The sequence below is a fragment of the Sciurus carolinensis genome, chromosome X, assembly GCF_902686445.1.
Source record: "Sciurus carolinensis chromosome X, mSciCar1.2, whole genome shotgun sequence".
NCBI classification, from domain to species: domain Eukaryota; kingdom Metazoa; phylum Chordata; class Mammalia; order Rodentia; family Sciuridae; genus Sciurus; species Sciurus carolinensis.
This window is the reverse complement of record NC_062232.1, coordinates 5815185-6042717: the sequence shown is the minus strand read 5'-3', so window position 1 is coordinate 6042717 and position 227533 is coordinate 5815185. Positions and strand designations below refer to the sequence as shown.

Here is a 227533-nt window from a genome sequence, read left to right as displayed (position 1 = left end):
TAGAGAAACAACATGTATCCCATTTGTGTACAAAAATAAAAAAAAATAAATAAAAACTAAAAAAAAAAAAAAAAAAAAAAGAGTCCCATCAAAGTTAATGAGTAGAAGTAGGGATTTTTAAAAATTTGTTTTAGATATACTTGACAGTTGGGTATATTTTGACATATTATACATATATGGAGTGCAACCCATTACAATTTTGATTCCATTCTTGTGGTGGAAATTTTGTTCGAGGTCTGTTGGAATTCAAAGCTCTTTTTTAACCCTGTGCTATTAAATCTCTTAAAACGGTCTCAAAAAAAAAAAAAAAAGAAAGAAAGAAAGAAAAAGTAGGCCTGAATCCCCATCACGTTGGCTTAGGACCAGACTTCCTTAACAAGACCCCCAAAGCAAAAAAATAAAAGCAAGAATCAGTAAATGGAACAGATTTAAACTAAAACAATTTTTTTTTCCTGAGCAAAGAAAACAATCAATAATGTGAAAATAGAGCCAACAGAGTGGGAGAAAATCTTTTCCACACACACTTCAGACAGCACTAATTTCCAAAGTTTATAAAGAAATTAAAAAACTTTACACCCCAAATACAAAGAACCCAATCAATAAATGGGCTAAGGAACTGGGCAGAACTTCACAGAAGAAGATATAAGGTGATAAAAAAATATATGATAAAGTGTTCATCATCTCTAGTAATTAGAGAAATGCAAATTAAAACCATTCTAAGATTTCATCTAACTTCAATTAGAATGACTATTATCAAGAATACAAGCAATAACAAGAGTTAACATGGATGTGGGGGGAAAGACACACTTATACATTGTTGTGGAATTGAAAATTGGTGCAGTTTCTCTAGAAAGCAGTATGAAGATTCCTCAAAAAACTTGGAATGGACCCCCCCCCATTTGACCCAGCTATACCACTCCTTGGTTTATACCCAAAGGACTTAAAATCAGATACTATAATAATGCAGCCACATCAATGTTCAAAGTAGCTCAATTCACAATAGCTAGATCATGGAACCAACCTAGATGCCCTTAAATTGATGAATGGATAAAGAAACTGTGGTATGTATACACAAGGGAATATTACTCACTCATAAAGAAGAATGAAATTATGACATTTGCTGGTAAATGTAAGCCGTTGGAAAATACCATGCTAAGTGAAATAGGCCAAGCCCAAAAAAACCAAAGGCCAAATATTTTCTCTGATAAGTGCATGACAATATATAATGGGGAGGGTGGCAGAGGGAAGAGAAGAATGAAAGAACTTTGGATGGTGTAGAGAAAAAGAGGCAGGAGGGGGTGAGGACAGAAAGATAGTAGAATGAAAATGACAGTATTAATCTATGTATATGTATGATTACATGAATGGTGTGAATCTACATTGTGTACAACTATAGAAATAAAAATTTGTACTCCATTTGTATACAATGACTAAAAATGCAGTCTGTAAAAATTTAATTTTTAAAAGTTTAAAAGGGGGGGGGCAGGGGATGTGGCTCCATGGTCAAATGCCCCTGAGTTCAATCCCTGGTACCCATAAATAAATAAATAAGTAAATAAATAAATAAATAAATAAATAAATAACAATAAATAGAGGGAAAAAAATAATGTTGGCTATGGACTTAGCATAAACAGCCTTTACAATGTTGAGGTATGTTCCTATCATCGCTATTTTTTCCAGTGTTTTGAGCATAAAAGGATGTGTATTTTGTCAAACACTTTCTCTGCATCTGTTAAAATACTCATGTGATTCTTAACCTGAAGTCTATTACTGTGATGAATTAAATTTATTGAGTTCCAGATATTGAACCAACCTTGCATTCCTGGGGTGAACCCCACTTGATCGTCATGCACTATCTTCTTACTATGTTCTTGTAGGCAATTTGCCAGAATTTTTTAAGGATTTTTGAGTCTACATTCAGCAGAGATATTGGTCTAAAGTTTTCCTTCTTTGATGTGTTTTTGTTTGATTTTGGTTTCAGAGTGATATTAGCTTCATAGAATGAATTTGGAAGGGTTCCCTCCTTTTCTATTTCATGGAATACTTGGAAGAGTAGTGGTATAAGTTCTTTGAAGGTCTTGTTGGAACTCAGCTGAGAATGCATATGATCCCAGGCTTTTCTTGGTTGGTAGGCTTTTGATGACTTCTTATATTTCATTGTTTGAATTGATCTGTTTAAATTGTGTATGTCCTCCTAATTCAGTTTGGTAGGATTATATGTCTCTAGAAATTTGTCAACATCTTTGAGATTTTCTATTTTGTTGGCACCGTGATTTTCAAAGTAGCTTCTAATTTTGTTATGTATTTCAATGGTGTCTGTCATGATATTTCCTTTTTCATCATGAATTTTAGTAATTTGATTTTCTCTCTCCTTTTATTAGTATGGCTAAGAGTTTATCAATTTCACTTATTTTTTCAAAACACAATGTTTTATTTTGTCTGTTTTTTGGACTGTTTCTTTTGTTTCAATTTCAATGACTTCAGTTCTGATTTTAATTATTTCCTGTCTTCTACTACTTTTGTTCTGTTGTTCTTTTTCTAGGACTTTGAGATGTAATGTTAGATCATTTGTTTACCTTTTATTCTTTTCTTGAATGTTCTCCATGCAATAAATCTTCCTCTTAATACTGCTTTCATAGTGTCCCAGATTTTGATGTTTTATCATCATTCTTGTTTACCTCTAAGAATTTTTTTTATCTCCTCCCTGATGTTTTCTGTTATTCATGCTTCATTCAATAGCATATTGTTTAGTCTCCAGGTGTTGGAGTCGTTTCTGTACTGTATTTCATTATCGATCTCTAATTTCATTCCATTATGATCTGATAGAATGGAAGGTAGTATCTCTACTTTATTATTATTATTATTATGGGCTGCTTTGTGGCATAACATATGGTCTATTTTTGAGACAGATCCGTGTGCTGCTGAGAAGGAAGTGTATTTGTTCTTTGATGGGTGGAATATTCTATATATATCTGTTAAGTCTAAGTTATTGAATGTGTTATTGAGTTCTATGGTTTCTTTGTTTTTAGCTTTTGTTTGGAAGTTCTATCCAGTGGTGACAGGGATGTGTTAAAGTCACCCAGAATTATTGTGTTGTGGTCTATTTGATTCCTGGAATTGAGAAAGATTTGTTTGATGTACAGGGATGCACCATTGTTTGGGGCATAAATATTTATGATTGTTATGTCTTCCTGATTTATGTTTCCCTTAAGCACTATTAAATGTTCTTTATCCCTTCTGACTAACTTTGGCTTGAAGTCTACTTTATCTGATATGAGGATGGAAACCTCAGATTTTTTACTAAGCCCATGTGTGTGGAATGTTTTCTCCCATCCTTTCACCTTTACTTTGTTGATATCTTTTTCTACAAGATGAGTCTCTTGCAGGCAGCATATTGTTGGGTCTTTCTTTTTATTCCAATCTGCCAGTCCGTCTTTCAACTGATAAGTTTGGGACATTAACATTCAGGGTTATTACTGAGATAGGATTTATTTCCCAGTCATTTGGGCTTATTTTTGGTTTTTAACTTGACTTGGTTTCTCCTTTAATTGGATTTTCTCATTATAAGGGCCCATTTTCTGGGTATGGAGATGGACCCCAGGTTATAGGAGTCTGGGTTTTTGTAGTTTCATTGGAGACCGGAGAGAGGGCAGTTTGGACAGTCAGGAGCTAGTTGTGCAGGGTAAAACTAACTTAGGAAAGTAGTTGAAAAAAGTTGAAACTCTGTAATGAGACAAGGAAATAACAGGAATTGTTCTAGTTGTGTGTTATGTAGTAATAATACGCTGTATTTGGTATTTGCCTGAACTTGTAAAGCTAAAATAAAGGCACCTGATGACAAACTTGCTGAGAGGCAAGATGACACTTCTGAACAATGCCAATATGGACCTTTATCTATTATTTGAGTAGGGGTTCCTAGTATAGTCATGTTCTGGTCTTTATTAATGAAGACAAGAGTATGACTGGGCTGAAAATCATTACTTCAACCCCTGGACTTTTGGAGCAAACTGTCTGCAGCACCATGAACAAGGACGCCATGTCACTCTGTCTTTTGACTGCCCCACCTGCTGTCCACTCCTTCACTGATTGCTGATCAATGATTGTCACCAAAGCCAGACAACTGACCACCTCTCCTGCAGTGATGACTGCCACCTAGCCTCTGGCTTATTGGACACCCAAGGACAGTCAAAGACATCCAAGGAACTGAGAGAGGTTACAATTGAGAAGAATTCCCTCAGTCTTGCTGACTGACTTATTGACTAAGAGACATTGCATTGAGTAAGTCCTTGTTCACCCAGAGAGTGAATCTTCAATGTATCTGTGACTTGCTATTATTAGGAATGTTAAGTTGAATATGCATTACATGAATAAAATTCACTTGTTGGAACCAAACTTGATTCCTCTCTTACTCACTTCTTGTGACAAATTCATTGTTATCTGGGGAGACAGGAATTCAGAGAGGATAAGTACTCAAATCTTGCCCATTACTTTCCTTTCTCTGGGATCCATTGTTTCCCAGAGTTTCAATATTTGCTTTTCTCCTTCCTCATCTGCAATGAGGAAGGGTAAAAATACAGGGTCCAGTATTTCAGTATTTGCCTCCTTCCTTCAAGATGTACTGTGGTTGGGAAGGGGTAAATGTTTACTTTTGGTGGCGATGCTGTGGAGGAACCCAGGAGAGAATGAAAGTTTGCTTTCCCCTGTATGGGCCCATTGTTAATAGGAAAGGGTGCACTGGCAGAGGTTTAATGTTTGGCTAATTTCCTCTTCCTCTTCCCAGGCCACCGGTCTCTCCATTTCACGTAGGAATAACCCTTCAGGGTGTAACAGATTCAGGCCATTGTAACAAGTTATGTGAAGGATCCTGGTGTCCTTGGTGAAAGCATAAGGGTCTACTGAGTGAGTAATTAACAATAACTTCTGCCAGTGAGAAAATAAACCTGGTCTCTCAATCCTGTTGTTTTTTTGTGTGTTTTTTGCTTTTTGTGGTTTTATTTTGCCGTGCCTGGAATTGAACCCAGGGCCTTGTGCTTGTGAGACATGCACTCTACCAACTGAGCCACATCCCCAACCCTCAATCCTGTTTTTTAGGAACATAAATAAGCCAAGTTTGAGGCAGTGTAGTAATATGAGTTATAAAGAGAAACAGAAAGTGAGGTCAGGAGGACAATTCCAAATAATTGAACGAAAAGTGTTGGGAGGACCTGGTAGTCAACAAAGGACCCAGTAAGAAGGCAGTGTAATTAAGGTAGACTAAAGAGAAAGGATCCAACCATGTTATTAGGTGAGTGATGGTAGGCTGTGGGATGTGGGCCCAGTAAGTCTCTGTGCCACTAACCATGCTCACAGTTGTGCCTATTAGTAAGACCAGCATGAGGAATATGTTAACAAGAATTATGAACTGACTCATTTTCCTCAATTGCCCACCATTTATTTCCATTGTTTTCTTAACTTGTCCCATTGGCATGGGGTATAACTTCCAGGCTCAAGGAATTAGCATTTTAGCTGCAGAAACAGAATTCTCACTAAATACATCAGTCACTGCTTATCTCAGTTGTTTTAAGTCTGGTATAGTTGTTTGTGAAGTTAAAGTTATACAGAAAACAAAGAGAACGAAGATGTTTGGGTGAGAATCAGGTCAATGAAAGTCCTTGAAGCCAGATGTTGAAAATGAGATCTAATATTGAAGAGGAGAAAGATTGGTGGGGGTAAATATAGTTAATTTAATTCATCTGAGTGCTGTTAAGAAAAAATAGAAGGATGTCTGAGAAAGTGACATTAAGTATTCTGGGTATGAGGGTCAGCAGTTTCCTTGGGAATGGCTGAGTGATGGGTAATGCATAGTTGGGTGGTGTTATGGACCAGGCTACATGGGTAATGACCAAACCTGAGACTCCATGTCATGCAGGAAATGTTTCTCCCATGGGAACACCCCACCCATGGGAGTACCTTGGTACTTGAGTATGAACTAGCAATTCTTTTTTTTTTTTTTTTTTAATTAACAAACTTTTATTTTTGGAGCAAACTTAGATTTGCAGCATATTTGAGGGGAAAGTTCAGAAGTTACCAAATACACATAAGCACAGCACCTCCCCACCAACAACATCCAACACCAGAGTAGGCCTTTATTACAATTGATGGACCCGCATTCACACAGCGTTATCAAAGCCTGCAGTTCACAGTAAGGCTCACTCTGAAGGACATCTCAATGGATATGAACAAAGTTGCTATAAGTATTTGTAGAGTTTTTTGTGTGGACCCAAACTTTCAACATGTGGGTAAAAGTCAAGAAGCATGATTGCTGGATCATGCTATGAGTGTGATGCACTTTGTAAGAAACTTCCAAACTGTTTCCCAAGTAGCTCTTCCATGCTGCATTCCATCAACCCTGAATGAAGCTTCCTGTGGTTCTGAAGCCAAGTCCTTGTCTTGGAGCAGCCTAGATGATCAGACGTGAATGCAGGTATGTGCCAGCGCCGAGATGAGCCAGGATGGGTGACTGTCACTCCATGTGCCCAGACTTGCCAGGTGCAGATGATGGCTCCATGCCGTACTCCAGCTCCCAAACACCCCTCCTTCCCAGATCCCACCACCCGCTGACCTGGACCTCCTGGGAAGTCAGGATTGCAGCTAGCAGCCAGAAAACCGCAGTGGGCAGACTGGAGCTCAAGTCTGAACTCAAGGGTCAACCAAGGTGCTAGTATTTTTCAAGGCCTGGTTAACTTAAATTTAGACCATGAGTGTTGACCCAAGTGCTATATACACCCATAGACTAGCACACTCAAGAGGCAGCCCCTCCTGGGTCTCCTCTTGCCCTCTAGGAACAAAGTTCTAGTTCTGCTCACATTTTAATAGATCATACTCTGAGACCCACTCATCCTTGTCTGTGAATTTCAGTCTTTGAGAGGAGAAATTGGTGCACTGCTGGTGTCTGCAGTGACACTAGGGGCACAGCCCACCATTAGAGCTGCAGCACGTTTCAGGGCTGCAGAGGCCTGCAATTTACATAGACCCCAACGGCCAGCAGAAGGAAAGGAATGCCAGTCTTCAGTTCTACATCCTGCCAGAATTTAGTGTGCCAGTGTTTGGGATTTTACCCAGGCTACCAGGTAGAGGGTGGCATATTTTTGCTGTTTTAATTTGTAATTCCCTAATGGTATATGATACGATGCATGTTTTTGTGCTTATTTGCCATTTGTATATCTTTAGTGACATGATAGATAATTGGCAGATTTTTTTATTGTAATGTTTGTCTTCTCATTGTTGAGTTTTAAGAGTTCTGATTTTGGATACCAGTCCTCATATATCTTTTGGAGAAATTTTCTTTTCTTTTTTTCTTTTCTTCAATTTATTTTTATTGTAAATAAATAGGATACATGTTGTTTCTGTTGGTACATGGAGTAACAGCACACCATTTGCATATTCATACATTTACATAGAGTAATGATGTTTGATTCATTCGTTATTTTTTCCTTCCCTGCCACCCCTCCACCCCTCTTTTCCCTCTATATAGTCCCTTCTTCCTCCATTCTTGCCCCCCTCCCATCCCCCATTATGTGTCATCATGCACTTATCAGTGAGATCATTCCCCTTTTGGATTTTTGAGATTGGCTTATTCACTTAACATGATATTCTCCAATTTCATTCATTTGCCTGCAAATGCCATAATTTTATTATTCTTTATAGCTGAGTAATATTCCATTGTATATATATACCACAATTTCTTTATCCATTCATCAATTGAGGGGAATCTAGGTTGGTTCCACAATCTGGCTATGGTGAATTGAGCAGCTATGAACATTGATGTGGCTGTATCTCTGTAGTATGCTGATTTTAAGTCCTTTGGGTATAGGCCAAGGACTGGGATAGCTGAGTCAAATGGTAGGTCCATTCCAGGTTTTCTAAGGAGTCTCCACACTGCTTTCCAGAGTGGCTGCACTAATTTGCAACCCCACCAGCAATGTATTAGTGTACCTTTTTCCCCACATCCTCTCTAACACCTATTGTTGCTTGTGTTCTTGATAATCGCCATTCTAATTGGGGTGAGATGGAATCTTAGTGTAGTTTTGATTTGCATTTCTCTTATTACTAAAGATGGCGAACATTTTTTCATATGTTTGTTGATTGCTTGTAGATCTTCTTCTGTGAAGTGTCTGTTCATACCTTAGTTGATAGGGTTATTTTTATTCTTGGTGTAGAGTTTTTTGAGTTCTTTATATATTCTGGAAATTAGTGCTCTATCTGAAGTATGAGGGGCAAAGATTTTCTCCCACTCTGTAGGCTCTCTCTTCACATTGCTGATAGTTTCTTTTGCTGAGAGAAAGCTTTTTATTTTGAATCTATCCCAGTTATTAATTCTTGCTTTTATTTCTTATGCTATGGGAGTACTGTTAAGGAAGTCTGATCCTAAGCCAACAAAGTGAAGATTTGGACCTACTTTTTCTTCTATAAGATGCCAGGTCTCTGGTCTTATTTCAGGGTCGTTGATCCAATGTGGGTTGATTTTTGTGCAGGGTGAGAGATAGGGGTTTAGTTGCATTCTGTTGCATATGGATTTCCAGTTTCCCCAGCATCATCTGTTGAAGAGGCTATCTTTTCTCCATTGCATATTTTTGGCACCTTTGTCTACTATGAGAAAATCGTATTTATTTGGGTTTGTTTCCATGTCCTCTATTCTGTGCCATTGATCTACCTGTCTATTTTGGTGCCAATACCATGCCGTTTTTGTTACTATTGCTTTGTAGTATAGTTGAAGTTCTGGTATTGCAATACCCCCTGCTTCATTCTTCCTGTTAAGGATTGCTTTAGCTATTCTGGGTTTCTTATTCTTCCAGATGAATTTCATGATTGCTTGCTCTATTTCTGTAAGGTACATCATTGGGATTTTAATTGAAATTGCATTGAATCTGTATAGCACTTTTGGTAGTATGGCCATTTTGATAGTATGGCCAATATTAATTCTGCCTATCCAAGAACATGGGAGATTTTTCCATCTTCTAAGGTCTTCCTTAATTTCTTTCTTCAATGTTTTGTAGTTTTCATTGTATAGATGTTTTACCTCTTTGGTTAGATTGATTCCCAAGTATTTTATTTTTTTCTTTGTGGCTACTGTAAATGGGATTGTTTTCCTCATTTCCCTTTCAGCTGTTTCATCACTTGTATATAAAAATGCTTTAGATTTATGCATGTTGATTTTATTGCCTGCTATTTTGCTGAATTCATTGATGAGGTCTAATGTTTTGTGGAGGAGGTTTTTGGATCCTCTAAATATAGAATCATGTCATCCGCAAATAGTGACAGCTTAAGTTCCTCTTTTCCTATTCGTATCCCTTTAATTTTTTTAGTCTGCCTAATTGCTCTGGCTAGAGTTTCGAGGACAATTTTGAATAGAAGTGGTGAAAGAGGACATCCCTGTCTTATTCCCGTTTTTAAAGGGAATGGTTTCAGTTTTTCTCCATTAAGAATGATGTTGGCCATAGGCTTAGCATAAATAGCCTTTACAATGTTCAGGTATGTTCCTACTACCCCTATTTTTCTAGTGTTTTCAGCATGAAGCGGTGTTGTATTTTGTCGAATGCTTTTTCTGCGTCAATTGAAATAGCCATATGATTCTTATCCTTAAGTCTATTGACATGATGGATTATGTTTATTGCTTTATGAATGTTGAACCATCCTTGCATTCCAGGGATGAACCCTCCTTGATCATGGTGCATAATTTTCTTAATATGCTTTTGGATATGGTTTGCCAATATTTTGTTAAGGATCTTTGCATCTATATTCATCAAGAATATTGGTCTAAAATTTTCTTTCCTTGATGTGTCTTTTCCCGGTTTAGGTATGAGGGTAATATTAGCTTCATAAAATGAGATCGGTAGGGTACCCTCCTTTTCTATTTCCTGGAATACTTTGAGAAGTATTGGAATGAGTTCTTCTTTTAAGGTCTTGTAGAACTCGGCTGAGAATCTGTCTGGTCCTGGACTTTTCTTGGATGGTAGATTTTTAATGGCTTCTTTTATTTCATTGCTTGATATTGATCTGTTTAAATTGTGTATGTCCTCCTATTTCAGTTTGGGAGGAGCATATGTCTCTAGAAATTTGTCAATGTCTTCAGTAGTTTCTATTTTTTGGAATACAGATTTTCAAAGTAGCTTCTCATTATGTTCTGTATCTCAGTGGTGTCTGTCGTGATATTTCCTTTTGCATCATGTATTTTAGTTATTTGAGTCTTCTCTCTCCTTCTCTTTGTTAGTGTGGCTAAGGATTTGTGTATTTTGTTTACTTTCTGAAAGAATCAAATTTTGTTTTGTCAATTTTTTGGATTGTTTCTTTTTTTCAATTTCATTGATTTCAGTTCTGATTTTAATTATTTCCTGTCTTCTACACTTTTGCTGTTATTCTGTTCTTCTTTTTCTAGGGCTTTCAGCTGTAATGTTAGGTCATTAGTTGTTGACTTTTCATTCTTTTCTCGAATGCGCTCCATGCAATGAATTTTCCTCTTAGTACTGCTTTCATAGTGTCCCAGAGATTTTGACATGCTGTATCGTCATTCTCATTGACCTCTAAGAATTTTTTAATCTCCTCCCTGATGTTTTTGTTATCCATGTTTCATTCAATAGCATATTATTTAGTCTCCAGGTGTTGGAGTAATTTCTCTTTTTTGTTTTGTCATTGATTTCTACTCTCAATCCATTATGATCTGATAGAACACAAGGCAGTATCTCTATTTTTTGCATTTCCTAAGGGCTACTTTGTGGCATAACATATGGTCTATTTTGGAGAAGGTTCCATGTGCTGCTGAGAAGAAAGTGAATCCACTCATTGATGGATGGAATATTCTACATATGTCTATTAAGTCTAGGTTATTGATTGTGTTATTGAGTTCTATGGTTTCTTTGGTTGGATTTTGTTTGGAAGATCTATCTAGTGGTGACAGCAGTGCATTAAAGTCACCCAGAATTATTGTGTTGTGGTCTATGTAATTCCTGAAATTGAGAAGGATTTGTTTGATGTATAGGGATGCACCATTGTTTGGGGCATATTTATTTACTATCATTATGTCTTCCTGATTTATGGTTCCCTTAAGCAGTATGAAATGTCCTTCTTTATCCCTTCTGACTAACTTTGGCTTGAAGTCCACTTTATCTGATAGAAGGATGGAAACCCCCACTTTTTTACTGAGTCCATGTGCGTGGTAGGTTTTTTCCCATTCTTTCACCTTTAGTCTGTGGATGTCTTTTTCTATGAGGATGAGTCTCTTGCAGGCAGCATATTGTTGGGTCATTCTTCTTAATCCATTCAGCCAGTCTATGTCTTTTGATTGATGACTTTAGGTCATTAATGTTCAGGGTTATTATTGAGATATGATTTGTATTCCCAGTCATTTGGCTTATTTTTGGTTTTTAAGTTGGCTTGGTTTCTCCTTTGAGGGGTTTTTCTCTAAGGTAGTTCCTCCCTTTGCTCACCTCCATTGTTGTTTTTCATTTCCTCCTCATGGAATACTTTGTTGAGAACATTCTGTAGTGCAGGCTTTCTATTTGTAAATTCTTTTAATTTTTGTTTATCATGGAAGGGTTTTATTTCATCTTCAAACCTAAAGGTTAGTTTTGCTGGGTATAGGATTCTTGGTTGGCAAACATGTTCTTCCAGAACTTGAAATATGTTTGTCCAGACCCTTCTAGCTTTTAGAGTCTGGGTTGAGAAGTCTGTTGCTATCTGTATTGGTCTCCCCCTATATGTAATCTGATGCTTTTCTCTCACGGCCTTCAAAATCCTATCTTTATTTTGAATGTTAGGCATTTTCATTATAATGTGCCTTGATGTGGATCTGTTGTAATTCTGTGCTTTTGGTGTTCTGTAAGCCTCTTGTATTTGATTTTCCATTTCATTCTTCAGGCTTGGGAAATTTTCTGATATTATTTCATTGAATAGGTTGTTCATTCCTTTGGTTTGTATCTCTGTGCCTTCCTCAATCCCAATAATTCTTAAATTTGGTCTTTTCATGATGCCCCATAGTTCTTGGAGATTCTGTTCATGATTTCTTACCATCTTCTCTGTTAGGGAAACTTTATTTTCAACGTTAAATATTTTGTCTTCATTGTCTGAGGTTCTGTCTTCCAAGTGGTCTAGTCTTTTGGTGATGCTTTCCATTGAGTTTTTTATTTGGTTTATTGTCTCCTTCATTTTAAGGATTTCCATTTGGGTTTTTTTTTTTTTTTTTTTTTTTTTTTTGAGAATTGCTATCTCTTTGTTGAAATGATCTTTTGCTTCCTGCAGTTGCTCTTTCAGCTTATTGGTGTGATCATTCATTGCCTGCATTTGCTCTCTTATCTCATTCTTTGCTCTGCAAATCATCTTAATCATGTATAATCTGAAGTCCTTTTCTGACATTTCTTTTAACAGACTGTCATTGGATTCTATTAATATAGAATCTAGATTTGTTTGGATCATTTTCTTCCCTTGTTTTTTCATGTTGTTCATATATCTTCCCCTCTAGCAGAGCAGATCTGGGGTATTGCAGATTTCCCCCTATAGGCTTATAGTGGACCTATAGGTTTCCAAAACCCTTTCTTTAAGGGGAGGAGAATATTAGCAGTGCTCAAATCAGACACTATGCAATCCTAGACCAAACAGCCCCTATGGGGACAATAACAAAATTGTCATAGTAAACAAAATGAGTTCAAATATTATCTTCGGTAAAACAAACAGGTTTGCAATAAGGTCTGCAGTTTCTAATGGAGGACAAAGAGGATGCAGAGGGATGTAGAATGTGGCTGTTAATGGGACAAGAAAAGAATATACAGAAGTTCTAGAAAACAGAAAGGGTGAAAGTGTAATCAAAAGAAATCGGATGTTAGCATGCAAAAAAGGGAGAAAGAGACTCTGAGGGAACAGGTAAACAAAAGGAAAAGAGAGCAAGAAAAGTAAAGAAATAAAAACTTAAATTTTTTAAAAAGGAGAAAAAAGAAAATCTACTGTATAACAGTCATACTAATGAAACCTCCCAGTGTTCACTAGCCTGATGCATGAGAGGTACCTGACAATGAGCTTCAAGCCTCCAGCGGGTATCGCAGGATGGAATTTGCCCCACCCAAAGATAGGAGCTAAGGCTTCCAGGATTATCCAAGATGGCCACTCTGGCTTTGAAATGTGTTGGCAAATGGGGAGCTGCAGTTCAGGGGTGGACATGTTCAGCTGGAGGTCCTGGAGACGGGATGCAGTTGGTCAGGTAGGGGTCCTGGATGTCCGGTGTGTTTGATGTGATTGTGGGATCCTGGAGGCCGGGTTCAATCAGTTGGTCTGGGGTCCCGGTGATAGGGCACAGTCAGTTGGTCTGGGGGTCCTGGTGGCAGGGAGGGCCCCAGAGGCAGGGAGTGATTGGTTGGGCTGAGGTATCCTGCAGACGGGGCTCAGTCAGTCCGGCCAGGGGTCCTACAGGGCCTGGCTGTTGTCTCAAAATGGCAGCAGCCACGTGTAATCAAACCTGCAGGTACTGTAATAGTGAACTTCCGGGCAACAGCAGGCAGCTGGTGCTCCACTAGTGGTCGGCAATCAGTTTTGGCAATTCTTATATAATGTAAAATTGTTCTCATTTTGGTTTCTATTTTTCTTTGACAATGTACCCTGTCAAAGAACAATTGTCTAGATGTTAATAACCATTCTTTAACTTGTACCTAAGATTGTTTTGACTCACTTTTCCTTCTGCTTATGATTTTAGATCTCATAATTTTAGCTTGTAGTTTTAAACCATAACAATGGCCACTTATGATTTATACACCCACATGCTTTACTTCTGGTATTGTTGAGAACAAGGTGACATCTGTGTAGCCATGTTGTATGAACAAGCCATTTTGGGAACTGGCCCGTAAAACCTCCCCCTAGGGAAGGACACACAGGTGCTACCCTCAAGAGCCAATACAGGACAAACAGGGGTTTATCAAGGCTGTTAAGAGATATCTGTCCAAGAAATGGGCAGCTGTCAGGAAACCTTATCTATCAAGAACAGGGGAGGGGGCCGAGTTCTGACACATCTCCTGCATAGTTCATCCCCTCACTCCTCCCTTCTTCCTCCAGGACCATTCAGTTTTGGCAGGACCCAGTGAGATTCAAATAAATTGGCAGCACCCAACCAAAAGAGAACAAATGTTTAGCTGTTCGAATGTTAAACAATAATGTACAGGTCTTTGTATGTGAATGATTGGAAATTTCTTAAGAGGAGTGCTTTCTTATCCCTCGGGGCCACTCCCCACTCAGTCATGGTAGTGGTCTGAGAGGCTGGTTGAGGTCCAGGTTCGAGCTTGCAATAAAACCTCGTTGTGTGATTTGCATTGCCGTGTGTGCACTTTGACTTTCTGGGGATCGGTCGATATTGAACCCCAATAGTATAAAAACGCCTGCAACCCCAGGCTCAGGGTTGTTTTCCCAATAGCCATTTTGCACATTGTGTGAGACTGTCAGCTAGCTGGCTAATAAAGACTCTCAAATTTGGACTTCTCAGTGCTGCTCAGTCTATTCTTAAGTTGTGCACCACAACAGGTGGGGCCTGTGAGAACAGACTGATAAGAGGTATTAGTAGAAACAAGTTTCAAATTGCTTAAATGAATCCAGGAGGGGTGGCCTTCTAATTTGGCTGTGGTGGGGTAATCAAAATCACCCTTAAAGAGTTCACCCATTTTTCTTGTAAGGGGGCTACAGATTGGGAATGGGAGAGGTAAACTAAATCTTCTACAGAAATAGGATGGAGGGGCCCCTGAAGACTGGAGCTGGGGAAGATGGGTGTGGGTATATATCCAGAGGGCAGTCCTGAGGTGAGCTAGGAGGGGCTCTAGGACATCAGAAGGAAGGCAGTGATTAAAGTCAAACAGTGGGGGAATGAGAGGTCACCCATACAGAAATCCAAAGGGGCTGATCTTAAGAGGTTTTATGCAAAGGCCAAAAGGAAGAGCTTAATCCAATGTGAGTATCTATAGATAATTTGGTTAAGGTTGTGTCAGGGGCTGCAGACCCCATCCTAGCCTGGCTTGAGGATTTCAGTGTGGCCCTGATGCAGGACATCAGTGTAGCCCTGATGCTGAGACAAAGAATTGCAACAAACAGCTGACAATGCTTGAAGAAGGAGCCCTGAACAAGGACTGTAACAAGGACTGTACCCTGGCATTGAGCCGGGGCAACATAGATTGCAACAAGGACTGTACCCTGGCATTGAGCCGGGGCAACACAGACTGCAACATCAAGAACTGGCATTGAGCCGGGGCAGCATGATCTGCAACATTAAGGACTGGCACTAAGCCGGGGCAGCCTGGTTTGCAACATATGACTGATACTGCCGTGAGAACTGGCCCCGGCACTAAGCCAGCAGCTGATGCTGTCTGGGAAGACAGCCCCGGCATTGAGCCAGGGCCAAGAGGAACTGCTTTGATTGGACAAAAGTGACTCATGCTTGCATATGCCTTTTAGTTGCTCTGATTATATTATATTGTAATCTTGCTCTCCCTGCATATTCTATAACTGATTGTTCTTCTGTACCTGTGCCCACTATGTACTTTTTTGATATACTGTAATCTTACTATTGAACTCTGTAACCTGACTGTCTCACAATTCATATATATATAACTGTAACTGCCTTGTAAAATCATCATCTGAGGATAAAGAGCTCTGATGAACAACTGAGGTGTCGTGTTTTCTCTCTGCGGGCAGAAGGAACGCGACATTCTGGTGCCAAAACCCGGGAAGCGAACCAGGCCGAGACTCGAGACGTCAAACCAACACCAACTACCTAGGTAAGTTTTAAAAATTAATATTCTTAATATTAATGTTTTTAGAGATAGTTTTAAAGGGTTAATGTTTTAAGTAAGTTACTGTTTTAAAATAATTTTTAAAGATTAATGTTTTTAATAGTTTTTAAGAATTAGTATTATAAAAAGGGTTTTATAGATTAATGATATAAAAGAAATAAAGGCAGCCTTAACATTACATTATAATTATCAGGACATATGAAAAGTAGTCCAATTAAAGTGAAAGTTCGCGACAATTAGGACACACGGAGGGTGGTCCGGGAACATTACACTACATCACAAAGCAATTAAACAGAAAAAGGTAGTCCAGGGACATTACAAAGCAATTAAACAGAAAAAGGTAGTCCAGGGACATTACAAAGCAATTAAACAGAGAAAGGTAGTCCGGGGACATTATAATAATTAAAAAAGGACACGTGTAAAACGGTCCAATTAAAAGTAATAATAAGTGATTACAATCGCAAAAAAGCGATCAGGACTTATTAAAAAGTCCAAGGGCACGCAAAAGGCGGCCATAATAGCTATAGAATAAAGGGACAAAAAATAGGAAGGACGCAATAAAACTGATTTATAAAATTGGTGTCTCTTTTCTTTGCGCTGATTCAATTAGACAAAACAACTAGAATATGGGTTCAGAAATGTCTAGAGCTCGTATGGAAGGGCCTTTAAGTGCTCTTTTAAAAATTAATGGTACACCTTTAAAAGCCTCCTCGGCAAGGAAATTTTTACAAACAGTAGAAATTATATCTCCTTGGTTTTTAGATACAGGATTATTAGATATCCCACAATGGGAACAATTGGGTGAAGAATTATTTAAAACTGATCAACAGGAAACATTACCTGCTGGCACTTTAGCTATATGGTCTCTTGTAAAAGACTGTTTGACTTCAAAGAAAAAAGAGAAATTTCAAACCTCTTTGGATGAAGGAAATAATATTCTAGAGGAAGTGAAGGAACAAAGGTCATTGTGTTCCTTTCCTCCCCTTAAATCTAACCATTCTGAGTCAGGGGAGGAACTATCAGATGAGGAACCTAAACCAAGAGCCGACAATATACAGTCGGTACCACCTAGTGGTAAGAAATTGTATCCTTCACTTAAAGACTTTAGTTTTAATGTGCCACGATCAGTTCCACCATCCTATGGTTCCAATATACAGCCCAATCTCTTTCCAACTGCCCCCCCGGGACCTGAGGAACCTCCTAAGGTGCCTCTTCCTGAATATAATCTATATTACCCAGAAAACCCCTTGAAGCAACCTTGGTGGAAACATGAGCCCAATACTAGTTCTTGTTTTCCTGTATTTGAAAATCCACAAAATCAGAGGTATCATCAACCATTAGATTTTAAATTAATAAAGCAATTAAAAGAAGCAGCTAGTACTTATGGTCCTCAAGCTGCATTCACTATGTCACTTGTAGAGACTATTTCATCTTCAAACTTGATCCCTAGAGATTGGGAGAATTTAGCTAGGGCTACTTTGACTGGTGGACAATATTTAATGTGGAAAACAACTCACCAAGAGATCTGTTTAGATACAGCCAGAAGGAATGCAGCAGCAGGCAATCCTGCATGGAATATAGAAATGCTCACAGGGCAAGGACAATATGATAATATTCAGGCTCAAATTCAATATCCTCCCGCGGTGTATCAACAAATTGCTACTGCCGCAGTAAGAGCCTGGAGAACTCTTCAAGGCTCAGGGGATTTACAAGGTCAATTGTCTAAAGTAATACAAGGTTCTAATGAACCATATGCAGATTTTGTAGACAGGTTAATACAAACAGCTGGTCGAATATTTGGGGAAGCTGATCAAGCTATGCCTTTGATCAAGCAATTAGCATATGAACAAGCTAATAAATGGTGTAAAGAAGCCATTAGACCCTGGAAAACTAAAGATTTATCTGCCTATTTAAAGGTTTGCAGAGATATAAATGATTCTACTATTCAGGGACAAGTGTTAGCTTCAGCCATTGTACAAGGGTTACAAAAACCCTATAATACCAACCCATCATATAAAATAACCTCCAGAACTTGCTTTCTTTGTGGACAATTTGGACATTACAAAACCAGTTGTCCAAATAAAACTCCAAATAAAACTCAAAAACCAGGGCTATGTCCTAGATGTAAAAAGGGTAATCATTGGGCAAGTATATGCCTATCAGTTAAGGACAAAAATGGTAATTATTTAGGACCTAACCCAAGACTAACAAAAAACGGGAAGCAGGGCCTACCCTGGGGCCCACAACAAATTTGCAGGGTAATTCAACAGGTTCTAAGGCAATGGTACCCCCCTACGGAGAAAGGAGGGAATCCAGAGCTACTAAAGGGAACGCAGGACTGGACATCTGTGCCACCTCCAGACTGGTCTTAACTCCTGATATGGGAGTTCAAATGATAGATTCAGATTGGAATGACAAAATACCACAAAATTCGGTAGGACTATTATTAGGAAGAAGCTCAACTATTCTAAAGGGACTTATAGTTCATCCAGGGGTTATTAATTCTAATTTTGAGGGAAAAGTAAAAATTATGGTTTCATCTCCTAGAGGAATTACAGTAATATCTCCGGGAGATCAAATTGCTCAAATGTTAATTCTACCAAGTAATCATACCCTATGGTCCAGAAGCGATAAAATTAGGGGATCTCAAGAATTTGAATCTACTGGGGATCCTTTTGCTTGCTTCACTATGAATCTTGGGGACCGTCCATTATTAAAACTTACCATAGGGGGAAAGGAATTTACAGGATTATTAGATACAGGAGCAGATAAAAGCATTATCTCTTCCAATGACTGGCCAAAAGGCTGGCCACTTGTTACAGCCAACCAGACCCTAAGAGGACTGGGCATAGCTTCCAGTCCCGACCAGAGTGCAGCTTCCTTACAATGGAAAGATAATGAAGGTCATTCTGGAATATTTCAGCCATATGTATGTAATTTACCCATCTCCCTATGGGGAAGGGATATTTTACAACAGATGGATGTTAAACTAACTACTGATCAAATCTATAAAGGTACCCCAATTAAAAATATGTTACAACATATGGGGTATAAAGAAGGAAAAGGTTTAGGCAAGCACAATCAAGGTAATACTTCCCCTCCAAGTATACCTATTCCAAAAGCTAATACCACAGGACTGGGTTTTTCCTAGGGGCCACTGAAACAGATAAAATTCCAATAATTTGGAAAGATGATAAGCCTCGATGGATACCTCAGTGGCCCCTAACCAAAGAAAAATTAGAGGCTGCCCAAAATCTAGTCAGGGAACAGCTTGATGCTGGTCATGTCCAACCTTCTACCTCTCCTTGGAATACACCTATTTTTGTTATCAGAAAGAAATCAGGGAAATGGAGACTGCTTCATGATCTCAGAGCAATTAATGATCAGATGTACCCTATGGGGCCCATTCAATGTGGCCTGCCTTTAGTTTCAGCTCTGCCCAAAGGATGGCCTACTATTATTGATATAAAAGATTGTTTTTTCTCCATACCTTTACATAAAAATGATTGCTGGAGGTTTGCTTTCACCTTACCCTCTATCAATCATGCTCAACCTGATCAAAGATTTGAATGGGTTGTATTGCCCCAAGGTATGGCTAATAGTCCTACCTTGTGCCAAATTTATGTGGATAAAGCTTTAAAATCTACCCGAGAAAGATTTAAACAACTTTTAATTTATCATTACATGGATGATATCCTCTTATGCCATAAAGAAATAGCCCTTTTAAAGGAATCTTTAATATTTATAACCAAAGAATTGGCATCGTGGAGTCTAATTATTGCCCCAAACAAAATACAAACAGGAAATTTACAAGACTATTTGGAACTAAATTATCAGCTACTACAGTACAACCTTTAAAACTTACCATAAGAATAGATCACTTAAAGACGCTTAGTGATTTTCAAAAGTTATTGGGAGACATCAATTGGATTAGACCTTATCTGAAACTATCTACAGGAGAACTGAAGCCTCTCTTTGATTTGCTCAAGGGAGATCCTAACTTAAATTCTATAAGAATTCTCACACCTGAAGCTAGACAGGCTATTCAGCTAGTTCAAGAACGTCTAAAATCTTGTCAGGTATCTCGCTGTGATTTAACTCAACCCCTGTCATTTATTGTCATTCCGGAAGCACACAGTCCATCAGGTATTATCTGGCAAGGGGGTCCCTTTATGTACCCTTAATTTGCCTAGTTCTCCCTCTAAGGTGCTTCAATCCTACCCCAATGCTGTGTCCCAGCTAATATTCAAAGGCATAGAAAGCTGCATATCTACATTTGGGACACATCCAAGGTTTATTATTACTCCCTATACTGTTAAACAATTACTATGGTTGATTAATCATGATACAGATTGGGCTATACTTCGATGTACTACAAATGCAGAATTTGATAATCATTATCCTAAACATCCCTGGATTCAATTTTGTTTAAACACTCCTGTTATTTTCCCAAAAATAACGAAGGCTAATCCCATACTACAAGGTGTTATAGTGTTTACTGATGGATCCAAAAATGGATCTGGAGTTGTAATAATTAATAAAGAAGTACATACTACTATTATTCCAGCCTCTTCTGCCCAAATTGCTGAATTAGCCGCAGTTATACTAGCTTTTAAATTATTAAAAGATAAACCATTTAATTTACTTACTGATAGCTGTTATGTTAAAAATTCATTAGCTGTGTTAGAAACAGTGCCTTACATTTCTCAACACTCTACCATTACCTCCTATTTTAACAGCTTACAACAATTGATCCATGAGCGATCCCATCCCTTTTATGTAGGTCATATTAGAGCTCATACCAAGCTGCCTGGACCTTTAACAAAAGGCAATAACTTAGCTGACATTGCCACTAAAGCAACCTATGTATTCTCTGTTACAGAACAGGCCAAACTTTTCCATGATAAATTTCATGTAAATTCCACTACCCTACGCAGAAAATTTCCTATTTCAAAAGATATTGCCAGACAAATAGTCAAAAATTGTCAAAACTGTGCACCTCTTATTCCAGTTCAATCACTTGGAGTAAACCCACGTGGTCTTTTGCCTAATCATATTTGGCAAATGGATGTCACTCATATCCCTGAATTTGGGAATCTAAAGTATGTCCATGTGTCTATTGACACATATTCAGGAGTTATTATGGCCTCTCCTTTAACCGGAGAGAAAGTAAGCAATGTTATTCAACATTGTTTACAAACATTTGCTTGTTGGGGCATTCCAAAAATTATTAAGACAGATAATGGACCTGCTTATACCTCTAAAAGTTTTAAACATTTTGCTGATACATTTGACATACAATTGGTAACTGGAATTCCCTACAACCCTCAAGGCCAAGGTATCATTGAACGCGCCCACCTTACTCTCAAAAATCAATTATTAAAACAAAAAGGGGGAATTGGAGTCTCCTATAGATCCCCCAGGGATAAACTTAACATAGTTCTTTTCATTTTAAATTTTTTAACTTCAGATGACAATGGGCGTTCAGCTGCTGACCGTCATAGTTCTCCTAATTCCACTCCTCAACCATGGGTCAAGTGGAAAGATGTCCTCACTGGACAATGGAAGGGTCCAGACCCTGTCCTCCGTAGGGTCCGAGGGTCTGTTTGTGTTTTTCCACAGGATCAACAGGTTCCAGTGTGGGTTCCAGAACGACTGATACGAATCACCGCGGTGCCTGCACAAGCCTCCACTGAACAAACCATTGAAGATGACACCTCTGATACTGTTCCTGAGGGTAATCCTACATCTACTACTTCCCTTCCTGACATCAGGAATTAATCCCCACATCCCTATATCTCTTACATGGCAAATTTATTCCCAGACTGGTAAAGTAGCTTGGTCAGTGGAGGGTGTACATGCCCTCGGAACATGGTGGCCAACTCTACACCCAGACATATGTCAACTAGCTATTGGAGTGGACACCTGGGATTCACCAGAAATAAAAAATCCCAATATTAGGATAAAAAATTATCCCCGTAATAATTTAGGGAGAAGGGTGGATCCATAGGGGGTGTCAAGACCCACAACGTAGATGCTTTCTTGGAAACACAGACTTTTATGTATGCCCCAAAGATGGTCGAAGCCCCCAACAAAAGAAATTATGTGGGGACATAGAGTCCTTTTACTGTGCTGCCTGGGGGTGTGAAACTACAGGGGACGCATATTGGAACCCTTCGTCCAGCTGGGATTGGATTACGGTACACCGTAATTTTACCCCTTCAGGTAAAGATAATTGTTATGCATCCAAATTATCACAAACCATTTGCGGCTCTAATTCTCTCTGCAATCCATTAAATATTTCCTTTTCTAATCAAGGAAGAAATGAATATAATTTACCCTACTGGCTTAAAGGAAGAACTTGGGGTCTCCGATTTTATGCTCCCGGATATGATTTTGGCCTTTGGTTCACTATTAAACTACAACAAAATACTGTTCCGGTAGCTGTAGGACCTAATACAGTACTAATAGATCAAAGACCTCCTTCTCAATCTATACTTCATTTATTTAAACAACCAATTGCCCCAATTATCACTCCTTCTATTTATCCTAAAACTGATATTTCACTCAAAACTACGCCTGCCACTCTTAGTTCTGAAAATCGTTTATTTAACCTAATCAATAGTGCTTTCTATGCTCTTAACCATACATATCCTAACCGAACCAAAGAATGCTGGCTGTGTCTTACTTCCAGTCCTCCTTATTATGAAGGAATTGCCATAAATATTTTTTGGAATTATAGTAGTAAACCTGATCATAAATGTGCCATTTTACCTAGCTCCAAGCTTACCATCACAAAAATCTCCGGACAAGGACTTTGTATAGGGAATATACCCCCTTCTCACTCACATTTATGTAGTATTAATTTTACTTTAGCTAATAATAATAAAGATAACCATTATCTTTGGGGCCCAAGTGGAACTTATTGGGCTTGTAGTACGGGACTAACTCCTTGTATATCTACCACAGTTTTAAACTTTAGTTCCGATTTTTGTGTATTAATCCAATTATGGCCTAGTATTTCCTATTTAACATCCGACTATGTGTTAGGGTCACTTGAAGGACGTAATCGATACCCTAGGGAACCTATTAGTATGACTATAGCCCTCCTTCTGGGCATAGGTGGGATAGCTGCAGGCATAGGGACTGGAACTGCCACCTTTGTACATGAGAACCAATTGTTACTTCTGCAAACAGCTATGAATGAAGACTTAGCAGCTATGACAAAATCTATTTCTGCACTAGAAAAATCTCTGACCTCCCTGTCAGAGGTTGTTTTACAAAACAGGAGAGGCTTAGATTTACTCTTCTTGCGTGAAGGGGGCCTTTGTGTAGCTATAAAAGAACAATGTTGCTTCTATGCAGACCATACTGGAGTAGTCAGAGAAACCATGGAAAAAGTCACTGAGAGATTAGCTAAGAGACAAAAGGAATTTGAATCCCAACAAGGATGGTTTGAACATTGGTTTTATAAATCTCCCTGGCTCACCACCCTCCTATCCACTATAGCTGGCCCCCTTATCATCCTACTCTTAATTCTGATTTTCGGGCCATGTATTTTTAATAAACTAATCCATTTCATAAGACTTAGACTTGACACTATTCAGGCCATGATGATAATTCACCAACACAAAGTTTAATCTTCTTTTAATAACTATTTTCCAGCTTCAATCTCTCCTGTAGGTACGGCCTTGCCTCTTCTTTTTTCCAGCCACAGAGAAAAGCTCCGATTTTACTTAAGTGCCTTCAACAATGCTTTCCTGCACCATCGCCTTGTCCAGCATCTTCATCTGTTACCTTCCTGAATCCCGCCTGCCTTTGCGGCTAAAGGCCTTTTACGGCTACAAGTGGCTCAATGCTAGACCGGAAGCCGATAACGGGTAATGTAGGAGGTGGCCATGTACCAACCTAAGACAGAAGCTGTAGCATGCTCTACAGTATTCAAAGACGGGTAAGGACATGTGCTCGACCCCTCAACCTAAGACAGGCACGGTCTCAAGCCTTTTCTTTTTATAAAAGAAAGGGGAGCTGTCGGGGACTGCAGGACCCCATCCTAGCCTGGCTTGAGGATTTCAGTGGGCCCTGATGCAGGACATCAGTGTAGCCCTGGTGCTGAGACAAAGAATTGCAACAAACAGCTGACACTGCTTGAAGAAGGAGCCCCGGCACTGAGCCAGTAGGCTAACACTGATCAAGGACTGTACCCTGGCATTAAGCCGGGGGCAACACAGACTTTGCAACATCAAGGAACTGACAATGACCTCCAGGCGCCGACACCTGGCACTAAGCCGGGGCTCCTGGTTTGCAACATCAAGGAACTGGCATTGAAGCCGGGGGGCAGATGATCTGCACCATTGAGGGATGGCACTAAGCCGGGCAGCCTGGCGTCTGCAACATATGACTGATACTGCCATGAGAACTGCCCCGGGCACTAAGCCCGCAGCGGCTGCTATTAAGAGAAGCCTGGCCCCGGCATTAAGCCAGGGCCAAGAAGAACGTGACTCATGCTTGCATATGCCTTTTAGTTGCTCTGATTATATTATATTGTAATCTTGCTCTCCCTGCATATTCTATAACTGATTGTTCTTCTGTACCTGTGCCCACTATGTACTTTTTTGATATACTGTAATCTTACTATTGAACTCTGTAACCTGACTGTCTCACAATTCATATATATATAACTGTAACTGCCTTGTAAAATCATCATCTGAGGATAAAGAGCTCTGATGAACAACTGAGGTGTCGTGTTTTCTCTCTGCGGGTAGAAGGAACGCGACAGGTTGCCTTCAGGGTCCTATTTGAACTCTCAACCTTTCCTGAAGATTGTGGACAATAGGGAATGTGGAAGTTCCATTTTATATTCAAAATTTTAACCAATTCTTGGGTAATAGGGAAAGTAAACTCAAAGGCATTATCAGACAGGAGGGAGTCACAGTGTAAAATTATTTCTCAGGAAAGTATGGTTGCAACCATAGAAGTCCTCTTATTGTTAGATGGAAAGGCTTCTGCCTATTCAGTAAAGGTGCCTACTAAAACTAGGAGATGTTTGTTTTTTCTTACAGAGGCATGTAGGTAAAGTCAAGTTGCCACTTGATGGCAGGAAGAACTCCCGTAGCTTGGTATGTGGAAATTGGTGTTGGTCTCACATTGGAGTTGGGGTTAGCCTTGAGACAACTGATGCAGGATCAAGAGACTTGTTGGAGATACTGTAAATCTGAAGAGGACAGGCTTAGTGAATTCTTTAGAAATAGCTAGAGGGAACAGATATTAGGGTAAAATAGGGTCTGTAAGTAAGATAATAGGGCTTCAGTTTCATCAGGGGGAAACTGGAGTTTTGTGATGTGATTTAGGAGTTTATGATGATTGGGAAAGGGCAGCCCATTTACAAGTTGATCAGCTGTACTGTTACCTAAGAAAATGTACCCCCTGACAGTCTGATGTCCTTTAAAGTGCAAGACTGCCAAATTGTGGAGCAAAAGAGCAGTTTCAAGCAAATTTTTTATGTAATAGCATTAAGAATGGATGAGAAAGAAACCTCTTTCCCTCCAGATTAGGATGTAAGAGCAAATTGGAATCAGTAAAAATATTGTTGATTTCTTTCTGGCTAATGATAAAGCTCGAGTGATAGTGACTAGTTCAACATGTTGAGAGCTTGTGCTTAGGTGGTAAAGAAGATGCCTCAATTATCTGGGTGAGGATGAAAGGAGACTCTGCCACAGCTTTTCCTTGAATTATAGCATAAGATGCAAGGTAAGGCGATTGTTTCTGGGAACTTCCATCTACGAACCAGTCTAGGGAATCAGGGAGTGGCTTATCAGTTACATATGAAAAGGGGTTCATTAAGAAATCAAGAAGGTCAGGACAAGAGTGAGAAATCAGGGGTAGAAGGATTTTTTTGCTATGAGAAGAGTGGCCAGGTTTAATGAGGAGTCTTACTGGAAGGTAGTTAGGGGATCCAGGAGTTGTGCATGCAGTAATTGGACTCTGGTTGGGGAAAGGGAGAAAAATGAATGATGATTGAGAAGATCTGGGAGGGAGTATGTATTTAGAATAGTAGTGGGTTGATATTATGTAAATTTTCTGGTCTCAGGGATCAGAAGAGTTACTGTTGATAAAACCTTGAAGCTTTGGGACCAGCCTTGATCAACTAAGTCTAGTTGTTTGACTAGGAATGCAGTGGGGTAGGGGATATCCCCTGACCTTTGGTAAAGAACTCCTAAGACTTGTCCACCCATTTTCTGAGTGGAATGACAGGGGAAATGTCTTGTTAGGTTTGATAAATAAAGAATTGGGGATTTGAGAAGAAAATTTTAGAGAGTAGAAATGGTAGAGGAAAAAGAATGGGGAGATAGAAGAGAATCTGAAAAATTCCCCTCAGGGAACTCATAAAGAGGTTTGACTATGAGGGATAATTTTGGTATTCAGATGCAAAAATAGTTTAAAAATTCTGAGAGAAAGCACATCCCTTTCTGTGTAAGGTAGGGGAATATCCTTTAAGACTAGGAGTCTTTCTAGGGGTATGGTGCGGGATGTGGAGGTTAATAGAATGCCTAAATATTATACCTGAGGGGACCAGAGCTGGACCTTAGATTGAGAAACCCAGTACCTCAAGAGGCCAGGGAATTAAGAAGGGCAGTAGTATGGTGTGTGGAAATTTTTAGTAAAGGGCTACAGAGCAGGAGATCATCTATGTATTATATGAGGTGGCTAGGGGATAAATTTAGGGCCACCAGGTCACATAATGGAGACCCTGGCCAACGTATTGGGGACTATCTCAGAAGCCCTCTGAGAGAATGGGCCATATAAGCTGCTGTGAGTAATTAGTGTCTGGGTCTGACCACGTAAAGGCAAAAAGTGGGCATGAGGCAAGCATGAGGAGAACAGTAAATAAAGCATCTTTCTCCTGAGAAATGTGTAGTGGAGCCTGGGAAATGAGATTAAAGCATATAGGAGTTGGGCACTCAGGGTATATGGGAACAACTTCCTCACTGATATTTCTGAGGTCCTGGGCTAGCCAGAATTGCCCATTGGATTTGCTTACTCTAAGACAGGGAGATTTACGAGGAAAGTGGGTTGGTATGAGGAGTTTATGGGCTTTAAATCTCTGAGGGTTAAGGGCATTAAAGGATATAGGGAAAGGGTAACATAGTGAGGGAGGTTTTTTAGTTGGATATGAACTGGGAAATGTTGTTCACTATTTTAGATTGAGAAGTATCCCAGGCTGTGGGTTTCATTCCAGTCAGAAAAGAACAATCGGGAAGCTAGGAGGTACAGGAACAAGATCTAGATCAGAATGTATTAAAAAGATGTTAGTGGACTTTAAAGGGGAAATGATAATGGAGGCTTTTAATTTGTGGAGAAGATCCCAACTCTGTGGAGGGATGGGGCAACTTGGCACAACTATAAATGAATGGGATAATGAAAGGAATTCAAATATGCAAAAAAGCAGGGAGTGTCTTCAGTGGATATGTAGAGGCCCCTGAGACTCCCATAATAGGTGCTTTCACAAAAAGAGGAGGACAGATACAAACTGCATAAATCAGCAAAAGGTCTTTATTCAGGAATGGAAGTCATGGTTCTGATGGACCCACTCTCCTGATGGAAAAGTGAGCCACTGAACAAAGAAAGTGACTGGGTTTATATAGGTTATTGTGAGGGGTGATCTACGGAGCATATCAGTTTTCTTGGGCACATCAGTGATTATGTCAATTTGAGGATTTAGGAATTTGACCTTCTGGGTTAAGGGTCTGTAGGCAGTGTCTGGAGAGGATCTATCTTTGGAGGGCATTAATGACTTCTAGGGACTCTCACTTTAGGGGTGATAAAAACACTTCCCCTTTGTCTGCAGTCAGCATGTGAAAAATCTTTGTCTTAGGCTATCTGCATGACCTTCTTTTTCACCCCCTTTTCACAGGCCATATTATTATAGGTATTTTTCATTTTCCATATCTAATAATAGGGGTATCTGCTTTAAAAGTGGGTGCATGCCTTTGAGTAAAATGTGCAAGGCTTGCCCCAGTATCATTTACCAATGAAGTTCATTGCCATATACTATCCCTATAACCTGGAGCTCCTTGGACATACCACCTGATGCAGTTGGGCAGTGGTGGCCAGGACTCCTTATTTCTAGCAACTCAGTAAATGGAACTTGGGAAGTGGACAGCTGAACCAAGTGGAGGGCTATCCTTCCCTGGGGACAGTCCACCTTCCAGTCTCCCCATTGCCCACAGTTAGTACAGGGCTTGGTGGGAGAACCTCAGATTAGGACAGGCTCTTGCCCAGTGTCCAGTCTGCCCACATCAGAAGCAGGACCTGGGAGATGTATTAGGAGGTTTGGTGGGGCCACTAATCATAGGGGCTTTCTTAGGGCTCTGGATGGCTGAGGGCAGAAGCTGATATTTAGTTTGTCTCTCTCCTTTCTGGCCTCATCTTCTCTATTGTTAAAAACTTTGAAAGCAGAGTCTAGAAGCTGCTGTTTTGGGGTGGAAATCTTGGGGCCCTTTTCTAACTGTCAAATTTTTTACAGGTATCAGGTACAGACCCGCTGATAAAGTTAAAATGGAGAATGACACGAGGAGTATTCAGGTCTAGGTTGGTATGTTTGGTAACAGCCACAGCAAGCCAGGCCAAAAAAGAGGGTAGCATTTTCCTCAGGTCTCTGGGTAATTTCCATTACCTTGTCCCAATTAACCTTGATATGGGAATTTTTTGTCATGCCTTCAAGAAAGCAAGTAATCAGGTGCTGACATGTCCAATCAGGTTCAGCTGTAGGGATGGCACACTATACTACAGGGTAAATATGGGGGCGTTGGCCATGTGGGATGTCACTGTGTTCATGCGCCTGCCAAACATGGGCACATTCATCAGGAGTCAGGATAGAAGTTAATATATAGTACACATATGCCCAACTGAGGAGGAGGGAACATAGACCAGAACTGTCCATCCCTTCAGCTCTTACCATCTCCTAGAGAAGGAACATGTGTTTTGCTGGGACAGATTCAGATCATGTGTAGGGAAAGAGTGGCAAAGGAGAGGGGGAACATGAATGTAGGATTTAAGCAAGAGAATCTAATGGGGAGCAGTGGAGCTTTGGGGAGGGGAACCTGATGAAGAGTCATGGGACTTTGAGAAGCCTGATAGAGAGGCTGTAGGATTTGAGGGAAGGGAGACTAATAAGGGAATGTGGGACCCTAGGATCTATAAGGAGGGGGTTCATCTGCTGTAAATGAGGAAGAGAGCTATGAGTCTGTGAGGATTAATTGTAAAGCAGGGCAGGACTGACATAATGAGTACTTTAATGAGGAAAAAAAGCTTGGAGATAACCTATTTCTGACTACTCGCCATTCCTTAGGAGGTAACTTTTTAAATTCTGAAGAATTTCTTGATCAAAGATCCTGTACTTGGGTCATTGATGCAAATCATTTAATTTATATTGTGACCAAATTTGAATGCTGAGTCTAATGAGGCATTTGATTTTGAGGTCAGTTTGTGAGTAAAGAGTCTTAAAATTAATAAGACAACCCAAAGGGGAATTCCATGGATTGAACTGAGTAATTCCCATGTTGGAGAGGCTTGTCTAGAGTATTCATTAGAGATTAGAGTGTTCCCTAAAATCTTCCCAACAACAGACTGGACTGTTCGACTGGAGAATGGGAAAACATCTTTACCACAATCCCAACAATAGTGGGCCCTTAGGGTCCTGGTGAGCTCAAAGACTGGGTCTCAGAGCAGGGTACCTATTTTCTGGGGATTGGGTAGAAGTTTGACCTCTTTAGAGAATGGGAAGGCAGGTGCTGGATGCAGGAACAAAATGGCAAAGGGGTTTCTGAACTAGAGTTCTGCAGGGTGTTGTGGAAGGGAGGGATTAGGAAGATGATAGCAAGGGTGTAAGCAGGGGATCAGAAAGAAGATGCCCTGAGCACCAATAAAGGATTCAATACAAATTCATACTCCATTTATATAGCATAAGGTCATGGAAACCTAGCCCAGATTTGGGGTTACTTATAGGTCGCTTACTGGCAGCCAAGAGTCAAAGAGGCCTTGGAGAGTGTGAAGGGTCTCTTTCTATGGAGTGGAGAGGGGGATATAGTCAGTTTGGGGATTCAGCCATAGCTGCATGAGTAGTGGTCAAGAGCCTCAGAGAGCCATAAGGAAAGTCAGACATTCAATGGTCATTTTCAAGGTCTCGTGGTCCATTTAACTTGACTATGGGAAAGAGCATAGGTATGGGAAATGGGGAAGGGCAAACATTATCGTACTTCCATTTGCCAATCAGGGAACCAAAATGTAAGCACAAAAGTGACTGAGACGGTGCAGACTCACAAATTCAGCAATGCAGAGTCAGGCATCAGATGGGTACTCTTTCTGGGCAGCTAATGGTCCTGGTTACAGGAGAGGTCTGAGTTTATATAGGTTACACTGGGAAGTGACTTAATCGTTGAAGATTTTAACAGGACATGGGCAAAAGGTTGCAAACATCTGGAACTTGCTTTTACTGAGTTTTTTAAATAGGCAGCATTTTTATAGGGCAGAGACAGAGCATTCAGAGTTCAGAGTCCAGTTCATCTGACCTCCATGGGTCACTGTATTATCCTGGGGACATGACTGATGTGTAGTTTCACTGTCATGTCACTGAGAAATGATTTATTGGAAGGGTCAAAGTATTATCTTTTCTCTCCCTCCAATCTCCTACGTCACACACTGCCGTAAGGGGATTTATCATTTCCATATCCTTCACCTTGCATCCATTAGATCATAATGGAATAAAATTAGAAATCAATAATAAAATAAAAAATTGAAGTTACTCTAACACCTGGAGACTAAATAATACAGTATTGGATGACCAATGAACAGTACAAGAAATCAGAGATGAAATAAAATAATACAATAAGTGAGAATAATGATACTACTATTAAAATCTCTGGAACACTATGAAGGCAGTGCAAAGAGGAAAGTTTATTGCATTGAGCTCATTCCTTAAAAAAGTAGAAAGTCATCAAACAAATAACATAACATTTCATCTCAAGGTCCAAGAAAAAGAAGAACAAATCAACACCAAAAGCAGTGGAAAGCAGGAAATAATTAAAATCAGAGCTGAAATCAATGAAATTGAAAGAAAAGAAACAAGCAAAAAAAATCAACAAGACAAAAAGTTAGTTCTTTGAAGAAAGAAACTTAGCCAAGCTAACAAAGAAAAAGAAAGATAAAACTCAAATTGCTAAAATTTGTGAAGAAAAGGAAATATCAAAACGGACACTACTGAAAGACAAACGATAATCAAAACATATTGAAAATTTTTATTCTAATAAAATAGAAAAACTTGACATTGACAAAGTTTTAGAGACATATGAAGTATCCAAATTAAATCAGAAGTACATAGATGATTTAAACAGCTCATTTCAATCAATGAAATTCAAGATGCCATCAAAAACCTATTAAGAAAGAAAAACCCAGGACCAGATGGATTCTTAGCCTTAGTTCTAGCAGAACTTCAAAGAAGTTCACCAATACTCCTCAATTATTTCATGAAATAGAAAAGGAAAGAATCCCTCCAAACTCATTCTACGAATCCAGTATCACCTTGATTCCAAAACTAGACAAAGACACATCAAGGAGAGAAAACTTCAGATCAATATTCCTCAAGAACACAGATGTAAAAATTCTTAACAAAATACGGGCAAATCACATACAAAAATATATTTAGAAGACTCAAAGGGGGAAAAAAGTACATCATGATCAAGTGGGCTTCATTCCAGGGTTGCAAGTTTTGGTGCGACATACAGAAATCAACAAACATAATTCGGCACATCAATAGACTTATAGACAAGAATTACATGATTATCTCGATAGATGCAGAAAAAGCATTTGACAAAATATAGCATCCAGTCATGCTCAAAACACTAGAAAAAGTAGGGATAATAGGAACATACCTCAACATTGCAAAAGCTATGCTAAATCCAAGGTCAACATCATTCTAAATGGGGAAAAATAGAGAGGATCTCTTCTAAAAATTGAAACAAGACAGGGATCACTTCTATTCATTATAGCTCTACACACTCTAGCCAAAGCAATCACACAGAAAAAATATCAAAGAGATACAAACAGGAAAAGAATTCAAACTTCTCTATTTGCTGATGACATGATTTTATATTTAAAAGTCCCCCAAAAATTCCACCAGTAAACTTCTTGAACTCATAAATGAATTCAGCAAATTAGCAAGATATAAAAGTAACACCATTCCTATACATCGGTAGTAAAGCAAAAGACAAAAGAAATTAGGAAAACTATACCATTCACAACCTCAAAGAAAATAAAATTCTTGAGAATCAACCTAACAAAAGAGGTGAAAGACCTCTACAATGAAAACTACAGAACAATAAAGAAAGAAATTGAAGAAGACCTTAGAAGATGGAAAGATCCCATGCTCTTGGATAGGCAGAATTAATATTGTCAAAATGGTCATACTACCAAAAGCACTATACGGATTCAATGCAATTCCTATTAAGGTTTCAATGACATTCTTCATAAAAATAGAAGAAACAATAATAAAATTCATCTAGAAAAATAAGATATCCAGAAGAGCCAACGCAATCCTCAGCAAAGGGAAGCAGGAGGAAGCATATTACCAGAACTTAAGTTATACTACAGAATTATGGTAACAAAAATGACATGATATGGGCACCAAAACAGAAGAAGACCAATGGTACAGAATAGAAGGCACAGAGACAAACCCACATAAATAGAGTTACCACATACTAGACAAAGGCACCATAAACATACACTGGAGGAAAAAATAGCCTCTTCAACAAATGATACTGGGAAAACTGGAAATCCATATATAGCAAAATGAAATTAGATCCCTATCTCCTACCCTGCACAAAATTCAACTCAAAGCGGATCAAGGACCTAGGAATTAGACCAGAGACCTGTGCATATTAGAAGAAAAATTGTAGGCCCAAATCTCCATTATGTTGGCAGAGAAACTAAATTCCTCAACAAGACTCCTAAAGAAACAAAATCAAGAATCAATAAATGAGATTGTATCAAACTAAAAAGCTTCTTCACAGCAAAAGAAACAATAAATAACATGAAGAGAGAGTGTACAGATTGGGAGAAAATCTTTGCCACCTGCACCAATAAAGCACTAACTCCAGGACATAAAGAGAACACAAAAACCTTATCACCAACAATACAAATAACCCAAAATAAATGGGCTAAGGAAATGAACAGACACTTCACAGAAGAAGAGATATGAATGGTCAACAAATATATTTTTTTAAATGTTCAACCTCACTAGCAATTAGAGAAATGCAAATTAAAACCACACTGAGATTTCATCTCACTCCTGTCAGAATGGCAATTCTCAAGAATATAAGTAACAATAAATGTTAGTGTGAAAGTGGGGGGAGAGGCACAATACATTGCCTGTGGGAATGCAATTGGTGCAACCACTCTGGAAAGCAGTATGGAACTTCCTCGAAAAACTTGGAATGGAACCACCATTTGACCCAGCTATCCCACTCCTCGGTACATACTCAAAGAACTTAAAATCAGCATACTATAGTGATGCAGCCACATTGATATTCATAACATCTCAGTTCACAATAGTTAAGCTATGGAACCAATCTAGGCCCTTCAACAGATGAATGGATAAAGAAAATGTGGAGTATATACACAATGGAATATTACTCAGCTTTAACTTAAGGAGAATAAAATCATGGCATATTCACATAAATGAATGGAGCTAGAGAATATCATGCTAAGTGAGATAAGCCAATTCCAAAAAAACCAAAGTCCAAATATTCTCTCCAATATGATATGCTGACTCACAATAGGTGGGGATAAGGAGAGTAGAGGTTCATCAAATTGGACAAGGAGAAATGGGAGGAAGAAAAGGGTAATGGGAATGGGAAAGACAATCAGACACAACTTTCCTATGTTCACATATGAATACCCAACCATTGTAACTCCCCATCATACACAAACACAAGAATGGGAAGTTAGGACTGGGATTGTGACTCAGTGGTAGAGCACTTGCCTAGCATGTGTAAGGCACTGAGTTCAATTCTCAGCACTGCATATAAATAAATAAAATAAAGGTCCATCAACAACTAAAAAAATTTTTAAAAAAGAATGGGACTTTATATTCCATGTATGTGTGATATGTCAAAATACATTCTACAGCCTATAATCCCAGCAGCTCTGGAGGCTGAGGCAAGAGCATCACAAGTTCAAAGCCAAAAACAAGGCACTAAGCAAATCCATGAGACCCTGTCACTAAATAAAATACAGAATAGGGATGGGGAGGTGGTTCAGGATTCAAATGCCCCTGAGTTGAATCCCTGGCACCTCCCCCAAAAATACATTCTACTGTCATGTATAACTAAAAAGAACAAATAAAAGTAAAGGTTCTTGCTGTCACTTGTGATTGTCACCTCTCAAAGCAATGCTGGGGATTGAACTCAGCACTTTCACCATGATTAGAAGGTGTGTTGATGCTAAGCTATAACCCCAACACTGTTGAAAGAAATTATACCTTATTATATCAAATACCCACCTCTCTCAAACATTGGTAGATATTTCAACTTAAAGAACAACGAAAACAAAAGCCATCAACTCTCTGACTGACCCCAAATAGGCATAAATAGGGTAGCCTGAATATCCCCACTGGACATTCAACACCTTAGCAACAAGAGAGAGAACTGAACAACTTTTATTGTTACCAAACACATGAAAGGTCCTTACTACATCAGTTGTCCCAAGACCCCTCCATCTTTACAGTGCTGACAGGTCTAGAGAAGTAACCAGAGGAATAAACCTTATATACCCATGTTTTAGTCAGCTCTTTCATTGCTCTGACCAAAGGACCTGATAAGAACAATTTTAGAGAGAGAAAACTTCATTTGAAGGCTCACAATTTCACAGGTCTCAGTTCATAGAGAGCTGGCCCATTTCTCTGGGCTCAGGGTGAGGCAGAACATCATGGTGGAAAAGTGTGGTGAAGGGAAGCAGCTCACATGATGATCAGAAAGCAGAGAAATGCCACTTATCAGATAAAAAATATATGCCCTAAAGGCTTGAACATAATGCCTACCTCCTCTAGCCCCACCCTACCAGTCTTCAGTTATCAATCAGATAATCCCCTAATTCACTGATTGGATTAAGATTCTAATACCCAATCATTTCACCCCTGAATGCATAATTCAACTCCTGCCTTGTTTTACACATGAGCTTCTGGAGGACACCTAATAGCTAAACCATAATACTTCACTATCTACATCATACCTAACTTAACTAGTAGAGGGACTGCATGCATACAGTAGTCCTACAGAGACAACAGGTCTCTCAATTTGCAACGCAATATAAGTAGAGTTAAAATCCAGCAACCAAAGCCTAAGATGCCACAGGGTAACAACAATACAAAGTTCATTTGGAATTACACTCAACACTACCCAACAAGCCAATATTCCAGAACATATCATCAAGAGAAAACTACTCACTAAGAAGATACAACATAATAATAGAAGAGATCCATTCTAACAGATATGCAAATCCCAACACTAAAATACAAGAAACATGAAAAAAAAAAAAGGCTATGTGACTCCTTCAAAGTTCATAACTCCCTGTAATGAATACCAACAATTTTTTTTATTGTAAACAAATGGGATACATGTTGTTTCTCTGTTCATGGAGTAAAGACATACCATTTGTGTAATCATAAATTTACATAGGGTAATGTTATTTTTTCCCTTCCCCCCACCCCTCCCACCCCTCTTTTCCATCTATACAGTGCTTCCTTCCTCCATTCTTGTCCCCCTCCCTAACCCTAACCCTAACACTAACCCCTCTCACCCCCAATTATGTGTCATCATCCGCTTATCAGCGAGATCATTTGTCCTTTGGTTTTTCGAAATTGGTTTATCTCACTTAGCATGATATTCTCCAATTTCATCCATTTGCCTGCAAATGCCATAATTTTATCATTCTTTATGGCTAAAATGAGTAATATTCCATTGTATATATTAGTCACAGTTTCTTTATCCATTCATCAACTGAAGGGCATCTAGGTTGGTTCCATAATCTGACTATGGTGAATTGAGCAGCAATGAACATTGATGTGGCTGTATCTCTGTAGTATGCTGATTTTAAGTTCTTTGGGTGTAGGCCAAAGAGTGGGATAGCTGGGTCAAATGGTGGGTCCATTCCAAGCTTTCTGAGGAACCTCCATACTGCTTTCCAGAGTGGTTGCACTAATTTGCAACCCCACCAGCAATGTATGAGTGTATCTTTTTCCCCACATACTCGCCAACACCTATTGTTGCTTGTGTTCTTGATAATCGCCATTCTAATTGGGGTGAGATGGAATCTTAGGGTAGTTTTGATTTGCATTTCTCTTATTACTAGAGATGCTGAACATTTTTTCATATATCTGTTGATTGCTTGTACATCTTCTGTGAAGTGTCTGTTCATTTCCTTAGCCCATTTGTTGATTGGATTATCTGTATTCTTCGTGTAGAGTTTTTTGAGTTCTTTATATATTCTGGAAATTAGTGCTTTATCTGTAGTATGAGTGGCAAAGATTTTCTCCCACTCTGTAGGCTCTCTCTTCACATTACTGATAGTTTCCTTTGCTGAGAGAAAGCTTTTTAGTTTGAATCTATCCCAGTTGTTGATTCTTGCTTTTATTTCTTGAGCTATGGGAGTCATGACCAATAATTTTTTTTAATTGGTCATTAATATGGTCAATGGATTCAAAGATACAAATAAACAGGTAAATAAATTCAAGAAGAAATACAGGATATGACAGTTGATTTAATAAAGATATAGAAAAAGAGCCAAATATAAATCTTGAAAATTAAGAGCTAAACAAGTCAAATAAAAAACTCAGTAAAGGGCTAGAATGTAATTCAGTGGTAAAGTGTTTGCCTTGCATTCACAAAACCCTGGGTTCAAGTCCCAGTTTAAAAAAAAAAAAACCTCAGTTGAAAGGTCAATACTAAACTAGATCAAGGGGAAGGAATACTATCAGAATTTGCAGATATGACAGATGAACTAGAACTTTCAGACAAAAGTAATTAAGAAAAAAATAAATAATAATATACAAAAACACATGATTTGATACAATTAAAAAACAAATTTGTAAATTATAGGTGTAGACAGAGGAGAAAAGGTATAGGCTAATGGCATAGGAAACTAATTCAGTGAAATAATAGGCTTAACCTATTATTCATTCAAACCTTAGGAATGATATGCATATGCAGGTATTGAAAGTATTTAGAATCTCAAACAGACATGACTGGAAAAAAACCTCTCCATAACAATCAAAGTTAAAGTGCTAAAAATATAGAACAAAGAAAAAATAGTAAACTCTGGAGAAGAGAAGCTCCAAGTCACTTATAAAGGAATAAAAATAGCAACAGTTTTCTCAGCACAAGCTCTTAAGTTTAGAAAGTCAAAGAATAATATATTTCAAAACTTTAAAGAAAATAACTGCCAACTTAGATTACTATATTCAGTAATGTTATATTGCAGAATCAAAGAAGAAATAAAGACCTTCTAACATAACCATAAGCTAAAGGGATTCATGACCAATATACCAGCATAACAGTATTCAAAGGAATCTTAAATCTAGATGGCAAAGCAATTTAAATATAACAGGAAAGAATAAAACTTACTGAAGAGTAATTAGGTGTTGCGAGATCTAAGAAGAGCTTTATTTGGGAGAGATGGAGCACTTGTCACAAAGAAAGCTGCTTCTGTCTTTACTGAGTATAATACTATCTTTTATATACTTGCAGTTAAGCTAGCCGTACATCTTAAAGGTCAAGCCTTGCACAAACAGTTACTAGTCTATTTGGCAGACTAAATAGGAAGTTAAAAGCAACTGTGTAAACACAGTAGGTTGTTTCACAAACACTAAAGAACTGTCTTACAGACCACAGAAGAACATCCTGTTCACAGAATATAGGAAAGGATGAGGCCCCAGTCTAAGTGGCCTGAAAGGCCACATAAGGCCCCTTCCAGGCAAGGCCCATAGTTAGGCATATGAGGATTAGTAAAAAATCAAACATGATTATTTTAATAAAACATCGAATCTCTAAAATAAGCAAGAGATAAAGAAATAAACACAAGTCTCAAAACAACCAAAAAACAAGAAAATGAAAAAAATATATTACATTTTTAAATAGTCTCCTTGAATTAAATGGTCTAAATACTAGATTAAAAGGGGCAGACTAGCAGATTGAATGAAAAAACAAAACACTGCTGCCTACAATAAACTCATGAAACTGGCAAAAATAAATAATAAAGTGAAAGTAAAAGGATGGAGAATGATATTTGATATTCCATGCACAAAGAATTGGTGAGCAGGAATAGTTACACTCCATATCCAAAAAAATCAATTAATAAACATAGGAGCTTGAATACACTATAGAGCAAAGGGACTTAACAGACACAGATTATTTCCTCCCACAGCTGCAGAATTCACATTTGTTTAGAAATCTCTCATAATAAAACACATTTTAAATCAAAGCAAGTCTTAGAAAATAAAATAAAAATTCAAACAACTTCCTGCATATTCTCTAACTACAGTAGAATGAAATTAGAAATCAACAGTAAAAGAAACTAAAGAAATCATACATCCACATGGAGACTGAAAAATTCACTTTTGAATTAAAAGCAGGTCATTGATGAAATAAGGAAGGACTTTAAAAATTCCTAGGATCAAATGAAAATGGAAACAATATATCAGAAAAAGCAGTACTGATAAGGAAATTTAGCCACAACGTGGTAGACAGGAAAGACCGGGACCAGGACACGCTGTTCAGGGACACCAGGGAATATGGCAACAGCTCCACGGAGAATGGCGGCTGAGTGGTATAGGGCAGAGTCCTCAAGTTGAGACGTGCAGCCTGGCCTCATTCCCCGAGGACAGTGGTGTACACATGAATGCACACCTGTGTGCAAGGTATCTCTTGTGCTAAGCAGAGTGAAAACCAGAGTCCCTTGCACATAGCCCTATATGTGTATATTAACATGAACTGATGTTTTTATTTAAAAGATGTGTCCTGGTAAATATGATTTTGTTTTAGCATTTTATAAATCATTTAAAATGTTGTAAGAAAAATATTTGGAAAATGTCACCTTTTTTAGAGTGTTCCTAACTTTCTGTGGTCCACACAGGAGCCATAGATGAACACGAATTTTGGTTGTTACCGTCACAGGTGTCATGCTGGCCGTTATTTGGCAAGTTGCTGGTTCGGATGTTTAAGCCTGGAGAGGTGGTGGCCACCCTCCCTGGGAAGCACTAAAAGCCCAAGTGTCTGCAGAAGTTCCTCAACTGTGCTTTTAATAAAGTACCCATCTGCCAGAGCAATTCTTCTGCAAACTGCAATCGCAACCCTGGATTAGTAAAACTGTTTAAAGCACAGTGGCCAACAAATGAACTGACCTAACAGTCCCTGCCTTGTAAGAGCCCGCTGATATAGCAGCATGCGCTGCAGCCCAGTCCTTTGGGTGTCAGGTTTCCTTCAATTACTTGGTGACTCTAACATCTAAGTAGACTACTTTTCATAGAAAAGCTGCTATTTTCTTTTCGTCAGGAGTCAGATGACACCACCAGTGAATCTGAACTGTCATTTTCTTGATTTGTGCATAGAAGTGAAATAGCACAGCAATGAGATGGATTAGTCCCCAGACACCTTGGCCAGAGCTCAGTACTGGGGACAAGTCTTTCATACCTCCTTGTCTGCCATCCAGGAGCTGGAACCTAGTCAGAGGTCTGATCAATGGCAGAGCCAATGTTGTTGATGACCTCCTCCAGCCTGCCTGTTCCCCCTTCTCCTGCCACCTAACTACAGAAGAAAGTCCCTGGTTTCAGACTGTGGACTCTGGTCTTCTGGGTCAAGATCAAGTGATGCTGCTTCAGTTTCCTCACCTTCTTCTCTGTGGTACCAAGGTACTAGTAGCCACTATAGGGACAGGCTGTGCAGGGCACTGATGGTCACATCATGTACACTGATTGCCCTCCAGTCATCTCAAATTGCAACGTGGATTCAGCTGTGAGGCGAGTCTGCCATGTAACAGATGATGTTGTCAGTGTTCTAAGGTGGATATGAGTCTTCTATACCTCATGCACCCTTGGGTCTTCATAAGTACCCACTTCTGTGCCCAAGTGCAGATCCCCTTCCACAGGGAGCATTTGATGGGGAAAGCTGCAGTCCTGCACATTCTAATGTGGCTTATGCAATTACTTAAGTGCTTTTGAGAAAACCAGCTCCAAATAATCCATGTCCTGACTTTTATTTAATTTTTTTAAAAGTGCTTTTAACTCTTAGAAACAAAAATCAGCTTCTTTTGTACATAAGAACATTTATGAATAAATCAAGCATCACCAACAAAAAAAAAAAAGGAAATTTATAGCTGTTAAGTGTTTATCTTAGAAAAACAGAGATTTCAAATAAACAATCTAACAGTGTATCCTAAGGTCTAAGAAAAACAAGAACAACCAAGTCCAAAGTCAGGTTCAAGGAGAACAACAAACAATACAAGTGACTAATAAACAAGAGTTAATTTTTTTAAAAAATGATTAGCAAAATTGTTAACCTTAGCCAAACTAAAAGAAAGAGAGAAGACCCAAATTAAAAAAAAAAAAAATGGACATTACAACTGACATCACTGAAATTCAGAGATTATAGAGACTATGTGCAAAATCTAGAAAAAAATGGAAATTTTTCCACATATGTACTTAAAATAGACCAATTTATATAGACAGTTTAACTGTATCAATAGCAAGCAAGAAAGAAAAACCAAAAACCAGAGATGACTACTGAATTTTACCAGACTTTTAAAAGAACACCAATGCTTCTCAAACTATTCCATATGTCACAGCAAAGCAGGAAGCCGAAACTCCAAACCTTAGTACTTATGTTCCACTGAAAGAAAATTTAGTCAGATACCAAAAGCCATGCAAGAGAACTTTATTATAAGTGAAAGTGAAGTTAAAGTAAAAACAAAATGAGGTACAAGCAGAGAGAGAGAGAGAGGAGGGGAAAAGAGGGAGAGAGGGAGAGAGGGAGGGGAAGAGAGAAAGAGACAGAGAACCATCTCTGTGCAGAGAACAACAAAGGAGATAATGCTGTCTCCAATTTTATTAGTTTGATGTTTAACTAGGAGAACTGGAAACCACCTTCTGTACTCTTTGCCAATTGGGTGTTCAACTCCTCCTTCTCATCATATGGAGGAGTTTTTGACCTTAGTTAGGCCTCTCTGGAACTGTCATGATGGTCACCCTGTTTAGGGGGTCGGGAGTTCATCTCCAAGTCAATCACATGTTAATGTGGGCCCTGGGGTCAATAGCTGGTCAGAAGTTGCCTTAGTGAGCCTAAAGGAATCTTCTTTCTTTGACACTGGGAGACACTTGCAGCCATAACTCCTAATTTCACATCAACATCAACGGACCCTGTCAAAGTTAGTTCCATTAATCCTTTTCTTTTGACATATTTTCCTGTTAGTTACTTTGCTTCTGTTTCTTTTCTATGAATTAACTAATACCTTTGCTTTCTCAACCACTTGAAAATTAAAGACCCTAAAGTAATTTAAAGAACACAAGCAACCTTGCCATACATTTCATTACTCATTCTTAGCTACTACCTAACATATAACAGAAAGGGAAGGTATTCTTCCAAACTCATTTTATGAAGCCAACATTGCCCTACAATAAAAACCTTATAGCTGCATTAGTTCTTCTCTGGTTCCAGCTTGTCAGCCTATTCTGCAAATTGTGGAGTTATCATCTTTCACAAATTGTATGTGTCAATTCCTCAAAACAAAAAAAAATCCTTATCCACTAAAATAGACCAACATCCTATTGGTTCTGCTTTTCTGAATAATGGCTAATGCAGAAGATATTAATCACAGTATTGGATACATTGTGTGTATACCACAGACTTGGAATCTTGTTGATCATCTTCTATGTCTGTCTATCATCAGCTACATCCAGAAGATATTAAATAAGTTAATATATTAGAGGGAATAACAGTCATTTTAGTCGACAGGATACCGGGCATTGGGTATTTTTATTCAATTTGGAGCAGAACAGTCCTCAAAGTATATGCTGAATTCTAAGATGCCTAAAAGACTTTATAAATGAAAATTACTTTCACAATAATTCTTCAGTGTCACTTGCCATTTTACTGTCATTCTGTCATGAATGTACAGAATTGTTCAAAATTTACATATCATGCTATCATCACTCTGAGTTAACAAAATGTGCACATGCCTAAAAATTTTCTCAGCTATATCAATAGACTAACATCAATAGATTCAATCCATACACAGTTTTTAGGTCCTCAAAAATACTTAAAAAATGCAAAGAGATGCTCATTCTAAAAGTTTGAGAACCACCAACTTCGATTAATTAAGGTAAGCAACTATTTGCTACTTCTAATTTAGGGATATACTTCTGGCCTTCAACAGAAGAACATTTTCCAACATTTATCCTTTCTGTACTCTGTTGAGGTTAAAGCCTCATATCTCACTATAAACTGAAAATAAAGACTTTATGCTCCTTCCTATAATACTAGTATTATCGATAATGCTGCTATAGATATGCATGTTTCAAGTTTTTGAATGAATATACATTTTCATTTCTCTTGGATGTGTTCTTAAGAGTGAAATTGCTAAACTCAAAATGGATTAAGGATCTTGGAATCAGACCAGAGACCTTGCATCTTATAGAAGAAAAAGTAGGTCCAGAGCTTCAACATGTCGGCTTAGGACCAGACTTCCTCAACAGGACTCCAATGGCACAAGAAATAAAAGCAAGAATTAATAACTGGGATAGATTCTAACTAAAAAGCTTTCTCTCAGCAAAGGAAACTATCAGCAATGCGAAGAAAGAGCCTACAGAGCGGGAGAAAATCTTTGCCAATCATACTTCAGATAGAGCACTAATCTCCAGAATCTATAAAGAACTCAAAAAACTCTACACCAAGAATGCAAGTAATCCAATCGACAATTGGGCTAAGGAAATGAAGAGACACTTCACAGAAGAAGATCTACAAGCAATCAACAAACATATGGAAAAATGTTCAACATCTCTAGTAATAAGAAAAATGCAAATCAAAACCACCCTAAGATTCCATCTCACCCCAATTAGAATGGCGATTATCAAGAATACAAGCAACAACAGGTGTTGGCGAGGATGTGGGGAGAAAGGTACACTCATACATTGCTGGTGGGGCTGCAAATTAGTGCAGCCACTCTGGAAAGCAGTGTGGAGATTCCTTAGAAAACTTGGAATGGCACCACCATTTGACCCAGCTATCCCACTCCTTGGCCTATACCCAAAGGATTTAAAATCAGCATATTACAGAGATACAGCCACATCAATGTTCATAGCTGCTCAGTTCACAATAGCCAGATTGTGGAACCAACCTAGATGTCCTTCAATTGGTGAATGGATAAAGAAAATGTGGTATATATATATATATATATATACAATGGAATATTACTCTGCCATAAAGAATGATAAAATTATGGCATTTGCAGGCAAATGGATGAAACTGGAGAATATTATGCTAAGTGAGATAAGCCAATCTCAAAAAACCAAAGGAAGAATGATATCGCTAATAAGTGGATGAGGACACATAATGAGGGCTGGGAAGAGTTAGTGTTAGGGTTAGAGTGAGGTTTAGGGAGGGGGGCAAGAATGGAGGAAGGAAGGACTGTATAGAGGGAAAAGGCGTGGGAGGGGTGGGAGGGGTGGGGGGAAGGGAAAAAAATAACAGAATGAATCAAACATTACCCTATGTAAATTTATGATTACACAAATGGTATGCCTTTACGCCATGCACAAATAGAGAAACAACATGTATCCCATTTGTGTACAATAATAAATAAATAAATAAAGAGTGAAATTGCTAAGTGTATATTAACATTTTAAGGAATTGCCAGATAGTTTGTCAAAGCAGTCACAATTTTATATTCCCACCAGCAGCATATTAGAGTTACAGTTTCTCTGTATCTTTGGCAGCTCTTGTTATTATCCAGTTTCATTTTTATTTTAATCAATAGTATTGACCTATTTTTTGTTTTGACATATTTTCCTGATCAGAGATAGTGTTGAATGTTTTCTAATATCCCTATTGGGCATTCATAAAACTTCACAGATTTTTTTATATTCATTACACAGTTTAAAAGTTGGGTTATTCAACTTTTTATTATTGAATTATAAGAGTCCATGATATATGCTAGATATAAAACCTAAACATGATTTTTCTTGAATTGTCTGCAGCACCTAGATTTAAAATTTTGAAGAAATCCAATTTATACATTTTTCTTTCACATGCCTTGCTGTTGCTATCATATCCAAATATTGTTAGAATTCAGCAATAAAAATTTACAAATATACTTTTCTTATATTTTCTAAGTGTAGTATAGTTTCACTCTACATTTAAGACTATGCTTCATTTGGAGTTAGTTTGTATGTGTGGTATAAAAAAAGTACCCAACCTTTTTTTTTATGTAGATATTCACTTACCTTGGCCCCACTTATTGATTCTTTCCCCATTGAAAGCTTGGTACCCCTGTCAAAAATAATTTTAAATGTACAGACTTATTTGTGAATTTTTAATTCCATTTGTTTGTTCTTCTATTGGTACCACGGTTTACTTACTGTAGTACTATAGAAAGTTTTAAAGCAAGAAGTATGATTTCTCTGAATCTGTTGTTTTTCAAGATTGCTTTGGCTTTCACGTGAATTTTTAAGATCATTTTCTCAAGTCTGAAATTTTTCTATTAATATTCTCTGACAAATTTTGTTGAATCCCTAAATCAATTTGAGTATTGCAATCTTTCTTTAAATGTTTTTTAGTTATACATGACAATAGTTTATTTTGACATTATTTATACAAATATGGAGTACACTTTATTCTAATTAGGATCCCACTCTTATGATGTGGAAGTTCACTGTGGTGAGGAATATTACAATCTTAATAATACCAAGTCCTCCAACTCATAAATGTGGGGCTCCATTCCATTTATGAAGATCTGGTACAATTTCTTTAAAATTGCTTTATTTTTCGTAGATAATTTTAAGCACTTTGTTAGTTTCTACTTAGCATATTTTTCTTATAGATGTTTTTGTACGTGGAATAGTGTTATTTCGGGGATTTTCCTTATCCGTATAAAGAAATACAGTTGAGTTTTATATACTGAACTACCATTTTGCTGAACTCATTTACCAGTCGTATTAGGTTTTAATGAATTTCTTTGAAGTTTACTATATCATGAAATACAAAATCACGCCATGTGTGCAGGTATTTTTTTTTCTAATATGGATGCCTTTTTCCGATATTTGTCTTACTCATTCTTGTGGGATCATTCTTACAACATGATACAGTACCAAGAATAGACATTTTTGTCTTATTCCTATTTTTAAGCAGAAATTATTCAGGCTTTTATCACTGCCATGATATTATGTGGATTTTTTAAATGTATCAATTATTAGGTAAAGTTTATTTTTTCATCTTGTTAAACTTTTTTTTTTTTCCTTTTTCTGGTTAAGAATTGAGTGTATGGCCTCATGTATGCTCACAGTTTCAGAGATCCCAATCCATAGATGGTTAATTCCATTGTCATAGCCAGAGTAAGCCTGAACATTATGGTGGAAGTATGAAACAGATGACCTGGCAGTACATGACTACCAGGAAGCAGACATAGAGCTCTGCTAAACAGGAACATCGTAAAGCATGTCGCCAAGAATCTACTTCCTCCAGTCACATCCTGCCTGCCTATATCTACCACCCAGTTAATTTATTCAAGTGGATTAATGCATTGATTAGGTTTAAGGCATGTATAACCCTGTCATTTCACCTTAAACCTTTCTCATCATCTCACACATGAGCTTTTGGTAGATACCTTTTATCTAAATCATGATTTCCCAGCCTGAACATGTGATTTTCCTGCCTCAGTATTACTGAGTGGTATTACTGGGTGTGCTACATCCAGGTATGATACTATATTGAAAAAGACAATAAAAATGTTCATTTGCAGTTTAGTTGTATTTTTTTATTTCTTGTTCTGCAATTTGTTGAATTTGCAAATGTAAATAAAAAGAAAAGGGTGTTGGAAGAGGGTCAACTATATTCTTTCCAAACCTGTCTAGAAAGAAAAAGAATAAAGGGAAAACTTATGAACAGAAAGTAATGTAATAGTGAATTTTATACTAATAAGACAGAACATGGCCAATAACTGTGGTACCAGTATGTAATTCTGCTAAATTCTTTTTTAAAAACTTGGGGATTTAGCTTGGTAGTACATTGACCCTGGGTTCTAGCACCAATACAGTAAAAAAAAAAAAAAAAAAAAAAAAAAAAAAAAAGTTCTATTAAAGCGAAAGCAGTTACTAAAGAAGAACAAACAAAAAAGATGGGGAAAGGCTCTGGATTTTTTAGCTTTAGTTTGTCACAGTAAGTCATTAAACTATTATTTTAACTCTTCCACATTTCCTGGGGAAACAAAAGTGTTATCATTTATGTTAAACTGAAACTTCAAGAGATCCTAAAACAGAATAGTTTTTCCTGGAGAATATATTCCGAAGTACCTTAATCAGAATTTGAAGTAAGGAAGATCACTCTGTTTAACCCTGTAAAGAAAAAAAAAAATTTTTAAATAAAATTTTAAAAACAATAGGAAAACCCTTTTTCCTATTGTTCTACGTCCTTATTTCTGCCTTGCAAAAAAACTACTACTTTGGTCCAACCCAGTAAGAGCTTTCATTTCACTTTGTAAAATGCAGACGGTCCAGATTCATCATTGTAATCCCAGCGGCTCCACAGGATGAGGCAGAAGGATCACCAGTTCAGTCAGCCTCAGCAAAAGCGAGGCATTAAGCAACTTAGTGAGACCCTGTCTCTAAACAATACAAAGTAAAACTGGGGATGTGGCTCAGTGGTTGAGTGCCCTTGAATTCAATCCCCAGTATCACCCCCCCACATACACAAAAAAAATTATCTACATCTATAAATTTCTAATTTTTACCCTTTAATACCTGCAACTGTATTTGGATGCTGCTAAGTGGACACAAAGCAGAATTAGTAAACAGAAACTGAATCCAGTAACATATAACAAATATTCTACACAGCAACATATAACAAACTCCTACATCATGACCAAAAAGGATTTATTTCAGGAATATTAGATCATTTTAACCCATGAAAAGTCGGTAATAAAATATACATTAAGAGATTTAGGTACAAATCCCAAATATCAATTGATAACAGTTTCCTTACATTTCCACATACACCACGATTCCGCACAACCACTCAGTGCTCCTACCCCTTATGTAGAGTAAGGACCCAAGTACAGGATAAGACATCAGGCGCCGCACAAGTACCCGGAAGGGGTTGCACCAAAACAGTTCCATTATGGTGCATTACTGAGGCGCCGCAGATCAATCGGGATCTCTTCAGTAATTCCCTCCCCCAATTTTTTCCCCTCTGTACTACCCATCTTAAAATAACATGAAGCCGAGTGTATCAACACTGTAGTTTGGCGGAGGTTCAGAATGCAACAAAACCTAGATATGCAAATAAAGCGTCAGAGTAACGAAACAGCACCCAATGAGGTTTTTTGTTTGTTTTGTTTTGTTTTGTCATAGTTCTTCATCGGGCAGTACCGCCTTTTCCATCCAGGTCACACACATCGCCAGTCCCAAATCACAACAAATTTGCAGTCTTAACTCCTTCCATCAGTGCGGCTGATCTTCGAGCCTGCTTTTGCTCTAAGTAACTAAAAATCTTTTTTCAACTAAATATTCTGAGAGCTGGGCCCTGTCGTAACCAGTCCCTCAGGCGGGGTTCTTGTACTGTGTGGTGTTTACCGCCCCTACTTCAATCCTTTCAGGAATGAAAGATTCTGCGGAAGTTCAGCTTCCCAACTTACATACCGACCAATTCTCTTGTTAGGCAGGGACTAAGTAGTGTGGGGAGTGGGGGAGGGAAGGGACAAAAAGGAAGACTTGCGTAGGGAGGAGGCGGGTTGTAATTGGGAGAGAGCCGAGGGGCGGGGCCTTGTGCTTGGGATTTCTCCACGCTCTCGGTGACGCCGCTACATCAACCACTGGTTGGGCCTTTTGTTGTTGTTCGTTTGTTTGTTTGTTTGTTTGTTTTTGTCGTTGTTTTTGGTTAGTTGTATCCTCCATATTGGAAGGACGGGCTTAGTGGGCTGTCTTTAACCACCTCTCTGTAGCTCTCCCGTTTCCGGCTCTCCTGAACTGAGCCCCTCCCATACCCGCACCGCTAACAACCCTTGATTGGATTCGCTCTCACTGTTGCCTTTCTCTCAAGAGAGGCGATCTCCTCAGTGCCTGATGATAGCGTCGGTCTTGGGAGCTGGGAGGAATTAAAACGAAGACACTAAGCCCAGAACAGGAAAAGTGAAGCCATAGCTGCTGGAGGAGCCAGAGAACGTGACGCAGAAGCTCATCACCTGGAGTCAGGCCGAGCTTAGCGAGAACGCCGGCTCCGGCACGAGAAGAGGTAAGAGGGCCGCCGCCTAATGGAGAAGCGTAGGAGGCAGTGGCCGCGGTCACTTTTGTGACGAGGCGCACGTGGGTCAGAGTCCCGCAGCCAGGCTGGTCGATAGTTTTATCGTCGGTCATCAAACCTCACGCCACCCAGTGGCCTGATTCTGGGGGATCCGGGTTTTGTCATGTGGTGAGTTAACAACTCCCTGGCCAAAAAATGAATCAGAATAGGAGGGCTGAGTACCGGCACGTGTGTGTGCCGGTTTCTTCCTTTCGCCAGCTAGTCAGGGTTTCTGGGCTGCGAGGATTTGGTGTCGCTAATGTTGGTATATTTTGGACTATACGGAAACATGGCCGGCCCTTTCCTCCTCCCCTCCCCTCTCCTCCTCCACACTCTCGGGTTCTCTTTCTTCTAGTGTGTGAGGTAAAGTCGGAGGATTGAGTTTTCTGGTAAAGAAAGGAGCAAAATCTGTGTGTGAATGCTAAATCTGCGCCAGGGAGCAAGCGTCCCGTTTCGTCAGCCTTGTAACTGGGTCCTCCGCGGACCGAAGGATATTGAAACCAAACGCCATTACTAAGATGGAGTGATTTAGACTAGAACTAGGCCTCTCCTACATCTGGTGTCAAGCAGGGACTTCTCATCCACCTCCTGCCATAACCGTCAACCTCTCGGACATTCGACCTGAGTTTGAACCGTTTTTGCCCTCTCGTTCTATTCCTTCCACTTTGCTAAGGGAATAATGTTTTAATGAAGAAATCCTTTCCAAACTATCTTACATCTACCACGTTTCTGTTTGTTTTTTCCTATTTGTACAGAAGCATGCCTCTTTATTAGTGATCAAAGGTTTTTTGATATAGACATTAAATTTCAGAATTATGGTTTGTCTTTCACACTTGAACATGTATTTAATTTGTATAGAATTTTGTGGAAACTAGAATTAACCCAGAAGTTTTAAAAATGCTCTCATTGAAAGGATTTTATAGAATTTCATTATATCGTTCCTTATATCGTTTTGCTGTGCGGTTTCTCCTACAGGTGTTGAATGATTTGTTCAAAGGTCTTCAATTTAAGATTTGGTAGATGACATGCTATGATTTTTAACAATGTTTCTTATAAGGAAAATTATTCATCTTCTAAATTCGAGGTTATATAGGTTCGATTTTTAAAAAAGAATTTGGGTTTGGGTTTTTTTGTTTTTGTTTTTGTTTTTGTTTTAATTTAGGGAACTTGCTGTGCGTCTTTTCTTCAGGTTCATTAGCACTAATAATTGCATGGTGATTAAGTACTAGTTAACCCTACTAGGAATGTAAACTAAAACCCTGACCTTGAAAACCTAAGTAGATATTAAATTTTTCTAGGTCTGCTAATTGCCATTTTGACTTACCCAAATGTGAAAAGTGTTATAAAAAGAAATACTTTTTTTAATTTCAGAATATATCCATATTGTTTTTAACTTTCACATTTTAAACTTTATTGTTCCAGTGAGTGCGAAGAATGAAAGCCTGAAGTATTTGCAATTGGTGTTTCAAGGGTGAGCTCAGATATGTTTTTTATTTCATTGACTTCAAAATTACATTGTTAGATTTCACTATTCTTCCTTTTCCCTATGCACTATTTACATGAATGTTTAATCTGTCATCCTGGTATTTTGGTCTTGTTACTTCCTTTTGTTGACCTTAGTAGTATCTAAAGATTATTTTCTGTACTTGAAGAGAAATTTCATTAGCCTCTAAAAAAACAGCAAGAATGTTACATTTGAGAGTCTAGATTCCAAGAGCATTTTTAAAGACTAGATTTTTATCTGATATTATTGGAACCTAGTTTTGGTTTTTTAAGTGTTTACTTCTCAGTGGAACCGGTAAGGGAAGGATTAACTGGGTTTTTTTTTTTATTCTGGGATCTTGCAATGCATTTTCAGTACCTTGATGAATACTTTTTAGAAGATATCTTAATAATTTATCTTTGATAAGGTTTTTATAATGCAGGTTATTGTTTTGAGATAGATGTCACAAGATAAAATTCACTTCTTGATGAGTTGCGCAAGTGCATTTTATAAAACCAGTTTTAAATTACAGTAGAAGGTTTGATATATAGTTTAGCAGTTTCATGTGGAAACAACCTTTGTTTAATCTGAATTAAAGATAATTGCTTCAACTAAAGACCTTTTTGGGGAGTGGGGGATCGGATAGACACATGACAGGATGACAGAGGTCCTGGGATTTGAACCTGGAGCATCAAGCATGCTAAGCATATAAGATCACTGAGCCAACCTCCAAAGTAGGCCTTTTTTTTTTTTTTTAATTGTGTGTACCAAGTACTTGTACTTAAATTTTTATGGATTATTATAGTAAACAAACTATATCCTTTGATTATTGGATAAGTTCATTTAAACAACTTTATTGGGGTATAATTTATATATCCAATAGTAAGTTTACAGAGTTCTGAAACCATCACCCCAGTGCATTTTTAGAACATATCCATCTCTCCAAAGCAAATGTTTCCAGCTTCTTTGCCATCATTCCCTAATCCCGCCTTCATCCACAGACAATTTCTCATTCATTATCTTCATCAACTTGCCATTTGGGGATACTTCACATGAAACATTTTGTTTTGGGGTATAGCTTTTAACACCTAGATAATGGTTTTTGAGATTCACTCAGGTTGTAATATGAATCAGTATTGCATTTTTTGTGCAAATAGTATTTCATTGTATGACTTTGTCACATTTTGATTATCAGTTTACCAGGTAAACATTTGGAACAATGAAAAATAAATTTGCTAGAGCACTAATGTATAAGTATTTTGTATGAAATGTGAATGTTTTAATCTTTTTGTGTAGATACCTAGTGCAAAATTGCCATTTATGGTAAATTTATACTTAATGTAAACAGTTGCAAAATTGTTTTTCAAAGTGACTGCATCTTTTCATGTTCACATCAGCAATTTTTGAGGCTGCTAATTGTATCACATATTTCTTATACCTGTTGTGGGGTGTACATTGGAATCTTACTTATATTTTATTTTTTTGTGTTGAAAACTGAATCTAGGAGTGCTGTACCTCTGATCTATATGCCAACTCTATTTTTGAGACAGTCTTACTAAGTGACCTAGGCTGGCCTTGAATTTCTGTTCATCTTGCTGTTGGCCACCTTAGTAAGTGCAATTACAGGCTTACAGGTGTGCACATTGAAAGAAAATGCTCTTGAACTGATGTTTTTAAAAATTAACTACAGAATTGTCATTTGGGTTACTAATGTAGCACTGAGTAAGCGTTTTGTATTGTCTCGTGCATATCTCTAATTTTCATAAAGAAATAAGAAAATTGAGGTTTGATAAGCCTAATTAATGATAATTCTAACCATTATGCCAATTATGCCATGATGTGATAAAATTGAACAATTTAAAAATTTTTTTTATTTATTTTTTGATACCAGGTACTTAACCCAGCTTTCTTAACTACTGAGTCAAATCACCAGCCATTTTTTAAGATGGTTGCTCTAAATTGCTTAGGCTATCCTTGAACTTTCTATCCTCATGTCTCAGCCTCCTATGTCATTGGGATTTGATAGATTTATTCTTAAAATTTATTTATTATTCCTTAAAGATGCAAAACTAAAACTGAGTCATTCACTTTTTTAAATGTATTTTTTTTTTGTAGTTGTAAATTAACACCATACCTTTGTTGTGTTTTCATGAGGATCAAGCCCAGTGCCTCACAAGTGCTGGGCAAACGATCTGTCATTGAGCCACAACTCCAGCCTGCCATTTCCTTATGTTATCCACTAAATTAATATCAGATTTAATGTGAAATTGTTTTATCTCATTTTAAGAATTTTAGGTTTTATTAATGTTTAAAATCCGTTTAATTTCCACAAAAACTTTTCGAAACTGTTGGTGTTTGTGAATGTGTTTGAGTATGTATAAGGTTTACAGTATTTTTAAGAAATAATTGAAATAGAAAAAAATAGACATTAATTTGTATTTCCTTTTCCTTTGTTGACTGTGCTAAATTCCAAAGGAAGGAAGGGAGAGAGGGAGGGAGGGAGGGAGGGCTTACATGGTATAGAATGTGGTACAGGATTCCTCATAGACACATTTGGGGAAATAATATGGAATACTAGGACTACTTTCATAACTAAAATCTTATTTCTATTATAATTAGAAAAACAACATAAAATCTCTCTATAGATAGTAAGGTGTGACTTTATCACATCGCAAGGTTTTATTTTTTTATGTAAATTATAAAATTATAACCATTATAGGATAGTTTTAAGGAATAAGATGTATAAAATTATGTCTTACTGTGAAATTTTAACTAAATTTATTTTTTCTAATTTTCATTAAGCATTTATACATGTATCCTATTTATGTTTGACAGCAAGTCTTTATTCTTTTATTAAAGTAATTAAATAATTGTGATTTTCTACCTTCACTGTGCTTCAGTTACTTGTGGAATTGTTTGAAATATCTGCTTATTTAGATCTTAGTCTACAGTAAATACTAGGAGATTCTAATGGAGTACATAGGTCTGGGATAGAAACTTGGTGGTGTTACTTTTCATCTTCACTGGCTGTTGGGAGTTAAAAATAGTTCATATATAAACTAAATGACTTTGGACCTTTCTTTTTAAGCTATTTGGTTTCTGTGACTATTCTATTCTAGCTTTAGCTTTTTTATCTGAAGTGCACTAGGAAGTGAATGACCATGTACATTAGACTTCTGTGTAAATTAAGAGAAACCCATTACTATAAACTCTGTATAATAATTTGAGATATACTTAGAGGTTTTTCTTTGTTTTATACTTTTTTGAATAGTTTGAAGTTTGAGACTGATTGTGTAAAAAATAAAGTTAAAAGGTAAATTTGTTTCTAAAATGGTAGTGTGTCTATTTGTGATATATTTTACTTTTTTCCGGAGCTCAGTATGCATTAAGATGTTGACAACTGCAAACCTCTTATTTCTGACTTCTTTGAAGTAGCTGATAAGAGAAGTTTCTTTTCTTAGTGATATGATCTGCCTAAGAACAGTTCAGTTTTGTCATACCTATAAAGGAGTATTTGCACAATTTATTTGTAATTTCAGTTGATTTTATAAGATGAAAGAAAAACAAATTGAAAGTTCTGATTCAAGTGAAAAATGAGATCCTAATATAAAGGAAGAGAACTGCTAAGGAATATGGAAACCATGAATCATTAATCATTAATTTTTCTCCCTGGGTATATTAGTTGTATAGAATGGTTAAAATTAAAAAAAAAAAATCAAAGCAGATAATTTGTGTGAAGATTATTTGAGAGGTATTGCATTAGTTATTGCTATGTAACATCCTGTTATAGTGATTTGAAATAACAAATTTTTAAACCTTTATTTATTTTTATGTGGTCTTGAGGATTAAACTCAGTACCTCACATATGCTAGGCAAGTGCTTTACCACTGAGCCACAACCCCAACCCCTTGAAATAACAGTTTTTAATCTTATAATTTCTCTTGATGAGAAATTTAGATATGTATTATTTTCCCTGACTCAGGGCCTCAGGCTGTAGTTTGATTTTTGCCTGTGATTGCAGTCATCTGAAAAGCTGATCAAGAATGGCTTTTGTTTCCAAACTCATTCAGGGTACTCATTAAGAGTATTCAGTTTTTGGGGTTTACTGACCATAGTTCCTCATTGTTAGCTCGAAGGCAGTCTCGCTTTTTTGTCATGTGGTTCTCTTTATGAAACAGGTAACAACGTAATATCTTGCTACATCAGAGCAAGCAAGAAGAGAAGGGAGTGCAAGTAACTTCAGAGTGTTCATAATTTAATCTCAGAGTTAATATAGTTAAATTCAAGCCAATAGGTGGGTCCCTAAACCAATGGAAACATGACATGACTATCAAGAGGCAGCATAATTGTGACCAATTTTAGAAGCTGGGACCACAGGTATTATTGGGGACTTTATGATGTTTTATTGGGTGAAAATCTTTTGAAAGAGAATATCCTCTAAAAATGTATTATCTTAATTTACTTGAATTCCATCATGTATTCAGTAATACATTGTGTAGTAATTTAGAATACTCTTTATATTTGAAGTGGTTGTCCAGACCTTCATAGAAATAATTGTAGACAATTAATCATATTTTAATTAATGTGTTTATTCTTGATAACATTTTATAGGAACATAGTAAGCAGAATCACCATAAATGATGCAACAAGAGATAATGTGAACATTGCTAATAGTAAACCATTGTCAGTATCTTCAACAGTGCATCTCAACGAGGACTGAATTTGCCTTCTCCTTGAACATTCCACAGTGTTTGGAGATATTATTTACAGTCATGATGGGTGGTTGGTGGTTGGATTCCAGTGGGAAGTATCCAAGGATGCTCCTAAATATCTTACATTGTGCATTGTCTCCATTCCCCAAGGCCCCAAATGGCAATATGCTGAGATTGATATATTCTAGTCTGCAGGGTTATTAGTATTTCTTTGTTTAAAGTTATATTTCTCTTAGTATACTTGATTCTAACTTGAAGAATGTTAGTTATTCATAGTGACCTGGTTAATTGAAGGAGAAAACAAAGGTTAGAAGAGAATCCTAATGTAGTAATGGCCACTTATGTATTCCTTGACTTGATCTGTGAAACTCTCATTATCTAAGCCACATAAATATCAATGGACTAAAATTGATTTACTTTTACTGGATTATTTTAGTTGGTACAGGCCGAGTTCAGGAACCCAAAAAATCTTAGAAGGTTTTGTTTATTCCTTTCACTATACATTACTATAAGTAATGTATTGTACATACTTTCCTTATTACTAAATATTTATACTAAAGTATTGTACATAACTTTTCTTATTATTGCAATTACTGCTCAAACTTCTTATGCTAATTCCACTGTAATGAAGTTATTTTGCTATAACTCCAGACCACTTTTCCATGGTTATTTACTACTTCCCAGTTATGGTTTGAACTGTCACAATTTATGTGGATTTTGTGGTCTTTTACCTTCATTCTTACTATATGTTATTATTATTCCTTTTATACTTTAATTCTTTTTGTTCTGTTTGCCTGTCCTGTATTCCCTCATCATTGTATGATTTACACTGGTCAGTTCATCCTCATGAAGTATTGTCCGTTTATCTTCAGTTGATAATGATTTATCCTTTCTTTGAAATCCCCCCCCCCCTTTTTTTTTTTTTTGCGGTACTAGGGATCGAATTTAGGGCCTTGTGCTTGCAAGGCAGGCACTCTACCAGCTGAGCTATCTCCCCAGCCCTCTTTCTTTGAATTCTTAAAAAACTTAACTCTTTCTTTTTCTTACCATTTTTATTTTTGTCTTCCCATGGAGAATTTAAGTTTATATCTGCAGCATAGTATCTGGCTCATTTGATCCAATGCAACAATTAAGTTTTGTTTGCTTTTTAATATTCATACAGTGATACATGTTCCATGATGAAGTCTAAAGAAACTGCTTTTTTACATGCTGTGTGAATATTACCCTGAGCTATCTCCTCAAGGATGAAACTGACTTTTGTACATGATTAGCATTTCTGATTAAGGGAATGTGTTGGTTAATTAGAATCATGATATTAGCCTGTTTTCAGTTCTTGCTTTTCACCCAATCAGTAATTATTTAACCTCATTGAGGTTTTTTTTTTTTTTTTTTTTTTTTTTTTTTTTTTTTTTTTTTGTTTTTGTATCATACTAGGCATAGGGAGATGTGAAAATGTTTTAATTGTATAGTTTAAGGGCTAAAAATGGTGTTGTGGAATGTTGAATAGTAGAAAAGTTGAAGAAAATTATCTAGTTTGAGGTTGAATTATATTTGTTGATCTTCAAAGCTGTAAGGTTCTGGTGACTGCATGATTTGGGGCAAGTATTTTCAGACAAATGACCAGAAATGGAAAAATGGAAGCTTTGATTATTTAGATAAAGACTAGCGGTAGAAAGTGAAAAAAATGTTTTAATACTTAAAGGAAAGTATGAGGCATGACACTAGAAAACTAGTGTGAACAAGATTAGAACTTGTATAATTTCAAGTGCCAGGCTAAAGTACTTACGTTTTATTTTTAAGCAATGTCTGGCTTAGAGGGAGGGGAGATGAAGATGACATGATAAAACTTGTATTTTGTAGAGAAGTTTGGAGATAATTCTGTGTTTTGTAGATTTGTTAGAACTGACATAACTGAAGAATTAAAACATAATTTTTAACTGCTTGAGAGGTGGTTAGAAAAAAATGCTTTATGAATTGAAATTAAGCAGTGAGATCTGTGAAGCTGCCATAATGGTAGAAAGTTTGCTTGATGTGATTTTTACTTTCCTATCTGTTAAATAAGCTAAGAAACAGAATACTTCTGTATTAGATATCTATAATTTAAAATTAACAACTTAAAACAACAAATATTATCTTTTGTTTCTGTGAACTATCCAAAGCCTGGTCTGCGGCTATAGTATCCACATCTAGGATGGTTCACTAACATACCGTTTGCAGGAGGCCTTATATTGGCAGGGTATATCAGTCTTTACCCATATGACAATCCCTGAAGTAACCCTAAAATTAGGAGTGTTAGCTGATATATTAAGAGTGTTTCTAATAAGCTTTAAGAACATTAATTCTGCTAACATGTATTAAATTATTAGGGGAAATAATAGCAAATTATTATTTTTATTTTTGATTCATTGTTTAAAGGTTGGTACAGATGACTTCAGGTAAAATTTGATATCAATTCCTTTTCATTGCAGTAAGAGAATCTGCAAAAGGAGATTACTGTTTTGGTTGTATTTCTTAGAAGGTAAGTTTGCAAGCATTTTGATTTAGAGGCTATTTTCACTGCAAGTGTTTTCTTCATGTTTTTCTTAACTTTTATTTTTACTTAAGAGAATTGCACATATTTGGGGGGAGCAGTGTGATGTGTTTGGGGAGTTTTATTTTTTTATTTGTTTTAATTAGGTACACATGACAGTAGAATGCACTTGATACATCATATATAATGGAGTATAATTTCTTATTCTGCATACATGATGTACAATACCACCAGTTGTATAGTTATGTATGTACGTAGGGCAATAATGTCTATTTCATTCTACTATCCATCTACCCTATACCCCCTCCCCCTCTCTTCACTCCCCTGTACCAAATCTAAAGTAACTGTTCTTCCCTAGCTCCGCCCCATTGTGAATTAGCATCTGTGTATCTTCTTTAAGGCTAAGTAATATTCTATCATAGATGGATAGATGTTACATTTTTTTAATCCTTAATCTGTTGAAGGACACCTCACTTGGTTCCATAGTTAGCTATTGTGAATTGAGGTTCTATAAACATTGATGTGACTGAGTCACTGTAGTATGCTGATTTTACGTTAACTGGGTCAAATGGGGGTTCCATTCCAGATTTTTTGAGGAATGTCAGTACTGCTTTCCATTTGGCTGTATCAATTTGCAGTATGAGTGTACCTTTTTCCTCACATCTTTGCCAGTATTTGTCATCATTTGTATTCTTGATAATTGCCATTCTGATGGGAGAGAGATGTAGATGTTCAGCACCTTCAGCAGTTAGAGAAATGTAAAGTTTTGAGGATCTCTTTGAACTGTAGTTTATGCGTACTTGCAAAATTAAGATTTTTTTTTGCCTTTTATTTTTTTAAAGTACACTATCAATTACATGTTAACATTTCTGAAAAATAACCTTTTAAAGACAAAATTGTTTTATATTTTTTAGTTAGTGGGTTTTTGTTTGTAGTTTTAGTTTTAGTTTAGAAATCCAGAGAGTAACTTTTGTCTTCTCTCCCCAAAGTTTCTTGTGTTATTTACATCTTTTATAGTTGATATTTTTGTTACAGTTGATGAATTCTATGTTGATATATCATTTTCCCAAGAATTATTTGCAGCCTGACTGTTAAAGATTGTTTGGTTCTGACAAGTGGGTAATGACTTTTATCTGTTAATATAATATCCTCAAGAGTAGTTTCAAGCACTCTAAAATGCTTTCCTTTGAACCATTTCATCCTTCCTTCCCTCCCTGTAAACTCCAGCAACCACTTTTCTTTTGTTTCTATACTTACTTTTCAGACTAGATTCATTATTTAGCAATATGCATTTACATTTTTTTGTGTCTTTTGTGCTATGAGCCTGCTCTGCTTTTATTTTATTTATTTTTGCTTTTAGTTATTTGCTAGGGATTGAAACTAGGGCTTCTTGTTCTCTTTTCAGTCCTTTTCATCAATGAGTAGAATTACTTTTATGAATGTGTGTGAGAGTTTATCTCTTCATGGAAGGTCCTGATTCCTTATAATTTGCACCTAATTTATTAATAATTAAAACTGTTGTCCTTTGTATGAAGGTTGTTGTGTATATATAGCTTGCAGTTCATTTTGGTAAATGTTTGGATATGTGATGATTAGATTAAACTAAGACTTTAGCATTGTAAGAAAACATTGAATTGTCTGCCAACATGTAGGCTGCCCTTTTTTATTCCTATGAGCAGTAAGAGGAGGAGGAAGACTAATTATTTAATATTTTGGATATGAAGGCCAACAAATTTTTTTTCCCCACTTCTTTAAGTAGACTAGGGGTAAAAACTTGTTTTGTTAGTTGTCCTACTTTTTTTTTTAATATCCGAAGGGAAGAAATTTGGCAAATTGAAGATAGTTTTTCATCACATGTTAAGTTTCTGAATTTGAAGTAAGGATTTTTGTTTTAGAATATGAAAACAGTCACAAAGTACCTATGAAAAGTTGGCAAATCTTAATTTTTGGGATTAGTGTGCTTGAATTTTCCTAATGGTTTGTTCTTAAGTAGACTACTTAAAATATTTTATGACTTTCTTGAGAGTCACTGCAGGGCAAAACTCTTTGCTAGTATTATGGAGTTTGTTGTAGCATAAAGTTACCTAAATGATAAAACAAATAGGTCAGGCCCATGGTAACCGAGTATAGGGAAACCTCCTAAGCCTTTGTCAGAGAGTCCTTTTCAAAAGGCCAGATTTGAGTAGAAAGTTAAAAAAATGAGTATAAATTAACAAACTGCTTGTGAAAAGATTGCAGTGTGTACTGAAAGAACAAAAGACCAAAATAATAATGATAATGACTTGTCAGGCTTGCTTTACTGAAAATATGACTGGCTCATCTTTTATTGCTATTATTCTAATTAGGTATACATGACTGTAGAATGCATTTTGACCTATACAAATGGAGTACAGCTTCTCATTCTTCTCCTTGTACATGATGTAGAATTACATTAATCATGTAATAATATATGTACATAGGGTACTAATGACTGATTTATTCTACTGTCCTTCCTACTCCCATACCTCCTCCTCTCTTCACTCCCCTCTGTCTAATCCAAAGTACCTGTATTCTTCCCTAGCCACCTGCACCGCCGCCCGCCGCCCCCCCCCCCCCCCGTTGTTGACATCTGCATATCAGAGAAAACATTTAGCTTTGGGGATTGGCTTATTTCTATTAGCATAATATTCTTTTGCTCCATCTATTTACTGACAAATGCCATAATTTCATTCTTCTTTAAGACTGAGTTATATTCCATTGTGTATACATACCACAGTTTCTTTATCTATTCATCTGTTGAAGGGCACCTCACTTAGTTCCGTAACTTAGCTATTGTGAATTCAGTCGCTGTAAACATTGATGTGGCTGTATCACTGTAATATACTGATTTTAAGTCCTTTGGGAATAGAGTGAAGAGTGTGATAGCTGGGTCAAATGGTTCTTCCATCCCAAGTTTTCTGAGCAATTTGCATACTGCTTTCCTTAGAGGTTACACCAGTTTGCAAAGATTAACTCATCTTTAATGAAAATTTTGAACACAAAGTTTGGAAACTTTGCTACTGTGTCATCAATAGCCCAGTTACTAGCAGCTAGTCTTTTGGTACTATAATCTTACTGAGAAGCTGTTATTTGGTTTATATTATTATTATTGTTAACACTATATTTATAAAGGTTTGGGTTTCAGCAATGCCTCTTTTGTCCATAGACAATATGACAATTCTCTGTTCTGTGTGATGGGAACATTTGAAGAACAGGGAGAAATTAGGAACTACTGCTTTGATTAAATATCTATTCTTTAAGGTACTTGTATGTTGTAGATGTACCTTAAATCCTACTGATGGTACAGACTGATGAATTAATTTAAAATGATTTTATTATAGAGTTCTAAATTGTACAATTAATTTTGAAAAAAGTATTATTATACTCTGCATCTCTCATACTTTATATAGCAGAGAACTTAAAAATGGTGTAGCCATCACTGCCATCCACCACTACCTTTTATATCTGTAGAACTTATTCCATTCATCAAACTGATACTCCATAACTAGCGGTCAGGTGGCACTCACTTATAACACTGACCTATAATCCCAGCAGTTTGGGAGGCTGAGACGGGAGGATGTTGAGTTCAAAGCCAGCAGCAGCAACTTCGTGAGGTCCTGTCTAAAAGTAAAATCTAAAAAGGACTGGGATGTGGCTTTGTTTTTAAGCACCCCTGGGTTCAGTTCCAGTACCAAATAATAATTATAATAGTAGTAATATTTATTTCACATTGCCTCTTTTACTGTCCCTTGGCAATCATTTCTACTCCAAGTACAATATATCTGTTTTGTTAATAGCTTACTTTCCTTAATGTCTTAAAAGTTCGTTAGTTATATTATATGACAAGATTTTGTTTTTTAAGGCTGATTTATATTCCATTGCATGTTTTACTACCAGTTTGATAATCTCATCTCAGTGGGTGCTTCACTGTTGCAGTGTTGTTAAATATGCTGATGTGAGAATTTCTTCAAAACTCTGCTTTTAATTCTTTGAGAATTGCAGGATCATAGGGTACTTTTGTTTGTAATTTCTTGAGAAACTGCAGTACTGCTTCTCTTAAGAATTGCAGTATTTCATATTCACAGCAACTGGTGTGAAGGGTTCTAGTTTCTCTGTATTCTTGCTGACAGTTGTTATTGTTTTCTTTTTGTGTGTGTTTTGAATTTTTTTAATTTGAAAGTTATATTTTAAATTATTTATGGATACAGAAAAATTGCATATATAATAGGTAACATGGAATGATTACCTACAGTACATATTTAGCATGTTAAATTAGGGTAAACATAAGTATGGCCTCAAACATTTTTATCAGTTCTTAATGGGGAAATTTTTAAAAATTCTTTCTGCTTGCTAACTTTTTGAAATGTATAGTACAATATTGTTCTACACTGACCCTACTGTGTACTAGCAAACCAGAACTTCTTACTTATTTAAAAAAATATATATTTTAAATTGTAGATGGACATAATACCTTTATTTATTTGTTCGTTTGTGGTGCTGAGGATCGAACCACTTATGCCTCACATGTGCCAGGCAAGCACCCTACCACTGAGCTAAAACCCAGCCCAGAACTTACTTTTAACAGTAATTTAGTGCCTTTTCTGTGCCTCCCATCCTTACTACCTTTTCCTGCCCCTGGTCACCACTGTTTTCTCAGCTTTCTGAGGTCAACTTTTCTTATTCATTCATGTTAGATGCTTAGGCTGTTTCCATTTCTTGGCTATTGTGAATAGTGTTGGGGTAACATGGGAGTGCAGGTGTCTCTTTGCCATATGTATTGTGACAGCTTTTATTTGAAATCTATATTTTCTGATAGTAGTATAGCAAGCCCTCTTGTTTATGTGAAGTATTTTCTATTTCTTCACTTTAAAGCTGTACAATTCGTTTCAATAGACTTGAAAAGTCTATTGTAGGATTCTTGTATCTTATTGGGTAGGATAGTATTGAATCCTGCTTTATTATCAGTTCACCTGTGTGTTTTGACTGGAAAGGATTTACTGTTGTCTTTTTGTTAACTTCTTTTTCTGTAATTCTTATAATTCTTGTAGCTTTTTTGTTTTCTTTTGTTTCACTGTATTTATGTATGATCTGTCAAAATGTATAAATGCATCCTACTGTCATGTACAACTAATAGAACAAATAAAAATTTTAAAAATTGTGACGAAATTATGTGTGAACTAGTAGGGCATTGATATTGAACCATGCTTCATTTTTATCCTTCCTAAAAAACACAGTTATGCAAAAATCATTGCATATAGTTTTAGAGAAATTGGTTGGTTTTTCAAAGCTGTCATTGACTATCCTGACTTATAGTGTGAGCATAAACAATAATGCAAAAAACGGAAAGACAGAATTCAAGAATTTCCTGAGAGAGAGAAATCATAGATACTGGTGGTTTTTAGTAGGGTAGACTATAAAGATATTTATAAACTTCAGGTTTTTGTCCAATTTTTTCTCAAGTCCTATTATGGAAACATGATTATCTTTCTCTCTTTTTTTTCTTTTTTGTAGTGGGAACTGAACTCAGGTATACTCTACAAGTGAGCTACATCCTCAGCCCCTTTTACTTTGAGACAGGGTCTTGCCTTAGTCTAGTCTCATACTTGTAATCATCCTGCCTTCACCTACCATTACAGAGGTGCACCACCACAACCCAGTTAATTGTCTTTTATCTAGATTTTTCACTTTTTTTTTTTTTTTTAAAGAACAGTCTGTGGGGCTGTGGATATAGCTCAGTTGGTAGGAGTGCCTTGCAAGCACAAGGCCCTGGCTTCAATCCCCAGCACCCGGAAAAAAAAAAGAGCAGTTTGTGTCTGATATTTGTCTCAGTAGTGTTTATTATCACTCTTAACTTTTCTTTTGTGAATCTTATCAGTGAAAAAAAGTGACTTAGTACTTAAGTAGGTAGCTCACCTCTTTTGCTCTCTGCCTCTGTTTACTTGTGTGTAAAGGTAGATGATAATTCTACTTCATATATTTGCAGGAAGAAATAAAATTCTTCACCAAATGCATGACTTCTAAAAAGTGCTGTTATTAAATTGGTTATTATTTCACCTGTGTATTTATCACATACATATATTTCTTTGACTTTTCAGTTTATATTTTTTGCTTGCTTTCTGTTTATTTTCCTTCCCACTCCCTGTTTTTGAGGGGTGGGGTATAATGTTTTAGATACACAGATGACACAGATTATTTTCTTCCATACAGACTGACTTTGAAATTTTGATTTTCTTTTTTTTTTTTTTTTTTTTTTTTTTTTGGTAAGATAAATCTAGTTTTCAGCCTAATCAAACATTAGAATTACTTTGGAGATTTTTAAAGACATACCAATTTCGGGGCTTGAGATCTTTTTATATATTTGAAATAGTCTAGAGCTTAAATAACAGCATTTTTAAAGGACCCTAAGAAATTGTTTTGTAGCATAAATTGAAAAATATAGGACAAAAGGAATATGGAATATAAAGGATTTAATGGTTGTTCATGCAACCTTTATTGCTATTTAGGTCACAAAGAATTCCCACAATAAAACTACTATCATGTATAATTGTGTGAATTCCTAGAATATACTGTTGACTCCCTTAATGAACTAGTAATAGAACTTGTTTCCTTGGTAAAAATATGAATTTATTAAGGTGAGTAAAAAGTTTTAATAAAATTTTAGCTTGTTTCACTTGTCTGTTTTTATAATCCTCTCTTACTGACTGTAGAGACTCTGGTGATACTATACATGTTTAAAATGGGTTAATTTCTTATTTATCTTTTTAAAACTAAAAATTTATATCTTTTTCCCCCTTTCTACTTTTAGGTTATGAAATGGTCTCTGCAGGATGGTTTGTCCTTGAATTGGAGATTTTTAGGACTGGCATATGCTGGTACTTCATCTCCTATACATGGACTATAATTTCTTCTCTTAGGATAACTACGTAAACAGACAAAATAGCAAAGATATATTCTTTGATGAGTATGACAGCCACAACTCGTGGCTCTCCAGTGGGAGGGAATGACAGCCAGGGCCAAACTCCTGATGGACAGTCTCAGCCTCCCTTCCAACAGAACCAGGTATGATCAAGGTTGTGTTATTTTGGGTATTAGGGAGTATGAAACATTGGAACATGTTCTGAATAATCTGTAATCATAAAAGCTATAGTGATTTTCAATTGCACTTAAGAAAAAATTGACTATGGGCATGAGTTTATAGCCCTGTTTTTCTGCCTCAAAAGACCTGTGTAAATTTGATCACAAAAGTATTCATTATAACTTTGATTAAAAGCATAAACTCAAATCAGCATATTTTTGTTCAGATCTCATCTTCATAACACCCTAAAAGTAACCACATGTCTGTAGCTAAGTACTAAATGTATACCTTAGTTTTCCTATTTCTAAAATAAGGATAGATGAATAATATTTACAAAAGGATTAGCATAGATTATAGAATCAAAATTTTGTTTTGGCCTTGTTGGCAAAATTTTTTTCTTTTTCTGTCTCTGGAGTAGAAATATTAAGGATCGTATCCATAAGTGAAATATTTGTAAAAGCCTTAATATAATTTCATTTTTATTTCTAATATTGGTGATTTATCTTTGCTAAGTTCTTCTGTGTTAATAGTTACTTGGAATTTTTAAATGTTTTGCACTTTTTCTCCTATTTAACATTTTTATTCCTATTTTTATCTTTAGTAGTTCTTTCTGCTTTCTTTGGGTTTGGTTTGCTTTGTCTAATTTCTTGAGGTAGAATTTAATTGATTTTCAAATTCGTTTTTAAAAGATGATTTTTTTATAAGACCATAGATTTCATCAAACCACATCTCACAATTTTGTATCCATTTGTTTTTATTGTTACATTTATTTATTAAAATTTTCTAATTTGGAATTTTTTTTTTAAGACTTCTTTTAGATAAAACCTAGGTGTTTCATTTTGAGGGTTGAGGTTTTCTAATATATTTCTTTTGCCATTGATTTGTAGGTCAGTTCCTCTTGATACACAGTCTTATGCTGTTATTACTGTGACAATTTGTTGAGCCTTGCTGTGTGATTCAGCATATATAATTCAGTTTCATGAGTGTTTGAAAATTTTATATTAATGACATGCATTCATTGATGTCTTTAACAATTTGCTATATATGCTTTTTTTAAAATACATATTTTTTAGTTGTTGGACATAATACCTTTATTTTATTTTTATGTGATACTGAGGACCAAGATCCCACACATGGTAGGCAAGCACTCCACAGCACAACCCCAGCCCCATATATACTTTTTTGATGTGTTGTTTTGCTTTAAGTCTGCTGACTTTTTTTTCCCACATTTTTTTATTGGTACACCATAGTTGTACATACTGATGGGATTTGTTGTTACATGGTTGTACATGCACACAATATATGACAATATAATTTGACCACAGTCATTCGTTAGCACTTCCCATCCCACTCCTTGGTGCCTTTTCTCTGTTGATTATTCTTTGATCTTCATGAGATCCCCTCCACCTTTCTTTTTCTTTATCCTCTCTAGCTTCCACATATGACAGAAAATATACAACCTTAACCTTTTGAGTTTCTAGGTCCATCCTCTTTCCTACAAATGACATAATTGCATTTTTTTTTATGACTGAATGAAACTCCATCATATGGTAATATCACATTTTCTTTATCCATTCAACCATTGACAGACACCTAGGCTAGTTCCATAATTTGGCTTTTGTGAATTGTGCTGCTATAAACTTAGGTGTGCATGTATCACTGTAGTAAAATATTTCAAGAAGTGGCTTATGGTGGTTTTTGGGTCATATGTTGGTTCCATGCCTAGTCTTTTAAGGAATCTAACACTGATTTTCATAGTGGTTGTACTAATTTACAATCCCATAACAGTGCAAAAGTATTCTTTTTTCTCCACATCCTTTCCAGCATTTGTTATTTGTACTCTTGATGACTGCCTTTTGGACTGATATGAGATGAAATCTCAGTGTTGTTTGGATTCACATTTCCCTAAATTGCTAACAATTCTGAACATTTTTCTTTTGAGAGTTGTCAGTTTAATTCATCTGCCTATTTATTAAATGAATTATTTGATTTTTTTTTAGTATAAAGTTTGAGTTCTTCTATATTCTAAATATTAATCTTTTGTAAGAAGAGTAGCTATTAGAGATATTCTCCTATTCTGTAGGTTCTATTTCCTTTGCTATGCAGAGGCTTTTTAATTTGATGCCATCACATCCTTTAACTCTTGGCATCATTTCCTGAGCTTTAGAATACTGTGGAGAAAGTCTTTGTGTGTGTGTTTTGTCTTTGTGTGGAGTATTGACCATACATTTTCTTCTAGGATTTCAGTAGTTTCTGATTTAATTCCTAGCGCTCTGTTATTTATGTTGATTTTTGTGCAGGCCAAGAGATCAGGCTCAATTTTCATTCCTTTTCATATAAATAACTAGTTTTTCTAGCACCATTTATTAAGAAATCTTTTCTCCAATGTATGGCACCCTTGTCAAGGATCAGATGACTGTAGATGTGTGGGTTTGTCTAAGTTATCTTATTTTGCTTTAAGTCTGTGCACCTTTTTTTTTTTCCCCCCCTTTAACTAGCTGAGATCTCCTGGTAGGTGTGAACATGCCCATTTCATTTTGTTGTTCAGTCAGATAGATATTATTTTGAACATATAAAATGTGATTAAATCAAAAATAAGTCTCTTTTCTTGGTAATTACCCATTAATGTTTATGAAGAGATCTATTAGTTTTGTACTGAGTCTTCTACTCTTAAAGTCTACCTTTCTTATATTAGTATAAATATATACCATGTTTTGGGGGAGGGGTGCATTAATATTGTGTGGTATGTCTTCTGTTCTTTGGGGCGTTTTTTTAATGCACTCATTATTTTTGTTATTTTCTTTTGCTAACACCTGCTTCCCATTTTAAATATTTAAGCTTTTTTTTAATGGCAGTTTTAGGTTCACAGAAAACCAAACAGAAAATACAAAAACTTATATCCCTATGCCAGCCTGGATCTTCCCCTGTCAAAGTAGAACATTTGTCACAGTGATCGATTGTCACTTCATTATCACCCTAAGTCCATAGTTTCATCATATTTTACCTTGTATATTATGTATTTCTGAGTTTTGTCATTTATCTAGTGAAACGGATCTGATTAATAGTATCAGATGGTTTCTCTCTCTTTATTCTCCCTTATCCCTAATTCCTGTGAACTACTAATCTTACTATGTTCTGTAATTTGGCCTTTTTCAGAATGATATAGTTGTGATCATAGAATATGTAGCCTTTCAGTGTATCCATTCACCTACTAAATGATATTTTGATATCCTCCCTGTTTTGACGGTTTTAAATAGTGCTGTTCTGGACCTATAATGTAGGGGGTTTTTTTGTGAAATTGATGTTTTTCATCTGATTGAATACCAGGTCATGACTGCTAGATCCTGTGATAAGAGTATGTTGAGTTTTGTTTTTGTTTTGTTTTGTTTTTTAATTCCCAAACTGCCTTTCCAAAGTATTTCTAATTTTGGCAGTTCTAATAGTTGTTGTAGTGATTACCTTATTATTGGCATTTAGGTATAGCATGTTTTGTATAACACGATGTTGAGCATCTCATAGTTAGTTGTCATATTTTTAAGTTGTCTCTGGGGAAGAATTTGTTCAGCCTTTTTATTCATTTTTAAACAACAAAACAAGACTTGTTCACTAATTTTAAAATTTCTGTGTAAACAGGTTGAGGCAGGAGAATTGCAAATTTGAAGTCAGCCTCAGCAACTTACTTTTTTAAAAAATAAACAAAAAGGGTTAGAGATGTAGCTAATTGGTAGAACATCACAGAATTCAATCCTTGGTACAGCAAAATAAGGCAAAATAGTTTTATGTATATTTTGGATAACACTTTTTTATAATTGCAAACATTTTATCCTGATTCATTAGTTGGTTTTTTTCATTCTGTAGACCACATCTTTCATATAGCATATATTTTTAATTTTACTGGAGTCTGCTATTTTTTACACTAATTTGAATACTATTACTTTATAGTAAATCTTGAAGTGCAGAAGTGTTATACCTGATTTTACTTTTACCCTTTCAACATTGTATTAGTTTCCGTGTCACAATATAAATTTAAAAATTAGTTTGTTGACAATCCACAAAATAATTTGCTGGAATTTTGCCTGGGATTCCATTGAATTTAGAAGGTTGGGAAGAGCTAAATATTTTTTATAATAGTCTTCTTATCCATGAATATGGAAATTCCATTTCTTCAGTTATTTGATTTATCAAAATGTTGTAGATTTCCTCATGTCTTATACATATTTTATTAAATTTATAAAGTTCACATTTTTTTCAGGTGGCATTGTACATAGCATTTTTTAATTATAAACTTCTGTAGTTCACTTCTAAAATAATATTAGGTTTGACTTTATGAAGGGGATCCTACATCCTTTGCTATAATCTCTTATTCCAATTACTGAGTTATTTTCGTTAATTCTTGGAGAATTTTTTCTTGTGGTTGGTCTTAGGAAATTTTGTAGTTTCTCAGCATTAAGTATGATGTTAGCTATAGTCTTTTTGTAGCTATTCTTTATCATGTTGAGAAAGTTGTGCTTTATTTATAATTTATTGGAAATATTTATCCTGACATTGGATTTGCCAGGTACTTTCTAGGCATCTGTTAATGTCTGTTGTGTTTTTAGTTTGTCTGTTATGAATTACATTAATCGACTTTTATTTTTTGACACAATAAGTGCCTGGTTTATTTTAATTGTCATTAGCAATATATGGTAGTATTTTATATTTAAATGATATCCAAAAATAAAATCAAATTAATACACATATTTCATAATACAAAATGAGAGGGAATAAAAATTTCAGGAAAAAAGTTGAAATGTAAAGATAATAAAAAATATTTAATATGTATGATTTATCAATTTAAAATAAATATGTAGGACTGGGGAGATAGCTCAGTTGGCAGAGTGCTTGCCTGTCAAGCACAAGGCCCTGGGTTCGATCCCCAGCACCGCAAAAAAATAAATAAATAAATAAATGAATATTTAAAACACCAACAAAAGTATTAATTTTTCCTATTCAATAGAATTTATCTTCATTTTGTGGTATATATTCCAGATGTAGAAAAATTAATTCTTTTGAACTAAAAGTAGTCATAATTTTATGTGTGTTCCAAAGTATCTTTAGTTTGATTCTAAAGGGCTTCCTGTGAATTCATTTAACTTTAAGTAACACAAAATTTTTGTCCACTTACCCCAATTTTTATTTGCTACTGAAAATGATACTTCTTTGCAATATGGTAAACAATTTAAGATCAAATTTTGATTTTGTGTCGTGTTTCACAACATTTTCATCCTTCTTGCATTAATCCCATCCTTCTTGCATTAATCCCACTTCTAGTTGAGAAGATGAATGATTACAATATTTAATCCCATCAGAAGGGCTTGCAATGAAAACTGATGTATTATTTATTTCTGAAACTTTTCATTTTATATGTGAATCACTTGACTTTGAGAAACTGAAACCACAGAAGGCTACTATTGCTTGTAGTGTTTTCTAAGCTTCCTAAATCTTTTAAGTTTTTTTTTGTGACATTAACTTTTCGGAAATTTTCCACACTTTTCTCATTTGATTCTGTTTCTTTTCCTTCTGCTCTTCCTATTGCACATGTTGTATCTTTGGTAGTTACAGTTGTCCCAGGCGTTTAGACATTTTTACTCCATCTTTTTCCTCTGCTTTTTAGTATTGGAAGTTCAGCCCATAAAAGGGATCCTTCATTCCTTTTATAGTACTACTTATCTCTAGCATTTGATTTTGATTCTTTTTTAGAATTTCTCTGCTTACATTCAACATTTGTTCTCTCATGTTGTCTACTTTATCCATTAGATGCCTTAGCCTGTTGACGGTAGTTATTTCAAATTCCCATTCTGATAAATCTTAACTTCCCTGCCATTTTGAGACTGATTTTGATGTTGCTGTGTCTCTTTAAACTATTTTTTGTCCTTTAGTATGATTAAAAAGTGACACAATATAATGTATAAAAAGGAACTTTGGTAACAAAACCTTTAAGATTGTAATAATAGATTTGTGGGGAAGGGGAACCGATACCATGATTATTCTCATTATTTTAGTAAGCCTGTGCTGTTCCAGATTCCCTACCCCAAGTGCAACATGATGACTATGGGTAGTGAGAATTGGAAATTTTCTGTTTCTCTAGTGAAATTTTAAGAGTTGTGAATTTCCCTGCACCCAGGTCAGTTAGGGTCTGACCAAACCTAAGGAACCTTAGAAGATTCATTTCTCTGGAGGTCAAACTTGCTGAGAACAGAATGTTCTTTATGTTACTAAATGTCTGCATATACGTCCCTCTCCTGGAAATGAGAGGATTTTTCTTTACTTATTTCACGGTGAGAATTCAGTTGGACTCCTGGAGTAAATTATATATAGGCTTATCTGGATACCCTGTGAGATTTTTGTTTTTGTTTTCATTTTTTGCATAACCTGAGATTGACCCCAAGGGCTTAAGTATCCACTGCCCTTTACCACTGAGCTCCAACACCAGGCCTTCTTCAGTCAGTCCTTTAATCTCAAGTCCTTTAACCTCAAGATTTACAGAGGTTCAGATTTTGTTCAGAATGTTCTATTTCTTCCTAAAGTAGTATAGGTTGTATATTTCTAGACATTTCTTCTTCCATATAGGTTATCCAGTTTTGTTGGGATATAGCAACTTGTTACATACTTACCTACTTTTTACTGCTGAATAGTTCATTGGTGCATAAATGTAGCTTAGTTCACTTGTCCCTTTGCTTATAAAAGAACATTTGAGTGATTAAACAATTCAAACTATCAAAAAGCGTCTTTGAAAAAGAAATAGATAACTTGAGTAAAGGAAACTTAACTAGAACACTTTCAAAACTTGTCAATTAAAAAAAAAAATCAGATTCCTTTATAGGGAAACTCAAAACATTTGAGAAGTAAAGGTGCTTCTGTGTTATCTCCTGCAGGCACATTTCAATTCGCTGTTTTTTAAAAAATAATATTTATAAAAGGATAACTTGTTCTTACATTGAAAATTTTGGTTTCTCCAACAGTGAAATGTTAATTCATGCAGATGCTTTTGTTAGTTATTGTCAGTTGCTTTTCCTTCTGGATTTCTGAAGCAGAACACTGACAGAGAACAAAGTTATGACCAAAGAAACCTGTAATACATAGTTAGGAAATTTTGTTTAAAAATTCGTGGTTATTATTAAGGGATGTAGAATTTTGAAGGGAACTTGTTATAAGTCTACCAAAGTAAAATGAATAAAAATAAGTATGTGCCTACAGAATAAATTGAGTAAGCTGTTTAGTAAAACTCAGTAATAAATGAAAATAAATTGAAAAGAGATACTACAAAGTGGTGAAATAAAGTTTTGGTTTGGTTTTGTTTGGGAGATGTTGTGGACAAAACCCACATATTTATATTTGCAGGCTCTTAACTTTTGGTCTATAATGCTCTGCCCCCCAGGAATTGTTTATCCTGTCAATTTAATGTTTATATTTTTAAGATTCTCTTCTTAAGAAGACAAAATTGATATTTATCTGAGAAATTTGTTATTAAGAAGGATAATTACAGTTGTGTTTATATCATCAGCAGTCATTACAATAACAATGTTCTCTAATTTTAATTAGATTAGTTCATATAGGGCTACATAGCCACTCTTAATTATGTGGAAAAATACTTTTCATGATGACCAGAAATAGGTAGGGGATGGGGAGTCATTGTGCTATCCCATTTTTATTGTACATTTAGAAAGACATATTAGACTATTAAAAATAGGTAATATTTTACTTAATCTGTGATGGTATCTGAATTGTTCAGTGTTGTACCTGTGTTATAGAAATTAAGTATGGGATATTTAACTTTAATTAAGATTTCATCACATGATTATTCCAATGAGAATTCCCCAGCAACTCCTCCAGATGAACAAGGTCAAGGTGATGCTCCACCACAGCATGAAGAGGAGGAACCTATATTTCCACATACTGACCTAGCAAAGTTGGATGACATGATCAACAGGTGCATTTGTTTCAATATTTTTGATAATGAATGTATGGGAAGCACAAACTACTTGCTATTAGTTTTGCAACTAGAATTAAATAAGAAAAAGGAAGCATGGACAGCATTCAAAAAGTCTTGGCTATCCTAATGGAATTAATGTTTTAATTATAGCCAAATACATTATAACTCATTGTTCTTCAAGCAGACATTCCTATGAATTTGAAAAACTGAAAGATAATGACAATGAGTAAATTAAATTTGAGGCACAACATGACCCTTTTGGTGTTTCTGGAGGGGTGTGGTACCATAGCTTATTCACATGATAGTGCCTTAAAAATTCCACATGTATATGAAATGAATATCTCAATTCCACAAAGGAAATAATTTTGTCAGCTTATTTTTTTTTAAATTGTGAATATAATGTAGTTTCTTCTTTCATAGTAACTTACAGTATTTGATTAGTGCAAAACCTATAAAACATCTTCTTGTTTTACAATAATTCTTAGGCCTCGATGGGTGGTTCCTGTTTTGCCTAAAGGGGAATTAGAAGTGCTTTTAGAAGCTGCTATTGATCTTAGTAAAAAAGGTGAGTTTTAGATGTTACATTATTCATAACATGTACTATTGTATGTACTTCAATGTTGTATTCAAAAGCTTTGCTTTTTTTATTATAAAGTTATAATTTATTTGTCACCTATGGTATATCACTAAACTTTCTGGAAAGACTTTTTTTCACATGTATGTACAGTCACTTACAAGGAGAAAGAATTGAGAAAACCTTTAGAGAGCCCTTAGATGATTTTTTTTTTCTAATTTATTTTTTTATTTTTATGGTCCCAGTACTTGGCATTGAAGCCAGGTCTCATGATGCATAATGTATAGGCACTATGCCACTGAGCTATATCCCCAGACCCCAAAAATCTCAGCTTTTTAAATTTTATGTAGAATTCTATAATATTTTTATATTTTTACAAAGATGATTTATTGTTCTATAAATTTTCAAAGGGGTCATTATACTCACAATTAAAACATTTTCCAGAATGTAGTGGATTTTTAAAACCTGTTATGTGAATTAATGTGTATTAAAGATTATTTTAGTTTAAAACTGCTAGTTATGGGATGGTTGTTTGATTCATGTGTCTTCATTGACTTTTGCATTTAAGAAGTTCAAAAAATGTTAATTTGCAAATAGTTTCAGCAAAAATTGTTTAAACCTGACTTTTAAGTGACTTTCTGGAATGCTAGTTAATCAAAGGACATGTGCTAGTAGAGAACCCATATATTTTTTGGTGAGAATTGCTGTTTCACTAGTATTACATTTGTATGTTTGATAAATTATATGAACATTCATTTATGTTCCTTTATATCCAAAGAAAAAAGGTTTTTATGCATTTTTTCAAAAAGGAAAAAAAAAAATATTTTAAAAGAATGCCCAAATTTTCCTTAAAAATCAACTAAAGAAAAAGAAAAAAAAAATTGGTATTTTTTATTGTTGACCAGAAGTAAAAGCTGTTTTTGGAAGGACCATTTTTTGATGACTTTTTCTAATATTAGGTATTTTTTTAACCAGATAACCAATTCTGTAATATTCTTTACTCTTTTAAAGCCTTAAAGGCTAAAAGAAAAGTCAGTAATATTTTATTTTCTACATTATTTAACCATGACTGGAAATGGATTATCAAAAGTATATCGATGTCATTTTTTAAAAATATTTTTAATCTTTGGGGTGTTTCTTGAAGTCCATATGTTGCTAAGTCTGACTCCAGCAAAGTTAAATGATATTATTTTAACTAATAATTATATTTCAGTCATTTAGGTAGTTAGTTTATTATTATTTTTGTTGTCTTGGTACTGAGAATTAAACTCTGGGCACTTTACCACTCAGTTGCCCAAGGCCTTATGAGACTAGCCTAACATTACCATCCTCCTGCCTTAGCCTTTGGAGGTTGGGAACCACATGTGTGCCACTGTGCCCTGCCTATATTTTACTTTTGATCTTACAAAAATTGTGACCTATGAAAATATTTTACCTGATTAGAAATGTTTCTTACCACTCAGATATATTTTGCTGATGTGTGCTTGAATTTTACAAATATTGAGGACTTAAGTCCTAGGTCCTAAATAATAAAAGATCAACAGAAACTGTAAATGGTACTTACTTTTCTTTAATTAGATGAACTTAAAAAGAAGTAAAGTCATCTCTTAAATCATTTTGATTATCCACAAGTAACCTTTTTTTTATGTTATCATTTTGAAGCATCTTTGGTTAATCATACTACCTAATTTCATGCAGTCTTACATAATTCACTAAAGGTAATATTTCATTTCTTTTTCTAAATGCGTTTTCACCTTTTTAATAAATCTCATGATAATGTGGTACCTCATTTCAAAAGCTATAATGCTCTTTGGGAATTGGAAGCCATACCAGTTTCTAACAGTTTATTATGTTTAATCATGTAATTGGCCAGAGAAATGTTTTCTTTACATTAAATGTACTTTAATTTTTTAACTTTTTCTTAGGCCTTGATGTTAAAAGTGAGGCTTGTCAGCGTTTCTTTCGAGATGGACTAACAGTATCTTTCAGTAAAATCCTTATGGATGAGGCAGTGAGTGGATGGAAGTTTGAAATTCATGTGAGTCTTGTACATGATTTTTGAGATTCAGATTTATATGGTGATTCCTGTGGAAAATTAATGTAACTGTTGACAACTGTTGAATCATACAATTTATACTTGATAGACATAATCTCCTGATATGCATGTCACAATGGAAAGTAGAACCGTTTGTTAGAATGAACTTGGGATTTTGAGTTAGATAGCTTGTTTAAACTGTCATCTGGAATTCCAAATGCCTTGTCGCTTTATGTACAACACAGTAAGTTTTATCAAAATAAATAATGGTATAGATTGTAAGGCATATTAACCATGCAGTAGAAAGAATATCCAAGATGGGAAATAAAATAGCAGACCCTTACTGTAGCTAGGACCCTATAATTATGTTGCAAATATAACTCAGTATGCAGAAGTGCCAGTCAAGGAAATTTCAAAGTAGTAAGTTGGCACTTGGTAAAAAGGGAAAAAATAATCTCCCCTAGAAATTTAGACCACAAACCAGTGCTCACACAAGTTTTTAGTATGGATGGAAGCTACAGTTTAATATCAAAAATGTGAAATAAAATTTAAGTGTTCTTAGATTGGTAGTATCTTTAAGTGACTATCCACTAGAACTACAAGTGCTAAAGTATTGCTTTCTGTCTACAGCAGGTATAATTCAGATTACCATAGATTATGAGATATCGTCACATTCCAGACCTTTAAAGATGAAAAATGTTTTTTAATGAATTGATGTGATTATTTCAGATCTGATCCTTAGAAAACAGTGAATCAAAAGTTATGAAATATACAAATATATGTATATATATTATTTCATTCCATAAACTTTAACTTGAACATTTTTTCTACGAATGACCATGGCTACCATATAAATGCAAAGTTTCTCAAATTGACGTGTAACTTCTAAGATGTAGAAATAAAATGATCTATGACTTCTGAATTGAGAGTTGTGTTACAGATTTTCTTTATCATGAATAATTAACAACTTTAAATGTTTAGATTTTGGAATTATTGCCTTTAGAAAATAAATTTCAGGAAGAGATGATACTGCTTATAATCTGTAACCTATGAAAATAAAGTAGTCATAGACAAGCTATGTTGCATGTTGGAATTATAATCTTTTACAGAAAACCTTTAAAATTAGGTGTAAAATTTTTTAATAAAGTAAATGTTTATTTTTATCTTATATCATTTTGATCATAGTATTAGTACAGTCAAGTAGAATTCAGATGATTAGTACAGAAGTTGAAGAAAGATGTTTATTAACTAGAATATTTCTGTGGTTAAAATGCAAAGTTGTCTTATAATCATCTTATCTCCCTTTTCTTCCACTACTTAACAGAGGTGTATTATTAACAATACCCATCGCCTAGTGGAGCTTTGTGTTGCCAAGTTGTCCCAAGACTGGTTTCCACTTCTAGAACTTCTTGCCCTGGCTTTAAATCCTCATTGCAAATTTCATGTCTACAATGGTACACGTCCATGTGAATCAGTTTCCTCAAGTGTTCAGTTGCCTGAAGATGAACTCTTTGCCCATTCTCCAGATCCACGATCACCAAAAGTGTGTTGGTTTGTTTTTTGTTTTGTTTCATTTTGTTTTTAAATTTAAATATTAAAAACTTTTTTTACACTTGCCATGAACCATTAGTGATAAAAACTTCCATTAACATAATGAAACAGGCAAAACATAACCTTTTTTTGTTAGGTTTCTGTTTTAAAATATGCTATTTAGTTTGTTTGAACTAGCCTTGAACTTTTTTTGGGGGGGAGTCGGGGGGTACTGGGGATCAAACCCAGGGCTTTGTGCTTACAAGGCAAGCACTCTACCAACTGAGCTATCTCCCCAGCCCCCTAGCATTGAACTCTTGATCAGTAGCTGTAACTTTTGCTGAAAAAAGGCTTACTATGTTTTAAGTATTGTTAAATTGATGAATATTCTATTCTATGTTTCTTCAATAGAAGTGATTCACTATTTTATTATTGAACTATTCCCACTAATTTTATAAGAATATGATAGCAAACTTTGACTCTATATTCACTGTGTTTTGTATGTGTTGATCTGCATTTTCAAAGAGCAGAAAACATTTATTTATTCAGTGTAATAAATTAGTGACATATGCCAGGCACCATGGCCCACACTTTAACTTAATCCCAGCAGTTTGGGAGGCCAAGGCAGAGGATCTCAAATCCAAAGCTAGCTGCAGCAGCTGCCAAAGTGCAGAGCAACTCAGTAAGACCCTGTCTTCAAATTTTAAAAATACAAAAAAAACGTAGGACTAGGAATATGTCTCAGTAACTGAGTGCCCCTGAGTTCAGTCTCCAGTGCCAAAAATAAAAATAAATTTAAAAAAAATTTTAAGTAATACTTTAGTGAGATATAAAATATTTTACCATTTTTGCCAGGCATGGTGATACAAGCCAGTTCCAGCAACTTGGGAGGCTGAGTCAGGAAGATCACAAGTTCAAAGCCAGCCTTAGCAACTTAGCAAGACCCTGTCTTACAATTAAAAATGATAAAGGGCGGGGAATGTGGCTCAGTGGTTAGGCACCCTTGGGATTTTTTGTTTGTTTGTTTGTTTGTTTGTTTGTTTTTAATCCCTGGTATTAAAAATAGAATACTGTTTTCCTTTAATGACTTACCATTAGGCATTTCTTAAAATGCATTTGATTTCTTAGGAGTAAATCTTAGTAAATCTAAATCATCTGAATGTTGGGTTAATCTATCCTGACTTCAGATGGAAGATAAGTCTTCTTTATATTAACCAAAATTATAACTTATTTTAAGGAAGTAAAGTGAAATTTAGAAACTGTTTTATGTCAAAAAAATTTAAGGAAAATAGCCAAACCACTAAACTAGACAGCATGAATGTGGAAGAGGCTTCCAAGTTTGTAAATGTTCCCTATAATGTCTCAGTGATTAAAATGTCACTTTTTAGTGGCTCTTAGTGTCTCAAAACCATTTTGACTAGATTAACTTTAATTAACAAACATTAGAACAATTACACACACATATACACACAAATAGAAGCCATAAAGGAAAACAAAATGATACAGAATCCCTTTAAAGAAACAGAGATCGTCTTTCCTTTCAAATCTGAATCTTTCCTTTCTTTTTCTTGTGTAATTTCCATGACTAAGAAGTTCACTATTATATTGACTAACATAGTGAAAAAGTAGGCTTTCTGCTGTCACTTAATCATACAAAAAAATGCTTTTTTAAAAATTTTTTTTAATTTGTCCTAATTTGTACATGACAGTAGAATGCATTTATACATTTTGATGGCTCATACTTAAGTGAAAATGCTTTTTTTAATCTTCTACTTTTGAACATGTTAACTATGAACTTTTAAAATGTGATCATTATTTTTGGTAATTTCTTCCATTCCTATTTAGCGTTTTTATTATCAAGGGTTTAGTTTTGTCATTTGCTTTTTCTTTATCAATTGACATTATTAGACTTTTTTTTTTTTCATTCTCTTAATGTGATACATCACACTGGTAGTTGTATGTTGGAGTATCCTTGCATTCGGGGGGAAAATCCCACTTGGTTCGATATGCAGTCATTTTAATGTGCTTAAAATTGTGCTACTAGCAATGTTTTTAAGAATTTGATATCAGTATGCATAAGAGAAATAAGTCTATATTTGTACTGTCCTTTTCTGTATATCAAGGTTATACTTAACATTGAGCATGAGTGAATATTCAATTTTTCAAAAGAGAACGTTAAGGATTGTTGTTAGTTCTTTACTTTTACAGTAGAATTTGCTAGTGAAGACCTCTGGTCTGATTATTGATTTCAAGGCCATCCTAGTAATGGATCTGTTCAGATGTTCTGTTTCTTCATTAATCAGACTTGGTATAGGTTCTGTATTTCTAAAAGTTTCTTCTTCACAGCTAGGTTATCCAGCTTTATTGAATACAGTGGCCCATGGTACTATGTAATAGTCCTTTTTATTTCCATAGATTCTCTAGTAGTATCCCTTCTCAATTTCTGAAATTAATTATTTGAATCTCCTCCCTTTTTCTTAGATAAAAATTTCACCATTTTTCTCTTAACTTTTTTCTGCATTGCTTCTCTGTTCTCTTTGTTTTCTTTTTTTCCTGTCGACTTTTAGTGTAAGTTTTAGTGTAAGTTTCTTAAAGTGTAAAGTTCAGTTAGTTGCTCATTCAGGATTTTTATTTTGAAAGCATGTTTATGTCTCAGCTTTTCTTTTCACACTCTTTGCTACTTTCCATAAGTTTTAATAAACTGTTTTCATTTTTACTTCCTTCAAATGAGTTAATTTCTGTGTACTTTCCATTTACCTGTGTATTTTTTAAGATGTGTCATTTTAATTTCTTCTGATCTGTAGATTTGCCAGTTTTCCTCCTACTCATGATTTGTTTCCTTCTGTTATGTTCTGAATAAATACGTTCTGTGACTTGTCTTCTTACATTTATCAAGACCTTAAGGTTTGGTCTGTAGCTCAGAAGTAAAGCACTTAATTAGCTTGTACTAGGTCATAGGTCTAACCTCCAGTGCCATAAAAAAGCAAAAACAAGTTTATTAACATTTCTTCTGTGGCACAGTGTATTCTGAGGATGAACCTGGTGAGAATCTATATTCTTTCTGCTGTAGATTGATAGTATTCTGGGTTAATCTACCTGTCAATGAAATGTAGGTATTAAAGGCTCTGACTATTAAAAATAGAGTGGTTTCTCTCTTCAGTCTGCCATTTTTTATTTCTTACATTTAGTAAATCTGAATTTTGGCCGCATGTTTTAATCTATTTTCTGGGATACTAATATCTGAGACTGTGTGAATTTTAAAGAAAAGAGATTTATTTTGGCTTATGGTTCTAGAATGTCTTAGAATGACTGCATCTGGTGAGCACCTCCTGCTTGGTCACTGTAATATCAAATTGTCATTTGTTTCTTTTTTGACATTCTAAATACTTAATTCTTCTGCCCCTGCTTGGTTCCTGCTAGAAATCTGTTATTTTATGAGAGTACATTATGAAAAACAATGAAAAAATTGTTTCTTGTTGCTTTCTTGATTCTTTTTCTTTAGGTGGCTTGATCATTATGCATCTTGGTGTAAATCTTCGGTGTGTCCTCTCTGGAGTTCATGGTACTTGTGTGTGTGTGCGTGTGTGTGTGTGTGTGTACATCCTTTGTCTTTTCTCAAATCTATCAGGGTTTTTACAATTTAATTTTTAACATTTAAGCTGTCTCCTCTTTCTTTTACCTTCTAAGCTTCTCTAAATGATTATTTTCCTCTTTGAGGTGTTTGGTAAATTTCTTGTTATCTGTTCATTTTACTCATTCTATTTCTTTTAGCTCTTCAGCCTCAGTGATTTCTCAAATGATCTGTCTTTAATTTCTAATTGCTCAAGTTTTCTGTTGAATACCCTGGTTGAATTTGAATTCAGCAACAATACTTTCGTCTACAGAATTTGTTTGGTTCCCTTTGATTTCATGTCACTTTCCCTGATTATCTTTAGTTTTTTGGCTGTTTACCTATAGCTTTGAGAATATCTGACATTTAAAGTCTTTGTCAAATAAGTCTGTTGCCTATTACACATTTAACTTTGTTTAGTGCAGGGAAAACCTTTTGAATCATCCCAGAGTGAAAGCTCAAGACTTTCTTCAACCGTTTTTGCCTTGTGTCTTGAGCCTTTGCTATTTTTCCTGTGTCACCCATTTGCATGGCTGTTTTAAATTTTGTAATTTCTATCAGAGCCCACCTCTATTTGTTCTTTGATCTTTGTACCTTGACTTTTATATTTGTCAGGTTTGTACATTGTCCAATGTTCTGGAGATTCTCCTTGCCTGTTTTATTTTTAGCTGATCTTACATCAGAAGCAAAGGCAGGTTGCTCAGGCAGCCCACAGGTTAGAATGTTGCAAATTCAATCACCACTTTCTGCAAATTCTGCCCTTGCAGAAAGTGGGGGAAACAAGATGGAGTTAAAAAATACTGCTTGTTCCTTTTGAATGTGGCTTTTTTTAATCTTTTTTTTTTTTTTTTTTTTTTTTTTTTTTTTGGTTGCCATACATTTTTTACTAATAACTAGAATTCTTAGATATTTTTTTACAGGAGTAATGAGGGTTGGGAGTTTCCTAATCTGTCTTTTGCTGATGATCCACTATTTTGGCTTTTCAAAACTAAATTAAAAGGTAGGAAATTATTAGAGTGAATTCATTCAAAAGGTAATTGATTTAACTAGAGTTTTTTTTAAACCTTATTTGAATTTACATCATATCAAGCTTACCGTAAGTTATATCACTTTTGTTCTTCTTTAAATGTTTCTTTTAGTATTTTCCATATGTCCTAAATACATTTTTGTTTTAAATGTAAGTATTATTTGCACTTAAGATTGTTAGTAATATAACCCATGTTCCCTCTCCTCCTTATTTTTGTTGGATTCCTTCTCCCTATTTTTTCAGCTTTTAGAAATCGACTTTTTACAAGATAGGATTCAAAAGTCTTGTAGTCTTATTTCTTAATTCTTGAGTCTTCTTTTAGTTTATTAATTTTTAAATTTATTTTGCATCTTAAAAAATTCAAATACCTAAGCTGCTTTATAGCCAACAGATGCATTAGATTCAAATACCAATTTCGCCTGTATGAACTACTCTGTAATTTTTTTCTGCTACTTCTGACTCACAGAATGCAGGGACAAAATAATAAGGTTAAGATTTTATAAATATGTGTACTACCATATTATAAATTTTTGAGTCTTTATTAAAGATAATTTTTATAATTGATTTATTAAATTGTCTCTGGTTAGTTTCAAACATGTATTTCAGGTAGTAACATTTTATAAGAAGGAAATTAACTCTTATTAACTTTGTTACAGGGTTGGCTAGTGGATCTCATTAATAAATTTGGCACAATAAATGGTTTCCAGATATTGCATGATCGCTTTATTAATGGATCTGCTTTAAACGTTCAAATAATTGCAGCTCTTATTAAGTAAGTTGTATTTTGAAACATTTTTAGTTCCTAGGAAACTAGGAAATTACTAAGTTTCAGTTTTCTAAGTGGGATATCTTCACATTTTAGAATGTAATTTGCTTTTTTTAAACTAAAGAAATTAAAGTTTTGTGTCTTCCTTATTTCAGACCATTTGGACAGTGTTATGAATTTCTTAGTCAACATACATTGAAAAAATACTTCATTCCAGTTATAGAAATAGTTCCCCAGTTATTAGAAAATTTAACTGATGAAGAACTGAAAAAAGAAGCAAAGAATGAAGCAAAAAATGATGCCCTTTCAATGATTATTAAATCTCTGAAGAATTTAGCTTCAAGGATTCCAGGACAAGAAGAAACTGTAAAACATTTAGAAATTTTTAGGTTAAAAATGATACTTAGGTAAGATTTTTCCTGCCTTAAATAATTATTTTTGTGAACTCTTAGAATGATACTTATTCCAAACTTCTCTTATAGATTATTACAGATTTCTTCTTTTAATGGAAAAATGAATGCATTGAATGAAATAAATAAGGTGATATCTAGTGTATCATATTACACACATCGACATGGTAATTCTGAGGAGGAAGAGTGGCTGACAGCTGATCGAATGGCAGTAAGCTTCTCTGAATTCTTTTATAAATTAGAATTTGTTTACAGAAAACTAGATTATTATCTAATACTGTTCAGATGAACAAAAGCAAAACTGAGTAATTTATGACCACTGATTAGTCTTTTAGAAATGTTAGGGGTAATTATGTATTTGATAGACATAATCATTGCTGAATATGGGTATTTCTGATAAGTTTGTGTGTAGTTGTTTAGTTGAATTGAAATAGAGATGAACTTCAATGGTTTGAGTAGATCCAGAATCTCATGAATGAATGGGTCTGGCAATGAATTCCCAATTCAGAGTTCTAAAATTCAGATTTTAATTACTGAATAAATCTCCATGGATTAGTATTTTATCTTGATTTTAAGAAGTTAATTTCATTTTTAACTTTATTTTTAAGATCATTTTACTTTAACATTGAAAAATAGCCATTTAACATTTTATATTTTAATTTTAAAATAAATAGTGAATATACAATTTATTTTTGTGTATCTATGTCATGTACCAATGCCATAAATTCAATTATGAAGAATAAAATTTACCATAAAGGAGTTTGCAGTTAACAGGGTGAATGATAAGAATGTGCTAAAAGGCATTTAGGTGATATTGTGAAATTAGTATCTAACTTAGCAAGGCTCTGATTCAGTGAGGTTTTATGTGTGTGTGCAGTTTTTTTGCTTTGTGTACTGTCGAACAGCATTCTACTTTCTTACTACTTGAAGGATGCAAAAGAAGAGTATTCAGAAAATTTTGAAGCAAAATGACATTGCTGTAATCCAAGATAGAAAATTTTGGACTGGGGTTATGACTCAGTGGTAGAGCACTTGCCTAGCATGTATGAGGCACTGGGTTCAATACTTAGCACCACATTAAAAAAATAAATAAAGGTATTATTGTGCCCATATACAACTAAAAATATTTTTGAAAAAAGATTAAAAATTTTTAAATGGTTGTTCTCAACAGATAATTTGAGAGCTATACTACAATCTTTCATGTATGGGAATATTACCTGAAGAATTTGATTTCATGAAACTGCTAATTGCACATTAAAACAGCACATTCAGTGTATTAGTTATGATTGGTGAATTTAGCACATCTGAGAGCATTTTGTATGCAAAATATGAATTCTACAAAATCATTTTTTGATTAATAATTTTTTATAAAACAAAACATCATGCTAAGCAAAATAGCCAAACCCAAAAAAACAAAGACTGAATGTTTTCTCTGTTATGTGGATGCTCATTCACAATAAGCAGCAGTGGGACTAGGGAAGAATAGAGGTAATTTAGGTAGGGGGAGTAGTGGTATGGTGTATGGAGGTAGGAAAGATAATGGAGAGAAACAGACGTTATTACTTCATGTACATATAGGGACTGCCTTACCAATGTGATCCTACTATATCTAAAATCAGAACAGTGACAGATTACACTCCATCTGTGTATGAGCTGTCAAAATATATAAATGCATTCTACTGTAACATACAGCAAATTAGAACAACGAAAAACAATTTTTTAAAAAAAAACACTTTTAAAGCAATTTGGGCTTTTGGATTTCTCTTCACATTATTTAGAAGTCAGAACCATGTTTTTATTTTGCTTTTAAAAATATTTTCAGTTTCTGCATTGAAATAAATGTTTGTCTTATATTTAGGAATGGATACAGCAAAACAATATCCTATCCATAGTCTTGCGAGATAGTCTTCATCAACCACAGTATGTAGAAAAGCTAGAGAAGATTCTTCGTTTTGTAATTAAAGAAAAAGCTCTTACGTTACAGGATCTTGATAATATCTGGGCAGCACAGGTAAGAAATTTTCTAAGACAAAAATTAAAGAATTTGTGGTAGTCTTTATTTAATGACTTACAAGTTCTTGCTTCACTTGTAGTTTTTATTTCGTATATTTGTAGAGAAATCCTGCCAAAAATATTTTAACATAAATTTTCTCATCTACATAGATATTAAAGTTTATAGATGATTTAAAACAGTAGCCCTATGATAAAGTAATAAAGCAAAGAATCTATAATTGGAGGTTTTTTCCTAATGAAATACATGAAGAAGCTAATTTGATAAGAAGAGTTCTAGCTTCTTCACCGAGATGGCGCCGAAGGCCAAGAAGGGAGTGCTGAAGGTTGTCCACAGCCATAAAAAGATCTGCCCGTCACCTATCTTCCTGCAACCCAAGAGGTTGTGGCTCCAGAGGCAGCCCAAATATCCTCGGAAGAGCACCCCCAGGAGAAACAAGCTTGACCACTTTGCCATCATCAAGCTCCCCGTGACAACTGAGTCAGCCATGAAGAAGATTGATGACGGCAACACACTTGTGGTCACTGTGAATGTCAAGGCCAACAAACACCAGTTCAAACAAGCTGTAAAGAAGCTCTATGACATTGATGTGGCCAAGGTTAACACCCTGATTAGGCCTGATGGAGAGAAGAAGGTGTATGTTTGACTGGCTCCTGATTGTGACGCTTTGGATGTTGCCAACATAATTGGGATCATCTAAACAGAGTCCATCTGTCTAATTCTAAATATGCCCTTTTTTTTCCAACCTTAAAAAAAAAAGAGAGTTCCATTACTCATTTATTTTAGAACACAATTGTTATAGTAGTTATAACTTTTCATAAGAATAAATTATTTCAGAAGTATTAATTCATAATTTTTTTTACTGTCTTAAAGGCAGATTTCCATTCATGAATCACTTGAGTATTATTGAGCACTAAAAACCAACAAAATACTCAGTCTTACCTCTATCAAATGAACCTTTAGATTTTTAATTTTAAAGTAATCCATCATTTTTCTCATGATTTTATGGTGAATTTGATTATAAATTTTCACATGATTTCTTAAGTTTGTTAATCATTTATTCCAAAAAATGAGTTGCCAAGTTATAAATGACTTTTCTAAAACGTTTAAGGTTTTGGGAATTCTGTTTTAACCTCAGATGAAGAAGGTAGGAATGTTTATCAGATAATGGCTATGATTTTATTTTGCTTTTGTTTTTGTTTTTGCAACAGGCAGGAAAACATGAAGCCATTGTGAAGAATGTACATGATCTACTAGCAAAGTTGGCTTGGGATTTTTCTCCTGAACAGCTTGATCATCTTTTTGATTGCTTTAAGGTAATAGTTTCAATTAGTAAAATATTGCCATTTTATTGCAATGAAATTAACTAATTAGGTCTGTTTGCTTTTAAACCAACACAGTTTCTGAGAAACTCTGATAAAGAATTGCTCACTGCTCAAATGAGCAAAAGCAGTTATATCTATTTGTGTGGTCCTTGCAATTGGACCCAGTGCCTCATACATACCACACTATACCACACAAGCACTCTACTACCAAGTCATGTCCCCAGCCCCTCCAATGATATCTTAACAGTGGTTTATAATTTCTTATACACTTGCAACCTCTTAAGAGTTCTTACTTTTTTTTTTTTGTTTGAATTTTTTAATTTGTTTGAATTAGTTTACTCTAGCAATTTTAATTTTGATTTAGGTTAAAATTGTGGAAATAGAGGAAAGAATAGGTAGTTAGGAAAAAGAACTGATTCTTTGGGGTAATAGGTATATAAAAAATGAAATATGAAATTAGTTCAAGAGTTCCTAATATTATATCTGCATTATGGTATCTTTATTAATATAGTATAGTGTCATTATGACTCTTTAAGAATTATGGCACTTCAGTCTCTTTCCAGTTGTTAAGATTGGGGAACTTGTGAATCATAAAAATAAAGCCATATGTTTATGGACACATATTTCACTAACCCATTAGTGTTAAAAATAAGATTTTTTTGTTCAAAATCACAATTACATTTTTGGGGAGAACTTTGGTTAATTTTAACAATATTAGAAAACAGTTTGAAATTTTTACTTAAAATTTAGTTTTAGTTTCTTTCATCCTTTAACCTGACAGTTATGTTTCTCAATAAACCCTAAGGGAAATCTTGGATTTGTGTTATCATTATTTTAGAAGAATTATTAGCTTTAGCCCCAAACTGAAAGGTAAATACCTGTGATTTATAAAAAGTAAACAATGGGATTATTATTAACTTTTTCTATACATGTAGTAAGACTTGTGATGTATAATTACAGTTTGCATATTCATATATCTGCATATATATGTCTAATAATTTGTTGATATATTTTTTAAATTATTGTACATGACAGTAAAGTGCATTTTAATATATAATACATAAATAGGGTATAACTTTAATTTGTCTGGTTATACATGATGTGGAATTCAACTGGTCATGTAGTCTATATGCACATAAGATTAGTAATGTCCCAATTCATTCTCTTGTTCTTCTTACCCCCAAACCCCTACTTGCCTTCACTCCCCTCTGCGTAATCCATTGTACCTCTATGCTTCCCTCCCCACACTTCCCCATTATTAATTAGCATATCAGAGAAAATATTCACTCTTTGGTTTTTTGAGACTGACTTATTTCACTCTAGCTCCATCCATTTACCTGAGAATGCCATGATTTTGTTCTCCTTAATTTAAAGCCAAGTAAATATTCCATTGTGTATGTATGCCATTTTCTTCATCCATTCATCTGTTGAAGGGCACCTAGGTTGGTTCCATAGTTTAGCTATTGTGAATTGAGCTGCTATAAAAATTGATGTGGCTGTGTTACTGTAGTACGCTGATTTTCAAGACCTTTGAGTATAAACCTAGGAGTGGGATAGCTGGGTTAAATATTGGTTCCATTCCAGGTTTTCTGAGCAATGTCCATACCATTTTCCATAATGGTTGCACCAATTTGCAGTCCCACCAGCAATATATGAGTCGGACTCACATCCTTTCCAATTTATTATTGCTTATAAGATTTGTACTTTTAAGCAGCCATATCAAGATGAACAAATCTTTTTTTAAATCACCTTTGTGGAAAAAAGTGATATCGTGAAATCTATAAATATGCCTTATTTTAATCCACTGGAAGGATTATCTAAGTAGACTTGGTAATCAATACTGAAAAGTTATTATGAACATTACAAAGCTTCTTTTCAATCACTTTTAATCCTGAGAACTACTAAAATGACAGTGGATCAGCATTACAATCATAATGACAGAAGAACTGGGTGTCAGTTTGTATTGCTTTTAATTCATAGATTCTTGCAGTATTCTAACTAATAACATTCTGCTATTGTGTACTGTCCATTTGGCTTAAATGTTTATTAAACGTGCATCTTTCAATAACTCATTTTTTTCAAATGTTGGTAAATCTTGACAGTTTTTACACAGTATGGTGTTGTCTGAAAAGATTTTCTTAAAGTGAAAGAATATATCAAGAGACCAGGTAGCAGTTTTTTGAAGACCACAGCTTTAAATTTCTTTCCTCAGTTACATTGTGCATACACAAACTGTAGTGTACCAATATTTGAGTTCTATTATTTTTATATTGAAGTGATTGTAGTAATTTACATTTAGAATTTTAATTTTGGAATGTGAAATTCTTGTAGAATTGGACTTCATGTTCATAGTCACAAATGACATTGAACTTTTTTTACCTTAGTTAGTAGGATATTCTTTTTTACTTTTGGTGAAATTTTACTTATTTTCTTTTTTTCCCCTTCATTTTTGAAAATGAATCCAGGGCCTCACACATGCTAGTCAAATGTCCTACCAACAGAGTTACAACCACCTTTGTGGCTTTCTATCCCTCTTTTTAAAATTAAGACCTTTTTTAATAAGTGAACATTTCATTCTTACATATAGTATATACTTTAAAAAAAAATCTTTTACTAGTTGTTTGAATCAAGATCCAAATATTCCTGTGTCTGTTAGTTCTCTTTTCTCTAGTTGTTTGTCTTTTTTGCCCTTGGGAATGTAATTTACCAGTTATTACCTATATTGTTCGCTTTTCATTACTAATATTTACATTTCTTCTGTTTTAGTTGTAATCTCATTCTCTTTCTATTCCAGTTCCTGTGCCCACCAATCTTTCTACTTTTGTGGATTTTTCTGGGTAGTTCATTTCAAATGAGTCTTGTGTGGACCAACTAATTTTGATAGAATGGTTCATTAATTTTTCACCATGATATAAAGTCTTGTTTTTGTTGCCCAGTTATTTTCTGTGGTATGAATATATCAGTTTTGCTTGTTTTCTTTTTTCTTCTTTTTCCACCTTGGTGCTAAGAATTGAACCCATGGCTTCATATATGTTGGCAGCACTCTGCCAGAGATACATCTCAATAATTTACTCATCAGTAATTTGGTATTTGGTTGTTTCTTGACATTAAAAAAAGTTACTGATATTAATAATAATATTATAATATGTAATAATTAGTATTACATTATTAACCATAATGATATTGCCTTGAAATTTTTATGCAATCTTTTGTTGAACAGATGTTCCTTTTATTGCCAAATAATATTCATTGTCTAGGTGTACAGTATTGTATTTTTTTAGTCATTAGCGATAAACACACGGGTGTTCTCGTCTTTCGTCAGTTATAAACAACACTACTATGAACATTAGTATACAGATCTTTTTGTTGGCATATATCCTTAATTCTCTTGGGTATATATACCTGGAATAGCTGGGTCACATACTAATTTTGTAACATTTTGAATAGTTGCCAAATGGTGTTCTGCAGTGACTGCATCATTTTATTATATTCATAGCAGTGTGTGAGGAATCTGATTTGTCCTTATTAATGTCATTATTTATTATTATCTACCTTTATTTTACCCATCCTAGTGACATTAAAGTTGATCACTCATTGTGGTTTTGATTTTCTTTTTCTTGGTAGAAAATGATTTGAAACATCTTTTCATCTGCTTATTTGACCATTTATATATCTTCTTGAAAGAAATGCCTAATCAGAACCTTTACCCATTTGTCTTTTTATTTGTGAAGACAGTCCTCAGATACAACATTTGCTGATACTTTCTTCTGATATGTTCCAAAACATTTTCATTACACCATTCATTTCTCTGATTCTGCAAACCAGCAGTTGACCATTTCAAGCTTCTGCATGTTCTGGGATAAAAGTTTTAAATTGTGATAAAGTCCAGTGTCACTGTTTTTTTCTTCTGTCACTTTGTGCTTTGGTTTCATACTTTGAAAATTACTGTTCACTTGTATTTATAAAGTTCCCTTCAGCTCTTACATGGAGGTGTATATTCAAATTGAATTTTGCTTATAATATGAAGACAGGATTCCAGATATATTTTTACTCTGTAAATATTTAGTTGACCAAATACTTGAAAGATTATTCTTTCTTCTTATGAAATTGTTCTGGCATCTTTGTGTTAAAGCAGACATAAATGGAAGAGTTTATTTTAGGACTTTTATTTTGGTTGGTATGTCTGAACAGTATCACAGTACATTGATTTGTAGCTTTATACAAAGTTTTCAAATTAGGAAGCAGGTAAGGCTTTCAATTTTCTTCTCCTAAGATTGTTGCCTTGAATTTCCCTGTGAATTTTAGGATTAACCTTTGGAGTCCTACAAAGCAGTTAGTTTAAATTTTGATAAGAGATATAATGCATTGTGAACTAATTCTCTTTCTAACACCTATTTTATTTGGTTGGTTGAGGCTTTTTGAGGGTGTTTTTGTTTGGGCGGGGTTTGGTTGGTTTTTGCAGTGCTAGAGATCAAATGTAGGACCTTGTATGTGCAAGGCATATACTTTAATACATCCCTAATTGTATATAAGTGTATGAATTTAATCAGAGTGTGCTGAATACTTAAAAAAGGGGGGGGGGGGCAAATAGATACATTCCGTGTTAGTGAGTTGGAGGAATACTACTATAATAGAAACAACTCAGATGGGGGTTATGACTTCTTTTTATTTTATTTTTGTAAAAAGCGTTTTACATTGTTATATTTAATATATTAATTTATTGTTTTGGTGTTACTGTGACAGTTTTCTTAATTTCATTTTTTGACATTTTATATTTAATGTATTGGAATACTTGTACTGAAATACAGTTAGCATTTATGTATTTATGTGACATCCTTCAGCCTCTTAAATTTATTTCTCATGATAGTTTTTTAATGAATTCTTCAGAATTTTCTTTGCATAAGATTGTTTGCAATTGCTTTTTTACCTCTTCCTTTCTAATCTATTTTACCTTTTCCTTTATTTTATTTGTTATTTTTACCTGTTTCTTTTAAATTTGATACCCTTTTTATTGATTGGTTGGTTGGTTAGTTTAACATTTTGCTTTATTCCCCTAACCCTAACTTTTCCTACAGTTTTATAAGTAGTGGTCTTTTACCTGAAAGTATATATCAGGTAGGAAAGTTTTGTTCCTGCTATCATGCATACTTTCTTTCTGGTTAGTTACTTGAAGTCTGTCAGTTGCCTTTTATCATATTTAGATGGCACATGTTTATTCTATACTACATTAATGTTTTTATTTCTTCACCAGTCTTCCACACATCTGGCATAAATTCTGTTTGTATAATTTTTTTTTATAATACTGGATTTTGGGTTTGTAGTTGTTTAGGATACTTTTAGATTTTTGAGAAACTGCTTAGGTGTTTTTCTTGATATTCGGTTCTTAAATGTCCTGACCAGGTTTCAGAGTTATCACAGTTTTTTTACATTTTTTTGTTCTGAGTTGTAAGCAGTGACAGTTCTAATTTATTAATTAATCATCATTTGCGGTCACTGCCAACCAGTCTATTCATGAATTTTGTCTGTTTTATAATTGTTTTCTTATTTTTTTTAATTGTTATTCTCCCCCACCCCTCCCACCCCTCTTTTCCCTCTATACAGTCCCTCCTTCCTCCATTCTTGCCCCCCTCCCACCCCCCATTATGTGTCATCATGCGCTTATCAGCGAGATCATTCGTCCTTTGGTTTTTTGAGATTGGCTTATTTCACTTAGCATGATATTCTCCAATTTCATCCTTTGCCTGCAAATACCATAATTTTATTATTCTTTATAGTTGAGTAATATTCCATTGTATATATATGCCACAGATTCGTTATTCATCAATTGAAGGGCATCTACGTTGGTTCCACAGTCTGGCTATTGTGAATTGACCAGCTATGAACATTGATGTGGCTGTATCTCTGTAGTATGCTGATTTTAAGTCCTTTGGGTATAGGCCAAGGAGTGGGATAGCTGGGTCAAATGGTTGTTCCATTCCAAGTGTTCTAAGGAATCTCCACACTGCTTTCCAGAATGGCTGCACTAATTTGCAGCCCACCAGAAATGTATGAGTGTACCTTTCTCCCCACATCCTCGCCAACACCTATTGTTGCTTGTGTTCTTGATAATTGCCATTCTAATTGGGGTAAGATGGAATCTTAGGGTAGTTTTGATTTGCATTTCTCTTATTACTAAAGATGGTGAACATTTTTTCATATGTTTATTGATTGCTTGTAGATCTTCTTCTGTAAAGCGTCTGTTCATATCCTTAGCCCATTTGTTGATTGGGATATTTGTATTCTTCACATAGAGCTTTTTGAGTTCTTTATGTATTCTGGAAATTAGTGCTCTATCTGAAGTATGATTGTTTTCTTAAGTTTCCTTGATTTTTGGTTTTTGTTTTTGTGACCAATAGTTTATTCATTTTCCAGTATTTGGACATTGTTATATTTCTGATTATATATTGACAGTTTTTTACATTACACTGGGTTTATGAATATACTTCCTGGTGCACATTTATATTAGTTCCTTCAGAATATATAATAGAAATATATTACTGGCTCATATGTTAAGCACAGGTGTTACTTTACTTGTACTACTTTACTAACGCCAAGTAGTTTTCCACTTTGCTTATATGAACACACACTTCATTACAAATCAAACAAGTTTGGAAAGGTCTTGGGGAAAAGAAAATATAATTAATGTAATTTCATTACCCACAGCCACAGTGAACAACATGCTGTAATACCCACTCACCTACACATCTAAATTCACACCCTAGCTAATTTTATACTTAAAGACATGTTTAGACTTAAGATATGTTCCATTATTCAGAAAATCCCACAGTATAAAAAGTCAATAAAAGTCATAATTTATTTTATGAACTATAACCCCCTAAACAGAAAGGAGAAAAAATAACTGGGAAGAAAATCAACCTAATGCCCACTTATCATGCCTTTTCCATTGCATGACTTAGCTATTCGTGTGTTTTTTATTTTATGACAAAATTCTCATGGGAAATGATAATGATTTTTTTATATATATATTTTTTTTTATTTTTTTATCATGTATATAATGTAATAATTACTCTCTTCATTTCTGCCATCATTATCATTCTTACCACCCTGCACCTCTGCTCACTGCCCTCTGCATAATCCAAAGTTGCTTCATTCTTCCCTATCCACCCCCTACTATGAATCATCATCTGCTTGTCAGAGAAAAATATTTGACCTTTGGTTTTTTGGGATAAGCTTATTTCACTTAGCATATTTTCTGGTTCTATCCATTTACCTGCAAATGCCATCATTTCATTCTTCTTTAAGACTGAAAAATATTTCATTGTGTATTTAGACCACATTTTCTTTATCCATTGATCTGTTGAGGGACACCTCACTAGGTTTCATAGCTTAATTATTGTATATTGAGCTGCTATAAATATTGATGTGGCTGTGACACTGTTGTATGCTGATTTTAAATTCTTTGAGTATAAGCCAAGGAGTGGGACAACTGGGTCAAATGGTGCAAATGGTGGTTTCATTCCAAATTTCCTAGGAACTTCTGTACTGCTTTCCAAAGTGGTTGCACCAGTCTGCAGTCCCACCAGCAATGTATGAGTGAACCTTTTTCCTACATCCTTGCCAATGCTTATTATTGCTTATATTCTTCATAGTTGCCATTCTCACTGGAGTGAGAGGAAATCTTAGTATTCACTAAGATGAACATTTTTTCATATATTTGTTGATCGATTGTTTTTCTGTGAAGTGTCTTTTTAGTTCCTTATCCCATTCATTGATTGGGTTTTGGAGTTTTTTTGTTTGTTTTGTTTTGTTTTGTTTTTGGTGTTTTAAGTTATGTATATATATCCTGGGGATTAGTGCTCTATTTGAGGTGTGTGGGGTAAAGATTTTTTTCCCATTCTGTAACTTCTCTCTTCACGTTATTTATTATGTACTTTGCCAAGAAGAAACTTTTTAGTTTGAACCCATTCCATTTATTGATTCTTATTTTTACTTCTTGCGCTTTAGGAGTCTTGTTGAGGAAGTCAGGTCTGAAGCCAACATGATGAATATTTAGGCCTACATTTTCTTCTACTGGTGCAGGATCTCTGTTCTGCCTAAGTCTTTGATTCACTGTGAGTTGATTTTTATGCAGGGTGAAGGACAGAGGTTTAATTTCATTTTGTTACATGTGGATTTCTATTTTTCCCAACACCATTTATTGAACAGACTATCTTTTCTCCAGTGAATGTTTTTGTTGCCTTTGTCTAGTATGAGATAACCATATTTATGTGGGTTTGTCTATGTGTCCTCTATTCTGTGCCATTGATCTACTATATCTTGGTGCCAAGACCATGCCATTTTTGTTACTATTGCTCTGCAGTATAGTTCAAGGTCCCTCCTGCTTCACTCTTCTGACTAAATATTACCTTGGCTTTTCTGTGTCTCTTATTTTTTCAGATGAGTTTTCATGATTGCTGTTTCTGTTTCTATGAAGAATATCATTGGGATTTTAATAGGAATTACAAAGAATCTGTGTAACCCTTTTGGTAGTATGGCCATTTTGACATATAAATTCTGCCTATCCAAGAGCATGAGAGATCTTTCCATCTTCTAAGGACTTCTTCAGTTTCTTTCTTTAGTATTCTGTGGTTTTCATTGTAGAGGTCTTTCACTTCTTTCCTTTTTTTTTTTTTTTTTTTTTTTGCGGTGCTGGGGATTGAACCCAGTGCTTTGTGCTTGCAAGGCAAGCGCTCTGCCAACTGAGCTACATCCCCAGCCCTCACTTCTTTTATTAGATTGATTCCCAAGATGTTTGTCTGTTTGTTGTGGTGGTGTTTTTTGGGGACTTTGGTTTTGTTTTGTTTTTTGAGGCTCCTACAAATGGGGTAGTTTCCTATTTCTCTTTCAGTGGCTTCATCCCTTATGTATAGAAATACGTTTGATTTATGGGTATTGATTTTATATCATGCTACTTTGTTGAGTTTATTTATTAGTTGAATAAGTTTTCTGCTGGAATTTTTTACATTTTCTACAAATATAATTATGCCATTGGCAAATGGTGAGAGTGTTAATTCTTCATTTTCTATTTATATCCCTTTAATTTCCTTCTTCTTTCTTATTGCTCTGGCAAGAGTTTCAGGGACTATATTGAATACACGTGGTGAAAGAGGGCATCCTGCCTTGTTCCAGTTTGGGGGGGGATGCTTTCAATTTTTCATATTTATCAGGCTTTGCTACTAGGGCATTACTTACTTTTAAAATAAATGAAGTAGCATTCATTTCCATTTTCTGGAAAAAAACATATAATAACTGGTATTACTTCTCTAAGTGTAGAAATTTTTTCCAAAAGTTCTAAATTATACTTATATTCAGGTTGACTATTGTATATTTATTGATTTAAAATAATTTTCTTTAAATATACAATTTATTTTGACTAAGTTGTCCTATTATGTGTTGTTTCTAATATTCTCTGTTCTTCCATAATGTCTACAGGGTCTAAAAAATTGCGAGCTCTGTTCCATTCTTCATATTTACAATTTGTATATTATCCTTTTTCTACTTTGCAAGAACTTTGTATTTTTTCGTGAAAAAAAAAAAAACAACTACTTTTTTTATTAACATTCTCAATTGCCTTCTTTTTTTGGTACCTGGCATTGAATTCAGGGACACTCAAACATTGAGCCATATTCCCAGCCTATTTTCTGTTTTATTTAGAGACAGGGATTCACTGAGTTGCTTAGCACCATTGCTGAGGTTGGTTTTGAACTCCAAATCCTTCTGCTTCAGCCTCCTAAGCCACTGGGATTATAGGCTTGCTCCACTGTGCCCAACTTCAGTTCCCTATTTTTATCTAATTCTGTTCTGTTTCAAAATAGTTCTGCTTACTGCCTTTTGCATTTTTTCTTAAAAGAGTTTCAAGCATTTAAGTGGTTTCCCTTTTTTTATCTATTCTTATAATGTACACTAGTTTCATTACTCCTTTGACATATGTTTTATGTAAACTTTGGTTTATTTTATTGTACTTATATTGAATCAATTATATTTTTATGGTTTTATCAAAATACTTCTTAAACAGTCCTTAACTAGGACTTCATCATCTACTAGGAAGTCTTATTGTACATTGCAATTGGATATACTCAGTAAGATTTCATTTTTAAATATGATAATATTTGCTTTTTGATCTGGAACATGGTCTTGCTTGGTATACTTTCTGTGGATACCTTGAAAAGCAAGTGAGTCCATCTGGGTAGAGTGCTTTATAGAGGTCTGTTAGACCCTACAGGTTTTTCTGTCCTTGCTCAATTTTGTCTAGTTGGTCTTTCATTTATTTAGAGATATCCTAAAGCATATACAGACTCTTGTTATTTACACACATGTTCTTGGTACAGCATATACATATTCACACGATGTTTTATTGATGGATTCATTTTCCAGTATATAATGTTGTTTAATATTTTTTTTTGCTCTGAAGACTTTTTATTTATATTCTTTTCCTTTATTTTGGAAGCAGAGGATTAACAACATAATAAGTAGGATAATATAAAAGATCTCAAGATCATATTTCATAACCAGGAAGAGGAAAACTTAATCTGTTATTTAGGGGAAAAGCTTATTTTTAGATATGATTGTGCTCACCAACTCTGTAATCTACAAAATTCTAGATGTAATTACAGTGGTACTACATGTAAGTTACAGAGCTTTATAGAATGACCTACAGTTCACCTTCAGTGGGTTTGGCAGACAAGTAAATGCAGTTTAGAATTCATTTATATTGCCAATAAAGAGAGATGGCTGAATAGCTATTTTAGGCTACTATAGAAAGGACAGTCAATAGGATTTGTAGTTACTGAATTATTCTCATTTTGCTAATTGTTGTAAAAGTTCAGAAAATACTTAATAAGCCAGCAGCATCATGTCTTTTCCTTCTCTGTTGTTTCTTTTAGTTATACATAACAGTAGAATTCATTCTGACATGTATAAAAACTTGGAATATAATTTGTTCTAATTCTGTCCCCAGGACTTCCCATTTCTCTCACCTCCTTCCTCCACCTGTTCCCTTCCCTCTGCTCTACTTATCTTTGTTTTAGTTAGAGGTTTTTTAAAAATTGGTGTCTAGTAGAAATACATGATAGTAAGATTTACTGTGATATATACATATATGTACATAGAAATGTTAGGTCAAATTCATTCCACTGTCTGAGTATCCCACTCCAACCCCCTTCCATCCATTCCCCTTTGTCTCCTCTACTGCTATTTCTTTTATTCTGCTCCTTTTTTTTAATGTTCCTTCCCTTAATTTAGATTAATTTCAGCATATCAGAAAATGACCTATAATTTTTTGAGACTGATAGTCTTCAGTTCCATTCACTTACTTATGAATGCCATAAAATTATTCTTTATGACTGAGTACCCCTCCATTGTGTATATATTTATTAACTACATTTTATTTATTGGTTCATTGAAGGACACCAAAGTTGGCTCAATTTCTTTTCTGTTGTGAATTGTGCTGCTATGAACAGTGATGTGGTTGCATCACTGTAGTATGTGAATTTTAAATTCCTTGAATATTGTATATATATATTGTATATCCCACCCCACCAAGCAGTAGGATAGCTAGGTCATATGGTGTAGTTTCCTAGTTGTTTGAGGAATCTCCATACTGCTTTCCAGAGTGGTTGCACTAGTTTGCACTCCTACCAGTAATGTATGAATGTACCACTTCTGCACATCCTTACCAGTGTTTATTGTTACTTGCATTCTTGATAATGGCTGTTCTGGTTAGAATGAGATGATATCTCAGTATAGTGTGAATTTGCAGTTCTCTGATTACTAAAGAAGTGGATCATTTTTTCATGTGTTGTTTTCTGTTTGCATTTCTTTTCTTGAAAAGTACCTATTGTCATCTAAAATCTTCAACTTCATGTGTGCATAGGGGGGGGTCCTATGGTTTTCCCCATTTATTGATTGGGTTATTTTTTGAGTTCTTTATATATTCTGCATATTAAGGTTCTTACTGAGGTAGCAAAGATTTCTCCCATTCTGTTGGCTTTATTCATACTCTAGTTTGCTGAGAAGAAGCTTTTAAATATTGTACAATCCCATTTATTAATGTTTTCTTTTACTTCTTGCACTTTGGAGTCCTAAGGAATTCAGTTTCTTAACCAATATGTTGGAGTATTGGTCCTGTATTTTTTTCTAACAGATGCAGGTTTCGTGGTCTAATGGCTGTGTCTTTGATCCACTCTGAGTTGAGTTTTGTGCTGGGTGAGGGGTGTTAAATTTCATTTCACTACATATAGACTTCAAATTTTCTCAGCACCATTTATTTAAAAGGCTGTCTTTCTGCAGTGTAAGTTTTTGACACCTTTGTCAAGCATGACATAATTGGTTTTTTTAATGTGGGTTTGTCTCTGTATCTTCTATTCCACTGGTCTTCATGGCTATTTTGGTACAGTACCATGCTGTTTTTGTTACTGCAACTCTAATATAATTTGAGGTCTGTACCGTTAGTACTCCTGCTTTACTTTTCTCACTATAGATTACTTTGGCTATTCGGGGTCCTTTATTTTTCCAATTGAATTTCATGACTGCTTTTTCTATTTCTGTGTTGAACATCATTGGAATTTTAATAGGAATTGTATTGTATTTTTATTATACTTTTGTAGTATGGCCATTTTGGCAATTAATTCTGCCTATCCAAGAACACGGAAGTCTTTTTGTATCTAAAGTCTTACTCAGTTTCTTTCTTTTGTGGCCTGTAGTTTTCTTTGGAGAGTCCTCCTCCCCTTTTTTTTTAGATTCTCCTGCCTTTTTTAATACTATTATGAATTGAACAGTGTTCCTTATTTCTTTTTCAACAGATTCATCATTGTACCGTAGGAATGCAATTGTAAGTGGGTATTTTGATTTTGTATTCTGATACTTCGCAGAGTTCATTCATAAGCTCTAAAAATCTTCTGGTGGGATTTTTTGGGTCTTAAATATAGGATCATAACATTGGCAAATAGATAATTTGAACTCTACTTTTCCTGCACATATTTCTTTAACATTATGGGTGCTGTAATTTGTCAAATGCTTTTTCTTCATCTGTTGAAACAGTCATATGATTCTTGTATTTAATTCTGTTTATGTGTTGAATTACATGTATTGATTTTCATATATTGAACCATTTTGCATGCCTGGGATGAAACCACTTGTTTGTGGTGGGGTTTTTTTTGTTTTTTGTTGGTTGGTTGTTTGTTTTTCTTTTTAAATACAGTTCATTAGAATTTTATTAAGATTTTTTGCATCTGTTTATTAAAACATTGGTCTGGAAGTTTTCTTTCATTTATGCATCTTTGTCTTGTTTTGGTATCAGGGCTATACTGGTTTCATAGAATGAGTTTGGCAGAGTTCACTTCTTTTTAGTTTCATGGAATAATTTGAGGAGGTATTAGTTCTTTTAAGTTTGGTAGAACTGGGCTTTTCTTTGTAGCCTTTTGATGGCTGCTTCAATTTCATTACTTGAAATTCATCTGTTAAGTGTTCTGTATCTTCTGGTTCGGTTTGGGTAGGTCATTGTCTTTAGGAATTTGTCATTGTCTTCAAGATTTTCTAGCTTATTGTAGTATAAATTTTCAAAATAGTTTTTGATGTTCCTCTGAATTTTTTTTACATACAGTATTTGACTTTATTATGTGGATTTTTTTAAAAAACTTCTTTGTACTCTTCAACTTGTGGGTTTTTGTTTGTTTGTTTGTTGTGTGTTTATACTGGAAATTGAACCCAGGGGCACTTTTACCACAGAGCTACAGGCCCTGTCCTTTTTATTTTAATTTTTTTTAAATTTTTTACTTATTCTAATTAGTTATATATGACAGTAGAATGGATTTATGCACTTTGATATAACATAAATAAATGGAGTATAATTTCTTATTTTTCTGGTTGTACATGTTGTAGAATTATATGTCGTACAGTCATATAAGTATATAAGACGTCTGTTTTATTCTACTATACTTTTGACCCCCATACCCTTTCCTCCTAAAGTTTTTCTGTTCTTCTTCATTACCCCATGCCATTTATTGTGAAGTAGCATCTGCATATCAGAGAAAACTATCATTTGGCCTTTGGGGACTAAGTAATACACTATTAAATGATGAATGGATAATAGAAGAAATCAAGAATGAAATTTTAAAAATACAGGTAAATGAGAGTACCAATACAACATACCGAAATCTCTGGGACACTCTGAAGGCAGTATTAAGAGGAAAGTTTATTGCATTGAGCTCATTTATTAAAAGAATAAAAAGTCAATAAATAAATGACCTAATAAAATTACATCTCAGAGCCCTAGAAAAAGAGAATATCAACACCAAAAACAATAGAAGACAGGAAGGTAATTAAAATTAGAGTAGAAATCAGTGAAGTTGAAACCAAAGAAAAATTCAGATTACTAAAATACACTACAGAAAAGGAAATATTACAACAGACACCACTGAAATACAGAATAGAATTAGAAAGTTATTTTGAAAATTTATACTCCAATGAAATAGAAAACATTGAAGAAATTGACAAATTTCTAGAGACATGTGATCTACCCACACTGAATCAGGAGGTCATACACAATTGAAACAGATAGTTTCAAGTAATGAAATAGAAAATGCCATCAAAAGCCTAACAGTCAAGAAGAACCCAGGACCAGATGGATTCTCAGCCAAGTTCTACAAGACCTTCAAAGAAAAATTGGAACACCAGTACTTCTCAAAGGATTCTCTGAATTTTGATTGATAGTTCCTTTTTCATTTGACATTTCTGATACTTTGTTTTCCCTTTTTTAATTAGTTGGGCTAAGGGTTTATTGAATTTTTTTTCAGCCTTTCAAAAAACTTTTTTAGTTGATCTTTGGTATTTTTTTTTAATGTCAATTATGTTGATTTCAACTCTGATTTTAATTATTTCCCATTTTCTACTAAATTTGGTGTTGGTTTGTTCTTTTTCTAAAGTTTTGAGCTTTTCTGTTCTTATAATTTATGAGCTCAGTGCTATCAAATTTCCTCTTAGAATTGCCTCATATTATCCCATAGTTTTTTTTTTTTTGTTTTTATCACTATTCTCATTTACTTTTAAGTATTTTTTTTATTTCTCTCCTGATTTTTTCTATTCATTATTCAAAATGTATTATTTAATCTCCAGGTGATTATTATGAGTTTTTTTTAAATCTTATTGATATCCAGTTTCATTCCATTATGATCTAATAGAATGCAAGTAATTATCTTTTTTTTTTTTTTTTTTTTTGGCTTAGATTTTTTGTGATGTAAAACAGTTCATTTTAGTAAATGTTTTATGTGCTGCTGAGAAGAAAGTGAATTCAGTTGTTGATGGATGAAATATTCTATAATGTCTGACAGGTCCATATTATTGATTGTATTTTAATTCTGCAGAATCTTTAATCAGTTTTGTTTGTATAATCTATTAAGTTATAAGAGGTGTGTATTAATGTGTTGTGGTCTGTTTGATTCTTAATTTTGAAAAGCATTTGTTTGATATACATAGATGCTGTGTTTGGGGCATAAATATTCATGATTGTTACATTTGATTGATGTGTGACGCCCCTTAAGCATTATGAAGTCACCTTCTTTGTCTCTTTTTAATAATTTTGGTTTAATGTCCACATATATCTTATGATACCAACTACCCTTGCTTATTTACAAGATCCATGTTGTATTATTTTTCCTATCCTTTCAATTTCTGTGTGCCTTTTCTTATAAACTGAGTCTCTTGCAGACAACATATTGTTATTTTTGTTTTTTAATACAATATCCCAACCTATGTCTTTTGGTTGAAGACTTTAGACCACTTATATTTACAATTAAGAAATGATTTTTCTTTTCTTCCATTTTCCTTTAATTCTAGTGTTTAATTGTACTTGTTTCTCCTTTATTGGCTATTCTTCTAATGTAATTCTTCCCTCTGTTGAATTTCATTTTTATTTTTTATTTCTTCTTTATAAACTCTTTCATTGAGTATGTTTTATAGTGCAGGCTTTCTAGTTAATGAACTCTTAGCTTTTATTTATCATTAAGTTTAATTTTGTTGGGAATAGTATTCTTTGTTGCCCTTTTTGTTTGTTTGTTTTCTTTTCTTTTTTTTTTTTTTTTTGTTTTTTTGTTTTTGTTTTTGTTTTGTTTTTTTCTTTTTTTCTTGGTGCTTAGCATGTATTCCTTGCCCTCCTAGCTCTGTGTCTGGCTTGAGAAACCACTTGAAGTCCACATTTACCTCTAAATGTGAGCATTCATTTTTCTCTTGCTGCCTTTAAAATTCTATTCTTCTGAATGTTAGGCATTTTTATAATAATGTATGTGTCTTAGAGTGGATCTTTTGTGATTTTTTGGTATTCGGAGTCTTACAGATATGCCTCTTGAATTTTGAATTTCTGTGTCTTTTTTAAGATTTGGAAATTTTTCTGATATTTTATTGAAAAGATGTGCAGTTCTTTAGCTTATATTTCAGAGTCATCATCTATTCTGATGAATCATAAATTTGAGCTTTAATAGTAATTACATTTTTTGAATATTCTGTTTGTGGCCTCTTAACAGCTTTTCTCTATGGTCCACTTTATTTTCAGAATTCTGTCTTCAAAATAATCTATTAGTGATGCTTTCTGTGGAATTTTTTATTTGGTTCATAGATTCCTTCATTTCAGATATTTGGTTCTTTTTCAGAATCTTCCCTTATTGATCTTTCCCTTCCTATATTTTCTAATTTCACTCCTGTGTTTTCTTTTTGCTCACAGAACAATTTATGAACTTTTTATTTTTAAAACATTGCTTCAGAGATGATTTTTTTTTTTACATTTATTATTTGTTTATTTTTATTTTTATGTGGTGCTGAGGATTGAACCCAGTGTGTCTCACCTCTCCTAGGCAAGCACTCTACCACTGAGCCACAGCCCCAGCCCTAACTGTGAACTTTGTAAGTTCCTTCTGTGACATTTTCTTCACTGTGGTGTCAGCGAATATCTGTTGAAAAATTATGAGTGTTTAGGGTGGTTTGTTCCCTTGCCTTGTATGTCTACTTATCTACTGGTATAGTTCCAGCTTCTTTTATTGAAGAACTACATCGTAAACTTTCTTCACAAGAGCCCGGGTTGTGCAAATATCCAGATAGTGATATTTTGCCAGTGTGTGACCTCTGATGATTCCAGTGTTAGCACCACTTTAAGGAATGCCACTGGGCTCTATTTATTATAATCACTTCTAAGCCAAGTCTTGTTCTATTCAAACTTGTAAGAACAAAAACTTGCTTCATTTCTTCATGGTTCTTCAAATTTAGGTGTAAACCTACAGTAAAGTTCTGGAACAGTTCAAAAAATTAGTTGTTTAATTTGCTAAACAAAGGTGAGGGCTAAAATAAGGGAGGAAGAAAAATTGGGCAAATGGAGTGAAAAAGAGAAAGTACACACTATAAGAGGGTAATTTACGCTAAGATAAAAAAGAGAAATAGATGAATGGGTCATATTTGAAGTAGTTGGGGATAATGTAAGAAGATAAATGGGGTAAGAGGAGCAGATATAAACTAGAGCTAGGAAAACAGGAAGATTGATTCCAATTAATGTGTTAAGCCATTGGATGATATGTAAATGCGTTGAAGATATAATTTGGCTATTGGGTTAACAATTATTATTCAAGTTAAGGAATTATTTATGTGATTAAATTGACATTAAAGTTGTTTATAGCATACCATGTCAAATTAAAGAAAGTTTTTATTGAATGGTTTGGGTTTCATTGGGGTTGGACATTAAGCAGATGTCCATCAGTCTTGACTGTGGATCTGTCCTGAGCTTCAGGTCACAGGAGCCAATTTCCTAGTTGCTATGCACCTCCCACCAGCATCTTCTGGTTTGTTAGCCGAATGCTTGAAGGGTGCAGTATTGTAGATTGGTGATTCTATGCAGTGTAGTAAGTAATTCAGGATGCAGACTCTGAAGTGCCCCTGTATTTCCGTTGGGTTACCATGTACCTGTTCCCATCTACTGTGTCCATCTTATAGTAAAGATCCTGGTGACTCTCTGATCATAGGAACTCTGGTTGTGGACATGCCACATGTTCTATAGTGTAGAAGTATTCCTCTGGTGGACTCTAGTTTTCACTGCCTCAGGCTATGAATGGCAGGCCTTGTTTCCCTCTGCTCACTAAGTCTGTTGCAAGGTCCCACAACTATTGAAACAGTGACATGTCACTTGCTAATTGTAATCACTGTTCAGGCTGTACACCTGTTAAGGCCGGGATCAGCCGCTTCCTGTTGCATAGAGACTCTTGACAATTGCCCCTTGGTCCTCTTAAGTCACTGGATATTCAGGCAACTTCCCTCTGATACAGCCCTGCAATCCACAAAATGTTCTTAGGCTTCCCAACATCCCCCTTCACCCTAATCCCCAACCCCAGGCATTGTAGGGAATCCATTTTCCTTTGCTTGGGGCTTAAGCTGCTTTGTTGTTGTTAAGGGAGTGGAAAGGTTAGTGGGTCTAGGTGCACTTACTAGCACAAATCCCCACAAACCCTTTTGTTTCCCTTTGGTGGTGAGGGGGACAAGAAACTGTTGTTGTGATTTTTCGAGTAGTGGTCCTTACAGAACTTCTTCCAGGTAGATTCTTAAAGAGGTCCCATTGTAGGGGAGTTACCTATGGATTGACTTGCAGTTGTCTGGGCATGGGAAAACAATGCACTGATTTAAGGGCAAACTGATTGAGGTCTCCACAAGTTGTCTGCAGACCTCTGACTGTTTTCAGGATTTGGTTATAAGCTATTTGCATTGGTTTAAGATTTATTCTGTTATTGTTATGCTTTAAATTTTCTCTCTTTCCAAAACCTTTTTAAGGCATTAACTTGAGGATGTCTACTCCTTTCTTATCATTGTTTCTTTTGCCCCTCCTTCTCATTCACAAGTTTTCTTTGGGGGCGGGTAGGGCATTCTGTTTTCTACACAGGTAACTTATCTACCAGTCCAGGTTGAATACTATGTAATACCAAGTTTTAGTGCATTTATTTTGTTACCCACCTCACAATTCTGCTTTGCCTTACTGCCTCCTTTCTGTGTTGTGAGATTGGTACTCACTGTCTAGTTCATTTCCACCACCCTCTCAGAATCTGAGGTCTGTTTTCTCTAATACTAAAATAGCTACTTCTGCTTTTCTTTAATTTTTGCATATTATTTGCAACCTTTTGCCTCCAACCTTATATTCTTATTTCATACTGTAAGTAGTTCCTGTTAATTTTTGCATTGTAATTTTTTTAGACTGATTACACTTAATGGAATTACTGATGTTAGGGCTTAAACTTACTCTTTTGTTTTTGTGTCCTGTTCTTTTGTTCCTGTGCTACTGCCTTCTGAATTGTAATCTGAATATTTTTTAGATTTCTGTTGAATTTTTTAAATGTATTGTAGTATCTTTATGTCTTTATGTCATTGCTTTTAAATCCCTGATAATTCTTACATCCTGTAATCTTCATATTGGTTACTTCATATTTGTTACTTTTTTTCTATATTTCGATACCTTCTTGATTCTTGCTGTGTCAAATAATTTGCATTTGAAACTTGGAAATTATTACATTACTATAAGAAATGTAAGGAAATATTTAAACTTTATTTAATTAATCTTATCTAGAACCACTTGAATAAAGGAAGAATGTTTGTTATTGCCAAGTAATGGCAGTATTGCAGGTTCCTCCAACAAGCTTCCTTATCACCTGGAAGGTCACTACTTATTACTGCTCTGTGGCAAAAAGTTCTCTTTCTTATGTGGTGTACACTACTACCATAGTGTTGGTGGAGCTTTTTATTGCTGAGCAATAGTTCTTTTAGTCTTCCTCTGGCATCGCCATAGAAAGGATCTGGTGCAGGGACTTGTTTCTGTTTTGTAGAAGTAGAAATTCTAGCTCACAGTTTCATCTTTTATGGATTCACCTCAAAGATGTTGGCCTGCAACAGCCTTATGAAGTCTGAATTCTCCATTCCATATATTATGGTTTTCATAGGAGGCCAAAATTTTTTTTCGACAGTATTTGTAGTCGATCATTTATTTTCTAAGAGATTGCTTTGTGCCTTTTCTGAAATTTGACTGTAGATGTGATTCTCTGGGATCTTTTCTGGTCTTTGTTTCCAGGTTTCTGGCTTCTTCAGCTTTAAGTCTGGAAAAATAAAAGAAGACCCAAAAAACTCATTGCCTTCTTGTTCCTCAGATTTTAGTCTCCAGCAGGTCTGGAATCTTTTCTTCACTTTTTATTCTTCTTTCTACTCTGCAATTTTTAGATTCATGCTTATTTTTCTATAACGTCAAGAAACTTTAGTTATGCTTAGTAGGCTGTATAATGAAAAATACATCCCATCTTCCTAAAATTATTTCACCTTCTTAAAAGTAGAATTTTTTGACTTTTTAAGGAGCATTTTTCTCTCCTAAAGATCACATTTTCGATATAGTTTTTTTGGTTAGTACTCTTAAAGTTCTCATAAACTTTTTTCTCTGCTTGTTTTTTTGTTTTGTTTTGTTTTAAAAATGTAATACATATTACTTCATGATTGCTTTCATTGTTTGTGGCAACTTTTAAATTGAGTGTTCCTTTCAGTTTTAATTTGTGTAATTTATTAATAAACAGCATCAAACAGCTTGAAGTTGTAAATGGGAATTTTTTTTTCTGGAATTTTAGAACGTATGTTTTATGAGTTCTATTTCATTTTCTCAGTCTGAAAACCAACAGTTTGATAATTTTTGTGTTTATTCTGTTGCAGGGTGGAGTGTACACATGTACTGTCATCTGCAGATGTGTGTTGAATAAAATATAGTTTATCCAAAAATATTATTAAAGCAGAAATATAATTATAATACAATTAAAGGTATATGCTATGTGTTATTTATGTCATTTAAATATTTTTTTTCCCTAGGAAAGTTGGACAAATGCAAGTAAAAAACAGCGTGAGAAGCTACTTGAATTGATACGTCGTCTTGCAGAAGATGATAAAGATGGTGTGATGGCACACAAAGTTTTGAATCTTCTTTGGAATCTGGCTCATAGTGATGATGTGCCTGTAGATATCATGGACCTAGCTCTCAGTGCCCACATAAAAATACTAGATTATAGTTGTTCTCAGGTATGGAGGTTCTTCTTTACTTACCATTTCTGACTTTTTTCCTTAATGATTAGGATAGTGTAGTTGTAGGATAGTTTCAGTATATTCCATCACTTTTGATTAAAATAAGCCCGAAGAATTGGTTTATTTTTTACACCCATTTGGTGTTTTTCAATAAGTTTTATCTATCATTAAGAATTTTTAATAACTTTTAAGAAAGATTTTTATAGATAAAATAATTTATTACAGTTGTACTATAAAATACATGGACTAAGATCACATATGATTAAAACTGATAGTGGTTTTTGGAAGCATAAAAGTAGATATTAATAATGTAAATATTGGTTTCCCTATGAGCAAATCACAGTAGCTCACTCCTACACTCATCTTCCTTATGTCTTTTATGTTTACTGATTGTTAAATATTCATTTACTTATTAGCTTGGACTTGTTCATTTTTTTGTGAATTATAGTGTTGAATTTATGTCAGTTTATAAATTTAGTGATAATGCTATATTCTCTTAAATAAAAAAAGAACAGTGTCCTCAGTGACTGGAGGGTAGCATTTTTCTTTCACTTGTACTCCTATTTTATTAGATCAGGTAAACCCAAGATTACACTTTTGATTTGTGGAAAAATCATGATTGTGAAGATACAGCAATATACACTGAACTGACTGCCTTTATCAAAAAAGTCTTGTCATACAAATTCATACTTAAAATTGACTACAATGATACATGTGAATAAACTTAAAGAACATTCTAACAGTGGTACTTTTTAAATTTTTTTTATTCTAATTAGTTATACATGACAGTTGAATGCATTTTTGAATTTTGATAAATCATACATAATTGAAGTATAATTTCTCATTTTTCTGATCTTATGGATTGTAGAATCACATTGGTCATACAGTCATGTATGTACATGAGGTAATGTCTGTTTCACTCTACTATCCTTCATACTCCTTCCCCTCCCTACACTCCTGTCTACCTAATATAAAGGAACTCTGTTCTTCCCTAGCACCCCCAAACCCTTATTGTGAATGAGCATCCGCATATGAGAGAAAACATTCAGCCTTTGATTTTTTGGGTTTGTCTTATTTAACTTTAGCATGATATTCTTCAACTCCATCGATTTACCAACAAATGCCATAATTTCATTCTTCTTTAAAACCTGAGTAATATTCCATAATATGTGTGTGTGTGTATACACGCCACATTTTATTTATCCATTCACCTGTTGAAGGATACCTCAGTTGGGTCCGTAGTTTAGCTATTGTAAATTGAGCTACTGTAAGCATTGATGTGGTGGTGTTACTGTAATATGCTGATTTTAAGTCTCTTGGGTATAGACCAAGGAGTGGGGTAGCTGGGTCAAATGGCAGTTCCATTCCAGGTATTCTGAGCAATCTCTGTACTGTTTTCCATAATTGTTGCACCAATCTGCAGTCCCACCAGCAGTATATGAGAGTACCTTTTTCCCCCACATCCTTGCTAACATTAAATGTTGCGTGTTTTCTTGATAATTGCCATTTTGATTTGAGTGAGATGAAGTATCTGTAGTTTTGATTAGCATTTCTCTAATTACTAGAGATGTTGAACATTATTTCATATATTTGTTGATCGAACTGTTTCTTCAAGTGTGTGTTCAGTTCCTTAACCCATTTATTGACTGGATTATTTATTTTTTTAGTATTAAGTTTTTTGAGTTCTTTACATATTTAGGGTTTATGCTTTATCTGAGATGCATGTGGTAAAGATTTTTTCCTTATCCCGTAGGCTTTCTCTTCACATTATTGATTGTTCCTTTTGCTGAGAAGCTTTTTAGTTTGAATCCATCCCATTATTGATTCTTGATTTAATTTCTTGGCACTTGCTAAGAGGTCTTGCTAAGGAAGTCAGATCCTAGGCCAACGTGGTGAAGATTTGGACCTACTTTTCCTTCTAGTAGGCATAGGGTCTCTGTTCTAATGCCTAAGTCTTTGACCCACTGAGTTGAGTTTCATACAGAGAGAGAGATAAAGGTTTAAATTCATTTTGCTACATCTGACTTTCCATTTTTCCCAGTACCATTTGTTTAATAGGCTATCTTTTCTCTAGTGAATGTTTTTGGCCCCTTTGTCTAGTGTGAGATGATTATTTATGTTCATTTGTCTGTGTCTTCTATTCCATTGGTCTGTGTGTCTCAACAGTGGTACTTTAAAAATGAAAATTAAGTTATTCATGTCTGTGAACTATCTAGTCCTAGTTGTCGAATAAAACCGGGTTTTTTTTCATATTCTGAAAAAAGATAAAAAGAAAATTTTATCTTGCTACTACTCTTCTCTGCAGATAAAGTCAAATAGCTTTTTTCAAACCCAGTAATTATTAATACAGTAAATTTGCAATTATATATTTGAATCTTCAGAAGGTAGTAAAAGAAAACAATCTTATCTGGGTTATTTGATCAAATGATCTTATGTTTCCTTTTTATTCTTAAATGTTTACTCAGTATCTAAAACAGGATCTTGCAAATAAGTGATATTTTACTTAATATAGAAATGTAGGAAATTATAGTACACTTTTAAAGACTCAAATCTGACTTTTTTAGTTATTCATTTTGATTGTAGGCATTCAGTCTTTTATCTTGCCACATTAATAGGTATTGAATTTAAAGTTAGCAAAAAGATCTTGGCTTTTTTCAACTTAAGATTCATTTGTTGTTGTTATAGGAAACTAATAAATCTGTTATTCTTTGCCCTCCAATCGAAAGTGCTTTGAAAAGCAGTGACACTGCCTAAAATAATCATTGTAGAATTGCATATTCTTCCCCAAATATTAACAGAAACAAGATTATACCAACTGAAAATCTGTTAAGTACCTGCATCTAACTTTTTATTTAGTCACTGTAATTAACAAAGTAAAGCAAGTAAACAATGTGAGAATGACTGAAATAAACCTGTTGTTAGAATATTTCTAATTTTCCATTAAATGAATATTTAAAGGAATATTTGTATTTTTAAATTTGATGATTTTTTTGAAAGCATTTATAAAATACAGATTTCTGGTTTTTTTCTCTGATTAAAACAGTGTGCTCGTACCCAGCCCATGTGTAATAATTGGGATTTGGGGGGGTTTGCTGAATTTTACAATATGATAATATTTAATGAAACAATTCCCTCATTCATACTTTTTGTAAATATTCTGAAGCCACAAAACAGAGTTCATAATAGTGCTTTATATTTCATAGTTTTAATGATAATTTCAAAATACGAATCTACTTAAAACCTTATTTGATTAAACTCTTAAACCAATTCATATTCTTCTGAGTGAGTTTAAAAACTTTTCTGGTAATTCTCAAATATTTGAGGTTAGAATTATATAGGATACTGGGCCATTTAAAACAAATTTTTTTTTATGTATGTAAGGATCGAGACACACAAAAGATCCAGTGGATAGATCGCTTTATAGAAGAACTCCGCACGAATGACAAGTGGGTAATTCCTGCCCTGAAACAAATAAGAGAGATTTGTAGTTTGTTTGGTGAAGCACCTCAAAATTTGAGGTAAGATATTAAATACCAAGAACTTTATTTTTGTTATATATTTTGTTGAAAATAGGGTAGCAATAAAAACAAATTAAAAAAAAAAGAAAACCAGAGTTGAAAAACAAAGCATAGAAAAAGGTTTATTTGGAACAAACTAAGGATCTTTGGTTGTATTCAGTCTCTTTATAACAGATTTTTTGTGATAGTTCCAATATTCTATAAGCAATGAAGTGCTATAGCCAAAGTCCTGCTTCTTAGTTCAAAAGTATCTTTGACATTTAACAGTTGTACCAGACATTCTGATAGCCTGCATCTTTATCTCACTTCTTAATTTTATTCTGCCCTTTTGACTCTTTTTCTACACTTAACTGTTTATTGTAGTCTCACATGATAATATTTTATACAGTCATTGTCATTTGCCTAAATGATTTATCAAATATTTCAGCACTGTTATTAACTTTTTATGTGATAGTAGGGGATACCAGTTTTCAACATGAGATTAAACATCTTTCTTGAATTTTAAAGTTAAATTTCACAGGTTTACTACAAATGAATTTAAATTATGAAAAATGACAAAATTTTGTTTAAAAAACTTGTTTATTACTCTTTATTTTAGCTGGATTTTGTAGTTAATTTAAATGTACAATCTCAGTTGCTAATTTGTGATTATTGGAATAATTTATCCTTTTTTTCTTGCAATGTATTTGAAATTAATAACATGAATGGAAAATTAACATGGAGAAAACCATGTTACTACAAGATTATTCACAGTACAATTACCATGCCTACTTAACTAGTCAGTTCCAAGATTGTCTAACTAGCTATATCAGGTTCTTTAATCTTATAAAGACATTTTCTTCTGTTTAAGATAATTACATGATTGCCAATATTCTTTTGATCTCAAAATTGATAAACTTATGTCTTCAAATTAAGTTCCTGTTAGAAGTTTAAAGTACAATTTATATAATAATTTTTCAGGTTGAATTTTGACCATCTTTTGAGTGCTTGAAAAAAATATAAAATAAGAAAATTTCATGGAGAAAAAAAACACTACAAAATATATATAGTGTTTATTTATGAAGGACATTTTGGTGGTTTTACCCACCAAATTTTTTTTGTCATCAAACATTTATTTTCTGTTGCAGATGGATGCAATAGTAATACTTTTCCAAGGGTGACTTCATCACCAGTAGAATAATAATTGCAAGGACTTGTTTAGTTTAATTGAAAATGGCAAAATAGGAAGAATTTTTATTTTGCATCCAATGGCAAAACTGGTTTAATACCAGTATTTATTTCATAATGCACATAGAATGGCTGTTACTCTTGTTTTATATCTTGTGTGTAATGCTAAGAATGAAACCCAGAGCTCTGTGCAGGGTAGGCAAGGACTCTAGAATTGCACTATATCCCCAACTCCTGGGTGCTATTCTTGATTATAGAACACATTTGCTTTTGACAACAGTAAATTGAAGGCTATTGCCAGAGAGTTGTTATGTAGAATAATAATATTGAAATACTGTTTTTGAGGCATGGATTATTTTTTGCATTATATTTTATTATCAAAGGGAGGTGTTGGCCATATTATGTTAGAAATATAGTATTCATGTGGTGTGTAGAATTTACTTTGAATACTCAATACCACAATTTTCATTTGCCTAATTATATTGTTAAGTTCTTCTCATTTCAGTCAAGCTCAGCGAAGTCCTCATGTTTTTTATCGCCATGATTTAATCAACCAACTTCAGCACAATTATGCCTTAGTTACTTTAGTAGCAGAGAATCTTGCAGCTTACATGAAGCACATAGAACTATACGCTAGAGGTATGTAAGATAAGATGAAATTAATTGAGGAATCAATAAGCTTCCCAGATTTTTCATTTTGTTCTAATGTTAATTAGCTCAAATGTCAACATATGTATTTATAAAGGAGAAAAAGGGAAAGGAGTGGTTTTAAAAGTTGTACAGTTGTCTGGTTTCTGAATAACTGGGTGCCTGTACCCACTACAATTAACAAAATTCTGAATACTGAGTTTCTTATACAAAATAGCATAGAATCTGTATTTTACCAACACACATCCTACCACCTTTAAATCAACTTTAGTTTTTTTATGATACCTACTGCAATACAAATTCTGTGTAAATAGCATACTCCATTGGTTAGGAAATAATGATATGAAAAAAAAAATCTATCTGTGCATAATCACGACAGTTTTTATCACTTGATATTTGGTATCAGAGATTAAACCCAGGGGCACTTAACTACTGAGCCACATTGCCAGCCATTAGTATTTTTATTTTTTATGTGGGGACAGGGTCTTTCTAAGTTGCTGGGACTGACTTTGAGCTTACTATCCTGCTTTAGCCTCCCAAGTCACTGAAATTACAAGCATTTGCCACCATTCCTCTCTCCCTTCAATCACTTTTGAATGTTCTTTCTAAGAGTGGTTGGACAGGCAAGTAAATTACTGGCATGTAATCTTGTGTTTGTTTTTTGTGTTTTTTTTCCTCCTCACCAAGAACAGCCAGAACTGGTAAGAGAAACATATTATTTACTTGGGTATGTCTTAAGTTCTTCTGGAAGATAAAAAGCCTTCAAGGTGTCTGCCAGAAAAGATCTTTTTCAGAAGTAGAGCCTATTGCATATTAACTCCAGTGATAATTTTTTCTTTGTTTTTGTGGTACCATCTGTATTTTGAATGATATCATCAATAAATAAGACCATTTGCTAATAAAGGCATTCTGGATAAACAGCACATGTGCATTTTAGCCTCATTAAATATCCTCTGTTCCATTTAATCAGGTTTTACTTACACCCTAAATATTTGATATCAAGTAACAAGTAATCAAAAATGAAACAAACCGACATTCTGACTTTTGAGAACAATGTAGGAGAAGGCCTTAGCATTACTTTTTTATTTCCCCCATCTTTGGTTGATCACAAACTTGCAATCCTTCATTTTTAGCCTGCCAAATCACTGAAATTAGCTTTTTAAAAAATGTATTCCTAAATTTAATGCATTTCATTCATCATTGAATTTAATGAAGGAAAATATAGTAGTTGTATGACATTAGTAAAATGGTTTTATTTTTTAAAATGGCCATGCTCCCATGGTACATGCCTATAATCCTAGCTAATCAGGAGGATCACAGATTCATTCAGTAGTAGAATACTCCTGGGTTTATCCTTAGTACTGAAGATTGATAAGTAAATAGAGGTAAGTAGGTGGGGGAAGTGGGTAGATAAATATTAATGGATCTCGATAAAGAATGGTTACTTTTCATGATTTTTATCTTACAAGTTTGAAGTTACAGTAAAGTAAAAAGTTTTATACACCTCTCCCATAGTCTCTCCTGGACAAACACTAGTAATCAGAGAATACGGGGACTTTGATACAAACTCTATAAAAGAAATAAAAAGCAGGGGTGGGGATATGGCTCAGTTGGTAGAGTGCTTGCCTTGTAAGCACATAGGCCCTGAGTTCAATCCCCATGGACCACCCAAAAAAAAAAAAAAGAAAGAAAGAAAAAGCAGCTAATGTGTTCCTGTTTAAAGTTTGGCCAAATTATTTCTCTTGAGAAAAAGAGAAAATTTGTAACAGTTTTATTATTGTCTTACAAGAAAACCTTTTGAGGTCCTGGGCTTTGGTGCAATTGATGACTTTTTTGGAAGTGTACAATCAAGTTTTTAGGTTTCTTGACATATGCTCATGTATGTAGAATAAAAAGCATTAAGTCAAGTCTAGAATTTCAGATACAAGAAATGTTGGGCATTTTGAAAACTTGGGGTACATTTACATATTTCAGAATGTACTCTCACATTCTTTGATATCAGAATGGAGATTTTACAAAGTCCAGGAGATGTATTATAAGAAATACCAGAATCTGTTACTGAAAAGGAATTAAATGATTTTTTTTTTTTTTTTTTTAACCCTTGCTTATTAGTTTTGGAATAAAAGTCTTTAAAACAAAATTCTTCTGCTGGGGCAGATCTTTTAGTTGAATTCTACCTTTTGAATAAAGCATCTCACAAACATTGACGAAACATCTATTCACTATTTTTATGACAGTGGATGCTTTTAATTTCTTTTCTTTTTTTAATCAAAAACAAGACTTTTTAACCCACTGTATGATGAAACACTGATTGATTTAATACTTCAGAAACAGAATTTTTAACCTACACTTTGCCTGTTTATCTACATATACACTCATAATTACAATGGAAGGAAAGATTCTTTTCAGATAACTAAATTGAACTGAAGTAACATTCATAGCCTGATGATTGAGATTCATTGTTTAATAACTTCAAAATTCAATAAATAATCCAGTCCCAAAATATCAAAGTCCAAATGTTTTCTCTGATATACAAATGCTAAATTACAATAAGGGGATGGGGTAGGGAAGATTAGAAATACTTTGGATTAGAAAAAGGGGAAGAGAGGGGAAATGGGAATGGGAAAGATATACTAGAATGAATTGGACATTACTTTCCTACGTGCAAATATGAATACATAACCATTGCAATTCCACATCATGTACAACCAGAAGAATGGGAAGTTATACTTCTTTTGGGTATATTTCAGAATACTTTTGTCATGTATAACTAATAAGAACAAATAAAAATCAAATAAATGACAGATTTTAATTCAATAAAAGAATTTATTGAGGGACTACCACAGTCTTTTGTTACATTCAGTAGATTATATTTTCTTTTGACTTTGTAAAAATTGAATATGTTGACAGTATGTAGACTTCTTTTCTACATACTTCCTATGCATGAAAATGATTATCAACATTTCTTTTGGCTAAAGTTAGCTTAATGTAGATAAATATGTGTATAATTCATATTATTCGTTTATTTGCAGACCATGAAACCTATGACCCACAAACTGTGAGACTTGGAAGTAGATATAGTCATGTTCAAGAAGTCCAAGAACGACTTAACTTCCTTAGGTTTGTTTTAAAGAATTAGTGATGTTCTCTTTCAGGCACAAACAATACAGTTAACTTAAGTCTTTGTTAGTAACCATTCCACCCTAAAAGTGAATGTTTACCACATCAAAATGTTTATATACCATTTTTCTATATTTTCTATGTGTTTGTTATCGAATACATTTAAATTATCTCTTCGAATATATCTTTCTTTGGAATTTTGGAAGAAAATACATTTAAAATTTTTCAGTAGAGGGTTGGGAATGTGGCTCAGTGGTAAAAGTGCTTCCCTAGCATGTGTAAGACCCTGAGTTCAATCCCCAAGCACCACCAATTAATTAATTAATTAAAATTGTCAGTGTAGTTTATATTTGTGTGAGAATTCTTTTTATTCTTAATATATTTATATACACTTAAATATAGGACAAAATAATCAGTTAACACTGCTATTAATAGCTAATGTGTCTGAATTGCTTGTGTAACTTGAAGCTGTGTGTATTCTATCAGTACACACAGCAATCTGAAAGTTATATATAGTAACATGATATCACATAAGGATTATCTGTACTTTAAGTGGAAGCACTAATTTGCTCAATGATCCTTAGATTTTACTGGCTTGAGTTTCATATGTGTGTTTGCCTTGAATGAACATTTCTTAGGAATGCAGTTACCATAACAAACTGTATTTGAAACATAGTGTGCTAAGGAAAAGTGCCCAAACTATTAATCTTTCATAAAATCTTTCAATTTACCTATATTAACTTTGGGGAATTTTTCTTTATGAGGTATTACTCTTTTCTCTTGAACCAGATTATTATTTGTGGGGGAGTATTTATTTGAACGTGTAACCCATTTTCTATTAAGAATGACATTGGCTACTTTAAACAATTTTATGTTCTGCCACGTTAACAGATACATTATTTCAGTTTGAGACAAATTCTGTTGTCATTTTCTTCAGGTATTTTTTGAAGTCTTTTTTTTTTTTTTTTTTTTTTTTTTAATAAGAATGTATTGTTTTCCTTAAGTTTATTGAAACAAAAAAACGAATTAGAATTTATTCTTGTTAGTAAAGTTATAGGATGAGAAAATCTTCCATGGTTGTCATTTTGTTTAATGCAGTACAGTGTATTAAAGAGGATAAAACCTAAGAGGTAATATTTATGTACATTTGGCCTTTCATTGCTTTAAACATCAATGGCAGCCTTGTGAAGTTAGCATTATTTGCATTTAATAAGGAAATTGGTATTCAAATTGGGGAGAATAATTTGAAACACATCTGGTATGCCACAATGAGACTACCCATTTCCTCTGTCTGAATTGAAAGTCTCTTTCTTTAAGTGATTTTTCAGACTTTTACCTAAATTAAGCGTTACTTGCAAACTGCTGTATTTAATCATTCTGTCTCTCAGTTTGCTCATTTATAAGTTAGGTTGGAGGAATTGAGTAGAACTAAAAACTAGAGGGTCCCCTTCAGACCTGAGGGTCTGTTAGTGACCATTCCACCCTAAAAGTGAATGTTTACCCACATCAAAATGTTTATATACCATTTTTCTATGTTTTCTATATGTGTTTTTTCAAATACATTTAAATTATCTCTTTGAATATATCTTTCTTTGGAATTTGCCCTAATTTAGGCATTGTAATTAGGGACCCAAAAGAAGGAACCTAAAAATATACCATATGCTCTTTGACATAAATCTACCATGATTTTGTTAATTTTAAATATAAAATTAAGATTCTGATTGAAATAAGCTTTTTTTTTTCATTTGTCATTCAGAGAAGTAAGCACAGTGGGTGAAAGAATACAAAAATAATCTGAATGCTGTTTGGGAAAAAGACTACTTAAAGCAGAATCTCACCTCGATTATTATTCAGTTGTAAAACTAAAATCTAGAGGACATGATTGAATGTTGATAGGCATACTATTAATTACAGACACGGAAATAAGTTTAAATCATATGTAGTTTATTTTTATTAAATACAACCAGGCATGAGTGAAGTGTTTTCAGAAATGTAGAAATTTTTAGCAGTTTTAATTCTTTAAAAATTAAGACTTATTTCTGAAAGTCAGTTAGTGTAATCCCTCATTTTACAAGAAAACTATACAGACAGGGAACTAAATCAATATCTTGTTTAAAAATTTTGAGCTTTCTGAAGATAAAGCAAAAGTGTCACCTTACCTGACAAATTTGCTGGCACTTTGTGGTGACCTAATAGTTGATTTTTAAATAAATGAATTAATAGCTGGCATTTAATTCCAGACAGATTTAACCACCTATCTGAAAATGAGTACTTTTGAAAGAATTATTACGTTTTAAGATGTGATAAAATACGATGTGTATTATTTTATGCATATTGAAAACTTGCTGGGGCTGTAGCCCAGTGGTAAGAGTGTATGCCTTGTGTGAGGCACTGGGTTCGATCCTCAGTGTTCATCTACAACTAAACGTATGTTTTTAAAAATAATAATAACTTGCTTTTGAGGATAAAGTTATGTGACTACTAATTAGTTCATTTATATTTTTTCAAGATTTTTATTAAAGGATGGCCAGCTATGGCTCTGTGCTCCCCAGGCAAAGCAAATATGGAAGTGCTTAGCACAGAATGCAGTTTATCTTAGTGATCGTGAAGCCTGTTTTAAGTGGTATTCCAAATTAATGGGGGATGAACCAGACTTAGATCCTGATATCAATAAGGACTTCTTTGAAAGCAATGTGCTTCAACTTGATCCTTCTTTATTAACGGAAAATGGAATAAAGTGTTTTGAAAGATTCTTCAAAGCTGTTAATTGTCGAGAAGGAAAACTAATAGCAAAAAGAAGAGCCTATATGATGGATGACCTAGAATTAATAGGATTGGACTACCTTTGGAGGGTAAGTAAACAAATAGTAACTTTTGTTTGTAAACATTGTAGCTAAGGTTTTTTGTTTTTTTCAATTCATGAAACATTTTTATTATGCATCTTTATGTAGTTTTGATTCTTACAGAAGAAATCAAGGAATTTAGCTTCTTGTTATGTACCTTCTATTCATCATACACATCCCCACCCACTTTTTTTTCCCTTTCTTCTGTTTACCACTAATGGTCATCACTTAAGACACACCAACTTTTGTAGATGTATTTCCCCCCAACTTGGTGTGGTGCTGGGGATTGAACCCAGGGTCTTGAGCTTTCAAGGCAAGCATTCTCCCAACTGAGCTATATCCCCAGCCCTGCAGATGTTTGTCTATCCATTTTTTACCCTTCCCAGAAAATTATCTCTCTCACTTTCATTTAAAATGGTAAATTCGGGCTGGGGAGATAGCTCAGCTGGTAGAGTGCCTGAGTTCGAACCCCAGTACTGCAAAAAAATAAATAAAATGGTAAATTCATTTTGAGGTTTTTTAAATTCATTTAATGCCACAATAAACAAATAGATAAGATGACTATTATTAGGAAGGGTTTAAAAAATAGTACTTTACAGTTTAACTTGATTTATTTAAATACATAAATTATTATTATAAATAAACTCAGAAAATAGTATATCCTACATAAAATTAACCTTCCACATTGATGGTACAAATACATCTTTTAACAAATGCCTTCTTTTAACATCTAAGCTCTTATATTAAGATATTTCTTATTGTTCCATTGAAATTAGTTTTTTAAGCTGTTTTAACTTGAAATGTAACTGAATAAATGATAGAAAGCTAGTAAAAGTGAAAAAAGAAGTCTTGCTTTTCCCTTTATTTCCCCTTTTATCTGTATTGAACTTCTTAAAAGATCATCCTTGAAAAATCACAGGAATTCAAAACATAGTTTAAGAAAACTACTAATTTATTAGAATTGATGAATATTTACAAAAGTTTCAGGAGGTTGTGACAGGAGGTAGGGTAATATAGTGTATTATGTTAAATAAAATTTCTTGGACATTTTGCTTGTATTTCTACCACTTATAAACTTCACAAGTTGGCTAACAAATTGCGAAGTGGTATTGATCAGAGTATTTTGTGTCCTTTTGTTTTTACTATACAGAAAATTTGTACTTTGAATCTCTTTAGTTTTTTAATTTAATTCTACATTACTTTAGATTTCATTTGTTTTAAAATCAGTTTATCCTTAAATTTTTGAAATAATTGAGAGCATGATTTGAATTTAAGTACCAAATTAAAATATATCTTCAGTGGTGTTACTGTTGTAATCTTTTTTGGAATTAGGTTGTGATTCAGAGTAATGATGATATTGCCAGCAGAGCTATAGATCTTCTTAAAGAAATATATACAAACCTTGGCCCCAGATTACAGGTCAATCAGGTAAGAACTGAAGTGCATAAAAACCTTCACTGCCATTAGGTTAAAATATTTTTGTGGTTAGTGTGCTAAGCTCTTTAACTTAGAATTATCTAGAAATGAGTTTTTTTAACTCTTATTTTAAAAAGTTGGCAAGTATTTGATCCATATTTATCCCTGTACATTGCCAACAAAGGAATAGTGGCATGATAATGAATCTTAAGTGACTGGAATCATTTTGAATATAATTATTAGTTGTTATGTGTTGAAATTGCCAAAAATTAAATTTGATTTGCCTCTGAACTCATAGTCCAGAGGTTGGTTTGCTTTGGTGTGATTTGGGGTTTTTTGTTTTGCTTGGTTTAGAAAATAATTGATACATTTTATGTTATCAAGTTTTTTTTTTTTTTTTTTTTTTTTTTAAGATGTTGATAGACTTTTACTTTATTCATTTATTTATATGTGGTGCTGAGAATCCAACCCAGTTTTTCACATATGCTAGGCAAGTGGCTCTGCCAACAAGCCACAACTGCAGCCCCTGTTATCAAGTTCTTTTTAGAAATCTTGTATTTTATTATTCGTTAGTTATGATCATAGTTGGGAGTTATCTATTAAAATTTCACTGCCTTTCTTAGATTAATATTGTGCAATTAAATTGTAAGCAACTTGAACTGTCTTTATTTGGCCTGTTATTTAAAGGTGGTTATACACGAAGACTTCATTCAATCTTGTTTTGATCGATTGAAAGCCTCTTATGATACATTAAGTGTTTTGGATGGTGACAAAGACAATATTAATTGTGCAAGACAGGAAGCCATTCGAATGGTTCGAGTATTAACTGTCCTAAGGGAGTACATAAATGAATGTGATAACGATTATCATGGGGAAAGAATGATTCTACCTATGTCAAGGTTTGTGAGAGACTGATATGCTAATTTGCAATTATTTTGTATTTTCTTAGACTTAAAACTAGGAATGCAATGATATATTAGTTAAGAAGTAAATGATTTGAGATTTTATTTCTGGATTTTTTTTTCCAGAGCATTTCGTGGTAAACACCTCTCTATCACAGTTCGATTTCCAAACCAAGGCAGACAAGTTGATGATTTGGATATATTGTCTCATACAAATGATACAGTTGGTTCAGTACGACGAAGTATTCTCAATCGTATTAAAGCCAATGTAGCCCATACAAAAATTGAACTGTTTGTAGGTGGTGAACTGATAGATTCTGAAGATGATAGAAAGCTAATTGGACAATTAAACCTAAAAGATAAATCAGTAAGTACATATAATTTTTAAATATTCATCCAAAATTTTCAATTTTTTATTATCAGTAAAAGTGTATGACATTTAACTATTATATGTATGTTTCTGTATTGATATCTAGGCTATACCTTCAAATAAGATAGATGTCACAGAACTTCCAGTAGAGGAAATAACAGTTTCTCTCTATAGTTAGGGGTTGCATATTTGCAGATTCATCCAATAATGAATGAAAGTATTAAAGAAAAAAAGGCATCTATTTTAAACAGAACATGTACAAACTTTTTTACATTATTACCTAAACAACAGATAGCAACTCTTACATACCATTTATGTTGTATAAGATATTACAAGAACTTTAGAGATGACTTAAAATACAGAGGATATGGTAGGTTTTATGTAAATACTACTTTGATTTATGTGAGGGACCAGCATATATAGATCTTGGTATCCATAATTTGAGGGACTAGAACCAATCCTTCAAGGATATTAAGGGGGGACTGGGGAGATAGCTCAGTTGGTAAAGTGCTTGCCTTGCAAGCACAGGGCCCTGGGTTTGATCCCCAGCACCACAAAAAAAAAAAAAAAAAAGGAAGGATATTAAGGGACGATTATACAAGGGGTTATGTTAACATAGTACTAGATTCTGAATTTTGTAGAAGTATTTTCTTTGATTTTTACCACTAAATATATTACCATTTTTAGCTAATTACAGCTAAACTTACACAAATAAACTCCAACCTGCCTTCAAGTCCTGATAGCTCTTCTGATTCTTCATCTGGATCCCCTGGAAACCATTGTAATCACTACAGTAATAGTCCCAATCCAGAAGTAGAAAGTTGTTTGCCTGGGGTGGTGAGTAACTACTGGATAAAAGGGATCACATTCTTTTGGGGGGAAGATGATAAAATGTATGGAATATTTCTGAGGAGCTTATAATTTCACAGATTGGTCAAGTGTCAAATAAGCGGACAGTTTGCTGTTAACTCCTGAGTGGCCTCCTTAATTGTTGGAATTTATAAAATGACATACCTCAAATTAGCTATAATTTGATTATACTATTAAACATATAACTAGAAAATATTACTCTTATTATGTCTTTTCTTTAGAAATTGTTTTAAAGAAATATGTGACCTAGTATATTTCTCAGATTCTTAATAATTATATCTCATATCTTTAAAAAAACTCACATTGGCTAAATCATATTGTTATGTTGTTCAAAGTATATGAATATATAACAATTTACTGCACCTTCTGTACAACTTTATTGCACCAATTTAAAAAAAAATGGGAGAAAAATAAAACAACTCTTATCTTTCTTAGCCTTTCTCTGCTCCAATCTTTTTAAGAATTGATAGATTTACAATTGCACCGGCCACTTAATGTGTCAAAAAGACTTAGGTTCTAAAACAGTTAAATTAGGAATATAACTCCTCAAGGATAAAGTGCCTTTTATATACATAGCATCTGAATAACTCGTGAAACTATAATTTACAGAATAACTGTCACAAATACTCAAAGTAGCTAAGGAAACTTAATGATGTGCTAGTTTGCATCTTAAAAATTTAAAATGAATGCATTTATAAAAATGAAAAGATGAAGGCACATTATTTTAGGGAGTCTATCTGACATGTGAAGAGTGATCAGTAAAAACACATTTTGGGGACAGTGATGACTAGATCAGTTTTTGCTAATAACCTTTTCTGGGCATAATTTACAGATTAGTATTTTATACATTCTATGTTCTAGATAATGTCGCTGCATCCCAGGTATATATCTTTCCTTTGGCAAGTTGCAGACTTAGGATGCAGCCTGAATATGCCTTTTCTTAGAGATGGAGCAAGAGTACTTATGAAACTGATGCCACCAGGTTAGTAAATTGTCCATCCCATCTAACTCCCTCCTCTACAGTAAGAAATTCTGATAAGTACATAAGCAGGGAATAGTAATAAATTCTGTTTCAAGTTCAAATATGCTTTGTGGAATAGTGTGTGGTATTTATCATGTGTCTTCCACACAAATAAGGTGAAAGTTTTTCCACAAATGGGAAAAATATTTTGAAGCATAACTGTATGAAATATAAAGTTGGGGTTCTTCATCTGCTCAAATGAAGAACAATCTTTCGCTTTAGCCATTCTGCTTCTACATTGTTATTTCAGAGAAATGTTTAACTCTTGACTTTTATTCTTGCATATACCATTTTGTCCCTAGGCAATATGGAACTTCTTATTTCTTTGCTTTATTAGGGTTCAAAGTTCGTGTCTATTCTTATCAAGTCAGATGCAAGAATTCTTTTGTTAATTCTGGTCTCTTGACTTTTTCCCTCAGTATTTTGGGGTTTTGTCATGTAATTATTTTATTGTGCTCTTAATCTTGAGACATTTCTGAGTCATTTTGCTGAAGCTTACTACAAAAAATTGTGTGTATGAAATAAAAGGTTTTTATTTTTTTAAGATGTTACTTAGCTGAAATGCTAAACAGTCTCTCACTATGGTTGTGAGTTTGGCTTTCTTTTAACCCCTGAGTTCTGAAATCTCATGTCCAAGTACTTTGGAATTTTTTGTCATATTTATTATATATCCTCAGAGGATGTAGTCAGTTGAACAGTTTATTTCTTCAGTTTTGACATTCATATTTTGCTTTGCTCATGTTCTTTTCATTGTGTTTTTGAAATTTTTGTTTGTTTTTTAATGTAGTGGTTAGATTAACTCAAGTCTAATTTTTCTTATTCTTTGACTTCTCTACATTCTTTTTTTAGTTTCTTTGGCTGGTTTTGTTGATCTCTTAGTTGATTTTTATTCTATTATTTTCAAGACTTTTTATTAAAGTTGGCTTTTTTTTTTTTACAAGCAGTATTAAATATTTCTGATATCATTTGTTTTCTAATCGTTCTGATCAACAAACCATGTGTTAGTGTATTGAAGTAATCACAAAATTACAGAAAAGAAAATACAAAGTCTCATTATTAAATTTTATGAAAATAATTGGTTAGTTTGATGTTCTTTCACTCAGGAATGTATTTTTCCAGATAACAGTGTTGTAAACCTTGAAAACTTGAGTTGATACATTTCTGCCATCAGATCCACTATCATATTCAAGTTTCATCTTTCCTCAGGTTTTACCAGTTTTAGTAATGTTCTTCAGAGAAAAGGCACTAAAAATTACTCTATAAAGAGCCAAATAGTAAATATTTTTTTAAGTCAAAAATACCTCATTAGGTATTTATTTAGTAAGAAAAAATGAATTTTTATGAGCAAAATTCAAACTATACTTAAGACCGGTTTTTCATAATGTGTTGTACTTGGGGAGATGAATAACACTTTGTTTTATTAGAATTCAAAGCATACGTTTATTCTTATAAAGGTAGTAGCAAGTATTCCTTTGTTGATGCTGGTCTCTGCTTCTTTCTTCAAAATTTCAAGGTTTGTCATATGGTTATTTGGAGATTAATCACTTAACAAATTTTAAGCTAAATGAAAATATAGTAACATAGATCATTGCATTTTCAAAAAAGGAGATTTTCTTTGAACATTTGTAGAAGTTTGTAAGTGCCTTGGGCCTTATGTTTCAGTGGGAAAAATATGTGTTCTATAACTTGTATGGAAATCAGTCTTAATGTTTTAATTTTTGTCATCAATGGAAAGTGTATACTTGTAAATCAAACAGCATTTGTGTAAATTACTGTACTGTGTTGCATTTATCAGCACTATCTTACGATTGTCAGTTGAATTTGTTAAAAAACATTCAACTTTGCAGCCACAGCTAAACCAGATCGATTCAGATTTTAACAGTGGTTGTGAATTTATTTTACCTTGAGCTTGAAAAAATTATAATAAAATTTACCACTGCTAAACATCAGTTATCTATATGTGGTAAACAAGCCAAGATATATCCTTATTCTTTTTTGGAACAGAATTCACACTTGATTTGTTAAATGAATCAAGTAACTAGTTTGCCATTTATCCTGCTGGTTTGGTAACATCTGATATTTTACAAACTACCTGCTGATAAGTATACCATGGCTTTAAACATCTTTTACAAGTTTCATAACCAGAAGTTGTCTGCTCTATACATTTTCGCAGATTGCATTCAGGAATACTAAATTAGTGTTTTCATAACTCTTTTGAAAATATTCTCATCAAAAGAAAAGAAAAAAAGTGGACTATGATGGAGCAACCTATATCATGTGGGTAGAGTTTCCCAAATCAAAAGGAGCTTTGACAGCTACTAGGATAGTCCCTCAATCCCTGCCTTTACTCACAGGAGTAGCTCCTCTAATTCCTCCTGAGGCAAACTCACCCATCTCCTAATTCTCATGCAGTTTGTCGCTCAATAAGTCCATCAACCATCTTTCATCCTCAGCATGGAAGTTGGTTCCTTGGAGAGCCCAGCCTACCCAAGAAAGCTGGAGCAGGGTCTGCTTTCAGTTTCTGCACAGGGTACCAAATTTGTTACCAAAAGTTCTATCCTTATAATTCATGATCTGGTCTTAAAATTCATGATCTGGTCCTTGTTCCCCTGGTGGTGAAGACTGAACACCAAAATGCCAGTGGGAAGTTTTATTTAAAAGATAAAAGAGAGAGAGGCTTCCAGAGAACAGGGGATCCAGAGCTAGTGCCCCAGATAGTGGGGGTGTCTTGCCCCTTTTACAGATTTCCTTTCTTCTCATGTCTCCTCCACCAAACCCCCTACTTAGTGCCAAAAGTGTAGGAAGAGAGCTGCCTAGGAGGCATTCATTAACAAGTCCTTGCTGGAGGAAGGAGGCCTTGGCAAAAGGTTGGAAGAATGGGGAGTGCTCTGGAGGATTATTGTTATATTTCCCTTTAAATCATCCCCTATCTTCCTTATTGCCATTGTTTGTCCTTTGTCCCAGTCTCACTTATTCCCTATACCAATCCATTAATGAGGCCATGATTTTGGGAAAAAGGAAAAGGAAGGTTTATTACTTTGCTTACAAAAGAGAGAAACAGGAAACTCCTGACCCAGAGGCTATGATTCTCAGGAATATTAACTTATGAAAACTACCAAAAGGGTTTTAAAAAAAAAAAAAAGAAAGAAAGAAAAACAGCATACAGATGCAATGGCTCACACCTATAATCCCAGCATCTGGGTGAAAAATTACTGAACAACATAGTACTTCTGTGTTTAACTTAGTGGAGAAAATGCCACTCTTCCAAAGTGGATGCACCATTTTAAATTCCTGCCACTAAGATATGAGAGTTTCAGTTTCTCATATCTATACTTAACACCTATTACATATTTTTTATTTGATTATCCTATGCCTTTGGTGTTGAAGTGATGATTTTGATTTGTGTTTCTTTAATAGTGATGATATTGAGCAGTTTTTCATGTGCTTGCTTAGTCCTTCATATATCTTCTTCAGGGAAAGTTTTCATGTCCTTTGCTGATTTTTTAATTGAATTATTTTTCTTTTTATTATTAAATGATTGAGGAAGGAGCTCCTGTTTGCACTTTTTCAGTGTGTTCTCTGTGTGTTCTTTGTTATGTTTTGTTTCTGTCTCAAGAGAATAAAAGAAACTTATGTACATTTGACTGCATGACCAATGTGATTCTACAACATGTACAATCAGAAAAATGAGAAATTATACTCCATTTGTGTATGCTACATCAAAGTGCATAAATGCATTCTACTCTCATGTATATCTAATTAACACAAATTTTTAAAAAGAGAATAAAAGAGAACATATTAAGTTTTCTGAATAGGAAGCTATTTCCTTCATGTTTGGGATTGATGGTTAAAAAGCCCTAGTTGATCATGAACCAGACCACCTCTTATAGTGTGTATGTTTAATTGTATACCTCAACTTAATCAAGATATATCGGTGTTTTTTTATATTTAAGATAATATTCTTTAAAATATCAAATGTAAATTTTGTTTTACTTTAGTTTGTCTTTTATTTGCAGATAGCACAACTATAGAAAAATTAAGAGCTATTTGTTTGAACCAAGCAAATCTTGGAGAAAGCAACATTGGTCCATCTCTTGACTCACTCTTCTTTGGTCCTTCTGCCTCCCAAGTTCTATACCTGACAGAGGTTTGTTTTTTCTTTACAAAAATAATTTTTACAATGTACAATAAAAGTAAGAGCATGTATAAGATTGTGGAGAAAATATTTAGTCAAGAATTTCATAATAGTCATGAGAAGGGAAATGGGTATTATCAGATTTTTTTTTTAACAACTTTCAATGTGGTCTCTTTTTTTTTCAGGTAGTTTATACTTTGTTAATGCCTGCTGGTGCACCTCTGACTGATATGTCTTCAGATTTTCAGTTTCACTTCTTGAAAAGTGGTGGCTTACCCCTTGTACTGAGTATGCTAATAAGAAGTAACTTCTTACCAAATACAGATACAGAAACTCGTAGAGGTGCTTACTTCAATGCCCTTAAAATAGCCAAACTGTTATTAACTGCCATTGGCTATGGCCATGTTCGAGCTGTAGCAGAAGCTTGTCAACCAGTTGTAGATGGTGCAGAACCTGTAACACCGGTAATAAATTTTAAGAAATACTTTGAAATTTATTTTCATATTTAATTTTTAAATATAAATTCTGCAACTGCATAACCTATTATTAATTTACCTTGTAGTCAAAGGTTAAATTCTAACTATACTGCTTTGGTAGAGCATTTCAGTCTTCATATTCCTTTTGATTTTAAGGTGTTTTAAATCTCACAGATAGTGACTTTTTTTATTAAATCACAACTGAAAATATTTAAAGACAGGTCATTGAAAGGGGAAGATTTAATTGCATGCCTCTCTTCCTGTCATTACTTGCAAATCAGTTGGTTATCATCTTTCTAGTATCTTTACAAATATATTCTTAGGAATATGTGAGATGTTAATTAATAAAATGTAAATAATAACTAGATATTTAGTATTTTGGAATAATCATGAGTCTTATTGGAGTGTGAAAAATAGTATGTGACTTTGTTCAAAAGACAATGTTACAGCATTTCATATATGATATAAGGATTTTTAAGTAATTCTGGGATAGAAGACTGTTGAGGTAAATTTAATCTGTTATAATTATTGAGCCTAGATGATGAGTAAATTAAAGGTGTCTTGCATTCTTTTCTCTACTTTTGTACATCTTTGAAATGTTTCTTTTTTAAAAAAGTTAAAAGAGGGAAATACAGGTTTTGTACAAATTTAGACTAGAAATTTAGAAATCACTTTTCCATCCTGAGCAAATATTATGCCTGCTACCTTAATTAACATAATCTCTTTTCATGTTTAGAACAGTTTTTGGTTAGAGATTAGCCAGTTCAACCAATACTAGAATAAAAGCAGTTATTTTTGTCCTTCAGAGCACTTCTGATTCTTCATCTCAGATTACTGAGTTGAACTGGAGAATAGTAATACAGTAATAGTAATATATTACCTCTCAAGATAATTTCAATGTAAAATCAAGTGTTACAGTTCTTTGCTGATATAAAAAACTTTAATTGCATTAGTAAAATTGAGTTAGTGGCTTTAAAACTTGATATGTAACATTTTATTTTTTCAACATTGTGTATCTGCCATATGTCAAGTATTGTGAGAGGTACATTTTGAACCCAATTGTTCATAATTCCTAACTGCATGAATGTTAGAGTCTGGAAAATAATGGTCAAGATATATTGAGTTCTTATGTATTAGTACCAGATTTATCTCATTTAAGTACTGAGATATCCATATTTGGAGGGCCACTCATCTTCTGTTTTTTAAGGAAAAATCAAGACCTAAAGTGATTAAATAACAGCCCAGAGATTTTAACTGAGATTTTAACTCAGTGAAACATACGCTACATCTGTACTTTCCCACCTCTGCCACTTTAGCTCCTGTGTAATAGTACTTTGTATTAGAACCTGGCAAACAGATCTTCAAATACGTGTTGAAGGATTAAAAAAATAAGCATTATGTGCATGACAGATAAAGTTTTAAATTTCGCTTATTAGAGAATCTGTATGAGACACTTTTGATTTCCCCACCTCATAGTTGTATTTAACACCTTTCCAAACTCAAATTCTTAAGACATTCAGTTTTTAAAGATTGCCTTAACAAAATTTCACAGTAAAAAAATGGGCAGGTCGGACTGTGAGTGACTTCAGCTTGTCTGTGGGATGAGCACTAGTGTGCAGGTAACAAAATTGTCCTTGAACAAAATAAGAAACCTCCTAAAGACTAAAGGAGGAAGGTAGAAAAGGATACAAATTTATAGCTAATTTTCTCCACCATATCATGGTAACCATAGTCATCCATTAAAAGATAGTAACTGGGAGAAAGATCTTTTCAGAAGCCCCACCACTTATACTATGTAAGGTAACAAAATAACACCACTTAACACTATGTAAGGTAAAGTTAAGCTCGTGTGTAAAAATAATATTAAGTTCATCTTGGTAGTGCATGCAACTCCAGAGGCTCAGGCAAGAAGATTTCTAAGTTTGAGGCCAGGCTCAGTGACTTTGCAAGGCCCTAAGGAACTTGGCAAGACACTGTATCAAAATTAAAAGGACTAGAGATGTTGCTTACTGGTAGTGTACTCCTTTGTTCAATCCCCAGTGGCGGGGGTGGGGGGTATATATGTATAATATTCATTTAAAATTGGAATATTCAGATGATGTTTTTACTTTGAAAGTCAGGTAAAGAAGAAATCTACAGCATTAGCAATCTGAAATGCTTTTTGTATAAACCACCATGAATTTTACCCACCATCTGTTCAAGGGATTATATCCTGAGAAAGTGGCGATGGTTGAGGATCATAGGACTGTTGATGGAATTTAGTTTGTACAAGTTCTTTCTTGAAGTAAAATAATTGATTTATTTCAGATAAATCAAGTTACTCATGATCAAGCTGTGGTGCTACAAAGTGCCCTTCAGAGCATTCCTAATCCTTCATCTGAGTGCATGCTTAGAAATGTATCAATACGTCTTGCTCAGCAAATATCTGATGAGGTTAGTATCAAACTTTGAAAGACCTACGCTCCTGAATACTTTTGATAAATGCTTTCAGCTTTTGTTATTCAGAAAGAGAATATTTGTTTGCTCCAGCAGTTTTGCAGGGCCCTGTATAATGCATACATTCATCTGCTCCAGTCTTCTGCAACTACTGATTTTTTTTGTCCATGTAGACTAGTGCTCATTCTCTTAAATTTTATTTTCTGTTCTCCTTTATGTTTGGTTTACTTGAAACAGCATGATTATGAATATTACCCATGTTGTTTTATGTGCTTTAATTTTTCCACTATTTGTTTCATATTTTTAATCCATTTATCTGTGGATGAACATTTGTATTGTTTCTAGTTCTTTACTATTGGAAATAAGGCCATTATGATATTGATCAATAAGTGACAGTGCTTCCATAGGTATGTTTTCATCTTTTGCATGGACACCTAAGTAGAATGGGTTGATAATCTGATTTTTCTATATTTATATATTTATACCTTTCTATACATAAAATACATTTCTATGATTTTGATTTATATTTTTCTGTACATAAAATGTATTTGTAAGCCAATCCCAAAAAACCAAAGGCCGAATATTTTCCCTGATAAGTGGAGAATGATATTCAATGGGGTTTGGGGGGGTAGCGAGAAAAAAATGGAGGAACTTTAGATTATGTAGAAGGAAATGAGAGGTTGGGGGGGGTGTGAAAATGGTAGAATGAGACAGACATCAATACCCTATGTACACGTATGATTACACGAATGGTATGCATCAACTTCGTGTATAGCCATGGAAATGAAATGATGTACCCTGTTTGTGTGTAGTGAATCAAAATGCAGTCTGTAAAAAATAATTAAAATAAAATGTCTTTGTATATTTTGTATATAAAATTTTTTTCTGTATTTTAAAAAATCATTCAAAATACAGTACAGACCTATATCCGATCTTAACAAAGTGTTGTGTGTGTTGATGTTAAACATACCTTTCCTTTGTATGGAAAGGTCATAAAACTTGATATAAAAACTTGAGACCAAAAACTGGGATCAAGGCATTGGACCAGAAAGGTGGTCTATAACATATTTACTTCTTTTACAACCATTTCTACTGCTTTTTTGACAAAGACAAGTAGTTTGTTTTTCTTACTATTGTGCTTTACTCTTCCATCAACAAATTTATTCATTTTCTTATAGGCCTCAAGATATATGCCTGATACTTGTGTAATTAGAGGTATACAGAAAATAATTTGGGCATCAGGATGTGGAGCATTAGAGCTAGTGTTTAGCCCAAATGAAGAAATCACTAAAATTTATGAGATGGTAAGAATTATAATAGAAATACGTTCCTTTTGAGTAAATGTTACTTAATTATGCGTGGGATTAATTTCCATCATGTCTGTCATATTTAAAGACCAAGTAACATATATCTAATTATTGCAAATTATCTATAGATACCATGTATTTTGAAAATAAAATATTCAGGATCCTGCCATAAGGCATCATCTCTAAATAACTGAGTAATTTATACTGCAGTGAATTTAACTTTTTGCCTTTCCCTTTATTTTTTATCTTTTTTCCTATGTAAATTTTCTACACTTGCGTATTTGGGGATCATAACATTTAAATATTTTTTAGTTTGGGTTTTTTGTTTTCTTTGTTTGTTTGTTTGGTGTGTGTTTCATTTAAATAGCTCAAACTTAGGAAGGAGTTGATCATTTAGATATTAACTCTGGACTTCTCACCCGCTGATTAATTTTCTCCATGTCTGTCCTGTATATTTGTGCGCACATCTGGTGTTAGTACAGAGACTCCAACTCAGGACCTCCAGCATGCTAGCCAAATATTAAACTACTGAACCGTATCTTAGCCCCTGCAAATTAATGTCTTACTAAACAAATTACTTTTTTTTTTTTTTTTTTTTTTTTTTTTGCGGTGCTGGGGATTGAACCCAGGGCCTTGTGCTTGCAAGGCAAGCCCTCTACCAACTGACTATCTCCCCAGCCCTGAACAAATTACTTTTAAAAGGAGATTATTTAGCTCTTCAATTTCCTTTTCACTTTTAGCAGCCCCTGGTAACTATTTTATTTGTTTTTTTATTTTGTGGTACTGAGAATTGAGCCCACAGTCTTGAGCGTGCTGGGCAAGCTCTCTACTGAGTTACATTCCTTTAAAAGATCTTACTATGTGGCTTTTTCTTTGTGTTTTGATTACATTTTGATTGACAGAGGTAGAGTAAAAACTGCTACCTATTTGAGTATATGTTAGGTTGCAGAAATGTTCTGTTCTCTTTCCAAATATTGGTGTAACATGATTAAATTTTTAATAAAAAGACATTCTAGATAGGGTAGACCATTGAACTGGTAAAAGACAAATGAGTGCAAAGTGATTCTTTAGAAGAAATTTTGACTAGAACAGAGTACACCAATTATATGCAGAACAAGTACATAATTGATTTTCACCAGATGTGCTCCTTTAATCCTGTTGGAATATATTCCAGAGTGCTACTAGCCAAAGCTATAGGTGAAGAGTGCGAGGCCAAATATTTGTTCATTGTGGAGTAGGTAATTTTAAATACTAACCAGTTTTGAGAATTTTTTCTTAAATATATCTCTAAGTAACTTACTCCTGATTATAATTTTACAGACTGCCAGTACAGCCAGTGAGCCAGAAGTGGAAGATGAACAGGTTTGCTGTGAAGCCTTGGAAGTGATGACGTTATGTTTTGCTTTAATTCCAACAGCCTTAGATGCACTTAGTAAAGAAAAAGCCTGGCAGACATTTATCATTGACTTACTATTACACTGTCCCAGCAAGTAAGTGTCCCTTATTTTTTTTTTTTTTTAATTTAATTTAGAGAAAGGCTGACTTTAAATAGACTTGCTGTTTTGAAGAAATTTTATCCCAGAAGTCAAATAATGAGCAAATCTTTTTTATTTAAATATAATTTTTTTATGTATAGGAGAATTTTATTTAATGCATTCTTCATAACCTAAACTTGTTTTAGGTTAAGCAGTGTGGGATTTATTTTTGGTTTTGGTTTTGTTTCTTTTTTCTGTTTTTTTTTATTGTTGTATGGTATGTAATTATATGTAACACAAATTGGCACTTTGATTTTCGTACTGGGGAGCAGGGGAGTACTGGGGAATTGAACCCAGAGATATTTTACCACTGAGCCACATCTCAAACCCTTTTTATTTTTCATTTTGAGTTAGGGTCTCCCTATGTTGTCCAGAGCCTTGCTTAATTAATGTTGGCCTCAAACTTGGATCCCTCTGCCTCAGCTTCCAAGTTTCTGGGATTACAGGCAGGTTGCCATCATTCATAGTTCACTTGAACTTCTTTTAAATGAACAGTTGGTTGACTTTAAATATATTCACTGTTGTGCCATCATCAGTTTTATATACATCCAAAAATTTTCATCACCACAGATTAATTCTTTAAAATACTGTCATTTTCCCCACTGCCCCGTTCTTATTAACTCAATTTTTCTGTGAATGTCTACTTTAGGTGCCTTGTATAAATTGGTCCTTTTGTGTTTGTTTTATTTAGCTTACATTATGTATTTTTAAGTTTATGCTGGGCATAGTGTCACATGCATATAATCTCAGCAACTCAGGAGGATCACAAGTTAAGAGGCCAGCTAGGAAAACTTAGCAAGACCCTATCTCAAAATAAAAATAAATTTAAAAGGATAGGATGTAACTCAGTGGCACAATGCTCCTGAATTTAATTCTAGTACTACAAAAATAAATTTATTTCATCTATGTTGTAGCATTTGTTGGAATTTAATTCACTTTTAAGATTAATTCATTGTGCATACTAGATTTATGTTGAATTGTTGGTGGAATCTTTATATTTCTACCTCTTAGCTACTATAAATAATGTTGCTGTGAAAATTGCTTTGACAGTAGGCTTCTATCTTGGTCCCTGTTCTTAAACTTTTATGAGTTTATGCCTGGAAGTAAATGTATTCTGTAACATGGACCTATTTAACTTTTTTGAGTCCTGAATTCAAATTCTGTGCCTTCTTCATTTATGCACACCCTCAGATTTCGTAATCTTTCTCTACTTTCTCTTCAGTTTCTCTACCTTCTCTTTCTGAGATTTTCTTCTTTGATAAGAGGGCCTCTAATGGATGAGAGGTAGTTTTGATTTGCTTTCCCTAATGATTAGTGATATTGAGCGTCTTCTTTTATATTGACACTTGTACTTCAAGACCTTTGTACGTTTTTCTGTTCTTGAGTTTTAGGAATTCTCTATTTTGTGTACATTAATCTCTTCTTGGATATATAATTTGCAAATACTTTGTTCCATCCCATCAATTGTTTTTTCACTCTCTTGATAGCGACTTGATGCACAAAAGTTTTTAATTTTGGTGAAATCTGATTTTCCCCCCTTTGGTAGCCTACGATTTTAATATTCTATGATTAGAAACCATTGCCAAGTCCAGAGTAAAAATTAATTATTTGTATAGTATTTTCTAAGTATTCTATACTATACTTTTGCTTTTTATCCAGTTTGAATAGATTTTTTTGAATGGTATGAGGTAAGGATTCAGTGCCAGCAAATAGTGAGTTTCCCTTTCAGTGTTATTTTTAAAAAGTGTCAGTAAATGAGTATGGAGTAATTTTTTATTAACTTACGTCTTTATTTCTTTTAACATTTTTGCCTCCATTATTGAATTATTGCCAAATATTGTATTAGTTTGGTTTCTATTGTGGATAGATTTTCTTAATTTTCTTTTATAATGTTTATTGCCAGTATATGTATACAAATAGAATTGTTTATGTGCATACTGATTTTATACCTTACAATTTTACTGAATTTCTTTGTGAATTATTAAAGTTTTCTCAATATAATGGCCTGTCATTTACAACTGAGTTATTTTCTTTCTTTCCTTTTTTGGAACAGTTTTATCTCACCTCCATTCTCCCTCCTTCATTACCCACCTTCCCCCCCTCCCCCCCAGTTGCTTTACTGTGTTGAACAGAAGTGAAGTGATGAAAGCATATAGGATTGTGTTGATCCTGATGTAGGAAAAGTTTTTACCATTGAGTGATATTAGCTATACATTTCTGACATGTGGTATTCATCAGGTTGAGAAAATTTCCTGGTGTTTCTACTTTATTAATTGTCTTTATTAGGAAGAGGACTTGAAATTTATTTAGATTAGTGTCCTGAATTATCATATAGTTATTTCCTTCATTGTATTTACATCCTGTAGTTAAAAATATATTCATAAGTTAAACTGCTCTGACAGTTTTGGAATACTTTCCACTTTATATACTATCTGTGTGTGTGTGTGTGTGTGTGTGTGTGTGTGTGTGTCTGTGTGTGTTGCTGGGGATTGAACCCAGGGCCTTAGTGCATGCAAGGCAAGCACTCTATCAACTGAGGTATATCCCCAACCCCTAGCTCATATTTTTAATCTTCACTTGAATTTGGTTGCTACTAGTTTGCTGAGTGTTTGGGGATCTATTTTTTTAGGTGGTGATGGTCTTTTTTCTTTTTAGTACCAGGAATTGAACCCAGGGACACTTGACCACTTTAACCACTGAGGCACATTCCTAACCTTTTTTTGCATTTTATTTTGACTTGCTTAGGGCCTCACTGAAGTGCTGAGGCGGACTTTGAATTTGTGATCCTCAGCCTCCCAAGCTACTAGGATTATAGGTGTGCATCACCACACCTGGCCTTAATGGTTTTCCTTACAGTTTCTTTGCCTTGATGTCAGAATAATTTTGGTCCTTATACATTGTAACATGCTCTTTCAGATTCTTGGAAAAGGGGAAATGGTTTGTTTTAACTCTTTAAACATTTGATAGAGTTCACCAGTCAATACCCTGGGATTTTCCTTGTCAGGTTTTGGTTAGTATTTATTGTCCTCACTTGTTACAGATCGATTTATTAATTTGGGGTCTAAATTTTATTTACTGTTTTCTTATTGCCAAATTTATTTTTTAAATAAAGTATACAACCCAGTGATTTTTAACATGCACACACAGTTGTAAAAATGTGTCTAACTATAATTATATATTTTGTGACAAAAACTCCATATCTTTACCCAGCTCTCACTTCCAATAACCACCAACCCTTTGGCAGCCAGTCTACTCTGCTTCTATAAGATCAACCTTTTTGCAGATTCTGTGTATAAAAGTAAGGTTATGTAGTATCCATATCCTGTTTCGAACTTATTCCACTTACCATAATATTGTATCTTTTTTTCTGTCATTGGACACTTAGGTTGTTTACTTTTCTTGACATTATTATGAATAATGCTACAGTGAATGAAGGGGTACAGATAACTCTTTGACAAGTTGATTTTATTTTGTTTAGATATAAAAAAACTGAATGATGTGGCATTTGAATTTTTTTAAGATCTCCAAATTTTCCATAATGGCCTAATTAATATATACTCCCACCAACAGTGTTGGTTAATAATCTCTTTCTCCATATCCTTGCCAAGACTTAATAATAGCCATTTAAGAGGTATACACTGATACTTCACTCTGGTTTTAATAGGTATTTCTCTGATAATTAGTGCTGTTAAGCATTTTCTCTTGCATTTGTTGGCCATTTATGTGTCTTCTTTTGAGAAATGTACCATTTTTTGATAGGTTTATCAGTTTTATTTCTTTTAAGTTGTTTTGGATTCTTCATATAGTAGATATGTTAACCTTCTAGACCATAGGTGTGCAGTTCTTTTCTCCTGTTCATTATATGTTTTTTCTTTATTTTCTTTGCCGTATGGAATCTTTTTTAGTTTGCTGCAGATGGGTTTGTCCTATTTGTTTATGTTGCCTTTGCTTTTGAGGTACATGGCGGGGGTGGTCACTGCCTGAAAATCATCACCCAAATCAGTATCATACAGTTTTATTTATATTTTTAAGTCTTATATCAGTTGTGAGTTATTTTTATATGATGAGAGAAAAACATACAATTTCATCCTTCTATATTAATGTTAATTTTGTTTCACCATTTATACTGTCTTACCTTATATGTTACCCTTCACCTCTGAACCCACTGAGGCTATGTATAAGCTTGCTGTGAAAAATTAAGATTTTCTTACATGATTTTTTTTTAGCTGTATGAATTTTCTAAATTCTTAGTATGTTTGACTGATTTTTACCCTCCTTGGTAAAAATCCAGTTGAATCTAGCGGTGTCTTACCACTGAGCCATATTGCCCATACATTTTTATTTTTCATTTTAGAGTGTGTCTATTTAATTTGCCAAGGCTAGCCTAAAACTTGGTATCCTCTTGCTTTAAGCATTCCAAATATAATGGGATTACATGTTTTTACTGTTATGGTGAAATTGCAATAAATCACCAAGTTGATCTTAAAGCAAGACACAGAACCATCTTTATTCACCAGCTGGTGGGATGGAGTGGCAGGCTGCAAATCTATCCCCTGCATCCCACTCCAGTGATTAAAGTACACCTTTTATACCATAAGTAAAGTATATCAGTACATTAATCATACATGGGTATTGATATGATTCAGTACTACATACATACATCATGAGATCTAAAATCATAAGTTGAAGGGGAAATGGGTCAAAACAACCGTAGTTAAAGAATGGTTAATGTCCAAACAGTCATTCTCTTGACAGGGTACAATTTCCAAGAAAAATGGAAACCAAAAAGAACAATTTTATGTTGTATAAGAAAAACAGAAACATTTGCATTTCTAAGCAAGGTGTGCTGATAAGCAGGATCAGGATATCAAAGTTGGAGTTTTCTCATTGGAGAAGCATTTTTTACATGTCAAGGAGTCTCAGGGTAAAATGGAGTCTGTCTGGTCTTTGCCCAGATAACCTGACCCATAACATTACCACCACACCTGTATATTCGGCTGCTTTTAAATGCCCTGATTTCCCCAGTATCTCTAGTTTTTTCTTTTCCTTTGTTGTTATCCTTGCTTTTGCTAAATTCTTTTTGGCCAATTTCCAACATTTTCAACCATGAGCAAGTTCTAAGACAAGAAGAGGTGGATTTGTTTTAACAATTCTTCATGACTCTTTGCCCCGAAAAAGACTAGAATGTAAGCACAAAATTTGCAAATAAAGTATGCTTTGCTTCTTCTAGAATCATAGACCAGTTCCATATGGAACTATAGCTGCCATCTTTTAAGATTCTGCTCTTCCAAGAAAGGTTGTGAGGCACCACTATAAAATTTTTCTTTTATCTTTTAAGCTATCTCTTTCTTCACTCCTTATTTTTTTGATGATGAAAATCACTGATTTCTAGGGTTCTGACAGTTTTTGAAAGACTCTCAACAAATTTTCCTTGAACCAATAAAAGAGAATAGCAGAATCAGTTTAGAGAAAAACAAGAACAATTAACAGATTATGTAGTAAAGTTAATAAGAGGTTCATGTGCTTGGGTAAGGTTTTTATAAGTCATTTTACAGACTTTGGTTTTGAATCTAAATTTAACCCACAACTGAAGATGGGTTGTTATATCTAGTTCATAACTAGAGGTGGGGTTGTTACTGTCATATAGGAGTTAAACTACAGAAATGGTATTAAATGTAGTATATTTGAATGTCAGGCCCCTTTGATAATTTTAAGCGTTTTGGACTAATCTCCCAAAACTTACAAAGAAAAGCATACATATGAAAATATTTGGATGTGGTTTTTGAAGATTTCTTAACTCCCTCTGTGAGTTTTTATAAATTAGATTTTTTTTAGGAATTTTTGAAAGTTCGATTTAGCTAACTTTATTAAATGAGGGAATATCAGGCTAATTAACAAATAATTTATTGAAAATACACCTTGTGTTCCATTCATCTATGATTCGTCTTTCTCTTCCACCCTTTCCTTTTCTTCTTTCCTTCTTTTCTTACCACTTACCTTCCTTCTTTCCTCCCTCCCTGTTTCTTTTTTGCTTTTTACTATTTGTGTAACACACTAATAGAGAAAAATAAAACCTCAGCCAGCCTCCATTCCTGGGATACTGTGGGTGAGTCTTGGGAGAACTTAGATAAATGACATTTGGGATAAAAGACAACTAATCTAGAATATACGGAAAGATATACATAATATACATGCATAAATAATTCATTTATACTCAACTATAATTTTGCCTTTCCTTTTATTAAAATTATCTTTCAACATGAACTTACTATAATTTTCCAATAAGCAAGCCAAAGTTTTAAGGGATTGTGGTTTAAGCTAAGAAAATTTTTGCCTTTTCTTAAGGTTGAATAGGAGTAGTAGTCCAGCCACTTGAGAAAAATGTTTGAAAGAAGGTAATAAAGTGGAAGTCTTGGAATAGTTTTATTTATGCTCTCTTAAACCATAAGAATCAAAAACAAATACATTCACACATAAAAAGGAAAGGAAAAGCCATAATGAACAATAAGAAAAAGTAAATATAAATGCATGAGGAAATTGAAATTAAAATAATACAAACAGGGGCTGGGGAGATAGCTCAGTTGGTAGAGTGCTTGCCTTGCGTGTACAAGGCCCTGGGTTCGATCCCCAGCACCACAAAAAATAATAATAATAATAATACAAACATTAAAATAATAGAATAGTTAAGAAAGCTAAGAAGGTTAATGCATTGAACATATGAAGTCTTTTAAATTTAGATTACAAATTTGTCTCCGATATCCACAGCAACCAGGAAGACAGCCACATGATAATTATCCACATTTACAATGCTCCTCACTATTTAATACCTAACTATACAGACTTCTTTTTGGTACTCTAGTCACTTGCCAACAATTTAGAACTTTTGATAGAATAATGGTATTATTCTGTTACCTAAATCAAAAGGCACAATGGGGTGCATGTCAGCCTATGTAGGAGGTTGAAGATTCCTTCACCTGAGGAATTCAGGGCCAACGTGGGTGATATAGCAAGATTCTGTCTCAAAAAAAAAAAAAAAATTTTTTTTTTCCACTAAATAAAAAGAAAATTATTTTATGAAAATTGGGCTATTCTCTGAACAAAACAGTGTGCAATTAAGGCATTGGCAGACTTTTAACATATTATAATTGATCCGACATTATTTGTAGAAACCAGGATATTCAGGCAAAAGAGTTGCTGCTAAAGATTTTGGGTTTGGAATCCAAGTATTTATTAGCTGGTTTTTGAAAAAAAAAAAAAAAGTCCTCAAGCATTTGGTTTATACACAGTAGCAGTTTTGCTTAATTGTGTTTTAAACTTTTTAATTGCTACATTTTATCATGACTACAGAACAATAAGTCATATTCTAAATTTCTGTGAACTTTAAATTTTCATTTTAATGAGTCATAATAGTCCTATTGCACGTAAACAAATAAATAATACTAACTTGGTAATAATTGTTTCCTCTTACAGGTGCTAAAGTCTTAAATCATCAACTAAGATTAATATATAACATTTTAAAATACTTTTAATTAATAATCAGGTAGTGTTGCTAGTACTGAGGTTGATTCAATGCTTTTCAAATTAAAAAAAAGTTTGTTCAGTTAAGTATTTGGTTCTTAAATTTTAGTGTACAGTCATTCATTGCATTTGATTTATTAAAGTTCAGGTTCCTGGGCTTCTCACCCTTTGTTTTTGATTCAGGAAGTTTGGAAAGAACCCTGGAGGTTTGTATTTTTTATGCATTCTCAGGTTATGTTGATCACAGATCACTGGTCTGACACCTTGTTTTGAGAAACACTGATAGAATCAAGGATAATTAGCTACCTTGGGTTTCCTTGGGTCATTTGCTCCAAAGCAAGATCTGAAATCCCATGGCTCAGGCCACTGAGGTAGGAAGATTGCAGGTTCAAGACCAACCTCAGCAATTTAAACAAGGCATTAAGAACTTAGCCAGACCCAATCTTAAAAGTAAAGCACGAAGGAGCTGGGGATATGGCTAAGTGGTTAAGCAACCGAATTCAGTCCCAAGTAATCAAAAAAAAAAAAAAAAAAAAAAGTCAATTCTGCAGAGACCAAAGATGTACAGCAGTTATTGCTTGACTTGTATAGTAGCTAAAGAAGGCCTTTCCATGTTATTCCAAGAGAATTGTTAAGATGGATCCTACAAAACAAGAGACAATGTATTTTTCATCCATGCTTGTTCTTGACATGGTCCACCCTCACCAGAGTCACAGTGAGTAATAAAAACTAAGCAGTCATATGTGCAGATTAACTATGCTATAAGTAGTATTGTTTCTGATCTTTTGGGTAACAATTTGAGGTTTAACTTCCTGACAAATATCTTAAGCACATCTTTTGTTGCTAAGAGATCATTTGGTTGGTGGTGGAGATGGTTACTTAGCTTGGTATTTTTACTGTTAAGATATGACCATTGTTAAAAATACACTGATGTGGGAATTATTTTGTCATTATTCCTGAAGTAATATATTAAATACAAATTTTTTTAAATTTTTTTTTTATTTCAGAATTGTCCGTCAGTTGGCACAGGAGCAGTTCTTTTTAATGTGTACCAGATGTTGCATGGGACACAGACCTCTACTTTTCTTCATTACCCTACTCTTTACCATTTTGGGGGTGAGATGTTTTGAAATGAACTTTTTGATATATTTCATTTGCAAAATTGAGAAGTACTCAAAAATCACAAATATGGATTTTATTAAATTTAGAACAATGAAGATTAATAATTTTATTTTTAAAATAGGAGACAAATCTCTTTTTTTACATCCCTTTTTTTTTTTTAATGTAATGCTGAGGATAAAACCCTGTGCCTCACACCTTCTAGCAAGTGCCATGGCCCTGAGCCACAATCCCAGCCCAAGATTAATAAAATCATCTTTTATAATATTTATAGAGCAGTTTACACTTATTATCACTTAATTTTCAATTTTCTGCAGTTTTAATAAAATTACATAGATTCTGAGGATAGGCTTGAGAGTTCATGTTGTTTTAATATTTCAGAGTACAGCAAGAGAGAGAGGTAAATACTCAGGTGATTATTTCACACTTTTACGGCATCTTCTCAATTATGCTTACAACAGCAGTATTAGCGTGCCCAATGCTGAAGTTCTTCTCAACAATGAAATTGATTGGCTCAAAAGGATTAGAGTAAGTTATGTACTATTTAGAGTAAAGTTATATACGATTTAGATTATTTTATTACTATAAAATCATCTTTTTAAAGAGGGCTTATAGTTTTGTGTATTTAACAGAAAACCTCAGAATAATTAAAACAAAATGCCTACTTTTTATTCATGGATTAAAAATGCATGATTAATAGAATGCACAGTTTTGTCTAAATGCCTTGTTTGGAATGGTGGTACAGTTTTTCTCTTGAAATTTTTGGGCTTATTTTGAAAATTCAAAGGGTTTTTAAGTGTTAGATTATCATTTTCATTTAACCATTTGATATTTGTACATCATTTTATAGAGTATAATTTGTGAAATGCACAACTTTTCACCTTCAAATTAATATTCTGGTGGTTTCTAAAGCCTATTTATGGATCAGGATTTCTGAGCCTCTATATTATTGATGTTTTATACCAAATAATTCCTTTTTATGTTAAGCTGCTTTTGCACTGTAGAATGCTAAGTAACAACCCTGACTTCAAACTACAAATTTCCATAGTAATTTTCCTTTCCCTTCATTTATAAAACTTTAAGATTTTAATTAACAAACTGAATGGAAAGGTTTGGGGAAATGATATATGCAGTCTCACTACCCTAAGCCCTTTTCTTTCTTTTTACTCTGTTCTCCTTTCCTGTATTCGTCTTTTAAATTAGGCCTGTGATATTTTTCTTTTGGCAGGATAATGTTAAAAACACAGGTGAAACAGGCATTGAAGAACCTATTTTGGAAGGCCACCTTGGAGTAACAAAAGAGTTACTGGCCTTTCAAACTTCTGAAAAAAAGTATTATATTGGTTGTGAAAAAGGAGGTGCTAATCTTGTTAAAGTAAGTTCTAAATTTTGGAGCCTCACTGATAACGATCTTTGAAATGTTAGCAAGTCTTTCTCATTACGGTCTTTATAATTATTGTATTTTTTAAAACACATGATTTTAACCTTTCTTATTAGTTTCCTTACTTAGAAAACCTTTGTCTCTGTAATATGGAAATGTCTACTTCACTTTTTTTATTTTGTTATTTGATAAATCTGATACTTCCCCGATTGAACCTAAGGCCTCATATATTGTACACAAGCTCTCCATCACTGAGTTACATTTTTTTGTTGTTGTTGTTTCTTTTGAGACAGAATCTTGATAAGTTTCTTAGGCTGATCAAGTTTGTGATCCTCCTTCCTCAGCTACTTGAATAGCTGGGAATATAAGCATGTTCCACTATACCTAACAATAAATCTGAATTTTTACTTTATCACAATTCAAATTGAGAAAAATGTCTTATCTCCCAAAACTGCTAATTTTTTATGTTGTATTTCTTGATGATTTTCTTCACATTTTAGTATTCAAGGAAAAAAGTATGTCTTTAAATGTTTTTTTAATTTAAATAATTCATACCTGATTAAAGATTTATTTAGGATCTCATTTTCAGTCAGTTCTCAACTTTATACTTTATTGTTCATTGATTATATTCAGTAGATATTTAATGAGAATTTTATTAGAAAATGAAAATTGTTTTTTGAAATACACTGAGGTTTACTCACATCAAATTCTGAAAACATTTCCAAGAGATATGTTTTCAAATATATGTGTATGTTTTATTTATACATATACATATAGATAATAATGTTTTAAACTAATAATGTGATATCTTTTCTGACTCCTTAGGAATTAATTGATGATTTCATCTTTCCTGCATCCAAAGCTTATCTGCAATATATGAGAAATGGAGAACTACCAGCAAAGCAGACTATTCCTGTTTGTAGTTCACCATCTACCATCAATGCTGGATTTGAACTCCTTGTAGCATTAGCTGTTGGCTGTGTAAGAAATCTCAAACAGATAGTTGACTGTTTGACTGAAATGTATTACATTGGAACAGCAATAACTAGTAAGTACATTGTAAAGCTGTGTTTATTGATTATCAGTATTTTGCCATTTAAAATTAAGGGGCTGGGTTTGTAGCTCAGGGGTTGAGTTCTTGCCTCGCATATGTGAGGACCTAGGTTCGATCCTCAGTATCACATAAAAATAAATAAATAAAGGTATTGTGTCCATCTACAACTAAAAAGTATATTTTTAAAAAAGACAGTTGCAAGCAAAAAATACTAATATAGAAAATTTTTCAGTATATATACCAAATATCACAATGCAGGAAGCGTAGTTAACTTAGTATAATAAATTTTATTTAATGATGTCTGACATAAAATGGAAAGTCCAGAGTGACAAGAACCCAAAATTGGTGCCATTAAATTTATATTTAAAGTGTATATAAGATTTTCAGGCCTTAACTTACAAATTGTTTAATGTTAAAACCATATCCAGAAAAGTATAGTTTCAAAGGTTGGAATATAAAAAGAGAATATTGAAGTGCACCTTTTATTCTCTCAGTGCCCACAAAGTCCCAAAAAGTAAGTATTGATTTTTATATCTTTAAAGAACTAAAATTCAGAAAGAAAGGCTATTTATTGTACATATAATAGAAAATAAGACTATAAAATCTTTTTGATCTAAAGAGAAAAATCAAGGCTTAGGAATATAATTGACTCAACTGTTCAGTGGAACACCAGAAATTGCCTTTGCTATACTATCTTTCAGAGCATAAGAAAGATTTTATTGATATTTTAGGAGTTTCTAGTTAAACTTATTGCTAAAAATTATATATTTATTTGTCCTGTGGAATCTCCAGAGAAGGCATTTTTTTGTTGTTTGGTTATTTATTTTTATGTGGTACTGAGGATTGAATCTAGTGCCTCGCATGTGCTCACTCTACTTCTGAACTATATTCCCAGCCCTGAGTTTTTTGGTTTTTGTTTTTGTTTTTGTTTTTTTTAATTAAAAAATAAAAATAAAATCTTTGCATTTTTTATTATTGATGTGATATATTTTGCTTGGTTGTATTTTTCAAATGTAAAAGAAAATAAGTACTAAAAATTACTGGCTTCTGTAGTGCCACATATGTGGTTCATAGATTTTTCTCTGTTTAGGCAAATTGTACATAAGTTTCCTGTGTCTGTCTTTAGATTTCCCCCTCATAGCTGAGAATATTGTGAACAGTGTTCTTTAACTTTCAGATTTTTTTTTAATTTTTATTTTTTTTGTGGTGCTGGGGATTGAACCCGGGGCCTTGTGCTTATGAGGCAAGCTGTCTACCAACTGAGCTATATCCCCAGCCCCTTTTGTTTTGTTTTCACTTAATAATACATCTGTCAGTACTTGTAGGTCACCTTCTGTTTGCTTCACCATTTGCAGTTAAATGTTCTCTTAAATTTATATATTCTAAGTTATTGTTTGATATTTACATTGTTTTTGGTTTTAAGCCAGGTAGAGGGGAATAGAAGTGATTTGAGGTTCTTAAAATTATATTAAGTACACTCTCTCATTGGATCCTCACAATGAAATTGTGGTTATAGATAAAGAATTTGTTAGTTTCTTTATTGTTTAATAAAGAAGGAGTCAGATGTTCATGTGTGAGGAATAGTTTTTATGAGTCTGAACCATGATTTGAACTGAAGAAGAATTTTAAAACTAAGAAAACTGTAATGTGGGCTGGGGATATAACTCAGTTGGTAGAGTGCTTGCCTTGCAAACACAAGGCCCTGAGTTCAATCCCCAGCACCATAAAAAAAAAAAAAAAGAAAACTATAATCTTTTGATTATTTTAAAAGTACAAGTTTCTTAAGGACTAAGTATATAATGACTATTAATAAAGTCAATGGTATAGTTAACACATAGAAATTTTAATAGTATACTATTATTAACATTCCCATGATGACTATAAAAGAATATAAATATTAACCCCAGAGGTCTGCAGTAAGGATCATAAATACTAGCTCATGTTATTAAAATATGAACAGAGAACTATTGCGAAGTGCCTTTAGCAGTGAAAAAATGTTACTAATATCAGTTTATTAAACCAGTGCATCTGCATGTGGACAAAAACATTATTTTCATACTATAACCATCTTGTTTTTTACTCCTCTCAGCTTGTGAAGCACTTACTGAATGGGAATACCTGCCACCTATTGGACCTCGGCCACCAGAAGGATTTGTAGGACTCAAAAATGCGGGTGCAACTTGTTATATGAATTCTGTGATTCAGCAGCTATACATGATTCCTTCCATCAGAAACAGTATTCTTAAAGTTGAAGGCACAGGTAGTGATACAGATGATGATATGTTCGGGGATGAGAAGCAGGACAGTGAGGTAAATTTTAATTGTTTTTAACTGTATATGATGGTAGTGCTAGAATCTTTGAGCTTTTAACTATTAAATTACAGTACTCATTATGTAATAGACTTGAAACACCACAATTAGCAATTTTCGTCAGTTTTCTGTTTGTATGTCAAGCATGCACAGTTAAGGTCGATTACTCTTTTAGAATCTGTAGGGTACACAAACCTAAAAAAGAACCACACTAATGGAATTTGGTTTTATATAACTTGTTACCACTAAAGTGTTGTATAAATATAAAGATGGCTTATCATACTGAAAAAAATAAAGCAGGCAAACAAAAGCAATAAAATTTCATATTAGGCATCCACTTTTGCATCTTACTGCCCTGTGCTTTATGTTATCTGCCCTTTACTTCAGTATGGTTGTTTATATTTACTAATTCCCAAACTATGAACTTCTCAAAAGAAGGAACTATTCTTCAAACAGAATACAGAAAGATCTTTAGATATCTCTAAAACAACTACATTCTACTTTTTGTTGTTGTTGTTGTTGTTGTGTATGGTCACAATACCTTTATGTTATTTATTTATGTGGTACTGAGGATGGAACCCAGGGCCTCAGAAGTACTAGGCAAGCACTCTAACACTGAGCCACCACCCCAACCCCTAAATTTTACTCTTTAGTGACAATGAGATTATGACCTTTAGAACTACTATTCATTCTGTTATTCCTTCCACAACTCGTAATGGTTATATTTATTGAGTGTTAATAATTCTGGTCATGTCACCTAAATTACCTCTTACTAACCATGAAGAATGTATTATTCTCATAAGGAGACACTGAATTGTAAAAATAGAGTAATTTATTCCCCAAAAGTTACTTAAGGCAATGTACTTACTTTCTAATCTAGTCTATTTAAACAAACTTCACTCCTTCCAATTTATGTTCAATATTATTATATTCTTCTTTTCTAACTCACCTATAAAATCTTTCATGATTATGAAATAAACACTAATACTCTAAATTGACAATTAAATGATTTAGAAATAAGAAACACAAAATAAAGCAAATCACTCATATTTGGTATTTGTTGCAACTTATTCCTTTACTTTTAAAGTTAAATTCGCTCATCAGTGATGTGTTTTGGTCTTTAGAATAATGTTGATCCTCGAGATGATGTATTTGGATATCCTCATCAGTTTGAAGACAAACCAGCATTAAGAAAGACAGAAGATAGGAAAGAATATAATATTGGTGTCTTACGACACCTTCAGGTCATCTTTGGTCATTTGGCTGCTTCCCAACTACAATACTATGTCCCCAGAGGATTTTGGAAACAGTTCAGGTAAATTATGGCTGAATGATCCCTAAGTTTTATAAAATTCTTCAGTGCACTCACTTTAAAACTTCTAAAAGATATAGTAGAACATATATTTATTTAATGTTTAAATAATGTTAGTCCTCTAGCTGTACTTTTTATACATTTTTTTTCTTTATTATTGTCCCAGTTCAAAGATGTAAAAATTGTCACACTAAAGAAAAAGCCAGTATTCTTTACTCTCTTAAAATATCACTCCGTTTTATGTTGTAAAATTTTAAATTATATGAGTGAAATACTAAAATATAAACTATCTTCTTAATTTAACAGTTCTGAATTAAAGCAAATATCAAATATATTTTCTGGGTAGATTGTCATTTGTTTTTGGTTTGTTTTGTTTTGGTACTGGGAATGAACCCAGGGAACATCCCCCGCCCTTTTTTATTTGTGTGTGTGTTGCAGGGCATTCTTTCGTCTTTTGGATCCGGGAATTGAACCCAGGGCTTTGTGAACGCAAGGCTACATCCCAGCCTGTCCTTTTTATTTTTTATTTTGATTTTATATTTTGAGGTAGGGTCTTGCTGAGTTGCTGAGGCTATCCTAGAACTTAAAATTCTGCTGTCTGTGATTTTCTAATAAGCATTACCATGACATTAATTTCACATCTAAATAAAACTCCTTAATACCACTAAACATCCTAGTGCTGAAATTTATCCAGTTCTTTAATTTTTTCCGTAGTTAATTTTTTTAAAAAAATCATTAGGGTTTGTTAGCTACTACTTTTTATGTCTTTTTTTTGGGTGGAGGGAGAATAGGGATTGGGGATTGAACTCAGGGCACTCAACCAATAAGCCGCATCCCCATCCCTATTTTGTATGTTTTATTTAGAGACAGGTTCTCAGTGAGTTGCATAGCACCTCTCTTTGGCTGAGGCTAGCTTTGAACTCGAGAGCCTCCTGCCTCAGCCCCGCCAAACCACTGGGATTACAGGTCTGCACCACCGCGCCAGCTTTTGAGTCTTTTGTAACAGAGGTCTGTCCTTTCATTTTCAGAGGTTGAGTTGGGTTTTTTTTAATTTCACCTTTGTTTCTGTCTTTGCTTTTGCAGCTATCAAATGTGCAAAGTATTACACAGTTTTTCCAAGATTACATTCCTATGGTGTTTTGAAGTACTTCCTCTATTTCACAGGTTTGCAGACAATATGATCTGGTACAGCTACTTAACTGTCCAGTAAAATTTACTCATAATCATTGAAATTTGAGTTTCATGTAATTTTCACGTATCATGGAATACTCTTATCTGGAATTTTGTTGTTATTGTTTGTTCATTTAGTTATATATGATAATAGAGCAGTTAGGCAAAAGAAAAAAATTAAAGGGGTACAAATAGGAAAAACAAGAGCTCAAATTATCCCTATTTTGAGCTTTATCCTATATTTTTGGTGAATCCCAAAAACTTCACCAGAACACTTCCAGAACTTATAAGTAAATTTAGCAAAGTAACAGGATATAAAATTAACACCTATAAATTAATTGTGCTCCTGTACACCAATGATGAATCAGCTAAGAGAAATTAGAAAAACTATCCCATTCACAGTAATCTCAAAAATGTAAAATACACCAGGTGCAGTGGAGCAGTGGCACTCGGTGTAATCCCAACTGGGACAAGCAGGAGGATAGAGAATTCAAAGCCAGCTTCAGCAAATTAGTGAGGCTGTAAGCAATTCAGCAAGGTGCTGTCTTAAGGGCTGGGTATGTGGCTCAGTGGTTAACTACCCCTGGGTTCAATCCCCAGTACCTCCATAAATAAATAATAAAATACTTAGAAATCAATATAACAAAACTGATGAAATACATCTATAGTGAAAACTACAGAACACTAAAGAAAGAGATTGAAGACCTCAGAAAATGGAAAGATGCCCTGTTCTTGGATGGGCTGAATTATTATCAAAATGACCACACTAATATTTTAGATTTATAAAACTATTCATAGGCCTCAAAGAATACATAGACAGTAGCTCGATTTGACTCCAAGGATATAGTTTGCTAAAGTATAATCAAGAAGCTCGATCATATCTGTGTATGATTTTATTCTCCCTTTTTATTCTGTCTTGGGTTAGACTACTTTTAATAGGTAGTGATCTTAACTTCCATTGGGAAATAAAAAAATCTTCATTTTTCTCTTTTGACATTAAGAGTAGTGACCTTTGGTCAAGTCACTATCTTCATTGAGATTGCAAAATTATACTATTTTAATTTTATTAGCTGTCACAAATTTCTAAAGAAAAGTTTGTCCTCAGTAATTAATTACCCTAAGGTACAGATTTATTTAAAAAAAAAACTCTTCCCTTTTATTTTACAAGTTTATAAAGTAATCCCATAGCTCCCTAGCACCCTTCAATGTGACCAGTAAGGGAACTGGGGTTGTGGCTCAGTGGTAGAAAGCACTTGCTTAACATATGTGAGACACTGGGTTCAGTCCTCAGCACTGCATATAAATAAAAAAATAAAAATAAAGTTCTATCAACATCTAAAAAAAAAAGAAGTGACCTGTAACCCAGGCATGGTGACACACACCTATAGTCCCAGCGGCTCAGGAGGCTGAAGCAAGATCATAGTTCAGCCTCAGCAATGGCAAGGCACTAATCAACTCAGTGATGCCCTGTCTCTATAAAATATCAGAAAAAGAACTGGGAATGTGGTTCAGTGGTTAAGTGCCTCTGAGTTCCAATTCCCAGTACCAAGGAAAAGAAGTGACAACTAAAGTGGAGGTGGAGATTATATTTTATATTGACCTTTTTTTCTTTGTTATACTCATTTTATCAGGGCCTGTTATATCTTACGCATAGTGCTAAAACACTGAAGCACAACCATATGACTTTCTTTTAAAATATAGAAAAAAACTATAATCCTTCATAGAACTTTTCAGAGTTTTTTTTAACAGGATCTTCCCATGTACCCCAGGATTGGGTAAGACAAGGAATATTTCAGCTTTTGAGCTGCCATCTGTCCTAGTCACAGCTTAAATGTATTAGGTATCACGTAAATTTCTTTTGAAAATCAGTTATGTATAGTGCAGTGACTCCTCATTATGTGTCTCTATAGAAAAAGAAAAAAGTTCTTTGCATATGTAATAACACTTGTTTTCTCATTTCTATAAACTGTGCCTTGCTGTTCTCTACCAGAAAAATTATCTTTATCTAAATAAATATTTGCATGTTAATTATATAAAATAAATTATACACATTATAATTGGAGAGCAAAACCCATACATGTTTGTGTATATATATTGGTGTATCTATAATGGATATAGGTATTATTATTTAAATGTACTAAATTATGAATTATATTTACACAAGTTGATTTTGTTCTCTCAGACTTTCCCTCCACATATGGTGGGGCTTGGAATTTTATCTTGGATTTTCTATTACCTGTACTCAAAACACAATTTGTTCTTAATGTATTTTTCTTCTGTAATAAAGTTCATATAACAAAATTCACCATTGAACTATTTAAAAGTGACATTCGTTGGCTTATAGTACACTCCAGATATTTGTTCAGTCACTGTCTAATTCCAGAATATTTTAGCACTCAAATTGGAAGTTCCATACCCACTGAAAAGTCATTCTCCAGCCTCCCCTTCTTCAAGTTCTGGCAAAAAAAAAAAAAATTTACCTTTCTGTGTGGATTTGCCTATTTGGTGTAATTTCTGTAAGCTTAACCAGGTAACATACATTGTCTTCTTCTACTATTTAAGTGTAGTTAAGGTTCATCTATGTTGTAGCTCAACTAGAACTTTGTTTTATGGTTGAATCGTATTCCATTATGTGACTGTAACACATTTTATCCAACAATTTATTTGTAGAATGTGACCATTCATATACAATTCTATATGTGTATATTTCTTTCTGTATACTTCAGAATGTAATTGCTGGGTCATGTGATCATCCTATGTATACTTTTTGGAGGGATGAATCAATTGGTTTGCACTTCCCCTGTAGCATTTTACTTTGAACATCAAGTTATGAAAGATGTGATTTCTCTATATCCACACCATCAGCTACCTGTTTGGTTTTTGGGTTTTTTTGTGTGTGTTTTGTTTTTTGTTTTGCGGTGCTGGAGATTTGAACCCAGGGCCTTGTGCTTGCAAGGCAAGCACTCTACCAACTGAGCTATATCCCCAGCCCATTATATTTTAATTATAGCCATCTTAGTGTGTGAAATTTATCACCTTAAAGATTTGTTGGCCTTTTCCTAATGAATGAATCTGTTGAACATTTTTTCCATTTATTTATTAGCAGTTGGTTGCTTTTTTGAAGAACTTCCTATTCAAGTATTTGTTCCCAGTTTGTTTTTCTTTTTTGTTAATTTGTTAATTGTGATTTCTTATATATGTATTCTCTATATTTGTGATACTAGACCCTTAGAGATGAAGCACTTAGAAATAATTGTCATGTATTACAGATATTCTTTTCAGTATCATGGTGATATCTGTGATGCACAGAAGTTTAAAACATCAAGGAAGTCCTATTTATGTGATTTTTCCCCCTTTACCATCTTTCTACTCTGTTCCATTATTTTTCCTTTTATTGTGGTAAAATATATTTTATATAAAATTTACCATTTTAGGTTAATGCATTTCAGTAGCATTACATACCTTTATATCACTAATTGTAGAACTCATTCATCTTCCTGAATTAAATTTCTGTATACATTAGTAACTCCTTCAAACCCCTATACTGAATTTTGTGTGTTGATTTTGTGTAACTTCACTGAATTGTTATTATTAAGATATCCCATTTGGCTGTTTCTTTCTTGTTTTGTTTTGTAAAACTTTTCATACTGTGTTGTTTTGGTTTGGTTTGGTTTGGTTTGGTTTTTTAATTTATTTTTATTGTAAACAAATGGGATACATGTTGTTTCTATTTGTACATGAAGTAAAGGCATACCGTTTGTGTAATCATACATTTATATAGGGTAATGGTGTTTGATTCATTCCGTTATTTTTTCCTTCCCGCCACCCCTCCCACCTCTCTTTTCCTCTATACAGTCCCTCCTCCCTCCATTCTTGCCTCCCTCCCACCCCCCCCATTATGTGTCATCATCCGTTTATCAGAGAGATCATTTGGTTTTTTGAGATTGGCTTATCTCACTTAGCATGATATTCTCCAATTTCATCCATTTGCCTGTAAATGCCATAATTTTATTATTCTTTATAACTGAGTAATATTCCATTGTATATGTATTCAGTTTCTTTATCCATTCATCAATTGAAGGGCGTATAAGTTGGTTACACAATCTGGCTATTGTGAATTGAGCGGCTATGAACATTGATGTGGCTGCATCCCTGTAGTATGCTGATTTTAAGTCCTTTGGGTACAGGCCAAGGACTGGGATAGCTGGGTCAAATGGTGGTTCCATTCCAAGCTTTCTAAGTAATCTCCACACTGCTTTCCAGAGTGGCTGCACTAATTTGCAACCCCACCAGCAATGTATGAGTGTACCTTTTTCCCCACATCCTCACCAACACCTATTGTTGCTTGTATTCTTGATAATCACTATTCTAATTGGGGTGAGATGGAATCTTAGGGTAGTTTTGATTTGTGTTTCTCTTATTACTAGAGATGTTGAACATTTTTTCATATATCTGTTGATTGCTTGTAGATCTTCTTCTGTGAAGTGTTTGTTCATTTCCTTAGCCCATTTGTTGATTGGATTATTTGTATTCTTGGTTTTTTGAGTTCTTTATGTATTCTGGAAATTAGTGCTTGATCTGTAGTATGAGTGACAAAGATTTTCTCCCACTCTGTAGGCTCTTTCTTCACATTACTGATAGTTTCCTTTGCTGAGAGAAAGCTTTTTAGTTTGAATCTATCCCAGTTATTGATTCTTGCTTTTATTTCTTGTGCTATGGGAGTCCTGTTAAAGAAGTCTGATCCTAAGCTGACATGTTGAAGATTTGGACCTACTTTTCTTCTATAATCTGCAGGGTCTCTGGTCTGATTCCGAGGTCCTTGATCCATTTTGAGTTGATTTTTGTGCAGGGTGAGAGATAGGGGTTTAATTACATTCTGTTGCATATGGTTTTCCAGTTTTCCTAGCACCATTTGTTGAAGAGGCTATCTTTTCTCCATTGCATATTTTTGGCACCTTTGTCTACTATGAGAAAATTGTATTTATTTGGGTTTGTCCTCTATTCTGTGCCATTGATCTACCTGTCTATTTTGGTGCCGATACCATGCCGTTTTTGTTACTATTGCTTTTGTAGTATAGTTGAAGTTCTGGTATTGCAATACCCTCTGCTTCACTCTTTCTGCTAAGGATTGCTTTAGCTATTCTGGGTTTCTTATTCTTCCAGATGAATTTCATGATTACTTGCTCTATTTCTGTAAGGTGCATCATTGGGATTTTAATTGGAATTGGAATTGAATTGAATCCGTATAGCACTTTTGGTAGTATGGCCATTCTGACAATATTGATTCTGCCTTTCCAAGAACATGGGAGATCTTTCGATCTTCTAAGGTCTTCTTCAATTTCTTTCTTCAATGTGTTGTAGTTTTCATTGTAGAAATCTTTTTCCTCTTTGGTTAGATTGATTCCCAAGGGTTTTGTTTGTTTGTTTGTTTGTTTGTTTGTTTGTTTTTGAGGCTATTACAAATGGAGTTTTTCCTCATTTCCCTTTCAGGTGTTTCATCACTTGTGTATAAAAATGCTGTAGATTTATGTGTGTCAATTTGATAGCCTGCTGTTTTGCTGAATTCATTGATGAGGTCTAAAAGTTTTCTGGAAGAGTTTTTTGGATCCTCTAAATATAGAATCATGTCATCAGCAAATAGTGACAGCTTAAGTTCCTCTTTCCTATTCGTATCCCTTTAATTTCTGTAGTCTAATTGCTCTGGCTAGTATTTCAAGAACGGTGTTGAATAGAAGTGGTGAAAGAGGACATCCCTGTCTTGTTCCCATTTTTAAAGGGAATGCTTTCAGTTTTTCTCCATTAACAATGATGTTCGGGGTTTGGGAAGATAGCTCAGTTGGTAGAGTGCTTGCCTTGCAAGCACAAGGCCCTGGGTTCGATCCTCAGCACCACAAAAAAGCAAAACAAGAATGATGTTGCCCATGGGCTCTAGCATAAATAGCCTTTACAATGTTCAGGTATGTTCCTACTATCCGTATTTTTTCTAATGTTTTCAGCATGAAGGGGTGTTGTATTTTGTTGAACGCTTTTTCTGCATCAGTTGAGATAACCATATGATTCTTCTCCTTAAGTCTATTGATATGATGGATTTACATTTATTGATTTACGGATATTAAACCATCCTTGCATTCCAGGGATGAACCCCACTTGATCTTCATACTGTATTTTAAAAAGTGGTGAAAGTGATCATTCTTGAGTATCTAACCTAAAACAAAAACTTTGTCTTTAAACTTTATAATTAGAACTTTAGACCATCAGCAAATATCAACCCATAAAGCATCAAATACCTAACCATAGGGAGAAATTATTAAGATATTTAGAAAAAAGAATAGGAGAAAAGTCATGACATTAGATTTGGTAATGATTTCTTGGATTACACCAAAAGAGCAGACAACAAATTTAAAAACAGAAAACTCAGTGTTCTCTGCCCAACATATCTTTCAAATGGTTAGGGGAAATTCATTCTTAAATGAAAGGAAATTTGTGAAAACATTATTCTTGAAAAAACCTGTTACAGAAATTCTAACGAAAGTTCTGACAAAGAGGTAATTGTACTATTTGGAATTGCAAAATGAAAAATGTAATAGAAATGGGAAATATCAGGAATATACCCTTTTTTTCTCCCTATTCTAATTCTTTTTCTTTCTTTTTTTCCTAATTTGTGCAAATGTTGAAACTAAAAATAACGCATAAGGGGTTATTCAATGTGTCAGATGTAATTTCTTTTGACAATTATATCAAAAAGTAAAGTCTGGAGCTGGAGATATAACTCAGTTGATAGAGTGCTTGCCTCGCAAGCCCAAGGCCCTGGGTTCAATCCCCAGCACAGCAAAAAAAAAAGTAAAGGCTATTGAACTGGGATATAGCTCAGTTGGTAAAGTGCTCACCTCGCATGCATAAGGCCCTGAGTTCTAATCCCCAGTGCCACCAAAAAAAAAAAAAGTAAAGGCTATTATTATATGACTCTTTGTTTTACCTGAGTGACAAGTATTAACTATACATAGTAAGTTGAAATGTATAAATAATTTGTGAAACAATTATTTAAAGAGTAATACAAGTAATAATAGTAATATAGAATCTACATTGCTCCACTTAAATTAGAGTTGTCAGATTAGAAAAAATAGGACTCGTGTTTTTAAGACAACAGTTTTAATTGGGTGGTGTAGAAATTTTAGCATATCATCACACATTAATTAAACAGAAGGCCAAGGAGAGTTATGTCACCAAGTCCTGCCTAGGATAGAGAGAGAATATATCATGTGTACATTTCTGTCTTGAATGTAAAATAGTACAGCTATTTTATATAGTACTGCTCCATGTTTTAATAATGCAGTTCTGAAAAGTAGTTTGGCTCTCCTTATAAAATTGATCTAGTACAACTACTGCAGCCATGAACAGTGATACTAGAGAAAACAAAAAAATCTAGTCATAATCCCAAACTGTATACAGCTACTGTGATTTTACATAGGTCAGTAGTTAAACAAATTTGAACAACCCTGAAAATTGCCAACCCCAAAAAGATTATGTTCTTTTGAAAAAGTAAGAACAAGATTCATTTTTTAAATGAAAAAAATATTATAATTGGAGCACAGATTAGTACTTGCCAGGGTTAGGTTGGACAACAGATAAATGGGTATAGATGTAAAACTTCATAGATGCTGATGATATTGTAAATGTTCTATATCTTCACTATCATAATAGAAACAAAACATGATATTTTATTTACAAGCACATACTCAGAAATCAGCATAGATAAGACTCAAGAAATCTGAATGTGATTGAAGCTTACACCAGTATCAGCGCTGATCCTGGTATTACAGTACGTATATAGTTTTGCAAGAATCTGCCAGTGGGGACACTGATTTAAAAAAAAAAAAAAAAGTTCAGTTGTCCCTGAATATCTGTGGGGAATTGATTCTAGGAGCCTTTAGATACCAAAATTTGCAAATGCTCAAAACTGCAAGTAAACTATGACCTTATGATCCAGTCCATCAAAAAAAAAAAAAGGGCAGGGGACAGGTCAGGGGAACTAACATCTGTGAGATAGGAAACAAATGAGTCCTCCAATAGTATGCTACTTATTTGGGAAAAAAATTTAGGCCACTGTGTATTGGTAGAAGAACATTGAGATGGAGAGAAGCTTGTGAAATTCCTTATTTCAGGAAAGATTGCAGAGAGTTCAGGAAGATAAAAAGTATTTTTTATGGTAACACATAAGAGAACTATGTAGATAATTAAGTAAGCTTTATTTTCCATTGCATATTCTAGAGAGAACTAATTACATGTGTGTGACAAGAACAGTCTGCGGTAGGAAAAGAACTACATGAAAGAGTTAGAGGGAACAGTGGTTTGGAAGCCCTTAAAAATTATAAAAACATGATCTGAAAACAGGAGCTACATCTCAGATCCAACTCAGAAAGTCTTAGTTTGAGTTTTGGGAGGTTTCTATTTAGGTTTATTTGAAACAATCTCACTAGGCTACCCATAACTGCTCTCACAACTCCCGGGTTCAAGCAATCATCCTCGCTCTCATTTCCAGGTAGCTGGAAATGTGTCAGTGTTCCTGGAAAGAGGGCTTATAAGAATATAGAGGGGGCTGGGGAGATAACTCAGTCGGAAGGCCCTGGGTTCAATCCCCAGCACCGCAAAAAAAAAAAAAAAAAAAAAAAAGAATATAGACTATTCAGTATCAGAAAAGGTAAATTTCAAACTCTCTGGTATCCAAAGATTTTCAGTCCTGAAGATATAGGAACTCACGATCACAATGAAGATCACAATGAAGAAAACAAACATACAGAACTGTTCTAAAATTGACTCACACATCAGCCAGCCTTCTAGAATTTTTTTATAATGGTATTCCATTTGTTTAAAAGTTAAATATGAGGAAGATAAAGGCAAATCATTCTCTGGACATTTTGAGTCAAAGTGAAAAATATACTGAACATTGCAGACATAAAGACATTGCAGAAATAAAGACTCATTGAAACAATCCATTACAAAATCCAGGAAAAAAAGTTAATTATGAACACGAAAAGAGTGTCCCTGAGTTGTGAGGTGATGTTGAATGGTCTAATGTAAACAGGTTCCCAGGAAAGTGGGAAAAGTAAAAAAAAAAAAAAACTCAAAAAACCACTGACTAAAAATTGAAAACAATATTTTGCAAAAACAGTATTATACAAAAAAAAATTTGTATAAGGTGTATGTTGAGATTTCTTTTTACTGTGAACAGTCAGCTATCTCAGATCATGTTTTGCAAATACTCTGTATTTTCCTCTGAATAGTCATCATACCCCAACATGTAACAATGAAAATTAGTTTCCTGTTGTTTTGATTATTCTGCCTCTTCATTTGACAAATGCCATGATGTCTTAATTACTGGAGCATTGTAAGCTATATTTGCCTTATTATATCTCATAATTTTTTGGATAAGACTATTTGTCTGGACAACAAATAAGTGATTGCCAGGAATTAATGATAGAAGTATCTGACTACAAAAGCTAGTATTAGGAAATTCTAGAACTTATGGATGGCTGATATCTTGTGGTACTAGTTGAATAACTTCTACCATTGTAAAACTCACATCCCATTCTCCACAAGAATGGTTTTTAGTCTATATAAATTTAGAATTAATTTTTAGTTTGTTAAACTTTTTTAAATTGTAAAAATTCACCACAGGCTGCAGAATAAAGATAATGTAACTCAATAATAAATTCAAAAAATTGCTATATATTTGCTAAAAATAATATATTCTTTAGTGTGTGGTACTTTATAATGTTAAGGTAGGTACTCTTTCACAGTAACCTCATTTTGGTAGTGGCAGTGATTATTTTGGTGTCACTAGAAACTGAATCCATGGGCACTCTTACTGAGCTATATCCCCAACACTTTGGGTTTTTTAAGGGTTTTTTGTTTTGTTTGATTTAGATATTAACATCTCCCACTCTCTATGTTTTATTTTTGAGACAGGGTCTCATTAAGTTTCCATGACGGACCTCAAACTTGTAAACCTTCTGAACAGCTGGGATCCCAAGCTTGTGCCACCAATGCCCAGCTCTGTTCTCATTTTGAGTACACATAGTTGATGCTTAATTTTCTCATAACTGGTTCACATGAATTTTAAAACCACTCAGAACTAAAAATATATTTACTGTAATAAAACAGTGAGCCTTTTTCTGTTTTCACTTGAAAAAAGTGCTTTAGGAATGAAGTGGTATGATCGTTTTACTTTATCACTCAAAAAAAATTGTGAGAAAATTAATTCTAGTATCATATATTGGAAATGGCATTACTTCAGTTTAAAAATGCATGACTATTTTATTTCATAAAACAAACATTCTGTCATCAATCTTGGTTACACCAAAAGTTTCACAGTAATTGATTGACTGCAATATCATATTTGCCATGAATTTCATTTCAGATATCATTATCATAAAATGTGCATTAGTTTATTTTATATTCCTGTGTAAAAGGAATAAAATTTTAAGATTTTGTCATTTTTATTTTTGTTATGAAAATAAAATTCTGAAATTTGTTATTACTTGTTTCATTCTGTTTGTTTATTAGGCTTTGGGGTGAACCTGTTAATCTCCGTGAGCAACATGATGCCTTAGAATTTTTTAATTCTTTGGTGGATAGTTTAGATGAAGCTTTAAAAGCCTTAGGACATCCAGCTATGTTGAGTAAAGTCCTAGGAGGTTCATTTGCTGATCAGAAAATTTGTCAAGGCTGTCCACATAGGTAAGTGCTGTTTTTAATATATGCTTTATATTGATCTTTTTAAAATAGGGAAGATAAAATTTTCACTTGCAGTTTGCAAAGCCAAGTACACTAAATATTGCTAAATGCATTTTTAAATCAGTTCTTGTTCGTGAAATACATTAGATATGTTTTCCTATCAAATCTTTAAGTCGGCAGCACTACATTTTGGTTTTGATCAATTAAAAATAAAATTCAGGTTCCTGATAAAAAGGAAAAGCTATTGGCTTAGATCAAAAAAGTCATTAATGGATACCTCTCATTTGAATGTTTTACTTCAAAACTTGAACTCAATATAATGTTGATATGAATTTTTTTCTCACCAAAATACTACAGTGAGATAATAATTTCAGACAAGCATGGTGATACATGCCTATAATCCCAGCACCTTGGAAGCAGAAGGCAGAAGGATAACAAGTTTAAAGCCATCTTCAGCAACTTAACAAGGCCCTAAACTACTCAATAAGACCCTGTCTCTAAAGAAAATACAAAAAAGGGTCAGGTTCAATCCCTGGTATCCACCCCATCTTCCCCAAAAAAATATAAAATTTTCTCAACTTTGTTAAATATGAACATTTAGTAAAGCAAGTCCTTTTGAAGACAAGAACTGATTTAGCAAAAGGTGGTATTACATAATAATTTTTCTTATCATTTCATAGTGTCATTCACTCACAAGATAGGTATTCACCTCATAGTCACCTCACTTAATCAGCTTTGGGTTCTTTGAAAACTTAAATAATTTAGATAATGTACTTTTTGATAACCTATTTCTATTAATCTTCTAATAATTAATCTTTCTATTAAGTTTTTCATTCATCTTCTAAAATTAGTTGGAAATTAATGCTTTACTCTGTTTAGTCAAAGCTTCCAAAATTCAAAAGTACACATACAAACTGAACTTCTTAATAAACTATTATGGAATTATATACAAGTCCCAAATTGTCTTATATTATAGGGTACTGTGGTTTTAGAATATCTTAATTTTCCTGGACTGTCTTGTCAAATATCTTTATTTTGTTCAAGATTTTTTTTTCCTTTTTCTGATCACAAAGCCACTTGCATAAATCATTTATAAATGATTTTATTTTTTGTTCTGTCTTGTTTCTCCTAACTGGATTTTAGGTTTATAAATGTAAGGGACTGAATTAGATATGTCTACTTGCGCTTTACTCATGGTAGGTACATCTCTTCTGGATAAATGAATTTGATGATTGAGATTGTATTCTACCCATTTTATATTCTGAATTTATCATATGGAGTCACTGTTGTAAAAATATTTCCACCAGAGTTTGGAGTGCTGGCTCATTCTCATGTTATTTAGTCTGGACTCATTTTTATAACTATATAGTACAGAACACTAGAAGCAGATGACTACTATGTTGTTTGAAATTGTTAAAAAATCTTCTTGTACAAAAGTTGAAGAACATTTAAGTATTCACCCTATTAGTAGTCCAGAATTGCCAGGCAAAGTAGCACTAGCATGTAATCCCAGTGAAGTGGGAGCCTGAAGCAAAAGGATGCCATGTTTGAAGACAGGTGGAGGAACTTAGTAAGGCACTGTTTGAAAAGAAACATGAAAAGAACTGAGGATGTAGCTCTGTGATGAAGCAGAAGGCAGAAAGTTAACAAGTTTAAAGCCATCTTCAGCAACTTAACAAGGCCCTAAACTACTCAATAAGACCCTGTCTCTAAAGAAAATACAAAAAAGGGTCAGGGATGTGGTTAAGCACCCCTAGGTTCAATCCCTGGTATCCACCCCATCTTCCCCCAAAAAATATAAAATTTTCTCAACTTTGTTAAATATGAACATTTAGTAAAAGAAACATGAAAAGAACTGAGGATGTAGCTCCGTGGTAGAGTCCCCCTGGGTTTAATCCCAGTACCAAAGAAAAAAAAAAGTTAGAATAATCATTTTCTGAACTTGATAAGTCTTTACCTTAGCATGAATTCTGTTTAAACAGATGTCTTGTCCACAGCCCATTTGTGCCAAGGCAGTGTGGGATGTGTTGCAGGAAAATTTTCAAAGAACACCTGGGACAGAATGTGAGATATATGATTTATTGGGAAAAATTTACGAGATATTATTGTCTACTCCAACAAGTGTTCAGTAGCGACAGGCTGACAGCACCTCTCTCCTTCATGGTATAGTGGCAGTTATCTGGACAGGTGACTCATATCCTTATGATATAAGTTATACCCTCAGTTTTGTCCCAGACCCCAGTCAGAGAAGGGTTTGTTTGTTTGTTTGTTTGTTTGTTTGTTTGTTTTTGTTAGGCTGCAGGTACAATGGCATCATCAGCCATTAGCTTACTTAAGTTTGTTTATATGAGCAGCCTTCCAAGGAGCAACTGTCTTGGTGTACATGCAAGAAAGTCGTTTTTAACAGATAGCACTAACTTGCCGTAGTTCCTAGTGTGCATAAAAGCAAGAAGTGTTCTTCAAAATAATGTGTCTTTTCTTTTTAGCCCAGGCTTGTTCTTAGTTTTCCTAAGTTTTGGAAACAGAAAGGGGGCATTCAGAGACAAGTGTCTTACTGTCCCCCTTTTTGCTTTAGGGATGATATAACAGAGAATACAGGAAACAATGAGATTAGGCAAACCTGGTTTCAGATCATCACTGCACCTGGTAAATGGAACCAAAATGGCCTACCAGCTTTCCCCGACCTCCGTTTCCCTATTTTTTCTTATCCCTTTTGTGTTTCTGTTTGTGTTCAGTATGCTTTTTATCATGTGCTTGTTTTAGAGTATACATCTGCTTTAAACAACAACAAAAAGTTTGCTATCAACAGTATGCCATTTCTCTTAATTCCATCAAAAGGACATGTCAAGTCATGGCCTCTACCATCTAGGTTTGTGTCAGCATTCCATGACAGTCAGACCACCACAACAAAATCACCTAAATAATATATCAGAGTGTGTCCCTGCACACTTTACTTGTGCATCACATTACTATAATCTGATTTTTCCCTGCCCACAAAAGCTTATTGTTATTCTAATAAAACCTCTTTTTTACCCCCTGCATCCAAACCAGTTACCTGGTTTTCCAGCTTTTCTGTCATAGTCACAGAAGAGACGTCCCAGCATGACTTGACACTGCTGCCTGCCCCACCAACACTCAGGCTTGTCTGCTATCTTGCCAGAATTTATTCCTAAATCTGTGTTTACTTCTGTAAGCCTTCCTTCTCCTCACATCACCTGACAACTCCCAGTGAAGTCAGTGCCTAGGATGTAGAAATAAATAGGGAGGGGCATTCTTCTGATTCTTTTTCTTAATTAGACCCCACTTTGGACTTCTTTGTCCATCTCTGCAATGTCCACTTTTAGTATGAATTCTACTAATCTAGGTAGACAGAATCCCCATGCTTGGCATCTGAATAAGTACTATATACTTCACCTTGGATGCCTAAGAACCTGTTTTATCAAGAGACTTGTCAGGCCATTTCAGCAACATTTCCCCACTCTTGTAGGAATTTTCTATTCACAGACTCTGTGCAGTTAACTTGTTCTTGTACTCAGAATTGGACTTCCCCCCTTGTGATATAGGCCTTATTGCAGTAGTGTCAGAAAAATATTTTTTTTTACAAGATCACGGGTTAAGTGATTTACCAAGTTTATCTGGGTTATAAATGACAGAAAGTCAAGTGTTCTGGCTGTACATCACGGGTTCATGAACATAGGACCAAAAGACAGCATTGCTCCTCTGATGTGTTCTTCTGGCAATTTGGAGCTACAAAAACTACACCTGCCTTCCACTGTTCTAGCATCCTATCTCCTCTGACTCCATCCTCATCCTCATCCTCCCATATACAGTATTCCCACTTGTCATAAGCAGCATCTTCCCCCAGAACCTCACTCATTAAATTTCATCTTAATAGAACCTTCCAGTCTTATTTGGTGACAACAGTCTCCTTTCTCAAACTTGTCTTCTTCTAAGAAAAATCTGGAAGAATCTAAACTTTCAGGAACATCTGATTGGAAGGAGTGTACAATTTGTTTTAAAAGGACATTGAGCTATCCTCTGTGCTGTAGTCAACAACAAAATCAAGACAGGTGCCCATGTGACTAGGATATAGTCTGCTTAGTTTGCAGAGGTCCTGTGTTTCATGTCCAGCACATCCTAAGCTGGGACCCTGATCTGTGCACTTCCCAGAAGCAAAGCATCACTTGGAACCTTTCACATCCCTGGGGATTGAACCCAGAATACCTCCCAGGAAAATGAAACAGCTGGGCAGCCATAGGCCTAGCCTGGAGGAACATGGAGCAGGAGGACCTGGATGGCAATGTGCTTTCCATCCCACATAGCAGGGAGTTCAAACTTTGTAACTCCAGTTTCCTTCTTTAAAGGAAGCATAGAAGATGTACATAGAGATACATCTCTATGGTGTAGTTTGTGCTTGGGATTGAACCTAGGGCCTCCCATGCAAGGTAAGTACTTTGCCATCTGAGCCACATGCCCAGCCCTCTAGCTTGTATTTTATGAACATGAAGATAAGCATTAAAGAACCCGATAATAAGGATTATTAAGATAATAAGGGCTACGATTGTAACTCAGTGGTAGGCACTTTCCTATCGATTCTCGGCTAAATAAATAAATAAATAAATAAAAAGAAAGAAAGGTCCATTGACCTTTATACTGCAGTTATTTTTTTATCAAATTCTCAACTAAAGATAACCTTTAGACGCTTAATAAATCCTTTTGATTATTTCTTAATACCTTTAGGTATGAGTGTGAAGAATCTTTTACAACTTTGAATATTGACATTAGAAATCACCAAAATCTTCTTGATTCTTTGGAACAGTATGTCAAAGGAGATTTGTTAGAAGGAGCAAATGCATATCGCTGTGAAAAATGTGATAAAAAGGTAAGTGTATTCAGTTTTCAAAATAATTTTGCATTTCTAAAACTGGGAAACTTTAGAGTTGCTTGTCCTCAACCTGATATTTTTTTTTTTTTTTAGCTGTTAACAAACCTTTATTTTATTTTTTTAATTTATCTGTGGTGCCTCACACATGCTACACAAGTTTTTACCACTGCTCTACCCTAGCCCTCAGCGTCAAAACGTGACAACTGCTGCTTCTGTACTTAGGTATAATAATTCATTTAAAACTGTGTCAGCAAAAGAATATTGAGGAAAATATCACTTTTTTATGTAGTTTAACATAGATCCTTTCCATCTTTGCTCTGAAATAGATTACTCTTGAACTCAAGCATAAAGAGTTGATGCTAGAAAACCCTTCATATTCCAAGTGACCCTTCAATATCAGAAATTTTACTAGTTGCAACAATTTCTTGCATTTATCAGCCAAATCAACCAGTTTTATCTTTGGAAACTGTAATAAATGATAACATGTTATTTTGAGAGGTTTTTTGGGTTTTTTGTTTTTGTTTTTTCTATTTAGTTATACATGATAGTAGAATGCATTTCAAGTCATTGTACACAAATGGAATACAGCTTTTCATTTCCTGGTTGTACATGATAACATGTTTTTAAAGATACTTTACAATAAATGATAGATAAGTCTTTTTCTTGATTCTCATGCCTTATCTCCAAGGTGCCTGTATTCTTTTGACCTTTGACACTAATTAGGTTGTATTCTATAAAACCATATTGCCTGCTATACCCACCACTCTGACACTTGGACAGTTCCTTCTTATTTTTTTTTTTTTTTTTGCCATCCTTAATCTGCATCTTTTTCTTTTCTTTTCTTTTCTTTTTTTTTTTTTTTTTTTTTTTTTTTTTTTTTTTCCTCTTCTTCTTCTTGGTGTACTAGGGATTTAACCCAGGGGCACTTTATACTGAACTGTGTCCCCAGCCCTGTTTGGTTTTTATTTTGAGACAGGATCTCACTAAATTGCTGAGCACCTGGAAGTTTGCTGAGCCTAGCCTCAAATTTGAGATCCTCCCGTCTCAACCAATTCACTGGGTTTACCAAAATGTGCCACTGAACCTGGCTTGATCTGTGTCCTTTAAAGTAATGATACAAGTAGTACATTTTCAAAGGCTAATAAGAATTAAAACTATTAATACCCAAATAGCTGTGTATTACATTACATATACCACCACAAGCCCTGGCTCTTTTCATTACTTTGCAGCAAATGCTATTCATTATCATAAAAGTACATATTAAAGTGATCATTAGAGGAGTGGCAACATAGAACCAGGTAGCCAAATGTATTTGCTAACGTTTGCAATTTGTAAGAACTGAAAGACTGTTTACATATTTATACTCACAAAGGTAAAGGGGCCTGGACCAGGAGAGGCTTCTTCTGTGAAGAACAGGATGGACTGAGTTAGGGAAACCATTTGCTTAGGGAATTAGCACATCCTCAAAGGGTGAGCCATTCCATATAGGGCCACCTACTCTATGGGGTCAGGAACTGTCTCATGACTACCAGTTCCTGGGAGTCATACCTCTGTATCCCATGGTTCAGCCCATCTAATTCTACTAGATATGGTGGCTCCCCACAATAAACATTATTTTAAAATTATTCTGTAAAAACCCTGATTACATCCTTTATCATTTCTCCAGCTATTTTTAAGCAATGTTCTTAGAAATATTTTGTGTTACTTGGGTCATAAGAAAATGTGCATTTATTTTTATATTGTCTACTAATTGCAGGTTGATACAGTAAAACGCTTGCTAATCAAAAAATTGCCTCCTGTTCTTGCTATCCAACTGAAACGGTTTGACTATGATTGGGAGAGAGAATGTGCAATCAAATTCAATGATTATTTTGAATTTCCACGAGAACTAGATATGGATCCTTACACAGTAGCAGGTGTTGCAAAGCTGGAAGAAGATAATATAAACTCAGAGAGTCAGTTGATTGAACAGAAGGAGCAGTCTGAAAGTGAGATTGCAAGAAACACAAAATATAGACTTGTAGGTGTGCTTGTACACAGCGGTCAAGCAAGTGGTGGCCATTATTATTCTTATATCATTCAAAGGAATGGCAAAAATGGTGAGAGAGATCACTGGTATAAATTTGATGATGGAGATGTGACAGAATGTAAAATGGATGATGATGAAGAAATGAAAAATCAGTGTTTTGGTGGAGAATATATGGGAGAAGTATTTGATCATATGATGAAGCGTATGTCATACAGGCGGCAGAAACGGTGGTGGAATGCTTACATACTTTTTTATGAGCGACTGGACACAGTTGATGAAGATGATAAAATGATAAGATATATCTCAGAGTTAACTGTCACAAGATCCCATCAGATTGTTATGTCACCAGCTATTGAGAGAAGCGTATGGAAACAAAATGTCCAGTTCATGCATAACCGGATGCAGTATAGTTTAGAATATTTTCAGTTTGTAAAAAAACTGCTTACCTGTAATGCTATTTACTTAAATCCTGCTCCAGGTAAGTTTCTTGAAATCAGCTTCTTATTAAAAAATAATTTTAACTCCTTTTTAGAATTTCTTGTCAGACATCAATCTGTTTAAATATTTTCTTCAGTTTTGTTCTCTCTCCTTTTTTCCCCCTCAATGAATTATGATCTTAATTCATTTGAACATGTCAGCATTTTCAGTTCTAGCTGTTTTAAAATAAAAACCTTAAAATACCTTACCTTTGAAAAGTGAGACTTCATGTTGGAAAAAAATAGTATAGTACTTTGGTTCACTGAAACAATTATTTTGACTCTGGTTTAAAAACATGCTTTAGTGAAGTATTAAAAGAATCACTAAGCATTATTTCTGGAACCTGAAAATAAAATGTATTTGATTGCATGTGCCCTATTTATTTAAAGGACAAGATCACTTGTTGCCTGAAGCCGAAGAGATAACTATGATTAGCATTCAGCTTGCTGCTAGATTCCTCTTCACCACTGGATTTCATACCAAGAAAATAGTTCGTGGCCCTGCTAGTGACTGGTACATGGTTTTGGATTTCATTCATATTGTACTTGAGTTTCTTTGTTATGCTGATTATTTTTTTTTCCTAACGATGAAACTATTGATTCAGATATAGTGATGCTGAAAAAAATCTTATTAAAAATACCTACTCTAGGGCTGGGGAGATAGCTCAACTGGTAGAGTGCTTGCCTCGCAAGCACAAGGCCCTGAGTTCGATTCCCGGTACCGCAAAAAAAAATAAAAAATAAATAAAAAATACCTACTCTAAATATGACCTATATTATTGAAAATGTAGTTTCTTTTTGTTAATTTGTTTTATATCTTTAGTATTGTTCATTGTGAAAATACTAAGCTCTATCTTTACTAGGTAAAAGTCTTGCTTAGGATTAATAAGGTAAGTGTTTAAATGACTGTATTCTTCAGTTGTTGCTAATTTTTAACAGTATGTAAAGGAGATTATGTTATAGCTCCTGGATTTAACAACTCTTTTAGCAGTATTAACATTAAAAAATATTTGCAGAAGCCAGGCACAATGGCTCAGGGGAGACTGAGGCAGGAGTATTGAAAGTTTCAGAGCCATCCTTAACATTGGCATGATGCTAATCAATTCAGCGAGACCCTGTCTCTAAATAAAATACAAAATAGGGTTAAAAATGTGACTCAGTGGTTGAGTGCCCCTGAATTCAATCCCCAGAACCCAGAGACTTCTGAATTCGTTTTGTAACTGGATGGACCTAATATAGTCATCTGGTTTCATCAATGTTATATTTATACTATAACCAATCATGACCATTAATTGTAGAGAACATTTTTGATCATCTTTCTCTTTCCTTTAGCAACCAAAATAAGCATATTAATACATCTGTTTTAGGTATGATGCTTTGTGCATTCTCCTCCGTCACAGCAAGAATGTACGTTTTTGGTTTGCTCATAATGTTCTTTTTAATGTATCGAATCGTTTCTCTGAATACCTTCTGGAGTGCCCTAGTGCAGAAGTGAGGGGTGTGTTTGCAAAACTTATAGTATTTATTGCACATTTTTCCTTGGAAGATGGGTCTTCTCCTTCACCTTTTGCATCTCCTGGACCACCTTGTAGTCAGGTAACTATATAGCTTCTTTCTAGTAATTAAATACTTGAAAGCAGTTCTTTCTGCAAGTGTAAATCAGTACATGTATGTGCCTTTCTATGACATATTTACCATGAAGAAATTATCTACACATAAATGTTATGATATTTTGGTTCCTAAAAATTATTTCATGATAATGAAATAGTGATTATTAGGCATTAATCCAAAATCAGAGAAATTTCTGATCACTTACAGTTATTTAGCAAATCTTAAGATTCTGTATGCTTGATTTATGATAACAATTTGAACCTTTTAAGTAACTTAAATATAAAAATTATAACATGGTTTTTTTTATGGTTTCAACACTATAAAGGATCTATAATGAGTGTCTTTACTGCAGTTCTTTTTCTCAAAGAGCAATTATATTTAATAATTTCCTATATGAAACTTTTACCATACTTACGACCATGTCTCTTTTTATGAAGAAAAAAAACTATATGCTGTTGTGAATATAAATAACTGATAGTTTATCATTCACAGACATGTGATAACTTGAGCTTGAGTGACCACTTACTAAAAGCAGTATTAAATCTCCTGAGAAGGGAAGTTTCAGAATATGGGCGTCATTTACAACAATATTTCAATTTGTTTGTAATGTATGCCAATTTAGGTAAGAATTTTTCTTAACTTTCAATTTGTTTTGTATTTACATTATATTTACATACTAAATGAAGAAAAGATTTTTATAAAATGATGAGATGGCATTTATCCTGAGTGTGGTGATATTCTTTATAAACTCACTGCGAATTTTACATTTTAATTTTTTTTTTTTTTTTTTTAGTTCTCCATAGACCTTTATTTATTTATTTTTTATATGCAGTGCTAAAATAGAACCTAGTGCTTCACACATGCTAGGCAAACACTCTACCACTGAGCTACAACTTTAGCTATGTATAACTTTTTAAATGGCATTTATCATTTCTATTGAAAAGTACCTTGTGCACTTGACCCTTTTTCCTTTAACAGTATTTAAAGTCAGATTCTGTCTGATTCATGTTGATATCTCCTTATGCTGCTTTTTGAAAAATATTTGATTGCCCAGGCCATATCCCACACCAACTGAGAATTCTTAGAAATTTGATATCACTATTTTCTACAAACATCCCAAATAGTTGTGCACTTGTCAAGTTTAGAATTCTTGAGGAAGTGAGCCAAGCACTTTGACTAATGTCTATTACCCTAGCAATCCGTAGGCTAGAGCAGGAGAATCCCAAGTTGAAGGCCAGCCTAGGCAACTTGGAAAGACCGTGTGTCCAAACAAAATTTGTGAAGACCTAGGAGTGTCACATGGTGTTAAAGTGCCTCTGGGTTCAATCTTCAGTACCTGGGGTATTGGTACCTATCATACAACCAATCATGCATAAAGACTTTATCTTGAAGTCTTTATTTTATATGTAAAATTACCCAGGGTAAGCACTGAAAAACTTTTATTTTGTATAGTTCTCATTTTAAATATTCCTTGTTCATTGGGCACACATCATTGGTCAATGTAGAATCTAATTGTAGTTTCCCTTGCCAGAAATACTTTTATATCTTTATTTTAAGTGCATAGGGCCAAACACATTTTAGGATTTTGTGTCTTGGTTTGACAAAAGTGAAGGGTAGCATATTTTGTAGTACATTGTATAACATTCCCCATAAGGTCTCAGACAGTTCTCTGTGGTCAAATATATTAATATTTCTATGATAAATATGAATATTCACATTAACAGTAAGGATGGTATATTCTTTAATAACCTATTTCAATTCAGTCTTATTTTATCAAAAAATGAATTACAGTGCCAATTCTATGAAAAAAATTCAAAAATTGGTAAACCATATGGTAGTTTTAGAGGGTCCTCAAAAAATGTAACTCAGTGGTAAAGCACCCCTGGGTTCAATCTCCAGTACCCACCCCCTGACAAAAAAATACATATTTATACATATAAATATGTGTGTATATATATTTATATATGTATATAAACAGACTATATATAGATGTATGTAATTAATAATAATTTTATTAATAGTACATATGAAAACAATACAGTTACCTCTATGGTCCAGTTAGCTGTTAGTCCACCTGCGTACCAACTGTGATCCTGTAATCCTGCCGCTGTTTAGGTCCAAATAAAAAGAAATGAATGTATGAATGTGTCAAAAAAAATCTGCAAATGCCTTAAAGTACTATTCATATCAACAAAGACAGAAGCAAACTAAGTCTGTCAGTGGACATTATGTAAAGTGTAGTGCATAATCACAAATACATACACAAACAGTGGAATGAAGCCTCTAAAAAACAGAATGAAATCATCATTTGTAACAATATGGGTGAAAATTGAGAATATTGTGTTATAGGAAATTAACCAGACCCGGATGGTTAAGTCTCACATGATTTCAGTTAGATATAGACTTTTTTTTTTTTTTTTTTTTTTTTTTTTTACAGTCTTCATTTTAATTCATTGCACACAAATGGAGTACATCATTTCATTTCTATGGTTCTACAGGATGTAGATTCAAACCATTCATGTAATCCTACATGTACATAGGGTATTGATGTCTCTCTTTCACTGTTAATTTAAAAATTGGAAAGGAAAGAAGAAAGAAAATATGGAGAAAATATATCAAGGAAAAATAGTGTTATGAAGGGGGATATAAATATTTGAGAACTCTTCTTTAGCTTCAGGACAAGAAGGTTAAGATTAAAAACTAAATGGACATTATATATTAGAAAGTAAGGAGGGACTAGAGAGAGAGCTCAGTTGGTAGAGTACTTGCCTTATAAGCACAAGGCCCTAGGTTCAATCCTCCGCACCGCAAAAAGGAAAAAAAAAAAAGGAAGGAAAGTGGAAACAACAAATATATAGGCATTTTCACTCCAAGCACTTAGCCTAGACAGGGATAAACAGACTGGTATTACTAAAAGAATTGGTATGACTCTTTAAACTTAGTTTCTGGCTTTTCTTATGATGATGAGAATTGCTATTTAGGCTAGACCATTCTAACCCCTCCTAGAAAGCGTACATTGTCCTGAGGACCATTATAATTAGAATGCCAGAGCTGTGATTATTTCACAGTAATAATATTTAATCTTAATAAACTAAATCAATGTATTTTCTGTTCTTTCTGCATTCTGCCTATATTGTCTATATTCTAAATAGAATATAAGTTGTAGTCATAAAAAGTAGAAACTGTGATAATTACCACAGCACTACACTATATATATCCTAATTGTTTTCTTACACTTTGTCTTTTTTTAATAGGTATTGCAGAAAAGACACAGCTTCTGAAATTGAACGTACCTGCCACCTTTATGCTTGTGTCTTTAGATGAAGGACCAGGTCCTCCAATCAAATACCAATATGCTGAATTAGGCAAGTTATACTCAGTAGTATCTCAGCTGATACGCTGTTGCAGTGTTTCATCAAGAACCCAGTCTTCGATTAATGGTAAAGGACAATGTTCCATTCTTTATAGTAGTTTTTAAATAATGCTAGTTATGAATAGTTCTTGGTTGAAAATAAATCTGAAGATTAATTTTTTACATTTTTGCATTTTATTATCTTGTAATATCTAGTCTTGAGAGTTTTTTACTATGCTTAGGAGACTTAAAAATCAGATTTGTTTCTTTGAAATAATAAATTTAGTATTTTAACTTTGTGAACAAGTCTGTTGGCTTTTCATTAATGTCATATTTTTTCTAGGTAATCCCCCCCTTCCCAATCCTTTTGGAGACCCTAATTTATCACAACCCATAATGCCAATTCAGCAGAATGTGGCAGATATTTTATTTATGAGAATAAGTTATGTGAAGAAAATTATTGAAGACTGCAGTAACTCAGAAGAGACCATCAGGTTACTTCGGTTCTGCTCCTGGGAGAATCCTCAGTTCTCATCTACTGTCCTGAGTGAACTTCTCTGGCAGGTTAAAGAAGAATAAACTTTCATTTATAATTTATTCATATTCTTTTAAGTATTTATATTTACTATATTTTACCTATTTTTAGGTTGCATATTCATATACATATGAACTTCGGCCATATTTGGATCTACTTTTGCAGATTTTACTGATTGAGGACTCCTGGCAGACTCACAGGTGGATACTCTTGCTACCAGCATAATTATCATCTCCCAAGTTCTAGAAATAACTGCAGCTGCCAGTTGTCAAATATATTTTTACTTTTTCGAACTCATTTAATGTCTTTCAAATGGGTATTGAACTCATGTCCTTGTTTCTATTCAGCAAGTGCTATACCCCTGAACAAGATCCACAATCCTTCCTTTATTTTACTAAGATTTGAAACTAAGTTTTGTTAGATTGCTCAAACTGACCTTGAACTTGGAATCCTTCTGCCTTAGCCTGCTGAGTAGCTGGAATTATAGGCTTGTACCCCTGTCCCAGCTTTATTGGTTTATCTTAATGCTTAGTGTCATACTTAATACAATTTTTTTTCTTTTAAACAGATGAATACATTTTAAGATGTGATTCTACAACATACATGTACAGTCAGAAAAATGAGAAATTATACCCCATTTATTTATGATATATTAAAGTGCATAAATACATTCTGCTGTCATGTAAACTAAAACATTTTTTAAAAATAAATCTATAATATAGACTTTGTTAGTAAGGAATAATGCTAGAAATAATGTTTTACACATAAAACAAGGGGTGTTTAGAGCTATGTCCTTGTCTCCTGCACCACAGTCATTTGATTCATACCACCCAGACAATCCACTTATTTCAGTAGGCTCATGCCTTCAGATCAGAGAGTTCTGAATTCTTTGGCTCCATATTCTTCCTACATTTTGTAACCTATAGTTCCTTTCCTGTGTATAGGACTGACTGGATTATAATAAATCCATTAAAAATGAATTAATGAGGGGACTGGAGTTGTGGCTCAGTGGTGTTACGCTTGCCTGGCATGTGCAAGTCCCTGGGTTTAATACTCAGTACCACATATAAATAAATAAAAGGTCCATTGACAACTAAAAAATTGCTTTAATGAACAAAAAATTAAAATTAAAAAAATAAATAAAATGGTATTAGCAAAAGCCAGTTGCTATGACCCAAAAATGTTAAAAGTTCAAACCTGTTGTTAGTTTTTCAGCACATATTTCAGTCACTAATTTCAAGTGCTATTTTAAAAAATTAGTGTTTGAGAATTTGTTTTGCCAGGCACGGTAGCACATGCCTTCAATCCTAGAAACTAAGGAGACTAAGATAGGAGAATCACAAGTTCAAGGCCATCCTGGGGAATTTGGTGAGATCCTAACAACTCCGGTGAGACCATATCTGAAAATCAAAAATGGAAAGGGCTGGGAATATAACTCAGTAGCACAATCTCCAATACCAGAAAATAATCAGTAAGTGAATGAATGAAGGAGTTGGGTTGTTTTGTTTTGTTTTGTTTTGTTTTGGTTTTTGTTTTTTATTTTTTTCGAAGTACTGGGGATTGAACTCAGGGCCTTGTGCCTGTGAGGCAAGCACTCTACCAACTGAGCTACCTCCCCAGCCCAGGAGTTGGTTTTAATGGGATCTAATTTTTACTTTTGGGGGGTTTTTCCATATTTTTTAAATGGTACATTATAGTTGTACATAATAGTCAGATTTGTTAATACATATTCATATATTCATACAATATAATAATTTGGCCAGTATCATTCCCCAGTATTTCCCTTTTCCCTTCCCTCCTCCCACTGTCTGGTCTCTTTTCTCACCTTGTCTCCCTTTGATTTTTCTTGGGATTGCCTGCCATATTTCTTTTGCTTTTTTCTCTTTCACTATTGCATATGAGAGAAAATATATGGCCCTTGACCTTCTAAGTATGATTGTTTCACGTAACATCATCGTCTCAAGTATAATCCATTTTCTTGCAAATGACATGATTTCATTTTTCTTTAAAACTGAATCAAACTCCATATTTGTATATACCACATTTTCTTAATTCCATTCATCTGATGATGGACACATTGGCTGTTTCTGTATTTTGGCTATGGTGACTCATGCTGCTATAGATGGGTGTGCATGTATCACTTGGTAAGATAACTGTAAAAATTCTTCAGAATAATACTTAGAAGTGTTATGTCTGAGTCACATGGTAGTTACATGCCTAGTCTTTTGAGTAACCTCCATACTGATTTCCATAGTGGTGGTACTGATTTATAATCTTAGCGAAGTGTGAAAGTATTTCTTTTTCTCCACATCCTCTTCAGCATTTATTACAGTTGCATTCTGCTGTTGCAACTGTCCTGTTGAGACATTTCTTCTTGGAACTGGTCTAATTTCTACATCTTTGATTCATTTTTTGTTGATTTGTGTGCAGGCTAAAAGCAAAGAGTATAGACTTATTCTTCTACATGTGGGTAATCGGTTTTCCCAGCATTTTTGTTTAAAAATCTGTCTTTTTTTTAATGTTTGATTTTGGAACTTTGTGAAGGATCTGATGACTACATCTGAGTGAGTTTGTGTCTGTCTGCTATTCTGTACCATGGGTCTGTGTATCTGTTTTTATGTTAGTATCATGCAGTTTTTATTTCTATAGTTCTGTACTATAATTTGAAGTCAGCTATTGCGTTTCCTCCACAATTTTTTCGACTTAGAATTGTTTTGATTCTTCTGGGTCTTTTATTCTTCCAAATGAATTTTAGGGCTTTATTTTTTTCCCGTAGTTCTGTAAGGGATATCATTGATATTTTGATGCAGATTGCACTTGATGAGTATATTGGCGTTGGTAGTATGGCCATTTTACCCATATTCTGCCAATCCATGAACATGAGAGGTCCTTCCATCTTCTTGAGTCTCTCCTCCATCAGTATTCTAAAAATTTTATTGGAGAGGTCTTTCATCTCTTTGGTTAGATTTGTTCCTAAGTTTTGTGTTTGGGTTTGGTTCTGGGTTTTGACAGGTTTTGTTTTGGGGGTGTAGGGGATTTTATGGGGTTTGGTTTGGTTTGGTTTGAAACTATTGTGAATGAGATGATTTCCTGATTTCTTTCTCAACAGAGTCATTGCTGGTATATAAGAAAGCTAATAATTTTTGTATGTTGATTTTGGAACTTACTATTTTGATGATCCATTTATTAGCTCTGGCAGTCTGGTATAACTTTTTGGATATTCTGAATATAAGATACTATCATCTGTAAACTTACTGGGATTTTTTGTTTTGTTTTTTGTTTGAATTTATCAGAACTTACCAGAATATATTATTTCCTACATGACTTCTAATATTTGCTTTAATCACATCCTAGCCTTCTGTTTTACCCAAAGAATGGTAGTAGTAAAATATGAATACTGAACTAAGCCAAGCACAGTGATGCATGCCTTCAGTCCCAGCATTTTGGGAGGTTAAAGTAGAAGAATCCCAAGTTCAAGTCCAGCCTTAGCAACATAGTGAGACTCTGTCTCAAAATATAAAGGGACTGGAAATGTGGTTAAACACCTCTTGGTTCAATTCCCAATATCAAAAATTTAATAAGTAAATAAAATAAATGAAAACTAAATTATTGTGGAAAATAGTAAACTTTCATCTTCAACATTAGTAGAAAATGAGTGAAGTATTGCTTCAAATTTTATGCATAAAGATGATTTTATTCAATTAACTATTCAAAGAGGTGTTATAAATCATATTCTATGTCAACAAGACAAGCAAAGACAGTATTGATCAAAATTGCAGATATGACTGGGGTTGTAGCTCAGTGGTAGCACACTGTGTTGAGGCACTAGGTTCAATCCTCAGCACCGCATAAAAATAAATGAGCAAAATGAAGGTATTGTGTACATCTACAACTAAAAAACAAAATTTATACATGAAAATGTTTGCTGGGCGAGGTAGCTCGTACCTGTGATCCTAGCAGCTACGGAGGCTGAGGCAGGAGGATTGCAAATTCAAGGCCAGCCTCAGCAACTTAGAGAGACCCTAACCAACCCAGCGAGAACCTGTCTCTAATTAATGTACTAAAAAGGACTGGAGATGTGGCTCAGTGAAGTGCCCTTGGGTTCAATCCCAAGTACCAAAAAAGAAAGCAAGTATTTGACAAAAGTATTGAATATCACTTCATTAAAACTTCCCTGGGACATTGTCTAGAGGTTCTCAGAATGGTCCAGCATTTGACATACCATCGTAGGCTTTCCTACAATACAACCTCTAACAAAACTAGGCTGTCTCGAACCCCTGGTAGTAGGATCGTGTACCTTTATACAAAGAAGGTTGGGAAAGCACCAAAATCTGCATGTGGTGTGTGCCCAGGCAGACTTCGAGGGGTTCGTGCTGTGAGACCCAAAGTCCTTATGAGATTGTCTAAAACAAAAAAACATGTCAGCAGGGCCTATGGTGGTTCCATGTGTGCTAAATGTGTCCGTGACAGGATCAAGCGTGCTTTCCTTATTGAGGAACAGAAAAGCATTGTGAAAGTGTTGAAGGCACAAGCACAGAGTCAAAAAGCCAAATAAAAAATGAAGCTTCTTTGAATAATAAAAAGTCAAAAGGAAAAAAAAAAAAAAAAAATAGAATATATACTACAGGTATCTCATGGAACCTGTTTCTAGTTTTGGGGATTTTTTGTGGTATTAGGGATTTAACCCAGGTGGACTCTACCCCTAAACTATATTTATAGCCTTTTTATTTTTTTGAGACAGGATCTAATAAAGTTATCAAGGCTGGGCTACAACCTGGAATCCTCCTGCCTCAACTAAACTGGAATTTTACAGGCATGCTCCTCTGTGCCTGGTTTTAAAATGTGTTATTTTTTGTATGAAAGAAATGATAAAACTTTCAAAATTTAAGTATACAAACAACATATAGACTATGCATAGCTTAGCAAAAAAAATTTTTTTTTCTTTTACTGGCATATAATGATATAATGAAATAACTGATCATTAGTAAATGAAATTGTGATTACCAGTGGAAAAAGAATTTGATTTACTCATTATAATGTATTCAAGATTAGTTTTGTACCAAATTGTTGCACTTTTTCAGTGTGGATCCTAATTTTACTTTCTGAAATATTGTCTTACAAAAATGAGCCAGCTAGAAGTCAGTTATTCTAAAGTATTCTTAAAGAAATGTTATTAACTCATAAAAATAGTAGACTTATTGTCCTTAATTCACTTAGTAATACATTTACATTTAGTATAACAAAGAGCTAGGAACTGTATTCAATTAGTAGTACTGGGGAAAAAAAGTGTAATATAACAATCATTCTGGATTAATAATTTGCCTCCTGCTCCTTAAGTTAGAGTTGAGCCAGATCCCCAACTTTGTAATTCTATAATGTTTGGCAAAACTATTTAATCACATTATTCCTCCTCTGTTAAATGAATTTACATCAAGAACATGTGCCGAAGAGTGGTTAGAAAGCATCAAATTTTATTTTTATCTGATTCTTTTTAGAATTCATAATGCACTTAAAGGAATTCCAGATGACCGTGATGGGCTGTTCGATACAATCCAGCGCTCTAAGAATCACTATCAAAAAAGAGCATATCAGTGTATAAAATGTATGGTAGCTCTCTTTAACAATTGTCCTGTTGCTTACCAAATTTTACAGGTAAGAATTCTTTTTTTTTTTTTTTTTTTTTTTTTTTTTTTGGTGTGAAGTGGTATGGGGGACTGAAGGGATTGAATTCAGAGCCACATCCCCAGCCCTATTTTGTACTTATTTAGAGACAGGGTCTCACAAAATTGCCAGCAATCTTGCTTAAGCCTAGGCTGACTTTGAACCATCAATCCTCCTGCCTCAGCCCCCCAAGATGCTAGGATTATAGGCATGTACCATGATGCCTAGCTAACAGTTCTTTTGTATAATTTTATATAATGATAAATCCAAACTTTAAAAGATAATAATTATGAAAACTTGGGAATTGCCATTTTAAGTTGATTTTGAAAATTATTTTAATTTTTTAACCAAATTGAATTTTATTTTCTTTTGAAGGGTAATGGAGACCTTAAAAGAAAATGGACCTGGGCAGTGGAATGGCTTGGAGATGAACTTGAAAGAAGACCATATACTGGCAATCCTCAGTTCACTTACAACAATTGGTCTCCACCAGTACAAAGCAATGAGACATCAAATGGTTATTTCTTAGAAAGGTCACATAGTGCTAGAATGACACTTACAAAAGCTTGTGAACTCTGTCCAGAAGAGGTAAAAAAAAAAAAAAAAAAAAAGGAAATAGAATGGAAGAAAAGTGTTGTTTACAGTACAGTATTTATGTATTAATGAATGGTAATTGTGGTTTTGTTTGCTGTAATGGTTAGCATTGATTTTTGATTTATTCTTGATTATATCTGGAAGAATTCACATTTATTCTCTTGTAAGTTATTATATCACGGGCACACTGATGCATACGTGTAATCCCAGTGACTGGGGAGGCTGAGGCAGAAAGATAGCAAGTTCAAGACTAGTCTCAGCAACTTAGCAAGACCCAGTCTCAAAAAATTTTAAAAAGGGCTGGGGATGTGGCTCAGTGGTTAAGCACTCCTGGGCTCAATCCCCAGTACCCACCAAAAAATAATATTTTATATATATATATATATATATATATATATACATACACACACACACACACACACATATATATATGTGAATATATATATGTGTGTGTGTGTATATATGTATGTATACATATATATACATAAATATACACTCACATATAAATTACCTATATGTATCTTTATAGATCTATATTATCTACATATCCAGTAAACAAAACAGTGCTAAATACAGTGCATATTTTTTTGTTTCTGTTTTTTTGTTTTGTTTTGTTTTGTTTTTGCTTTCTTTTAGGTGACACAGTACCTTTATTTCATTTATTCATTTATTTATTTTGTGTGGTGCTGAGGATTGAACCTAGTGCCTCACATGTGTTAGGCAAGCACTCTACCACTAAGCCACAACCCCAGCCCTGTTTTTATTTTCTGGTTTTTTTTGCTTTTTTAGTTTTAAGACCTTGAGTGAAGGAGATTAAAAATACATTTGAAGTTACTTTCATAATCAAATTCTTAAATCTCTTTTAAATATTTAAAATTAGTACCCAGATGACCAAGATGCCCCAGATGAACATGAGTCATCTCCACCAGAAGATGTAACATTGTATCCTCATTCACCTGGGTCTCAGTATCAACAGGTAAAATGAAAATTTTCTGTCCCCAAATCAGTTTTTATTTTTTATACAGAGTGTTCTGCTTTTTTCTTAAGTATTGGTGAGAGCTCTGACTGGGAATTTGTAATTTAACTGTTAACAACTTTACCAAGATGGTCAAAATAACAGAAGTGTGGTCAAATTATAGCATGTTTCATCTTACTCCTATATTTCCCTTATTAACTAGGTATACGGAGCCTTATGTTGATAGCAGTAGTTAATAAAATTATGTGACATCTTATATCAGTATAAAATAATAAACTGGGCTCAATCTCCAGTTTGCTATACCATTTAGCATGGCTTCATACCAGGTTGTGATGCCATTGGAGACAAAATTCTCTGAAATTTTTTCTTGAAAAGGAGAATTGGGGAAGAACATTTTAGAAAGATTTTCCTAACATTAAGCCACAGATGTGACTACTTCAGTTCTTTAAAGGCAGTGGCTACTAAATTTAATGGATATTATAATAAAGGCATTTGGTAAGATCAGAGATTTGCTAGGTCCCACAAACAAAAGTTTCTTGTTTGGTAGACTAATGGTAGATCTCAGGGATTTTCATTTTTAATAAGTTTCCAAACAATGCAGCTGATCCAAGGACCACAGGTAGACAACCATTCCTTTTAGCATAACAGGTGGTAATAGAAGAGTCTTATACACTGTTTCTGGGAAGGTAGAATCAAATATTATGACAGGGTTACAGATTTATATGCATGCATTTTCTCACATGGTACTTAGGTTCTTTACACTATATGGATCCATTTATAAGATATATTTTACGACTACTTCATGAGAATTTTTTTTAAAAATTAAGAATATAATTCTAAGACAAATTTTAGCCTATTGTTAACATTTTAATTGTAATATGTGAAAGTTTGACATGCAAGTCTCTTTTACTCTCTTAGAATAATGTACATGGACAACCATATACAGGACCAGCAGCTCATCACTTGAACAACCCTCAGAAAAGTGGCCGCATACAAGAAAATTATGAAGGCAGTGAAGAAGTATCCTCACCTCAAACAAAGGATCAGTGATTTGCAGCTAATTTACTGACTCCTTTAATATCATGCACTCCAGGCTTACTGTCCAAATTTTTCTGTGCCTGATTAAATATTTAAAATTAGAAAAATTGTTCCAAAGTACCATGACATTGAGATTCTATTCACTGTCTCATTTGTAGAAATTTGCTGACAGATGTAAGAAACTACAACAGAACATGTATAGTGTTTTGTAATATATGACTGATTCTAATATGTAAATGGAAAAGATGTATATAGTATATCAGTATTAGTCATTAAGCAAGAAACTTTTTTGATGAAGAGTCAGAAATATACAAAAATATTTAAGTTCCTTTTATTGTTATGTATACTGCATTCTACAATCAGTTTTTCCTACTTCCTCGAGTTAAATCAGTTCCTTTACGAAAAAAGATGGGGAGGGTAAGAGAGCCTGTTCATATCAATCATACCAATAATTTCCTGTTTGTTGTTTATTACTGGAATGTAAGACTGGTAGGTAACCTTCCAGTTGAAATGAAAAATTGGTGATATAACTTTCATTACCAGAATTTTTCATTACCTTTTTTATTCTGGTATTATGCTAATTATTTTAAACTATAGTTTGCTATACCATTTAGCATGGCTTCATACCATGTTGTGATGCCATTGGAGACAAAATTCCCTGAATGGCAGCATTTGTCCCAAAATCACTTCTGTTGAAACTTTTATTTCTCATACGTAGAATAAATATAAAACAGGAAGAAAGAGGACAAACAAGCAGTTTTTAGCTACACATATTAATGTTCTTTACATTTAATTTTTGATGTTCCATTTCTTGGTGAAATAAATAATAACAGTATTAATAATAGGAACTATAAAATTTGAAAACAGGCAAATTTTTTATGCTGGAATATATGGAACATAATAGAAGACTGTATTTTATACATTTTATTTTGGTTTTTGGTAGAATTTGTTAAGCCATGCTTCTAAAATTTGTTTCTGCTGGATCCTAGTTATCTCTACATCATCAGAATCCACAATACTGTGAAGTACCATCATAACAAAATGCCTGGCTGATTTTTAGTCAACCTCAATTTTTACTTCAAAGCAAGATGGACCTAGTTCTTTTTCCATTCCAAAATTCTTGTTAGATATGGGGTTTAATTAAGACATAAAATTTTTAGTTAAAACAATTCTGAGGTACCATTTTAGAATAAACTTTTGTTTAGAAGTTCCAGCAAACTCTTAAATGTTATATTTAAAAGAGAATTGCTAGCTTTTGAATGTATGTAATATTTTGGAAGCTATCTAAAAACCAAATACTCCTTCAAACAGACAACAGCTCATCCTTAACTGTTTAAATATTTTGCTGTTTTGTTTTATAGAAATTATTTTGCTGAATTCCCAAATAGAATTTAAAAATTTTCTGCTGTGGTGTGTTTTGTTCCTTGTTACTAAGTTTTTCTTAAAGCCTACACATTAAAATTAATTTTTGACATTATATGCCTTGGCGCATAACATTAAGTATTTCAGACACATGGAGTTTTTATCCATATAAAGATTTGTTTCTTGACCCATTAGTCAGAATTTGGAAAAAGAAATATTAATACTCTTTTTAAATTTCCTAATATAACCAATCTTGAACTCTTGGCACATTTTTATGTAGCTGATTCTTATTAGTAGTAATTATATTTATAAAGTCACCCTTAAGACCAGATTAATGAGTTTATGAAGCATTTTATACAATACTTCAAATGCCCGTTTTCTGTTACTCTGTAGCTATATAACATAAATTTGTTTGATGCAATATCTCTGCCTATTATTAGACAGAACATGTTGAACAATAGTTTATTTCTTAGTCTACAGAAATGTAAGCATTGATTCAGAGGTACACCATTTTTTGTTCCAGTCTTCTAATAGTATTTTGAGCTTTAGGATCTTCTACAAAGTTTACAAACCTTGAAAGTTGCTTTGTATCTTGAAAGAACTACTGACATTTGTTCATTGTGATTTGGTTATGCTTCCCATCTGTCTAATCATTAGCAGCATTTATCGCTATTCTGTACTACAGGAGGAACTACAGATTGTTCTTGATATTATCTGGTTCAAAGAATTCAAAAGGAACATATCTAGATTCAACCCTTCTCTGTATTGCTGTAGTACGCCCATAATGTGTCCAATTCAAACAAATACTCTGTGATGTACATGTGCTGGCTCCAAACACCTCCCAGTCCTGGGGAGTGATCTGATGCTATCAAAATGTCCTATATTAGTTTCACTCCTAAATTGCCATAGGGTAAAATCCATTTTCTTTTTTTTTTTTTTTTTTTTTCTTTTTTCTTTTTTTTTTTTTTTTTTTCTTTTTTGTGGTACTGGGGTTTGAACTCAGGGCTCTCACACTCTACCAGCTGAGCTATCTCCCCAGCCCTGAAAATCTATTTTCCACTGTCCAAAAGGCTAGGCCATTGACCATCACCTAAGAATTGCAGGAAGGGGGAAAAAAAAAAAAAAGAAAGCTAAAAGGAGGGACTTAATCTAAATTATTGTTGCATGATAATTTTCCATCACTTCAGAGATAACAGCATGCATTTCAAACATGGAGCTGATTTATGTTTTTGTTCTTTAAATGCTCTGTTCATTGCTGGTCTCTGTGGTGACCTGCTAACCAGGACATCACCTGTCCATTTTGAAACTACCATCTGTAAATCAAACAGGTTTTTGATGTTGAATGGAAAACTGGTCATAGAATATTGTTATTAGAAAGACAGTGGAATTCAGCAGTTCCCTCAGATATTTTCAAAATCTTGTGAAAAAGAGGCTTCCTGTTCTTGAATATCATGAGTACCTCCTTGCACTTTTCGTATAACATTTTCCTGTATAAAACAATTTTCCATGTTATATTGGAACTCTCTGAAGCACTTTTCTTTCTTACTAAGAATGTATCCTGACATCATCCAGGATATTGTGGGTATTTCAGGTTTTAGAATTACTTTATGTCAGGCGGGGGGGACATATCTCAGTTGGTAGAGTGTTTGCCTTGCAAGCACAAGGCCCTGGGTACAGTCCCCAGCACCACAAAAAAGAAAAAGGAATTACTTTATGTCCTGAGTAGGCATAAATTCCCTTTATAGAACTAGTCTTAGTACCATGACAAGTTAGTAACTGTTTTTTAGATAACATATTTTGTATCATGACCCCTGAAATTTCCTGTCCAAAATCCCAATCACTGTTTCTGGGTAACATTTATAATCCTAAATTCCAGCTTGCCTATAATATGTTGCAAGCATTTCTTGTGCTTTGTTGTTGTTGCTGCTGCTATTGCTGTGACTAAAATACCTAGTAAGAACAACTTGGAGGGGGAAAGTTTACTTAGTGTTCATAGTTGCAGAGATCTCAATCCATAGGTTATCAAACCCATTGATCTGGACCCAAAGTGAAAAAAGACTATGGTGGAAGGGCCTGGTATGGCAACTAGTAAGTAAGATGGAGGGGCCTACAGGGAAGGTGTACTCCCATAGGGCGAGGACCCCAGTGATAGTGACTGTCTAGTTAACACCCAGTCAGTCCATTCAAACTAGGATGGACTGATTAGGTTACAGTTTTCACAATTCAGTCATTTCCTCATAAACACAGAACTTTGGGGGAACACTCATATCCAAACCATTAACACATTATAAAATCATGGTGTAAGTCAGAAAGTCTGAAATTTTTAAGAGATAACTCCTTAAAACTATTTGCAGTTCAGACCAGCCCGCCTTTGTTTAGTTCTGTATTCAAATAAGTCTTCTTATGAATGGAATTACAGAAAACTACCCAGTGTTCCTAGACATGGAATATGAATCCTCCAAAATCTAAAACAACCAAATATTTAGCTTCCTATTTACTTGGGAGCAGTAACACCAGAAATTTGTAGACACCTGTGGAATTTCATGCAGGTGAATTGATTTTGCTGGTTTTATCAGTCATCCTTGGTCTTGTGTATCATATTTAAGTCAGTACTGGGGTTGTGGCTCAGTGGTGGAATGCTTGTCTGGTATGTGTGAGGCATTGAGTTTGATTCTCAACACCACATATGAATAAATAAATGTCCATTGACAACTAAAAAATATTTTTAAAAAAAGATGTATGTTTTAGCTTGCTCTTTCATGTAGTATATGGTTAATAATAATATATTACATTCAAGATATATGTCAAATCCAAATAACTTATAACTAAAGTTTGATAGCAGCCCTGTGATAACACAGTAAGCATGAATTGGGATCCTTCCCACTTGTTGGCAGACCAGTTGTCGTATTTCCAAGATGTAAACAGAAAAAAAGTGTTTGTAAGATCACTGAAAATCAGCGTCCTGTAGTCTCCTTTATTTTTTTAATTACTCAAAGCAGTGATTCACATGTCAGACCAAGACCCAAACAAGTCAGTCAGGTTTCTTATTGTCCACTTATTTAGTTATTTACATGTATTTGAGGTACTAGGGATTGAACTGTGGAGCACTTTACCACTAAGCTACATCCCAAGCCATTGTTTTGTTTTGTTTTGTTTGTTGTTTTGCGTTTTTTTATGTTGTTCTTGTTGTTGTTGTTGTTGTTATTTAAGATAGAGTCATGTTAAATTCCCAAGACTGGCCTCAGACTTGGTATCCTCCTTCCTTCTTTGGGATTACAGGCATCTGCTTTCTAAACTCCTTCAAATTGTGGCAAGTAGAGTGAATTATTTTAGGGTCCCTTAGTATTAGAGGATCAAAGTCCTTTTTGTTTGCCTTTTTTTTTAACTCCTTAATCCATAACATAAATGCCTATTTTATGCTCTTCCCACTTTTGTGAATTTCTAACTTTATTACATCCATATGAACCAAAAATTGAAGCAGCAGTAACATCCTGTTGGGAGTGGTGACTGAATGACAGGTTTTGTGTCTCTCTGGGAATATTCTTGGTACAACAGTGCCAGTTGAGATGACACAGTTGCGTGGTGTACCCTGTTCTAAAGGAGATTCTGCCCTAGCCACAAATCCATTTGTTTCTTGACCTAGATTTCAGACACCAGCTCCCAGGGATAGAGAATTCTGAGCATAGCAAGATAACTAAGATAATGTTTAACCAGTACTATGACCTTGAAGCCTGCCTGCTTAGTAGAGACTGAACAATGGACTCTTTGGATGCCACAGGAAGCCCCAAATAATTGCGACAATAATACAAACAAGAATGTTTCTAGCCCTGTAACTTTCTAATGCACAAAGGACAATGCCTCTATAGTGTTTAATTTCTTAACTGTGAGACCCTATATAAATAAAATTGGTGAACTAGTTCTTCAGACTCTGTGTCTACATCAGAGCCCAGTGTACCACCTAACCCCAGCTTTTTATCTTAATACCTGTGTGTTTTTTTTAATCTCCCTTCTCCCCTCACCAGTACCTTGGGTACTGGTGTGAGGGTCACAGCCATATCCCATATAGTTTCTTGAGTTATTGCTCAACTTTAGAAAGGAGTTGATTAGGGATGCAAGGATCCCATTTCACAGGGGCTGCCATCTTCAAAGTTTCTGCCCGCCCCCCCTTCCCAGGCCATACTATTTCATGGTTTTTTCATGTTATTACCCATTCACTTTACTTTTGATGTGATTAATGAGTGGTATCTGAAGTGGTAGGGTGTGGTTGGAGGAGGTGGGAATTAGAGGCAGGACTTGGGGTATATTTTGTATCTGGCAAGTGGAGATGGAGCTGCTTACCTCTGCCACACTGTACCTCCATGTTTTTCCCTGTGAAACTGCTATCTATGAACTAAGACTCTCAAATTAACTTCTCCTCTAGAGTTGTTCTGGTCAGAAGCTTTAGCCACAGCAGCAAAAAAAAAATGACTAAAACAGCAGGAATGAATATGTAATAGTGAATTCTAATACTATGTTTTATGCTGCACCAATAAAAAAAAAAATGGGAAGAAAACCCAAATACCTCTGTAATACTCCTTTAAATTCCTTTGAGATATACCCCGAAATTGAATTGCTATATCATATGGTAATCCTACTTTTAATCTTTTGAGGAAACAGTCTGTTTGGCTCTTTCAGTTTACATGACCACCAGCAGTGCTCAAAATTTCCAATTTGTCTATTTCTGCCAAAACTTGTTATTTTATGTTTTTTATAGTAGACTTCATGGATATGAAGTGATAGTTTATTAATTTTGATTTGCATTTCCCTAGTGATTAATAATGTTAAGTATGTTTAGATTTGCCTTCTGGCCATTGTATGTTTGCTTTGGGGGGTCTATTCAAGTTATTTTTTTAAATTAAGAATACATATAAATTATAGATATTAGTGGAATTTATTATATCTCCATACATATGTGAAGCATACACTGATAAAATTCATCCTCACCTTTTTACGTTTCCCATTACCTGCTTCGTAACTTCCTCAAACTCAAGTCAACTTTTTTGTCTGACACATAGGAGAAAGAAACAAGGTAATTGTCTTTCTGTGTTTGGCTCATTTCAATTAACACAGCCCCAGTTCCATCCGTTTGGCTACAAATGTCGGAATTTATTTTTCTTCATAAATAAACAATATGGATACATAGATATATGTATATTTACACACATGTTCCCCCCACATTTTCTTATCCACTTTTCTGTTGACCTGTATAAAGATTGATTTCATATCTAAACTATTGTTAATTCTAAACACTTTTAAATTTTAAGTTCAACCTGTTTCCTTTTGTTGCCTGTACCTTTTGGTGACATATCCAAAAAATTGTTTCCAAATTTATTATCATTCAACATTTCCTCTCTGTTTTCTTCTAAGAGTATCAGAGTTTTCGTTCTATTTTGAGTTAATTTCTGGTTTTTTGTTTTTTGTTTTTTGGTTTTTTTGGTACAGGGGATTGAACCCAAGGGTACTTGGCCACTGAGCTTTCCGCAGTCCTTTTTATTTTTTCTTTTGAGATAGTTGCTAAGGCTGTCTTTGAACTTGGTATCCTTCTATCGCAGCCTCCTGAGTTTGGAACTGTGGGCATGCACCACCATACCTGGCTTATTTTCAGTCAATTATAATATATGGTGTTAGTTGATGGTCCAACTGCTTTCTTTTACAGGGGAATTTCCAGGTTTCCCAAAAAATTGTTGAAAATGCCATTTTCCCAATGTATTGTTTTGCCACCCTTGTCAAATATTACTGAACAAAAATGGTAGTGTTACCATCTAGGGATGCTGGATTCATTGTCTCATTCACAAAGAACTGAATAACAACACAGAGACAACAAACAAGCAGCAGGTTTATTGCAGAAGTGACAAGAGACAGATTCTCCAAAAAGAAGTGATCACAGAGCTAGGCCAGAACGAAGGAGCATGGAAAGGGGTCAACTTGTTAGGGTAACTGGCGCAAATATCCCTGAGAGACGGCTTTAAGTTTATTGACAGAATCTACCAGGCTACCTCTCTGCCAGGAGCATCACTATACTATATAGTCATGTACAATGGAGTAGTTAAAAAATAAGTTGTCTATCCCTGTGACTGTTCCTTGACATCTTTGCTGTGGTTTGGGTAGTTAGGGACTCTTTCAGGGTGAACCCACCAGGAAGGTCATGCCTGGGTGGGCAAGTGCTGATTCTCAAAATGGAGTTACTTTGGCCTAAAGACCTAACAAGCTTATTCCTTGATGAAATTGCTCATGAACAAGTAGGGGACCCAGACAGACACTTTTGTACTTGTTCTCCTAAGTGGGGGATCCAATAGAAAAACTAAAACAATGGACAAGAGGGTGCACGGATTAATAATAGTGAGGAGTGAAGGTTTATAGAAAATAATATTCCACAAGACAGTTCCCAAAGAAAAATGGAAGGACAGTGAAGCTCAGGAGGAAAGAGGGAAAACTAGTCAAGGATTAATTTCCCAACAAATCCTTTTCTACTAACAATAGGCCTAAAGGAAAGGGACAAATACTGAATGCTGGGTCCTGGACTTTGTCCTTCCCCCATGGCAAATTAGCCCTAAATGGAGGCACAGAAAATATTGAAACTGGAAAACAATGGATCCCAGAGAAAGAAGAGCAATGGGCAAGATTTGAGTAACCATCCCTCATCATTTGGACTTCTATCTTCCCAGATGATAGTTTCAACCTTTTTACAACTACCCTAAGTTATAAAGTTTTAACCTGTACAATTAGTCCCTGATTGCCCAAACTGCACCTCCACAACTTCAATGATGAAACCATCTTCATTGCACTCTATTAAGTCAAAATCCCCTCTGTAACAGAAGACGATTTTCACATCCAAATATGAACCCGACAGTGTCCCAGTTCGGAAATAATAAGTCTTCTCTGCAACTGTCCTTTTGTGCTTACAAGGAGCCCATGGACAGGAGAGGAGATGAGAGGAGAAAATTCCAGAGACCATAAAAATAAACCAAAACTCCAATCAATTCCCAACTCTGGGACTCCTCTTCAGAAAAGTGTATCTCTATGACCTTTGTAATGAACCTACTTCTTGCTATATTTGTGTTGTTCTTCGATTCTTTGTGAATGGAGACAATGAACCCAATACCCCTAGAGAGTAGCATTACCAACACTGCCTAAGAGATGATGAGAGGACAGATGATAAAAGAGTGAAATTTCACTTCTGATCACATGGTTTTTTAAAAAATAGCAAAGAAACAACTTTATGCTCACAAACTTGGTAACCTAGATAAAATACACAAATTTTGTGAAAAATATTAATTACACAAACACAACAGAATAGATAATAGAAATGGACTATCTGTGAAAGAATAAAATACTAATAGTCTTTAAAAAAGAAAGGACAACACAAGATGGTTTCTCAGGTGAATTATACCCAAATATTAGTTATTAAAGTGTAAAAAGGTATAAAGCAAGTTATAAACAAAGTGAGTTTTATTCCACCATATAACATTGTTTAACTATTTGAAAATCAATTTATGTAACTCTGAAATTTGGTCTTTGTTCATATTTCCTGGCATACAATTTCTAAACCCTTAGTATTTCTGATGATAGTGTCCTTGGTATGCCAATGAATTGCCTGAGGCAGGGCACAGGAAGATTGAAGGTTTCAACCTACACCCATACCCCATCCTCCAGGGAGGAGAGGCTGACAGGTAAGCTTATTATCACTGGTAAGGATGTTATCAATTATGCCTATGTAACAAAATCTCCATAAACTTTCTACAGGGCAACATTTACAGAGCTAAACTTTCAGGAAGATGAGAAGGAACCCATCCATATTCAGAGAGAATAGCATATCCAAACTACATCAGTACAGAAGCTTCTGGGTCTGGGCCCCTTCCACATCTTTCCTGTATGTCTCATCTGGCTGATTATTTATGTTAGGTCGGAAATTAGGCGACTGTAGGGGTCAAAGCTGCCAGGGCCAGGTGTGATTTTCTCCAGGTCCCTATACCCCCAGGGTTCTGGGAATTTCGCCCGAGAGCCAAATTCCAATAAAACTTGCTCTGGTCACTTTCTGTCTGATTTTATTTGGCTGCTAACCGAGTCCACCAAGATTACATTTGTTCCTGCCCCCAAGACCTGCCGAGCTTACAATTTACATCCTTTTAAACATTCTTTATAATAAACAAGTAAATGTAAATCTTATGTTTTCCTGAGTTCTAAGAACTGCTCTAGCAAATTTAATGGAAGCAAACTCCAGATACTGGGTATGAAACAAGGGCCCCTACCTGTGACCTCTGATGCTATGTCCAGGAAGGTAGTACTGAATGAAATTAGAATACATCTGACTGGTGTTCATTGCTTTCTTGCTAATGAGAAATTCCCACACACTGGTGTCAAGAGTTTTTTGTGTTTGTGGTATGAAAGCAGAGCAAAGGTCAACCGTTTGGTTTTTCCTAGAGACACAGATTCACCATATTAATATCATAAAGAAGAAAACTCATGAAAACATCAAGTGATACTTAAAAAGCATAGGGGGCTGGGGTTGTAGCTCAGTGGTAGAGCGCTTGCCTAATGTGTGAGGCACTGGGTTAGATCCTGAGCATCACGTAAAAATAAAGGTATTGTGTCCACCTACAACTTAAATATATATTTTTTAAATTAATTTTGAAAAAATAAGTCTACCAACATCTACAAAAATTTTTAAAAACATTATAAAATACAGTAGCCAAAATTTTCAGTAAATCTGAAAAATATCTAGTTAATTATAATAAACTGAATGCTTCCCTTTTAAGATAAGAATTATATGATTATGTCCTATCTTATCTATTCAACATGCTTTTAAAAGTCCCAGCTAGTGCAGTAAGGTAAGAAAATCAAATTGGGAAGGAAGAAATGTCTTTGCAGATGGCATAAATCTTATATATAGAAAATCCCAAAGAATCAACAACAAATTGGAACTAATAAATTATTAAGCAAAAATTCAAGATCCAAAGTTCATGTACACAAGTCAGTACTCAACACTCATAAATCATTGGCACTTAAACTTAAGAACATCTTACAGGAGTCCCTCTGTCACAGGAAAGCAGGGAACTGAAACTCCAAACCTCTGCTCTTGTGTTCTAACGAAAGAAAATTTAAAGATAGACACGAAAAGTAAAGTGAAGTGAAAATTGTTAGCACAAAAAGCCCCCAGGCAGGACACAAAACTCATGAATCATCTCAGCTGTTTATTCAGGAAGGGGATGCACAAATGAAATTGAGTCAGTGAACCCTCTTTTCTGGTGGAAAATGAACCACTGAACAAAGAAAGGGACTGGGTTTGTATAAGTTGTTTTTGAGGGGTGGACTAATAAGCATAAGTTTGGGCACTCAAGAAACAGGTTTGTGAAAATTTTAAATTTTGTTTTTACTGAGCAATATTCTTACTTGGAGAAGAATGGAGGTTCTGGGGTTAACTTTCAGTGCTTATCTCTTTCCCTTCAGGGTCTCATTGTACTGTCACTGGGAAAGGATTTATTTGGGGAAGAATCAATGCTTTGACTCTCTAGGGACCTTTCTGTCATTGGGAAGGAATGCACTGAGAAAGCTATGCCTATATGGCTTCTTTTTTCACACCGTTTTCTCTGGCCTTACTGTGTTGAGGTTTTTTTCATCTTCTATATCTAATAAAAATAAAAGAAAATGTGGCTTTAGCAAAAAGCACTCTCAAAGAAGAGAGTAAGTTGCTCCAAGAAGAAAACAACAAAGGAGACAATGCTGGCCCCCATTTTATTACTGTTTGATGTTTACCAGGAGAACTGGGGACCACATTCTGTACTCTGCCAATCAGGTGTTCAACTTCTCCTTCATGTTGAGAGGTGAAGGTTTTGACATTAGTTGATCCTCTCCAGAACTGTCATGGTGACCATCCTATTTAGAGGGTCTCCATCTACATGTCTACCCCATATTAATGTGGGCACTGGTGTCAATAACTGGTCAGAAGTTACCTTAGGGTGTCTGCATGACTAAAGTAATCTTCCTATCCAGACAACTGGAGACACTTATAGTCATAATTCCTAGCTTTACATCAGCATCAATGGACCCTGTCAAGAGTTAGTACCACTAATCCTTTTCTCTTGATGTATTTCCCAATTAGCTCCTTTTGCTTCTATTTATTTCTGACAAATTTAACTACCACTCTTTGCTTTCTTCTCTACTTTGGAAGAAGTTTAAAGTAATTTAAAGAACAATTGTGTATTAACCTGCATTTCACTGCTCATTGCTAGCTACTACCTAATACCTCTTTTATTGAGGGATATGTTACAAAGACACCAATACATGCATAAAACCAGTAGTACACAGAATCCTAAATATACCTTAATTTTTCCTATGCATGTATATCAACACAAAAATCCCAGTAACCCACCAGCCACACCCTGCTTTTCTAAAATTAACACCCAGTTAAATCATTAGAATGGATTAATGAACTGGTTAGATTAAAGCTCTGGTAATAATCATTTTACCTCAGAACTTTCTTTCATTGAATTTTGGGGGACACCTAATATCTAAATCTTAACACACAACAAGAACAACTCAGGAGGAAACGTTTATTTTGGGTTTAATCATTTCATAGGTTCATTTCATTACATTGCTGTGGGCCTGAAGTGAAGCAGAACATCACAGCAGAAAAGAATGACAGAGAAAAGTTGTTCAGCATATGTCAACCAGGAAGCAGAGAGAGAGAGAAAAGTACACAAGAAGCCAGGAATAACAAATAATCCCCAAGGGTATGCTCACAGTGACCTACTTCCTCCAGCCATGCCCCACTTGCACACAATTACCATTCAGTTCATTCCAATTATTAATTGTGATGAGATTATAGCTCTCATCACTGTCTAAAAACCACACCTCCAAATATTGCTGTACTGGGTATTGCACTTTCTAAACGTAAAGTTTTGGGGGAACATTAAAAATTAAATCCAAATTCTCTATCACAGAAGGTACTCTACGGAATTGTGGTACTTATGATTAGTTTGCAATCATATATCCATGTCATGTATTCTTTCATTATTTACAACAGCACCACCAATATACAGAGCAAATCCACTGAAGAAATTCTAGCTAAGTCTATGGTCTATATATATTCATTAAAAACCACAGTATTGGATAGTCATAAAGAAAATTTGAAGCCAGGTTCCAGGGTACATGCCTATAAATCCAGCAATTTGGGAGGCTGAGGCAGAAGGATTACAAACTCGAAGTCAGCCTTAGCAATTAAAAGAATCCATGCCTCAAAACAACAACAAACTATATACACAAAATGAAAGGGATAGGAATATAGTTCAGTGGTAGACTACTTGTTCATCATGTGTGAGGCCCGAATTAGGTCCCCAGTAATGGTAAGTGTGCGCGCACATACACAAGAAAAAAAATTGAAAGAGGTTTTCAAAGTGTTCAAATGAGAAAGTTGTGTGTGTGGTAAGTTCTATGTGACAATATAGTAATCATGAAATGGAAGATGCAAAGAGGAAGTTATTTCAAAAGTAACTCACAAAATCAAAGGAATGATAATCCTCCTAGTGAAGACGTATCTTTAATTTCTACATTACCAGAAATAAAAACTACTAAAAATGTCCCTTTACCTAAGGTAAAGAAGTCTCCTTGCCACTTTCCCTTCAATTTAGGCCAACTACCCAAGATTTTCCTTTTATTTATCCCTGCTACTACACAATCATTTTATTTGTGTGAGCAAAACCAAGAAGTGCAGTGGGGTTTATGGTACAAGGTTTTTAATATGTAATTCTGATTTTATTTTGGTTTTGATCTTTTCGTCTCTGCAGAAAGGAAAGTGGACCCCATGCCAGATCCTATTATGAGGATATAATTAAGTATAATTAATTTAAACATTACAAGTTTTACAGGAGTCAGACTTCAAGCTCTGGGAAGGGCTTATAGCAGCATTATAGGACTCAAAAACAATCTGTAGAAATTTTACCATAATTTTTGCATCTAATCCAATTCCTTGAAGTTTCTTCGGCCCTTCAAAAATAATACCCAAGGATCCACTGCACTTTAAAGTATAAAATAGCTTCAGCAGGGTATTTCTTTTTGTTTTTTTACACCAAAATTATCCTTTCTTTAGGAGGGAGTTTCTCTCTGAGTATGGTTCCCAAACCTTTCTTAAAGAAAATGTCATTCTGTTGTAACAGTGAATTTCTTTAAGACTGAGATTTCTACTTTTTGGAATCTTTTTTACTTTTTTCCCTGAGTTTTTTTCCAGAGTAACTTTGCTTATCTAAACACATTATTTGCACCTACAAATATCTAATGACTTCCATTATTCCAAAGTTTTAAAATGTCTCAATATTCTGTCTGTAATAAGAGATTACAGACATAGTAAACAGACTTGCAATTCCAGCAACTTGGGAGGCTGAAGCAAGAGGATAGCAAGTTCAAGGCCAGCCTCCCTAAGCAACCTAGGGAGACCCTCAGCAACCTAGAGAGACCTTGTTTCTGTAAAAAGAACTGGGAATGATGCAACTCTGTGGTAAAATGCCCCATATTCAATACCCAATACCAAACAAACAATACCCGCCTCCCAACCACATGTCAAAAAACTGGAACTACAGAAGAGTGAAAAAAAGATAATTTATGGTACAACATGAGAACACGCAGACTGGGAATGGGAATAATACCTAAAAACCTGAGGTGCTATGAAACTGATTCAACAGGGTTGGGAATATAGCTCAGTTGGTAGAGTGCCTTGCAAGCACAAGGCCCTGGGTTCAATCCCCAGCACCGCAAAAAAAAAAAAAAAAAAAAAAAAAAAAAAGAAAGAAAGAAATTGATTCAACAGCTTCGAAAACAGAGTTCCAGTATTTACAGCATGCCCAGCAGCTCATCACTGATTCTTCTGTGTTCTTGTCTCATGATTTTGAAAAATTAAATTCACAGACAAGGGGCAGTAAGAGTGAAAGGAGTAGAATTTAAGTGAGAAGCAGAACTCTCACTGGGCAAGAGGGAAACTGATAAAAGGTTGCATCTCAAGATACTTAAGTCTAGGGGTTTATATAATTACTGAGTAGGGGCACTGATCAATATCTGTGCTAATCAGGTTTTAGAAAAGTATCAAGATTATTGGTAAATAGCTATGTTAATTAGATATTAGAAATGTACCAAGACTGTTGATCAATATCTGCTGAGTATCAGAAAAGTGCCAAGGCTATTGGTCAAAATCTTCGCTAAGGAGATACTGGAAAAGTGTACAGGATATTGGTTTGCGACATTCTGATCGGTTAGCCCTTAAATCTGTACTTTCACTAAGGTCTGTCCTGCTTCCCTTTTCTTTCAGCTCCAAAACAAAGGACTTGACTAGAATGTTCAGAATGTTTGTACAGGTTAATTTCATGGAGTAATTTAAGAAGCTTCTTTGGGGGTTTGGGGTTGGTCTTAACTTTTTGCTGCTTTTCTCTCTATCCTATCATTTTGGGGGGGGCGGGGGTACTGGGTATTGAACCCAGGGTCTTGTGCTTGCAACGCAAGCGCTCTACCAAATGTCTCTCTATCCTCTAATTCACTATCTCCTCTAGTATTTATCTCAGAGTAAACATTAAGACAAAGTTTTGTCTTGTTTGCTTTCCCAATTTAACACTCCTGTCATATGGAGCAAAACACCCTAGTTACTTGGAACTATGTCTATAATACCTGAAAATAGGAACTGGTATTTAAAAAAATATTAAACTGTTCCAATGGCTACAATACTATATTCCAGCAGCACTCAAAATAAGACTCAGTCAGATAATTATATTCTACCTATGGTTAAGCAGTTATCAGAATTTACAACTTTTGAATTTCAGAAATTTACATTTACTATGGTATACATGAAATGGAAATGAGTCAGACCAAAAATTCACCTTACCAATTATATGTTCAATAACATGAAATCACAAAACTGAGTTGGAAGAGAACTTAAAGAATGAAGCATAGTGTCTCTCAAGATAGCAGTTTGGATTATCACAAAAATTGACAGAGTTATTGTTTTACTAGTCAGGAGACAAACATATCAAATGTTCTGTAATGCAGTAAACATTTACATGGGTGAAAAATCTTTTTCTCAGGCTCTAAATCTGAACATATGTTATATAAAACACAAAAGTACTTCCTAGCAGTGTTTTTTTTTCAATATTTTTGTATTTTCAATGGAACTTTATTTTATTTATTTATACATGGTGCTGAGAATCAAACCCAGTGCCTCACACATGCTAGACAAGCAATCTACCAACTGAGCCACAACCCCAGTCCCCTAGTAGTTTTTATATACAGGAAGCTTTCCAGGCATGCAAGGACTGTATAATGCAAGGTAAACCTAGATAGTTTTAGCTACTTTGGGAAATAATACCACTAACTGAAATACTATTCATATGCCTGTGTTCTGGATATAAACATTCTGTGGCTGAATGGGTAAGTGCAGGTGTACTGTCTCTGTGGTAATGATTTACATATTAAAACATCTTATTATAAATCATTTTGCTTTTTTTTAGATCTTTGAGGGGAAATTATGCATCGGTGAGTTTATGTTACTAATTTAATATCAGAATGGTAAAGAAAAATGTTATTAGAAATGTTAACTAATCTAGCTAGCACATTTTAAGCAAACTAGTGAAGCAAACTTCAAGGAATTGCTGTTTCAATCATGTTTCACTATTTTAATTTCAAAACTGGAAAAGCATAGATGTGTAAAAGTTTGAGAATGGAGTTATTTGCATTGTAGTATCAGGAGATCCTTCCCATGGCATTTTAAACTCAATGTCTCTATAGTAAGGAGTGAACCACATACATGCTGATGCTCACTGAAAGCCTGGGACTACAGTCAATACATTTTATTCTATTGCAGTGGCTTTTAGTGCAGAAGTTGGACAAAAGTGTTTATAGATATGAAGCCACAAGATGTTATTCCTTCCACCCAGAAGCCCATTTCTCCTATTGCCTACCCACCCGAGCTGCCTGGGGTCATTCCGAAATGAGGCTGACAAACGTATCTTAGTTTCATCAGCATGCTGAAATAGTCTAGATTCTCCTGCGTGACAGGACGTTCACAATTCCAAAGTCGGTGGACTTTCGGGACAGTTCAGTGCACCATTGTTAGCGACCAGGCAGAGTAAGCTGGAAAATGCGAGGCACCCTAAAGCAGGTGGCATACCGACTGGCTGAAGTCACGAAGAAAGTACGTCTTCACCAGCATCATTGACCTTAATACAATTTCATTGTTTCTTCACTGCAAGAGGCAGTGCCTCGCCTGCTACCAGCGCGCAAGCGCCGCTAGGAACAATTGTGGTCTCGGGTTCCTAGCTAAGCCGGGACAGCCTAAATCACTCAAGTCGGGAAGCATCTGGCTGCTAGCACGTGCTACGGATTCCCCTCAGTTTTCGCCCACCCAGATCACCATTCACCTTCTGCAGTATTCCTTCCCACCTCTTTTGCCTCCCCAGCAAGAAGATTCAAGCCACTGTTAACTACTTTGCGAAATGGACACTGCGCCTGACACCTGTGGTTACTTGATCCTAAACCCTCTCTGCTTCAGGGTGTTTTCCCACTAGTTCCGACTTCGTGAAGCTACCAAAAGGAAGAAGAGGAACATATAGGACGGAGAAATTTTACGAAACTTCCGATTGGTGAAAGTGAAAGTGAAAAGAAAGAACGCTTAGAAAAAAGCAGAGAACTAGGGGTTGGGGGGAGGAGGAAGGAAAGGGGTACGCTGTCACTATGCTTAAAATCACCAATCTGGAGAAAGGTTGAAGTTTTACAAATTCCCCATATTTCAAACATTGGGAGAAAGCGGTGGGGGGTGGGGGGGATATAGTTCCCGCGATCTCTGTTAGGGACGAGAGTAAGAAGAAGATCCCGCGAGGTTATGACTAAACGAACGCGAGCTAGCGAGGCAGAAGTAACGGTAGCAATAAAGGGGTTGGTGGTGCACAGAACGAGTTGCACGCATGTCCTGCGTGCTGACGTAAAGCCATCGGAGTAGGTATATTACGGGTGTCGCGAAGCTGGGTACTTTAGAGCTATAGTTTCCTGTGAGAAGTTCTATAGGAGGATATAATTACGCCTGCAGTGGAAGATCCCGAATTCTCGATTCTCTTCAGGGATGAGTCATGTGGTGGTGGAAAATACGCTCGGGCTGGACCAGCAGGTGAGCTAAATGAGGCTGTTTTCGTAGACGCACTTCTTTTGGTCTAATTTGGCTAATGTCGCAGTACTGACCAATTTTTTTTTCCCCCGGGTTCTGGTTTTTGGGGTGGTGGGAACGGGAGCAGTAACGGAATCAAAAACTGGTCAGGGCTGTAACGGTAATGTTGATTGTGACCGACCCGGACCTGAGGTACCCGGTAGCGTGTAATGGCGGCTTGTATCGATGTAGGTGCGAGACTACGAAAACACGCATGTGCGAGTTTTGACTAATTAGTGTTGGGGTTGCCGAGCGGAAAGTATCAGTTTTTTGTCTTAAACGTCTGGTTTTCACTGGGTGGCTGATTTGGACGATTCTGTTTTGTTGAAGTGTAAGCGGAGGCCTGCCACAGAATGTTGGTGGCGGGAGAAGGTGGGGCCTTCGCTTGTGAAATGGCGATGGCCTTTGTGTTCGGCGAGTCTGTCGACCTTTAGTAGGCTTGTCGGTGGGACAACGTAAAAGCTGTAACAAAAGAAGTTTTAACGAAGAGGCTCTCTGTTTAATATCCTTAGGTTGTCCCTGGGTAATTACCTTAGGCCGGGGACCGAGGATGACGCGGCCTCGTTTCCGGCGTGGAAAGTTTTGTGACGCACAAGAACCGGAAGGGAATAGTAGGAGGGGAGGGAAGAATGGCCGCCTCATGCTTCTCTTGATCGGTGCCTGGGATAATGGAGGTTGGACGCCAGCGGGATGTTAGGGAATCAGCACCATGTACACTGTTATTTAAATTAAGTGTTCGGATGGCAAGTTGGTTGAGAGCGGTGTTTCTAAATGTAATATGTGTTCTTACGTGTTTGCCAGAGGTAGGCTATCTGGTCAGAGTTGATTGGCGTGGCAGATAGTTTTGTTCACGTTGTATATCTGAGGAGGACTTAGAAATAGATGAAAAACCAGGGTCTGCACTTTTTAAAGTAGAATACCTATTATTTTGAGGTGTTAGCGGTGGTGCCGAAGCCCTTTTGCCGTGTGTAGGAGTCTGTTGCTCCTATACTTTTGCTTTCGGAACAGCTCTTCAGTTATTCGGACAGTTTTAAGTGCTGCTCCAGTTTACCCTGATTGATTTTAATTTTTAATGGTTGTGTGTAATATGAGGCAATTGCATCTTTAAAAGTGTAAGTCTTGATAAACGGTTTTCAGAGTCACTAGAATAAGCAAATCGACCAGGAAGTTTTCAAATGATTTAAGAGATTTCTTAGTTGGTGCTGCGTATATTTGGCGATGTATTGAACTTCTAATGTAGTATTTAAACGCATGCTATAGGAAATGTCCTGTGCACTTACGTGACATTGCACTTGATATCTATTATTTGGATTCTTTTTTTCCCTCTTGTATATTGTAGCTTTTCTACTTGAAGCAGTTTTAAGTAGGGCATTCATATTCATTAAAGTGAAGTGACTTTTATTCCACTACTTTGAAATTTGTCAGCGTTAAAAAGAAGTTGAAATTAAAGATGGTTCTATGTTCTTTTAAAAGCTTATGTGTCCAGTGTGCTTCTTTTTAACTTTGTGACCAAAGAATGAACTTGTCTAATGGTCTAAAATGAGAGGAGTAAATACTACCCCATAAGAATGTTAAGTTTTAAATAATTAAAATATGCAGGGGTTTGAAAAGCTGTAGAGTACTCACCTTGTTGGTTGACTTATTAGTGCTAGGAATTCACCAAAATTAAAAGTAATTCCTTTAGTGCATGAAGAAATTAAGGAATTCTCAAATTGTCCTAATATGGACTTTTTTTTTTCTTTAAGGTTTAACATGATACCAAGTAGAAACAGTGACTTTAATGAGAACAGTCCTCAAGCTCAGTCATAGGAAAATTTGTAATTACTGAGAAATTGAGTTAATATTCTGGTGATTGAAGTGCTTTTACAATGGAAAATAGTTATAGACGTTAATTGTATATGAATAAGGTGCCACTGCAGATGAAGCCACTTGCCATCATTATACTTTGTAGATTTCAAAGCATTCTTCAAATCTTGGGAGGCAGACTTGGTATATAATAATTAGGATCAGAACTGAAGTGTAGGATTTCTGATTTATAACTGTGACACTGTCTGATTTTTTTTTTCACCATAATATTTAGTATGTAAGCATGTGAAACATTTTTATTTTTTCAGTTTGCTGGTTTAGACCTGAACTCCTCTGATAATCAGGGTGGAGGAGGAAGTACAGCAAGCAGTAAGTAAATCTTTTTAAATGTAGTAATTGTATCAGAAGGTACTGTTAATATTGTCAGACTTAACCAATTTTAAATTTAATTTTTGTATTTTGCAATTTTATTGTGGCATATCTAAATGATGAATGTGGTTCTTTGGGGCTTAAAACAGTTAAATATTATTGTTCGTGTAACACATAACCTTTTACAAAATTTGTATACTTTCGTGCTGTAGCTTCTACCCATTTCCCATAGTGGAACTTGAGAATGATAAAAGCAAGTTCTGATCCTTGTCGGGGAGGGTGTTTGTTATTTGACTTCTTCATCAATTAATTACTTGCTTACCCATAGGCTAGTTGACTTAATTTAGAAATATTTAAATTAAAACACCTGATTTTACCAAATCATTTTTCTTTTGTAGCTTTTATGTATTTTTATTGTATGGTGTTCATCTTACTGGGTGAAACAAAAAAAGTACCATACAGGGTAATTGACATTTTGGTAAAAAGTTGTATCTTGTAGATTATAAAGGGCTTTCATTTTAGTTTTCTCTTTTTTTAGAAGGGCGCTACATACCTCCTCATTTAAGAAACAGAGAAGCGTCTAAAGGTACGTGATTATACAGTTTTGTAGATCTTTTGCTCTTTAAGAAGTTAGCCAGAGTATAAAGGAAAATAAAGTGACTTAGGAAAGTTTGTTGACATTTTTCTTTCTCTTTGCCTTTTTTTTTTTTTTTTTTGTGGAGCTGGGGATCAAACTCAGAGCCTTGTAATTGCAAGGCAAGCACTCTACTGACTGAGCTATCTCCCCAGCTCTCTTTGCTTCTTAAATCAGTCCTGTATTCAAAATCTAGGAAGTTCCTAACTTTGGAAATGTTCCTGTAATATTGAGTTCTTTGACAGACTTTAAGCCCAAAGACAGATTTATGTACAGTTTCTCTTCTACTTGTTTGTAAACATAATAACACAGTTTGAAAAAAGTGTGTTTGTAGAAATGCCCTAGTGTGTTAAACAAACTTCATGGTGGGTAAAGTTTTATTTAACTGCTATCTTGAAGTTTACTATAATAAAAGTGGAGGTTTTGCAAAATAACTAATAGTTGGGCTACTATAACTTGGCCTCACTAAGGCTAGATGGGTTTATCAGTTCTTAGTTCTTTGTCTGAGTTTTTTGTTTTTTGTTTTTTTGTTTTTTTGTTTTTGGAGGGGTGCTGGGGATCAAACCCAGGGCCTTATGCTTGGAAGGCAAGTACTCTACCAACTGAGCTATCTCCCCAGCCCCTGAAAATTTTTTTGAAAGATTTTTTTTTCTTTTAATGTCTTAAAACTTGTATTATGAACTTTGTGATGTTGAGAGATACATAAGAAAAATATCATGGGGGTGGTGTTGAGTACCAAATAATCAACAGGGATGATCTGAAATTGAAGGGAAAGGAAAGTGTTAGTCAAAGGAAAGAAGATTGTGTTAGATGATAGATGGCAAAAGGTAGAATACCACAAAGGTAGAAAAGACAATCATCTTGTGGCATATTGTTTTCATGTATTGCATTAAACATGTCTTTATATTGTCTCTCAGAATATTACTTAGCTAATGATGTTTGATTTATTTTCAGAAAAACTGCAGGATTTCTTTACTTGTGGGTATTGTTTAGGATTTATCTGGCTGGAATTGCATCCCAAGAACATTAAGTGCTTCAAAAGGAGTAGCAGTATTTGAGAATTTATAGTGATAGAAGAAACCTAAATACCTCTTTTCTTAGAAACTCTTAAAGTGCTTGAATTAAGCTGTAATCTTAATCTGTAAGAAGGCAAAAAATGGTTGTCATTTTTTTCATAGTCTATAATATGCTTTAGTGTCCTGTCTTTATGGAAACTAGTCAGAAATAAGGTAGATTTCTGTTTTATTTCCAAGTGTGCCTGCTTCTCACCAACCTTATAGAGGTGACACAGTATTGTTGGACTCTTAGAATTTGACAGTTCATGAATACCACCCGGTAACAATTACACCACTACTATTTCTGCTGTTAAATTGAAAAAGCATTGTCTACCTCTTAACTCTTGAAAAAGAATAGGAATATAATAATAAATTAGAGGGGGTGTCTTTGTTTTTAGGGTGTTACAATGAATTTAGAAATATGAGTTTATAAGTTTTATAATTTAGTGTTCTGTTAATGGGGAAATTCGATTTGCTCCCAGTGTTAAACTGCCCTATGCCTGAGGTTAAATGTTATAATCCACTTGACATTCTTTTAATGTGACTACTTAGGCATTTCTAAGGGCAGCCTAACAGCCTGGTGGAACAAAGTTGATAATCTTGAAATTCCTTTCTCTGTATTGTCTACTTTCTCTGTATTGACTTGATCTATTTTTTTTAGATAATACTAGACGAAGCAAGATTGTTTTTTTATTAGTTGAAGATGCTCAACTGACTAATCCTATTTAAATTGCTGTTGATAGGTAACGAGTTACCTTTTCCAGGTTCTTCCGATGAATGCATCCCTGTTGTTTTTCATGATGTGTGTTGTGTGGTTGCCCACATAAGTAGTTTGATCATAAAGTACTTGTAATTTTAAGTTCATTTTTTACTACTTCACAAAACATGAACGAAATTCTCTGTGCTTTTATTACATCAGATGATCTAAAGCTTTTTTCCCAGGTAACTGTTCCTGAGCTAACCTTTGTTTAGCTGGCACTCTCCCAAAATATGAATTGTAGATACTTTTGTATTATGATTAAACAAGTTTGGTGTACAGCATTTGTCAGCTTTTTTATTTAGAAAAGATAAAACTAAGAAGCCAACTAATATGGCTTTAACCTATCTCCTGTGAACTTAAAAAATTTGGTGGAGATATTAGAGGTAACTTTTTGGGTGTGGGGGTGGTTCTGGAGATACAACGCAGAGGCACTGTACCACTAAACTATATCTCCAGCCCTTTTTTAAATTTTGTGACAGGTCTTGCTAATGTTGCTTAGGACCTTGCTAAGTTGCTGAGACTGGCCTTGAAACAGTGATCCTCCTGCCTCAGCCTCCGAAGTCACTGGGATTACAGATAAAAGCTGGCCTCTGAGATCACTTTTTTTGGTGGGGGGGCCAAGTGGTGGGAGGGAATGGGAATTGAACTCAGGGGCCTTTGACCACTGAGCCACATCCACAGCCCTGAGATCATTCTTAATGAATCATAGCTTTAAAGTAGAGACTTACCAAAGTCTTACTTTTTTTTTTTTTTTTTTTTTTTTTTTTTTTTTTTGGCGGAATTGGGGATCGAACCCAGGGCAAGCACTCTACCAACTGACCTATCTCCCTAGCCCCTTACAAAATTTTTGATTAGGCTTATTTTGAGGTACACAAAACTCATATTGATAAATGGAAGCTGATTTGTAGTGATGGCTATTAGTCTCTTAGTACTTGCTTTCACTTAGAATATTATTTAACCATGAAATTGCTTCGGTTAATATAATTTCTGGAGGAAGGAAGAGTATTAAAGATAATAAAAATTGTGAGACCCCCTGACCTTTGATCCGACAAGAATCAGATGAAGGAGGGCTGTGTCCGTGAAGAGCTATGCATGGAAAATGGAAATAATATAAAATATTGTCATTTTCTAATATTAGCATTTTTTTGAAGGATTCTATGATAAGGACAGCTCAGGGTGGAGTTGTAGTAAAGATAAGGATGCGTACAGCAGTTTTGGGTCTCGTGATTCAAGAGGAAAGCCGAGTTATTTCAGTGATCGTGGAAGTGGATCAAGAGGAAGGTAAATTTTTGATTTATATATATAAAATAGTTATCCAAGAATCTTAGTTTGATTCATTCTCATTCTTTCTATAATTCTTGATCCATAAACATGATTTTTTTTTTAATTTAACAGATCAGCTTGGTTTATTTTAGGTAAAATGTTGCTTACTGTAACAAATCTTAATATTATAGGTTAATTTCAGTTGTACAGCATGATAAATTGATTTTTAAGAACATAACAGCTACTTAGTCCTGTGCGAAGTCTGAGCAGTGCATTTTCACAAAACTAATTTTTTTCAAATGAAGACATAGTATACATTAGTTGTAGTTAGCTAGAGGACTTTATTTCACAAAAAGATGACCTGAGTGGTAAGTTTTGACATACTTGAAGAGGAGTTATGTTCAGTGATTCAACTACTAATACAAGTATTTTTTTTTTTTCTTTTTTGAGGTAATAAATGACATACACTGTGCTTATACTGTTCAGATTTGATGATCGAGGACGGACTGACTATGATGGTATTGGCAGTCGTGGTGACAGAACTGGCTTTGGTAAATTTGAGCGAAGTGGGCATAGTCGTTGGTGTGATAAAACAGATGAAGATGATTGGTCAAAACCACTTCCACCAAGTGAACGCCTAGAGCAGTAAGTTTTTGAAATGTATGCTAAGTGTGAAACTCAATATGTGCTATAACAATTATATCAAACAATTTGGTTTTAGGGAACTCTTCTCTGGAGGTAACACTGGGATTAACTTTGAGAAATACGATGATATACCAGTAGAGGCAACTGGCAATAACTGCCCTCCACATATTGAAAGTGTAAGTGGTTTTGTTTGACTTTTTTTAAAAACCGTTAGATAATGTAAATTGATACATGAATGGTTACCACTCTGAATAATCCTGAAGTAGAAAATGTGTATAACACATGAAGAGCATAAATATTTTTTAAAATAAGTCAGTGATTTTAAAATGGTGACTTCCTTTTTATATTAGTGTAAAATTATAGCAGATATAGTATTTCTGTTTTTAGTTATAATTGATTGACCTGGTTGAGTTTCTTTAACAGTTCAGCGATGTTGAGATGGGAGAAATTATCATGGGTAACATTGAGCTTACCCGTTATACTCGTCCTACTCCAGTGCAGAAACATGCTATTCCTATTATCAAAGAAAAAAGAGACTTAATGGCTTGTGCTCAAACAGGTAAGCTTACTTAATTAAAGAATACCTAAATTGGACTTGGTCTGAAAGTATTTTATGTGGAGCGACCCAAGTCCTTTATTTAATATGATCTTAAAATTAGTGAAGATTAGTAGAATTTATCTTTTTGTCTGATACTTTTTTTTTTTTTTTTTTTTCTGCGGTGCTGGGGATTTGAACCCAGGGCCTTGGGCTTGAGAGGCAAGCACTCTACCAACTGAGCTATATCCCCAGCCCTGTCTGATACTTCTTAATTCATGGGTTGAAACATTTTTTTTTAAATCAGCCATCTTTGGAAAGGCTATAGCAAATTGTTAGCCAGTAGTGCTGCAGCAGAGAAATTTTGTGTTTGCAGTAGGTAGCATGTAAATAGGAAGTGTTAAACTGGTAAACAAACTAAAAAAATGAAAATACAGCCATGTCATTTCTCTGTATGGTACAAAGGTAGACAAAGATAGGTATAATTTGACCTGCAAAAACCTTTTTGCAGTTAGGCTTTATATTTTAGCACTAAATGTTAAATTAAATACAAAGAAAAGTGGAAAAGGAAGTTGATGCAACTCTTGAGACAAAATGGTGGCTTAATTACAAATTAAAATTTAGAAACATGAATGCTTCATTGTTCAAAAATAGATCCTGGAAGGCACCTTGTCATTAGCTATGTAAACTTTCTGGTTCCCCATGAAAAATGGACAATAGAGTGAGACAGACTCTTTCATTAAAAGAGCAGGTGAAGTGTTTTCTTATATCTTTAATATTAAAAACTAATAAGCCAGTCTTTCCTTAACAGGATCTGGAAAAACTGCAGCATTTCTTCTACCCATCTTGAGTCAAATATACACAGATGGTCCAGGAGAGGCCTTAAAGGCCGTGAAGGTAGTCTTTTTCTTTTCTTTTCTTTTTAATATATAAAATAAATAAATTTCTGCTTAGAAAAAGTATTGTAAATGGTTGTGGAACTTTCTAAGCAAAACTATTTTTCAGATGTCATTAAATTAGCAGAGAATTTTATTCTGATGAAGTAAAGCTAAAATTGAAAAAATTAAAGTTGAAAAAATTTTCTTAGGAAAATGGAAGATATGGACGTCGCAAACAGTACCCAATTTCGTTGGTGTTAGCCCCAACAAGAGAATTGGCTGTACAAATCTATGAGGAAGCCAGAAAAGTAAGTATGCATAGTGATTATTGCCTTTGTCATCAATTTTAATGATTTTTTTTATGACTAACAAATTTCTTGCTTATAGTTTTCATACCGGTCTAGAGTTCGTCCTTGTGTAGTTTATGGTGGTGCTGATATTGGTCAGCAGATTCGGGACTTAGAACGTGGATGCCATTTGTTAGTAGCCACTCCAGGACGTCTAGTGGATATGATGGAAAGAGGAAAAATTGGATTAGACTTCTGCAAGTATGTTAACTTACATAAATTAGTGTGGTCTGTTGTAATGGTTAAAAAAAAGAAAATGACTAATGTTTAAAATTAGAGCCTAGAAAGTTTAGTTCATGAATGAATATACTAGTGAATCCCCCCCCCCCACACTACTTGAAATAAACCCAGAAATACTCCACTACTGAACTAAGCTCTTTTTCTTTTTTTTCTTTTTTTTCTTTTTTTTTTTTAATAATACTTGTTAGTTGTCAGTGATGGACCTTTGTTTTACTTATTTATATGTGGTACTGAGAATTGAACCCAAAGCTCACACATGCTAGGCAAGCACTCAAGCACTGAACCACAATCCCTCTAGCGCTTTTATTTCTCATTTCGAGAGCAACTTTTGCTCAGTTGCTCAAGTTGGCCTGGAACCTGCCTGAGTGGCTGGGATTATATACAAAATGTGCTCTCTTGCCTAACTGTTGGCATTGTTGATTTTAGACACAGTTTGTTCTCGGTGTTCTCACAGCAGAGGCAATTAGTATTTTCAACATCAACAGAATTTTTTTTTTTTTTTTTTTTTGGTACTGAACAGAATTATTTTTATTAACAGGTATTTAGTGTTGGATGAAGCTGATAGAATGCTGGATATGGGATTTGAACCTCAAATACGTCGTATAGTTGAACAGGATACTATGCCACCAAAGGGTGTTCGTCATACTATGATGTTTAGTGCTACTTTCCCTAAAGAGATACAGGTATTCTTTGAAGCTGCATTTTTTTATTGGAACATTAGCATTTATGGATAACATAATTTATGTATTAGAATGGATGATTTTATAATTTTTCTTTTTCTGTTTTAGATGCTCGCCCGGGACTTTTTGGATGAATATATCTTCCTGGCTGTGGGCAGAGTAGGCTCTACTTCTGAGAATATCACACAGAAAGTAGTTTGGGTGGAAGAGTCAGACAAACGGTCATTTCTACTTGATCTCTTAAATGCAACAGGTGAAATTATGAGTACTAACATTATCTACATAGAAGGAGAATCTTTTTAGCTTTTCTGACAGTCCTTGTTCCCCTTTTTAAAAAAATGCAAAGAGGATTGTGAGTAGATTAAGCCAGTTTTTATTTGGCATAGGCATTGATGCCAAGTCACTGTTAATATTTAAAATCTTCCTATTTTTCAGGCAAGGATTCACTGACTTTAGTTTTTGTGGAGACCAAAAAGGGTGCAGATTCTCTGGAGAATTTCTTATATCTTGAAGGATATGCATGTACCAGTATTCATGGAGATCGGTCACAGAGGGATAGAGAGGAGGCCCTTCATCAGTTCCGCTCAGGGAAAAGCCCCATTCTAGTAGCTACAGCTGTGCGTATACTACTTTTTCTAGTTGATCTTATTTTTTCTTTCCTTTTTTTTTTTTTTCTCTCCCCTTTTTTTTGGGTGGGGGACATACCAGGGATTGATCTCAGGGCCCTTGACCACTGACCTGTATCCCCAGCCCTATTTTATTTAGAAACAGGTCCTCACTGAGTTGCTTACTACTTTGTTTTTTGCTGAGGCTGGCTTTGCACTCAGAATCCTCCTGCCTTAGCCTCCTGAGCTGCTGCAACTTCGCTCAGCTGATTTCTTTTAGTGAATGTTATTTTTCAGGTGGCTGCAAGAGGTCTAGACATTTCAAATGTGAAACATGTTATCAATTTTGATTTGCCAAGTGATATTGAAGAATATGTACACCGCATTGGCCGTACAGGACGTGTTGGAAACCTTGGTAAGGTGTTTGTCTGAATTTTTTTTTTTTTTTAATGATTTTTTTAATTTATGGAAAAGTGAGAACAGAAAGTTAATTTATGGGAACCTAACCTTTAGGTACTATTTTTAATTTCTTCAGGCCTTGCTACTTCATTCTTTAATAAAAGAAATGTAAATATCACAAAGGATTTGTTGGATCTTCTTGTGGAAGCTAAACAAGAAGTGCCATCTTGGTTGGAAAATATGGCTTATGAACACCACTACAAGGGCAGCAGTCGTGGACGCTCAAAGAGGTACACCTTAGTACGGGTCTGTATTAATCCTTGTTTGGATGCCAGACATGGACCTAAATTATTTTAGGTTGAGGTTAACATGTTCCACACCATGTCCCATAGTCTGATTATACATAAAACATAATGGGTCAAGTAACTTCAACCTAAAATAATTAAGTAGCCAAAATATTTTGGACAATTATAAAGGTTGATGGTGTAGCAAAGTGTCAGCTCTTCAGCGCTGAGGCTTTTGGAAATATCAAAGGAAATTGATCACAATGGGGCTTAATTAAAAATCAAATTGAAACAGTAATTGTCACTTTAACTGAATTTCATTCTCATAGGCCACCACATGATATTTTTTCTTACAACAGTAGATTCAGTGGAGGATTTGGTGCCAGAGACTATCGTCAAAGTAGTGGATCCAGCAATTCTGGTTTTAGTAGTAATCATGGAAGCAGCAGCTGCAGTGGTGGAGGTGGTCATGGCAGTAACAGAGGATTTGGTGGAGGTAATTTAATTTTTCTTTCAGAAAGGTGTTTTTTCCCCCTTTACCTTTTTCAAAGCATAATTTATTAAGGAAATTGTAATTTCCAAAGAACTCAATTCAGCATTTAGATTTTTCTTCAGAGTACTTGAGGCAAAAGGGAAAGATACTAAAAGTGGATGATTTAATTTCTCTCTTTAAATGTTTCTTGATAGGTGGCTATGGAGGCTTCTACAATAGTGATGGATATGGAGGAAATTATAACTCCCAGGGGGTTGACTGGTGGGGCAACTGAATCTGCTTTGCAGCAAAGTCACCCTTTCATACAAGCTAATATGGAAACCACATGTAACTTAGCCAGACTATATCGTGTAGCTTCAAGAACTTGCAGTACATTACCACTGTGATTCTCCTGAAAATTCCAAGGGAGCTCAAAGTCACAAGAAGAAAGGAACAACCAGCAGCCCTATTCAGAAGTTGGTTTGAAGATCTAGTTGCTATAGTTTGGAATAACTCCCCTCCTGCTTAGTCCTACCCCAAACTGCATTTATAATTTTGTGACTGAGGATCATTTGTTTGTTAATGTACTGTGACTTTTAACTTTAGACAACTTATTATTTTGATGTCCTGTTGGCTCAGTAATGCTGAAGATATCAATTGTTTTGACAAATAAATTTACTGAACTTGGGCTACAATCAAACCTTGGCACACAGGTGTGATACAACTTAACAGGAATCATCAGTTCATCCATACATACAATAAAAAAAAATTACACGGTAGCCTGTTATGATATTTCCATACTTGCAGACTGGGGGGAGAGATATCAAAACATAATTAGTTTCTAATATGGCAAACTGTATTAAGTTAAAGTTCTGACTTTCTCACTCTATCCTGGATAGGCACTTGGAACCTTAAACTCTTTTAAGAAGCCATTCCAGTCATTATGAGGTGTGTTGAATAAACACCCATACTGTTTTGAAAGTACTCTTTTAAAGTTAATTCAAGTAAATATAGCAATTCCTCTTTTAATGTTTAGGCAGTTATTAATTTTAAGTTAGGCATCATCTGTGGGCATACTATTACAGGGAAAGTTTAAAAGTTTGATAACTTAAAAGCATTTGGAGGGTTCATTTAATTATATTCCTTAATGCCTGCCATAAATAAAATTGAGATGTTAGAATGACTGACCACGTCAATGACCAATCCTCATTACCAGCCTTGTTGGATTCTGGTCTTTAACACTTGCTAGTGTTTTTTGGTCAAGGACGTGTGAACAGGAAGGATTATGCAGCAGGCTTTATTTTAATACAGATTCATATTGTTCTATTACAGCTGCATTGAAATGTTAAAATGGCTTACATTTGTAGACTTTTGTAAATCTTAGAATAACTGAAATCCTTGAGATCTCACAGGTTGGAAATATGTACTATACTGCACAAGGTGTTCTTAATAGTGCAGTTGTAATGTATTCTAGTTGCATAGGTTTCCATTATATTTATATAATCTGTTTATGCTAAATCTGGCCAGATGATTGTCCACTACTAGAAATGCCTCTCCCACTTAACAATTTTATGGCCAGAATGCAGTGATCTTTAAAAAAGTAAATCTTGAAAGTGGCATAAGAAGTTGGCAAAAATTTCTTAAAGTGCAATAGATTTTCAAGTGTTGTGCCTTGTTCGAAAACTACTGTAAGTAGGTGCACTTGACAGTATTAAGGACATTTGTTACGGTGCTATTTCAATTAATGTAGGTTTAGACTCTGTACATTTTGCCCATAACTTTTTACAAAGTACTTATTTTATTGCACATTCAGAGAATTTTATATATATGTCTTGTGTGCAAGTCCTTAAACTTCCAATCTTATTTTGTCTCTTGGAGATTGTTGAACACAGCCTGTCAAGAACTAGATTCTAAAATTTTATTTGGGACCATAGAATGATACTTAAGAAGAAAACTTTGCACACAACAGACTTTAGATACTTTTTGCTGCTAGTTTGTGTAATATTTATTGAACATTTTGACAAATATTTATTTTTGTAAGCCTAAAAGTGATTCTTTGAAAGTTTAAAGAAACTTGACCAAAAGACAATACAAAAACACTGGCAGTTGAATGTTGAATGTCACCGTATGTGAAATAATATATATCGGGTAGTGTGAGCTTTTCATGTTAAGTCCTATTAAACTTGAGTCAAATTAACCAGACCCGGCATTTGCAATGTAGCTATAATTTTCTGACAAAATTTAAGACAAAATTGGCAATGTGAAATAAAAATATGCCAAGGTTTTGATATGTTGTTCTTTAAGATATTAATGAAAACACTTGTAAACACTGATAAGAAGTGTCCACATATTTAAAAGTTCTCTTGAGGTTTGTTTAGTTATGTTTTGTCTGTATTGGTTTTAAGTGACTGGCATTTTTGCAATCTTCAAACGTGGTTATCTTTGTGTATTGCCCTAATCAGTGACTTTTTCATTCAGTTTTATCAACCAGCAATATTTTCAGTACATAAGAATAGATTTAACTTGCTGAATGTAAACATTGAACTTCAAGTCACTGTAAGTTTAGCAACTGCTTATTGTATTAGTTCTAAATGCTAGCACTGCATGTGCTGTGTTATTCTGATTTTACTAAAATAAAAAGTTGAACATAATCTTTTGGCTGTCAGTTGTGGCTTTAATGTGAGAGTAAAAGTGAACTCTTGTATTCTTGAAGAATTGGAAAACTAATTTTTAGTTAACAAAATTATTTGTGAGATACTTCATGAAGCTATTCTGTGCCTTGTGTTATTTCAATAAGGGATGAAGTTTGTTTAAGTTTGGAGTAAAGAGAAACAGGATTTTTGTTGCAAATGATGGAAATCTGAAAGACCTAAGTGGCAATATCAATGTGATTTTCTGGTTCTTTTAAGTACTTTTATGTAAAAAGAATGAACCAAGAATGACTTGATTAGAAAAACCTAGGGATTTTTTTCTTTTTTTCTTTATAAATAGGATTGAGAATTAAAGAGGTTGGCAAGGATGCTCATAACCTCAGCGAGCAGAGACTAGTGGAATGATGACTAGTGGAATTGCAGGCCCTTTTTGCTAAAATTATACGTCGTTCTTCTCTTGCTTTCTTTGAAGGCCAGGTTCGGTAGTACAAAATGGCTGATCAAGCTCTCACATTTGCATTGCCTCCATTTAAGAGAGCAGCCAGAATTTAAACTAGAATCCTTTAGTTTTAACTTAAAATCCTGGAAAAGAAACCCTCACCTGATCCAATCAGTAATAGCACAGATGGAATATTCTTAACTTTTGTTCTTTCTCTGAAATTGATTGCACGTTTTTCCTGTGGCAGACATTGCCAAATGATAAACACTAAGACAAATGGATCCAACATTGTTAACATCTTAATTAGGTATTGTGAAAAAAAAATTTTTTTTTTTTTAGCTAAGTTAACTTCATTGTCTCTTGTAGTCTATTGTGAGTTATATTTTATTTATGGGAGATATGCATTTTCTGTTACATTATATAGTGGAATTGTAGAATCTGCATGTCCTTCCTTTTCAATAGGTACTAGAAAGTTGTCCAAAGCATACCATTTTCAAGTACTTCTCATTTTATGTAGTTTCTTTTTGCCCCATGTTCTTAGAATTACTTGGTTTATAACACATTTTCATAATCACCTACTTGGTTTATTATTTTAAATTGTATTTTCCTGATAACCTAATAATGACAACTTAGCCACACACTTGAGAGTTGTGTAGTCTTTAAATGGAGTTTGACCTTATAAATTAAGGGCATTCTGAAGTACTTAGAGCTAAAATGATCTGCTTCCTCCTGAAGGGTGGGTAGTATATCCCCAGCTCCCCCCACCCCATGCTGGGGATTGAAGACAAGACCTTGTGCATGTGATACAAGCAGTCTACCAACTGAGCTATATACCCAGCCCTAGTAGTGAAGTTTGATTAATTAAAGGATTGATAATTCTTCAAATTAGTTAATGGTAGTATTTTTAAGTAAATATTCACTCATTGTTTGAATATTGGTAAATAATGCCTAGAACTCTTATTGTGTTGTAGATTTAACAACATACAGATCAGATAATTAACCAATTTAAGGGGAACTTGCCTTACCAGTGAAAATATTATCTCCATCTTACACCATTCTTGCTACTTCATTGCATTTGTTTGATACAGTTCAGAAAGCAATTTTTTTGCCTTTTTTTTTTTTTTTTTTTTTTTTTTTTTTTTTTTTTAGTGTAGATGGACACAGTATCTTATCTTTTATTTATTTTTACACAGTGCTCAGAATTGAACCCAGTGCCTCACACATGCTAGGCAAGCGCTCTACCACTGGGCCACAGTCCCAGCCCTACATTTTTGCTCTTCGAAAGATTGTCTAGCCTTCTGCTTATATATGTCACCTATTATCATTCATTAGAATGATTCTGTCTATGGAAAATTTAAAAGATAATAATAGTTACAGAAACTGGGATGATGCTTATCTTGAAGACTACGAGAAAGGCAACTTTTGGGACTGGAATTGTGACTCAGTGGTAGAGTACTTGCCTAGCAGGTGTGAAGCATGGGGTTCAAGTCTCAGCACCACATATAAGTAAATGAATAAGATAAAGGTCCATCAACAAGTAATAAAAATGTTTTTCAAAAAGGCAGCTTTTGGGGTATAATGTTACATAGATCTCAGATTTGTTTACTGGATTCCATAATTTGTTTACTGTGTAATTCATTAATGAGTAAAGTTAGGATACATTTTTCTGTTTACTAGCAAGCTTATCATCCCCCCCCCCTCTTTTTTTGGTCTGCATGTAGTTATTGAGTAGATCTTATGTGAACTCCTCCTTGAATTTGACATTTATGCTATTATGGACTCATAAATCAAGAGAATCTGCTATCTGGCATTTCTGAAGTTACACTTTAATCTTAAATGCAAATAGTGCATTATTTGACCTATGTCACCACTGAGAAACATTGACATATGAGGTTGAAATCTGTTTTTGATGTCATCACTCAGGTTGATTTTTTTTTTTTAAGTTGCTCATTTTGCCAGATGGATAATCATTAAAAAAAAAAACCTCACTACCTTTTGTCATCAATTCTTGTGTTGTCCTGACAAATAATGTTCCCTGCCATTTTGCAGACTAATGTTTCTTTTTTTTTTTTCAGTGCTGGGGATCAAACCCAGGCCTTAGTGCTTACAAGGCCAGCACTCTACCAACTGAGCTACTTCCCCAGCCAGTTCCCTGCCATTTTGACTAGGCCAAGAGTAAATGGGGTAGGATAGCCATAGCCTCTTATTATTCTGGGCCATCTCCTAATCAACATACTGGATAATGCCTTAAAAGTCTTGACACTGCCATTTCAGGGGTGTAAATAGGCCAGTAACTTCTAGAAAAAAAGTGGCTATTTTTTTGCCAATAAACCATAAACAACAGAGGGGTGATGCTAAAGCTGTAGGAAATTTTACACTTGTACCAATTTTTAAAATAATCTCTGTTGTAATAGTACTAAAAGCCAGGTGAGGTAGCTCACACCTATATCTCAGCAACTGAGGCAAGAGAGCACAAGTTCAAAGCCAGACTCAGCACTTAGCAAGATCCTGTTTCAAAATAAAACAGCCAGGCACAGTGCACATACCTGTATGCTTAGTGACTCCAGAAGCTGCAGGAAGAGTACTTAAGTTCAAAGCCAGCACTAAGCAACTCCGTGAGACTGTCTGTAACTAAAATCCAAAATAGGGCTGGTGATGTGACTAAGTGGTTGAGTGCTCCTAAATTCAATCTCCCAGGTTAGCCAAAGAGAATCAATACAGGAGATAACAGAGACAGATAAAAGGTATGCTATTATGAGATCATGAACTTCCTAGGGTGTTCCTACATGTTAGTGTTGGATTGAAAAATATGATTGAAAAAATCTGCAGTTCTGTGGTGGTTCTGAGTCTGGTGGTATTAGTGAAGCATTTCCTTTATTTCAAAACTGACTTCTCAAGACTAAGAACACTGGCATCCACTAGGGAAAAAACTATGAAACTACCAAAGTTTTGTTTATCTGGGGTTGTGTATGAGGTGTAATTTCTTTTGGTTTTGGTTTGGTACTCAGGATTCAACCCAGGGGCACTTGACTAACCTACTGAGCTATGTCCAAAACACTTGTTTTTTCTAATCTTGAGACAAGGTCTCACTAAATTGCTGAGACTGACTGAATTTGCAATCCTCCTGCCTTAATCTCCCCTATCACTGAGATTATAGTTGTGCATCACTGTGTGCAACCAAACTACCAGTGTTTCAGACAAGTTTTAGTTTTCTTCCAATTTAATTTTCAACAACAAGTTATTCTACCTTTAATATTGAGAGCAAGGTAAGGAAAGGATGAATCATGTCATTTGATCAGGTAATGGTGGTACATACCTGTAATCCCAGATATTTCAGAGGCTGAGGCAGATTTGAGGACAACCTGAAAAATTTTGTGAGACCTGTCTCAAAAGTTTAAAAAGGTCTGAAAACAGGTCAGTTTTAGAGCATCTTTGTGTTCGATGCCCACTACCAAAAAACAAACAAAACAATATTCATCAATATTTATGAAATAATTCAGTACCACATCAAAGCCAAAACAAGAAAGTAGGGCATACACAGAAGACTTGCCTGAAAGAGCCAGTGCACTGAAACAAGTTGTACAGTGACTGGGGAGGTAAAGATAGTTCTCAGGCTCCTTTTATTTGCCTTATTCTTTCATTTATTGTCAGGTATTAAAGAACAGATAAGGGATGATAAGGATAGGTTTTTTTTTTTTTTTTTTTTTGGGTGCTGGGGATCGAACCCAGGGCCTTGTGCTTACAAGGCAAGCACTCTACTGACTGAGCTATCTCCCCAGCCCCGGTAATTTTTTTAATTTTGAAATGTGTCAAGACTCAAAAGTATTATAAAAATAAAGAAGTTCCTGTGTGTACCCATCATCCTGCTACCTTTACCTGATACCTGTTAAAACTATAATTCAAGACACTAAGTACCTTGGTATGGACCCTGTTATGTAGTACAATGAGGTAACAAGTACAGCCATCAGGATAGAACTACTCATGGGACTCCCTTACTATCCACTTGTATAATCAGCTCCTCCCTCCAACTCTAAACCTTGGCAATCATTTATCACTGGATTTTATACAAAGCATTCATGGTATCTAGATTTAGATTTTAGTCTTTTCAACCCAATATAATTTCCCTAAAGTTTAATGAAGTTACATTAATCAAAAGTTAATTCTTTTTTTGTCACTGAGTAATAAACATTTTGTACTCCAGCTGTTTAAAGTACATCTAGGTCATTTTCCAGTATTAGTGACTAAAAGTGTCAGGCATATACATGCAAAGGTTTATATGTGAGCTTACTCTTTTGGGGTAGAGGTTGTAACTGGGGATTGAACTCAAGGCTTAACATATCCTGTAGGCAAGTATTCTACCACTGAGTTACTCTTGTAACCCCTTTTTCATTTCCACAGGACAATGGTGCAGTTTTAGGACACATGGTAAGTATATTTAATTTGGTTTGCACAGTGATTTGCAAATTTACATTGTCCTTAATAATGTGACATCTTTGCTAGCCTGTTAAGTACTTGGTTGACCTGTTATTTTTCTCCCTCAACCCCCAAGTTACATTGTCTCAGACCCCTAGTCATGGGTCTCAGAAGAACTGGTTGAAGTTGCAGTTCCAAGAAGTCCCCCACATCATCAAAAGTAGGAGCTAGGAGTTTGAGAGAGGAGATGCTACAGGCTCTGAGGGCCAAAGTGACCCTAAGTTGGAGGGTGGAGATGGAGGAAGCAGTTCAGTTTTTCCTCATGACCATCTGGATCCAATTCACATCTTCGCAAACATTGGTGTGAACTGCTGTGGTGCCTCTTTACTTTCAAGGCCCCACAGATCCCCACAACACCAGATCATCAAGTTTTCCTCTGCACACCAGAGGACCCCCATAGTCACTCTGACAGTCATCTCTCCCAGCAATGCCACCAGCATGTGTTCCTGGGAAACACGGCCTGGCAGGTGTCATTTGAGACTACAGAGAAGTTGAGGGGCTAGAGTTGGCCAGAAAATGGGCTCTGGTTGGTTGGTGGTGGTACCCCAGACCAAGATGTGGCATTCTGTGACCACTCTGATGCTGATGTTAGGCAGGGGCAGGGGCTGCAGGCCACCACAGGTCAAGTAGTATAGGCATTCCCAACCTCAGCAGCCAGAGATTGGCAGTCTCCAGGGTTACCTGATAATTACGAGGTTGGTTGGGTCTAATCCTGCTGTACTCTTCTAGATACCTGCTGCCACTGCAGTCAGTAAGCTGTGAGAACCTGTCCATGGTCAATGAGGGCACCTCCATGAGGCAGGCTAGTGCCTTCAAACAGTCTAGCTGTCAAGACTGCAAATTATGGAGGCATTTGATGTCATTAACAATCCTATCGGGCTGGGGTTATGGCTCAGTAGAGCACTTCCCTGACATGTGTGAGGCTTTGGGTTCGATTCTCAACATGACGTATAAATAAATAAAGGTCCATTAACAACTAAAAAACAAACGAAACAAAAAACAATCTTTCTGGCCTGGCTGAGACCAAGAACTCACAGGAGCAGGTCCAGGGCTGCCTCTTTACCTCAGAATCTTCTATGTGGCTCTCTCGGGTTCTGTCTATCTCTGCTATCTCTTCATCCACTTACCTCTCATGTGTCTGTGACCACTGACTTCCCATTGTTCTCCTGGCTTCTCAGATATTTGTTATCCTGCCTCACCTGTCCCCTTATTTTCCATATTAACACAATAAACATGTAAGAATTATATTTGACAAAATAGAATCTTCCAAAATGATGTTTGATGGTATGATTGCACTCAATTTTGACATACAGTATGATGAATTTTTTTAATAAGATCAAAACAATTCCAGATTGGATCTCTTAACTGCTAACTCTACTGAATCATGAATAGCTGGATCATATAGCCCACAGGCTCAAATCCTTACAGGACTTGTGCTTAAGCCTTTTTGTCTCCCAATCTTTTGTATCAGTTGATTTTTCGGTCATCATTAGAGCTCAGGACTTACCATGTTTTGTTTTGTACCTGACTGACTCCATTCAATTTTTGTTTTCCAAGGCCCTTGCCCTGATGAGAACTTAGAATGAATCCCAACACTGGACTATTTGGTGACTTTATAAGGGTAAAAGTATAAAGGGATCCTGTGTGTTAATGAGCTTAGCAATGACTGGACTGGATGTAGCTGATTTGGTAGCACATTTGCCTAGCATATGTGAGGCACTGGGTTCAATTCTCAGTACCGCATATACATAAATAAAAGGTCCATCAACAACTAAAAAATTGTTTTTTCAATGACTATAGATTAAAAAAAAAAAAAAAAGCGAGCTGGCCGTTGTGGATCAAGATTAGCTGTAAACAGATTTGGAACACTAGGACTCTCTTGGTGTTTGCACATGAACTTCTAACCATTTATTTGTGGGGAATCATGCATGTTAGTTTCGACCCTTTTTATTTGTATTACACCTCTACCTACCATATTCTTCAGAGGTTCCATTACCCCATGTCAGTTTTTACCTGATTCCAATCATCTGCTGTTTAAGTATAATCATAGAATTCTTGATTTCTTGGATTTGAAACTACTGCAGTTATGTAAGTTATCACTGAAGGTAACTACATGCAACTATTTTCAGTCTTGATATAATTCAAAATAAATTAATTGCAAAAATTCTTAAAAATCACCTGTATCCTTATCTGTACTTCAATACTTGACCAAAAAAAAAAAAAAAAAAAAAATGGAAAGAGCAAAGCAAATAAGGGAATCCTGGGAACAGTTTGAGTTCAATCTTCTATGCTACATCTTTGCCTGTGGATGTTGCCATAACCAAAAAGTCTTGGAAACTAAACATGGTGTCTCCCTCTGGATCAGAGAAGATTTATTTTCTGATCATGGTAATAAGGATAATATTGTTCTTAGTGTTTTGCCAGACATTCCTTTAAAAGATTGGGATTCCCTAAGCTCTCCAAGCTGTACTGTAGATGTGGTACAGGTACTGTGGGTTGTGCCTTGAGCAATAGACTGCAATCCAGTTTCTCTTGTGTTTGTGAGTCTTACTGGAGATTGAACCCAGGACGTTGCACATACAAATTATGCATTCTACCACCACTGAACTATAACCCCAACCCTTGATTGTTTTCTTAACTAACCAAATCTGTGGAAGTATGGCAAGATGATATAGCAGGTACCAAATGCTTGATTCATAATTTGTAACTGTGGCTGCCATGCTAGGACCTCCTTAAACACCAGTTACCTCCTGTGACCAGTAGTAACCACTGATATTGCAGTTAAGGAAGGTTTACTGGAAATGGACCAGTGTGGGAAAGAGCAGTATAGTGAATGAGTGTATAAACTTTAGACCCCAAGAAAAATCTAACAACATCTGCAGATTGGCACATATCATTTGTTCTTTAAAAGCCAGTGTACAGGTGGGATTGTGACTCAGTGGTAGAGCACTTGCCTAGCATGTGGGTTCTATTCTCAGCATCACATAAATAAATGAATAAAGATCTATCAACATCTAAAAGAAATTAAGAAAATAAAAAGTCTACAGGGGCTGGCGTTTTTAGCTCAGCAGTAAAGTGTTTGCATGTATGAGGCACATGATTCAATCTTCAGCACCACATAAAAATAAAGGTATTGTGTCCATCTACAACTAAAATATTTGTTTTAAAAGTCTACATAGAGCCATCTAAGACAACAGTCTTAAATTGTGTGGCACTCTAGTATTGTCATTGTTCTCTGCCACTCCCTGCTCTGATCAATCTCTCTATAGGGTCTACCCCTGTTTTCAACAGCTCAACTCCTAGAGACAGGAGCTGAGTTGTAGCACACTTGCCTAGCATGGACACCTTGGTAAAGGAAGTATGCTGTTGCTATAAATTAGCTAGATATTGTAGTAGGTACTTTGAGTAGATAGAATAGCCCAGAAAAACATTATAGAAAACTGCCCTCCAGCTAAGCAGAAGACACTACCCAAAACATAGATGGCATATATCCATTCCTTATCTACACAACTCCTTATCCTTCAGTGTTACCCCATTTTTAACCCTGTTTTTGACTTGCTACTTATCCTCCAATATTAATTGCCCAGACTTATCCCTAAATGAACATTGATTAGACTCACTTTGACTTCTTATCTATAATCTTTTGTCTCCTGGATGTCAGCCTTTTCACCTGGGTTTGCCACGTTAGACCCCATTTGAACGACACTGCCACAATTAAGGAAATGTACATCAGAGAAATCTTAGAAACATCGATAATCATTTGTTCAATGTTCTCTCTGACCACTCACAGGCATTTTGACTTGAGATGTGCTGAATGTACAATTTTTGCTTAACAATTTGCCTCTGATTATTCTGAATAATCGTGAAATTTCTTATTAGACCTAGAATCTCAAAAATGTATAACTTCTCAAGACACTGAAATTAATGGGGGTGATGACTTGAATATCAACAAGCAGTTTTAAATCAACTGCCCAGAATATCTGAAAAATAGGGGGCTGGGGAGATAGCTCAGTCGGTAGAGTGCTTGCCTTGTAAGCACAAGGCCCTGGGTTCAATCCCCAGCACCCAAAAAAAAAAAAAAAAAAAAAAAAAAAAAAAAATCTGAAAAATATATCTGTGCAAATAGATGGTTATAATAGTAGGGCACTGAAAGTTAAACAGGATTTTTGGGTTAAAAGAACACTAAAACGGATTGAGGTTGTAGCTCAGTGGTGGATCACTTGCCTAGCATGTGAAAGGTACTGGGTTCCATCCTCAGTGTCACATACTAATAAATAAAGGAGCTATGTCTACCTATAGCTTAAAAAAAAAAAAGATACAACTAGGAAAAAAAATCAAACCTTTAAATTTTTTTTTTGAAAAATCACTAATAATTTTAAATGACATTTCAAGGAACAAATTGAAAAATATTTTTTCTAAAAAAAAAAAAAATACAAATAATACTTGCCTGGTCTGTGTGAAGTCCTCGATTTGCTTCCCAACATTGCAAAAATAAAATAAATACAGGAAACTGCAAAAATATTTTAAAACCAAAATCTTTATAATATGTTTAAATTTTGTAATTGTTAAGAAAGTAGACACTTTTAAAAGACAAATTACACATATTTGTGTTTTTGTTTGGGTTCTGGGGATAGAACCAGAGATGCTAAACATGGATTTTACCACTGAGCTATTCCACTAAACTTTTTTATCTTTATTTTGATACAGGACTTAAGTAAATTATTCAGGTTGGGCTTGATCTTAATATTCTCTACCTCGGCCCCAGTTGCTCACTCAGACACTGCCTCTTGTAAAAACGATCTGCATCTTCCACATGAAATTTTGGTTACTTTAACTAATTAGTCCACAAATAAAAAGTAATTTCTGTAAGTATGGAAAAATGTAATGTTTTATTTGTTTGGTTTTGGGTTTTGTTTTTGTACCAGAAATAGAACCCAAGGACACTTTACCACATTTCCAGAACTTTTCATTTTTTATTTTAATGCGGTTTTGCCAAGTTGCAGAGGCCTTGAACTTGGAATCCTCCTACTTCAACCTCCTGAGTTGCTGGGATTCCAGACTTGTGTCACTGCTCCTGGTGGGAAAATGTACTGTAAATGTATAGAATTTCAAAATAATTGTTGTATGCAAAACAATATAACTACTCCAGATATTTTTATTTCTATTTTATCCTGCTGAAGTTTTAGGACATGTTTTCTCTTCAGGTCAATTGAACATATTTTTTATTATGGTGACTGCCAAAAAAAAACCTTGAAAACATCTACCATTGAACTCTACCCCCAATTTTTTTACAAAATAAATTTAACCCAAATCAAAATGTGCATAGGCTTACAGTTTAACAATAAAGCATTTTTATTCATATTTCACTGGATATACCATTAGTGAAATAGATGTTGATATAAAGATTTTGTGTGTGTGTGTGTGTGTGTGTGTGTGTGTGTGTGTGTGTGTCATTCTGGGGCTGGATCCCCCTGCCTTATGTATGCTAGCCAAGTGTTCTACTACTGACCTATATCCCTAGCCATAGATTACAGATTTTTTGTTCAAGGAAGACATGCCAGCATTATAATGGTTGTGATTTGCATTACAAGACCCAACTTCAAATCTGTAAAATGTTTAAGGTAATGCCTTTTAGGGAAGGTATTATGCTACTTGGTTCTTAAGTAAGAGGACTTGAAAAAGAAAAGTAACTTTTAACGATCATGACTTATACTTGTAATTATTTTTTTTAATTAAAAAAAATAGTCCAATCCATAAAATTGGACACTAAAAAGAATATTATATTCCAATTCTGTCAGGAAAACAGACAGAATTTTATTAATAAAATAAATTCAGAGAGCAGTTATTGGAAACTGGACAATAAAAGTCATATTAAAGGATTAACACTCAGAAGTATTGAATAATGTACACAATTATGGAGGCATATAATTAAATTTTCAAAATATTTGGTCTCCCTAAGTTGGTGGGTTTTTCTTTTCATGTTTTTTAGAATGGCAATAATTGTTATCAAATTTAGGTAATATTTTAACTGGATATCTCCAGAAGCCAACACCTACTGAAATAGGTTGCTATAAGGAGGTAAGAGATGCTTTCCAAATAATGCCAAAATTCTTCATAAATTTTGTGAGAATTTTAATAGATAAGGAAGATTGGAACCAACTCTGGGTATCATGATCTCAACTTCTTGCAGGTAAGTGATTATTTCATTTGTTTTAGTGTTGATAATTATTAAATCAAAGTTGTGTATACATTTTCTTTGCAAGATATTAGAATCCAACAGGTATTGAAGAGATCATCCTATATGGTGACAGAATGATGAAGGTGGGCATAGAATAGAGAACATAAAGTAATTGAACAATAGAAATTTTTAAAATAGAGATTGGTGTTATGGCTCAGTGGTAGAGTGCTTGCCTAGCATGTGTGAGGTCCTGAGTTCAATTCTCAGCATTTCATATAAATAAATGCATAAAATAAAGGTCCATCAACAACCAAAATAAAAATTTACAAAAGAAATTTTAAAAATAGAAAAACTGATTGGATTCTTTAGCCAAGCACTCTGCCACTGAGTTACAACCCCAGCCCCTCCTAGTCAATTTAAATGTTCAATATATATGAGATTCATTATCTATAAATGACCCTTAGTCAGTGAATGCTAATTTCAAAAGGTTTTTGAAAGTTAAATGAACTATTGGGCTTTGTCTTTTTTTTAAATATATTTTTTAGTTATAGGTGGACACAATACTGTTGTTTTATTTTTATATGGTGCTAAGGATTAAAACCAGGACCTCACACGTGCTAGGTGAGTATATTACCACTGAGCCACAACCCCAGCCCCTAGTCTTAATCTTAAATATGTATAGAAATATAGATTTACAGATAGAAAAACTATTAATACCTGCTCATTGAATTAGTATTTGCTCCTCACTAGGGTTAAAAACTTGAGTGCCTTATGCCCTATCAGTTGGTACAGTGCCTTGCACATAGAGAAAGCATGATAAATGTTGAAAAAGTAAGTGGTTTTTTTGGTGATATTAGTTATTTAGGATTTTATAAATATTAGATCTATACCAAAGAAATAGAAAATGGGGGTGTTGAGTGACAGAGACGTTTCTGGGAAAAATAAATTTTGTGCCTTCAGAGACTCAGGAGCAATAATTTCTAGCACTTAACCTTAAGACTCTTACGCCTTTGAGGCCACAGAATAATTGCATATAAGTAATTCTAGTGAGTCTAATATGACACTGATACCACTAAACCTGGGTTCTAGGAATAAAACAGGTTATAGGTAAAATAGACTCTTATTATCAGACTTAATTCTATTTCATCATTCCAATGGAGATGGACAGGGTAGTTTAGAATTCAATTTGTCTTATGATATTCTAAAGAGGTTTTAAGAATGCAGAGATTTCAAGCAATGATATAGAATCCTCTTAATGTTAGGTATTAATTATCAAAGTACAGGAGTGCCCTCTCTTAATAATCATCACCTAAAATCACATAAGCACATTATTACTTACATTTTAAAGCACATTATTTTTATTGTGTTTCACAATAATATTAAAACTCCCTGTTTTAAGAAACATATTAATCCATTTAGGAGTGCCTCCCACCAGTGAGAAAAATAATCTGCAGATCTTGTTCTCCTAAAATACCAACCTATGGAAAATTCGTCAGAAAGTTAATTTACAGTTATGAATGTATGCTTACTTTTTATGAGAATGTGGTTTACGAATGAAAACAAAATACTTTGATTCTAATAACAAAAGCAAGTATAGGGGCAAAACATACTCATTTAATGAATGTATTAAACCTATTAAAACTCCCAAGCATGTAATTAGTCACTGCCTAGCTGAGACTTAGAGGCAATTGTTGACAGTATTTTGGCAGCTTTGGACAAGTAGTTAAAGGAGAGGCAATGATTAAGGAGGTAAAAAAAAAAAGAGAGAATTCACGCCATTCATGGTGGCATCCCAGCTGTTTGGGGGGCTAAGGCAGGAGATTCATGAGTCAAAGCCAGCCTCAGAAAAAGTGAAGCCTGGGCTGGGGAGATAGCTCAGTCGGTAGAGTGCTTGCCTTGCAAGCACAAGGCCCTGGGTTCGATCCCCAGCACCGCAAAAAAAAAAAAAAAAAAAAAAAAAAAGTGAGGCCCTAAGCAACTCAGTGAAATTCTGTCTCTAAATAAAATACAAAATATGGGTGGGGGTGTGAGTGGTTGAGTGCCCCTGAGTTCAATCTCCAGTATCCCCACCCCTACCACCAAAAAAAAAGAAAAAAATTCAAGAAAAACACTAATGACAACATCACTCTTAAACTGAACAAAATGGAATTTTTAGCAAGGAAAACAATAACATTGGTAGAGTGCTTGCCTTGCAAGCACAAAGCCCTGGGTTCGATCCCCAGCACCCAAAAAAGAAAAGAAAACAATAACAAAACAGTGACTGAAAAGATAAATTATAAAATAAAGTCAAAATTTCATCTTCTGCAAAAGTAAAATTAACATTTACAAACCTTGATTTTACTGTATTATTAAAGATTGTATAAAGATAAAAATATGTGTTCTTTATGCTTGTTTAACATGTATATCAAACATAACATAGATTATTTGATCATTTATTCCATCCCCAAATATAATTTATCCTCTCATTATAAGAGTATTGTCTAGGAGCATCCTCCTTCTGTAATGAGCACAAGAATATTTCTCTCATCTACTCGGAATGTAAGGCTTATTAAGTACAACTAATACAAAACCATGCAGTCAGATCTTGCAGACTCCACATTTGTTGTTCTTGTTATTTGAGTTCCATGCCCTCTTGAGTTCATTTCCAAACTTGACAAATCAACAAGGTCTTGATAGGAATATGGTATGTGCCCAATTCAGGATCTGCCTAAGGAAACCTGAGTTGCAAAGTGATGAATTTCTTATAACTCTCTTTGGTTCTTGATATAGAGTTCTTGTTATTTGTACTTCTTCCCATACTACTCTGCCCTGTTGACTCATCCAACTCCTGAAGGGCAGCTAGTTTGACTTCATAGCTCACCTATTGTGAATTGTGCTGCTATAAACATTGATGTGGCTTTAACACTATAGTATGCAGATTTTAACTTTTTTGGATGAATATCAAAAAGTGGAATTTTCTTTCCTAGACTCTCGATCTCCATGCTGCTTTCCCAAGTGGCTGCACTAATTTGCAGTCCGACCAAATGTTGGGACTTCTGAATACTTTTAAAATATATTTGTTCAACTTTTGTATTTCTTCTTTTGAAAAATGTGTATTTTGATTTTTTGCCCATTTATTGAGTTATTAAGCGCTTTATTTTTTGTTGCTGTTGTTTCCTTTTTTTGGTACTGGGGATTGAACTCAGGGGTACTCTACCACTGAGTCAAATCCCCAGCCATTTTTTGCATTTTATTTAGAGACAGGGTCTCAATGGGTTGCATAGAACCTTGATAATTACTGAGACTGACTGTGAACTCACAATCCTGCCTTAGCCTTCCAAGTCATTGAGATTATAAGCATGCACCAGTGTGCCTGACTTGGTGCTTTTTTGATTTTAGCTTTTTAAAATATATTGTAGATATTATATCCTTTTTAGAAAGAAGCTAGTAAAGAATTTCATCAATTCTATAGGCTCTCTCTCCTTGTATTTTTTTCCCTTTGTTATGTAGAAGCTTGTTATTTTGATGCTGTCCCAATTATTATTAATTCCTGGATTTATTTCCTGGGAGTTATTAGACTATAAGAAGTCATTCCAGGGCCAGTACCTTGGAGTGTTGACTTTGATTTCTTCTATAGTTTTAGTGTTTCTAGTCTAATTCCTAGTTCTTTGACCCATTTTGCTTTGATTTTTGTCCTGGGTGAGGACAATAGGGATCTACTTTCAGTCTTCTACATATGTATATAATTTATTCAGTACTGTTTGCTAAAAAGTCTGTCTTTTCTTCTTGTATAAGTTTTTGGCATCTGTCAAGGATCAGGTGATTTTATCTACGTGGATTTATCTCTGTATTTTCTATTCTTTTTTGTTTTAAACCAGGGATTGAACTCAGAGGAGCTCAATCCCTGAGCCACATCCCCAGCCCTATCTTGTATTTTTACTTAAAGACAGAATCTGAGTTACTTAGCACCTTGCCCATTGCTGAGACTGGCTTCAAACTTGAGGTTCTCCTGAAGAACCACTGGGATTACAGGCATGTACTACTGAGGTTGACTGTTTTTTATTCTATTACATTGTTCTTTTCTTTGTGTAGTGCTGGAGATTGAACCCAGGGCCTTGTGCATGTGAGGTAAGCACTCTACCTACTGAGCTATATCCCCAGTCCTTCATTATTCTTCCTGTATGTTTATGTACCAATAATGTGCTAATTTCTTTACTATAAGTTATAGCTCTGCAGTTTGAGATTGGTTACTTTGGTGTCTCTAGTCTCACTCTTGAAGTGGCAACTTCTTCACAGATGTTTCTTTTTATCTAGGTTAATAGCTACAACCTTCTCATTTCTGTTTCTATAAATCATGCTGGCTCAGCAGCTATGGCAGAGGAACTAGAGTTGCCTGGGAAATGGGGAGGAATCAAGGTTACTTGATGAAAAAACCTTGAAATCCTGAAGTCTGTATTATATAAGCAATACTGAGAATAAAAAACTATTCTCAGAGAATACTCTGCTGAGCTCACACCAGAGCTGAATAAACCTTGCTCTTCTACATCTCCAAATGCCACTTATCTCTTTCCTTTCCCATAATTTCCCATATTTTTGATAACATATTTTGGTGCATTAGTCAGGAAACTGGACAACTGAGCTGGCACTTTGGGCCACCATTGTTGAGGAAGTAGAGAAATCAAGGCTGTCAGCTTAGTGACAGACATTAGATGCCCCCCCAGTCACTTGATGGATCCTGACTCTTATTCAGGAATCACTGGCCCTGGCTCTTACTACTTTCCTAATGAAGACAGAAGGAGAATAAAGCAGTTTTCAGGATGGAACATGAGACTGGTGAGTCCCCTGGGGGCATCTGACAGAGTCAGGACCTACTACCTGGCAAAAAAGGAAACATTAATTTCCAGTGAACAGAGTGTCATTCAGAACAGGGTCTGCTCCTTTAGGAGGTCTATCTGTCAATTCTGATTTTGGGGTGTGAGTTATTAGAGTCAATGAGAGTCCATGGTCTTTGGACCATATAGCCTGAATAAATCCTGTCCTATGTTTCCATGGTGAACTGATAAAGCTTAAGTCAGCCAATGCCTGGGGCATCAAAAGTTCTTCCCTGTGGGATTGGTCTGGGTCAGGGGCTTATACTCATCTGCCATTGATGATAAAGGGCACCTGAATCTCTACAAAAAGAGTGGAC

General features: G+C 34.7%; 4 protein-coding genes and 1 long non-coding RNA gene across 20 annotated transcripts in view; all 5 read left to right on the top strand.

The window, feature by feature from the left end:
• The window catches only part of LOC124972246 (glycine receptor subunit alpha-2-like), a 177299-nt gene extending 170225 nt beyond the window's left edge, over positions 1–7074 (top strand). Inside the window, exon 10 of the mRNA XM_047536518.1 lies at positions 6898–7074. Within this exon, the coding sequence (XP_047392474.1) occupies positions 6898–7074 (177 nt within the window). The remainder of the gene's footprint in view (positions 1–6897) is intronic.
• Positions 7075–15081: 8007 nt separating this feature from the next.
• Positions 15082–23691, top strand: LOC124972307 (uncharacterized). The gene is made up of 3 exons (XR_007106447.1): positions 15082–15776; positions 21414–21528; positions 23457–23691. It is a non-coding gene; the product is annotated as an uncharacterized LOC124972307 (long non-coding RNA).
• Positions 23692–47849: 24158 nt separating this feature from the next.
• Positions 47850–181484, top strand: LOC124971392 (probable ubiquitin carboxyl-terminal hydrolase FAF-X). 13 transcript variants are annotated; one of them, XM_047535168.1, is made up of 48 exons: positions 47850–47915; positions 48140–48331; positions 49802–49850; positions 57043–57092; positions 63928–64181; positions 72021–72166; positions 72655–72734; positions 74669–74781; positions 76103–76321; positions 81602–81717; positions 81867–82118; positions 82194–82332; positions 83980–84132; positions 85344–85448; positions 106353–106559; positions 109944–110080; positions 111738–111886; positions 114928–115015; positions 117525–117867; positions 119191–119286; positions 119962–120173; positions 120303–120543; positions 121234–121383; positions 122278–122398; positions 126454–126584; positions 126758–127036; positions 129356–129481; positions 130663–130788; positions 132112–132281; positions 140852–140960; positions 141345–141491; positions 142192–142338; positions 143170–143392; positions 145488–145708; positions 146833–147023; positions 158754–158927; positions 163665–163806; positions 165566–166316; positions 166705–166828; positions 167682–167910; positions 168418–168547; positions 171180–171365; positions 171621–171841; positions 171924–172012; positions 177308–177464; positions 177849–178061; positions 178948–179043; positions 179962–181484. In XM_047535168.1, the coding sequence occupies exons 5-48, from the start codon at positions 64080–64082 to the stop codon at positions 180091–180093; spliced, it is 7683 nt and encodes a 2560-aa protein (XP_047391124.1). In that variant the 5' UTR covers positions 47850–47915; positions 48140–48331; positions 49802–49850; positions 57043–57092; positions 63928–64079; the 3' UTR covers positions 180094–181484. The 13 variants fall into 13 exon arrangements, with proteins under 13 accessions (XP_047391124.1, XP_047391136.1, XP_047391126.1 ...); XM_047535170.1 differs by lacking the exon at positions 47850–47915 and having other exon boundaries at positions 47919–48331; positions 64037–64181; XM_047535177.1 differs by lacking the exon at positions 47850–47915 and having other exon boundaries at positions 47919–48331; positions 72048–72166.
• LOC124971393 (60S ribosomal protein L34-like) lies at positions 175999–176382 on the top strand. Its single transcript, XM_047535181.1, has one exon. The coding sequence runs from the start codon at positions 176014–176016 to the stop codon at positions 176365–176367; it is 354 nt and encodes a 117-aa protein (XP_047391137.1). The 5' UTR covers positions 175999–176013; the 3' UTR covers positions 176368–176382.
• Positions 181485–197346: 15862 nt separating the features above from the next.
• LOC124971927 (ATP-dependent RNA helicase DDX3X-like) lies at positions 197347–211276 on the top strand. Of its 4 annotated transcripts, none has more exons than XM_047535939.1 (17): positions 197348–197617; positions 199768–199828; positions 200367–200414; positions 203429–203558; positions 204027–204185; positions 204262–204361; positions 204609–204744; positions 205532–205617; positions 205808–205906; positions 205986–206146; positions 206724–206868; positions 206974–207118; positions 207301–207482; positions 207768–207885; positions 208006–208159; positions 208483–208649; positions 208841–211276. In XM_047535939.1, exons 1-17 carry the CDS (start codon positions 197573–197575, stop codon positions 208918–208920), a joined length of 2016 nt encoding a protein of 671 aa, XP_047391895.1. In that variant the 5' UTR covers positions 197348–197572; the 3' UTR covers positions 208921–211276. The 4 variants fall into 4 exon arrangements, with proteins under 4 accessions (XP_047391897.1, XP_047391895.1, XP_047391896.1 ...); XM_047535940.1 differs by having other exon boundaries at positions 197350–197617; positions 208513–208649; XM_047535941.1 differs by lacking the exon at positions 204027–204185 and having other exon boundaries at positions 197347–197617.
• The last annotated feature ends 16257 nt before the right edge of the window (positions 211277–227533 follow it).

What these genes read in the sequence shown, in the direction of transcription:
- LOC124971393 (XM_047535181.1), top strand. Translation starts at nt 176,014, where the DNA reads ATGGTCCAGCATTTGACATACCATCGTAGGCTTTCCTACAATACAACC.
- LOC124971927 (XM_047535939.1), top strand. Translation starts at nt 197,573, where the DNA reads ATGAGTCATGTGGTGGTGGAAAATACGCTCGGGCTGGACCAGCAG. An exon ending in CGCTCGGGCTGGACCAGCAG is followed by an intron (nt 197,618 to 199,767) that starts GTGAGCTAAATG and finishes TTATTTTTTCAG; the next exon opens with TTTGCTGGTTTAGACCTGAA. An exon ending in TGATCTCTTAAATGCAACAG is followed by an intron (nt 207,119 to 207,300) that starts GTGAAATTATGA and finishes CCTATTTTTCAG; the next exon opens with GCAAGGATTCACTGACTTTA.
- LOC124971392 (XM_047535168.1), top strand. Translation starts at nt 64,080, where the DNA reads ATGAGTATGACAGCCACAACTCGTGGCTCTCCAGTGGGAGGGAATGAC. An exon ending in TGAGTGAACTTCTCTGGCAG is followed by an intron (nt 171,842 to 171,923) that starts GTTAAAGAAGAA and finishes ACCTATTTTTAG; the next exon opens with GTTGCATATTCATATACATA. An exon ending in TTGCTTACCAAATTTTACAG is followed by an intron (nt 177,465 to 177,848) that starts GTAAGAATTCTT and finishes TTTCTTTTGAAG; the next exon opens with GGTAATGGAGACCTTAAAAG.